We start from the raw sequence: 253,710 nt of genomic DNA, 5'->3' as shown, positions 1-253,710 counted from the left end.
TGTTAAATAATGACTAATTCGTTGTAACCATTTTTTTTTGTAAATAGATCACGATGACCATACGGCTGTGCTGTGTTTTCCCAAAAACTAAGAGCAGACAAGATGAATTTCAGGCTTCATATATAAAGTGTTGTCCAATTCCTGTGGGGGAATGGACAGCATCATCACTCATCACTGGAAACCCTCACATCTACCACGGCCATACTGCCAGAGCAGATATATTATCGGTCAGGGATTTCAAAAGGTACACAAGCTGGGCATCATTGGTCTCTCAGGGTTTCCTGCACTTTATGGGTATTTCTGATTTCTTTTTGAGTATATTATTTTGAAACGGTAATACTTAGTTGAGGACGAATATGTGCATTTCAGTCTGTGTGTTTGTTTAGTACAGGTGTATGTCTTGTTCAGTATCTGCCAGCTATTTCTGTTGTAGTTCAACCATAAAGTGTGACACGGCGGTTTTAGCCCGTTCTTGCTGTCGGCTTTTACATTGAGCCAAAAGTCAGCTTCCTGCTGGGATAACGGCCTGGGGAGTGTGTCATATGAGAGGAAATAACCTGGGCAAATCGATGGACTGTTTTTTGAAATGCCAATCAGACTTTGAACAGCGAGCAATTTGGATCAGCCTGAGCTGTCTGCACCCCGAGGTGTGAATCCAAGGTCAAACCTTTTAGAAATCCAGTGTCACTTACAGTTTGAAAGACCAGATCGAAAGAAAGCTTGCAAAAGTGTCTAATGGAAGACCAAAACATGTTCAGCTGACCTTTTGTTTGACACTTTTGTGGTAGTTTACCCAACCTGTCACAGATTAGTTTATGGTGTAGTTCTTGACAATATAACCACTAGGATTGGGAGACAAATGTATATGGCACACTATTGTAATATTTTGAATGGCAGCATTCTCACTCCTACTGCACATATACAGGAGAATATTTGTTTTTGTTTTTGTTGTTATTTAGTTAATTAGTCAGTTTAGTTGACTTGGTTATTTAGTGTTAATTTATATTTTTATTAAGTAATCCTGTTCTGTAATGCTGGCCCCAGACATGATGATAGTTGGGTCAATTTTTGGGTCCGATTCGCACCTCCCGGCAGTCCTGGGGGGGAATCCCAGTTCGACCGATTATCTGCATGCTCACCCTGCAGTGTGACATAATCTTAATGTTAGTGACTGGATCAGAGTCACCCCAATTAAACATTTTTAAAAACCCACCAATGACACCAAGCTGACCTGGAAGTGTCGCCAGCCTTCGTACAGGGCACCAAAATATTAACATGGAACAATATCTCCATGGCATTGGATGATCACGGGTTTCACGCTCCCCTCTACTCGTGTACAAATGACAATAATGGTAGCTTGTAGCGGTAGCTTGCACTCGCCCTGTTTGAGACCAAGAGTAAAAGTTTATTTACAGTTTAACTCCAGCTTGTGCTGTAAAATGTTTGAACCATGCTGATTCATGGTCGATGAATCTGTGATTCATTCACGAATAAAAGGTACCGCACACAAATGCACCGAGCTGATGATGACATCTGCTGCCACGTTTGTTTTACTCTTCAGTCAACGTTTGATTACGTGACTTTCTTTGAGATCCTGAGTTCCTGGAATTTCCAGTCTGAAATTGTTCAGTATAATCGGCGAGTTTGTGAATCAGTGTCTTTACCGTCATCGTCTGGTGTTCATTCTTACGATTAGAATATTTAAAATAGATTCAATCTTTCCACGTGGCTGTGGTCTCCCAGGTTTTTCAAATCGGTTAAGACTTGTAAATCCTGCACCAGGTGGCTCAACTCTTTTAATCCGATCTTATGAAAGTCTAACTTTGTGCATGCTAGTTGTTTTCACAAAGTGAATTAGTGACACCCCCACCACCCCTTCTACATGGTGTAATGCTTGTCTTCTTCTGCTGGTGCAGTACAGTACTCTGGTGCATTGCACATAGGCCACGTATTTACACGACAGGAAAGGACTTTTCTGTACTTTTTGAAGGAGTACTGTCTTGTGAAATGTCGAGAAAAATGCCATTCTTCCAGTGCAAGTCTTTATTAAGAGACTGATGCAGCTCCTGCAAACGTCCTCCAGCCAGTTTATCCACCTTTTATCGACATTTCCCTCGTGCAGTGAGGTGGATCGCAGAAACCTCTTGCTCTCAAATACAGCATGAAAAGATACAAGTCAATTTCCTGTATCCCCAGCTAGAGCTCGACTCTGCAACATCGCACCGAGATAAATTTATAACGTCTGTGTTTGTGTTACCCTGGTCCTGATGTGTAAAGAGGAGGTTGGAGAACATTATGAATGTGTGGCATTTTATGATGACTTAACAGCTTATTTGCACTTAGGCTCTCTTGCACCGCGTCAAATCTCTCTTTCACACATGAAACCTGAACAAATCTTGGTTCTCTTACCAGAGTAAGACAGCAGTTTTTGGCATTCGCACATGCTCCTGCATGGAAGACTTCCACGTCTATTCACGTGAAATGTGTTAAGGATAGATTAGACAGTTCTCAACTCACCACAGCGGCAGCATTGCTGCAAATTCTTGCTAATAGGACCTGAAGCATTTTCAGGTCTCATACACACTCTCTAAAAGAGGAGTTTCCACCTGTAACTGTAGCTGTATGTATGTTTATCGCCATGATTTGACTTGATTTCAATGTACAGTCAATCATAGCTACTGCTGGGGGGAAGCTTGAAACACTTCAGCCAACCCCCATGTACTGTCAAAAGTATTTTTGTTATTACATTTCAGATGGTTTTCCATTTGCTGAAAGTCATACGGTTCACAATGTGATCAACAACAGGTCATTTAATTCCTTTTTTTGTCAACTTAATAGACATGAAAAGTCATTTTTGGCAGAGTATAACTCAAAGTTGGGAATTAGAAACTTTATTTTGTTTGTACCAGGCATGTAGAAGGTGATCTTTCAAGAGGAATGAGAAGGATTATTATCTGGCATACAGACATATTATTTGACGACTATATGGTAAAAACGTAAAAAAATAAATATGGAAGGCTGTTATAACGGGAGCAGTCTAATGTGCCAAGGGCTCAAAAATGTATTTCTAAATTGTAAAGAGAAGTGCAATGTTTAATATCTTTGTTGCATCTCATCATTGGCCACATTGTGATGTAAATCCATTTTCTTGTCTGTCTGTCTGTCTCTTGTCTGCCCAATATACTGCACCTCCTATAACACAGTCTGTGCATAGCAATATTAATTTTGCACATCATCTGGAAATCCTGTTAGTTGGAGTGCAATATCCAACAATGTGTGGAATGATTTTATTTTTATTTTTAGCACACAACGCCCAACATGTAAAAATTCTAGGCTGCTTCTTCATCCTGGACAAAACATGAAAGAAATATACAGTAATTTTCTTTCATGGTCTTCAACAATCCCAAATTTCTACCGTTTGTTAATTTTTAATACTCAACTGTGAACTGGTAACTTTGCTGTGACTTTTGGAAATGTAGGTTGTAGGTGCCTTCAGACTGCACAATCGTGTATCTTTAATGCATGTCACACCGCGTGAGATGGATCTAATCAAATCTCAATCCATGTCAGACGGCACAATATGAGTTTCAAAAATGTCAGCTTCTGAGATGAATTCCTCGCGAATGGTAGCGCTATGACGTAAATACTAAAAGGTTTATCAAAGCAGAGGCAACTTGTGTTTTTGAAAAATGTAGCATCCTGAGGTTTTCTTCTTTTCCAGTCACACAGACTTTTGCTTCTATCATTTTTTTTTTTTTTGCATTTTGTGTTTTCTCTTAACTTCATTACAAAATGGCACATATTGAAGGTTGCATTGCTTAGAATTATCTGCATTGTTTCTCGTTGTATTGTGATTGGTTGGGTTGCTGACCTCGAATGCAGCAGCCGTCACACTGCCAACATTTCCTACGAAATGTCTGACGCTTGTCAGGCCGTAATGTTTGACCAAAACGTCTGTGTGTAGACGTGACGATGTGATCGGTGTGATCCGGTGCCACCGTTCTCGACGACCGTTTGCGGTGACTGAACGGGCGGTTTAAAAATGATGACGGGGCAAATATTTGTCCTCAGTAAATCAGCAGGTTAATACCGGCGCCCGGTTGTAATGCATTACTCCTGTCAGAAGGTGGTGGTAGTGTACCGAGCTGTCTGCCAGCTGCTTAAAACAACATGAGGAGAAGAAGAACACGTTGCTACAAAGGCTCCAGAGCTTTCCAGGTAAAACTGTGTGTTGCTGTTAGGTTAGATGTCACGGTGCGAACAGGGGAATCGTGGAAAGACGTCCACAGCCATCAAAAAAGTTCTGTGTGGAGCTCCTTTGAGAATAAATGAAGATGAGGTGCAGTGCAAACTCTGCAGGTAAAGCCAGCATATGTTTGAATCTTAATTTGGCTTGAAATGCCCATCCCTAGTTGGCCACCAAACAATTCTCACTATTTCTTCTGTGATTGTCAAATTTGTATCCCAGCAACCTTTAGACATGACATGATTTCTGTCACCTTTTCCCTATCAGTGTAAACTGCGAATACATGAACGTATAACAAACCTGGCTTAGCTGTAGATGTTTTCTCAGTTAACATTATTACACCCTTTTTCTTTTCTTTGATGAAATGAACTACAACATGTTGCCACTGAAAGGTCAAACGATTAGCTTAATGAAGCGCACCATGTTTTCTGTACCTTCTCTCTGAACAGCATAAAGAAGCACGTTAGCAGCTGATTTGACGGTTGTACTAATTGACATTAATACATGCCCATTTGTGTCTTGAGTTGGTGGAGTGCTTACTCTGGGAACATGGCCTACCATTAGCACTCTGCTATTTACTTTGATGTGGAACCATAAACCGTGGGCATAGCACCCTACTCACCAAATTAAAACACTAATTCACATTGAAGGTTTTACGGTATGATAAATAATGCCACTTTCCAAGTTGTGTACAGTGTACAAAGTAAGGCCCTTAATAGAGTTTGTTCTTAGCATGTATTCAGAGTCAATATAATTGAAAAGCTTCTTATGGATTGTCTGCTTTTGCACACTTTGTTTTATACTAAATAATAGGAAAGCTGAATTTCATGTTTGAATTGTCAACAATCGGGTAAACCCTTTTTTCTGCCTCAAATATTTTCCGTGTCCCGGGCTCCTATTTTTTTTTATCCGTTTTGGTAACTTAATTATATATTGAACCAAGGCACCCAAACTATAGATAAAAATAAACTGCAAGAAAAAGAAAGATAGAAATTGCAACGAAGTCGATTTCTCTCTGTGTCCCGAACCAAAAGATGACTAAAATCCATTACCTGCCTCTATTTTCTCAGTGTGCACCCTTGATATTTGTAGTATCAGAGTGCTGTTGGTTTTGTCTCTTTGTAAACTTTTCTCACTGGCCAGAAATAAAAGCTGACAATATGTCAAAGACTGATTTTTCTCATCGAGGTGAGTTTTATTTGAACGAAACACAGTTTGATCTCTCTGAGACACCAGTATAAGCATTACTCAAGCCATTTTTTTGTCGAGGTCTCAGATGTATGTGGCCATTCAGTGCAAATAATTACTTCCACAGGCTGCCTTTGTCTGCTGATGTGATGTGTAAAACTTTTGACACGTCTCTCTTTCCTGGCATGCTTCAATGCATGGCACCATTCATAGATTTAATAAGGCTCTAGTGCAAAATGTCCAGTGATCTCATCATCCTTTCACATTTATAAGGTCCTTTGAAGATGCTCAGAAAGGGCTGTGTTATCTCCACGAGTCACAATGAGTTCCAGGCACATTACAGGGAGATCCGGGCCATGTTGCTTTCCTCTAATTGTTTCAGTTGAAAGTAATCAATACCCAATCAGCTGTTATTTTTTATTTTGCCTTGTAAAAGAATGCTTTGGGAGCACTCTCACATTGTTGGCAAAGTCAGGTAGACCCACTGGAGGTGGACATAACGGCCACATTCAGCACAAAATAATGTAATCCAATACATCTGCCATACAATAAGTGCTGCCATTTTGAAGCTCGTAATGTCTATAACACTATGTCAAGGCTGTGATGAATGAACTTAGTGGTCTTTCTTTTGTTCATTCTTTCTTTCTTTTCCTTTATATTCTTATCTTCCTCAGCCTTTCAGGAGGTTAAAGATGAATGTGTAATCCTTCTACCTTGATAAATCAAATGAAAACAGAATGCAGTCGGGTATAAACCTTGAACTTCACCCTTAAAGTGGCAAAGATCTAAATTAACACGAGCTCTACGTTAAAAATATATTCACCCTCGCTTATTTGGTATAGTTCTATGGTCTGTACTCTGATACAGATTCTTAAAGGCATACATTTATTAGTATTTAACAATAACAAGCATTTAACTGTGACGTTTTAATAGAATAGGGAAAGACTCTGTGTAAACTGGGATATTTGTTGGGTCATGTTTTTTTAAGCTTAGACTGATTCCAAAATATATTTTCTATTTTTTACAACCTGGAGGAGATAGTTTAGAAGGCTGAGGCTGATGAATAGGGTATCTACAGGATGCTGTCAACATGATTATGTCTGATGCAGTGGAGCTAGATGTTTCTGGGCCCCAACTCAATCTGGCCTCACACTGGAACAATTTGATGGATTTAACAGATTGTGGGGGAAAAGGTTGTGTACTTGATGTGTTCATCAGATCAACAACCTTTGCATTTAGGCAATAATGCATCCCACCACTTTCCAATTTTTGTAGAAATTTTCTTTGGAGAATTTGTAAAAAGTTAGTTGACAAAGCCTAATAAAAACATAGTTTTTCATTTGATTATGCATATCATACCTGGCTGTTTTGGTCTGTAAAATTTAACAATACTTGAAGCAAATGTTCAAAATAATATGCTAATGTTAATGCTAAAAGTTAGATGTCTCTTTCTACAGTCTATTTTTTCTCTTTGTCTTTTTAATTTTTCATCCTTAATTTTCATTCTCTGGCACCCATCAAATTATCAAAATTCTTCAAGAAATGTCAAATTAGCTGCCAGGAACTTGGACGTTGTCTTTCATTCAGGTTTGAATTTTTAATCTCCAAATGAGGCTTTTTTTTTTCCCTACAGGGAACAAGTGACTATTTTTCATAATAAATATTGGATTCAGCTTTGTAGGTATTCGCATACCGAGTTGTTCGTGCGTAATTCAGCACGCAGCACCCAAGCTTTTGAATAGAATGAAAATGAGACCAAATTGCTCCCTTTTTTTTTTGCAGCGATGTATTGACTCTTGTTTGCTTTCAAATTAAAAGAATCAAAATGATCGTCTGTTAATCAGCTTAAAAGCAAACATCTATCCGTCTTTCCATTTCAGGTTTTTACTGTAAATCCACATAATGTAAGTGACCTCCAGATTAAAAAGTCAAACCTGATCTGCTTGCTTAAAAGTGAAAGGAGGTTGAGCTTTGTCAGTGTGGTCCCTTTTGATTTTTGATATGAACATCAGACCTGCTAAACTTGTTTCAAGCTTCCTTTACGTCAAGTATTATTTGCATAGATATCACATAGATGTTGTTTTACTACATTTGTTTGAGCCAAAAGTGAAACTACTACATGGATGCAGAAAGGAAAACATCACCTGTAAACGAAACTGCCACTGCAGAGTCACTATTCTGGCTCTTGCTTGGCCAAATTTTGGCCTTTAGGTCACTTGATTCCATACAGTTGTCATTTATTTTCACGTGACCTCACTTATTTGTTTACTTAGTTGTTCACTATATGCAATAGAAAAAGAAAAAAAAAATGCAAAAAGAGGCCACTCGGACTACTCTGCGGCGAATCTCGAAAAAACCCCGTAGTTTTAAACTCATTCACAGCTGAAGATTTCCTTGGCCAACCATCAGTCTGGATGAAGTCAAAATGTGTGTGACTCTCCCAGATAATGACTGGTCAAGCTGGGCCTGTAAATGGAAAAATAATGTTGTGCGAGCGAGATCTCACCTGCTCGGAGCCTGCAGGGCTTATTAAGGAGAGCTCGATGAGATTATCATTTTGAAAACGGGCTTTGGGGCAGAGAAACACAAAGATTGAGGCACATATGCAGGATCTGTTGGTGAAAAGCTGTTTGGATAATTCAGATAAGCCCCATATTCAGGGTTAAGATTCAGGGATGAGTATATTTATCAAAATTTACTTTTAAACAGTAACAGCTGTATTCAGTATGCTTGTGTCTCTCGATATTAGAATTGTGGAGAGTGAATGGCAGCGAATAGCTTTCTAGATCCATGTGGTGTTTTCATTCCGGTGGAAATGAGATTTTAATGGGTAACGTCATATTTTCCTACTAAGTCTCTGAATCCTCTTAAGTCCCAATTGCTTTCCATTTGGATTTTGTTAAAGATGTAACCTTGTGTTATTTATCTGCTTCTTCCTGTTGAGTTACCTGTTTGTTTTTGAGACAAAAGATTAGGTATTTAAAGATAACACAGGCATACAATTCCACAGTGAAGCAGAGCTTATATTTTCAGGAGGGACGCAGATATAAAAGCGGGAGTTCTCATTAGTGCTGCTTTTATCTTTGTTGCAAAATCTGGACTGTCTTTTTCTTGCTTTGAAAACAGACTGTGTGATGTGTTAATTTTGGGAAATGAGTTGAAGTCAAAAGTTTCGAAAATATTATAGATAGCACAACTGTTCCACTTTTGAAAACACTCTTTAACGAGCAGTTCTGTGATAGTTGTCTAATGGTTGCAATAGTACATTGGTAAGGATTTGTAAATCCTGCAAATCAGTCTTTGAACAATATCAAATACGTAAGCTTTCACTAAACTCAATAAATCGTAGGTTTTGTCAGGATTTTGGGGCATTGGGGAATGAAAGAAAACGGAACCTGCTTAGTGTAAAACATACGCTGGAGATCACACCATTGCTTATCGCTTGAGTCAATGTTGGCATGAAGGACATCAATAATAAATGCCAGTTTAATTCACCACAGCTATTGATAACACACTTTGATAACACTCTCAGACATCGATATTGTCAGTATTGAACCCAGAATCCCCAAAGACTTGTTAACAACCTTTCAGTCGGATACAAATATTCACCAGTACAAGTGAGCTCCCTAGTAGCCAAGCTGATGGGGCAGAAACAACTACTGCAGGTGAAACCAGCGCTGACATTGGCCCCATCAATAGGCTGGCAAAGAACTGGTTTGGCATTGCTGTTCCTGCGGTTCTCTATGCCAGTTCAGCAGCAGGTGTCACACCTGGCTGTGGCCTGGCAGACTGTGAGGCCACTTATCATGGGCTGTCCACATGTGCAGAGGAAAATAATCTTAATTTTTTTTTCCCCCACTCAGTTTTCCAAACAGGGCATTCATTACCTGTTGCTGCTAACACCTGCCATTATTCTGTGGCGTGAGCAATCATGATCTTCCATCAATTCATCGCATCATCAGCTTGTTATATTCAGCCCCGGCAAGCGGCCTTACCTGGATGTGCTACAGAAAAATATATTTTCTTCCATGGACAGCTAGAATATACCATGATGTCCTAATGATTGTAAGCAAACTGGTAAATTCTGCTTTGAAAAAAGATGGAGTTTATGTCCCTTTGGGAGCTATCAGTTTTTATTCAAAATTTGAATCACAAAAAAAAAATCTATAAACTGTAGAAATTAAAAATTCACACATTCACTTGCTTTGTGAAACTTAAACCACATTTCGAATTCAGAATTCATTTCCATACTGGTAATCATGATGCTGAGTGCAGTTACAATGTAGTTTCTCATAATTGCATCACAACTTCACGTTTCCATCGTCTATTTTTTCACAGTTTCATGTCAAAACAAAAAAGAAATGGACCAAATTGTAGCGTTGTAACAAACAGGTGAATCTAATGGCCGATGCGAGTCCAGATTTCAAGGTGTTCTTTTTCTCACCATGTTCTCACTGGAGTCCATGCACTAGTGATGTCAAAATAGACTACACGAGTTGAAAAGAGGGGAAAAAAGAAGAAAGAAGTGCTGTTCTGCTTCTGCACACTCTGTGTAGGCTGTGCTGGCTGAAGTCAAAATAAATACAATTGTACCCATGGCCAGCAGTCAGGAAGAGGCAGCAGCTTTTGCGGAAGGCTGTTATTTGTTTTCCTCAACTTTTGTCTTTTTTTTATTTATTTTTTTCTCTCTCTCTTTCCCCCCCAGGACAACTCTCCACCTGCTTAGAGGAAGACATTACAGAATGGAAAGCCAAAATGCCAGCTGTGACCTGATATCATGCCTGCCCGGTGTCCATCAGCTGTCCAGTCTGCCCGGATTAACAAGGTTAACAAGCACCGGTGTGTATACTGATCACCTCATGAACAGGGAGAGAGGGAAATTGTAGAAAAGAAGGGCAGGAGGAAGCCAGCTCAGGGTCTCGGGGAGATCTCAGTGGCATTCAGTCCGGCTTTCCTCCACACCAGTTCCCAGTAAGCAGCCTGGAGTATTGACTTTACTTGCTTGGGTATTCATCTGTGATCATTTCTCTTATTTTGTTGAGATTGATCGAAACGAAGCACACACACACAGGGGTCGAGCCATGCAAAAGTGCCAGCTTGAACTTTGATGCGCATAAAAAAAATGAAGTCAGTGAACTTTTCTGTACTTTTAGTTCCTCTGGGCAATAGAATCAATGAGGATTGCGAAGGAGCTTGTTACTCTTTCTACAAGGTTCTGTGGTAAGGAATATTTTTTACTTTTGTACATCGCAGCAAACATTAGCTCTCTGTAATGATGCGAGTAGTGGGATGGTATGAAGTTGGATCACTGCGGGGAATTCTTCTAACTGTATAATTAAAATAAGGTCGAGTACAACGTAGAATAAGCTGGTTTCGAGACAATTTTTCTCCCTGCTTTGTTTGACTAATCTCAATTTTTTTTGTATGGGCAAAGAATTTGGAGTTTCATCCAAATGCCCCATTAGTTTTACTATTTTTACTCTTGATCCAGCACGCTTCCGTCGATGCGGCTTGTAAATTATTTCAGTCTATGCTTTCCTCTTTAGAATGAGAAACGACTTGCCCTTCATTCTACACAGACATCCCAAAGACGGTGAATAATGTACAGACAGACAGAGAGCTCCTCACAGATGAAAACCATTAAATCGAGTGTTTGCTGCACTGAAAATCTCCTTTCATTATAGCTTTGCTTTACTTACTGTATGCTGCTCACTCCGTGGCCCCTGGCTCATTTTCTTCTTGTCAGGTTCAGGTTGTGTTCCCATTATCGTTTGTTCCTTAAGGTATGCGGGAAGCAAATGACAAGGTAACGCTGCTGCAAATGTGCCCCTTGTTTTTTCATTACTATGGCTAGACGAACACGGGGGTTTACCGACCCGGGAACAGCAGGTGTACTCTAGCGCACTGGCACCTTCGAGCGGCACCACTTCATTAGTCGAAGCAATTACTTTTGGGCAGTCAGTGTTTCACCTGGGTTCCATGAGTGTGAATACGTGGAACTAATTGAGAGTATGGACCTACAGCTGATGAACAAGTCACAGTGACCCCGGAGTGATTGATAGGGAAGGGAAAAAAGTTTTCTTTACTGTGAAGGACCGTTGAGGACAAGAGAGTTTGATCAGAATCAGGACAAAAACACAGATTATTGTGTTTATTGACACATTGCACTTTTATGCAAAGATCTGGCTGGTTACATTTGGCGTATACAATAATCAGAATATTGAAATACCCAGTTGTCCACACTTGAATTGCAGGAATCAAATGCAGTTTTCTTAAAAAAATAAATAAAAAAAATGTGGATAATAATTGACAGAACTTTATGTAAAAGCTTTGCTTTAGCTTTGGAGTAAAATAAAAAAAAAAACTACATTTTTTTGGTGACATGTTTTCTAATGAGCACAGAAATATCATCCAGTGTGAGGCTTCCCTATTTATTTCCTGTCTACCTTCTCAGTAAACACCGGTCTCATCTACATAATTATATTCTCCCAGTGCACCTTTGGTATTATTCTTTATTACCTAGAATAATAAAGTCTTAGCCCCCTTGTTACCAAATTATATAGTTGTTATAAAACCCTACAGTCACAGCACTTAGCCGCGTGTCCCCATGTGACACATTCACTTCTTCATCAACTGCTTCATCAACATTTTCGGCTCGGCTCTGTCTCAGTAAATAAATGCGCTTCTCGTGATCCCATCTGATCTCTAACCTCTCTAACTGGTGCTTTCCTTATTAAAAATAAAAAGATTAATTTTTGGACTAATGAGCTCATGAATAATTTGCGCTAAGTCAACAGGTGACTTAAGTTTCAAAGTTTGCTGCGAGACAACCCCTCAAGGCAACCCCTGAATGCCAAAACAAGGCCAGTGAAATGTAGGGCAGTGCTCCCGCTCACCCGGCCGGTTTCATCAGGTATATTAGACAAGACTACAAGAAGCAGACATATGTGCTCTGCGACAGGGCCAAGCTTAAGGGAACGTGCTGTGTAATGTACACCACCCGTGTGCTTCCTGGCTGTGGCATTACTGTGGCTACAGTCGCTACGGCTGGCTCGGCAGAGGTCATTTGCATACTTTATGACTCTGGGTAGAAGGCGAGGTAGGCAGGGACTGAGAGAGAGAAGGAAAGAGATGGTAAAAGTGTTGCTCTTTGCCAAGTTATAAAGGCCGGCAGTGAAATCCGGTCCAATCCTTCTTCAGGCCCCGAGATGTGCTGATGGGTGAAAAGCACAAAGCTTGGAGGTAGGTTGTTTTTGACAGTTTGTTCTCTCTAACGGTACACATGTTTTGGAGCCGAGCCCCCTGCGATGCTGTGTTTCTTCTGTTGTTGTTTTTGTGGCTTGCTCTCGACTCCCGAGGCCAGTTCGGGCTCAGGCCGGGGTAGCGACACAGTCGTCTCTATTTTCCTCCTCCTGTCTTGTCTGTGGTGGATCAAATAGAAGTGCCGTGAGACCTGCTTATCTCATTTGAAAACATTGAACAAACCGGTCTCCAGGCTGGCCGGGTTTAAAATGGAAATATAGGAGCCGAGAAGCAAATAAAGGATTAGAATTGATAACTTTGTTTTTACTCATTATCCGGAGAAAACGATGCACATGTTGTTCAGTGTTTGGCTGTAATCATTGACCACATTTCAGGAAGTTTGAACATGCTCATATTTTGACAGCTTGCTTGCGGAGTCAGAAGGGGAAAGACCGTGAACTTTGCCCGAAGCTGAGCAATACTACTCAAATGCTATTGATTTACACGGAGCCTGGAGTGCTGTAACACGTTGTAAAGGGATACTGACACAGTATGTGCCTTCGTACTCAATACCGTATATGCAAAATAATTTGTTCTTGAATGACATGTCTTAATGATTCATTAAGTGCAAACATTTATCCTGTAATTTTTTTTATTTATCACTTTCATTTGTTTCTAACGAATGAGTAATTAGCGGCTAAAAGTGATTGACAGGTGGCCCCAAGTAGCAGTTATCAGAGCTTAGAAATATCCCTTCTCCAAAACTAATTACCTATAATGGCTGTCAAAATTGTATCACTGGTATTAAGACAGACGCTAGTATCATACCTAAAGGTAGACTTATAAATTAGATACAGTTTGTGACAAAAGTAGCAGCACGCAGATTTTTCATGTCATTTAGTGTTCACGATGGAGCTTTGCGTTCACAGGGAGACGAACAACAGCATTTTTTTTGAAGCTGCTTTTTTAAGACGTGAAATACAAACCAGGTGTTGCCAGCAGCAAAACCTGATTAGTGTACTCATTTGCGTTTAAGCATTCTGTGTTAAAAATAGATTTAATAAGCAAGTAATTAAACAGTGGAAGCAACACTCACTTTTCACACACAGGAATAAAGCTTCTGTATGCAGGTGTGACCAAACTCCCCTGACTGACTCATTTATTTGTTGGTCTCAAGTTTAACATCGGCGCTACAGTTGTCAGGCACGCTGACACCAGAGTGCAGCAGCACAATGTCGCCACATTTTCCCTGTCGAGCATTGTATAATTTTTCAACCCAAAGAAGTAATTATGGGTGCGTGCCCTCGTCAGCCAAGCAACTAAACGAATAGATTCATAATAGTACTTTTTGTTTCCACCACGCGTCCTATCGTTTTCAGTGTGCGCACGTCTTTTTTTGTTGATGGGCACATTGTTTGGTTCCAAATCTGTTTTTTTTTTTTTTTTTTTTAAACGGTAAAACTAATAAATACATTTTGGTATTAAAATAATAGTACTGTGAAAGAAATGTTTGATATTTTTTGCTAGGTATAGCTTTAAATCCGTTGTTTCATAACATGCTTAGTCATGAGGAAGTTGACCAGAACAGAGCAAAGGGATGGACTCATTTTGTCCAACTGATATCAAGTCATTACATCATTTATAACATGTAATATAACTCTATTTGCACGCCGTTTTAAGAGCGTATACTTCTGTCTGTGACTATGCACAGCAGGGTCATGAACATCCTCTAAAGCTATATGTTGTGTTCCAGAAGGACTATCTACTTACATTGCCTTGGATTCAGTGTGTGGGTCAGTAAACTCTCCCTGTCAGCTTGGCAGAGCTGGCACAGGGACAGGCATGAGACTTGCCCGAGGGACAGTCGGGTGCTGATAGCTGCGGTGTTGCAGTGAGAGTAATGCAGAGCTACAAAGGAGATTCTTGATACTAAAATAAGCCAGTGATCATGCTGCAGAAACATTGAGCTTCTTGTGGCCCACAGCATCGCAGGGCTGAAGGGTATGACTGCTGAGTAGAGGTGAAGGTGAAGGCCAGATGTGGTGAGGGCCAGATAGGCTATTTGAATCGGAGATGTGCTGACCAAGTTATTCCGGCAGGCAGGTCGGCGATTGGGGCTGAAACCGATGCAAAAAGAAAACGGGACGAAGTCGGCAGCGGCAGTGCAGCTGTAGTTGATGAGAGGAAAAGGAAAGCAATATAAATACACGCTTAGTTGCCAGTTTATACACGTAGCCGGAACTAATGCAGTCTGATACGACAGGGCTTCAGTAGCTAATGCAGCAACACTGCAATAAATCCAACCTTTGTGAAGGTTATAATGTTCGTCTTTTTGTTGAAACAGTTTTAAAGACGTGTAAATTCAATTTAGCAAGATGTAGTTTGTGGTGCTGTTAAAGTGTATTGCATTATACAGAGGGGTTATATAAAAGGGGTGGACAAAATAATAGAAACACTTGTCAGTTCAACAGCACCACAAACTTGAAGTTGGATTGAGTTTCAACAGAATTACCTTCATGAAGGTAGGATTTACTGCAGGACTGTATCAGACTAATGTACCTAATAAACTGGCAACCGACGGAAACGCAGTTAGGTCACCAGCCTCGAGCTGGAATGGACGAGTCTGCACTAATATGCAGTTTGAGGATCGAGGGACACGAGGATCTGTGACTCTCATGCTCGCAACACAACGAACGGAAGCAGTGAATTTAGACACATTTTTGGAAAAATGAAGGTTGCGGCACAAACTGAGGATATGAATGGACCAAGGAGAAGTGGATTATGGAGTGGTTTGAAAAGTTTCTACGGCACAGTCTTTTTTTTTTTTTTTTTTTACCATGAAACTGGATCCGAATTGGACCGTGAGCTCAACCTGCAGTCTTTTGTGACGGAGCAAGCTTCTTCTTGTTGGGCAGGTTTTTGAGTTGAGTATTCCTCAAGTGCAGGTGATGTTGTTAAATCAAATGAAAATATTGATTCGGTTTATTTAAACATTCTTCATATGGTCTTTATTAATCAAATTAATTTCTCGTGTTTGGATTGCACATACGCAAGTAGAGTAACAGATTTCCCCTGGTTCAAAATTTGCAGTTGTCCATTTTAAATATTTTTTTCTTCTCTATTTTAAGCTATACTCTAAAGCGCCTCTGTATTCTTGAGGAACAATCAGTTTCGTGCAGAGGTTTACAAAATGTTTAGACGATGTACCAAACCCAATTTCCCAAGTATCACTTCCCATGGTAGATACCAAAACTTAAAAAAAAACAAAAATTCTAAATAAAATTCACTGATTAAACCAAGTTACAGCATCAAAAAGGCTAAATAGCGACAACATAAGGCTCTACAGCATTGAACGGTTCGTCTGACTTGTCCGGTCCGGCCTCGTCACCTTCCTCTCGATTCCGTTTTGGACCATGGAGATATATCAAAATTAAACTCGTTCCGTTGGCTCAATCTAACGCCTGGGGTGTCGGTATCCGACCGGGTCGAGCCAAATTTAGCATTATGCTGACATCACGCAAAGTGACTGACAGGGAAATTTTTATTTATAAACTATTTGAATGATCACCGACTACTTTTTTTTTTTTTTTTTGCATCTTTGTAATGCGATGCGTATGTTTGTAATAGAATGACACCAAATGGCTTAAAATTGTGCAGGTTGGAGTGCTGTTGTTGGGCCTTCCAGCAGTAGGCAGCTCGGTGGAGCCCGGTCGTACTAATACCACCGGCTTTGTGGTGGACGTATCACAGTTTGTACGGCGCTAGTTTATTGTTGTACAGTGATCTATAGCGGCACGACCAACAAGACTGTACAACAACAAAAAGTCACCAGCAGGATCATGCCGGTGATCTGGAAAAACAAAACAATTTCTCACTTTGAAAACCTGAACATAACATCCGAAGAGGAAAGCACTGAGGTTTATTAGACTGCGGCACAACACGAATAACACACCCTGATCTTACCTGCTCGCAGTCTATAGTATGAATGCCTGCTTCAGTAAATGTGTACAGTGCTCATGACGGAGGTAGAGTTGGACAGGGGAAAAAGACAGATTGGACAAAGGAGCACAGGGACCATTATACCCTTCAGAGGGCTATTTCGACCCCCTTGTAACTGATGTTGCAGTCATTCTCTGCTGTCCTCTGCTCTCATGCTCTATGACAAATATCTGTTTTCTCTTTCGATCATCCTCGGGGCTGAAATAATGCACTTTGCCGTCCCTTGTCCCCAAATGCCAGGCATGCATCAGCACTTATATCCTCTCAATACTTGGCGCTCTCTTCTTTTGTAGCACTACACCCTCTCCGTTTCTCCCGTCCGTGCTCTTTTATTTGGGCTTTCTTTGGAACTAATGATACCGTGAAAAGCTGATGTCAGCGTCTGGTGGCCACAGTCTTGTGGAAAAAAAAAAAACTAGACCAAAAAAAGTGGCAAAATAAAAGAATGAACTTATTTCAATTATTCGGTGTGCTCCTAGCCACAGATGAAAAATGATAATCTGGAAAGCACTTCACACTCTATGGTTTTTGTTCTCTGGAGAACTGTGTTCATTGTGTTTTGTAACACTGTGGCTGCAATGCAAATCACAATCATACCCTCTCGTTACTTGTTATCTCTTCTTCAGATGTGGAATCGAAAAAGAGTCCTTGAGCTGGGCCTCTCCACAATGCTCACCCCCCCACCGCCCACCACCACCGCCCACCACCACACCCACACACCATCTTTTTACAGGCAAATCTCTTTCTTCAGATACCAGCACGAACGCACACACACAGAGACACACATTTCTGACATATGGATTGAGTATATTCTTAGACATGTTGTTTACCCTTCATGCTTGACATGATTTCAGAGTGGAGGTGGTACCAAGCTGTCCTTCTCTTGCGCGTTACATGTTTCAAAAGACAAAGCTTGAAAGCTGTGCCGTCAAATGCGGCAGATACTCAATTATACAAGCATTTCGTGGAGTCGAGTGCTCATGCGTGTGCTCGGCCTCAATGTAATGACCCAGGCCATTTGTACAGTTCCATAACTATCTCCCATCAAAAGATGTGCAAAGTAAACCATGGACTAATGGCTGAAGCCTATAATGAATATTCCACTAAAGGAGAAACTAGTGTGGAGGAGAGGAATGTGATTTGCAGTACATTCACAAGACCGCAATCTCTGGTTAAAGTCAAAAACATGGAATAGTTTTGATTACGTGAAAACGGCAGTTATGGCATGATACGGGTCGATCGGCCTCTACAACAATAAAACCATCTCACCAATACTCTGCAAGAGATTATTGAATGGCCTTGAGCGCGCTAATTCTTTAGCCCGTTAGAGGACTTATTTTGTTGTTTTGGAAGCGAGGGGAGCATCAACCCTCCCATGACAGTAGATTAAGCATCCATGAAGTAGCAGTAAATAATGTAAACACACAGAGAGGAGATGAGACCTGTGCAGAAAGAGGAAATGGAGCGTTAAAAGGTGGCACATTTGTCAGGACTACCCTTGGGCTAAAAAGCCCATCCTAATCCCCACCTGACTCACCTAGTGCACGTACTTTAATCTTAAAAAAGTCTCTGCAGAGCATCAGGCTTCACAACAGGTTCCAGACACCAGACAGGTAATAAACCATGGGTACTAAATACTAATTCATGTCTTTGAATTGAGTGCATGCACACAACACCACATTTTGTATTGTATGGACAACATTTTTTTAATGATTTATCTGTTTTTTCCCCCATCTTTATAGCATCTATTGTTTTGTAAATATAGGCAAAGTGTATAATTGCGTAGTTGCAATATATTGTTGGATAAAAAACAAATTCTGTTCAGTCCTCTATTGTTCTCAATTGTATCTTTTAATATATTACAAATGTTTATATACTATAGGCAATGTGTCAAAGTGTGAACGTGCAGTTATTTTTATTATCTGTGTAACAATATTGGACATACTCTCAATGGCGGTTTAACAAATCCTTTAAAATGCACTCGTTATACAGCCGAATATGCGGCTTTTGTCCGAGTTCATTAAATTACCATATTCAGACCGAACGACATTCCTGTGCCACTGAATGGGACCTCACGGCACGCCAGTAAATGAACTGAAGTCACTGGAAAGACAGTCAGTGGTGGCGTTTTTAATAAAGGTCATACTTGGATGTTGTAGCAAGACATCCTCTTCAGCACATAGAGCTGCAGGTCATTCTGAAGTCACAAGAACTTACGACACTAGACACCACAGATCTACAGATAACCTCCGAAAAGCTTCCGCGTCGTAAAACTCACCAGGTCGAGTAAACAAACATGAACTCACCTTTCGTGGAAGAATAATGAACTTTTATTCTTAGCCGTGTCGAAATTAATAATTAGCCCTTTTCTTTAAAGGAACCATTCTCCCTCTTCTCAGAGCAGGCTCAGCGAGTGGTCATCGGACCGTTGACCCCGCCTCCAACCTGGCCGTTCATAAAAAAGAAACCTCAGACTGAACCGTGGGCTTTTTCTCTTTTTCTGATCAACCTTAATATTGATCGCTCGTCCCTCTCTGTCTGAGTTCATCTCACACTTTACGATTGTTTGTCGTGAAGAACGCATACTATTAATTGCGACTAATTGAGTTTAATTATAGCCTGCAACCGACGACGGCGTTGTTTTATTCTTTTTCTCACAAGAAGTATTTTTGATCATCTCGTAAGGATAAATCCAGTCATCTCTCAACCCGGACAAAGCTCTGAAGATCCTTTTTGCCAGAGCTGACAGCTGTTGCATCACTGCACCCTGGTCGTCGATCCTCAACAAAACCCAACGGTACCAGCAGAAGAAGCCCGGACGGGACGCCAGCTGCAGGAGTGAACACCCACAGCACGACGCCAAACTCCAGGCCCCTGACATCTGCACAGAGGTCCGCAAGAAAGAGGCTCGTCTAGATGACCGGGACCACCCTCCAGTAGGCAGAATCTATCTGAGTACTTTGATCCATTGAGTTGATGTCTGATAGCTGATTTATCCAATTCTAAATAACTTAAATCTCTCATTTACGTCAGGAACTAGCTCCGTTTTAATAATTTAACTGTAATTCTTCCCACCATCACTCCGCTATAGTTTTGAAGTCCTGTTAACCACAACAATGATCCATACACTACAATATATATTTGTTTATTCTTGGTGTAAATATTGTTCAGTAAATATCCTCATAGACCAAGCACAAGTTTTTGTGTGTTTCCTGGAAGATATCGAAAGAAATCCCTGAATGCAGAAGTCACGGTTCAGATTATGTCGACTGATCACTTGTATATCTGCCTGTACAGCCTCTTCAAATTAAATCTTAATTCTTTCTGCTCGACAGAAAGTGGTGCCCCGAATATGAATCTAATCCGCTACAATGCGGCAGCGTAAAAATGGTACGGCAGACCTATTTGTTTATTATCTGTGTGATCAGGGGTGAGCAGCTTGTAAAACATGTTATAAACCTTTTACAGCCGTCTTTTGGTCCACACAAAAAGTGATGCACTTGTCCATGTAGTTGTTGACGTGTATTTTCGCTGGTCACTAAAGAGACTTATAAATTCATATATAGGGAATTTGTTGGACTGTAGTCAATGAGACAAAGACTATACTGTGGTTTCAACTGCCCCTTTCAAAGAAAAAGGAAAGATATTTAGATTTTGATCTAATAGTTTATAGTACTTAGTAAAACAAGCACATTTTCTTTTGTAACGACTCTTTAACTATAGTTCCAAACTGCCTAACCTCCATGTGCTGAGACGTCCTGAGATTTGCTGAGTGTAGGTGATAATAATTCTTAGAACAGGTGCCGCACCATAAGCCCTAAGGCCTGGGGAAGTGAATGATTAGTGGCACTCCCCCAAGATGCATTGCTCTTCTGTATTAAAACCAAACTCTGCCTTTTATTCCCTCCAGGGTTTATTAAGTGGGCCAGTTGCCATAGCGACGCTTTGGCAGGATATTGCCAGGATAAGCCGTAATGGGTCTCCTGACGCAGTTCACTCTGCTCCTGTGGAAGAACTTCACTCTCCGGAAGAGACAAAAGGTACACTTGTGCTCAGCACCCTCTTTACACGTCAACGTATATCTGTTAAAATTGGTCAGCAATGGAGGGAAAATGAGGATGTAGTCCCAGGGTTGTGTTATCAAGGGCAACCAAGTTATTCATGGGAGGGAAAAGGTAATAGGTGGGATTTACTCCGAAAATTGTCTCCCATAGAAGTAAGCCACCTTTAACTCTCCCACTAGAGAACAAGAACAATCTTACCTTAATGCCGACCAATTCAAAGTGTCACCTTCAATTTTTGGTGATCTATCTCCGGTGCACATTATGTCACATTGCCTGCATTTTACTTCTAACAAAGCCTGTCTTTGGCCCAGTGGGAGTTGGATAGGGAGTGACGAATGTTAAATGCTTTGTTTGAAGGGCAAATACTCTCTTTGTCTTTTCTTACCAACAGCCTGACCTGAGAAATGTCACCCAAAAAGTGTCACTACAGTTTTTAAAAGTGTTAGCAGACAATTCAGTGTAATTAATTTTGACTTTTCAACTCTGATCCCCACATCCTGCCAGCGAGTTTCAGAGGCGTGATTTCTTTTTAAAATTTTTTAAAAAAGCAGCAGAATTACATATTTTATCAGCCAGAAGCTGAAAAAAAAAGTAATTGTTCAGTTTTCAAATCTTTCGACTGTCATTGATACCGTTGTGCACCGAACACTTCTGTTTGAAAACATAATCAAGTTTAAGATTAAAAGTTTGATAAATCACTTTATTTGACAAATTTGACCAAAGATGTATTGTTTAGATTCCATCTTTTTTTGATTTTGCAAAATTAGCAAAGATATTCCACATATATTTTTCTCCTGTTTGGATTTATGATTTTATACCGATGCTAAAATCCTAAATCTGACATTTCACCGGCAGCTCATTGTTTTATACCGACTGCATCTTCAGCTATATACATACAATGTACTTAAATAATATGTGATGCTTCAACTTCATCTGAAATGTCAACTGCTTTTATCTTTCCTGCTACCACCGACAAACTCAACTGCTTTCAGTGTTTCACTTCAGATGTTAGTTCAAGTGCTCACAACAGGACAACTGAGGGATTCAAATGCCTGCAGCTGTTGCACTTCAACTGATTCCACCTGCTTCAAATACTTGAAGTGCTCAGCTGAAACCACAAATCTTCAGGAGATGTACCCTTTTCTAGTTTATAGTAGGGTCTCATTTCTTGATAATGGGAAACTCTTTTGATATTCATTCACAAAGCAAAGATACGTCCAAAATTAGATTTTTTTTTTTTTTTTTTTTTAAAATTTAAACGTAAATTAGTATCACCTTGATATGAATTCAACCCTGTGCGGAATTTTACTGATGTAGAAAACCTCTGAAACAATTGCCCCTTTGTCAAACAAACGGGTCTGCCAGTTAGTGATATACGGTGGACCTAAATGCCCGTGATGTCACCCACACTGGCCCAGAGTTCACATGCTGCAGGAAGATAACAGTTCCCCGTGTGTTGCAACAGCATTCTAAGGGTCCGAATAGGTTGTCAAAGAATCCAGCGACGGGAGCCTTAGGATACTTCTTTTTTTCTACAGCTGGCGCTGTTACAGAGAGCCCCAGTGTGTGCTTTGATTTATAGCCTTGCAGTGATGATCGGAGTCACATCCACCCACTTGTTTTGTTAGGGGTTCAAGCACAGCGGTGTGCCTATTGCCTTGAGTAGAACAAAAGAAATCTTCAGGAAAAAAAGAAGAACATTTGGCTTTCATCAAAGTTCGTGGTTTCTTGGAATAACTCAAGGCAAAGTCATTTGCAATTTTTACAACTTTGTATCTGAGAATCATTCCCCTTGTTAATTTTATCATCCGGCAAAGAGAATAGGGTAGTATCCTTTTGTATAGGGGAGAAATATACGACTGCTTTTCCAAAAGAATATATAAGAGGACAGCGGTGGTTTTGTGCGCGGGACGTGTAATATTTGGCCAATGTCAACATGAAATATTGTTATTAGACAAAACCGGTGGGAGTTAGCAAGGACAATGGTGCTTCTGGAGGGCTTGTGGAGGTTAATGACCAATTATATGAATGCCTCACCAAGCATTTTAAGATTTTATAACAGGCATGAAACTGATTTTATGGTCCAGTATTTCACATAATTTCATAGGAGGAGATTATCTGTTCACAAAGACTGGTGTCCGATGGCCAACGCCTGGGGAGCCAGACATTGAGAAAAGTCCCCATGATCGCTGTGTTCCCTCTCCGTGCCTTTTTCTTTGGAATACATTATGATAATTCACCCTCTCCGCACAACTACACGCACGAGATGGAATTAAAGGCCTGAATTCGAAATTCCATCTCGTGTCTTTGAAATATATGCAATGGGATTTTTCAGCAATTCCCTCATCAGAAATTCATTGACAAATTCCACAACTGAAGACTCACTGTTTGCCCTATACGCCTGAATACCAACCGAGTTAAAGATAAGTGTGCTCAGCCCGCACTTTCATTTGTAAGATTTCCATGGCGTGGTATAACATGCAATATACAGTGTACGATATTATTGCATTTTCTCCACCTCTGCCAACCCTCAAGTTTAATTACGAGGACAATAACCACGTCTCCTCGTATTATTTGTGCTAACGCGCGTCATCAGATACGACGCCTGAACACGTTGCGGGAGTGAGGGATCGGCCGATTCCTCTGAGCAGGTCACTCCAGCAGAGATGTTGGGGAGAGATGAGTGTGCAGGCAGACCAGGTCAGCTGAGGTTAGCGCAGAGGGCTCAGTGGGTGAGCGCGGGGCTGCGGGTGGGGTCGGTGAGTGATGGTGTGGCAAGGGACCCGTAAAAAGCCTCAATGGCTGAGGAGTCGAGGAAGAATGAGCGGCAGCACCGTAATATCTCATTCGAAGTATATAAATGTATACACGGCATAAAGTGTTATATATAAATCTGCTGTAAATATTTCACAGTGGGGGTGAATTGCTTTTGTGGAACAGGGCATGTTACCTTGACCCGCTGCGTCGAGAAACTCTGGTTTTTCCACAGCGACACACAGCTTACCCAAGTAAGCCTGTGGGTGTGTTTGGTAAATGTGGAAAATATGAGAAACCACCCAGTGAAGAAGTAGCGCCTCAAGGTCGTCCGTTTGTGCTTTGTTGGTGCCTCTCTTCGCCCATTCCCCGGGGGTGAACTACAAACCCAACACGTCACATGGAGCTTCACCTGCCAGCAGGCAGAAAGCGGTTGAGACTCTTCATCCAGGAGAGGATTGAAGGAGTCTCGTGCTTAAAGTACTAGTAAAACATATGATCTCTGGCATTAGTATCTACAATGTAAATACAGTGACATGAACATGAACAGGGCATGAGGTAATGTTGGTCAATCATTAACCAATCAGCTGCCACTCAAACAAAAGTGTTGTCAAACAGTGTTTACAAAAATTATACAACAGCATTTTAAGCACTTTGAATTGCCATTTAAATTAGTTTTGAAACTTTAAACTTGATATGCTTTACTGTTGGTTATGAATATACAATTGTATGAAAGAACTCCACAATAAGTTATCTTAGCTTGACACAAAGATTGGGGACTCTGTCCAGAGGTAATTAAGTCCATTGAAAGTTTACTTATTCACAAATTAGCCTCAATGTCATTTATTTAATTCTTATTTAATTTAATAATGATTTCTTGTCTGGCATTTCTTGGCATTCATCAGTTTATAGTCCTGCTATCAAAGCAAACTGGCTGCTGGTCTTAAGTTTAACTGACCGATATCAGTGACATTAATTTTCTCATCAAGTGGCCACACAGTGACAACGCAAATTGCTGCTCAGTTTCTCTTTGTCTTTTATAAACTTCTACACACTTTCACAACAGCTTCATATCTTTGTAGAGATTTGCTGTGACTTAATGATGATTCATGTCTTTGTCCTCTGTGCAGGTGCGGCTGGTCGTTGAGCTAGTGTGGCCCCTGTTCCTCTTCTTCATCCTTATGTGGGTGCGATCGACCAATCAGCCAATTTACAAAGGCCAATGTGAGTACAAGCCCAGTTGAAATGTTAAACTGCGTTTCATGAGTCATTTAATCCTGCACGACAGCTGCTCAGGTTTTCTGTCTCTGTAACAATTTATCCCCTTAAAATGAATGCATGTATCAAAATGGTGAGGGAAATATGATAATTAAACAAATCCACAAAAACAAACAGTTTATTGTGTTAGCCATAAAGCTGGGTAGGAGACTAAGTATTTATTGCTATTCCTTCAGGTCACTACCCAAATAAAGCGATGCCATCGGCGGGCATGCTGCCCTGGCTTCAAGGTATGATCTGTAACCTGGACAATCCCTGTTTGAACCATCCAACGCCGGGGGAGACTCCAGGACAAGCCAATAACTTCAACAACTCCATGTAAGGACTGAGATGGTGCCCATTCTGTGTTCTAATACAAACACAATGTTTTGGTTATGATTTTAGAACATTTACAGATGATGGATGAGCTTTTTATTTTCATTTTTTTTTTGTCTTAAAACCAGAATTGCGGGGATGCTGATTGAGCTTCAAACTGTCCTGGTGAACAAATCTCTTCTCAGCAAGGCCAAGATGCTAGCAGATGATGTCGACCAGTGGGCCTCAATCATGTCACAGTCCAACCCTGGAAATGGTAATGATGATTTGATGATCAAAATCTTAATGCACTGACTGTAAAATAACAACACTAGTTATAAAAGGATCTCATAAGTTACCCAGTTATTAAAAACTGACTTAGAAATTGTGTGTGGTGAAGAGAGACAAGATCAAAAGGTTACTTCTTCTTTCTTGGTATAAAAGTTTAATTGCTACCGAGTAATGTTTCAAAAAATAATTGATATAGTAAATAGTCGGCCTCAGCAACAATCACTCTGCTATGTCTTTGTTAAGTACTCTCCATCAAGGAAAGTATCCCCTTCATGTGGATGACAAGTCGGAGGATTTGTTATTCCCCTTTATCCCTCAAAAACAATGGCGTGTGATTATTTATGATGCAATTTTCCATGCAGACTGACAGATCGTTTGTCTTGATAAGTTGCTGCTTTGCATTAGGCTCATTTAGCCTGATGATATTCAGATTTTCATACGCCATCTAATTTGCAAATAGGCAAAGAAGGAGGGGGGGTTGCTACTGTTCAACAAGCGGCCCGTGGGATATTTGCATTTTGGGGTCGCCGGCTTTTAATATACAAGATTAAATCCATCAAAATCTAAGCCTGAGCATAATTAATGGGACTCGCTGTCTGAGGCGAGAGCACGGAAGGTCATTAACAAGAATAGGGAATGGAGTACTATCAAAAGACTGTGATGGCAAAGGTGATTGTTGTGTTCTTTTTTTTTTTTTTACGGTTTTATCTTGGGTTGATTAAAACGACTCAGGTGGTCACTTCAATCATAAAGGAAACCGTGTTGAGGAAGAGCGTAGAACATGTTCTTCTACCCCGTAATCTAACCCCGACAATCCCACCGATGTCATGTGGTACGTAATAATGCGTTTAGTTTGGGCGTTGTCTAAGGTGAGAGTCGTGTCATCAAACAATGTTGTTAATTCCAGTTATTTCCATCAAACATTTATCTGAATTGAACTTTGAATAGCCCAGCATAAGTCACTTCCTCCCCTTCCAATTCAGATAATTGACTGACTTGCTCATATTACAATTGCAAAAGTGATAATTTAATTATATTACACAAGCCCTTCATCATCTTAACAGCACACAAAGAAGAGGAAACACATGTTGAATAGATATATAGCATGTGTGAATACACTGGCGGGTTCCCTGCGATGCTGAGTCATCGTTTCCGAGGGGTGAGGGGGGGGTAGTAATGAATTGTCGAAACTGGCTCTTTTTAGTATTTGCTGGCAGCCAATCAGGAGAAAAATGCCTGGTTAACAATCTGCTACAAGTTTAGCAACAAATTGTCTCTTCTCACGCTGAAGTGTTCAAACCCAGCGAAGGATTTAATTGCAATCATTTAAATTCAAATTCATCCGACTGTTACGCCACACAACGTAGCGTGTAAAACAACACCGAATCAGAATCTGTGTCCTTGAAGCCCCATTTCTTCTATAATCTCCACACTTGAAACATATAGGGATTTCTTTTTATTTCCTCTTTTCACCGACGTGGCCTTCATTTCTGTCAGTGATTGCAACATTTTAGTCAGCAGCTGCACTCCAGTGATTTTGAAGACAGAGACATAAGCTTTAACCTTGTGCTTTCAACAACAGAATGAGTCTTTCAGGGCTTTTGTTTAAAGCGACCTTCCATAGTGGAAGGACTGCCGTCCTATCACATGTGCTCCTGGCTCCCCTCCATGTTTGGCATCGTCGTGTATCACACAGATTTCTGCATGCATTCAGATGTGTGTACAGGAAAGCAAATGCAGCAGGAGATGGGAAAAAAGGATGTAGGCAGAGGCAGACAGGCAGGCTTGTTGACTGTCGAATATCTGCAGTGCAGATGGTGAGTGAGGAGGATTCATGGCCAAAAAGTATGAAGACAAGGTTGAAAACAAGCAGATCAATATCCCTTTATGTACTCCGCATCGCTCCACACATGTCAACATCAAGTACACCACTCCTTTAAATACTGATATTGAACTGTAATTATTCTCCATCTTTACGGTCAAGCTCAACCCGTCATCCTGAAGAGTATTCTAAGAGACGACGAGACCTTCTCCAAACACCTGGTGGAGGATTTGTCCGTGACATCTGCGGCTGTCGAGAGCCTCATGAATGCTGGGATTCAGCTCAATCCAGTGAGTGTCATTCCACTACTTCTTAGGTGTAAATAAAGTCATTTAAATGTTTCCAAAATGTAATGTGCCAAGAGCGCTTGAACATTTTCAGAATGAAACGTCCTGGCCAAGAACTGCCTCGTATATAAGGCATAATCTAAGCAGTGTCTAGCATTTACTTGACAAAAAAAGTCCTTTGAAGCCACCTATAGTCGGTTATTCGGAATAAAATGGATTGCAAAACGAGTAATGAGTGTCTTGCCTCTAAATGTTCCCCAAGTGATGGTGCTGTATGTACCGGGGAATGATCAGATTTCAATAACAAGGATGCTTAAATAAACTGACTTAAGGATTCCACCTGTATATGAGGCTCTCTGATGGCTGCAGTAGGTTGAACTGTGGCCCCTGGTTCTCCCCATGTATCCTCCCCTGCTCTCTAAATCACCGTACACTGCCGGGATATGACACAAATTATTTGTGTATATGCATCTGTGTGTGGGTGTTAATGTCTGTCACATTTTTGACACTGTGCTGTTTGTGCTCAGTGCGTCAGCCTTTATGTAAATATCTGGCGATTTAAAGAAACCAATGCTGTAAATCTACTGATTAGATGCACAGCAACCCGAACAAATACGTGATTAAATGTAAAATGGGTCGGGTCCAAAGTTGCCCGGTTTGTCAACTCCTGTTATAGTTGGCATTTGTTTTGCAGATGATGGGCATCCCGAGGCCCGGCAACCTGCGGAGCATCCTGTGTGAGGGGACAGATCTGGATGAGCATGTCCAATTTAGCAGCCAAGCTGAAAAGGAGGCATTTCAAAATGTCAGCTGCTCCCTCACTCCACAGCAGCTGATTAACACCCAGCGAGTACTCCTGCAAAACCTGGACGCGAGAAAAGCACTTTCTGAGGTGAGCTCTCCTCGCTGTCCCCCCGAATAGATCTCACAACATGTCTAATTTCAGTTTGGAAAGTATCTGAGACACGATGAGTATGAGTCTGACAAATGCGGGAGGGATAATGCTTTTGGGAGCTGTGTTTACATGGATTTGTCTGATGGGGACACGGCAGCAATAATACTGCTCATTATGTCTGCATTTAAAAAGCCTTAATTCCTGCTCCGCAAGGTCGTCAGCATCTCGTATTCTTGCAAATCATTCTGTCCGGACTAATGAAGGTGGTATTAAAAATGTAAATGGAAGCTTCTATACCGTCTCAACCACTGCGGGTGAAACTCGGTCACAACTTGTAAACCGGCATTTTATAATCAAACTTCATCTCCCTTTACAAAAGGAAAATAACATGATGTTTAATCTGAGTCTGTGATTTTTGTTGGTACTACGAGAATAACTTTTTTTTTTGTGAAGTATAAGATTCAAGCACCTCGGTGGGCAGTTCCCAAAAATAACTTTTGAGATGGTGTTGCTTGGTGATGCAGTGTCAGTGTCCATGATATGATATCCAACCTTTTTTTTCCTCTGAGATCTACTTTGACAAAATGAAAGTGTCCGAGACCTTTTCATGTTTCGTAACATTTATTCACATAGCTGAGCTCCACCCAAAACCAGCCGAATAAGCTTCTATTATGTGAACGATGACAAATTGATACTCTTCGCAGACATTGTGTATCACAACAGGTTGGCAGCAGCAAGGAAATATTGACAGCTTATTGGCTGAAAGCTGAATTGCTTTGTGTCACAAAGCGGGTCGGGTGTCTGTGAATATGATTGGATAGAAATGTAAACAGATTTACCAAGAGACTTTGGGTTATCAAATGTGTATGCTGTACTTATTGTTCGAACCTTCCTCGATCTCCTGAGAAGTGGCTCACGGGCTACCGGTACTTCACGAGCTACGGGTAGGAGACCCCTGGTCTAGCTAGAAAATATTTCATCACTGCAGTCCTAAAACATCAATTCATGGCATGTTTGTTTATGTGCTTTTCAACAGGCGTAGCATTGGATATCTACTGCTAACGATTTAAGCTGTCTGGATACGTTTCTGTCTTTCGTTATCTTCCTAACACCTGAACGAATATGCTTAGTCATGTTACACACTAGTTTCTGAATCATTAGATGCTCCTGCAGCTCAGTGCTCTTGGTTGGTGTTGCTCGTGTTAGTTGTCTTTCATTAGTGGGTCTAGATGTAGTAATGGCAAATAATTACAAATTGTCCTGTAACCTCAGGACTCTGCTTTACCAAGTGATTTGAATCTTTGGGGAAAAAAAAGGATAAAATACAAATAGGATAACATACCGAGTTATTGAGAAAAGGACATGCTGGTAACAGTTTCTTACCTCCAGCTGGTTAAATACCTGTTTGGCTCTCAGACCTGCCGCGAAGTGACAGATTGTTTTAAATGTTCACCCACACAGATATCTCAACAATTTAATTAAACTACTGAACCAAAAATTCACTCACTGTGGAGAGCATCAGTGTAGACGATGCTTTTAATGCAAAAAAAAAGAATAGACACCAAAACAACCTTTCATTTCTGTAATTACACAAGTTATTGATACAGATTTCTTGCCAAAATACTTTTTTAATCAGTTTGTTGCAGTTTCAGAAAAAAAAAATCACAGCCGTGGTTCCAAACTCTCACCACACATTTTCCAGATGAATCTGTGATGGAGGAATACTGCACACACTGTTTTGCCAAACCTTGTACACCTTCACCCTGTTATTCACGACTGGCTTCTCAAGTCCACAGCAGAGCCTGTTGAAGGGTTGTTGATAAAATTGTAATTCTTGTGCTGAGTGAAACATTTTGAGCCACAAGGCTGCCCTGTCCACCTCATGCTGCTGAAATTGATGGTCATGGTCATAAATTATTGGGTGTGATACTGTGAATTTTACTGCAAAGCAAAAACAAAATGCCATGGGTTGTCTCGGTACTTTTTTTTATTTGATTTTGTATGCCAAGATGTCTTATTGAGGCTTATTTTTTTTGTAATTTTCTGTGTGTTCATCCGTGCACACCTTAATATAACAAAGAAAAAGTAAAAATGGCCACAGAAGGTAATTTTCAACATGGATACTCTTAAACACATCTCAATACAGTTTATACACCGTCTCCTCGAACTATAATTCTCGCATGGCTTGCTGGAAATTGAATATAAAGACAATGATATTCTGTGCCAGCCAATTGGGTAACCAATTTAAAAGTTAAATGTTCTGCTTGATGGGTTCTTCGACTTAGAGAAATGAAGAAAAGTTCAATCTTGTTAATGAACCCTTCAAGGCCAAAACTACCAGCAAGACTTCAGCACTTATGTTGTGTTATTACTGCAACATTATCTTGATGTATTTATATTTTGAGTCAGGGATCATTTTCTATCCCACAGAGTCTTAAGCTCTCGAAATTGTCACGTGCACCTCTGTGTCCTCCAGTGATTTTACTAGAACGTGTGCAATCAGGTGGGAATTATTTATTAGAACCAATGTTTTCTTGAATTCTTTTAAATCTCCCAGTTCCCTTTGGGATGATGAAAGCCTGCACTTTTCTTTGACTTTATCTTTGAGCAAAAATATATGGGACAGCAAATCCAATAAATAAGTGATAAGGCAGGAAGTTCGTTGGAGAGAGCATTTGAACAATTTAAGCCCACAGGCATTTTCAGACACAGGGAGAAAAAAAAAAGGAAAACCCAGACAAGATATGGTGGGAAAGCTCTTGAGCGCCTCAAGCAGATGGATGGAAAAGAACATCAAGCCTTCACACTTAAGGCTCGACGTCACTGAGTGATTGTGATAACAACAACAGCAACAACATAAAGAAAAGGACAAGGGAGGAAGGCTGTGTTTATCACACAGGGAGTGAGTGGCAGAAGGTGATTCAGATGTCGTTGTTTTCTCTTTTTCAAAATCATTTCAGAACACAACGCGAAAGGTAGACAGTAAAGAGAAAGCCATTGCATGTACAGTATGTGCAGCTCAGCAGGGGTCATTTGGCTCCTTTGTTGTTCATTTGTCCATCAAATCTTTGTATCAGTCAAAATATGCCCGAGTATGTCACAGTTGTCAAATTATTTCTTTAATGATCTTCCGAAGGAAACGCATCTAATCGTTGGAGTTTTCAGCAACAGAAACCTGAGTTCAACAGATGAGCTTGAGAAATCTGTTCTGTATTATGTTCCTTTATCTCCCTCCAACCTGAGATCTCCTTCGACAAAATGAAAGTGTCCGAGACCTACTCATGTTTAGTAACATTTATTCACGTAGTTGAGGTCCACCCAAACCAGCTGAATAAGCTTCTGTTATGTGAACGATAACAAGTCTCTGGCGCCTTCTGACTCCATCCCTAAGACCCAATGAGAAGCCATCCTACTTTTGAAACTACTGTATGCTTGAAAAGTGCTTCTATTTGTGAATATAGTTTTATTCAAAAATTTGAATGCAGTTATTTTCAGCTGGACTCTTCTTTAAACCTCTCTCAACTTTCTGATTTTCACACTTCTGGTCTTTCTGCACTTTTGTCCTGCACACATTTCAAAGCGTTGTAATTGTATATGCTGGAAGTCCACACGGGCGTCCTGTGCACAGGCTATACTTGACACTTGATGCATGAAAATGACTGGTTGAAAGGGCACGCCATTTAGTTGGCCTAATTGGACTCATACTGTGTACCTTCTGAATGTCACTGTAACACTTGTCATTTTAATGCAACTTTTATTTACCGGTGCCGAGGATGATGAGGGTAAGATGCAATTTACAGGTCAAGATGCACAAATGACTGCGTGTTCCCGTTACATATTAGTTTGAGCTGAAAGGTTGATATACTCTTGTATTTTTTTTTTTTATCTCCGGTGTTGACAATGTAACAACTGCCTGTATAACTCATACATATGTTTTTTTTCCAGCATATAGTTTGAGATGACTTTTAAAACAATTAAATGAATAGCATTTTTATTTTTGCATTCTTGTTATCATATTTCATACGTTTGATTATTTTCTTGTTAATTGTTTCTGCATTGTTCTGTTTGGACTCTTCTGTAGGTACCTTCAGCTTTGAACATGAACGCAGCAGACACAGCGACACTGATAAATAAAACCACCCAAGATGCATTGCCAGTGATTACAGAGGTTAGTGTTGTTATTATCACACACTTGAGAGGAATCCAGATTTACACCTTAATATAATGCTTTTTTTTTTTTTTTTATTATTTTTTTAACTCCTGTCTTTCCGTCTCTGGTATCCAAGGCAACCAGGTTGAGGAACTCAATGATCTTTAAGGCTGCCAGTTCGCTGGATTTCCAGGAAGACATGATTGGCAGTATCAATAGGCTGCTCTGTGGAAAGCAGCCCGACTTCAATTCCACCAATATGACCCTCAGTTTACCCTCACCCATGCAGATGGCTAACAACAAGTCAATTTCCATTATGGGCAACAGTTCCGGTAAGTGCTGCAGCAAGGTCCTTTCTAAAGCAAAGCTGTCACACAGGACTCATGTCTTAATCTGTTATCTACATTTTAGCCTGACAGCACTATATGTAGTCATGCTGTCCAGGAAGTGGAGAAAATTCAGAAACCAGTGGTGCACAATGCGTAACATTATAGGACACAGCAGCTGATTTGTGGGAATTTTGCTGGCACAGGCATGCTTTACTTCCATAACTGTGTCACATTTGGAAAATGAGGAATGGCTGGAAATTAAGCTTGGTCAGCACGTGTGACAGAGGATGATGACTTATCAAATCTCAGTTTTAATTCAATTTTTTTTTTTTTTTTTTTTTTTTTAAGGTGAGAGCTGTGTTAATGAACAGTAAACGTACTTTTATATCTTAAAGACAGACTAAATGCAAACCCCGGTGTTTCCTGTGATTAACATTTCTGTGCAGGTGAGAAAAAAAAATGTCTGAATTAGTAGTGCATGACGTACAGCGCAGTCAGCTGTGCAGCGTGCACAGGATGTGACCACTTGTGCACATCCAGGAACAAGCACCTGTGGCACATTTGGCACCTTCCACCAGAGTTGGAAACTGGGTTTGATTATACGGTATTGTAGACTGTTTCAGGGGCTGGCATCAGACAGAGAAAATCAAACCAGCTCTTTTCATTCCATTTAAAAGCTGTCTAGGTCCCGCTCTGACATAATGATGCTATCTTAATGGAGAGGAACGTCCAGTCCAACTTTATCCCAAGTGAAAGCTCATTATACATTTATAACATCTTAAAAATGAACAAATGGTTCTCCAAACTTCCCTCAGAGGACAGATGGTGTTACTAACACTTTTTGGAGTCCTAAACCCGGCTGTTTGGGCTATTTAGAAAGGGAATACAACCGTGGCAGCCATGCTGTCAGCATTTGTACTCATATTCTGTAGTACTGTTTGGATTTCGCTGAAGCTGGCTCTGTTTGACTTGAAGTGGTTAAAATGAGAAAGCAATGCTCCACTGAAGAACAGACCAGTTCCAGCTGCTGTGAGATACAACGTGCTGAAAATGAAAGTGTCCGTCCCCAGTAATAGAGGAGTTTTCACACAATTAAGTGAACCAGTTCTTCCTTTACAGCCCAACATATGTGTAAAGTAATAGTTGTGTATTTATTTGATTACTTGATAAACATCATGGGCTTTGAACAGATTTTGTTAGCAAAGAATAAATGGAACAAAAGCTCAGTGATGCTGAGCTCAGAGAGAAATTTCAGACTTCCTGGGGCTGTGTACGTCGCTGTGTCTAGTGAATCCAGGATGTCATCGTCTGCCATAATCCTAATAATGTGCAGTGTATGAACATGGTAAAATGGCACAGAGTTGCCTCCGCAGCCAGAGCTGTGTGCTTTGCAGCAGTGCGCTGCTACTTATGAAAGATTTATTCCAAGTCGTCACATAGGAGAGTCCACGCTGCTTAAAAAAAAGTGGAATTCACTGTCCACCTTCGGTGTGTTGAAGCGGGTGAATTGGGGTTATGATGATGATCTAATTGATAAAATAGGAAAATTAGATTCTACAAGCATCTGTGGATGAACCTTTGATCTAATTTGATACATACTCTGCTCTCCTGGTATTGAACATTTTTTTTGATGTGCAAATTTCAATAGTTGAGGACTTTTCATCAAAGCAGGCACGCTGTATATGCATCAAAGGTGTTTGCAATTTATGTGACCCACGTTATTTGTTGGCCTTTTGATTGTAATGTAAACTCATGTTAACAGTCAGGTTTGTTGTATTATATGACTGCAGTACATGAGTGTCAGTGTAACACAGCAAATGAGAAAAAGTGACTCTAGGTCATACTTTAATTCACAAAAACAAAAGAAAGCAGGACAGAAACGACTCCTTATCATTAAGGAATGCAGTAAATGTGACCCAGTCTGGCCCAATGTCTGTCGCATTAAAGCCTGAAGTGTGAAAACATCTCCAAACTACCGCGTTAATAGATCATTCAAGGCCAATTTTCATGTCAGCGTGCTGAGAGAGTCGAAGCGATGTCAATTTGGAGATCTGTACAAGTTCATGCAGTTTACAGACTTGGCCGATGTCCGCTTGCAGCCCAGAATTTGTGGCCACGCATGCTGTGCACACTTACAGGTGCAGCAACAGAATTAGAAAAGGACACGGTGCTCTAAGTGTGTGCTGTGTTCCCTTTACTGGCTCCTGTTCTCATTTAGCGATCGCACGGTTTTCTTTCTCTGACTTTTTCATCGAGCTCCTCATTTTGCTGCTGGGAAGTTGCCATCACACTTTGTCGTGTGCACGTCTGATGTCTGCACACAAGTCTGTATCTGTCTGTGTACACTCTATGATCAAGGCTTTGTTATCATAGTGCTCTTCGGCTCTCCTTTCCTTCCGAAGCCACCATGTAGTTCGAGTTTGTGCCAAAATTGACTCTCTATTACTTTTTCAGCAAGTATGGAAAGTAATGGCAGTACATCATTTGGAGTTTTCTTAAACTTGTGGAAGCAGTTTCAGGTTAGTCGGTGGATTACAATTGAGAGTATTATATCCCTTTACATTTCTTCCGTGCAGGTCTCAGACTGCTCACAGTGGAGGAAATGGCATTATGAGTCATCACACATCTGAATGTTTAAAACAAGATCATGTGTCCGATCTTGATGTATGGCCGGATCTTCTGAGATTCATAAACTTTGTATCATTTGCAGCTGTTTAAGTGCAGGACATTTCTATTTGTATTCATTTAACAGAGGGTAACTTTTACCACACGGGGATGTGTTTGTTTTCTCGTCTAATTCCAGTATTTCAAGAATATTGTAATAAAATTAAAAAAAGGCTTATTTAATGTTAAAAATAAAGTTAGATGAGTTTTTCTAAAACTTCCTCCCCCATTTTTTTTTTAAAGTGACCTCAGTATAATTTAAATAAATCCCCTAAATTAAATTACGATGATGCGTGTTACTACAATATACTGTGTTGCGTTATTACTTAGAAAAACATAATAAGTACTTAGGAAATGAAAAAACCCTTTTTATTTCGAAACCTATCTCCGTGATGCTATGAAAAGAGAATACTGTCACTTTGTATATATGTTAATATATGTGGTGGTGGAGACAGTGGAGGGCGGACAGCTTTGAAAACCACATCATGTGTTTGTTCCATCAAATCCTCGATAACTCGATCTTCTTCTCTTCTTGCTGCCTCATTCTCATTAGAGACCATCTAGTCCTGTTTCATTAAATGCTTTTTCTTTGGAGAAAACTGCGGCAAATTCGATTTTAATAAGGAGCCTCTCCTCCCTGGGAATAATGCTACTTTGTAAAGTGGAATTGCATGCTAGTGCCAGCACAAATTAGCAAAAACATTGTACCTCCCCTACATAATAAGCAGTAACATCTCTGTTAGCATGCTAATGGCTGTTTTGGATTCGCCGTGGCATTTCATCGTGTTGGTCTATGTACAGTTTAAAGGATCTGGGTTATGCAGTGCGTCCGCATAATGGCCAATTACAAGTCCTATGTAGGTGTAAAAGTACACTCAAAGGAATGGAAACATAGCAATAATAAAGGCCAATGCTGAGGATTTGTTAACGCCTCAGTAATGTTCCCTTCTCAATTAATTGTTGACAGCAACCTCTGAGTCATTATGCAGAAGAGTTGGGCTGGGAACTCTTCTTCCATGACAGTGAACAGTAATTCAAAGTTGTTTCCATTTTCAAAATGTGCCCGGTAGATTTGCAATAATAACAGATTAAATAACTCCGCAATCGTATACTTATAGTTAAACATTCTGTCGACACATTTCTTAAAGCGTATTTTGCAAATATACTTTGTGGCTCTTATAAAGGTGGAGAATTTGGTGTCTCTTTGAATAAGTAGTAATTGATCCTTTATTTCTAGTCTGAAGCACATCCCTTTTAATATAACTGGAAGCCGGTGAAGGGATAATGTGTGTCTATCGTGACAGTGGCTCAACTTCTACTACTAAGGCCTCTCTTTTGTCTTTTATGAGAATGACTTCAATCCCATTGATTGAAGTTCATTTGACTTTTTGTTGAAAAGCTGCAACACAGCGCTTGATTTGTACCGCTTGTAAGAAATATGAGCTGCTTAATTGAAGCCTCGGACAGTTCGCGTAGACGGGCGTGTCATATTTGGTGTACATAATATGTCTGTGTGCACGTGCTTGTCTGCCTCTGATTGTGCACTGCGTGAAATGCCTGGAATCTGAGTAACTCGGTAATATGATTTTCTTTGTGTGTGCGTATGCACACAAAGAAAATGTGTGTGTGGGTGGAGCAGCAGCATTTGCGGCGCGTCGGCAGCGCTGTCTCGCTGCAGTGCTGAATTGAGCCCATCTCCAGGGTACAACTCAAATTGATTAAATTTGCCAGGTAAGTTGAGGGGCTGACTTGAGGCTCCAAGCAATTATTTGACTGTGGCTAAACCTGGTGCAAAGAACAGATTTTCTTGTTCCTCTTTCAGACTGCTGTTTTGTGTAACCTCTGTAATTTAACGCTCCCTTTAGCACACAAAATATCAAAAAGTGATATGTCTTTCCCAAGATACCGAGACGCCCGATATTAGAGCGCCGTGCATTCGTCACTGCCATCTGCTGTATATTCATGCTTTATTGTCGAGTGGAGCTCTCTCGTCTCATAATCACTTTCATAATCAGAGCACATTTGTGAAATAAGGATCCATATTGTATATGTGGAAGAAGTGTCCTGAGATGCGGAGGCATTCAAATGAAAACGTCTACATGTCGCAGACACTAATATTGCAGAGGGCGAGAATACGTCAGCAAATGTTAAATAGATTAGTGCTGGGTATAGGGATGCAGATATATTGTGCTGAGTCCTCGTAGCACTGAGAGTGGCCAGGACATTCTGCTTGATGGCTGATGTGGCGGGTTTGCAGTGACTGACGGCTGTATTAGTTCACCACATTGCGGACGCTGCAGTTTCTCAACCTCTTAGGCTTGTGACCCCTTTAAAATGACGCGGTTTTAGGATCTGGGAGTAGTGAAAGTGTAGCCCGGCTACGTGCGTTCGCGGTCGCTCCATCCTGCTGGACGTTAGATTCGTTAATTTTAACCCGTCAACATTGGCCGAAACTGGCCGACACACTGCCATCCGTGCACCTGCCGGAGACCCGTATCCGTCACAGCGTTTTTTTCCATGAGCAGAGTGTGTTTTCTAAAAATAATTTTTAATGGTAGTGCTGTGGTTTTGTTTTTCCAAACGGGAGCGCTGAGCGTTTATTCTGCGCTGGGCAATGAACCTTGCCCCCCCCCCCCCCCCCAGTCACCGAGAGTTGAAACAACTTTGGGTTAAATGCTGCGCTCACTGCTCACTGTCAAAAAGAAAAGGAAAAAAAAAGGAAGGAATTACTTATTTAACTTTACTAACTTTTAAAACGTTTTGTGTTTTTTTTGTTTGTTTGTTTTGTTTCATGATGACGCTCCTCAACTTGTGCATTAAATTCTACATAGACGAACCCCCTGATTTTGATTAATCAAATTGAAACGTAAAGCAGTTGCATCATAGGCAAAGCAGATGGTCACGTTGAGCCGCCTGCTACACAAAACAGGAGCGAAAGCCCCACATTAGCTTTCCTGCTAATCCACTCTCTCAACTTGAACACCCGCCCTGTCCTGCTGTTGACCAAACATTCAGCTGGGAAAAGTGCACCGCTAATGTCCCCTTTGTAAGCTCGAAAGCTAATTAGCTGCGCTGCTGCAGCACATTAAACATCATGCAAAATAACACGCTAATGCCACTTGGGATCGGTGCCAATGACAATACCTTGTGTGCCCACGACTTGTAGCCACAGTGGAAGTTTGTTTCGTTTGTCTTTGTGTTCCCTGCAGTGTAACACCTGCACTGTGGCAGCCTGCCAGCAGCTGTCAATCAAGCACTGACACGCCCCTCCAGCTGGCTGATAGGAAAAGGAGCATTTTATATTTAACCAAGGATTTTTTAAATTTATTTTTTTTGCATCCTTTTTAATAACAACAACAACAAAAAACAGTTAACGATACATTAAAAAAAAAAAAAAACGCAACAATATTTTGTGTCATTGCTTCATGTGATGATGTTAGTTGGACTGTAATATGGTCTGCCCCCTCTGCCCCCTCAGTTGCTTTATCAGTTGTTTCTGTTGTTATCCGCAGATGCCAGCGATGTCGGTGGGAAAATCCACTGCAAGCTTTTTCATCATACTGATACTGAACAGTGTATATTTCTTAAATACAGAAAATCCTCCAATTTGGAGTCACTTTTTCCAAAAGACATCTATTGAACAGAGAGCTGCTGAGCTGTGTGTCGCACACATTCCCTGTCTTTCAAGTGTTATGATCGCAGGAGGGGGCATCTGTGCAGTGTGCGGAGGGAACAGCTGGCCAGACCCAGACTAAGGGGTGGCCATTAGTTCTCTGCACACTGACCTCCAAGGAGCACCTGGGAAAGATGGCCAGCAGGCAGAAAAGCTAACATTTAATTGCGCTGAAAATGGCCGCTAAAATCACCCCGATGCGGGGGGGTATGGTTGCCCTGGTGAGACGACAAGAGACAGGTTTGAGGTCCGGTTGCAGTCTTGACAGGGGGAAAAAAAATGTAAGAGGGCGACAGAAAGCACTTGTGTAATGACAGGTGTCAGATCAAAAGGGACAGTTAGCAACAGCTCAGGAAGACAGAGGGCCACATTGACTGACGGACCATACACCAAATTGGTAAACTGTATGATGAAGTACCACACGACAAGACCCGCATATTTACATTCGGAACAAGCCGGGCACAGCCTGAGAACAAGCTATCCAACCACTCCGGGATCTATTGCTTGCAGCGCAGATCCTCATGTAACTTATTCAGCACTCTCCCACTCTGGCAATATTCACATTGGCAGATCAGTTAAATTAGTAATGATCCTACTGCTGCTGAGCATATTGACTTTTTTCCTCTCCTCACAGTTTTCCCTTATGTACTCATGTCTGAACTCTTGACTTATGTCTTTTCCTCTGCCTGTTTGTGTGTTTTTAAGTAATACATGACAACTTATTTATAGATACATCCGGTCGGCAACTTTTTTGCTGCGAAGTTGTCCCAATAAAGTAGCCAATATCCAGTTCGTTAAAGCTTTTTATTTGAAAAACACGGGTAGAACAATTTCCAGGAAATAATTGTGCTCCCCTCCATGGAGGCAGGATCAATGGCATGTTTGAACATATAGAATTAGTTGGTAAAGTTTCCTCACAACAAACTGTAAGAAAAAAAAAAGCTGTATCAGCAGAAGTTTCTCCCTAACAGTGTAACAATTCCTCAAATTTTAGTTTTTGTTTTTTTTTCCCCCCAGCTACTCGGTTAAATATTGATGGGAAAGCAAGTATTTAATGACGGGGAGTAGATGTGAAGTAAGATTAAAAAAAAATAAAAAAAATATATATAATAGCAAGGCTGCAGCAGTAAAACCAGCTGTAAACATTGACAAATGTTTTTTTATGAGTGTAAAAACAAAAGTTAAGATGACATGTCTGATCTCACTGTGTTGCAAAGTCATTGTCAGTCCCCATGACTCCTGTAAAAGCAGGTATTACATGCCTCTCCCAACAATTTGCTGTAATAAACTGACTAAACACTTGAAATTGGTCTGCTCTGAAAATAAGTGGAGGATGGTGCTGTCAGTTGTGTCGGTTTAAGCGACTTCTAAAAGTGTTGCAAAGCGATCGATGCACACCGCAACACTTATGTAAACCTACTAGTCATGATTGCGTCAACTAAAATGGACAAACCTTAATCAAGGCTCGGCGAGGAGGAGCCATTAGGAGCAGTTCTGTTCTGAAGTGCAGTGATTGCGTCAATGATGTCCCCATGGTGTGAATCTGCTCTTTATCACGTGCTGTAATGTCAAATTTGTCCCTTCTTCAATTGCATTTATTTTGTGTCAGCTCAGTATAATCACCCCTTGCTGCAACAGTTCACATGACTGTGGTTTGATTTTCTGATTTCTACTTCATGAAGTTGTCTTTCTCTTTCTCTCCATGGACAGACCTGCAGAGTCAGAATATTACTATTGAACATGTTATATTAGTGATATATTTGTCTGAATGGCTCCAAATTATATATATTTTTTTAAAGTTTGTGCTTAGTAATTATTATGAAATTAAAAAAATCAAATGGATTTTACAAGACTCAAACTATGTTAATTTTTTTTTCTCACTGACAGTATTGATAGGAGTTGTTATGGTAACCAACCCCATATGAATTCCAAGCTCATGTACAATATTGAACATGTTTACTGCTCGGGTGTTTCATCAAACAGCTTGTTTCCCCTCTTTCCTCGTGTCCCATGAAAGAACCTATATATAGTATGCCCACAGGATTTAGAAATTTAGAGGTGCTTTTTCTTTTTTTTTTTTGGGGTCTTGAATTGACTTTCCCTGTCTTCCCTCCTTTACCTCTTCCCTTCTGTAGATGCTTTTTGTCAGACTCTCGTCGACACCCTGGAGGGCACACCTGGTCTCCGCTCCATTTGGAGCACCTTCAAGCCATTATTGCAAGGGAAAGTCCTCTACACACCTGATTCTCCTGCTGCTCGCCTCTTGGTGAAAGAAGTAGGTTTAGAGGAAAAATGTAATGTGTTTACGTCCACACTGACTTTTCATGCACTTGGAACGAAGCTGACTACCCTGCCAATGTCACTTTTAAGTTTTCAGATGTCATATTTTCAGAGAAAGCTAGAAGCCAAGTCTGTTTCTGTTTAAATTATTTTTTGAATGTGTGTATATATTGAATTACCCTGTATGCACGGGATCAGGCTAATTACAGGTATCTGTGGGAGGATACTGTCAGTGTGGGAATTGTAAAAAAATAAATAAAAACATGTCCCACTTTCTTGCACAAGGTAGAAAAGGAAGATGAAACAATATTTAGCGAGTAGGTCTGTTCATGGAAGCCAGGGTTTGTTTTTTTCTGTGACGTGACATTTCTCCGAGAGATTAACATCATTTTGATAACGGCATAAGCAAAACAAACAACAGACATGCAGTGCGAATTTTGCATTGCGAATGCATAATGAGTATAAGCAAAACCTGCCGACATCACAGCGAGCAGCCCGGTGCTGGCGCAGGAGGCCCTCTTCACACCAGACACAGTCAGATTGTTTACAAGTCAATGTTCAGGGGTAAATAAGCCCATTTACATTCATCACCACGGGGTACTGCGGTGTTACAATGTGATGAGTTCCTCCGGGGATCAGCTCAAAGTGCAGATGTGGAGTACTTTCATGTCTGTTTTGGCTCCGAGAGAATAGTGGGCTCAGCGGGTATGCTTTCAGTCGGCGGAAGGTGAGATAATGTGCTGTTAAATATTGTTTTCGTTTCCTTTTTTTGTTTCAGGCAAATAGCACATTCAACAGCTTGGCCATGTTAAAAGAGCTCGCTGATTCGTGGGATGAACTCGGGCCAAAGGTCCGGGATTTCCTACAAAACAGCACTCAAGTCAACACAATGCGGGTGAGAATCTGCACCAAGAAACACTGTAACAGAATGACCTGAATCACTGGAGCTCATTTTTTATTTGTTTTCACAAAAAGTTATTCTCCAGTTTGTAGGGAAAAAGTTATCAGCCATAGTCTTATTTTTTGTTTTTGCAGAAATCCAAAAATGCCACACTTGACTTGCAAATAAAATACCTGCACAAGTTTTAAAGGGAAGTCAGACATTTTGAGAAGCTTGTTCACGTCTGCAGTTCAGGTCAATACGACACTCTGTTAGCTTCGCGTAAAAACTGACAACAGCAGGAGACGGCTATCCTGGTTCTTTCCAGAGGTAAAAGTCCACCAAACAGCAGCACTAAAGCTCGCTAATTAACAATAACACGTTAATTAGTAAAAATGTGCTGGTTTATATTTTTGGTTGGGCAGATTAGGTTCCTCGGCTCGCTGTTCATAAATAAAAACTTGGCCTTGTAATTGGTTATAATGTGGGTGTTTTCTAAGTGTTACTTTACTCATAACAAAATTCAAGTGGTAATATCCTTGACGTTGCACCACAAAAATGAGTTCTTATGTAGTTCTTACTTAGTGTTTACATTTAGTAACTACTAGATATAATAGCTGTTTAGTGAGTAACTCACTAGAGAATTTGCAACAATCCAGCGGAAAGTAGGTTGAAAGGATTTGACCCACAAGCTTTAAAAAAAACAACCAAAAAAACAACTTATCGTTCTCTGATTTTATTTTAAAAGTGTGGATTATTAGATCAAATAAAACAATATAATAATCCCACCGTGATGAAATGCAGTCGTCGAAGCAGCTTAAGGATACAGGTAGTAAAAAAGATGAGTACAAAAGAATTAAAATACAATATAATATAATACAAAAAAAAAAGGTATGTTGTACAGAATATAAGTATTGTGTATGTAATCTATAAATAGAATGTGATATAAGTCTGAAGAGAACTGTTGTGTATATTTTAAACCAAAAAATACACAACCGTTCTCTTCACATGAGCAGCAGCTCAAAACAACCTCCTCCGCTGTTATTTTGCAGCAGAAAAATGCAGCAATTTATGAGTGAAGTTCTACCGAAAATCCTTATTCTGATTCTTGCAGTAAAATTTGCAATTTTTCTCCAAAAATGTAAAGAATTTTAAGGATGAGTATCCTATATGCTGCAGGTGGGAACATACAGTACATGCTGAGTGTATCAATTTGTTGCACCTTCTGTTGGATATGGAGACTGAGGGAGAAAAGTAATTATGGATAAGTGCAGGATAATTTTCATCCTGGCAGAAAGGATTATCTATAGAAGTAAAGGACATGGACTCTTCGCCACCACTTCTCTCTCTCTCTCTCTCTCTCTCTCTCTCTTCCCTCCCTCTTTGCCTCTCGCCGTATTTCCTTGACACAGACATTACTCCAGTGTCACTCCAAATGAGCTTATAGGCAGCTGGAGGGAAGCAGACATCGGGAGCTCCATATAGCTGGGGTATTCATTACCCTAGCCCTAACCTTTACACAAATGGACCAGCAATCCTCCTTTGTCTTCATTTTCTCCCTGCCCGACTCCCTCTCTCTCCACCTCTCGCTACGAAGCTGGTGGCTTCAGAGGTTTGTCATCTTCGGAGGTCCTTCAAGGTCGCAGACACGTTTTACGTTGATGGACCAATTACCATCACCACCACAACTACGTTTGAGATGGAAGATTTAGGGTGTGGAGATGAACAGAAGGACGCACTGTACTGTCAGCATATTCTCCGAAATAACTTGGAAATTAAAGTGGTCGAGAAATATGTTCGAGGCGGCAACTCTTTCAACCTCAGTTCAAGTTGTAACCCTAAAGATTTCAGTCCTGGTTGATTCTGTGACACCTGCAGTTACTGTGGCAACAAGTTCAATTTAATGCTGCATGTTGGAGCTGCTCCTTTTTCAGAGAAACGAGCGATGAACAATAGATTTGATGATTTAATCGAAATCCTGAATCTGGACAAAAGATTTACAGTTGCCACATTTACAGTGAGAAAACTCAATAGATACTACTACTGATAATACCGCTTGTTTTTAAAGATAAACAAATATATGGACTGAGAATAACATTATTTTGATTGCAAGTAAGTCTCCCTCTCCAGGATAAACAAATGAATTTTGCCATGTCCCTCCCATTGCAAATACTTCCATTCAGCACATGACCAACGAATGGAAAGTCTATTTGCATCTGTTTGGTTCAAATGCCACTAAACATTGGCGGGTTACACCTTTAATCACATGCAAAAGTATGAATGTACTTTTGTGTCTTTTCTATGCGAGCATATAAAACCGTTTTAAAACAAATTCCTTGCACTGTAATCAAAAATCAAGGTTTTAATCAAAAAATATATGGACTGACAATAAAATGATTTGGAATAAAATAATTTGAATTCCTAACAATGGCCCATTATGTCCAACTCAACTCGCAACCAAACAAGGTTTGATTTGCGACCAAAACTTTGTGACACAAGAAAAATTCTAAAGTCTGTGACCAAAACTATGAAGAATAATTTGTGTGCAATCAAAAATAATTGTACCCTCAGTCCACATATTTTTACTTACAAACTTGATTTTTTTTTTGATTCTACTGCGAGAAATTTGCTCTCAGTGCTTGCATAAATAATACTTCTACTTCATGCAGTAGTAGTCAGATGAAGATTTTAATGACCGAGCTGGTTTAACAGCTGCGGTCATTCTGCCAAAATCCTTCTGTTCAAAATGACTTAAGATTTTTAAAATCCACACGTTTTTGATGGGTCACGTCCTTAATGCAGCACCCCTAAAAACAGATCCGCTGATCTTTTCAAAGGTCACACACAGCATAAAGATTACTTAATTTGACACTTTGTCCTTAGGTTGAGCAGAATATCATCAGAAGTGTTGACACTGAAATGCCACAGAGCACAGTGGCCAGAATATATCTGAATCTCAATCTTCACACTGTAGACGCCTCATGTTCAATTTACAGGCGTCGTCCTTTTCCTGTTCAAAAGTCAGGGTTCAATATTGTCCACTTTAAAATGTGAATTTCAAGAGCTACATTTACAAATATATTTAATACATTTAAATTACTTATTATCTTTGTGGGATTTAGTCGACTTTTCACCTTTAACTGTGTACATGACAGGTAAATTATCAGTGTTCCACTGTGGTTTACGCGTTAACACTGTCATTACAGGAACAGTTTCATATCATTACTTGGGTGGTAATTTTAGGGCAACAGGAAACGGGGATAGTTGTGGCTGCTAAAAGGAGGCCAACACATTGAAACCAACAGGTAGAAGAAGAACTGCATTATTATTCTAAGCTCTTATTGTATGAGGATCTTAAAACAAACAACGATGTTTGCGGTAAGTGGGGCATTACTACCACAGCAAGGTTAAATTTGCTCCCTGATCAACACATCACCTTGACTACTCTGTTGCACGATTAGAGATATTGCAGCTTAATCCAGATGAGACTACATATTTCTATTTTTGTACATGGATCTGTTGTTTGTGTGTTATTGCGTGTGTGTGTGTGTGTGTTTTTGTGTGTGTTTACTGGCAGGAGTTTGGATTTGCATTGATTATCACTCCGGGTCTCAATGTATGTCTGTATCATGCAAATGTATGTATGTTTTGTGTGTTTGTGCACATCGAGTGAGTGACCGAGCACTTCTTGCCCGTGACAATAGTTGATGTGCATGTTAGAGCCACAAGTACAACACTGCCATCTATCTTAACACTAATCCTGCTGAAAAATGAATGTAAGCTCCACCACCGAGCAAAGCTGAACCCCTGCCTGCCTTTTCTTATAAAATCTGGTTTTAAAGCCATTTGATCCTCATTACTATTCATATGCTTTCATACCACTTCCATTTTTTTAACCCCTAACAAGTACCCTTTGTAACTTTAAATCAACCCTTTTTTTAATTTTGCCTTCCTAATCAGGCTTTGCTGGCGAATCCTGTGTTTGCTGCTCTCCTCAACCAGCGTCTCAGCGGCACAGGATGGACGGCCAAGCTGCTGGCCAACTTCCTGTACAACGGCCCTCCAGAAGATCGTCCTCCCGGCATGCCAGCCTATGACTGGCGGGGTGTTTACAACGCTGCTACCCAAATCCTGAAGCTTCTCTCCAAATTCCTCGGTGTAAGTCATTCATTCAACACCTCACAAACCCTGACTTCCACCTCACTCCTGCACCACAGGGCTGTGACCTCTTCAGTCAAATTTAATTAAAAAAAAAAAAAAAAATAAGGTTGTTGTCTGACATTTAAGTTTTCTTTTAAACATGGTTTTCTCACTACAATGGGAAATTGGCAACACATATATTTTGTGCTCTTCCACTGCTGTTCTTTGCCACTGAGCCTTTGCCTCTGCTATTTATTCGGTTTACCTGATATTACCCGTGTGGGTTCTTTGGCTGGAGTCACTGTTATAAAGAGCTGTCTGACCTTTAAAATGCTCAAACAAAACTGTCTTTCCATAAAAATGATTTGTATCATCTTTCTTTTCTGGGTTATTAGTTTGCTAAAAGCGTGATGCGGATAACCTCACTTTAACCAACCCGAGCATTTGTAGGAGCATCATATACCTTAAATATAGATGACTATTTTATTGTATCAATGGTATTTTCCCACTCATGAAATGTTAACAGTTTGCAGTGTCGGCCATTTAATTAACACACACATTTTTACCCAGAGATGGTTATCTGGCAAAACGCTTTTATTGCTGATATGATTGCTTCTTTATTTTAAAATCACTCCTGTATCTTTCTGTTCACAACTGTCACACAGCTGTAGCAGAACATCACAGAGGTGCTACAGGGTGCTTTGCATCTGAGGCACAATGTGTCCATGTTTAGCACAGTGCTTTTTTTTGTTTGTTTCTTAGCTCTTTTGTCGCGCTATCCATGCTCTGCTTTTGTTCGAACCTAAATCAAGGCTGCATCCTTTCTTCTTGCTCATTCACTGAGCTTTTGTGTTTTTGGAGAATAACCAGACAAAGACTTTGATCTTTTGTTCATTAAACTTTAATATCCTTGACTTAACGAACACAGGAAGATCTGTCACTACATTCCTTCCATGATAATGTTAAAGAAACACAGTCGTGGGTCAGACTACAGTGAATGTGAATTGGCATCAAACAGAGTGGTGCCTCTGAGTCAGGACACACACATAGCTGACAGTGATATATTGCTTGTGGCACAGTTTGCAGCAAAAACGTTCTTTCTCAACATTGCGTGATCAAACACGTGTACAAAGCCCACCCTCACATTCACACACATAGCATCAATCCACAGGCAAGTAGGATGGCAGGTCAGGCCCTCGGGTTCGCCCAATGAAATACCAACTCATTGCAACCTATTTTCTGCCCTAATGGAAACTGCAATTCTCTAAATAAATATCAGCATAGGGGCAGTTATCAAACATCCTTTACTCTGGTATTTTCTTGTTTGGATGTATACATGTTTAGAGAAATATGTTGTTTCAGTCCAGGGTTGATGAGTCTGTACGTTGAGCATCGACAATATAAACAGGTGTCATAGCCTTCAGGCTAATAATACAGTATAAAGTAGTTCCACGGTAATACACTCTATATACTTATTTACTAAACAGAAAATTGAAATAATATAATTTCAATTTATCAGAACTAATCTGATAGACAAAGACCTTAACATTAACAGAATAACATTATTTACCCTGATATTAATTAAGTTTTTGCTCACTGGTTTTTGCCTCTGCATAGTGAATAACAAGCCCTTGTTACAGCAAACTGATTGCTGCAGCATACACTGAGAAAAACAGACTAACAACTGTCAAATCTGCACGTAGAAGACATAGAGGAGGTTGACGCCACGATGATGTGTGCTCACAAATTAGGAATTTGTATCCTTAAGATAATAATCGGTGAGAGCAAGTTATGAGCTCCAGATCAAAGCCCGAAGATTTGTGGTCATTTTATAATTGCCATGACTTTTCTCTGTGGTGCCACTACCGGCATAAACATCGAAGAGTCAGGCTGCATCTCTGCAATGGCACAAATTGGAGCCACAAACTGCATTGTATTTCATTTCTAAACTGTCTAATGATTTGATAGATAAGTAGAGAAAATGGAAGGATAATGAATGAGATTGTTTAATTCTCTTAAACTTTTAATTAACTGACAAAAGCAAAACAAATAAAGATTCCCAATGCTTTTGCTGACCAAATTTGCAATTTGATGCTTGCAAGACATAAAAAAAAGGTCACGGGGCATGTTCAGCACCGTCTTGGATCACCTTTCCTTTGGATTACTCCTTTCAGTCCTTTGGGAACTGAGGATACTAATGGTTGCAGTTTTTAGCAAGTGGAATATTTGCCCATTCCTGTATGATACTAGATTTCAGCTGCTCTCCGATTCTCCTCTTCATACATTTGCAGTGGGAGACAGATCTGGGCTGCAGGCAGGCCACTCAAGCACGTGTACTGTGTGTCTACGACCTTTTCTCACATAGTAGGGCACAAAGTGGTGAGCCAGGACCTATCTTTGCTCGCATAGACAGATCCTTTAGTGGATGAACCTTTTATGCTCATCATTATACCTTCCCCGTTCACCGTCTCACCTGCTCTCAGTGGAATGTTTCTAACTGGTGCAACTTCAATATTCTATAAACGTTTCACTCCTATTTTTCCTTTGTCACAACCTTGCCAGTGTGTGTTGCAGGCATCAAATTCACAATTTGTTTATTTGAGCAAATTACAAATACATTGGTTGGAAAACTTATTTTTCTACTTTTGTCAGTTAAATAATTTGAAAAAGTTCTTGTTTTTATTGCATTTTACAAAATGTGGCCTCTTGACCAGCACAATGTCAGTAACCTGTCATATGTTTATATGTATCATGGGGCTCCACTCATTTTAATACTGGCATCAACAGTATATATGAGTCAGCAGCACCGGCATGTGCTGCCTCACTGAATTAGGCCAAGATGAGATTGCCAAGCTATTAGTGGGGCCCGTTTCTCATTCCAGAGCTGGAGTCGGATTGTTGGTGTAAGATTGCTCAGCATCAGCTGCTGGTCCAGTGGTCAGTGAAAAAGCCCAGAATGATTAAAACATGGTTTCTCTAACCCTTCTAGGGACATCTTAGCTGGTGGGACTTGTAAGGACAAAGGGTTGCACTGATATTCAGGCTACATACCACAATAAACATAGATTGGCATTTGTGAACGCTTAATTTAAATGTACCTGAACGGAAAAACATTGTTCCTACAAATATGATTAAATAAACATCTGTTATCCTTCAGTTAGCCAAATTGTGTCGTGGTTAGCATGTAGCCTCTGTTACCAGGACTATGTGGAACATTTTCTTCCCTGTATTCCTATCAGCACTTGTCCAAACTTTGGGCTCATGTAACTCTTTACAGCTCTCATATCCTCACAAGTATGCACTGGGCAAATGGTGTTGCTGTGATATTTGTTTCCCACCATAGCTTGATATAGAATCCAGACTCCTGGGGGAGAAACAATAAAACTATTGCAGCACCGAGATGTGTGGACAGCTGTCAGGTGTGACTGCCTCCCAGGATGGCTAGCTCATTATCGTCTCATGAAACAGGGGGACAAGGCAACAGAACAGGGGAGTGCGAGCAAGGCTGTATCTCATTTGCTTGTCTCTGCTGAAGCCCAAAACATTCCCCACCCCCTGGCAGCTCCAGATAATTTGGACCTACTCTCTGTGGTTTAGTCAATAGCTGAGTGATACACTTTTTTTTTGTGCCTAATATCCATCTGCTGCTCTGCCAGTGAATTCATGCCTGCCTCTCTTTTATTCCTTTTTTTTGTGTGTGACTACTAAAAGTTTCTATAAAAGAGAATGATTTACTTTACCAATATGAGGATTATAGAGAAGTAAGGCATTTTGTTGATACCTCTATCTTTGTCGACAGTGTTTGGACCTCAATAAGTTTGAGGCAGCCCCCAGTGAAGTCCAGCTAGTGAACAAAGCCTTGGAGCATCTGAAAAACGATACGTTCTGGGCCAGTGTTATTTTTGAAAATCTCCAGCCGAACTCCAGCCACCCCCCTCCTTATGTCAAGTACAAAATCCGCATGGACATCGACGAAGCAGAGCGCACCAACAAAGTCAAAGAAACGTAAGTAACACAACTTAGTCTCTGTTGAATACTGATAAAGGACTGTTAGGATACCCTGAATTGCCTTGGTGAGAGCTAGCTCAGAGGACATTATGTTTACATGTTAAATATGAGCCCAAAGCACAGACTCTTTATAGAAGTTGTGCAGCTTCCGGGTCTGAAAAGTGAGGCCAGTGCACAATCCCTCTGAGAGCCACTGACTCCATAGACTCCCATTCAACTTCTGTCATGAAGTACAAAATCAATTTGTGTTTTTCAAGTCATTACGGTGTCATTTGCTAAATGTACTTCTGATCAGTGTCTTGGCGGTCCATCTGGGAAAAAAAAAAAGTAAAATTAATTAGATATTACACTTCAAAGAGAAGTATGTTTGGGGCTTGTCTAGTTTGATTGACAGGCCTCGGGTGTAGCGTTCTTGGGATCTCAGTCAGATTAAGTCAGAGTCACAGCTCACACCTTGATGCAAGAAAGGCAGTCACTGGTTACAATGATGTGTTGGGCATTAATACATTGCTACAATTTCAGAGTATCAGATTCTGACATTTTTGTCAAGGTTAGGATATCCCTCTGGATAATACTCTAAATGCAAATTTACTGTAAGAAAATGCTTGGCTGTATTGTCCTTTTTTTTTTCTTCTTCTTTTTTCTTACTGAAGGATCAGGTGGTCTTTAGTCTTTTAAAGTTTACTGTCTGTCCATATGACCTCTGAAATACTTATGACACTGGTAGTATTTCTGACTGTTCTGGTTAGAGCTTACTTGCCCTTTGCTAAGACACATCATGGTCTGTCTTCTTTTAATAAGGTTTTGGTCTCCCGGAGCTCGAGACAACTCCTTTAACGACCTGCGCTATATATGGGGAGGCTTCGCCTACCTGCAGGATATGATGGACCACGGCATTATACGAGTGCAAACATCAAAGACCCAACCGCTGGGCGTTTTTGCCCAGCAAATGCCGTATCCGTGCTACGTGGATGATGTGTGAGTACAAAAAGCTTCTTCCCTGTCAGACTGTGATTAGACGAAGAGGAAGGAGGTACAACAGCAATATGTTTCTGCTCACTCTGGGGGGTTTGCCGCTCAACGGCAACACATAGTTGAGGTATGGTCTCACCGGTCACCCGGGCCCTTTCAAATATCGCTGGGGAATGACGCTTCCTCTTATTGGTCTAAGTTTTTAATATCTGTGTTGCTCTTGTGCTCTTCCCTGATCACAGTTGAAGGACTAAGAAAGGTAACTCTCTCAATAATGTCATTGTTAGTCGTAAATAATACAAATCTCAAGTAAATTCAGGGTCAATACCAGAACAGGAAATAAATAAAGGCAGTGAGAAGGAAAGAGCTGGCCAAAACTATTGATTTTCGTCAAACCACAGGAAATTCATGAATAGTTGGTGGATGTTGAATTATTAAAGCAACCACTCAGAGTCCCTTTCCTGCTTGTATTTCATTCTCAACAAAGTGACTATAGAGTACCCGGCGGGCAAAGATTGATAGCATCCCCCCATCTGTGTTTTGCATACTCTACGGTATCCACTGATAGCACAGGCTTCTATCATGTTAGATCATTCACTTAGGGACACAGATGATGTGGTATCACACTGAATCTTCCACAACCTAGATTTCCTCAGAGTCTGGGAAATTACACCCATCCACACAACATTATGATCTCCATTAATAAAGGAAAAGCCCAGTGATGCCATCAAGAGAAAAGATAATTACCATAGAGATTTAAGTACAACAACACAATACAACCCCCCCCCCCCACACACACACACACACACACACACACACACACACACACACACACACACACACACACACACACACACACACACACACACACACAAACACGCTTTTAGTAAACACAAAATATTCACCACCCGTGGGAAAAACACAGTTCCAGAGATTAGGGATCTAATTTTAAAATATTATGTGCTTTGGATAGCACCGAATTTACAGTGAATCAACCTTCCGGGGAACGGGGGGTTGAACCAACACAGGAAAAGGCTGACTTGATATTGAAGATGCAGTTTGGGCTGAAATATCTACAAGCATGCTGTTGTTCAGGTGCAAGTTTGGAATAAGAATGCCCTTAAACTACATGTTCATTGTGGAGGCATCGGAAACAAAAGGGCATTGGTGTCATGAAAAGCACATTCAAAGTAGCTTTATTGATTTGGCTTTCATCACATGGGGTTTCTATTTACTATAAAGTTAATATTTCCCCCGGATTTATATTCACACAGTGGCTAGAAGATTAAATGCTGGTTTGAACTTAGTTTTTCAGCTGATTTAATAAACCAAGTTTAATACTTCTATTTCATACTTGTTTTAACTGCCTAAGTGGGTGCAGTCGGTTTGAAATGCCAGGCAACAGGATTGTTTTAGAGGTACCAATCGGAGGAAAGCTAAACTAAATATTGCCTCTATACATTAGAGAATACACACACGGCAGTGGGAAGATGACTGACATGTCCACTGGTGACTTTTTGTGCCTTTTCTTATCATACCAGTTTTTTTTTCTACTTCAGTAACAACTCAAATTTAGCTCCAGATTCCTTTATGTGCTCGTAAGGCACTTTTAGAGGCACAATTTCCTTTTTGTTATCATTTACAACTCATCATTGCGATAAGGATCTGAAATTAGATCGTCACGGTACAGCTTATTTGCTCACGCCAGCCTCATTGCCTCAGTGCCCAGCTTCCTAAAACAAAGGATTAATAATTACAGTAGATAAATAGAAACCATAACGCACAGCAATACCCTCAGTCCCTCCACCATTTACTCTTTCGCTTGCCGAGACATTCGGGCATTTCTAATAAATTATTAAGACTTGAAAACTGCTTTTTCATTCATAAATAATTGAGAGTGAAATCACACAAAGGAAGATGTGCTAAAACACAGAGAGGCCTGATGGGGAAGGACTTTGCTGGTAATTATTTTCATCTGGAACTCTGTGTTGCCGAGGGGAAAAAAAAGGAGAAGGAAACGACATTGTGCATTCAGAAGAAGATGTCTGTCGTCTGCTCTTGTCGTTTCCCATTTTAGAAAAAAAATTAGACTTTAAATGTTATTAAAAACCATCAACGCTTGCATAGTTTTATATGTTCCATTAAGAATGTAATGCTCTCCACCTGGGAACTATGAGATGAAGTATATATATGTATATAATGTATAGACAGAAAAAACTTTTGGCCACATAAAATGAACATGTTGAAAGGTCGCAGTGCTACATGAAGAATATAACAGATTTTAGTTGAATATAGTTCATTTTGTGGAATTTGGAGGTCATTTAATTACTTTTACGACATTTATTTAATTGCGTTTGTCATGAAGAATTTCCCCAGCAGAAAATAATTTGACCACAACAAAAGAAACTGTTGCCACACAGAGATTTTCTGAGACCTTATATTCGTTGTCTTTTTCAAAAAAAAATCTTTGTTCCATTCCTTTCTATCTTGCACAAACAATTTTTTCTTCTTCACTGATAAACTTCAGCTAACATGCTCGTATTATCTGCACTGACCTCAACACTCATCATCCGGCATGCCGTAGAAATAATTTCCTTTTTTGTGTGCCTGAATTGCTCCTCAAATCTTTTGCACTGTGACCTACCAGCAAATCTTGGCTACTTCAACCACAGCTGACCCTGTTGGCATTTTGAACCTCAGATAACCAAACTGCATTGGCTCCCGCTGTCTCTGTATTCACACTGTGCACAGGCCTGCGATGACAGCGTTGGATAAAGCTTGACCCCCGCGGGGCCTGATAGCACATAAACTGGTCCTTTATCAGCGGCCTCTGCGCCACCGCACGCTCCTGAATCACAGGCATGTCTTGTTTTGGATCCTGAGGCTCTGCTCCCCCATCAGTAGGTCTTTCACATTCACATGGGCTTGATGTTGGATAATAGAGGCCTGCAGGGCGTGTGTGCACTGTTAGAGTGGCAAAAAAACAAAACAAGCATAATTAAAACATCTGAAGCTAATCAACAAGCAAAAAAAAAAATCAGCTGTTGATGTTTTGTTTTATGTTTTGTAGTGCTTCTGCTCTGTGTAGTGACATAGTGTATTAATAGCATCAGCAAATATTCCCCAATTGAATCCTTGTACATAAAAATAAAAAACTTTCATAGCCACGGATGAAAAAGTAATACTGTAATACCCGCCTTCAAAAAAATAGTTTGTCCCTACTTCCAGGCAACAAGAGGCCCAAAGACATATATGACTCTTATAAAACATTCACACACCGGGATACTTGGTTACTATATTTTTGCACATGGTCATTATTTTTATGTTAAATGGTCAGAATGCAAAGCCAGAGTGTGCAGCCCACTGGCATGCTGATTAATGCCGAGTCCACATTAAGAGATGTGCTTAACGACTTTGTTTATCGGTTAGGTCCTGTGTGACTCTTTTTAAGACCTGGCATTTTGTAGCATCAGATAGAGGCCCGATGGCAGATGCTGCAGTATTCATGCTTTCTAAGCAGGTAAAGATGAAGTGGGTGAAGACTTTGGCTGCTCCTGTATAGCCTTTTAACTGAAAAGGAGGCAGAAATTGTTGCTCTTTGTGTCACATCATTTTTTGATTCAGGGCAAAAAGAAAAAAAAAAGAAAGAAGGTACACGAGTTATTTTCAACACTTCAACAGAATCCAAAGTAAACATGTGCAGTGAAAAGTTTTAAAACATGTAGGTGACCTTCGGTTTATCTTTTCTGAATAGTCAGTAATAATTGAATGTTATTGTAAACAGCTTTTAGAAATTTGGAGAATTTACCTGTCACTATGAGCTACATAAAACCCTGCTCCATATCTTTCTTTAATCTCTTATCTTAAAAGCATTCATCCAAACTCATCAGAACTTAGTGAAATAACATTTTAGTCTTCAAAAATGTATGTTGACGCTCTTAGTTTGAACCACTTCTAAAGATTCTCATTTGATGCCTAATTGAACATTTTAGTCCGACTTATTTGTAAAATGCTGTAAATCATCTACTGTCACAAATACAGTAGATTTAGAAAGCACTTATTTGCCCACCAATTACAGCAAAGAGAAAACATCACTTGAGAAATTCTAGCAAATTTATTAAAAATCAAAAAACTAAAACTTGCATTTACAGCAATATTCAGACTCTTTGTTGTGGCATTACATACGACCTGCAGATTAGAAAGGCAGACACATTTATGACATCCCATTAATCCCCACTGCAAGTCAGAACAAAAACCAAACCATGAAGTCCAAGGAACTCTCTGTGGACTTCTCTGTGATGAAATGTGAGGCATAGATCAGGGGAAGGATATGAAACCATTTAGACATATTTCAGTGCACAGTGGCCTCGAAGGAAAAACTCAAACCACCCAGACTTGTCTTAGAGTTAGCTGCTACACCAAACTGAGTAACCGAACATGAACGGACTTGGTCGAGAACCCAGTGGTCACTCGAATGGAGTGTATTGCCGGAATTACAATCATCTCTCGCAGCACTTCATCAATCAGGCCTTTATGGCGGAGCAGCTAGGAGCAAGCCACTCTTGAGTTAAAGGCAAATAACGTCCCTCTTTGAATTTGCCGACATTGAAAGGACTCTGAAGGCATTAGGAAAGAGATTCTCTGGTCTAATGAGACAGAAATGAAACACTCGGGGCAGAACTGGCGAACACAGGCGCTGCTGCTCACCTGGCTGATACCGTCCGTATGTTGAAACAGCAGGGTGGTGGCGGCGTCCTGCTGGGCGGGGGTTCTCTGGGCAGAGACAGGGAGACGGGAAATGAGGGAAGGATGATTTAAGCTAAGGGCATGACTAAAACCTGCTCCATCAGTTCAGCTGCGAGCACGACAACAACATAGTGTCCATTCATTTATTGGTTGAGGAACAAAAGAAATGTTTAACTGTCCAAATCCTTCCAGTCTGGACTGTAACTCGGTGAACATACTGTACTGTCTACTACAAAGCCAAACATCTTTGTCTTACCTCAGGAACAACAGATAACAGCAGCCTACCTTGTCTTCAGTTTGATGTTAAAGAATATAGATAGATTATTTTTCTTTTAAGAATAGACCAGTTGAAAAATGTGTCTTGGTTTCATAAGTCTGTTAATATTTAATAGTGAGAGCTAATGAAATAACTGCGTTACAATTGGCAGCTTTCAGCCCTCATATTTTTTTCAACCAAATGTTTGGCTGATTTCTATTAACTTGAAAACAAAAAAAACAGTTTAAACTCTGTGGGATAAATGTAATGTCCAAGTTGAATGCATGTATACTTTATTTTGTAGATGTGATCTTGCTCTTTGATAGAAACTGAAAACACACATGTATATGGAACATTTTCTCCATTACAGGAGAAAAATTATTTGTACCAGCAACAAAATAATTCTCATTGAAAGCCAAAGAACTGGCATATTTGCTCAAACTGAGACGGGAGACTTTTTTTTATTTATTTATTTTTTCAGCATAGTACGCCAACCTCTGGGGAGGCTGTGCTCTACTATCTCTCGATTTACTGAGAAATCAGTCTTCCAGCTTTCCTAAATTTAGGTCAGCCTGCCAATGTAACTGAAGCCCCGTAACACAGACCCGCCTGGAGTTCTATTACTTAAGCACCTTTGATCGATCAGCGAATGTATAATTCAAGAGCATCTGGTGGCAAGGTTGTCAGTGTCAGACATGGTGTGCATGACTGATCCCTTCCCCTCCGGTGCTAGAAGTCACAGAAGGAGTTAACTCACACAGGCTGTCAGCTGTTACAGAGATGTTAGGGTAGTATGTGGAGCAGATAATACCAGAATAAGTATTCAGCTAGATGCACACGCTGCTCGAGGCTGCTCACCTCCCTAGAAAAGGTGCTAATGTGTCATTTAGATGTTTGTTGAAGTGTATTGACTCTGTGGTTTGAATTTCCGGGTTCAAAGAAGCAATGCTTTTTTTTTTTTTTTTTTTTATGTATCCTTGTGTGGGATTTTTGGTTTTAGTTGCTCTGCGTCCGAAGTTTTAGAAACGCCGCGTCAACCAATCCTTTCCTGCGGCTTTCAAGACCTCGTTTGAAAGCGATCCGTCCCACGGGGGCAGCGCAAGTGTCCTCGGAAACAAGTGTCTCTCTTTCATTCAGGTTCTCGTGTAACTGGAGTTCCTCCATGGTGCAACTAACTTAATCTCTTTGTTGTGTTGGCACGACTGTCCAGTATGTCCATCATCAGGGGATTGACTGAACAAAACAATTTTTTGCATAGATTGAAACTAAAAATGAAGGGACTTTTCTGTAAATGTATTTTTTTTTATTTTTTATTTTTTTTGTCCTTTAACTTTAAATATCAAGTTATGCACTAAAACAAAAAGCTGCTCCATTAAGGTATTAAAAGGAGGGAAGTAAATACTTTTATAAAGAGGATTAGATATCTGGGAAGAAATGAAAATAAGAGAAAAAACAAATAACTGATGCAAAATCACCTTCGGAAACTAAAAAGCATTTACGCTGAGCTAACGAGCAATTAAGGAGAGTAGATGTTTGAGTGAACCGGTCCCACTTGGCAGGGATTCAGTAAGGCTTTAAAAATAAACATGTCCAGAATTACAGGAGAAATTCATTTCATGCAAATCTACTGGAAGTGTACTTTGATCAATTGTTTTTGGTAAATTGCTTGAAAGAAGAGCTTCGTTCTACAAATTACTGCATATTAACTTTGTTCTCTAGCGTTCATTCATTTGTGTTGAACGGTACTTTGCTTGCATTATATCGCCGGTATTTATGGAAACGCAAGCACAAGTGATCTGTAGAATCTATACTTTGTCAAAACCTATTCCGTATCTCTCCTTCACTGTCTAATAAAGCAAAGGAAGCACTATTATATTGGCGGTGAAGATATTGACATGGCATTTTGGTGGCATTATGAAGCCAGTTTAATATCGCCTTATTGTGTCGTAACGGCATTAAATCATACATCATCTCTGGCATGAAGTGAAGCACTAAACGCTCGATTGAGCTGATGCACCGGGTTTACAAAGGTTAGCTCAGCGTAAAAATGATAACGCCTCAAAGTGGTTGAATTCATGAATGCAATGGAGATTATCCCTCATGATTTTCAGGGTTTTTATTTCCTTTTACTCAACAATTGGAAAAGACGACCTTTAAAATTGAGTACACGTGTAAAAATCTGTTTCTCTTTTTGTTAGATTTCGTACTACGACAAGTTATTTTCATTTTCAGTCGGCCCTGATCTTTTGATTTGCCATTCGTTGTTTAGCACAAGAAATGGATTCAAAAAGGGTCCTTTCATTGGACAGTCACATCTCAGATTGTATATATGGGTTTATGTATCTGCAGTTTACTTTTAGGCCTTTCACTGAGTATCCAACATCCACAGTGTATATATGCACACACGTGGACCGGATTAAAACCACACGCTGCCGCTGTATCACCATTGTGTCATCATCCACTCCCTTTGTGAACATTCCATTCTTGATCTTTCTGATTGCTCTCCTCTACAACCAGCTTCGTACAGAGCGTTGGCGGCATGCTCCCCATGTTCCTGGTGCTGGCCTTCATGTACACCGTGTGCATGACCATCAAAGACCTGGTGCTGGAGAAGGAACTCCGGCTGAAGGAGGTGCTGCGCGCTGTTGGCATTCAGAACGGCGCCCTCTGGTCGGCAAGGTTCACAGAGAACATAGTTCTGTTCACAGTTCCATGCGTGCTTTTAAGTGTCATGATTAAGGTCAGTAGAAGAGAGTCGCTCAATGGAACGTACCAAAACACAAAGCATAGAACACGACGTTAATCACATTGCTGTAAATCTACACCAGATGAGAGTATTTGCGGATTTTTTTTTTTTTTTTTTTTGCACACATAGTTTTCCTTGTATGCATAACACTTTATTTTGTTTTCTCCAATAACAAAATTGTACGTATAATTTTGCAGTGCTTCGCCAGTGTGTTTTTGTAGAGATTTGTAGCATTGTTGTCTATGAAATTAGTTTTATTTAAGAGCTAGCTCTGACCCTAATTTCTCTTAAAAGCAAATTAACACTCATAACAAAGTCCACTAAAGCTCATCAAATGCAGCAGGACCAGAAAAATAAACCTCTGACAAAATGCACCCAAACAAGTACTCCTAAGCTCTCACGGGTCCCTTAGGTCAGGGAATTGTTTGTGCTTTGTGTTTTGGTGTTGTTGCTATTTTTATAATCATACCCAATTATCAACCACAGACTCCAATCATCAACTGTGATTATTTAAATCAGCCTTATCGGGCTAATTAATTAAGCATGCAACCGAAACTACAGTTTGGTCAAATTAAAATCACGCCTCTTGTAGTTTCCTTTGTTTCCTTTAATTGCAGGATGTAATTGAAATGGCTTCTGTTTTGTAATTTCAGAAGTGAATGTTTGGTACTGTATTTCCATGATTGCAGTGAAAATGTATTATCTTTTGCCACCGGAACACTGCGCACTATTTTCCATTATGTTCAATCTAATTTTCAGGGTAATAACCATTAAGTAAAGGCAATAGTTGTGTACCATGTTCAAAGAGAGGTCCTGGTGTGTGTACTGAAATAGCATTTGCTGTTCTGAATTTCTTTTTGAAATATACGCCTCTGATACATTAACTGCTGAGACCAACCAGAACAAATATGATTCATATTTGGCCTGTATTTTTCCCGGGTTTACGAAAACAAAGCTGTACTCCTCAGGAATAATTTGTAAGAATACTAGTGAAAGCACTGTTAGGTTAGTTTAATTATTTAACAGTATTTCTTCATACTGTATCTAATGTTTCACCAGCCATCAAACTGGCATAACGTACACTCAGGGTGAACAATAAGAAAGAACCAGAGTTTATCGTCATGGATAATGTACGTCCAGTTATCTGATATGTCGAACATCGTCAATCATTGGAATAAGTCTGTATTGTTCCTAGAAGAGAGGCTAAATCATTTCTAACAGTAGTTATTTACAGTATGTGTATGATCATTATTTTGTTTAGCAGATGTCTAAATACTCTACATATAGATGGTTATGTTATTTATATATTGATCTCTCTGTAGTAGCAATAGTTTAATGGGTAATGGTAATCTTGCTCATCTCTTGGAATCATCCTCTGCCTGAGAATTGATTAGTAAATAAGCACAAGCCACTTTCATCATATAAGGGAAGCCTTTGGTCTCCTTTAGATTGAACGCATTCTTCAACAGCCCCTTGTTTTACATGCATTGTTAATGGAATCAAAAAGGATGGTTTTTTTAGGTGGACCTAATCAGTTCTTGCAGTTTAATTGGAAAATGCTGCTGGTAAATATAAAGTGATATTTGAACAGCTGGGTGAAATGTAATTCCCCATCAGCTTAATGTGTTTGCAAGCCATCAACAATTTGTAAACATTAATAACAATAAATTGAGTTAGCGCAGTGCCTTGGAGGAACAACTGCAAGCAGGATGCGTATTCAGATCACAGGCCCTGTTCTAAATGATAATTTCACAGCCATTTTCAGCGCATTAATAATAATAGCAAATCAAATGGTCATTATCGTAAGGCTGTATCTGGATTAGGTGTGACAACAACCAGTTTTGTCATCTGCACCTGAGTCTTCTTTCATTTTACACTTGTTTTCTCTTCCATTATGGAGGAGGTAATGTATTTACTGATATGCACTGAGGCGGATATATTTACTCTGTTTCCACAGTCGGCTCCTGCTTCAAACAAGATTGTCTGTACAAAAACTGCCACTGATCAGTGACGATCAATACTCCATTTACTCACCCAAACAGTAGGCTCTTGTTGAAAACACCTTCCAGATGTTTTGTCATGTTTGCGCTTGGTGATTAAAATTTGATTAATTTGTTTGTGCTCAACATCGAGACCTAAAAAAGAAAACAAAAACAAAAAAAACTACAAACGAATGGAACAGCTATTCACATCTCATTAATCACTCATGCACACAAGATGAAAAATACATCAAATGAGACCTTATCAAGCCATTGCTGGAACATTATGTTCACTCAAGTGCTAAAGACAGTTTTTAAGTACTTGTACTTGAGTACTTGAGTAGTATGATGCCGTTACAGTTACTAAATTTATTAAGAATTTAGATACAGAGGATGTTTTAAACAGTAATTTGCTCTCATACATTTTTTGTTATACATTAAACTCACTAGTAACTCGCGTGTAGGCCTCTTTTATTACAATAAGTACAATTTCCTCGTCATGATTCCACACTGCATATATATTTTTAAATGCATACGTTTTACTACTAATTAAGCATTTTGTTTGTATGTTGTTTTTAAAAAAATATATTTTTCAGGATATGGGATATTGAATTTAACAACTAACAAATCTGTATTCGAAAATCTTTTCAGCAAAAGAATAAAGCATGTTGTAAATCCATGCACGGTGTATAGCAATTAGAGTAATGAAGATTACACTGATTGAATGTGAAAAAGATTACTCCTCCTCTCTTCCGTACTACAAAGTGTTTTAGCATCTTTGAGCTCATTGTTTTGGTCTTGTGGCTCATAACTTTACTGCTTTGGTCCAACTCTACCACTATCGCCCCACCAGACCATTGCGCTCAGCTTCACTTTTCTTTGCTGTGTTTATATTCTGGAAACGTCATTTGCTCAGCCTCTCTTAAAGTTGGCGTCTAATAAGATGCAACGACTGGAAACGATTCCTTTGGCCAGATCCATATATTCATGCAGTGTCTGCCAAGCTCGCTGTTTTTAGCATAAAGATGTGATGAACCCACTTTATGCTTCATTCCTCGCGCCAAACACTGGACAGACTCTTAAGCAACTAGTTAGCGAACAGAGTGAAAATTGGATTTACATGTGGCCAGAAACTTTTTTTTTCAAATGACTGCTTACGTTCCACCGTCCACCAGTGTTTTCTTAAAAGTTGGCCATATCGACTTAAAAGTCAGTAATGCCAGTCTTGTCTTTAACGCTTGTTTCCATTGCCACTGATAAATTAATGTAAGTTAAAAATAAAATCCACCCAGGACGCTGAACAATTACCACATTTTCCAATTAGTGCTCACTGGAGAGCTAAATTCACCAGATCCAGAGAGGTGGAGCCCGACTAGCGGTCTCGTGAGGCCCCGTGTTGAGATCAGGATTAGAGCTGGGGATGTACAGTAGGTGAGGATCTTTAGTTGACTGACAGCAAAAATAAATCACAGCACTGCACAGTGATTTGAGATGGGGCTGGATATGTTGGCTCTGCAGTGAGCAGCCTCTCAGATTTTCATTCTCTTGCTAGTTCAGTCAAGTCCAGTGAGAAAAAAAAGAAAAAGATTCACTGGCGAAGGAGAATGACACGAGCCTGTGATAGAAATCTGCAAGACACCCTTTTATTAGATGGAGCAATAAGAAAGCGGTACATTCAATGCGAGCCTCAAAGAAGAAATGCGTAAACAGGAACTTATATGTGTGACATTTATGTGACTCACCGTTGCGTGACCTCCTTCCCACTCATCTCACAACTTATCAGTCTCACAGCAATGACCTTTCTACAACAGCCACTTCTTGGAATTTGGGTCCTACTGTGAGTAGATTTACTTTCCCATCCTGGAAATAGGTTTTTTTTTTTTTTTGGTTCTCCGTTCACATCTAATGAAACATAAAACACATGACCGGTGAGACACATTTTGCTCACTTAAAGGATAAAAAAAACTTGTTCTGTCAATTCTTTTATAAAAGGTTAAATATAAAACTGACGATGAAAGCAATTGCTTTAATTACATGGGGATTTGTTTAGCATGATTTCGAGTAGAGTGTAACCATTGTTGTTATGCTGTTGACATGATCCAATGACAAACCCATACAGAAGCATAGGTTTCACTATGCCGGACAACTACTGAACACATTAACATAGGACATAATTGCGAAGGCTTCTCAACAAACAGATGTTCTTACCCACGTAACGTATCCAGATACAGATGTTAATAGCCGGTGTAAACGGGGTCATCATCTTGTCCGTTGTGGCTCCTCAAACTCCCAGGTTCCTCCGCTCGCTGGCACGCTCCCTGCCCTTATACCTGACTTTAGCCTGGATCTACTCGGTGGCCATGATCGTGAAGGGTATTGTCGCAGAGAAAGAGGCGAGGCTTAAGGAGACCTTGAGGATCATGGGCCTGAGAAGCGCCACCTACTGGCAGAGCTGGGCAGTGTCCAGTGTGCTGCCGTTGGCCGTCAGCGCTTTACTCCTTGCCCTTGTACTCAAGGTGATTTCATAATAATTTAACAGTGATTGAAGGAGGACCCGGCTCTGCTTTTTGGAGAGTTTTGGCCATCGAGTCTCATGAACTAATAAGACTTTTGTTTAAAACAATAAAGATGTTAATCTGAAGTGAAACCTAAGCACCAAAATGAGATAATTGTGCTTGACACTGACAGTTGTACTTGAGAGTTCATTTAGCCTGTGCAAATTTAGAAGTTTCTGCGATGAACAGTCATGCAGATCCATCGCACAGTGTCCTCTGTTTGGATTTGAATCATAATTGCATCCATTACAATAGCACCATTATCCTAACAGTTCAAATGGCTCTTTGAATTGGACTCGGAGACGACATCAGCATCATGGTGTATTGCGGGGAAATGGATGGCTTCACGAGCAGCTCTCTAAAGTTAGAGAAGGGTCCTCCTTCAAACTGGCAGAGTAAAAGACTGACACATTTAAGGACTTAGAGTATGTAACTGAATATCAGTCCGAAGAAAAAGCATCTGCAGGTGTGTCATGTGTTTCACTCTGCCAGGTGTGTTTGAAAAAAATCAACCATGATAATCACATTTTCTCAATCTCCCCATTTTTCTGCACCTCTTGTACCGCAAAGAACATCTTTGTGTTTTTGTCATTAAATTGTTCTCTGCCATTTCTCTTTCTTTCATTCAATTTTTTTTTTTTTTTACAGTATGGCCAAGTCCTGCAATACAGCGACCCCTCCGTAATCTTCGTCTTCCTGCTGGTGTTCTGCCTGGCCACCACCACTCAGTGCTTCTTCATTAGCGTCTTCTTCTCGAAGGCCAACTTAGCAGCGGCGTGCGGTGGCCTCATCTACTTTGTCCTCTACCTGCCGCATCTCCTCTGCTATGCCTGGAGGGACGTCATGGCTTTCCAGGCCAAGGTTGGCGTGGTGAGTCCGTCTTTAGCGCCGACATGTTTTTTTTTGTAATATCTTCCCCTGCTGTTATTACATTAGTAGACGAGGGCTGACTGTAACTCTTGAGTTATGGTCCCAGGTTATGTTTTTCGCCACTTTAAACACACAGCTGTTTGTTTATTATCCATATTGTTTGCCATTTTAAATCCATACAGGCACAAGTGCGATGTCATCGCTACTGCTAGTTATAAAAGGGAGTGAATTCACTTCCGGGGCCACTAATATCCGTCTTAGGTTTGTAGTTATCTTCTGCACCAGTCTCCTGATGATGGTGTAAGATGTTAGCTTTCAAAGTGAATTGAATGGTCCCGTGACATTGAAATTAAAATATAATTGCACACAGGAATTTAGTAAACACTCATACTGTCACTGTGATGTGGTTTACATTCGTTTTGACATATTTTGACTCAAATGTGAAGAATTTGCTTCATTTTGAAGTTCAGAAGCAACGAGACAGACCCACACTGAGTAAGTTGGGGATTTTCTCCCATCCTCTAAGGGATTAAGATAAATAGTGTACCATTGCTCAACTTTCAGTGTAGCCTTTCTGCGTGACCTTTGGCGCTGCTGGTATCATTTGTCCTCAAGCTGTCATGAGATAAAAGGCACACAAAATCTTGAATCTTCATTGCAGCACGCTCGAAGGCATCCTCACCGAATGTTAATCAGGCGATGCTTTCTTTTATGTCAATGCAGTATCAGGTGTCAGCGGCCAAGGTAAACAGTCACTTTTCTTGGTTAGAATTGGAAACTGTGGCAGTCAGTAAGTTCTTACATTGGCACCTGATAGAAGTCACTTCTGCTTTCGTCTTCAGACACTTTTTGTTCACCTTGTTTTTGCCAACAAGGAGCAGTGCCAGCATATTAACTGTGGTCGCTTGCCTTTGAGTAACTTCTGTGCAAAAATGCAAGCAAACTTTTCAGTTAATTTTCTTTTACAGATTGTGTGCTGGCCAGGTAGGCATTTTACATATAAAGCACAGAAAACCTTATTTAATCTCTACACAAAGTGCCATCGCTCGGTCCTCCCCTGGCGCTGAGATTTTTCTCCCCTGCTCCAACTAGATGGATAGCCCTCTAGCCCTCTAATTAGCATGAGCAATGTTCCTCTGACCAAACCACTATCCAGTTCATCCCCACACTTTATCAGAGGGTGTGTGTGTGTGTGTGTGTGTGTGTGTGTGTGTGTGTGTGTGTGTGTGTGTGTGTGTGTGTGTGTGTGTGTGTGTGTGTGTGTGTGTGTGTGTGTGTGTGTGTGTGTGTGTGTGTGTGTGTGTGCGCGCGCGCGCGCATTAAGTGTGGCTTCTCTCTTTCTCCAGCTCGAAAAACCACATCGTGCCAAGGCATACAAATGCTCCCCCACGTTGTCCTTGATAATGAAGTCTTTAATTGCAATAGAATTTCAAAAGATCACCTGAATTTATATGAACAGTTTTTGGATTTGCAGCTGTGTGCCAACGCAGAGCTACAGGGACACCATAAAAATAGGGAACAGTCTACTGTACTTTACTCCGTGTTTTTCCACCAGTTTTTTAATGAGATGGAAACAAGAGAGGGCCCACGGTTCTTTTATGTTCTGTAAAACCGGAGTTATTTTCAATTAATCATTCAGTCCCGGGAAAATTTCGAAAAATGGTAATTCCCCGAAAATAATTTTAAACTTGTCGGGTCTTCCTTTGGTGGAATCAGTTAATTGATCTATGCTTTTACAACATATGGCAGCTTTTACTGTAATGTGACTTCGCTGACATTCATTATAATATATAGTATACTGTCTGGCCTCCTCTAGGGCTGTAACTAAAGGTTATTTTTATTATCAATAAAGGGTGGCTGGGGTTATTTTTTTTCATTCAGGCCGTGGCAGACAGTATAGAGGTGGACGGGGAATGAGGGGAGAGAGGAATGACATGCAACAGAAGTCCCCAGCTGTGGAATATCTGCTTTAACCACTCGGCAATCACAGTGCCCTGTCTTTACTTGCACAAATGCCTGTAAAATGGCCTTAATATCATGTCCCTCAAATGGCTTCTTTTGTCAGAGCAACAGGTAAACCCTGAAGATATTCAGGCTGCTAATTTTCACATTTGAAAAGATAAAACGAGGGAATGTTTGATGTTTTTACTTGAAAACCCACTTCAACAATTGTTCAATGATCAAAACACGAGCCAATTTTATGAGTCAATTATTGGATTAAGTATTGCACCTGCAGCCTCCTCTTGTTTTGTTTTATAATCCAATTGATTCTCAGAAACACTTTGCAGACAGACAAGACTTTGTACACTGACATTTTCACGTAAAATAGAAAATTAGATTTTTCAGTCTTTGAAGGAAACGTCCTCAGACAGAAACGTATTTGTCTCTTGTCTGTCATTCAACCTGCGCTTCCAAAACGTCCTGCAAAAAGACTGTTACCAAACAACGGGAACCTCGACTGCTCTACTTCTTAACAACGTTCTTTGACTGCAGCACACTGAGTAATAGCTGAATTTGCAGTTAGACATGTGTTCAGCAGAGGGAGCGTGTTCTGTTTGCCTCTCAACTCGTGCTCTTTTCTCTGAAGCCAGAGGAGTGGCTCCCGTCGCTTTGTCAGGCGTTCACACAGAGGTCAAGGATGGGTGCCCACTAGCCCTGCTGTCAACCCGCATCTACTGACTGATGGGCAGATGGGCAGCGGAGGACAGCACAGGAAGTTGCCAGCAGCATTAACAGCCAGGCTAGAGGTTTGGCGTCACTGCGGAGCTTTTTCAGACTCTCTGTCTGGTCGTGTAACATCGGGTAGGCCCCGTCCGTGATGATTCGTCTCTCAAGCCTCAGCAAACCCTTCTGCCGGAGTATAAATGCTGCGAGCAAATGAGCCGTGATAAAACAGCTGGCAGGCAACATGGCAATGCAGAGTGAGAGGCCGTGGCAGATGATGTCTCGTGGGCAGAGCATCATTTGCAGCTTCCTACTGTATGAAAGATCCAGCAAATCTTTGTTTGCAACTGACGCTTTTCAGCGTCCATCTTGTCTAAATTTACAGTCCTCACGAATGCTCGGAAAGGTAACAGCTATTAAAACAGCTGATGCATGCGTGGATATTGTTCCTCTGTTTGCTGCAGGTTTATTGATCAGTTATAGGTGTGACCTTGGGTTGTAACAGACGAATGAGTCATCACCAAAATGCACCGATCAAAGAATACTGCATAGCATTTTCTACCAGGTGGCTGAAAGCATAGTGAAGGGATCTTTTAGTGTACCACATTTAGACAACATTCTTTTGTTATCCGGCTGAGGAGTAGATGTGAAGATTCATACAATTCTCCTATCTGTTTGGTAAATGTAGCAAAAGCTGTCAAGTTTAGCTGAGAAAAAAAGTCCCAACATTTTATTACAACCAGCCTGGATTTGTCCAAAGGTTAAAAAGAACCCGTTCGACTAGTCCTCTTAAAGGTCACCATTTAACACATTATCTCTGTTTTTATTGTATTTTTTTAATCAAAGAGCAGAAACAAAAATGTTGCATTTGTATTGTGGACTGTGGGCCACACTATTTCTCGATTGGGACCACCTGACAGGCAACCAAGATAACCAGCTACTAGCTCTGACTCTTTAGCGTACAGACAGACCTGCTGTCACACTGTTGCCTGCTTACTACCAACTCAACAACAATCACATATACATTACATAAAATACTCACTATCCTATTCATGATCCTTTGTCAGAAACACTTGGCTGGAGAAACAAACAACATCCACCTCCAATCATAATCAAACCTTCCACTCCCACACGATGTGATTGGTTGATGCCTTTACTCGCGGTGTGAAAGCTCCCAAAAATCTGCCTCCTTATGAATAATTGTAAGTGGCTTACTCACCAGGTGATATTCTCGTCCCGTGTGACAGTACCCAAGACAAACACAGCAGTTTGAAAACATGTATTCCCGTGTGAATAAATTGCACAAAGAAAATGCCCAAAAAGACATTGACTCTCAACATGAATGCAAATGATCAAACTCTTCTTTTAAATGTTTTCCTCGCTCATCTCTCGTTCCCAGAGTTTATTGTCATGCGTGGCCTTCGGCTACGGCTGTGAGAGCTTCTCCAAGTACGAGGAGCAAGGCATCGGCATTCAGTGGCACAACATCGGCAAGAGTCCAGAGGAGGGCGACCGCTACACCTTCAGCGTGTCCATCGCCATGATGCTCCTTGATGCTGCTATATACTGGCTGCTCACCTGGTACATTGAAAATGTCTTTCCAGGTATTCATTTTTAAACCGATTCATTATTATCTTTAAACTTTGTTGTGTTATTGATGGTTTCGGTATTGAAAAAAATTAATATATATAATATATATATATGTAAAAATGCCAAAGAGTCATGGAGCCTTTTGATTTAAGCTGGAGCTTAATTAGTTTCATTTTCTACTATAAACAGGATTGTCTCAATGCGTTTCTCATCTAGTCTAATTAAAAGAACATAGGATGTGTGCAAGACTGTCAGGAGGAAACCCTCACTGTAAATTACCACCTTATGCCAAGCCAATATTAAAATGTGTATAATGTTCTCCCAGGCCAATATGGAATCCCACAGCCGTGGTACTTCCCTTTCACGAAGTCTTATTGGTGTGGAACAGCATCAGTGACTGGTGGTAACCCCGGCATGCTGAAAGACTCCAGCGTGCAAAACGGTAAACTGCTGCGTTATATTCAGTCCTCGCCTTCAGTGTGTAACTGCAGCGTAACTCGAGCAGCTCCCATGTACCAGATGGACCGTACTGTAGTTCTAACAAGAAGTGGAACTTCATTGGGATGAGTCGCTAACAAATATTAGCACCCTACTTGTCACATATGGCGATAATAGAGCTCGGTGCTTTGAGGGGGGGAAAAAGGTGAGTGCTAAGTCAGGAACTTGATAAAAAAAACAAAAAAACAAAAAAATTTCCAATTAAAGTTCAAGGTAGACTGCTAAGTGGTGTTATTTTTGTTTTATCAGCAGTGTTTTCATTTAGAAATTTTGTTTGTCAAGTATATTATTCAAGAAAAAGCATGTTTTATTGCAGCGTCCATAAATGTTGCTACAGTACTTTACTATTTGCTATATGTGTTTATTTTGTGTTAGTGCTTATGTTTGTGCAAAAAGGTACATCTTTTTGTTTACATTATGATTATGGTTTGGTTTTTTAAAATACATCTCTTTCTTCAGGACATCTTTAAAGGTTTGTAATTGATGAAGATTACAATTTTCAAGCTTGTTTCTCTGTTTAATATAAGATAATATTTAATCCAAGTTTGTGTTTATGAATGTATGCATGTCTCTCTGAAGAATATTTGGAGAAGCCACCACCTGATATGAGAGCGGGCGTCTCCATCCGTAATCTTGTCAAAATCTACAAGACTGGGAAGAAGCTGGCTGTGGACGGACTGAGCATGGACTTCTACGAGAATCAGATCACATCATTTCTCGGCCACAACGGAGCTGGAAAAACAACCACCATGTGAGCTGCGTTATCTTTTTCTCCCATGTTTTGCCACTTGGCTCAATGTTCATGTAATTTTGGCCGGGTGCAGTTGATCTACGTCGTAACACAAAGGCGACTTCACCGAAGCCTACATGAATACAGTGGTCACTGCTTTCAGAGAGCGACATCTTCTGAGAGGACATTTATCACACCGACTCAGTTGCGGTGTTGATAGTGGGAGTTACCTAATTGGTGTTTAAAAAATAGCGCCGAGGTTGGAAGGGGTTTAGGATGACAGGAAATAAATGAAACCCGGTGGCCCAGAGAGTATGAGCGACAGGGAGAGCAAGCCATGCAAGACTAAGGGCATGTAGGGAAGACATCCGCTCTCGGCAAGTGGAACGAAACATAACAGAGCACAATAAGAGAGAGGGCACAGGAAGGACTCTGTCACACACTGAAGCTCTGTGTCGATGCATTTCCAGAGCACAGCATCTCTCTGTCTATGAGATGGAGTGTTACAATTGATGCTCTCTGGGAGGTATGCAGAAATATTGATTATTGAGCTGGTAATTCTGCACCCGGTTTTAATGTTTGTTTGTAATTAATACATATTTAATGACAAAAGAATAAATAGAGGAGATATGGACAGTTGTTGGGTTTTTTTCAACTTTTTTAACGACATGCACTACTGTTCTACCTTATGAAGATTGAATTAGATCATTAGGACATAATTATCTGTTGACAAATATGCCAAAAAAAACCCTTTTTGAGCACTGGCAGTTCAATAAATCAAGGGATTATTATATTATCAATAGGGAAAAAAAAAAAAAAAAAAAAAGCCTTTATTTTTCTTTTACAGGTCAATTCTGACGGGATTGTTCCCGCCTACATCAGGAACAGCCATCCTCAACGGACATGACATCCGCACTGACATGTACAGCATCCGGAAGTACTTGGGAATGTGTCCACAGCATAATGTCTTATTCGATCAGTGAGTGGATTTAGCAGACAGCCTTCCATTCCTGTTTGCCACTGGCCTTTGGTATAATCACGTTTTGCCTCAGCTTCATAAAAAGAAATGGAACAAAAGAGGATCATTACTGTATGATTTAATCATATGTATAATGAGGGTTCAGTCTCGGCTTATGTTTCCCATCACCACACCATTATCCCTTCCTCCTTTTTTCCTTTTAAAAATGAAATGACCTTTGTGCACTCAGACCACTAAATTTCTTCTAATAGCACCATTTCCAACCATTATCCTATATTTTGGAGTCACCTTTGTTTCACCTTTTATTTCGCGCTCTCTCTCCACTAACTGATTACCTGAAAGTCGGCACAAGTCTTACATCATAATTACAGCTGAGCACCTGCAAATTACTTTCATTAATATTAATTCCAGACAATGAAAGCATCTATAGTAAGTAGGATTCAAATATTCATGCAAACATAGAGGCAGGCATGGCGATGTGTTCATTGTGATATTATTCAAGACTTAACTTGACGACAGTTTGATCAGGCTCTTCCTGGACAGCTGTCTTGCAACATTTACATATAACTTATTGGCAGGTGATGCCGCATTTGATCACCCCTCACGTATCAATCAAACAGCTGCTGTGGTATTATTTCCTCCTTTCCAGGCTGACAGTGGAGGAGCACATTTACTTCTACGCCCGGCTGAAAGGCCGCAGTCGCAGCGAGGTTCAAACTGAGATGGACCAGTTGATTGAGGATGTCGGTTTACCACACAAGCGGAAGGATCTTGCTAAGAACCTGTCAGGTTCGTCTCTGTGTGTGTTGATGTAATTGAGATGTGTGTACCTCAGAGGTTGTGACTGACAGCTTGCAGGGATGTCAATTTAGTTTTTGATGTGTTCGTCAGGTCGCGTGCTCCGTGCATTCTTTTCGCCCCTGGGAGGGAATATTATCTGTAGATTATCCTTTCTACTCAGGATATACCGCTTATTTCGCCAGCTCGAGTGCAATGCGGCTGTCTCGCACACTCACCGTACCCGAGTGTCACAGGTTGTAATTCATTGTCTGGGGGGCATGAGCAAGTCCTACTTGATAAATTGTCCCCGGTCACGGATTGCTTGTGAGCAAAATCACTGAAATATGACTTTCAAGGTTGATCTATGCTGACATTTCCAATACATTAGCACTACATTGGATGCATTTTGAAGAGCTCGCTAAGAGCGTGCAGTCTGGAATTATGCTCGGAAGGAGTATCTACTTCACTGCCATCAATCACTGCACGGCATGTAGAAGACAATAAAACATGCAGAGCTACGTGTCGACATGTTAATTCCATAATCGTTCCCCGATATTGTGTCCAGTTTACAACTGAAACTTCATATTGACATTGACGTAGTATTCTTCACACATTACGGGCAGAGTTGCATTCATAGCCACACATCTCCATGCCATGAGGGGTTCCTACGGTAACAAACTTGATATATAGGCTGTTCTGTGTTTCAGGTGGCATGCAGAGGAAGCTGTCGGTGGCCATCGCCTTCGTCGGTGGATCAAAAATCGTCATCTTAGACGAACCTACCGCAGGAGTGGACCCCTATGCCCGCAGGGGGATCTGGGAACTGCTGTTAAAATACAAACAAGGTAAGGGATCAGTGGTAAGAAGCACGGCTCCACTTAAGGCTTTGAAGCCCTTTATGTTTGTAGAATTGACCGGAATGTGCAGAGAGCATGTTTGATCTCGTTTCAAACCGAGAAACTTTCCAAAACTGAGCCCGGCTCAAGGTAAACTTTTAACTGACAAGGCTGGAATGTATCCAACAGGAGAGCCGTTAACGAAATGAACCGATCAGAGTAGCCTGCAAAGTATTTTTGATTTTTTTTTTTTTTTTTTTGCCTTGCTGTCGGTAAAACTCAATCATGGATGGAGAGAAATTGTGAATTGTACTTGAATAGATTGAAATAGCAGTAAAGAAGACATTGCTATTTAACAGAGTCCATAATTGTCTGCCCAGTCAGTCGGCTTGTCACTCTCTGGCCTTGTATACTTATAGCAGTTGCTGGTGGCTATAAGCAGACATGGACATTCGAGTAACATCTCTCAACAGATGTCTAAATGTTTAATGTGCATTGAGTGACATTCCGCCCTCACTGTGTCATTAGCTTCCCTCTCTCTCTCTCTAATCAAGTCCTTTCACTCCAAATGGGAGCTGGAGATAACTCTTTTATAATGAGAGCCTCCACATTCTGGCTGGTTGAATGAGTCATGTTTTGTGCCGCTCCAGTCTTATTTGCACCACAGTGTTACAAAGGTTTGTCGTTAAAGCAGCAGAATAAAAAGGGGAGTCTATTTGTGTAAAAAGAAAAGCTGAAGGCTGAAATTGGACTTAATACTGCAGTTCATCATAGCTAATTAAGTGTGTAGGTTTTTCACACAGACAGGTTGACCACATTGCCCCCAGTGGGTGTTGTTTTGATTGAATTCAGCAGGGGCTTCATTCGGTTGGTGGCAGTTTTAACTGGCTGAAGATATAAAGGAACAAGAACATGGTGTACATGCTCTCACAGCCTAAATTAAACCCTCAGTGCATGTTTAGGATGAGTATGCTCGATATATCTTGTATTAAGTCGGGTATGTTCATCAAAATGGTGACATGGTGACATGTTGGAACTCGATTTTTGCATTTAAGGTGGCTTTTGCTGTCTCTTTTGTCATGTTTCATTAGAAAATTACCGTAGAAGGTGAAGATTCAAAGAAAAATGAGCAAATTGTGAATTTTTAGTTATCACCCATTACTGGAAGTTGATTACTATTAAATTACCCCACTCATTATGTTATAAAATGGGCCTTGAGGATGATATTAATATAATGGATTTTATACATTTAGCTGAGTGCCTTGAGCCGTGTGTGTTTTTGCTGTGCTTTGCATCGTTTTATGTCGTTTGATTTACCGATTGTAACTGATAACTTCACCAATTTACAAGCCTTTGCTGCAGGCCTGAAAGGCTCGGTTCTTCATTCTCGTTTATTTTACCTTTAATAGCTCTTTACTGCCACATAAATATGATATTTTATTCTATGTACATGCACGTGACAAACAACCCAACCTATTTTGAAAAGCATAGCTAATGAAACTTGTTGTATCCAAAGATTTCTCCTTGAGTTAGTGAATTTCTCAATTTCACAGCTTGTATCAGCAGCCGTGCCATCACTGGGAATTAAAACATTACTGTCCTTTAAATTGGTTATAAGGATTTAATTAGTTGTTGCAGTTGATTAATATGAACCTGTTCCTTCCAAAAATGCTGGAGTATGTCTATTATAGCATTAAGGTGTAATATAATATCTTAAATCCCACCTTGAATACTGCCACCGCCAATACTGCATTTAGGCCCAGATTAAATCTGTCACTTGTAGGCAGCTGAGTTAGTTTGGAGGAGTAACATACATAGGGGGGAAATGTATGCAGATAAAGTAATAACAAATAATTCATAAATTATGGAAAATTATTATAAATCCATTTTTTTACGACACATAATTAATTTTCTCCAAGAATACAAACTAATGTAGGGTTGAAGCCAATACGAATGGCATAAAAATGTACCAACGTTTTTTTTTTTTTTATTTTTTTATCCAACGTTAGCTGTTTTTATGACAGAAGAAAAAGCTCTTCAGAAGATTTTTATTTTTTATTTGTTGGAGTAAATGCTAGTGCTTTGAAAATCAAACCTCTTCAGTGAACTACAGCAGTGTGTGAATGGGAAGATGGGAGCGAGCTGTAAAACTTTGAGCGTAGTATGTGGAGTATCTCATAACATTGAAAACCTTACACGCGCAGAAAAAAATAATTTGAAGCATTTTAAGCGTCAGCAAATAGTTACAGTCTCCGTGTGCTAACCACACTGTCTGAGTTTTAGTTGTGCCAATAAATTAAATTCATTCAAGTGTAATTTTAAACCATTTTTACAACTCTGACAGTAAACATGGAGCCATCTGGTTATGATAACTTAGTGGACAGGCTAGACATTTTATAAAGTATTGATCTGAATTGCCACAAACAACACTTAATACAGTTTTGTCTGGTAATTTGTCTTACTGCCGATGTACATAATATTTGTCTCAAACCACTTTGAAATCTATTTACATCACGTTGATTTAAAGTGAAAGATGCAAAATGACAGAACCCAGATTTCCCAGCCTCACTTTGCAGTGCGCAGTGCAAGCACTGGCAATTTACCTGAACACACCCAACTCCATTTGATATATCACTTTGTGCTGTAATGCACCACAACACACTATAAATCAGATTACCTTTGTGGCCCATCTGCAGTCCAAACACATTTATTTTTCTCCCAACTCACAGATGATGCAGTGGTTTTTGATCTTTATTTTATTTTTTATTTTTTTACCCCCCCCCCCCTTCCCTTCTTGTAAACCACAACAAATCCCCAAGAAAATTATCTGTAAGTTTGAGCACCCCATACAAAATGAGCTGGCACGGTCAATCTAAACCTCAAGCAATCTTCTCAACCTCCCCCCCTTCATAATCATAGCTCCCCCTCCATATGTTAAATTGACTGGGTTTTGGGCATTCATTCAACTTGAGTTTGTATAGAGAGGGATCCAGACTTGCTTGGCATAGCATAAGGCAGCAATACTTAATACTGAAACACGGATGGATTTAGCAGCTCAGCTGGTGGCAGGGCAAAAAGTGGGGGTGGGGGAATAGTTCCAAGCTAAATAGCAGTTAATGACCTTCGAGTGCGTCCTTGTCTCTGGGATAATGTGACCTGGGAGGACACAGATTTAACCAGCTCAGGGCAAAAAAAAAAACAGCCGTGCTCAGCACCCACAGATTGAGTGAAGAAAGGGTTAAAACAGGCCCTCCACAGTTATTACATAATCGCCTGATGGCAACTATTCGAGCTGACCTCAATCATTTTGCATAATCATTTGAATATTTTCCATTGATCTGTATAAACACAGCTGGATGAGTAACAGGAATACTTTCATCACTATTTCCACATTCCACTGTTTGAAGTTTGACTGGCGCCATCCATTTGTGTCCTCTTCTTCTGCTGTGATTTAAAGGCACACGAGTGGAAAATTAGCACAACCAAACGTTTATCTCGAGGCGCTTAACTTCTATTATTTGACCGACCGTATTTGGATGAGCATCCATAAACATCAACATAGTTTCAAAGTCAAACACCCCAGCCAACCAATTGCTCCCCTTCATAAGGTGTATATGTATTATATACCTTATTCATGTGTATATATATATATATATATATACATTGTAATATGTACTATATTTAGGTTTAGGCTACAATAGTGTCATAAAATGAACAGGAAAAATAAAACAATTGAATCATTGATTGGAATTATTTGTAATACAATCAATCGTCAGCTAAATTTCATGATCGTGACCAGCACTCGGTGAAACCCAAAGTGTCAGTATGACATTTTCTGACGTACAATGTCATCAATGTTGAAAGAGTCGATGCATATCAGGATGCAGTGAAGCGTTTGGTGCGAGTCAGGAGATAACAAAGTCCAGCACATCTCAGATTTCCTTTTTCGATTTCTCTGCTTTTAATTCCGAGAGTGTTCATAGGCCTTTCGCAGACTATTTATGTTGTTGGCAACACTTTGCCGAGCAGTCCTGTGAGAATTTTGGGCCACGGCACCAGGAAACAAAAAATCCTGAAGATAGATCAAGCAGTACATGTTTCTCAGTCCTAAAGCAGTCTGTAGTAGACAGTAGTTTTGTGTAGCGGTTTGTAGTCGTCTGTAGGTGACTGTAGTTTTGTGTAGCGGTTTGTAGATGACTGTAGGTGACTGTAGCTGTGACCACATTGAATGTCTTTATCAAATTTCATTGCAATTCATTCAGGAGTTGTAGAAATAGAAACGTTTCGGATCGACCCACCAGCCAGCAGACTGACATGGTTATTCACAGATCCCTGACTCCTAGCATTGCTAACAAACCATGTATAATCACCATTTATTGACACTTTTGGTCTTAATAATTCATAACAAATGAATTAACCTGAGGCAGCACGGTATTTTCCAGGTTATAGGCTTTTGAGGAGATTTCTTTCAGAGAAATAAAGGTGTTAGGTTAAATGTTCTGTGCTTTAAAACATTACTGGATCAGAAGTTCCCTGTGATGGCGCTTTCATGCAGACTGCAGAGACATGACCATGCTGTGACTTCATTACAGATCTCGTCTTTTTTTCCCCTGATTTCTGGGGTACGTGATAATTAGTATGTGTTATCTGATACAGCGTGATCTGAAAAGATTAGAGCACCTGTGAATAATCTTGCAATGCATGCTGTAGTTGTCAGTGCAATTGTGTTCAGTTGGATGCCTCTTGAATCAAAGGAATCTCGGAACAAAAGGGAGAGCTCGGATAAAATGTGGTCTCATAGAAATGCTGGAAAGACAGCGTAGGGTGGCCTTTATCATCATTTTAATTTTGTCCCAGATTCACGCCTACGCACTCTTTTGGAGTTTGCTTTGTTGCCATGCGGATAAGCGCGAGTGAAAAACACAGTGGAGTCGGCATCAAGGAGATAAGTGACGACCGTGCAGAGACAGATTGTGATATTGGCTTGATTGGAGCGGTTGTGATCTGTGGCATCTTTTCTTCCGTTCAGTGATGACAGTTGTTAACGCAAAGAAGAAAACTGCTTCAGATGTTGTTGTGTTTGTTTATTTTATTTTGTAATTTCTGTCTTAGCTTTTCTCCTTATTTGCAGTCCACTGTTTTTATTCTTTACTTCACTCTCTGTGGCTGTCACACAAGCGCACACACTGCTTCAGACAGCAAGTTCACGGTCTTATTTTGCTCAGCCAGGTGACACTGCCTGAATCTGTCCGTCTCTCTTCAGGTCGGACCATCATTCTGTCCACACACCACATGGATGAGGCAGACATCTTAGGCGATCGCATCGCCATAATCTCTCATGGAAAGATGCGCTGCTGCGGCTCCTCACTCTTCCTGAAGAAATGTTTCGGCAGCGGCTACTACCTCACTTTGGTCAGAGATGGGTCTGAAAAGATGACAGCTCAGCGCAACGGTATCCTGCGCAGTCAGGCCAAAAAGGAACAAACAGTAAGTACGTGTTTTCTGGTCAGCAATGAGCTTTTTTTTTTTTTTAAATCTTGCATCAGCATATGTGCCCTTTTTCGCTTTGGAACTTGAAATTTTATTCCATTAACGACCTTGTGGAGCCAAATACATCACTTTCTATTCAAATGAAACACATGTTGACTCATTCAAAGTTTAAAGATTTAAAGCTGCACTAATGAATATTATTGTATTAACGTTGGAATGCATGATTATGTGCAGTATCAAAGGGCTCTTTGGAGGCAATAAACCTATACAAAAAAATCATTACATAATTCTGAAGTTTGGTTCAATACCACTACTCTCATCATCATTGTAATTTTCATTAACCAAATACAGTAACACACATTGCTAAACCCACTATATGCTACATATTTGCCAGCCTCAAATGACAAACATACAGTCTTGAGAAAAATAAGTGCAGCTCATGGAAATTGATGAGTTTTTTTTCAATATATTTGGATATGCAAATGATAAAAGTCCAAATTTAATTTCCATGGGATGTGCTTTTTTTATTTTCTTATATATAATTGTCAATAAGCTGAACATAGCGGTAGCATTTAACCCATAACACACCAAGTATTACTATCAGGAATTGATGGTAAAGTAAAAAAGTAATTTGTAAAAACCAAAACAGAGAAGACTCCAAATGAAAGCTGATCTTTTTCTGTGTCTGGTGGATGTATAAAAGGGCAACTGTTTTATCAGGTTTATAAAGTCATTAAATGTCAAATGTCTGTGTAATGTTTAGATTTGTGTGCCGATCTGGTCCCCAGTGACAAATATAGAGCCTAAATTAGACTGAAGCAGTTACAACACCTATTGTTCACTTACACAGCGGCCTTGCAAACCAGACGTGCTGACTCAACTGCAATTTGATCTTTAAGTGTCTTCCAAGGTACCTTGCTTTGCTGTTTATTAGTTTTTCTTTACGTATTTAAAATCAGATTTAATGTCTCATTGTCTCTTCGTCACAAGTTGTATGGGATCGAGGGCCACGCATATACCCTAAATAGTTTTTAGTGACAAGCTACGAAACACTGACATTTTACATTGAATGCCTGCTTAGTCTTCTTTACTAATGATCAGATGAAAGATTTAAAGATTTGAAATTCGAGTGTTTCTTATCATGGACTACTTGTGATATTGTACTTTTTATTAAAAAAAAATTGGACAGTCGAGGCCAAAAAATGTAATCTGTTTCAAGATGCTATTTTACATATTTAATTTGAGAAGATTGACTTATTTTCCTCAGTGGAGAAAAGGTTTGTTGTAAACAAAGTCATCAAAAACCATCGTCTCTGCATCCTCAGGGATCTTTCAGCAGTGCACATGGCCGCTGACAGACACAGCATCGGCTGTGTGGTCTCATTATCTTCAGATAAACAGGGATATGGTGACTGGGACCCGGGCCTGACCACACGATTACCCCTCCTTTTACATCTTTATTAAAACACCTTTACATAAACCTGCTGTAATTGGAAGGGGATCATTCTTTTTGACTTCATATATCAAAAAAGAAGGTCAGTCTCAGGCCCCTTTGACACAGCGCTCACCTCTCTCTAGTCTATTATTGAACACTGCTCCTCTGACTTTCTAGAGTGCTATCTTTCCCTCTCGCCACCTTCCCCCTATGATGATCTGTGTTTAGTCTCTCCCAGCATGAGAATTGGCAAACGTCTACGTGCTGGATGATACTAATTGTCACCGGGGAGAGGGGTGATTCTCGCTTTTGCTCGCCAATGGTGCCTCGCACACTTAGTTTTAATCAATTGGAGCAAATGAACAAGATGCACCGATGCCAGCAGGGCTCGAGCGATTACCATTTGTCTGCAAGCTCTTTGAGGCGAGCGCAGTCATTTGTTTGAAATAAATAAATAAACATGCAAACACCTTTTATGGGCGAGGTGGAGTGCCCTTCGCTGGATGACACTTTGGAAAATAATTGGGAGATTTTGCGGTTGCACAGTAAATATAACAGGGACAGGACCGGGCGAAGTTTGATTGCCTCGATCTCATTTCATTGTGATTAAACTCCATTTGATAAATGTCATGAAGGTTTTTAAAATTCAACCTTTGTTGAAATTAGAAAGTTATCCTTTAATTGTGTGTGCATTGTCTTAGTCTGAGAAGACTTTGGCCTGATATTCCTTCCGAGGTTGACAGCGCTACCTGTTGACGCATGCATCCAGCTTTATTTACAGCTTCGAAACAGAAACTTGTGGATGCCTGTTATTTGATTAATGTAAGAGAGGAGTTGTCAAGGAGGCACTGTTCATCATTTTAAGTGGTAAGGCATGATAAAGCCTTTCTAATCCAATTCTGATTAACAGGAGACAGACTGTCCTTTGAGCAGCAGCCCAGACGACGGCATCGGCAGCCAAAGCTGGAGCAACTCTGATCCCTCAGGTACAAACTTTGTCGGCTACTGTCTGTCATATTTTATGATGAGCGCCATTTAGACCAATGTTATATGGAAATTTTATATAGTTCTAAAGCATACATTTGAATAACAAGCACCTACAGTTGTACATTACCATAACACACTCCATTTCCTTATTCTTGTCAAGGAACTACAAAGGCATTATTGTGTATTTGTTATGCAAGCAAAAAAAACACAGTTTTGACAGATGTCTTGATCTGCAATCAAAAATCAAGTTTGTAAGTAAAAAAATGCATGAACTGAGAAACCAATTATTTGCATTTCAAACAAATTTGCTCTCAGTTTTATTAGTTTTGGTCACAGAAGTCACAATTTTGCTTATGAGACAAGACTCATGGTTGCATAATAAAGACGCAAAAATACCTTGATGGAAACAGGCCAAATTTAACCATAAAACTTCTCAATATAGAACCATCCAACTGTGCTGAAAATCCATTTACTCATAGATTTCTGTTATCTTTCCATCGCCATGCCCACAGACACAGCATCAGTGCTAAAGCAGCTGCTGCCTTGAGATGCTTTTTAAAATGTTGTAAGTACTGGTAGAGTGCACTTTAATGTCCCAATAAAGTGGAAGATACACATGGGAAAGCAGGAGTTTCAGTACCAGCGAGCGCGGAGGTCTGTGTGTATCATTGACGTGCGTTTTAACTATAATATCTTTGAAATTATGATGAATCCCCAAAAGAAACTGTAATCTTGATCTCTGCCGTGTTATTTTGAAGAGGGAGAGAGTTATGCCGTCTTGTTAGTTGAACTTGGTCCTCCCTGATGGCCCATCCAGCGGACTGTTGTCCTCCTCTAAACGGTGGTGGTCTTTACGAGAAGCTTTTCACCAAGGCGTTCCCTCTCTTAATAAACGGCAGCAGAGCAGGTTCTTCAAATGAAATACAAAACTTTCTGGAAACTAGGCGTAAAACGATTATTGTCCCACAGCTGTCGTCGGTATTTTGATACTCCCAAGGTACCAAATCCCAAAGTGGCAGTGCTCAAAATGTTAGAGAGGCCGCACATAGTGCTGAATCATCACGTGAATCTACAGCTTCCCTGAGCTTTATATGATGTGTGGCCATTTTTTTACTGTATGTTGAGCTGCCCTGCGATAACATACAGTAAAAACTGGCCACACATCAACAGTTTTCATTGAGTTGTTTCGGGTTTAAGGTCTTTTGCACATTTTATGTGCTCAGATTGAAATACATCTTCCCATATGGTTAGATTTGTTTTTTTCCCCCCTGTAGCTATTTCCTCTTCCATATTCATGAATTTCCACTTTTGAAATGCATGTTTCTTAAATGATGGTATTCATTAGCATTAGTCTAGTATTATATCCTGAAATATACAAGTAGCACTCATAAAGATTGTTTATCTAACCAAATCAGTCATAGAAAGCAAAGATCAATGAATATTTAATGCCACATTTTCTACATTATTATTATTGTATCACTTTATCTATTTTGATGCACTCACACTCATTTACATTTTAATTCATTGGAGGATGTTGCATACCTGTCCAAAACTGACATCTGTCAAACATTTAACCCAAGTTGTAACTTTGGCCTGACTTGCACTTTTTTTTATTATTTTTTTTTTATATTGAATATAGAATAGCAGAGAAACAGTAGAAATAGAGCAGATTTTGCCCATCTAAATCATATGCTGCAGGTTATTTTATATGTTTTGATCATTGTTGGGCTTGATCAGGAAAACAAAGGTACTCATACAGGACCTGATCAGAGGACGACTCTCTGGAAGGATCCAGGTTATTATGCATGGCAAAATAAATCAGAATCAAACCAACTCCTTCCTTCAAAACGATTATGCATGTATAAATAGTTGGATGTACGATAGAAAACGCCATAAAAGCAATCACATTCCCACAAGTTGACAGCACATTTCTTTTTATTAACACACACCAACAAGCAAACTGAAACACACACATGTTCACAAATAATTCAGTCTGATGTGTGAGGCAGATCCATTTACTTCATCATAAAGCACCAAGCCAGTGGTTGTTAAGCTTCAGTAATTATGTATGAGGGGTTCTGGATCAATAATGGATGTGGTACGTTCTGCAACACTGATTCCCACAAAGACCCGGCTTTAGAATGGATGAGGCACGGGGAATTGTGTCCACTGATCTGCTCCGGTGTCTTTAAATGGCATCATCAATTGTGTTGTCCTCCCAACATGGTACGCAGTGGTTTCAGATGATTTGATAGGTGAAGTGTCTTTGGTGTCATGTCATATCAACATTTAGTTTCAAAGATGCTGTCATTTAAACACTGTTTTTCTTAGCAGCTGAACTCTCTGCCTGTTGTATCACTCTGACAATCAGCTTTACCCGAACGGATGAAGGACGCGTATAAAGAGGGATACTAATGTGCATTTATTTGCAATCTTTGCATCCTTTAAAAAAAAAAATAATAATATTCAAACGTTTTTGTGGCTTTTCCTTCAACAGATTTAACAGCTGTGGGTCAACTGGTGCGCTGCCACGTTCCTGAGGCGCTCTTCTTGGAGAGCATCGGTCGGGAGATCACCTACATCCTGCCCTACGGTGGAGCCAAAGATGGGACCTTTGCCACACTCTTCCAAGAGCTCGACCTAGCCATGGCTGACCTTGGCCTGACCAGCTATGGCATCTCTGACACCACGCTGGAGGAGGTAAACTGAACGTGGGATTGACAGCCTTGCTCATAACAGAAGCATGAACACGTATAGAGACATATGAATACACACGGAAAACATTGTTTTTGTTCTTTCCTTTTATTGCTGTAAATTCACTTTACATTTGTTGCCACTGAAAACCTTCTCTCTCGTGTTTCATAAATGAGGAAATGTCTTGGTATCTTTTATTTTCTGTTCCCACTTTTTTGTATATCTTTTCCTGCCTTTGAAGGACTTTAAGTAAAAATCAAAACGTCGTCACAGATCGTGTCTGAATCTCTCCCACAAGTTAATATGTGCAATTAAAAAAAAAAAAAAAAAAAAACACCTTCATAATTAGCCAATAGCCTTTAACTTATAGGGTTTTGAATCAAGAATTCTCCTCAGATCCAGGTATTGATTTGTGCTGATGATGAAAGCCATGCCTGATTCTCAGGCAAGTTTATTTTTCATTCCTAATGAATGTTCAATGGCGTCACAACCACACCAACCTTGAAGCGACGACAATATATTTTCAAAAATTCTCCAAACTAAGGTGCTTTGCTCCCCATTAAAATTCACAAGATGCATATTTCAGCTTCTTGCATCATGTTTATGTCGTAGATTTTATTTGTTAATTTGTCATAATGCGTCAGCGTGATGACATCTTTTTGAGCTTTTACTTGTAGTTGCAGGACTTTATATGTTAACTTTCTATTTTATTTGACATCCTAAATTTCAAATATATTTCGCCCAAAAGCATCGAATGTGCAGCAGAAAAGGCAGTTGAGTAAATGTCAGTCCACATGCAGAACACAGTCTTATTTCTCTTACACAAATGACTCATGCTGTATGTTTGCCATGCAGACGAATGGATCATAAAGCCGAGTGACTGTTGGCTAACGCTGTTCATGTAGCTCAGACATGCACCAGACACTCGTGGCCTGCAGGCAATGTGAATAATTCCTTTTGAATTTGTTTTAAATTCAACCACAACAAGGTTATTTCATCTGTCCATGTTTTCTTTTGAAGTCCAAACACAATTCCGTTGAAATGCGCAGCAATTCTCTGTTATGCAGAACAAATAAATCGGAGCTGATAGAATTGAAAGACATGGACCTTAGTCATGTAATAGCATTTGCTGTTCTTTAGAATACCTCCTGTTTTTGAAGTGTATGATTATGTGAACATTTTTATTGTACGCTGTTTTGAAAGAAATAATTCACCACATGAAATCACATTCAGTCTCCCAGTAGTGTGCTTTTTAAAAAAAAAATTTTTATATATATAGATGACACACGTATTTACAAATAGATTTATTTTGACAGAAGGCCCACATTTAATAAATGAAGTCAAGGAGGACACTTCTCTTAGAGTGGCCACATGGCCGGTGTTCAAGTAAAGGTTAGGATCTCTGTATGGGTGCAAAATCCTGATCTGATCCTAAACAGAATCTTGACAGGGATAACTGGCATCTGCATCACACCTGGGCACAAATTATGAGTAAATATTTGAATGCATTAAATGTAAAAAAAGGCTTCATAGCAGCTTAGATAACGCTCCCGTCACTGCAGTATCATTAGCCGGCATTCTTCCTGCATGTGTGCTCATATTCTGACAGGGGACATGCAGTACATAATTAATAATCATGCCTCATTTGTTCATTTTGCAGATTTTTCTTAAAGTGGCTGAAGATACGGGAGTGGATGCAGAAATACCACGTAAGATGATGATTCGTGTGGATTATTTTGGGGGAATAAAGAGCACTCTTCATCCCAAACACAAACACCAGTGAAATAAATTGACTGTATAAGTATTAATGCAGAAAACATTGTACTTAATGTCTGTGATTAGAAAATAGTAAGTCAACATGTCTACAAACTAATTTTACGTTAAGCCGTTAACGTGTTCATGATAGAGCTACAATTCTTCAACCATTGCTGATGTAGCGGTTGAAAAGCCTTTTTTTTTTTTTTTTTTAACTTCACTTATACAGATGCTGTTTTTTTGGTGCCACAATCTGGCTGTCACACAAGGCACTTCTGCAGCATTTAGCAAAGCTGCTGCTTATTCACGCTGGTTTTGGTCCAATGCGGAGCAGAAGCATTTAGTATCTGTAAAAGAAATATGCCAGTCAGTACGTTGACAGCTGAGGCAGCGTCTCGCTCCTGAAAGGCCATTTGATTTCTGTCCACAGTGCAGGTACATCAGTCGTAAAGAACAAAAACAAAGGATGTTTAAGGTCTCAGAAATCAGTCAAACAAATTCTGAACACAAACTGAATTAATGAGGAGGAACGGAGCTCATGTTGAAACTAACCAATAGATGTGTGACGGGTATGTAAGACAATATGAGAAAGTTTTATGGGAATACTTTAAGAGGTGACTCCATCATTGCACAGCTAAAAGTCATATTTCTTGTATTTGTGTGGGTTTGCCCTGTAGAGACAGGCAGCTTACAGCAAAGTGAAACGATATTATTGTTTAAAACCGACTTTTATTTGTCATTGATTGACCTCAACAGATAAATCTTCCATTGCCATATTTCCACAGTTTTTTTTTTTTGGGGGTATCCAACAACTTCCCCTTTCAGTTTAATCCCCCCAAAAAATGGGGTCTCTTCACGTTCTTGGAAACACCTGGGTTTGTGCCTCTTTCTTTTACAGGGAATAATATAGCGTCATGCAGGGCAGGTAGCTATTCTTATTGTTATTTATAACCCTAAATTGGGTCAGGCCAAAACAACATATCTTATTTGTATTCCCACAGCAGCAAAGGAGCTGGTGGTGAGAGACTCCAAAAGAAGATCCCGCAAATCTAAGAGGAACAGCATCTCCAGCATCCACATGAAATCAGAACCAATCATTGGGATGACTGGCAAGTCCCTTCAAATGTCATAATTGTTGTTTTTTTTTTTTTTTTTTTTAAATGAAGGAAGTTCAATTAAATATTTGTGGATGTAATTAATAGTACCGAACAGCTTCTGATTACTAATATTTGTTGGTGATATTTTAAATAGAAATATCCAAATGAACTATAGTTCCTGCTTGAGCCTTGTTCCTTTCTGTTTCTCATTTAGAATTAAAAGAAAAGTTCACAAGTAAAGTGGAAGGTGGGTACTTTATTTTCTCCTTATTACTACAATCTTTTTTTTTACCAGACACTTTTTGTTCCACAGTTAATAACTCTGTTTAGTTTGGCTTCAATTTGACTGTTTCAGCTCATTGGTTATTTTGAAAAGACAGCATAAACAAGACCTCCGTCTTCAGAATTTCCTTTCAATTCATAAATTATCTCACCTTTCGAATTTTGCTTTTATTAAAAAAAAAAATACAGCGTCTTTCATCGAGGATGAAATTTGTTTTATTATCATAATGACGTCTGTGAAGAAGAAAAAATGTTGCCTCCTTTTTAGTGACAGTATTCATAAAAAGATATAAAATCAAGTGTCTACAAAGCTCCTGTCTATCATTGGGTTTGTTTTCTATCCATGAGAAGTTACAAAAAATACCAGTTGCCACACTGAGGAATTAGCTTCACTTAAGTTATGTCTGATCAGCCCATTAGCGGGGCTAAAAAATTGTGCTCCGCAGCTCTTTTGCATATGCATAGATAATAAATAACACTGCAGGGTAATGTCCACTCCAGACCTGCAGCAGAACGCCAGTGTCAGCGGGATGGGATCGGCGGTCATCACCGGGTGGAGGCTGATCAGAAGGCAGTTCCTGGCGCTCTTTATCAAGCGCTTCCACCACGCCCGACGGAGCCGCAAGGGACTCATTGCCCAGGTAATGGCCTCAGTCTGTCATGCTGATGAATTGAAGGGTTATACGAGAAGGGTTGCATGGGAGGATCAAGGTAGGATTGTGTGAAATACATGTTGGCCTTCAAAATCAGTTAATGACACATGATAAAGTGAGCTAATTTAGAATGTGGAGGGAAAAGTCGTCCATCTCGTCAAGTCCATAGTTTTGGAGTTCACGTTGTTGGAAAAGAAATCCACACCGAGGTCGCTGAAAGATGTGAACGGCAGCATCGAGAAGGAAGTGGCATCATGGTGGTAAACTGTTTTCAATAATCATCTTCACCTTAAAAGGCGCGTGTTCTCCCAAAAAGACACGCACAGGACAGACGTCAGGGTTTAATGTTGCTGCTGAGATTTGTTTCTGTGATCAGACAAGTGTCAATATCCTGGACCACAAATGTTTCACTCTCACCCTTGCACTTTGAAAGGATGTCACAGCTAGTTTCAATCACAGGAAGCTATTAATACATTTGTGTGTCGATACAAGGTGCTGACAGCTTCACCTGATCGCTGTGATTGGCAGCACAAAAGGCAAAGTGACACCCATGATTTGTTTTTCCTTCGTTTTACCGTGCGCTAATCGTGTGCTTTCATTAACCACGTATTAAATGTGATTGCACAACAATTAGAGAGATGACAGACTCCTATTAGCTTGTTAGGTGTATGTCTATATTATTTTGTTCCCTAGAAACATAATTTCAGAAGTCAAAACCAATAAAGAGACATCGTTTAAACAAGTCAAAACCAATTTCGTTAAGGAGCAATTTTCAAAGTTTTTTTTGTTTTTTTTTTCCACCCAAGTTTTAAAAAGTGTGTTCTGGCTTTAATTGTATTGACACACGTGTCGATATTCATTGTGTGTGTGTGTATGCGTGTATGACAGCTGCCATGATGCTGAAATAATGCGCACTGAAAATGCTCGTCCTCGCCTGAAGGGAACAGAGGGAGGGGAGGGACGGGGGGCTCTGCTTCACCTTTTGAGATGTGCACAGGCTCTTCGTGTAATTTGCCGCTGAACCAATCCCCATTAGTCACTGTCAATCTCGGACGTCCCTCCTTAGTGTGGGACGCAGAGCAGGATGGAAGGATAAGTGTGCGACTGCGGATGTACAAGGGTGCACATTGTCTGCAAGGGCACACCTCCTACCTCTTCCTCTTTACTCATTTGGCTAAAGGTCCCCCCCCCCCCCGCCCACCCCCGTCATGTCAACAGCTCCCATTGTCAGCAGATATGATTGTGCAGTGAGGTAATCCCCCTGAATACAAGCGGTTAGGGGAATATAAAAGAGATTACGGCCTGAAACACAAAAGGAGTGATTTATGGGGCTGGAAGTCGGGGGACAGGCGAGGCTTGGCAATGTCAGAGTCAGAGGGAAGCAGTCATTGGTTACGTTGTGGTGGACGGGTTGAAGGGGTTCTGTTGTTCGGAGCTGGCACCGAACGTACTGCAACAACACTTTTCAATACCGTAGACTGTATATAAACGTGGACGTAACTTCCGGGTTTGAAAAACGAGGCCGAAGCGCTTTAAGCTGCGATACCACTGAGGGCCACTAGGGGTTGGCTCCATATTCGGCTTGTCTCATCTCATTCAATTCGAGGTCGATCCAATTTTTTTCCACAAGTTATCAAGGTTTTACCGGCTAAAGTAAGTCTTGTTTCATGCGGTGTTTTGTTTACCATTTTACCACTGGTGATAGGTTTACTAACTATTTGTTACATTTTGTGTGAAGGCTGTGAAAAGAAAAGGCCTCATTATGACATCAGTAAAAACATCCAAGGTGATGTTATTATCCACTCTAACGCAGGGCAAAGCCAGAAAGCTATTATTCATAAATGAAATTGGATAGACGTAAATTATTGTTGAGGAAATAACCTCAGTCTAATGAGGCATTTGACTTTGCAGGAAACAAAACATCTTAATCTTGTTGTGGTGTTTTTTTTTACCCTTTTTTTTTCTTTCTTTTTTTGTGTGTGTGCTTCTAATCCCCTCCTCTTCTTTAAATCCCCACTAAACTTGAAAATGTGATAAACTCATGCATTGTTCATGGGAGTGCTTCGGCTCTGTGAGCATAATGACTTCGCCCAGGTTTTTTTTTTGTGTGTGGATTTCTCTCAATGGAAGAAGTACCAGCTGTCACCTGCAATTACTGTCGAGAGAAAGAAAGAGAGAGGGAGCAACAGAACAAGAATCGTTCTTTCTTGTGCGCTCTGCCATTAAGCTTTTCAGTCTCATTGCTGCTCTTTATCTTACCCTGCAAGCACATTTCCATGGCCACAGCTCGCCTGCAGTAAATTTAGGATTTTTCAATTGGAGCATCTTGAAATGGCCTGGCAAATGGCGTGCCCTGCAATTAATCAAGTGCATGCGAACCTCCCCTTTTGCTACCCAGCGCAACCCAAACCTACCAATGATTAAACAGTAAAGATACCCTGCATTTTTCCCGCTGGCCTTTTTGTCAGCTCGAACAATGTAATGAAAAGAGAATTACATGTTGAAGAAAAGAGGATTGGATGGGGAGGTTGGGGAAAGCACGTCTTGTGTTTGTTTTTCTTTTTTCTTAAAAGAAAAATTACACAAAAGACAAGAGAATGGCGAGAAACTAATTATATCTGAGTGGCCAGACGATGGTGGCCGTGTTGGAAGTGTTTAATCAAACTCATAAAGCATGCAGGAGAGCCCAAACAAGTTGACGTGGAGCATATTAATGTGCGCGCGTTATTGCATCGGTCCTGCGTTATTGTTGATTGCATCAGGCATTTTGCATTTTGTCATGACAGTAAGGGAGCTCGGGGAAGGCGAGTGATGAAATTGATCTCGCATTGACTAATGAGTAGTGGAAGGCTCGCACACGTAAACATGCATCTGTATCACCCCTGCAGACGCCCTTCATCATTCATCTAAAGCAGGGCGGCTATAATTTCATCACTGGTAACTGTTCCGCTGTGTATTGTAACACTGGTCATAAAAGGAATACAGCTTGTTTGCACAGATATAATGACATACTGTATATTCTGCTGCATCTGTTACTCTACAGTACCTCTAGGATTAAATGCAGTGTTGGGAAGGTTACATTTGAAATACAATCAGTTCCTGGTTACCCTGTAAAAAAAATGTAATACCTTATGTAACTATTTTAATTACTTAATCAAAGTAACTTATCACAGTTGATGGCATTTTGATGACTTTGCTTACGAATGTTTTAAACTGGGCAATAAAGCTGAAAAGTCCTTAGATATAAATGTAAACTAGGCCGTGTAAACCTCTCAACAATTCTTAACACTGATTACGTATTATTTAAAAGTTCTTCCAAATAACTTTAATTGAAATGGAAATGTTTTGATTTCAACCCACAGCCAGCAAAATAAATCAAAAGTATGTAGATCACAACCGTTTGTAGTGAAGGAAAAATGTTCCCAAAACTTAAGGGCAACTCCGTGCTGAGTGATGATAGAAATATCAGCAGGGCTATCACTATTTGCCGATACTGGTTTTTGAATGGCTCTTTTTAAATACCTTTCCTTTTTATACAACAACATTGCCAACAGCCTCAGTATGGTTGATTAGAGCAATGAATGTTGATTTAATTAGCACACGAGAAGCGAGTTTAAACAAGATAACCAATTAAAAGGAAGGTTCATTGGAGTGCATACAGCCCAATGAAGATAGAAGACATTCCTACTGGGAGAAACGATGAAAAGCAGCAAAAAGAATATTCTAGTCTACATATAAGAGTTTTACAGATATTCTGATATTCAAATGTAACCCCTTTGTAATCACCAACATTTTGAATAGTAACACACAATCACACCAATTATTACACAAATTCTCAGTAATTGTAACTGGTTACAATTACTTTTCCATTTATGATCTAGTTACATGTAATTAGTTACTCCCCAACACTGATTACATGAATCTTCAAAGCAGAGAATGTTCGGGATTTCTGTTTCTGAATTCAATCATGAACCTTTGAAAAGTTGTAAAATAGTCTATTTATTTTTTTGTTGCGTTGTTTCCTTTTGTTTTGAATCTTTAGGACTGTTTTATTAATTTTGGGGCACAGCACTGAAATCATTTTCTTTTACAATTACTTCCTGTGACGTTTTTGAAATGTCTTTTCTAATTGTTTTATGGAACATTTTGCTTCAAAGGTGTTTCAGATGTCGCGGGATAAATGTCTCCAGGTGAGAACTGACAGTTTAATGAGGTGTTTTAACTTTAAATTGTCTCTGTCTGCCCAGGTGATCTTGCCTGCTGTTTTTGTGTGCCTGTCTCTGATCTTCTCGCTCATCATCCCGCCATTCACTGAATATCCGAGTCTGGAGCTGCAACCCTGGATGTACGGGCTGCCTCAAACCACCTTTTACAGGTAACAGCGCTCTCGTAAGACATATATCATTTGTCGGAGTTGTTTTTTTATTAGTTAATGCGACATTTTAACCCAGTTCACCTCAAAGCATTATTTTAATTTTGTGATTCTATGATTTCTTATTAAAGCTCTACTCTACTGCCAAATGAAATGAGCATTTCAAATTAAAATGCAAATTTGATATTCGCGGAGAGCTATTAGACTATTATTACTCATATTATTAACTAGACCCATCACCAGCCACACACAGAGAAAGAGAGACCAACTCACGCCATAAAACTCGGGCTCAGCAAATGTCTTCCAACGTCAAAAAGCCTCGCCTTGTACGAAGCTGATGAAAAGCATGTCTTTAGCTGTCATCCTTGAGATGAGGGCCGTTCATGCTCTTTATGTCTAACATCAAACTTACTTTGTCAGGCCATTGATCATTGATTTGTGTTTGGACCGTTTGCTCTGTGTTTTTCTGTCAAATTGCTGTGCACGGTTGTGATGGACTCCTGGTACGCTGTCTCCACACAGAACCTTTTGACAGCTGCAGTAGTCAATACATGTATCTCCTGTTTGCATTGTGGCATTTAATCTTACACGTTTTTACCTGACAAAGTCCATCGCCTGGTAGCAAGTAGCAACATGTTCCTCTCCTCCTCGTGTTATTTATTGGTGTTTGTCAAACAGCTTTTACGTGAATTATCGCCACCTGCTGGCATGAGTAATGCATTAATACCAGTAAAATCAAGGGAAGTTAGGTAGAACAGTGGATTTTAGTTTTTTTTTTTTTTAATGACTTTACAAATCATGACCTATGCCTGATTCTAGAAACAAACAATTTGGACCCTTTTTATGAATATTATTTTCGCAGGGAAGAATCTTCTGGCAAAGAATATTTACTGTTAAGAAAAAGGAAAAGCGTGTTTGAAAAATTGAAAAGAGCACTGGAGATTTGTAGATGAACAAAGAGACTGCAACCTTGGAGGAGAGTTACACATCAATTACAGAAAATCAAAGCAAATACATGTCAGAAATGTGTTCGCTGTCTTATTGTAAGAGATTTTTGTATTACTGAAGTCATCAATCTGGACACTTTCCTGTTTTTGGCTGCAGCTTGATATTGAGACATACAGTCATCAGTGATACGTCTCAGCCTTGGTGGACTTAGAAACAAACTGAGAACAAACACAAAGCACCACTTTAAACTGCTCTTTTAAAAAAATCTCACCATATTTTGTAAAACGTTTAGTAATAAACAACGTATATCCCCATGTGTCCATATTTACTATAAATGACACTTATCTGACAAGACTTGTGACAGGGCTTATTTCTTAGTGTGATTTTAGAGGTAAAATACCTCCACGTTCACACCAATGAGCTAAAAATTGCTGCCGGGGCATCTCATCTTTCTCTATAACAACAGAAATTGCAGCTGAATTCTAATGCGCACCGATGGTTAAAGCATCTGTCCAAACCGTCAAGCTAATCTTGACGTCGTATTCATACTGTGTTCATGTGACATGAAGCTGTCGTCGCTTATCCAGTCTGCAGGTATTTCATTTCCCCTGGAAGCACTTTGCAAAAATTCCCTTTGAGGATGTGAAGACACAATGAGCATAGCCTCATGTGAAACTGGTTGAGTCAAGATAGAATCTAAACTCTTGGTCAGAATGAGAAGCTGCTCACTTTGTATTTAAACACTTTCATTTGATATGATGGAATGTAAAAAAAACACTTGAGACTTTATGATTGTTTTATCTCCTCAAAGCAATTAAGTATATATTTGTATGTTTTGCTTTTACACTAGTTTGACATTAGATATTTTCAGTTTTTCAATATATGTTTTTATATGTATTTATTTATATTGTTTTTTTTTAATCAAATTTGGTGTAATAATAAATGCAACTTTAGTTCTTGTAAATATAATTTATATAACTTGTTTGTAACCTTCCAATTTACATATATCTATTGTAATAATGAGGCCACATTTTAATACACCATAGATTTGACATCACATGCACATGAATAATATTAGCATGCAATTCAATGCGGACACCAAATTGGCAGTAATTTATTGTACAGTTTTTGGAAACATTTTAAAGTTGGTTGTATTTTCTGTGCTTAAACCAAATTCTCCAGATAGTTTAAAGTTAAAAAGCCACAGTTTTAACAACAATCTAAACTACAACCCTAAAACTTTAACCTTAAAGACAGTGGTCATCACACTTCAAATAAGATCATGTGGGTTTTAAAATGAAACAAATAAACCTGTTTTTTGGTTTGTTTGTTTTTTTCAAAAATTAATTAAAACAATTGCAATTGAATAAACAAATTTTTTTTCATCTTTTTTTTGCTAAAACATTCAAGTGAGGCTCTGTCGCTCTCCATGGTGCTGAAACATACTAATCCAGTCTGACTCTGCATAACTCTTTTCACAGAACTCCTTCACTCGGGTCGCTCTCCACAGTGCTGAAACCTTCCAAACCCAGTCTTTTTGCTTTAGTCTTCACTAGCACTTAGCAACCACCTGTGACCTACTGCAACACCTGCCTGGGCTAACAAGGCTAACAATAACAGTCTTGCCAAAATTACAAACCAGAATGTAATGGCAAACAACAAATGGCATGTTTGCAACCCACCGGAAAACCAATATATTTTCTAGAAACACCCTAAAAGCTGCACAGCTATCCACTGAAGATGGCTTCACTGTAGTGGAATTACACTCACAGCTGCTTTCAAAAGGCCAATGAGACCTTTTCACATCACTGTGTCCTGTCTTCACACTAAAAGGTTGATATAAGTTTTTTTTTTAATCAGGGTAACTTACCAGAACACAATACAACATGTGAGAAGTGGTAGTAAAATGATTCATTCATGACTTTACAGCCCGAATGGATCTCACTCACTATGATTATAATTGCCATGTAGTCACTGCCAAAGTGGCAAAACATGAACTGCACATTTAGTTTTCTGGGGAATTCAAGCGAACTGTTCATGTGTGATGCGTTTGAAACTTGGGCTGATCATCATTTCAAATTCATTCCCTTTAGCTAAGTTGTAAATGTTGTATTTTCACTTTAGTGCTTTTTAAAAAAAAAAAAATCAAACTTGATAATGATTGTAACGAAAAGTGGTGTCTTTTAATCTTAAAAGTTTATTCCAAGGAGCATTATTGTACTTCACTACGTACCTCACAGATGCCAATGATCCATATTTCAGCTTTGACTTATTTAAGATAATAATCACGTAATTTAGAATTTCAAGCTTTGAACCCTGCTTACTAGTTTATCATGCATAGCTGAGGTAATAATACATTAGTTCCCCTTTGTAGTTTTAATTTGTGGTTGGTTTGGTTTATTTTTTTCAAAAAAAATCGGCATCAGATATTTCCCTTCTGCTCGCAAATTCCCCAAAAGGGTTGTTTCTGTATTATAGTGTAGCCTTCATTTGACTTTCTTTCTGATACTGTCTCACTTCTTGCTTTTATGATGTTTCATTTCGACTTGATGAACTATTCATTAGTTCCACTGTTTCTGTGTATATGCACAAGTCTTCATTTTTGGAACCATCCAATAGTTTTATTATCTTGAATAACATGGTAACCCAGCCATTGTTAATTGCAAAACAGATGGCTGCACATAATCCATTTTTTACAATCGGACCACTTCAATTGCGCTCACTGGTGGCCAAGGAAAATGACCGTGTGACCTTCATGGAGACGCCTCTAAATGAGACAATGAACACTGTATTAATCCAAATGGTTGGCTGGGCGGCGGCCACCGCTGGCAGAAAGCCATCACGATGGTCTTTATGAAACACTGTGTTTTAACTCCCACAGCACCCTTAAGATAAAGGGCAGAGTGTGTGTGGTTAGTAATGAGAGTGAAATTGGAATTGGAAGATTGTTTAAGTGAGACACAGGGCTTAGATATGTACAGGACACTCGGATGATAATGAAAGGCTGTGAAGAACCTTCATTGTACACAGAATCCTGAACAGGCTGATATCAGTGGGAGTTTGGACAGGAATACACATCTGGACAGAAGCTGGACTCAAACCACAGAGAACATCACTTTACAGTCAATAGTGTTTTGGGAATTCAGGTTTTTGACTCTTTGGCCAAAAGGTCGATGAATTTAATGATTTTTCTCTCATTCTTCATTAAGCTAACCCCAACGTTGTGCAGCATTGCTATCGACTATTACCGTAAAATGGACCTCTCTCGATCCCCTGGTGGACAATGTCTCAGTTCCTTTCAGGGCTTTTTAATGATATGTTTAAGATTAATGATTGTCTAAACTGTGCTTTGCCAGTGTGCAAAACAAATCAGAGGACTAAAATCTGAATTGGTTGTGACATGAAATGGTATTGCAAACCTAATGGCAGAAATCTGAGGTTTTGGTCAATCATGCTGCTTATTTGAGTGTGAACAAACTGACTGAGCATTATTCTGGCTCATAATAGATCAGTGACTGATGTGATATCAAGCCTCTAACATTAAATTATTGACCATCCAGTGAGAGACACCAGTCAAACCACCAGTAGGCTCAGACTTTCTCTTCCTCACTCTTCTGTAAACGCGTCTCTTATTGGCTGTTCTCAGTCTTCTTCTTTGGTGAATCTGTGATCTCAGCATAGAGCCCTGAATTGTTTGATTGTAAGTACCAACCATTCTGGTATTAGTAAGACTACACAGATCGCTCAGTACATTGATTTAGCTGATTAAGACACCAATCTGATACTCTGCCATCCTGTATAATTACTCCAGATCTCAGCCAGTCATTGGTGATGACCACCATGGGTCTGATTCATTTTGAATGACTAAATGACAATTACTGTGTAAATCAGGCCAGTTGACCTGCATTGTTGAGACATGATTCAGACTCGGCTTTAACCAATCAAAGCTTGCAGCACCACAACTGGTGCTAATGCATGCTTTAGGCTTTAATGCATGTTTTTCAATATTTTCTTCCCAGTGTGGACAGGTTAACGATGGCTCCACCAAACAGCTCTTTCTTTTACTTTTTTTTCTTTACCTGTGCACTCGTGTTCGAACAAAAGACCCATTCATACTTGTTGGTCTGTTTTTTTTTGACATTTTGACAGATTAGCTGGCGCTCCCGGATTAAAATGACATGTCGAACTACCGGGAGAGATGAAATGTAAAATCTTCTTGCATGCTTCAAAATGTTGGAATGTTTTTATTTGTAATCATGACATGCCTATTATTTACAGCAATGATGGCCCAGAAAACATGGAAGTGTCCCGGGTGGTTGAGACCTTGGTGAACGACCCTGGTTTTGGGACGCGCTGCATGAATGGAGACCCCATACCGTAAGCATTTCTAAGGATAAAAGGTTAACAGCTTATGGAGCAAAACATGGCGGCCATACATCCAGGTCGAATGGGACTGATAATGTATGAAGCTTTGAAAGCCGTGTGTGTGTGTGTGTGTGTGTGTGTGTGTGTGTGTGTGTGTGTGTGTGTGTGTGTGTGTGTGTGTCAGACATAGAAGAAGCTTTCTTTTTTTCTTTTTTTTTTTAAAAGGGCCAAGTAACCCGGAGTTTCTCTGCGTGACTTTGAAAACCAATTTGTAAGAACAAATTTGATCAATAAATAATTAGCTTTCCACATGTTCTCTAGATAATTCTGATCAGAATAGTTGTATAATGAATACATATTTTTAAACCAAGACATGAAATGGAAATATTACTTGGAGCCCACATAGTTCACAAATGTTTGAGTATCAGAAATGCAGTGATTGTCTTGTTGTGCTTATAGGCTTCACACACCTCTTTGAATTTAGAGGTATTTTCCAGCAGTCTTAAAACTATAAGTTTCTTGTGACTCATGTTGTTTTTACTATAAAACATAACTCCTATAATATTCACTTGATATACCTGTAATACCTCGATCCACTCTCATTAATTTGATATGAAACTTTACTGCTTTAATGACTTAAATTGTATTTTAAACAGCAGTTATAATTGTATTGATTACAAGAGGATATTTTGGCAATAGAATCAATGGCGACCAATGAAATAGTCGTGTTTTCTTCTTTGTTATCCTGCAGGAATTTACCGTGTTCCTCCAGTGGCGCCGATTGGTTTACTTCCCCCGTGGATCAGTCGGTCACTGATATCTTCCTCAACGGGAACTGGAGCATGTCTAACCCGTCCCCCGCCTGTCAGTGCAGCACTCCTAAACGGGCCATCATGTTACCTGACTGTCCGCCCGGAGCCGGAGGTCTCCCCCCACCACAGGTCAGACTCCGCAGCTCGTGGTTTTCAGCGGTGGATCAGCTTGTTTGTGAATTCATGGTTATAAGATCAATCGTGTGCAACATTGAATGTGTCAGCGTACGTCTTGATGTCTCCTGAGCAAGAAATTGAAACTTGCTCATCCAGGGCTGCTGTTCCAGTGTACATTTCCTGAATGTGTGTCACAGATGGATATACTGCAAGCAGGAGAGTGGAGCGGTCTAAATGTAAAAAAAAAAAAAAAAATCATTGACACAACCGTACAATAAAACTGCTTATCGTGGAAGCTTTCGGCTTGCAGTCTGAAAGTCACAGTCAGCATCATTTTTATTTGAAAACATAAGGTACTTACTAACAAGGAATTTGCATTGCATTGCAAAATGTAAATCAGCCTTTTGTGCTGCCTCCCTTTTGTGAACTAGCACGCATGCATGAAAGTGGGACCAAAATTGATTCCAGTGAAAGTACACTGAATTGGTCATTGCCAGTGATTCAGCTTCTTCCACATAGCTGCTAAAAAATATATTTTTTTTTTTTATACCCATAGCGTGTCCTTTATCTTTTTCAGGTGTAGGCCAAATTTCTACCTTTACTGAACCTCACCTTTTCTGCCACCGTCACAATTCCTGGGAACTTTTCCCGTCCTCCTGAAGTCAATACCAATCCTTTACAGGCCATTACTTTAACTATATACATGGCCAAATGCAGCTCGAGCAAATGTAGCACGGTCTGACCTGAAGAGGTCCGATCCAGGCTGAGATCGATTGGGAAAGTTAGCGACACCACATCACTGCCTGCCAGCCTCCGCCTGCCGGCCACCACCTGCCGCCTGAACCAATCACGACACAGAGAGAGAGCGGCGTCTCATTTGGAGCTAAATGATTTGCACTGCTGTCTCCCAATGATAATGAGAAATCTAAGCTTGAGAGAGAATAGATGGAGAAGCGGCCGCCACCACTCCAATGTCATCTTATTAGAGATGGCTTTGTCTGTTTACTCAGGCTTTGTGGCATGTGCCTGCAATTGAAGAGATTTGCATTTGAGTGTCTCCGAGCAAACCCCCCCCACCAAAACATGCCAATATTTCCTCCTTCTTGGAGATTTATGATGGTTGAGAGTGTGTTTGTAGTAGTTTACCCCAGATGGAGGGAGAAAAAGAATAAAGGAGTACTGATGTGTGATTCCCTGAGATGTAGCTGCCAAACAGCATTACATTTACAAGAGACTGTGAGTAGCGAACTCACAGTTTTACATTTTTATCTTCATAGAGACTCGATGTCTGTGCTGATTAGTCCTGCAAAGCCTTCAGGTGATGATGTTGGTGTGCTTTTATTTTTTACATTTTTCCCCAAGGCTGCAAAAGCAGGTGAGCATGGGGAGTCCTGTGATAATGCACAGTCATGCTGGATGTTGGATAGCTCAGTGCTTACATGCAATTGCATTCCAGACAAACTGGGTTTTTGGCAGCAACGTATAAATCCTCAAATATGTCTTTATCATACTAAAACAGGGTTTCTGCAGATAAAAACAAATCTTGTGATGAAATGAGGTGAGGACTAACGCAGTCTGAACTGTGGGCTGGTGGGCAGACTTGGTGTAAGTAGATTTCAGTTGAGAGAGAGTTTGGCACCAAATCATGTGTGAAGGTTAGGTGTGAAAAATAAAATCAGATACGACAATTAGTGTATGATTATGTACACATCTTGGTAATGTTTATGTATCATAGATGAGACACATTTATCCTATGTAGTCCAAGCTTGTTTGGCAAGTCAGACTGGGCTTGATCATATATGGGCAGGGGTCGGCAAGGATATATTGTAACTCTATTTTATCCTATTAATCTATTATCTTCTTTTTAATTTTAACTGTTCTTATGCCTTTTATTTTTAGCGTTATCAGCATTATCAGATCAGTGTCTCATTCTCTTACACTTAATCTACCCAGAAGTCAGCTGTTCAATATATTTATTCCAGAACTAACATTTCAACGATTTGATGAAACACAATTCAATGTTAATATAATTTCCAGCCTTTAATACACACCTGCAGTCCTGACACAGTAGTTATTCATTTCAAATTGAAATAAAAATATTTTTTCCAAAAGCCATTTTTCTGAAAAGACTATTTAATGTGAATGTATTTAGAATTTCTTTTCATCTAATTAATGTGTCACTCTGAAAAAAAGACCTTGTGGATTAATCTAATTACACAATAGACAGTTTTAAAGTTGCTTCACCGTGGTTCAAAATGCTTCACAAGTTATTTAAAGTGTAAGGTTTAATAGTAATTGCAGGTTCAATTTGCAAAACAAGTCAGAGGTTACAAGGCTCCTTTCAGCCTGGGTTCTTAGAGGAAGTGAGGGAAGGTTGAAAAGGAGATCATCTGTCACATGAAATAAAATGATTTAGTCTCATAATTCCCCTGACATTTCCCCCTTAAATGTACGACGTACTTGGAAGTGTCGTTTTGGAAGGACTAACAGGCCAGAAGTAAAAGTCGATGATTTCCAACAAGCAGGACATTCAATGATACAGTATGACACTGCATGTCTCATCTGCCACTCGTGTATTTATACCAGATCCCCTATACATTCCTACATGTAGCCCCGCGCTACTTAATTTCACACTCTTCATGGATATCGAATTCTTTGTTAAACTTGTGTGAGTCTTGCTGGGTGCTCCTTTCTGAGACGAGGCCATCCAGGGCCATTTTAAAGGAGCAACTGTCCGGGAATCGTGTTAAAGGATGATTGTTGAGACAGTCAGACAAGAGAAGTGGCCTTTTTGTAACCTTTTCCGATCCCTGATGTTCGGTCCCAGCTTATGACAGCGCTGTCAGGGAGAGTCCCCCATTTGTTAAGGTGCTTCTTGTATCTTTGTATCTTCCTGGTGCCCTGCAAGGCCGTCAAGGTATTTTCTCTCTACCCCTCTTTTTTATTTTTTTTACTTTGCTCTTTCCCTTCCCTCCATCGGCTTCTTTGTTTTAAACAGATCCCCTTCTTTTTTTTCTTTTTCTTTTTTATTGCCTCTCATTCTGAGTAATTTTCTCTTATTTTTTGAATTGCTGCTACTTTGAGGCATTTCTACTTTATCGTGTCATGCTGTAAGTGGCTAATAGTTTTAGTACACTTAGCCCCTGTAAAAAGACCATTTGTGAACGCCAATTCCTGCCTACATTCTGTTACATTCACTTGCATCATCTCCCCTTTATTTACAACATCTTATTTGTTCCAATTCAGATCCTGTAAAAGGATATTAAATGGACTCTCGGTTTTGCATGGAAACAACCTTGAGGACATTGAGTTATTATCATGGAACAAGAATATCGCCGGTCATTTCCCACTGGCTAAAATAACTTTACATTTAGTATAAGAAGCTGCTACAGGAGGATAATATAACACAATGCAAGTGAGAGGAGGGGAACATTTATATGCATTAACAGTCACTTTCCTGTCTTAATCACTTTCCTTTTGCGTAATGCAAAATGTTCTTTATTTGGCTGAGGTCAGTTTTTGCAACACAGAGAGCTGGCAAACTTTCCAGCCTTTTATTTCATCATCTGACAACCTAAAAGATTCATACCATTCTGTGAGGAATCATATGGTAGAAAAGCAGTTTTGTGATGTAGCAGTTGATCATGGTTCTCTTTTTTTTTTAACAATACCAGTGTTCTTTATAAATGATAGCGAATGTACGGGGGGGGGGGGGGGACCAGTCCTGTTGCATGTGAATAATGCACAGGAACTTTGACAATGTTTGCAATTTTATCACGTGATCATCATCAGTTCCTGAGTTACACATGTTTGTGTGTGCTGGTTACGGCACTTCTGCAATTTCTCCATGGCCATGACCAGAGGGTGGATGTCACATTTTGTGTCAAACTCTAGAAATTTAGAGAGCCTTGAAATGCTTCAGAAAGTCTGCAACAAGTAAACAATGAGCCCGGAGCTGTGTTTTGAATGAAACACTCGTTGCTGTGGGGCAGAACGTCCAAAAGCAAAAAAGCTGAATCAGGTCAGGCGGACAACCTGGTGGGTTTTCTTTGGCATTCGTAGAATTTGTGAATTCATCCCTCAGATACAGACTGTCAACATTGACTCCTATTGTAATGGGCTGAAGTGTTTTAGGAAAAACATTCAGTGTAAAAGGCCTGAACTGTGGCGCGATGGCACTTCGGTTGTCCAACATGACAACGCACCGCTCACCACGCATTGAACACGCACAGGTTTCTCACTCACAACAACACAATCCTCGCTCCCTACCACGCCCACTTACCAGATTTGTCTCCGTGCTGCTTCTTTCTGTTCCCCAACTTTGATGTGCGCTCTCTGCTAACGTTTTGGGTATGTTGAAACACACCTGGACCACTGCTCACAAGCGCATGTGTAACTCGGGCGCTGAGTTTGTTCAAGCGACGAAACTTGGAGCACTTACTCATGAAGGCTACATCTATTCTGAGCTCCATGCACTTCACGATGCTGCGCTCCATTCGCCTGCAACGGAAGCAGTTTCAGAACTTATTGATCCGCCCTCATATGTATGTACTTGTAGCCCACAACCCATCACACTTCTGTCTCTAACCTTTGCTGCCTTCCTGCTGTTAACTGAAGTCCACCAGCGAGTCAAAACATACATAAGTATATAGTGTAGTGCACGGGGTCGTAAGATAGAAATATCTGGTCTTTATAGTGTGGCCATTCTCAAATAAACAGCAGACAGCGAATAGTTGCTTGTGATGACTTAAGATAAACATTGTGGCAGATATAAATAATGATCCCACCGTTTTTCCACACATGCACTTATGCATATTTTTGTCCAAGTGCATGGGAACAAATGTATTTATCATCATCGCTGCCTTGCTTACCTGTAGACCTGGTCCATCGTAGCGGGCCATAAATTAATGCGCGTCCGAGGCAGAGACCACCCACCGAAACCGAGCGGGAGGATGTATTCCCTTTGACCTGAAAGCCTTCCTTGTTGAATAAATCATGACAAAGTGTACCAGCTTCACACTAGTTTTCTTTTTTTATCTTTTATCCCGTCGATCCTCCCAATAAGCCCTTGAGAAACTGCAGAAAAGACAAGAGAGAAAAAAACATGGGCACCACGGGACGCAGTGTGGAATCATTGTTTCCATGGTAATGGTCGGCAACAGTAGGCCCGCTATCAATTCCAAAGTATTGACTCTCATTCACTGGTGGTATTTAACCTTCATAGATGAATAGGCCGTCATGCGTGCAGAAGAATTGATAAAGCCACCACGTTCAACATATTACGATTGATGTCTTTATCATTTGGAGACTGGCCGAACTACAGCTTGCTTGCAAATTACTCTCCGTGGCCTCATCTATCAGGTTATTGAAGTTGTGCATTGGCTTGGGAGGGGGAAACGAGACACTTCTGCATGGAAAATAGAACTACCCTTATCTACATTAGCTTGTTAGATTAGGAGAAAAATAAATGCCTAAACACAGAGTTCTTGTATCTTTGAAAGTGCTGAATTTATAATGCAGCAGAATCCCAATGCTGTTTTAATGCACTCCTGTGTGGCTTTTTTATTTAGATAAACTTTTAGACTTGTATATCATTGCTTTCTTATTTTATCATTTATTCATGCTGTTCAATTAAACGATAAAAAAACGGAAAATCGGACGTCTGAGAGCAGGTCTTCTCTTTTCACTGAAATACCAAATCCAGCTAAGTGCTGATCGGCTCCAAACCCCCACCAGTTCACACTCAACCTGGCAAACACAACAGGCTGGCACATCCTTTCTCTGCCGGGCCCCGTGGATTTGTCACTTTGACTCCCAACACGCCACCGATCCATTTTAATGTAAAAAAAAAGGACCTGTCCAGAGCCACACTCCCAGCAGAAAGCAAGAGAAAACAAAAGCAGAAAGGTCAATGACTTGTGAGGTGAGGCAAATGGAGAGTGAGGCAGCAGTTTCCCATTTGTTGTGCCCCAAACGGAACTGGATGGAAATGGTGTCATGAGGCGTGGACGTGTGCGACTCGATCTTTCATGAGCAGCTTTTTGTTGCGGTTGGTAACTGGATGTTTGTAACCCAGTGAGTGCTCAACAGAGCAGCCCAGCTGTTTATCTAATGACTCCGTTTGGCTCGGTTTAAAACGGTTGTCGGGGCGTGTTGGACGTAACAACAAATGAAACTGCGCTGAACTGAAGAGCGCCTTCTGAAATACACATGATGATGTACATTCACACAATGGGCCACCTGCCACTTCCACTACCAACACATCATGTTGTGATGCGCTGGAGAATTTCACAACAGCTGAACACAAACGGGAGAATCTCCTCGTGCACAAAACCACAATTAACCTTGTTTGTCACTCGCAAAACAAATGACCATACAACTTAACATGTTCAGTCAAAGAAGATTCTGCTTTCCCGGGATTGCTTTTTCTTTGTGCGTGGGAGATAAAACTTGAATGTTGCCGTCGAGGTACACCACGATATAAGCGCTGCCAAGATTAATACGAACACAGCACAGGCTCTTATCTCTCCCGTGCTCGAGTACGCCAGCTCATTCAACAGATTTGATTACTCCTTAGTTTATATTTCCCTCACCCCTACCTGCTTTCCCGGCTATGAAGCTGCAGAAATGATGTCACGTCCAGAATGCCGAGCACACTGCAGCTTGTTTCCAGGTAATGAACAAGAGATGCAGGTATTGCACAAACACGTAATGTTCCCATTTCACGTCTCACTTTTTTTTTATGCGGGATGTTGAGCAAGGCCAAAATAATTAGACCCACACTGACTGTAGCTCCGGGTATAAACACATTGCACATACAGCGGAGTGTAAAAGCTCTTATTTTCTGTTGTGTTTGTTCCCTAGTTCCTGCGGCTCCTCGAAAAGGGAAGTATGTTTGTTCAGAGATAAGCCAAGGTTGCCGCGCCGTTCCTCCTCCTTATCTCTGATTCATAAACCAGATGGGTCCTCGTCTTTCTCTCTGCTTTCTCCTTCTGTTTGTTCTTTGCCTTGCGATTTGAGTTCTCCGCCTCCTTTTTTTTCCTCTTATGCTCTCTTCTCCAATGTTTAACTTATGTTTCTATCCTCCATACAGTTCTCCTCCTCTGCTTTCTTCTCCGATTGACTTATTTATTTATTTGTCTTGCAACTTCTTTAATCTCACTTCTAATCTCCTCCTCCTTGTTTTACCGCAACTTCCTCCTCTCTTTACTGCTACTTGTATACCCCATGGTCCAGGACTGCAATGTAGTGGGAAACCCCAAACGAAAAAGGATTTTAGTGAGTTAAAAATGCAACATGTAAAAAAAAAAAATGCAATACAAAAAAAAGTCCTTCCCCTTCCAAGCGATGCCTTGACACTTGCTCCTTTAAAGTCTAATGTACATAGTAGGAATAGGTATACACACAAAGGTAATTGACTGGCAGAGGTAACCGAGTAAACATCACACCGTGTGTACCCAAAGCTCCCCCATCAAGCTGTTTGTACACAGGGGCAGATAACCGCTGCAACTGGGGGCTATGTTGGTAAATTGCGTTGCAGTCGGGGGTCTCAATTGCACTTTATCAAGGATCACTCTTCTAATTAGCGTAGTGTTACCTCTCCTAATACGTAGGGCTAAAGCAGCTTGGGGTGTGTGTGTGAATCGCTCTACACAAGGTGGGGTGTATTCATAGCAGTGTATCGCACCCTCTCTTAATTGGATGTTTGAATGTACCCATTTATCCACAGAAGGGCATCTAATTAGGGTCTTTTGACATTAGACGCAGCTTTCCCGGCTTTGTGGGGGTCTAGATTTCAGCCGGGCTTCCCATAGCCAAGCTTAATTGACTATTATGAGAAGGGTTGTGAGAATATGTTCCACAGTAGCGTGAACAGATGCCACCTGCAAAACTGCTCCTGAAGTTTTGTTGAATTGTTTTTTTTATTTTTTTTGCATTGGCTGGATGAGTCTTTCTGGGTGGGTGAGCAGTTGTGCCTGCTGGAGCCAGTCTGCGGTCAGCCTTTCTGCTCTGGATGCTGCTGGACTTCAAAACAGGCACAGTTAAGTGCCGTATGCAAAAGATCCTTCTTCAAGGAAACTAAAACTGTCCGTCAGAAAGTCTTATATCACCAAACTTTATCTTCAGAATGACTTTGCATTTTTTTTTTTTTTTTTAACTACAGAAATAGTTTTTCGCCTCTTGGGCTCAAAGCTACTCTGTGCAATGTTATTTTATGAATATACTGTGACTTGACGGAGTTTGATGCAAAAGGCGTCGCTCGCACTGAAAAACACCTGCCAGAAGATTATCACCAAACACTTCCCTTCAGTTCTGTCGGGCGTTTTGGCTCATTGTTTTGGTTTTCCTATTTGTAGCTGTATTGCTCAGTTTTTTTTAGAAGCAGTAGGCAGTTGTTCTCAGTGTAAAGGCCCTCTGGTCATCCCACTGTATGCCACCTGTCCGATACGAGCACAACTAGTTAGCATGTAGCTAACGTAGCAGCCTATTTGCCAGATTTGGTTCCTCTCCGTTCTTGAAAACAAAGCCGGGCGAAAAGGAGAGTGAATATTGGAGATACACTCGTCAGGCCATCAGAAACACAACTCCAAATAGAACAATTCGCTCGCATGTTCACGATAACAACTTGATGAGGTGATGATCAGGTGTGGAGAGCTATTTGTTGAAGTACCAGAGGTTACCTGGTTGCTGTTTCTAAGGTTGTAAAATATGTGAATGAATTTCAACTGAATCAAGAGAACTGCGAAAATGTTATTCCTTCACTTGGAGGGGGAAAAAAAAAGTGCGTCGTTCCAGTGCGCTACGGCGATAATACCACATGTCAGCTGTTTGTTAACATCTTGCCTCCAAGTGGACAATAAAGTCAACTAACGTGGATTTGAAGCTTCAGATCCATGAAGCAAAAATAAGAAATAAGGAACCAATAGTGTGTATTTCTTTAACAAATACTAACGTTTCAACTGTGCTGTCTTTTTTTTTTCTCTTTTTAACAGAGGATACAGAACACAACGGACACAATGCTGGATTTAACTGGACGGAACGTGACGGACTTCTTGCTCAAGACTTTTGAGGACTCTGGAAAAACAAGGTAAAGCCTGTCAGCGTGCGCATGAGTTGTTTTTTTTTTTTTTAACTTGCCCCAGCATGTAAGAGTTATTTTGCGCGCCTGGATGTCACAGCGCAGTCGCGTATCTGGGAGCACCTGAGACTGGTGGCTTTGCTCAGGTGTTGCGGTTTTTATGTTTGATACGAAGGGAGCCTCGTTACTACCTGCGCTGCTGTTGCGATGATGATGGATCCACCTTCAGGAGATCAGCTCGGTGAAATATGAATGGAATGGAAAAAGTCGTGCGGGCCGTGCCGTCGCTTCCATGCCTTTGCGTTATGCAGTTGTCATGATTTGACAAATCCTGCTGTGCCACTCAGTGATACGCTTCCTTTAACCCGTCGTTTCACCGTATGAAAGCATTCAGAGCAAACTGTCAGGGAGAGAAATTATTAATTGTAAACATGAGGTTGATGTGTCTGTTCAGCCCTGTGAACGTTCGATTATGAATCCAGAGCACATTCTTCACGTCCATATTTCCACTGTAGTATCTGCTGTATATCTGTATCTCATGTATAACTATGCAGAGCCAGTGTAAAAATGCGTGTGTGCCCAGAGCAATGTAGATGTAGATGTATGAATTAAATCATAAAGGCCCCCAACAAAAAGGGCTTGAATTAAAACGGTGTTTTCATCAGTGATGTTGAAAGTTGTTAGTTTAGTTATTATTCTTTGGTGAGTTAAGAGTTTGACGGACTCTTAAATGTATATTGACAGCTTTCTAAGGGGCCTATCCTCTTCTGAAAGGGGCCAATGGTTCAGTCTAACCCTGCAGTAGGGTGGACACAAGTCGTTCATCTCCATATGCAGTAATTGCACAGACGCCTGGTCGTGTGGACTTCAGGTGAACTCTGAAGTAATAATCTAGTTCGAAAGAATTCTCGAAATAAAATTAGGCTCCCAACAGAAGAAAAGGCCTAACTATCGTGGGGTAAAAGCAGTTCAGACAAAAGTTATTGTGAGAGCAGCTTACGGTGTTACAAAAAGATTTTTGGTGTTAAATATGCTGATATTATAATCGTTTTTTGATAAATGAAGCAGTGTTGGTTTCGGTTCGAGTCAGAGCCATCGAGGGTGAATCGGCTGCAGGTGCGCCATCTTCTCATGTTACTGAGCATGTCAGAGAAGCTGAGCTCCTAAATGTGTCATTTAAAAGTCATCTCGGGTATTTTCTGGGGCGTAATAGTAAGGACACAAACAGTATAACCCCAATGCCCCCATACTGGTTTCACTCCCAGCTGGCTGGACCCTTTTTAGCTGTTACCACATTTTGTGTCTCTCCTCACTGCTGCTATCAAATAAAGCCATTAAGGACAAAAAAACCAACAACAAAAAAAAACATAAATAAAAGTTATTTTCACAATTTTCACTGAAAAATGATTTGCAACGATAACACAGGTTGTCACTTTTATTGCATTTTTAAGATTGTTCAATATTAGGTCACGAGAGCTTTCCAATGTATATTTCTCAAATAGTAACTTTTGTAACAGTCATAGTATCGATGGCTTTTGTTTTGTACTCGGGATGTAATGAAGGCCTGAAAAACTGTGGCAGAAATAATGTGTGTAAAAAAAAAACACACAGTAAAAGCCTCTTACACTAACTACAGCATGTTCAGAAAAGGTGCTGAAACTTTCCTATAAAAGGGTTTGAAACCTGATAACCACTAATATTAATACTAAAGGGCAACGGGGCCCTTTGAAACGGCATCTGGTGTCCGGATTTCGGCACTACGCCTCTGTCTCCTTGGCGTTACTCGTACGCTCTCACCTCCACCTCAACCTTCCTCCTATTCTTCCTTTTTCCTGCCACTCCAGGTACGGAGGGATCTCTGTCGGTGCAATCAACTCCCAGGTCCGTATGACAGAAGCGCAAATCGAAGCTGCGTTCAAGGATCTGAGAGACCTTTTCAGTTCATTTCAGGTACGTAATAAATACTGTTGGTGCCACCGGATTATATGAATTTCTTTCATCGAGCAGAAAAATTGTACAGCACATTGCAGCGCAAGGTCAGTAGTGGTGCTCTTGGATAGTAGCCCAAAGGCAAATACAAAGACTCGTGAAGAATTTGTTTGTCTGCAGTGAATACTGTGGATATAAAAGTGAGGACAAAGCACATCCCCAGTGTGAGGATTTTTAAACGACTAAATACAGTAAAGTCTGCCCTACTGTGCACAGGCAGAAAACGTGTGTGTTTTAAAAATGAATCCATATTTTAGTTCCCATTTTTAAACATATTTTAAATGATTTTGATTCGCCACGTTAAAGGCATGACTTTACTCTAGACTTTATTATCTTTCCAAATATTCGATTGATTGATCATTAATCTCCATACAGCATCTTCGTTTAGGATTACCACAAATATTCCTGGTGCCTTAAGGTCAAACCTTTAGGACTTTGGTAATCCCTTGATATTTCCTATAATATTATAATATACAGTAACACTATATTTTTACATTATGTTTCCCTCTTTTCAAATGTGCCCAGCAACTATCTTAATAGAACTATTTCTCTGATGCCTAAATACTGTATAAATCATAAAAATCCAACACTTGAGTCATCATCTGCTTTGTGACTTTTGTGCTGTGAGCATCTGTCCAACATGAAATGTTCAGAGCAGGTTTGTGACTGAAGAGGCGGTTTGAGAAGCGACTTTTCACCTGTCAAGGCTGCAGCCCGCCAGTCGACTTTTGAGTGGGCCACTCCTAATTGGAGCGTTGCGTTCTTTGCACCGACAGCTTCGTATCTTGGATACAGGTGATGTTATTTGTAGTGGACTTTTGGACCCCGCTGGATTCTTGAACAATCAAGAGAGGCGAACGGATTGTAAGGAGAGAGGGGAGTTGTGGATTCTTCGCATCCATTTTGTCGAGTGTCCATGGCAACAGGCTCTGATTGGCTGCGCGTTGCTTTGAATAAAACACAAAATTTGGGTCCTCAGTGAACAAGAACGCACACACACACACACACACACACACACACACACACACACACACACACACACACACACACACACACACACACACACACTCGCTTTACAATCCTGCAAACCTTTTCACTCGCACATATTTAACTTCTTATTCAACTCAACTCTATTTATTTGTCTACATTCACACACTCTAACTAAAGTGTTTGTTGAACTCCATGCCGACTCACTCGTCCCCTCCTCTTGTCTCTTGCTATCTCTCTCTCAGCCTTTCTTTCACGAACACATTGTGTCATTAACATTTCAAATTTTGGACGTTCAAACTACTTTGAGCTCAGCACATTGCTTTGCCCTCGGGCGTCTCTGGTCTCATCCCTACCAGGGCTCCCTTCTGTGTCTCCCGGATCTCGACGCTAATGTGACTTTAATTCGTGCAGCAGCGATGATGTAACCCTAATGGCCGGGCATTAGCCGTCCCAGCTCTGAATTCCTTGTTATTAAAGTGCTACACTGTCCTTGGGAAATGTCTGGCTCTGTGGTGCTTGCTCGGCAGGCAGTATGATGTGAGGCAGTAACTGGAAGTAGCGCAGCTTTGCACTCGGAGCCACCTGCGCCGACTGGGAAGTGGGCTTTGAAATTTCTCTTTAATTGCATTTCCTGTGTCTCGCAGGTAGATATAGAGGTCTGCGTTGCAAGAGGTGACGGGAATGGCAAGAACAAGGAAGCCCGTGTGCTGAAATAGTATAATTAGGCCTAAAAAAAAAAAGCATCTGAAATGGCACACAGCATTATGTAGATGGGGTTAGGGTTAAACCGCTCAGACAAGTTTTCTTTTATTATTATTAAATTAGGAATAAACCGTTAATTTCATCAACTATAAACAATTTCCTCGTAAGTTATTCTACACTCAAATACACACACACACACACACCATACGACCACACTGTCCACACACACCATATGACCACTGAAGTATGCCGGCCACTTTGAAATACTAGCCAAAAAAAAAAAGTCACCAGCGCACACTCAAGTGGCTTTATTGCTGGGTCTTGAGCCATGGCACCGACGGGTCCGCCGGCCAAACCAGCCTTGTCATTGTCCTTGAGCGGGGAGGAGTTTGTCAAGGATTAGACCCAGGCAGCTGCTGGCCCACTTCTCATCTTGTTTCAGCCACCACTAATCCTCAGGAAGGCCGACTATTGGAGTCTGCTCTTCACTGTTTGGCACAATTCAAACCAGAGTGAAGTAAAAACAACAACAAAAAATACAGCAAAGATTCCTTTCCTTTTTTTTTGTTTTTGTTTGTTTTTTTGTTTTGCTGGAGGACGCATTAGGGACAAGAGTAGGAGTCTTGTTCTCTGTCCGGTGCATGAATAGGTAGTGACTTGGAACAGAGGGGATGTTATTCAACACAAATACTTCTGTCAGCATAGATGGGGATGTTTTTTTTGTTGTTTTTTTTCTCCTCTTTCACACTGTAATATGGCAGGAGATGAAGAGTCCATGCTGCCTTACTGAAATGATGTGTATATATTTTTTGTTACACCAATGAAACAGAGTGGATCTATGGCAGGGCAGTGAAGAAGTATAAAAGCTGTCTGAATGCACTCTTCGTGTTTCCAAATTTCGGAGAATATCACAATACGGCGTAGGATCGGCTGAGGAAAGGATTGTGGGCTAGAGAAAATAAGAACAGACATGGTATGATCTACTCTGTCTCTTGTCCTTGGGTAACTGTCTCGGTGGCAGGCGATATCCTTTTTTTGTTGTTGTTGGTCTTATTTCTTTCCTCTCTTCCTGTTCCAGTGCAGACAAGCACTCGCACCTGAGCACACTCTTGATTTCTCGGGATGTCTCTCTTGATTTTTCTCCTCTTGTTTTTTTGTTTTTTTTCCACACCTCTCCCCCCAGTCGTCACTCGCACTTTACCTCCACCGACCTCCCCTCGCTCTGTGCAACATCCACCCGCGCCCCCACCCATTCTTCCACTCATCTCCTCTGCTATTGCCCTCCGATGAAGGCGGAGTCCAACAGGAGGGCCCATTTGCATTTATATCACACGCGTAATGTGCTCAGTACTGTTATGCCTGGACTGAACAGCATGGTATCAACATGACACTTTGGAAAATCACATGCCTGTCATCTCAAGGCCCTTTTCCCAAGGCTCATTTCACATGAAATATGAATGCAGAAGAGCAGATTTGAATGCAACTTGTCCAGTCTCCCATCTCTGCCATTTCCATCTCCTCACCTCGCCACAAAACCGAGCTGACACTCCCCAGAAAAATACTTTCTTTGCTGTTATTTTCATTTCTGTCTGGATATGAACACTTCCACTTAAGTCTACTTAAAACTGATTGGTACGTTAGATAATTAGGCAGTTTCTGTTAACTGTGAGTCTTTGTCTCATGTACTCTTCCGCCTTTCATGACTTTAATTATTTCACACTATTAAGTACAATAGAAATGTTTAAAAAAAAAAAAAAAAAAAAAAAAAAAAAGCCAAAGTTTGAGGGGGCACATTTTTTTCCCCAAGTCTCTGGAAAAATAAGTGGCTCGACACACCCAGAAGTCTTAATTATTGTCTGCCCTTGCCTCGTGTTTTGCATTTCAAAGAGCAGTGGTGGTTTTCCAAGTGTTTCCAATTAAGTCTCCGACTCAAGATTCTTGTTTTACTCATCTTCTTTAGGATAATGTGACTGATCAGACGTTCCAGAAGGCGGAGATACTGCTGAAGAATATGGGAACCAGGGACAACGTCAAGGTACTACATTGTCTGACACTAGCTACGATACATCAAATGAGATGAACGTTTAATGATTGAAGAGGAGAAATTAGCCCGGTACAGATTTTTGTGGAGGAGGTGTGGTAATTAAGAGGAAACGGGACACAAAGACAGTGAAGGGCCAAACCTAAAATCATTCTACTCAACTTCTTTTACTTGTTTAATTTACATAATTATGATTTGTGATGCTGTAACATCTTAATAAGGCGGTGAGGATAGCAGTGACAATTTAGGATAATGGTTCAGTCTTTTACTATTGTAAGAGCCGGTCCAAACTTGACCGCATTATATAAATGTGTTATCACATTTTTCACTGTATAATGACTTAAATAGAAGTCTCAAAGTAAGTATGATTTTATTTTTTAGTTGAGTGATTTTTGTATTTAATGTTCAAACAACGATAAAACGGAAGTTAATGGTCTCGTACAAAAATCTCACTTAGATTTCTCATTCTGAGAGTAAAACTTCGCCCCTCCCCAAAACTCTTTGATGCTTGGAGGAGTTTCAGAAGTGGAAACGTGGCTTGCCATCACATCTGAATATATGTTTCACTTCCTTTTCCACCCTTGTGTATTTAGACGAGCTTATGCTCTTTGCTACCTGTTATCTGAAATTGATGAATATGGTATTGGAGCTAAAGACTCTTCACAAACTACTGGATGAAGATATACGTACAATATAATATAGAATATAAAATATGTTTTGGAGGTGCAGAAAGATCAGAGGAAAACAGACAGAAAGAGACATGAGATTGTGTGTGTGTGTGTGTGTGTGTGTGTGTGTGTGTGTGTGTGTGTGTGTGTGTGTGTGTGTGTGTGTGTGTGTGTGTGTGTGTGTGTGTGTGTGTGTGTGAGAGAGAGAAAATTGCATATCCTTCTCTGTGATGCAGTGTTATGTTATGCTGACACTCAAACACCATCCACTCTTAATTAGCGCTGCACTGTAGGCGGGGAGTCGCACCCCCCCGCCCCCCTCCACACACACACACACACACCCCCCACCCTGCCTCACACACACACACACACACACACACACACACTCTCTTTCATCTCTTCCACAGAGACTCAGAGAATCACTTACATAAAAAATAATGCGTACAACGTTTTTTTGTTGTTGTTGTTGTTTTTTTTACTCTGCAGTTAGCATGCTATGTCACATCAAGATTCGGTAATCACCAGAGGCCTTCATCTTCTGTGAAATGAAAAGTAGCTTTTGCCAACTTGATTGCCTGCAGTTATAGTCCCTCAAAAATGTTTCAGAGGTAATCTGACCCCTCTCCCCAGAGCGCCTTTTGTTCACTAAGTGGATGAGGATGTACGGTCTCGCTCTGCTGGTTTCTTGCTATTATGTAAGCACAGGAAATGCAGAATAGAAAATGTCTACTGTAAAAAAAAAAAAAATAGCGTCCAGTACAGCTGACGAGAAGCCCTCTGTCACTGACGATGTTTTCTCCTTTTCTTCTGTCGTGCAAAGACAAGGATTTATATTTGGCACGCCGTCAGAAGGCCACGTTGATGGTACGCAGCTCCTAAACGCAGTTCAGCAGCTGCTTAAAACACAGAGTGGACAGATTCTGTCCCGATGCTTTCAAAGTTTTGCATCATTCTTTGTTGCTTTTAAGCTTTCTAAAAAAAAAACAAAAAAAAAACAAAGACACTCACATTTCCTTTCGTTTATCTGGACAACATAAGTTGCGACTCAGCAGTGCTCCGAGTGGGACAAGGCGGTCCAAATGTCCCGGAAACCTTTTTGAAAATAAAATCACCCCAGAATTAAAGAATTTGATCTTGCATCTGCTCCACTGCCGCGACTTATGTCGTTTTCAGATGTTTGTATGAGAGCTAAATCTTCCCTGGCATCGCCGGGTGTTGTTGCTAGGAAACATGCGAAGCGACCGCAAAAGCCTCCACATGCCGTTCTCGGTGCCAATGCTTGTCTCTTCCACGGCAGGTGTGGTTCTACAACCAGGCGTGGCACGGCGTGGTGTCCTTCCTCGGTGTGGCCAACAACGGCATCCTGAGAGGGAATCTGCCGGCGGGACGGGATCCACGCCAGTATGGCATCTCCGTCTCCAATCACCCCCTCAACCTCACCAAGGCGCAGCTCTCCTATGTAGCCATGTGAGTCAACAGGCCAAAAGGAAGGATTAAAAGGGGAGACGCTGCCATGTTTTTTTTTTTTTTTTTAGCTCGGAGGAGGTCCTCAAAAATGTGAAATATAGGAGCATTCATCTAAAAGAGACTGACGGTAATTGGGGAACTAAGAGAGACGAGGCAAAGAGAGAGGGACGGAGAAATTTAGCGAAAGGGAAAGAAAAACATCACAAATAGAGAGCAAGATAAGTAAGAGACAATACAATAGGAAGCATAAAACGCATAGATAGATGAGGAATTTCTTTGCATATGCACAGATTCGGAGGCACATGGTAGGTAGGTAGGTAGGTAGGTAGGTATATACTTTATTATACAGACATGGGAGGTCTTTAAGAAGATACATCCTTTTTTTTTTTTCCCCCCCGCCTGCCTCCTCCGAGGGCTAGAGAGAGAGCTTCTCTCCACGAGAATCGGAGATTAACGACGTGCTAAATCAGAATGTATTGGCATGTGCATCTAATTGCTCCCTCTGTGCTGATTTGTTTTGTGATCGCAGCTTCTGATTTTGAGCTGGTGTGTACTCCTGAAGACTATCGGTTGTTGATATTTTCGCATCGTGTTTTTTTTTCCGTCCTCAGTGCGATCAATACGTTTAATAGAAAGTAGCTGGAATACATCAATCTGCAGCAAATTACCGTACGGTGACATGAGCAGAACTCCTGACAGCATACAGTATCAACAGAGATATGTGTCACCAGAAACTGAATTTGAATCATTAATATTTCAACTTGAATTGCAATTTTTTTTTTTTTTTTTTTTTATAATTCCATTTAAAAAAAAAAAAAAAAAAAAGTATCTCAAGAGCATAATAGAGCATCATTTGAAAGTTAAGTAGTTGGTAAAACTTAAAACTGAAAATGTGGTTGAGCTTTAAGGAAAATTTGGCTCTCCAACGTTTGTCAGGGATGTTCCAAGATATGTATTGTTAGGCAACATATATATTTTTTTTATTATAAATGCAATTTCATAATTTTACATGCGGTTTCAAGTTTATTTAAATTCAGTAACCAAAGCAATGTTCTGAGAACATTCCCTATTTTGATAAGCGAACTCGGTGAAGGAAGCAAACATTTAGTAAATAATGTCAGTGAAATTTTGTTATGTGGCTATGGATTTAAATAACTATCATTTAATTTCTTGGTTGATGATGAATATTTGCAACGATAATAAGCGTACAATGTTTCTGTGATGAGCAAAATCCCATTAACTGTTATTGGTATTATTATCATTATTTCACTTGACACAATTGTTCTCACTTTGCAGGTTATAGAAGTTACACAGTTTCAGAGTCTATATGTAATATATGATATTACATTCAGTTTCAAGTTTATTGAAATTCACCTTCAAAATCTGCTCTTCACATTACATTTTTCAACAGAATTATTACAGGTTAAATCGTTCAAAGTAGAATTATCATTCAAATTCAATTTTCAAACGCTATTATTCAAGTTGAGCGATTCAAATTTAAATGATTGAAATTCATTGTCTAGTTACACATATTTCTGCCCATAATACAGGCTGTCACTTTTCAAAGTGGTTTTATTCTTCACTCCCCCACTGCTCCAGTCCAAACCTCAACCAGGTATTTATGTACTGATCAGGTGCTGACGACAGACCTGAGTTAGAGAGGGAAACTGCGCCTGTGTTATAGGGATAATTACGACATCCTACCTCTTTCCTCTCTACCTCTCTGTGCAGTATAATGACCGCAATTTATGAACTATGATTTCCAGATGGGCGTGGACATTCTTTCATTGTTGAATAAGCGCGCAAGCTGAAGTCGAGAGTGGGGGGGGGAAAGGGATAAACGCCTTGAGCAGCTGACTAAGCACATGATTAAAGCTCAATTATCAATATACATTTTATATGAACAATGCATAAGATGACAATGTTGAATGTTAAAGGTTCTGCTCATACTGACAAACCCACAAAGAAGCATCGCCGGGCTCCTCAGTGCTAAGAAACAGGAAGCTGTTCTCAGGGGAAAAGCTCTTAAAACGTGACTGTATGTGGCCTGCACCACTCAGAAAGCAGACAGAACTCGCAATAGCTGGTGAGGAAGGTCACATCGAGCAGCTAAAGAGACATCTATTAATGTCAATCAAGATTGTGCAGACCAAAAGTGAGTAAATATTTGTCTCGTGTTGTTTAGGTGGCAACAAAACGCAACTCCAAATAGATGCTGGTGTTATTCCCCGTCTGCTATGTGATTGTGGAAGTGGGCTGTTATTTGCCGAGTCAGATGTTGCCTTTTCAGCTCCTTCTTTACCCCCTATATGGCCAAAAATATTCTTGAATGCAGCTTTAAATGCTTTAAGTGCTGTGGTTTTGGTTTGCAGGGGACGAATATTTAATGCCGGACATGGTGGGAAATCGGCTTGATTTATTTTGTTAGATTGATGAATTCTCCGAAAATATTTACATGATCTTAAATTCTAACATGTGAACGTTGATAAATTTGGCACTTTAAGGCCAAATTCCCACTTTTTTTTAGTTTCAAAGTGAATTTACTGTCTGTAGCTTTTGTCTGACTATGAACTCCAAACCAAAGTAAATTTGTAAACAGTGGTGTTTTTTTTTTTATGGGGCCCTTACGTAGAAAGTTACCAAAGGCACAAAATGTCATCAAAAGCCAAAAATGTGTCTCTGACTAGTCAGAACCATCTGAAATATCAGGGAACCCCAGTCTGAGAAATACATTTATATCTGCCATTGACACTTTAATAATGTTATGGAGAGACAATTGCAAAACCTGTTATTTCCATAATAATTTATCCTTAATGACTTGTTCCCTTGCCAGGTTTTGGACACCACAATTGCGCTGCTCAATCTAATTTGAAGTGACACTCCCCCCTAATGTGCTTCACAACCAATTTCAATGCAAGTGATGTCATGAGCCACAAAATTGTGAGGGGGGTGTGCAGGTGGGAAGAAAGTCGACACTTATACCCACTGAAATTACCGCTTCATTCCCCCCAATGTCTCTGCATTGGCACAAAAATAAAGCCTTCCAATTTCCTCTCTCATCTTTAGAAATGTCAGCTTTGGCAGCATTTCGTTATTGAGAAATATATATATATCACTTCTTAATTGCTCTGGAATATCAATTTGGCAACTGACAAAAACTTCTCTTTTTACCACTCTTGAATTTGATGTGTAATTTATTTGCAATCAACAAATTAAAATGGTTTCTGTGCACCCCACCATACAAAAATATCCCATTTAATTTGTGCATATAGCTCAGCTGCCAAATGAATTGTACTTCTCTCTATCAACATATAAAGGCTTCTCTACATATGCAATGTTTATAATACAAATAATGGCTCAAAAAGATTCAATATTTATCTCCTACTTTCAGCCTCCTTACACTGTAACATTTCAGGCTGTGTCATGCAGGCCTTCTCAATTAAAAATACCTAAAAGAAAGCAATACATACTGTAATACCTAACTCCCACTGTTAAGCTTCTGCGCTCTGCCATTATTAGTTAATTAGCAGATTGCTTCATCCTCTTTTCACAGCAATTAACCACCTTCAAGCATTCAGGGTTAGAACACTCACAGGCTTTTTTCCCCTACATTACTTCCCCCCCCCACCCAAACAGAGCATGCAGCCCTTGAAACCTGTAGCAATGTGGGTTGGCACCCGCTGCTGTAAATTATTTAATATTTATGCGTTCTAATTGCGGCTGGTTGACGATGATAAATACAGCCATGTAGCCACGCTGGGCGACTTATTTAATATGCTAATTCCACAGCAGGAGGCCTTGTGAGAGATGATCACGGGCCGAGGGTGAGCGAAGGCGGGTGGGCGGTCAAGAGAATAGACCAGAATTTTATCTGATGCTAATTGAGCCGACACAACGAAGGACGTTTTCAAAGGTAGGCTGGCACAAATGAAGATGTACGGCAGTGAAACCAAGGTCAGCATCTTGGAGGAGAAAGGAGCAATTTGTTTCTGACATAAAAACTGTTGCACATTAAAAAAAAAAAAAAAAAAAAAAAAGGCTGGTCAAGATTTTAAAACGCGCTCCTCTGTTTTGTTTTTGGCCGAGTGGCCATGAAGGACCAAACTTATGACGGTTTCAGAAGGTTAATGACGTTGTTTTTATCATGTACAAACAACATTGTCAATGATTTCAATGACTGTATTACTGGTCTAATTGAGACTGTTCGAACATACCTGCAACATTAGGTACCTAGATTAGAGTATTAAATGTAGTGTGTATATTGCTTTGCAGGATATGAGCATGTCGTCTAGCCCATTTCTTGACAACAAAAGAACCAACAACATACCTGATTATTTCTCATAGAATTTCTTCATTTTTAATATTGCCGGGAAGCAATGGCTGTAGAGTAGGGTAGGGTAGCTAGGGTTGTCCGTCCGTCCCGTTCTTATGAACAAGATATCTCAATGACACATTGAGGGCATTTCTTCAAACTTATCAAAAATATTCACTTGATACCAATGGTGAAGTGATTAGACTTTGGAGGGCAAAGATCAAGGTCACAAAAGACTTTTTTTTTTTTCAATGTCTTTTCAACATCCATCGTGGGCATCAGTGTTGACTGTTGAAAAGACGTCTTTACAATGTCCAACAGACGTTGAATGAAATACCTTTGGAACGCTTTGAGGAAATCTCTTCCAGTGAGGCACAAACAATTATTGGGACTCAAGGATGGCCTGTTAAGATTTTGGTGGTCATAGGTCAAGGTCACTGTGATTTCACATCCGTTTCCCATTTAGAATGTGAAATCTAAGGAATGCCTTTCGGGAATCTCCTCAAATTTAGCACAAACATTCACTTGGACTCAAAACTGATTCGATTTGGGGGTTGAAAGGACAAAGTCATTGAGAGTTCAATATCTATGCGCTTCGAAGGACATGCATGCAAACTACGACTTGATTGTTCAGCAAATGCGTACAACCTGTCGGCAGTAATCCCGGTTCAGTAAAAACTTTCCGCAGTGACAGTTTTCCTACAGTTTGCCCACAGCACAGTTTGCAGTCAGCCATCTAGCATCCTTTCTTTTGTAATAATTTAAATTAGGGGGGGTGATGGCCTTGTGAAGATCGGTAGAGAAAGCAAATGCTGTGGTATATAGCAAAGCCAAGTGCGCGCTGAAACGGAAAATCAAGTGAACCAGTATTCCCTAAGAAATACATTTAAATGCAGTGAATATCACACCAGAACTTTAATCAGCTTCACTGGAAGCATGAGACCATTTAATTTAGATTTCAACTGAGCCTAAGTTCATATTTCTTAAAGACTTTATATATTATATATATCTCATATTATAATTCATGTGAATGATTTTATCCGAGGCACCTTACAAGACCCTAGAGCTTACATTTTAGCATCGGAAATCTCACAGCAACAGCAATCATTAGCCAGTTCACTTGTCTTTGAATTTAATCATTTTCTTCTGTGACGTGAATTTCAAATATAACATTTTCAGAACCAAAACAAATCAGCATTAATAGACATTACTTCAACTTGTTTTCAAAAAGTTTTTAAGGTTTAATTAAGTCAAACTTGATTTTTACTCCACGGGGAAACAGACAAGATGAAACTAGTGCAATTCAGCTTTCAAACAAAGTTTAGTATTCACTCGGAGTTTATTTTTTCATTGTCCTGCTACACACTAATAGCTCTTCACTCGACTTCCTGTTTGTTTGCTGTGTCCTCTTTGATCGCAGGGCCACAACCTCAACTGACGTGGTGGTGTCCATTTGCGTTATCTTCGCCATGTCCTTCATCCCCGCCAGCTTTGTCCTCTTCCTCATCCAAGAGAGGGTGAACAAATCCAAGCATCTGCAATTTGTCAGTGGAGTAAACCCAGCTGTCTACTGGTTGGCCAATTTTGCGTGGGACATGGTGAGTACGGTCTTCACCGAGCTGCTGCTCTTCAGGTGAAGTTTAAAAGTCGCATTTTATTACCTGATACATCACATGTAGGTAAATAGTGGAGACATATGCTATAATGTGATTCACCCGAGAAAGGTTTCAGACAGTGGCCTTATTCATCCCACTTTTATGATCTATTCTTCTTTCTGAAGATTGTAAAAACATTGTATAAACATAATGTCCATCCGCTGTAATTGATAATGGAGCTTTGGCACATCTGACTACTGGGAAAAGCTTCACCCGAGCAACAGTTATTGGCTGAGGCGTAATTATCGACAGCAGCTGCCCCCGGTGGTTACGCTCAACAGGCTTGCCGGCCACTTTCCCCGAGGAATAATGGAAGTAAACATTTCATCAGTTACCTTTGGTAGAGAAGCGGTGTCTGGACACTCATCATTATGGTGCATAAATGCTGGCTGAGTGGAAGACAAATGCACCTAAGGAGCCAGTTGGATGATTCCAGCCTGAAGCTCTCTGCATGCTGTACCAACAATAAGGAAGTAACAGTGAATCCTGGCTGAGAGCATGTCAGTGTGAACTGCCTCTGTGAACTATTAATACATTCTGTTTCTATTATGGCGTTTCAATACAGTATTTCATTTATATTGTGTAATAATAACACTATCAATTATGTTGGTTTAGGTCTTTGAAATGGCAAAGAATTCGAAGTAAAAAGGCCTTTTGCAATTTGTTTTAATATTGAATGGATTTAAACAAATATTAAATAAATATTAGTCTGTCATGAAGATTTTATAAAGACGCTCTACACACGTTCAGTTCAATGTGTCATTGAGCGACCGTTTGCTTCGAACAGCAGAGAATCAGATGAGTCTGTTATTCACTGAATTAATTAGAACATTTCAAGGCGGATACATTTGAGTGCTAATTAAAAAGTAATCTACAGATTTAATAATTACACATGCTTTCAGTTTGTCTGAAAAAAAAGAAAAGAATGTCAAAAGCATTTTAATGTCGACATAAATGCCCTGAAGAGTGAATTCGTAATCATGTGCTGGCCGTTGCTTCTGACGGAGAGAGCTGCTTTTTTAAAAACAATTTTTACAGTTTTCTTGTTGATGTTTGTTTTGACAGTGTAACTACATCATCCCCTGCTTGATTGTGATCGTGATCTTCCTCTGCTTCCAACAACAAGCCTATGTTTCCCCTTCCAACCTGCCCGCTTTGATTCTGCTCCTGATTTTGTACGGGTAAGTACATTATACAGGACAAATTGATCCGTCCAATATTCAGCAAAAATTTCCTCATGAAATAACTTCAAATTTGTCAGTGACGTCGTAGTGATTCGTGGACTGACCTTTAAATACACCCGCGAGTGAACTATTTTTTACAAACAGCAACTTTTGCAGTCCAATGCGTTACTAAAGTTCACACCAAACCCATTAATATAAAGTTATTTCAAAAAAATGTTCCTGTGCTGCACAGGTATACAGCACAGCCACCACAGTGTGGGAATTTACAGATATTTACCTTCAAGAGTACGGCTGCAGCCACATTTTTTTTTCTAAGGAAAGTCGTAATCTTTTAACCGTTAGGTCAAATATTTGGCCAATCATAATTGTAGTACTGGAGCAAATCTCACAGGATTCCCAAATATCCTGGAATTTTTGAGATCCCTTTTCCAGTCCTGGAAATCGAGAGACACAGTAAAAATGCCTAGAAAACCATTTCCATGTGAGGGTTATGTTGGGTGGGGAGGGGGTGGTGGTAGTGCCACACAGGATACCTTCCATGTCAGCGCTGCACACAACTTCATCTACTTCCAATGCAGAACTTGAACTGCTGACTGCCAAGTGTGGGCGGCATTTATTTTGCAGTGCTTTTATGGGTCACTTACTGGAAATGCAAATGATCAGCTGAGGCTGGTGGTGCCACGGAATGATACAGCTGACCTGGTAATCTGCATTCATGAATAGAAATGGCATGAATTCAGTAACTGCGAACATGATATTTTCAACGACTATTAACCCCGATAGGGAGTTCAGTGAGTAGGAGCCACGGTGGAGATCCCTTTTGTATGTTTACGACTGTCGTTCTGCTTCAAATGGGTCAGAGGATTCTTGTTCCCCTCTCGGTTTGTTTTTGTGTGACAGTGTTTTTGCTTTCTTCAGGTGGTCAATAACCCCCATGATGTACCCCGCCTCCTTCATCTTCAGTGTGCCCAGCACAGCTTACGTGGTGCTGACCTGCACCAACCTCTTCATCGGGATTAACGGCAGCATGGCCACCTTTGTCATGGAGCTCTTGGATGATGATGTAAGTGGCAGCCCCGCCTGAACACACACACTCTGCAGTGGATGGAGAAAAAAATAGACACACATCCATATATGCATAGCTCTAACACCATTGAAGACACACTTCCTGTGAAACAGCAGTAACAGAATTTCAGGCTCCCATAGCTGCATAAAAAAATGATATTCATGCAGAAGCTATAGGAGTGGATGGCTAATTGACTTGAATCATAGATAAACGCCCTGTGTTTCGAAGCAAAGGCTTCCTCATGCATGTGGGTGGAGTGTGTACCCACCTGGTATAACTTTTAATGTATTTCCTTTATCCTCTCAAGGATTTTTCAAAGGAGTTATTTTCCCATATTTTCTTTAATGTTTAATCGTTTGGTGAGAATTGAGTCTTCGGAGAACTTTCCTCATCCATCTTTCAGCGAGTGTTCATTTTAACTGCAAGCTGCTTCCGTCTCAGGGGAATCAAAAGACAAAGGCACCAAACTCGAACTAAATAGGAGATTGAGAGCTTGGTTTGGAGAGGAAGAGAATAGAAGGGGATGCTGACTGTCAGTCATTTTACTTTTGATTACGATTTAAATCAATTTCGTAAAAAAAAAAAAAATAAGTTGGCCTATTCCTGAATGTAGAGTTTGTTGAACAGTCAGTCGCTGGACCTCGGATCCTTACAGGTGGTGCCGATGTGGGAAATAATGGAAAGTTCTTGATGCCTCCTACATTTGTTCTTTGCACTAAATATGTCGAATTTGATTTGTTGCCTTAATTGTTATTTGCGTGATTAGCATACATCGCCCACTCGTGGATTTAAAAATAAAAAATAAAATTCCACCTAGTATTTTTAGCCGCGCGCTGATCAGTCATTCCTTGTCAACAGACACAACAGAACGTCGCTCTGACAAGCCGCTCGTACATCCGACGCCTCATAAGAGCGTCTCCCACGGCCCCGATGCGACACTTCAGACGCGGCGTAATGTTGTCTGGAAGTCTCTGCCTCTACACTGTCTGTCCCCCCGTCCCCCCCCCGACACGCCTGCCTCTGACTTGATGTTTCCTCTGGCGCCGCTCGGCGCCGGCATGGGACGCTTCCCATCTACTAACGAGGCCGCCTCATTTGCATTTCGATTTCATTATCGCCCCAGCGTTCATTATCAGTTTGTATTTTTCACTTGGCACGTCTCCGCTCCAAGAAAGTCATTGTCGGCGCTTTGTTGTCTCTGCATTCTGTTTATTTATTGATACAGTGTTAGTGGAGCGTATTACTCATAAAGGGCGCCATTGTTGATAATTTAATGGACCGCATGTTGCCCGGAGGCAGTGAAAAGGGACGGATTTACTGCACACTTCTCTTGTTCAAGGCATTAAGGACAGCAGAGACCTGACAGGGACAGGGGTCCGTGATCATTCTGCTAATCTGACTTGATGTCACTGCCGATAAGAGCGCCTGATGGGTCAACATCAATCATGAGATGTTACAACTCCAGGTTTCCCCTGTTCGGAGCCGATATCTCTTCGGAACAGACTTGTCACAAAACAGCTCACGTATATATGACAGTAGCACGATGTGCTTCAGTTCACCAGAAAGGCTATATCCTACACATGACAGCTCAATCCATTTTTTTTTTTTTTTTTTCTCCTTTTGAAATTTCTACGGTTTCAAAGCTTTGTCTCATCACTTTCAGACTCCTCAGCGGTCGCGTTAGTTAAACAGGGTTGCTCAAAAGTGAAGCTACAGGCTTCAGTATGTTCTTTGTTTTCAAGCACAGGGTGAATCCAGATCCCTTTTGGGCATAGCACCATTTTTGTTTTTCCTCCGTGTGAGGATAGAGGAAAAAGTGAGCAGAGTGAGAAAGCCAAGCTGCGGTGTTACAGACTCGGTGCCCTAGTTTTGTCTCGAGACCAATGGGAGATTTTCTTCCCCTCAGGACTGTCCAACTCCCTGTGGATTGCATCAATCCCAGTGTGCCTTGTATGCTCGAAGCAGAGTCTGAGTCAATACACGTCCACCACGTGCCACTCGGAGATAACCACAGGCTTGGATAGATTTTCCGGGATAAACTTGCATGTGTGGCGGCGGGGCGGCGTTGACAGGTACCACCAACCTCATGACGTGTACTTGGAGATCATTATGTCACGTCCAGCAGCGTTTCTTGACAGCATGTTTAAAAAGGAGTAGTTTTGTATCGTGTATTCTTCAGAACAGGGTTCCCACACGTCAGGAAATGTCAGGCAATTTGTAATATCCTTTTCCAGACGGGGGAAAGTCAGGGGATCATTTGATCAAAATGTTATTTGCCATTTATCAAAATATAAAACTTTCCATGTCGTCTTTTTTTTTTTTATCACATTATTTCATGTGTTTCCCATATCGCTCTGTGGTTTTATGCCCCTTCTTTTCATCAACAAGTGGGGAGCACTTCAGTGAAGATGGGCCTTTTCTTGTACCCACTTAGGAAGGCAAACGCAAGGAAAATGAAAATTTCAAGAGTTTGTCAAACTACTATATATCTATCAAATATGGGAGAGACAACATGCTGCCTTCTCCCCTTTCCCAGTTGTGCAGTAGGTTTAAGCAGTGTCAAGATTTGAACTAAAAACACCTGTGAGCCTGCAAAGCGATGTGAATATAATAATGCGGCTGTTTCCTGCTCAGCGCAACGATAATTTGTTATTCTGTTCAATAGAGATCGTTTTCAGCTTTTTAGTCAGTGAAGGTCTGGGAGAAGTCGAGGAATTCGACATTTGAGCTTGAGCGGGAACCCTGTCAGAACAAAACTTTAAGGATCTCTCCCACCGGGCGATAACCAAAGCACAAAAAGTCTGCAAAACAATTCCACAAAAGCTCCTGAATAATCTCACGGTGTTCCCGCCATTCACGCTGCAAACAAAAAAGGCATGAATATCGTCTCCAGAAAACATGGTTTCCGACTGTTCGAGCCATATATTGTTCATTGTGATTCCCGGCGTTATGAATGACACCATGCTGTGGGAAAACAGCGATATGAGTCAGATAAGCACGGCGCAGACTGTACCACGTTCAAAACCATTTGAAAGTGATTTATGGGCACATATCGCAAACGTAAGGGGGGAAAATTGTCCAGCGTTTAATCATCCCTGACTTAGAGCCTCTTAGGTCTCCTTGATGAACACCCAGTCAGGAGAAGATGTGTTATTTCATGTATTGGTCTCAAATTAGGTTCTCGCTTTCTTTGCATTCCTCTGCCAGACAGATGGGTTGCCTTCAGCCAAGGTCAGAGCTGCTGCTTATTTGTTTGACTTTCTTATCGCTGTGTGAGCTTCGTGTTGAATGTAAAAAAAAAAAAAAAACAGAGGTGCCTTCGGCAAATCCTCCGTGTGCTTGAACATTTACATACTTTTGCGAACAACTGGGGGGTAAAATGTGTTTGGCATGAATTGTTTGCACACAGTGAGAAAAAGAGCGTTAATGTCATCTTTAAGAATATATTTTATTTTTCTGCGACACGGGACTGTCGCTAAAAAACAAAATCCTCCTCCATGTTTGATAAAGAAAACAAACAGTTTGGAAATGCTGTTCCTTGATGGACTTTTTCATTTAGTCGTCCCTTAGTGAACGCCGTTTAAGAATTAAAAATAAATCAAAGATGCAGTATTTCAGATTGCTGTACTGCTGCCGGCATGATCTGTAACATTATGTCATGATTATTGTGAAGCTTTGGAGTCCGATTTCTGCCCTTTAGTGTTCAAGCAAATGTATAAACGTAGATAAAAGGAGTGATGAGTATTTGTTGAACACGTTGCCGGACATCTGAGTGTTCGCTTTGACATCATGATCAATGAGGCCCTTTCATCGTGATCTCATATCTGCCCGAGAGAAACGAGACCAGTGAGCGCCTACACATGCCAAAAAATAAACAAATAAAATAACCTCACACACTTTATCCACGTGCTCACTTTAGATCTCGAGCATTGATGCATGTTTTGCCACAAAGGGAGAAGATGAACTCGGATTGCTTTCTTCTCTTTGACCCGGATGCCCTTATGCGACGTGTTACTGTAAGATCCTTCCACAATAAATAGTGATTCATAAATGTTCATTTTAGTCTCTTCAAGTTGGTTCTGAGGGTTTGGACTTTGCATACAAGGTGTCAGCATCGCTCTTCAGCTTGCAGTTGGAGCTACTCTACCAGCTTTTTTGATCGGATCTGTTCATGAGCAAACTAAACAAATATGTACTTAGACATTTTTGGGAGTATGATTATAGGCATTAGTGTAAAAGTGAGATTTGTCTGCCAAATATGGAACTAGTAGGCAGTTAGCGTAGCATTAAAAAAAAAAAGTGGTAACAATATTCCCATTTAACTCTCTGCCAGACAGCAAATAAGCATTCCTCCTAAAATGCAGCACAGCTCCTTTAAAAAAAACCTAAAACCTAAAAAAAAACACCAGACAGACATCCGGTAAACTTAACTGACGAAAATGTCTTTAAATCTGACATTTGGATCCTTTTTTCATTTTTTATTTTTTTTAAGGCCCTCCACACTCATAAAGCGTCATGCACTCATCGTAACTGCCAATTGGAAGCTTAGTCACTGAAACTAATTTCTCAGAGCACTCACACTCACCCATGAATAAATTCTGCGATAATAACGGCCATCGTCATCTGGAAATCTTGCACACAGCGTTAACAAATTGCACCCCCGCCCCAGTTCCACCTAATCTTTCCACAGGCTCGCCCCCCAAAAAAACTGAAATGATGAATTTCTAGTCTCTTTCCATGTATGCAAGAGCTTTGAAGACGATGCTGCAATGAAGCAGAATGCATAATGCATGAACTTAGTTTTGAACGCCATGGCGTGCCAAACGTGGTAATATTTAGTCTTCCCTCCCTCCGCGTTTCTCCTCTCTCACCCCTTTCTTCCTCCCTGACTCGCTTCACTTCCTCTCCTTATTCGGGCTAGTTTGTTACATCTTCGTCCATTGTGTCTTCATTTAATATATTATTGCTTTTGTGCTTTAGTGGGCCACCGCTGAATTGTAGCCGCAGGGGCAATGAAAGGGAGAGAGGGACAGTGCAATTTTCGTGGGAGGGGGGGGGGGAGGGGGGCAAGTTGTAGCCGGGAAATACCCTGTCGAGATAAGACTGGCTTTTTATGTATGCCTTGTGAAACACTGGAACAATGTGCTTCGGCTTTGCGTGTATCTGTCTTTTTCTCCTTGTATCAGAAGAAAGAAAAGAGGCAGACACACTGAATGCCTGTTTTGTTTTGTTTTGTTACTCAGCCGTGTCTCTTGGGTCCTCCGGGTGCTCTCTTTACCCTCAGTTCTGATTTTCAAAATCTTTTCTTCTTTTTTTTTTCGCCGAAGCACCAACTCGTCCGCTTGTGATTGCACGCACTGTACCCTACTGTAGCTCACACAGCATGTTCACTAACGTTTGCTAAATTCCATCGTCAAGGAGGTAGATGAACCTCGATGCACTGCGCACCCTCGGCGTGCCATTTGGAGCCCGGCATCACAACGGCGCTCAGCATGCGAGCGGAGTGCAGGATGTTTGTTAATTATCTTGCACTTGCGTCAGGGAGCTACACGCTGTCTTTCCAAACCCCTTCGCTCCTCTCGCCCTGCTGAGTCAAGGCGCATCGTCGACATATTGGGCTTGTGCTGTCTAATTCCCAGTCAGGGCTTAAATATTCAAAGCTTTCAGATGCCACTAATTCCTATCTTTTGTGTGTGTGTGTGTTTGTTTGTTTGTTTGTGTGCCTTTTTCCTCAACAGAAAATATCCCGCATCAACGACATAGTGAAGCAGGTGTTGCTCATATTCCCACATTTCTGTCTTGGCAGAGGGCTTATTGACATGGCCAAGAACCAGGCGATGGCCACGCTCTTCAGCAGCTTTGGTGAGACGCCACGATCACAGAAGGGAAAGGAGAACATATAGGAGAATATCTATCTTTTACATGGAATCATTTTAGTGTGACATTTAAGGTTATAGATATATTCATATTTTCATCAATCAAAAGTAAAAACATCGGTCAGTAGAGAAAGAGTTTGATGACTCCTTTGATGACGAATATAGTAGCATGTTTATTAAATATTACTCTCTGACTCACACTGGAGTGGAGCTTCTCTGAGTCATGAGAAGTCACAAAAAAAAAATCAAATTACAGAAATAGAAAGGTAAAGTTGTTTGAAAATGACCAATTGTTGGGCTACTGCTCTTTTGTCTTTTGTTTATCTCTGGGTAAAGTCACTTTGTAATGCATCTTTTAATTTGGATATTTATCTTTTTGGATTAAAAAAAAAAAAAAAAAAAAACGTGCCTTCGAGGCAGTTTCTCTGACTCAGTAGTCAGTCTGCTGTGATAAACCAGCAGCTGCAGCTGTTGTGTTTGTATAACTTTCCATTCGCCTACATTTTTGTGCCTCTTTAAATATTTATTGTATTAGTCCAAACAGGAAGTCTTAAGTGCTGCTGCTTTTTTTTTTCTTCTTCTTCTTCTTCCCCCCATTTTACTAGTGCAAAACCTCAGTGATGTCGTTTAAATACAAGGAACAAGAGGAAACACAGTTTGACGGTGTAGTGCATGAAAAGAACCAGAAACTCTCAGTAAACATTCCTCCTTGTGTTTATCCTTCCAGTGAAACATTTGCACAACCAGGTTTTGGACCATTTTAAACCTGCATTGTTTACATCCATGTTTACTCGCTCGCCGGCTTATGCTGAGCTGATTTATATGGCAACAAATCACAACACATGTTATTTCAAGGCACTTAACACAGTGAAGTATTTACAACAGAAGTTTCCAACAATATACAGAGGAACCAAACATTTCCCAGGTAAGCAAGCGGCTAGGAGGAAGAAAAAAAAAAAAAAAAACCCGGGAGTGGGAAGGAAAAAACTCCTTTTTAACAGGAAGAAACCTCGACAAGCAGCGACTGCTATGAACAAATGGTTATCGCGTCAACCATATGCGTGGGGGAAAAAAAAACCCAAAATATACATATAGAAAATATAGTTACATAGAACTGCTGGTGGTGAAGAAAAAGTAGTGATAAGATGCTCTGGAAATATTCTCCCTTTGCCCAAAAAAATAAACATTCATGTATTCAACCCTGAAATAAGACTACTTTAAAGGCAGGTTAGTTCTCCATGGAAAAAAAAAAAAAAATTGACCACTGACACCTCCTCTAGAGCGCTACCCTCTCTACATGAGTTCAATTTGGACAGGAGAAAGGGAGCCGTGGTCGTGGAGGTGGAGCCGCAGCCGGGGGTTGGGGGGGGGAGGCGTCAAGAGGCGAAGAGGCACACGAAGGAGGAAGAGGGGTCTTATCTGTCGAGAGATGCAGCGGGAAATAGTGGTTTGAGGAATCATTTGCAGCGGTGGTGGAGAGCAGGAAGAGAAAAGCAATCACTACTTAAAAGGGCTGGTGTGGAGAGGGGCTATTTACCAGAGAATGAGACTGAAAGCGCTTTCGTTTTTCGTGTCTCCTTTACTCCCCCTCCCACCCTCGGGCTCAAGGGGTTGGAGAGGCTGAGAGGAGGAGGAGGAGGGGAGGGGGAGGGAGGGAGCAGATTTTAAAATGGTGAACGTGGAAGGCTGTCACTGCTTTACTTACGTGTTCATTAGCCAAAAAAATAAATAAATAAAGGCTTCAACTATAAAAGTGCAGCATGTCAGTGATTTCCTCACATGACACAGGTGACAGCAATTTTGTTATTTTTTTTTTTTTTTACTTAAAGGCTAAGTGGCATTTTAAACTGCTGGCTTTCACCAGCGAATACGTCTCAGAAACACTTCAAAGAGCTGACAAAATCCAGCTTTGCACTAACTTTTGACAAAGATGTTTCTGGCTGTACATGAAAGAAAACACACATCTATTAATTTCTTTATGTTTTGACAATGTTCCTGCGAAATCATCCTCTGAGCCTGTTGATAAGGGCCAGAAATTATCATAAAACGACGCCCGGTAACAATTCATTTAATTACTAACCTTCTCCTGGGTGGTTTTTGTTTGCTACCTTTCTCATTTCTTAATCAGGAGAGGACCGCTTCAAAGACCCACTGAGCTGGGAAATGGTGGGAAAAAACCTCTGTGCCATGTCCATCCAGGGAGTCGTTATGTTTACCATCACAATCCTCATCCAGTATAAGTTCTTCTGCAAACCAAGGTCAGCAACTAATGCTTCTTTTCTACACCAGAATATGACCTCACACTACTTCTTTGTTAATGCAGCACTTTGTCCCATGTTTTTCAGAAATCAGTAAAATGCTGTGTATTCATTTTAAAACATCTGTTGCACCTCGAACGTGTTTTGCCAAATTACCCGATATTCCTTTTTTGTGTGCGTGTTTACTTACTCTGAAAGCAAAGTTGCCATAGAAACCAATGCCTGTGGCTTCTGCTATTTACTAAAATTGCAGAGATTGTTTCACCGAGCTTAAACTTTGACCGAGATAATTTGTCATGCGAGTTCATGTTAATTTTAATGAAGGGTTTTACGCTGACTGCGTTTGACTCTCTCCGCCAGACTTATTTCAGGGAAGTCGTCGTCTGCAGAGGAAGAGGATGTGGATGTCGCCCGGGAACGTGAGCGGGTGTGTGAAGGCAATGCCCAGGATGACCTCCTGCGGATCCGTGACCTCACTAAGGTGTGTTGCTTCGGTGCACGACACACTTTTAGCCCTGGTTATTCAGTCAGGCCTTTCATGTTTTTGATTCTTTTCTTTTCATCACCCAGTTCTTCCATAACATGTAAGACTGTATTTAAATATGGCACATGTAGCCACAAGAACAACATGAAAAGACTCAGAAAAGACTTTCTCCCTGAGGCCGTCGGGGTGGTGAACTGTGTCCTCAGACCTCTCGGCCTTTTCTCGCCCGCTCTGAGCCTACACAGCATTTTATTTCATGTCCTTCAGCTGCAGAATATTTGCGTGTTTGCACTTTTACAAACAGAAAAATTGCACAGTCCACCTACACACATCAAAATACATTCAACATTTTAACACTTATTCATGACTTTATACATATATTTCAGTTTCTTTTTATCTTTGATTTCTCATTCGTTATACTTCTGTTTGTAATTCACAAGCAATGCGACGCTTTTGTCAACTATACACTTAACCTCTGCGATCAGGTGCAATTTTGTTGGCGCTGTATCGTAATAATCCTCTTAACACCGCCAGTGGTTCATCTGTACACGTTGATGTGTGTGGATGGGAGGAGTTTTTTTTTTTTTTTTTTTTTAAAGGGTTTTTCGTCCTCCACATTCACCCGCTTGATACCGTTATCAGGCCAAATAGGAAAGACGGTTTGGTGGCCCGCAGCTGTGCACGTTCGCGTAAGTGCACACGAGAGCCGAACCAGATTGCATTTCCAGAGGTGTAAAGGTCTGCGCTCCTGTACGGCACACCCCCCCCCACACACACACACCTTCCTCGCAGCAGGCCAAGTCGAGCGTACTGTGACGGCACATGCCCCGGCGCCACCGAGATGAGCGTTCCATCCGTCGGCAGATGTTCCCTCCCTGCGGGCGGCGTGGCAGCAGGAAGTCTCGCCGCAGCAGCCTGCTTTGCGGCTCCAGTGCCGACAGCTGGACGATCTAACAGCTTTTTTTTTTTTTTTTGGATTCCTCGCCACCTTTCTTCGCTCCTTTTCTCCCTCGGTCTTCTCACTCTCACCGTACTTAATCTTTCACTCGTTGCTCAGACGCAGCCGTGTGCCACACTCCCTTTTGTAATTACTGAACAAGCGCTGGGTAAAACAGTCGGGTGGGTAATGTACAACAAATTGCACTGCAAAGGGAAAAGTGTGAGCGGGTTGCTGGGATTGTTTCTTTTTCTACTTTAACTTGTACAGCTAACTTTTTTTTTTTTTTTTAAAGAAAACCTTTTTATAACACAAAGGTCTCCGGGACTTTAAACATGGCTTTAAAACAATGCCAGAGAATACATTGGATTTGATTGAACTCGTCAGCAGCCGACAAGCAGCTCGGCCATTGCTCATGTGCACCTTCATCGGTGACGGCCTGTCGCTGCGATGAGACACGGTGGCCCGTCATCGCAGAAAAACAGCAGCGCATTGGCAGAAGGCGTCAGGAGTTCTTCCCGCAGTGCCCTCATTGACTCCCACCACAGCTGTGCCCCATCCATTTGGGGTGGAGATAACACATTGATCAATGAGCACGTGGCTTCGGTGACCATGCGCCACAGGCTGGGCCCCCGTCATAAATCTAAGCAGGCCTCTGAAGCGATCGACAGGCCATCAATCATGTGTCACATTCCCGCTCCTCCCCTTCCTTTTCCCGCTGCTCTAAACAGGATCGTTTTGCTGCGCGCCCCCACCTGCTAGCCTCCACTTAGCTGCTGCATTAGCGTCGGCGCTGTAATCGATGGGGACTGTAATGGAAGTGTGTCCGTCTGTGAGCGGTTTCCAGGCCCAGTGCTGTCACTTTAACCTTCCAGTCACTCACTAAGTTGACGGGGATGGTTTTAAAGAACCTGGTGACAGCTGTTTGAATTTGGGAGACGGAGTGATGAGTGGCACCTTGGCATACTACGCTAATGTGATAACATGCAGTCTGGGCATTAAAGTACTTTAAATGAGAGTCGTTTGACAGTCACACTGCTGTGTGGTTACAGAATGAGCATCTTTGTCTACCAAAATATTCATTTACAATGTATATATCATGTGTTGCAAATTGTCCTAAAACATTTTGAGGTTACTTTTTGGTGCTTTCATTTTTTCCCCCCAAAATATATATATTTTTTCCATTATATTTTTGAATTTACTTTCTCATAAAGTAAAGGTTACTTCTGCAGTTGTATTTGAGTTTGAGCGGTTCAGTTAATTTCAAACTGCAGAACTTGAAAATAAACATCGTGTTCTTTTCTTTGCTGAAGATAGTTGTGGTTTGAACAACTGTGCTGCTTTAAAGGGTGCTCGCACCAAACATTGATTTCATTCAGGGTTTTTTTTTTTTAATGAATTGATATGTGGAAGAAGAAAAAAAAAAAAAGACACAAACAGTATTACAAATTGGTGTGAGGCTGTTATTTAGTATATTTATTGTCACGATAACTAATAACCTGCTACTAGAACATGATGAGTGGTGGGACGGAGGAGCACGCGCTCTTCTGACAGGGCTGTGGGGGGGGTTTATCTGAGACAGACCGGGAACCCCACCCTACTGTAAATCATGAAACGAATGGACCACATGGCGGTGAGTCCTTTCAACTAAAGCATAGTTTACTGCCTAGAGTATAGCATTGCAAGCTCAAAGCCTATTGATTTTATAACTTAAATCTATATTTAATGGTTGCACAACTTCCGCCATGCCTTGTCTCATCTGGTTAGACTTGGGCGCGTTCATCACGACAGCTGCGGAGGTGCTGGAGTCAGGGGGGAATCATCCTTTAATTGCCTACCTCCGTACATGTATCTGCTGCTTTGATGTAGCTTTAGCAGTGAAAACTATCACTAAAAGGTGGTATGTGCAATCCGGATTGACAAGTACTGAGTGCAGCTGCCAGATGGCTCCGCAAGAATGACGGATCTCTGCAACTCCTGCTTTTATCAAATGCTTTTGATGTGCCAACTGTGCGGTAAATTTAATGTCATTGTTTTTCAGGCTTCAAGTGGCATTTCTAAATTTACACTTGCGCAGTGGCATTCGGGATACGTCTGACTTTGTAACGGAGGATATTTGGTTTAGAGATTCTATACAGGAAATGTACCGCTCATACTGAGGAACATGTGTCACTTTTCTGTTTTAATGGATGTTCACTGTTTCACTCTCTCCCACACTCGTGTAAACACACACAGCGCTCATTAAGAACTAAAACTTTTATAAAGACCCCCCCCCCCCCCAAAAAAGCAGCCACTCTTTCATAACTCGAAAGGGCACAGTGCCGTCCTTGATTCTGAATGCTAAATGTCTCGACTGTCACACTCAGCAACACAAATAAAGGCCTTGTCTTGTCTTTTCATGCAAGAACAAGACAACACTGCTTTCATGTCACTTTGAAAACATATCAAACCCCGAGTTTGCCTGAAAAAAACAGAACACCTTCTGCACCACAAAGCTCACTTTGTCGAATTGTTCGTCTGTATTTTTTTGGAGATTTTAACAAATTCTTTTAACCTAAAAAGGAGGTGTCTTTGCTTTCACTTTTTGACATTCTTCAGGCAATTCTGACTTTGGTGTAAATGTGCATGGATAGATGAGGCTGGTCAGCAGCAGAGGCATGCGTGGAAAAGTTTCCAAGTGAGATGTGAAACACATCCGCCACCTTTTCATTTCCAATGTCTCTGCATGATCATAGCAGGATACTGACTCACAATCAGAATGAGAACTTTCACCATTTTATTTGTCCTTGGAGAGATTATTCTGAATATCAACGGGATCTGGTTTTCTGTGGTTGGAGCTGTAGGGATGGGGGTGTCGGTCCGTCAGTCCTACAGACTCGATAGAGACGATCATGGTCGCCAGAGGCTGAATATTCCTGACATTCCCTGTGTTTCCGTATAGCAACAAACAGGTCACGGTCAAAATTCAACACTATTTATTCATTTATATTTATCAGATACCTCTGAATTTAAGGAGAATTGATTTAGTTAACAAACAATATTAGTCTGTTAAAGCTTCCCTTTTCAGTATTGTTATACTGTGTTGATAAAGAGTCCGACGGCTATATGCAGTGTGAAAGGAACTGCTACAGAGACTTATCAACAAAACAGTTCCCGTTGGCCTCAAAAAGTATTTTAGCTTCTTTCAGCTTATTGTTTTAGATTTACTCCCCGCAACTTTACGTCACATCTCGTTCTGCCCGTGAAGTTCTTTTCTCCTGTTTTTCCACATTCTGCCATTCATTTCTTCTTACTGCTTTTACCGGTGTTGCTTGGAACGTTTAGTGACTTAAAAAGCCAGTTATTCACCCAGGAGGCGGTGGAGGCCAAAACGGCGCTAAAAGGAGAGAAAACATCGGACTTAAAATGAATCAGGCCACACACATACCTCCTGCTGGATGTATCAACGGACTCTAACAAACAGACTTGTGAAAACTTACGGCAGTGAAATGCATTATAAGAAGTTAACATGAAGTTAGCATGTATAAGTAATAATTCAGTGTGAGTACTCCAAATGGTAGTACTCCAAATTCTTCTGATTTGTCATCCATCCGACACTTCGGTTTTCTGACGGGATGAGCAGGGTCTCCGGTGTCGCTGCAGATATTTACTCTTAGTATCTACTTGCATGTGTTTAATGGACTTCTTTAAGTCGTTTTACAGAAAGGACAGTGGGATTTTTCACCAAGGTCACACCACTGTATATCTAGACCACTTAATGCAGCTGCGACTGATGTTGGTGACCGCACATAAAACACCGGTCACCCCGTGAGTGCGCTGATGGTTATTGAGGTTGCTGAAGTGCTACTCAAAGTCAAGGCAGCTTTCCTCGTGAACGTTGTCACCGCAGTCAAAAGTACAAATTTGTATGTCCTTTCCTTCTCCTCGCGGTGCAAGTGTCTCGGTAACTTTTTTTTTTAATAGCTTTTTCCCATCTGGCTCGCCCTAAACGTTGCAAATTATCCCTTCTTGTTAAAATTTGTTTCCTTCACATTCCCCCCGTCTCCCTCTCTTCCTCCTCTTTTTTTTTTTTTTTTTTTTCTTCCTCCCCCCACCTGCTTCTTCCATCTCACCTCCTCCCTGCTGCTCTGGTCTGTCGCTCCATACTTTCTCATGCCATTGTCTGCTATCTTTCTCACTGTCTGCTCCCCGCCTCCCGCCGTCTCTCCGTCTTTCTTCCCTTTTTTTCCCCCCCTTGCTGGATGGTTGATTCATTTTATTGTCTGCTCCCTGCAGGTGTACTCTCGGAAGAGCACCCCCGCTGTGGACAGGCTATGTGTGGGCGTACCTGCCGCAGAGGTGAGCCAGATGCTGACGAGTCACACAAGCACCTTTTCCGACATAACGACTGTTTGCTTTTGTCCGTGTCGCACGGCTTTCTTGCATTTTTACATGTTGCAGGGCTTTAAAACTCAACTGCGATGCCCGAAAGGGAGAGATTATTTCATTTTCATTCAAAAGAATGAGCCGCCGGGGGTGTTTACACTTGGAAATTGGCAGTGGGAAACCAAATTCGCCAAATACGACAAACTGAAGTTTTTGGGCATGGAAACCTGAAAGTTGTCAGTGTAAAGCATCATTATAATATGTCATATACTACACGTGGCCGTGCACGCTTTCACTGCCCCACACTCGTGCACTGTCGCTACTGCCCAAAGCTTGATTTAAACATAACCTCAAATGCTGACAGGCCGCCGTGCCTGGCGGGCTTTCTGCAGGTATTCCTCCTCCTCGACGGTGTTTACTCAAAGCCCAATGTAAATGCCAGTGGAATAGTGTGATTCACGGGGCTCTGCTGATCACACACTGAATTGCCGTGCATTATTTACATCAAGCTTAGCCCTCCTCTATGCATTCACGAGCACGGGTCACAAACAAGCCAGGGATCAATGACTGACAGAAATCAAATATTCATGCCGAAGCCAGGGCACCGTAAGGAAGGGTCACATGACCGCGGGGCCCCGCCGAGACAACTTCCCGCCGCGTGCCCGCCAGAGGGAAATACAATCAGCAGCATCGGGAAGAAAATACAGAGCGAGGACGGTGTTTGTTGTAGCAATTTACAGAGGAATGCTTCTGGGACTGGTTGGGTTTTTACAGTGTCTGCCGTGTTGATTTACTGTCTGTTGTGTTGTTTGTGTACAGAATTTGTTATTTTGCTAAACACTGAACCAGTCATGCGTACACTATAAATCGTTGTTTCGCTGATATGCAGTGAACAAATGTTTGTACAGTCTAGAGATAAACTTCATTAAAAGAGGTTAATGAGGAGTATTTATTCAAAGGAACACGACATACAGAATATATGAAATGCCGTCCCGCTCCGCTCGCTCCTGTCTGATTTCCAATGAGACGTGTTCCTACAAAACACTGTTTTCCTAACGGAGGCCTCCCCGCTGTCTCCGCCAGTGTTTCGGCTTGCTGGGAATCAACGGTGCTGGGAAAACCACCACGTTCAAGATGCTGACAGGAGACATCCCAGTCTCCGGTGGAGAGGCCTTCCTAAATGGATACAGGTGAGGCGCGAACTCCCACTAGTGCTCCGAGTAACTCATCATAATTAGCCACCCAAGATGGCTGCTCAGATGGGGATCGAGCCGTAGTGTGTGTGTGTTTTTTTTTTTTTTTTTATAGCTCACACCCTCTCTCAGCTGCTCTGTGATACAGCTTTCCGTTGTTCCACCTCTCCCGCTCCCGCTCTTTGTTTTTTCTCGCCGAGGTACTCTCGGTATCTCTCATACCTTCTGCCGTCTTTTCAGCTTTGGTTTTCTCTTGACTCCTCGCTGAGATATTCTCAGAAATGCTGAAGACTCTGCTCTCTCTTTTCTTTCTCACCTCTTGCACGGCTCGCTCATATTTCATTCCTTTTCACGTCTTTGCGCTGTACCTTGCTCGTTTTTTTTTTTTTTTTTTTTTTTTTGTCTCAGCCTTACAAATATCATCTTTGTACCCGCCAGAAAAATACCTCGAGACCGGCAATATGAGACTCGAGCACATGAGAGAAAGAAGCTTTGCTCCTTCCGTATTTCCAGGAACAAACAACCGTGTTCCTTTGCTTCGGCGTGCCTCTCTAAGGCAGCACGCCCGAGTACGGGTGAGAGGGAGCTGCGGTTGGTTGTGCGTCACAGGGGTTGCTGTAGTTGTTCATTTATACATCTGGTAATTGACTTTGTGTTCAACAAAGAAAGGGAGCTGAATAGAGCAAGGCCTTACACACCGGTGTTAATGTTGATTAATGCGGGTAAAAGAGATCAAAGAAAAAAATCTCAGAGACCTGTAGGGGAAACAAAAACCGAGAGGAGAGGAAAAACAGATGTGAGTACACCCACTCCTCCGTTTTTCGGCTCATTATGCTTTCTGTGCATTGGCAAGAAAAATGATGGGCAGAGGAGAAAAGGCATGCTTCTGCTCTCCTGGCAATTGTTGATTGTGGGCTCCCGACGAATGGCAGCTCATACCGACGTTCGGCATCTTTTCACTGCCCGGTGTTGCCGTCTGTCGAATGCTAAGAGACAAATTATGTTAACCACCCGTGGTGGCTCATCTTGTTGTTACAGACCAAGAAAATATTTGACAGTAGAAGTGGAAGGATTCATTTTGGGTTTTAAATAAATACACTGGCTCACATTCGCGCTCCGAGTTAAAAGGAAAACATGTGTACCACTGTTCGCTTCGCGCTTTAAATATGAGGCCGCAGTTTAAACGTAAGAGCTGACGGCAAATGGAAACAACTCGCCCAAAACAGCTGAAGCTAAGTTATTAACACATTACAGCACATAACCCTCAGTACAGCCGGAAGTTCTTGGTTGGATTAAACACATGGTGTAACGTATCCGTTATACATTTTAATCAGTGAGCTTTGCAGGCACTGAAAGGCAGATTTTTTAAATTTTTTAATTTATTTATGTTTAGACAGAGCCAAGCTGGCTCTATCTCCCTGCTTTCTGTCGTTATAAGCTAAAGCAGCAAACTCATCCTGTATCAAAATAACACTGGTTGCCAGTAAAAAATTTCAAAAATAATTGACCCATTAAGAAAAACAAAAACTTTAGGAACAAAATGATGTGAAAAATGTCAGCTAAAATAGCAGAAATGATCATCTTTGATATGTCACCAGTAGCTGCGGACAGGAGGACAGAGGCTGCTGTTGTTTACCGCTGCTCCATCAAGCGTCTGCTGGTATACTGTATTTCTGCATGGTGGGCAGAGAAAGTATGGCTGAATGACTCCAATATCACCACATGCCATTGTTCTGTGCACACTGAATGAAGGCAAATGTGTGAAGTTACATCCAAGCCACTTTAAGACATTCAGGGGAGGGGTTTTTTTCTGAGCAAAAATATGTAATTCTAATTAACAGAACTGTTTTTAGGGGTTTAATCAGTGCCAGGAGAGGGACTTAAATATTTCCATGAAAACATTTAGATAGTAGTTTTAGGGCCTGTTTTGTTGCATGGATGCTTCTAATCTGTGGACAGTAATCTCAAATGTTTATCGACGGTGCGAAAGGTTCATTCTTAAGTGCCAGACAGTGTCAAAAACTAAAATGCCAGCGCTAATTAAAAACACTGTTGAAAACAGGGTTCTCCCTGACTCATCTAAAGGCCATTCACCGACTTTTATCAAAGCTCGAACAAAACATTATATTACATCAAAAAAGCTTTCAGTTTACTGTGGCCTTGTTGAGATCCTGCAGCCTCCATACATCAAATCACATTTATCTTCCTTGAGGCTGGAGAATGTTTACAATTTTGTCTTTACAAAACTAAGTAGCTGCAAAGAGAAGAAAGAAAATCAACTTTTTGTTGCCTGCTGGTGGTCAAATTATGAATAGATTGCATTTTTCTATGCGTGTTTTTTTGTTGTTTTTTTTTTAAAAACTTTTTCCTTCTAAGAGAGAGAGTTTCGGGGACACTTACTTGAGACTACAAGTACAGAATGTGAAATGAACCTCTGCTGCTCCATTTTAGTTTGGAGGAGTTTCAAAGAGACACACCGGCCTTGACTGGGTCAAGCTCTGATTTTTTTTTTTTTTTCCATTTTATTTCTTGTCAAGTTATTGTGAATATTTGATGACTTTTCCTTTTGAGTCAGTTTTAATCAAATTTCACAGGCAACATAAATGAAGTGTATGTCTCTCAGCCTTCTAACTGTTCTCATTCTATATTTGATATCGTACTCTCGATCTTACTGAGGCATTTATTGCGGCTCTTAGATCTTTTAACTCAAACTTTTATGCCGTCCGTTGTCGAGTAACTAGTGTGTCTCTTTTCCAGCATACGGACAGAAATGAGGGACGTTCACCAGAACATGGGCTACTGTCCCCAGTTCGATGCCATTAATGACCTGCTGACTGGACAAGAGCATCTGGAGTTTTACGCCCGGTTACGAGGGGTACCAGAGAAAGAAGTCACCATGGTAACCGTACAATTCTTTGTATCTTCCGTGCAGCTTCGAGCCGAGTTGTCGTTTCACTCATTGCCAATGGTGTGAAGCGCGACATCACAAACGAACATAGCAAATACAGATGAGCTGTAAAGTTGTCGTAACTGCAACATCGACGGAAAAGCGTCTCAAATGTTCGACCGATTCACACCGCGTGTGTTTCCTTTCACCATGTTGTTTTTGTTTGTTTTCACCATCAACTGCTTTTCAGCCAGAGTGAATGTAGGTCAAACTGAAGAACATGTCGAAGTGATAGATAACCTCGATGGGAGAAGCCATACATTATGAAAAATGTCCGGTGGAAGAAAAGCAGCAGCTGTGGGTTATGGCTCTCCATTATTCACCATGCCCAGTGGTGTGGCCCGCCCTAGGCGGCCTCCCTGCTCTCCCCTCGCAACGCCCGCTTCTGCAGCAGTGAGATCAAAAGAGGAGGAGGTTGGCGGTGACCATGGGCCTCAGACCCGGCGCCAGGGCTTTGATGTCTTCGCTGCACTGCGAAGGGACCCAGTTCTGTGCTGCCAACGTAACTCTTAATGTTGCTGCAGCCCATTGTGATATATTTCTTTGGTTGGTTGCCCGTCTCCATCCAACCTAAGCCCCTTGTGTTGTCTTATTTGCATAATGAGTAAACAAATACATTGACATGTATGTGAGAGAAACACGCTTCAAGCCCTGCAGCCTGCATTTACTGTACCTCCTCCGTCGTGCACCGCGGCGAAGCTCCTGATTGCCTGTGTTGGACAAGATGTTGTTGAAATAGCTGGGAGGACGGTAAAGCACCTCAGCAGCCTGTGATTAAGGTCTTACGGTGATGCCAGCTGTCAGGCCCCGTCCTTGAAAGCCACGGAGCTTAAATACACTGGAGATCCGAGCCAAAACACCATCCATCATGGCACCGTAAGTCTGGTGACGGAGCCTACGAGAACACACTCCGCCTGACACCGTAATGGTCCCTTTGTTTTCCCTCGTCAAAAGGTGGCCGAGTGGGGGATCCAGAAGTTGGGGCTCGTCAAGTATTCCAGCAAGTCAGCAGGAACCTACAGCGGTGGGAACAAACGCAAACTCTCGACAGCGATGGCCCTGATCGGATGTCCTCCAGTGATTTTCCTGGTGAGATGCAGCTTCACTGATATCTTGCACATGATGCAAATGTGATACGCTGCTGTTTTTATGAAGATTTAGGAGTGTAATGCTTTAAATCAATATTGATGCTGTGCAGATGTTACAGCAGAGCACTGTTGTCTCTTTGCGAGCTCACAGACTGTAATAGGAAGATGCACAGAAAACGGGAATAACGGGGCGACATATGACAAGTAGGGAAAAAAACATGAGGACCAAACGTGCAAACCCTTCGTGAATTTCCCAAAGGCTTACAAGTACATTACTTGTGGATGAGAAGGGTTTACTTTCCAGGGTTCATCCTCTGGCCATGTTTTAATTCTTTTTTTTTTTCTCCCAGGGAAGAACTCAATTCCTTTCGAGAAATGTGGAGCACACGGAAAGGTGTTTGCACATATTAAATTCCTGTTCATCAGGATTTAAAAGCGAGGGCAAAAGCATTTTCTCCGATGGAAGAATAATGAAGGCATGACTCTGAATATAGTGCATCACATGCTTCCCATTAAGTGGCTTTAATGCACATTTGGAAAATTGTGTCGTGGTTTTATGAGGAAGGGATTTAAATGACCTTTAAGTCACACTTGGTGCTCCCATTGGGGCTCGTCAAATTCAACATTTTTCTCGTGATTTTTGCTAAGTTGACTTGTTATCCCATGACCCAGCCACCACTTTACATGGCCTGGTAAAGTAGGAAACATTTGCGATTTCATAAACAGAAAATCTACATTTGAATATCTGTCACCCATAAATATCTCCATACTTGTCATAAATCCATGACTTTGTTTGATTTACAGCAGTTCTTCGGCATTATGCCGCTAATAACAATTTTAGTTAAGTAACGTGTAATCCATAATGAATTACATTTAATGGATTCATCTTTCCAGTAATTTCTGGCAGTGTTTTGTAAGCTGCACTATTTACAAACCTCCTTATTTCCTCGCCTGAACCAGACCAGCCGTCACATGCAGGCTGCGGGATAATGTGTTGTCAGTGTCTGTGTCAATTTCAGCATTGTGCGCTCGCCCAGGCGGCCTTGAGGCAGCGCCACGTCGGGTTTGCACAGGGACACATTGGGCACGGTGATGGAAATACCCCACGGGATTTGTAGGATTCTGCTAGTGAGGGAGAACCAGGCCTGGAACGAAACCAGCCAATGGACTGAGTACTGTCACTCTCTAATCGTGCATGTACAGACAAGCCCTGAGGAAAAAGAATCAGCAAGTCATTGAGTGTGTGTGTGTGTGTGTGTGTGTGTGTGTGTGTGTGTGTGTGTGTGTGTGTGTGTGTGTTGTGCTATGCTATGTTGTGCGTCAGTATGTGTCCCTATGATGTGTCCATGGCTATAGTCAGAATTTTCCTCCTCTACACTGTGTGTGTTTTTATATATATATGTTATTAATGTGTTGGCTAACCTCGAGTACTCAGAATTGCTTCAGGGCACTTCTGCATAGATTGGACTTCACTGGATGGATGGACTACAACTGTTTCAAAAAATATTCCCTCTCTTGGTGTTTAGATGATGGTGTGGGAAAGATCTCTTGCTATATTCGAGTCTGAGAAGCCACAGCTGTTGAGATCAGCTGAGCTCTGATAACAGCTTTATGTTGCTTATCGCTGCATTGATGCAGCTTTTTAATTGTCACCTATCTGCATCTGAGTTCAGACACACAAATGCGCAGATTATTAAAAGTGTTGTTTTTCAGTAAAAGGAATACAGTACTCCTCTTCATTTCACTCCTTAATTACCTGCTGAGGTTGAACTGAGCAGCGATTGTTTTATTTATTGCAGGATGAGCCAACCACCGGGATGGACCCCAAAGCCCGACGCTTCCTGTGGGACTGCATCCTGAGTGTCATCAAAGAGGGACGCTCAGTCATTCTCACATCACACAGGTGCAACATCGCCATTCATCTATTGATTTTTTTTTTTCTTTCTTTCTTCCTTTGATGGATTCACACTTCACCCACAAAGATAAAGTCAAAATATTTTGACTCCTCACCATGGAAAGCACAGCAACCAGATTGCTCATAAGTGAATGTAAGCCATAAATATTGTAATTATAATTGATCGGAGTTAGACTGCAGTTGAAAGGTATTGTTTCCTGTGTGGCAGTTAATATTGGCTGCCAGAAACGCACTGGCTGCTATAAAGCTTTCATGAAGCGTGAGGGCATATTGACTGACTGATGCTTTTTTGTTGGGTTTTTTTTCTCTGTGAAAAGAGAAACTGTCAATATCAGTGCTGGAGTCTTTTCATTATCCAAAGCTTCCTGGAGCAAAGTTAAGTTTCCCTAAGTTTTTTTTCTTCTGTAGTGTTGCCACCAGTTTTGGACATGATTTTGAGCGAGGGAAAAAAAATTGAATGCCTCATTTTGTGTGAAACCGAAAACTTGATGGCCCAAGTCGATATGGAACATTTAGCAATTCGCTCCCTATTTATTTGACCATTTCCCAACCTGAATCGGTTGTGCTCTTGGCAGTGCGTGTGAATAATCTGTGCTACGGTATCATTTGGAATATATTATCCTCATTACATGTGTTGCCTTCATGGAAGAATAAAAGCATTTGTTGTTGCAGGCACTGCGGCTGAGCTGCATCAAATCGTCCATGGCATGACCAGGTGGTTGTGTTTTGTTAAGTGGCAAATTCACCAGGTTTCACAAAGTCATAATCCCTAATTGCACCATTCCTCAGAAAGGCGTCACAGGTTTCGCCTCAACTACAAATGACCGGCGCTGCAGCCCGACGCCAGAAGAGAAAAAAAAGAGATAATACCAACTACAGATGGTCCCTTCTTCTCCTTCTAATTATCAAATTTGTCGTTCACTTACGGTGTCAGGGGAGACACGTAGAAATGCTGAAACTTTAACTGACAGGGAGAAATGTCTCAGTAACTTGGTCATAATGTGAGCTGGCACAGAAAAACGAAATCTGTCCCGTTTAAAAACGCGCAGCCTTGAACAGAGCATATTTCAGCAGTGGAAAGAGACGGGACGACATCACAAAGATCTCTGAAATATCTCAGTTTTTAAAATGTTTGAAAAGAAAACACTCAAACACGGGTTACCGTTGCTACTTCTCATTTCTGCATCGTCCTTCTCGTTCTCTCAACAGCATGGAGGAGTGCGAGGCGCTGTGCACGCGCATGGCCATCATGGTGAACGGTCGCTTCAAGTGTCTCGGGAGCATCCAGCATCTGAAGAACAGGCAAGGGCTCTCTATCTTTTGCCACTAAGTACCAAAACAAAGACCAAGAAGGACACAAAAAAAAAAAATCTAACTAAAAATCTTTGAAGTTCCTTGAAATGAGATGAAAGAAATCCCCTTCTCCCACCAAGGTGTTCTGTTATTTATACTGTGCCCATACAAGTCATAGGATGTATATTGGTAATAAAAAGAATATAGGAGTAGATTCAAGTTTTGAGGAAGATAAGGAAAGCTTGCTTTTACTTCTTTTATCATTTATTACTGCAGCTAAGAAGGGCTTTGTAGGAGATGCACAAAGAATAACACAATTTAGGAGACAGTGAGAAACCTCACGCGAACTCCATTACCTTGTTATGAAAGGAATAGTTCAGCATGTTGACACGGGTTTTTGCTTTCTTGCCAAATGAGCAGATTGATGACACTGAATGTGAAATTATAATGCTTCATTTGTTCAGTTTAGCTCAGCTCAGTTTCGGATAAAGACTGGAAATGGGGGGGAAGCCGGCCTTGCTACAGCTTCGTATTTAGAGTGGTATCAAGTCAATTTACCTTAGAAAAGCAAATGATTTAGCAAAACGTAGAACTTTTCCTTAATATCATTTGCAACTTATAGCTCTCATTCCTTTAAAGGTTAAAAGGTTTGTAACCATAAAATATCCATTCGTTCGGATTACCAGAAACCATCTTGTCGTAATGTACCCACAGTTAAAGTCATATCGATTAGGTCACCAAGCTATAGGTGGTACAGTTTGTTTTGTGTGGACTCATCAGTGTGATCATATTGATTTGACATGAAAAGCTCCTGCCAGGTCTGCGGGCCTGCTGTTAGTGTCCCAAATCGTTCACCATTATCCCAACCTCACATTTGTTTCTCTCCCGACCCATAAATTCTACCTCCACCACCCCCGTCCTTATCCACCACCTTAATAGGCTTTCCACATGTCTCCTAATGCGTTCTGTTACGTCTCCATCATAGCTATCCCCCGCCGTTAACTCTTAGCGCTCGTGTCCACTCTCCGATATTCATCTGACATTTCCCAAGGCCAGCGCTCGTGCCCCGAGCCCTGCATGTAGCAGTGAGGCCAATCCATTACCTTAGGTACAGTCTGGTGACATTATTACCACTCCTTTGTGTGAGATTGTAGCAGGAAGGACGTTCCGCGCACACACACACACACACACACACACACACACACACACACAAGAGTGACATTCATGACAGGAACATGTTGTTGCAATCGCTGGCTGGAGAGAAGGATCAATACACCTGGGATGAGGGTTGGAGCAGACCATTTTTCAAGTCGTGCAGGGGATTAGGGGAAACGCCTAGAACAGCAAGGAGGGGGCAACGGTGTCAAGGGTATTTCTCATCAAGAGCGTTAATGTCATATCAATGGCCGGGCTTTTAGGTCGCTGTGGAGAGCGAGCAGGTTAGATGGTAGATGGTGCTAAAAACGGAGTGAGAAAGGAGCTAGAGGCGAGAGGCGAAGGACTAAAGTGGGAGAGCGAGGTGCTAATCAGTCCCTCCCAGATGTTAGGGTAATTGGCCGATCCTCTGTGTCAATTACATCCTGTCGGATGGGGCAAGAGCAGGGTGGTGTAAATAATTTATGAAGCGCGCGGGAGGTGGAGGATAGGCAGGAGCCAAGGGAGCGGCAGGAGCAAGCAAACAAGGGAGGAAAACAGAGGGTTAGCACGTGTCCTACTTCACTCCACATGCTGTCAGGTAAAAAGGGAAGTTGCACTTCACAAGACGAGCGAGTGAGAGGGAGCCAGATAAGCATGACGTCTACATTGATTTTCGCCATGCTTATTTTAGATCTCGCGCGGACGATTTACATGCCGACGAAATGCTATCGCTCAGTTTTCGCCACGCAGTGAATAATTTCTAATTAAGTGTCCCTATCTCCGCAGCGCTCGGTGTAATTAATGTTTCATGAGGTGTGGGACCCTGTTAATGACTGAAAAGGCAATTAAGGAATGTCTTCTCTGTTTTCTTTTCTCGTCACTATCCCGCCACATGTTTGTGCTGTCATGTTGTCATCCCCTCCCTCCCCTTCTCCCCGAGACCCTTATCATCCAGCATTTTGTACATGTCTCCACATCCTGCCCGTAACGCGAGAGTGAAGGGGGAGATTTTCTAAAAAATGCAGAAGCTGCTGCCGGTTCGCAGATGGGAAGACTTCCATTAGACGGCGGGGGTCGAGGTAGAGAGCCATCGCGACGGAGGCAGGTGGTGCACGCCGTTGTCACACGGCGTGAGCGGTTGACCTGCAAAGCTGGGGGGGGTTGGAGGGAGGGGCGTTGCCGCTTCTCCCTACCCCACCCCCTCCCACTTCTCCATCTCTTTTTCATCACGAGCCCCTGAATGGAGTGCAGAATCTCACCGCGGGGGCAGCTCTCACATTTTGACCCCCTATTGCTCACATGTATTACATGCTCACTCTCCCGCAATTCTCCGCCCTCGCTCCTCTCCCCCATCACCCCACCCTCCCCTCCTACTCCTCCTCTCCCTCATAAAAACAAAACAAAAAAAAACTCTCACCATATTACCCTTATTTATTCCTCCCTCCCTCTCTCTCCTCTCAGGTGGCAAGGCTTCAAACCCGGCCAGCCAAGTCCTTGTTGGTGCTGCCCCCTTTAGTTCAGCGGCGACTGTGTCTTTATCACCGAGATGCCCTTCTGCTGCCTGAACAAACTCCGCCTCCGGGTATCAATCAAGCCCCAAATGAGCCAAAATAGCCCATTTAAACCAATAGAGAGGTAGTCAGGATGCGAGAGGGGCTGAAGATTTAGTTTTTTGGCCGGTGGAATCTGAGCAGTAGGGCAGCCATTTTAAGAGGCCTCTTCATTATTTTCCTCCACGGCCATTAAAAACATCCTTTTTACCTGTCCTGGTATTGAGCCCCCAAATCAATCACACTTCCAGGAAATTTATGAAAGGCTGACAGAGAAGGGGAGAAATAGAGAAGTAAAAAAAAATGCACGAGAGGCTGTAAATAGGGCTTTATTATCGCAGTGTGCTGGTTTGAAAGCTCCCAGATGTTAAGTAAACCCAAATGAAGTGGGGGAACCAATAAAAGCAGCTTCAAAGCTCCCCTATAATCTTGTCAGTTAGGAAGGACACCCACTAGCCGTTGCAGGATCTTTTTCACTGATTGATATCATTCACATCCTCGTTTCATAGAGTACCTGCAGTAAGTACACCCCACAGCCTGGAGTCTTATTTTCTCCTTGCTTAAAGTACGTCATGATATAAAAGTGGGGTGTAAAGTGCCTTTAATGCATTAAGGTAATGCGCTGTTGGGCGCTGGAGAGTTTTTTACAAGAGCGGCGTCTAAAAGTTTGGATCAATCCCCCTGAAGTTGACGTGAACAAGTCCAATAAACTCCTTCCCACTCACTCTGTGTCAGTTCTGCAGGTGTGCCATTAGCTGTATAATTTACAGCTTTTAAGTGCCGTGTCACCCACAGAGATGGATGACAAAATAATTCTCTTTACGGTTTACAAGGCATCAGCAACATAGGAGTAATTAAGACCGCGAGAACACTGACAGACACAGATGGTGCATTGTGTACCTACTGTACATATCTAAGAGCTGTCTGTGTACAAAATATGCAACATCCTCAGCCTTGATAGTTGAAGGGAATTGATTCTTGTAAAGATACTACTTTTATCACAGCTTATGTTTGTGCTTACGAGCAGAAGCAGCACCTACGTTTACGTTAGATTGTTCGAGGCCCACAGAAGCTGCCACGTGTAATTTATTAGGTCCATGTTGAACTATGCACACTTGAGAATACCGTGGTAGTAACTTTTACAGGCCACACGATGGCCTTCATAGATGATTACTTTTGAAACATACTGTTGCATGCAGGCACCTTGTAAACTGACTTAAATATGCCTTCACATTCCAGCAGGAAGGCAATAATCGATGGAAACTAGCACCAAGGACAGATTGGTGGTTTTATTTGAGTGAATCAGTCTTAACTAGTTTACTGTTAACTTGTTACAAGCTTTCCACTTTTTTTTCTAGATCAAGAAATAACCATCAAGTTTCAGTTGTAATTATTTAAAGCCAGCCAAGCTTTTTTCCTCTGAGAGCTACTCAAAATGACAAATTGAACGTATAATATATATAATATCCTCTGGCGGCTGCCAATATACCCATATATGTAAATCTATGTGTGGGCATATTGTTCGACCCCTCTGCGATCTCCTCAGAATTGGGTAACGAGCCACTGGTAGCTCGACAGCGTCGTGTCGTGTTGGAGAACCCTTTTCCAGTGCATATGATGTCACTCCATGACATAGTATATACTTTGTCAATACTGGAAAAACCCAGTTCTGCCCATCCATGATGACAACACACACCAAAAACTCAAACTTGCTTCATCATTTTGCAAAGGATCCCAGTTTGGAAATACATGAACCAGCTTGAGCGAGTTTTCAGGTCTTCATTTTAGATTTGAGGACTCTACAGTCCATCCATCAAGTGCTCTATCAGCACACAATTAAGCAAACGCATATTCTTGCATAAGCATATGGGTGGCGTATAACACATTCCTGCCAACAGCTTGACACTATTACACTGATTGGTAGTTGGTGGCGTGATATGCCAAGTATGCAGCAATACAGAAGCAGAAGGAAAAGGAAAAAGAATGTTGTCAAGCACGCATGGCATTGTAAATGTGAAAAAGGAGATGCATTCAGCGTTGTTCTATTTGTGTTTATTTTAGATTTTGACCTAGAAAAATACACAGAGAGAAGCTTCAGTTGTTATTCTTTTACAGCACACATTTTGTAATGCCTACTTACCCTTCAAAATTGTTTCTTCTGATTGAGCAAAGATGATTGGCCTCCATCCATGTATCCCTCTGTCCTCACACTGCTGGTGGAGCCCCCCGTCCAGCGCTCTGTTAGTTCCCCCACCCAGGAACTAAGGACGTTTTTTGGATGACTTCCTGCCTGATCAAAGCATCAGACCACCCAAGCCGCTCTGTGACCTCTCGCCCGCCCTCCCCCCGCCCCCGTGGACACAAACACGAGGTTTGGCAGTGGTGAGGGTGACCTTTCTAGACTCCCTCAGATGAAGGAAGGCAGCCGAATTATTTTCTGCCTGTCATGCCCTTATCTGTGTCTGGCTCTTGTTTGTTTTAAATTACATGGAAGAACGGCTTTCCAGCGGACCGGGGTGGAGGAGAGGATTGAGGCGGAATAATGAAAATGAAGAGGAGAGAACCGCAGCACAGACATTGGAGTGGCTCTGCCATGCTGTGTTGAGCTGCTGTATCATATTTGTAATGTAAAATATTAGGAAAGGATTAGTCATGACAATGTGGTGCAGTCATGACTGTAAATATAATCCATTCATTATTTTCTCTCAGGCTGTATTCAACCCCTAAGTTGCAAAGATCTCGCTTTCAGTTTTTAAATCACCAGTTAAAAGCCAATTAATTGTTTCAAACACGCTGTTGTTACGACCACGCCGAGCAGCGTCAGGCTCCCATTTATTGATATCCAAGCTTACCTCTCCCCACACCGGCAGAGTTTATTTGAGGAGAGCTGAGACAGACAGTGCATCAAAGATGAAAGAACTTGTTTTGTTTTCAATACAGACGCAGAGTAAAAACGATGAATATGAAAGAGAGATATTTTTCCCAAAGTGCTGCCTGGAGCCCCCCCTGTGTTGCTGCAGCCAGAAAGGAAATAAAATGATGGTAGGCAGGGAGGAGAGGATGAGGGGAAGTTAATTGATAAGCCTCTTAACTGTCATTGACGAGCAGCATTTCATTATCCACGTGCCGCCCCAAACTCGCCAAACCTGCTCACCACAAAGCTTCCTGGCCTTATTGGATGTTTTTTTTTTTTTTTTTTTTTTTTTTTGCATCTTGGCTGAGCTCGGCAGTCCTTGGACAAAGGATGTTTCCTGAGCCGGCAGCCATAATAAACACAAGGGGATTATGGTCATGGACTTGATTGGATGATGAATTTAGCTTGATATGCAGCGATGGCTGGGATGTTGTGGTAGCGGTGTGTGATTACAGACTCTGTAATCAAACATTATGTGGCTTTACACAACAGGAGATGTGTTCGGGCTATACTTGATTTAAAATGTGTGCTTTATTTGTGGAAGATGATGCATCTCAAAGAGCATTTAAAAAAAACAGTCCATTTATTCAAATGTACTAAATGTAGTAAACCCCAGAATATACAAGGGGGGATATAGTAGTCTAGTAAACTCCATATAATATAAATGTAATAATAAAATGTAAATTTAAATATAAATATAGTAAACAGGGAATATGATTGATAAACCTGTTATTGCCCGATTTTAATGCCGTGTGTGTCATGTCCAGCTTTACCAGGAAAATACAATGGCCCATTATTTACACATCTCTAGAGGACTTAAAGCACAATGACATCGCACTGTTTGTACCCAGGGATTGTGCGAAACACATTTGTTTCCCACCACAAGCTACAAATAATTTAAATAATAACCCAGAGGCCTCGCGACAGAGCACAGCATTCCTCTGTACCGCACAAAGAGCCAATTTGGGATAAAAACGTACTCATTTCTAACAGTAACTTTTTGGCGATGGATTCACAGCCTGTGGACTGAGCACCTGACTAGAATAAACATGCTTTCACACTACTTACTATTAAATACACTGGTTTTTCATGATTTTTGTATTAAAAACAGCTAAATAAAAGCAAAGGGAATTTCAAAGCAGGGCTGAGCAGGGCTCAGTTCAGTGTGGAGTAAAAATGTAGATGGTTGGAGGGTTGTCCAAGCACTGACATGCTGATACTCGCAGGCCACCCGTAGCAGTATCCACATGCCGTGTACTACATAATATGTTTTAGAGTTTCACAGGGATGCTTTTGATCAGCTGTGGAGTGCATCCCCTGAGGAGATCACAGCGCAGGCACCCTTCTCAGAACCTCCCTGTAGGATGGAGGCTGATGTTGTGGATGGACAGCTGGCTGCCAGGTCTATGGCGTCATAGTATGTGGATTAACCCAGTCCTTGCTGCACACTCTCTCTGTATTCTGGCTTTATTTCCCCCTAATGTTGTTGCCAGAATAGATATTTTATATTTTTAAACATAGATCACAGTGCCAAATATTGGCAAAACTTCCCTGATTTTCTCACCTCGATTTCTTTGGCTGTACCAATCGTAGGTCTTGTGGCAGAAGACAGAGGCTGTGAGGCATGGTTATAATGATGGAGCAGGTGGTTTCTTGATTTATTTCCATATATTTTACATTTAATCACAGAGTATTTTTCAACATGTCCAATCAGAATGCAAGAAAAGTCCTGTTTCCATCTGCCACTCATCTTGTCCTTGGCAGGCTCCATTTTTTAGAAAGGAGCATTAAAACCATGTGTGCATTCTTAATATCATTTGAGTATTAAAAAAGCATTTCCTTTTACAATGTATGCAACGTTACCCTATTCCTGCATGGTGTCTCTTCAACTTCAAGCAGTAGTGTATTAACTAAAGACATTCTGCTACTCATTGGGTCTTGTTCATTGTACTTGTGCAGAGCTTCATTTCCTCTCTTACTTCCTTTGGGATCATGTAGGCCTGCAGTTTATTCACCATATCTCTAATTGCCACTAAGGGAGCGTCTGACTCTCGTTGCATGTAGCTCAGCACTAGCCACAATGGACATTTCCATGAGTAAATCCAACATTAGGGAATTAATTAGGCAGAAAACAATGGGTCATAGGAGTGCTAACGACAGAATAACAAGGCACAGAGTTTTATTTGGTGCTCATCAGACGTAGCACACATTTGGGAAGATGCAAAATGGTAATTAGCTTTAGAGCTTAGCTGTGGCCCATATTCATCTGTGACAATAGTTCATGTCCAGGATATTATTTGTCGTGAAGTTTTACCAATGGAGCAATTTTACATATTTTCTAAAACGGTGGTTTTTCAATAGAGCATACAAAGTATTCTGCATTACCTCAACATGTACTGTGAATTATTTAAATGGTTATGACAATTTCTTGAGACAATTTTAATGTTCAGCTTATTATAGCAACAATATTTGTAAATCTTCACTTATTGCCATTTTAGGGCAGAGCTACAAGCTAGCACATACTTAAAAAAAGAAATCCAGGAGACACTTTTGAGTTGTCTTTCTGAAGGTTAATTCGATGTTATTCCAATAATGAATCGCCTTTACCTCCGTTTTGGTCTCCACCAACTCCTGAAGGAAATAGCTGTCTATTCAGCTTCTAAATGCTCAACTATGAACTCCAGCTCGTGGCTCAGTCTGTCTATCTGCCATTTGATTGTGGGCGAATAAAATACAGGGGGTTAGATCCATGTTATTTGCTCTGCTGCCCGGGGGCTCGAGTTGATGAGAGCAGTGAGATTAAATCAAAATAGTAAATTGTGCAGTCAGTATAATCAAAACAATTATGTAAAAGATGCTGAAACATCCTGCAGAGTTTGTTTGTCATTTTCTCTGGATTTGTCAATTTTGGGCGAATACATTACAGTATTATCCAGTAATATTAGTTTTGCCATAAAATCAAAGTTTTAGGTTATCATTTCCTGTGGCAGCACAAAGTGCTGAAATGATGTCGTCGATGCTTAGTTCTGCTTAGGTGCTAGTTCCACCTTTCTCTTAAATCGGTCTCATCTTTTTGGCTTTTCTCGCTCCATTCAAAGTTTACTTTCCATTCTTTGACATGTCTTACAGATGATTGTGGGGATTCGGGCTCTCATTTGAACTATAAAGTTTATCCACTGGCTAGCAACTTGTACTTGTGTTGAAGTGGAGCTGCATTTGCTCTCTCAGTTGAGTGTGACTCACCTCCTCTTCCAGCTCACTGCATCCATGAAGCTTGAAATGACTAGGGAAATATGGGAGCAATTATATTCTAGATATTTTATTTATGTCTTTTATACTTCCCGTCCCGTCTATTTCTTCCAGTACACCACGTTGTTCATCATCGCATCATGTCATGACCGCAGGACAAAAGAGATAATTATTTAGAAGACCAGCCAAGAGCAATTTTGCACTTGCGCTTGTTTGCAGTTTTTTTTTTTTTTGTTTTTTCATACTGAAATATGATAAATAGTGATTTCTGTTCTAGATTTGGGGATGGCTACACTGTGATTGTGAGGGTCGGTGGCTCTCCTCCCGCTCTGAAGCCAGTCGAGGACTTCGTCCTGCAGAACTTCCCCGGCAGCATTCTCAAGGAGAAGCATCACAACACGCTGCAGTATCAACTCCCGCACGCACAAGGAGCTCTGGCCAACATCTTCAGCCAGTTCACCATCCATCAGCAGGGGCTGGGCGTGGAGGACTACTCCGTGTCCCAGACCACTCTCGATCAGGTGAGGCCGAAAATATGGTTATGTGTCCTACCTTTGTTTTTACCTTTCACCTGTGGAGTCTTCGAAGCTGTGGGACATTTCAACTATTTGACTGATGCAACGTCATTGACTCGTTGATTTACTCCACTCACAATGACACGTGTGAGAAAATTGCTCGATGAAGTCAGAATCTGATACAATTTGTTATTTGTATTCTTTATTCTCAAAAATGTATCATCACAATTCGTCGTAATACCTTTCCTTAAAAATCCCTCCAGACGATACAAGAACACAATATGTGGCAGCACAGAATACATAAGTTACTAAAGCCATGAAGGTTGCAACTAATGGTTATTTTATATATTATTATATATTATTTTATTATATTATAAAATGACAGTTCCAGACTTCAGGCTATTTATCAGGCTAATTCATCTTCACTTATGTGACTCTTTGAATATTAGATTTTTTTTTTCTCACCTTTTTTTTCAGCATTTTGTTTTTAGACGTTTAAGTTTTGCCAACATTTTTTTACAACAAATAACTGCCTGAAATACATAAATACCACTTACCATATTCACTACTGCACAACGTATTTCCCCAGATAAACTTGTTGAAGGCAGATTTTCTGTTATCCAAATATATTATCAATTCCAGAGTCCCTCGGAAACCACTTGGAAAAGATGTCTGTTTTGTTATTTGATAAAAAAAAAGAAAAAAAAAGTGGAGATGAGTGCTAATTTTTGTGATTATGCTTGAGAGTATGAAGTATTTGGTTTCTCTACTTTCAGTTTGTAGCAGGAGAGACAACGTGACTCCCAATTTCAATCCCAACGTGAGCAGAATTGAGGCAGACTGTACTTTGACAATCCCAGTGTAACTCTGCAGAGTGGCAGCTCAGTTTAACGGCTCACCGGGTCATCAATCAATGCATTCAGCATTTAAAGTGGACTCATTTAATGCAAGTGTGCACAGTACAGGATAAGATTTAAAGTTCTTTTGTTGTCTACACATTGTCGTCTGCCATTTAGGCTGTCAGACTGACCAATGAGGACCACGCCGAGTTGATATGGCCGACATAGTTCAGCCGCCAGCTCGCAGTATTGATCACAAATCTGGACTGATATATGCAAAGCTCCCACAGCCAAGACTTTTATTTATTTTTTATTTTTTTTAAATTCCAGTGCTAAGTGCAGTAACTAGACTCTCTGATTGGTGAGATAAGCCGAGCCCTGCATGTTATGTACTGGCTTCACCTTGTGTTTTCCAAGCAGCCCCAGGGACCTGATGCAATCAGGCACTCGCAGGCGAGTGCGAGTGTGTCTGGTCTTCCAAACCCACCATTAGCTCAGCAGCAGATGACCTCCGAGGGATCCAGAAAGGTCATCACTCCACCCCACCGTGGGTGGGGGGAAGAGAGCCTCTTGTTTGATTTAAAAAAAAAATAAATAAGAGAGAGGTGTAAGTGAGTGCTCTGTGCTTTTACTTTGTCACTATTAAACTTAAATCCAACGATGTCGTAATTAGAATACTACAGAGATGTTTAAGATTTCATTATCAACATGTGGATAACCTTTAATTCAAGATAAAAAAAAAACATCTTCCTCAAACAATGTATGAAACACTAGATGCTTTAACTTGTGGTTTGCAGTCAGGTCATCTGTCCCACGAAATAATTTTTCACAGAACAGACACAAATCGTTGGTGTCATCCGAACTACAGCTTCTAACCTTGCATAATTTCTGTCTTTAACTTTTGTGTTTGCATTCTGCTCTGGTCCGTATTTACCAGATCAGAGGCACTAAATAAATCATACCAAGACCAAGGGGTCGCAGCATTAAACCGCGGCGGGGTGTTGGAGAACATGTAAAGACCCAGACAGTCACCTTTCAGCTGGTGATTTATAGAGAAGAGCCTTGACCTATAGTATAACACACGACTTGCACTACAATTGATATTGATCCAAGCAGCCTGGAGCTCCAGCGTTAATGCTGATGGCCAGGACAGTGCAGAGCGGATTTAAAAAGAAAATGGGGCTCTTAAATGTCCTTTAGAGTCAAATTGTGTGTTTGGAGAGGGAGATATGGGCTGCTTTGTATGTGGACAATGGCCCATATTTTCACTTAAGCATCAATGAAAAGACTAACCTTTTCCATTTACAATATGTTTACATTCCAAATTTTACCGTTCATGTCTACTTTCACCACTCTTATGAATCTCGTCCTTTGACAAAGAGAGACAATGTTAGGTTAACGTTGGTGAACATAATGAAGTGTTTGGCAGTCATTGAGCCAGATATTTCTCTCAGGAGTTTGCGTAACAAGTGTGATCTTGTGTTGTGTTGATCAGCATTTTCCAGGTGGACATCCAAGATTTGTGTTGAGTCAATTTATTCTGGCAATGGACGAATACTGCAGTCACTGGACTGTGCTGGAACGTGCATCCTCAGAAATGAATCGTACCAGCAATATTAAAAAAAACTTGTGTTATAACAGACAGTTTGGTAGTTAGCTAACGTAGCTAAAAAATGTAGGTCCCATGCCGTCGTTGGTAGAACAGACATAAGGAGAATACGAAATTACAGTTGCACAAGTCTTTGTCCGTGTTTAAGCTTCTGTCGTTACATATGCGTTAATATATTCATACAATTATGAACAAAATTGAACAAAATCTGCACAGTGTTATAACCATGACCTACCGCTTTCATGTAAAGGTTGAAGTGTCATATTAACTTGTTATGTCAAAATGTTGCACTGACGCAAAAGGCCAAAAAGTCAGCTAGTGCAGATTTACACTGTTTTAATTCTTCGCTCAATAGTAGTAAATCATATACGGATGACAATGATGTTTAGAAGCATGTATTCCAAACTTTTAATGGCAACTTAATTATAATGATTAAGAATGGTTGTTAGAAAGTCTTTTTTTTGTCAATCCTTTTTTTAAATGCAAATGTTTTGTTTACTTTTGAGACTTTCAGATCACTCGAGTAAAAACACCCACTTCTAAAACTTATTTCAAAATTTGCATAGTGTCACGGCAGCGTAGCGAACACATAGATGACAGGCACTGTATGTAAAAATAGCCATTTTACATCCATCAAGGACTCCTTTGAAAAACCCGCAGAGGTTAATTGGGTGATTCACGTCCTTCCCCTCCTGTGTTCTGCCTCAATGGACACCAAATAAACATCCAAATGCACCCTCTGTAATGTAATTAATGCCTGTATCCATCTGTTATTAAGAAAATGCCACTCAGCAGCGCTGGTGCATGACGTTCAGGTCATGAATGGATGGTTGGCTAAATACAGAAAGTGAATATTATGAAATAATTCCACCGCAAAGTACGGGGAGGAATTCACCGTGATTGTCTCAGTCAAAAATGCAGCACCGTTAAATCTCTTTTTTTGTTGTTGTTTTTGTTATCGTATGAGGAGTCTTCAATACCAACAGTACACAGACACTCTGTTGTAAAACTGCACAGACTTGACTGTGAATGATAAATCCTGTGCATGTCTCAGCACATCAAGCCAACATGAGCCGGTGGCAGGGTCAGAGGCCGAGAGGGATGGGCGGAGGGTGTATTCGTTGCACCTGTCATTCTTATTCTCTTACTCACTCTCCCCTGATAAGATGCCTTGACAACTGTGACCTCGATACACGCTGCTGATGGCATGACATCACACATTGAAGCGTGCTTCGGGCATTTCACAGACGTAGCTCGCTTCTCGGTAACAAGGTAGTCGGCCGTTTGTTTTTTTGGCTGTTTCTAGCCACCAGCTCGATGAGCTGACACGCAACAGTTTTGTGGTCAGGTACCTATTTTCAGTCAAATTCCAGCTGAACAAACTGCTCGGTTTGAATAAAAACAAAAGTTTTGCTTTTGTTTTGGAAGCACAATAAAGAGCAGAAATCCAAAGATTACTGGAGAGAATCATAATCTGGAAGCCGTCGGACTTTGTGTCTGGAAGCATAAATATTTGAATCCCTCGAATAATTTGACTCTGAAGTTCAGCCCTGTCCTGGATAGTGAAAGAGCTCATCAGCATCGCAAAGCTGCCCTTGAGCAAGACATTTAACCTCTAACTTCTTCATCTGCTCTGTAGCCAGCAGACACTGTATTCTGTGACTCTGTTTGCATGTGCTCTGTTGCTTCCGCGAGTAACTTTGGACCGCAGCGTTAAATAAATATCAGCTGTAGAAATACCATGCAAGTTTCTGAAAGCACTAGAACCGTAACACCTGACAAACAACATTTAACCTGGCAACCCTTAAAGTGTGTTCAGACCAAACGCAAAGCAAATTATTTCCGCAGAGCAATTACATGCAGATTCGATGCAAAGATGCTAATGTCAGCGTGAGTTGAAAATATTTAACTCGAGCGGCCACATTCGCTTCAGTTTTGGTCTTGACGCAAAATTAAACCCGCGTATTAAAGCTGTGCTGGTTGAAAGCGTTACGTTTTGGGGTTGTCCGTCTCTCGTGGGGAGATTGTGACCACATTTGACATTTGGTCGGATACCGAGTTGGTGAAACACAAATCTCGGATGTCCACGTGGATCTTCTGTGCTGTCGAGTTGAGTGTGTGTGTGTGTGTGTGTGTGTGTGTGTGTGTGTGTGTGTGTGTGTGTGTGTGTGTGTGTGTGTGTGTGTGTGTGTGTGTGTGTGTGTGTGAAGCATCCACGTTTCAGAACTTGCAGCTTCTCTGCAGCAACATCCACATTTGCAGCATTGTCTGTTGTCGTGGCTACAACTTTGTGTTCAATCAGAATCACATTTATAGACGTGGACGCAAACGGCAAATTGACAGGTTGGTGGAGACATCCCATACAAACATGGGGCATTCAATCTCATCTTATAATGCCACTTTACACTTATGCTCCAGTACATATTAGATGACAATAATTATTGTGTAATCATTTTTACCTGAGAGGTGCAGTTACTGGATGCGAGACTAGATTTTTAGGTTATTGTTATTTTATTTTACTTTTTAATCTTTTTGAGGGTGGTGGTCAGGATGGGATAGAGGTGAGGGTTGGGATGGGGGTCGGGAGGAGGATGTGGTTGAGGAAAGTGGTGGGTGAGGGTAGAGAGGAAGGGTGAGGTTTGGGAGAGGAAGAGGGAGCTTCTCTCCTTGCCTCGCTGTTGTTTTTCATTCTTGTTTTTGTGCGTCCAGTTGAAGAAACTCCAGGTGTGTCCGTTTTCTTTCTGCTTCCTCTCTTCTTTCGTCGTCTTTACAAGCTCGTCCTTCTTCTCCCGCACTTTCTCTTCCAGCTCTTTCTTCTTCTCTTTAGCTTTGTTTTCGAGCTCGTCTCGCTTCTTTGATTTTATTTTCGAGGTTCTCGTTCTTTTCTTTCGCTTCCTGCTCCAGCTCTTCTCGCTTCCCTTCTGCTTTCTTTTCAAGCTCCATCTTCTCTTTACCTTTCTTTTTGAGGTCCTCAAAAAGTAGCAGAAGGACATTATACTTCTCCTCAAGTTTTTTCTTTGCCATCTCCAGTTCCTTGTTCCTCGGTGGCTTTCTTCTGCTGTTCGAGTCCTTCCTTTAATTCCTCGAGCTCTTTATTCTTTTCCTCCAGTCCTTTCTTGGCTTCCCTCAGTTCTTTCTTCACTGCCTCCAGTTCTTTTGCGTCCTTTTTTTGTCGTAGGGTTTGTTATTTGTCCCGTTAGTTTTTTCCTGGTCCCGCAATTGTCTGTACTGTTTTCCCAGCCTCTCCTCCTTCAGTTGCCTCTTTTGTTCTTTCATGCTCCTGATTGCCTTGTAGGCGTTGTCCTCCGTCTTCTCGAGAATCTGCTTGCTGTCGTGCGGGTCTTTTCTTTGTTCTTCCAGCAATTCTTTCTCCTGTACCATGTCTGTCAGAGACGAGAGATGCTGCAGGAATCAGGGGAACATGAAAATCGAGGTTCTCTGTGAGTCTCGCGTTCAGACTCGCCTTATCCTCCATGAGCTTCTGTATTTCAGTGTCCTTCTGGGAGAGCTTTAAGCTTAAGTTCGCTCACTTCCTGTTGGACGTTGGCGGACTGGATTTTAAAGCCGGTCTTGTCTCCCTGCTGTTTGTACTCGTTTGCTCGCTCTGCCTCCAGAGGTTCTGCCAGCACGTCCCACGCTCCACCTTCACGTCCTTCACGTGTTTCTCCACCGCCTTCACTCTCCCTCTTTGCTCCTCCATCTTGCAGTAGTGCACTGATCTTTGTTTCATCAGCGCCTTGATGTGCTGGTCCACTCTTCGGTTTTCTTGTCTTAAGTAAGAACTTTCATTATTATATAATGATATAATATGTGTATTTATTTGATATGTAATTGTATATGATAATTCATCTTGCTAAATAAATCTCAATACATTTGCCTTCAAACCAGGAAATTGCTAACCATTTTTCCGGTTGAAAATGTTACGTGATTGACATTTAATCGGTTTTCCCAGATAGAAATTGATAATGCACTTAGCAACATGGCCGCTCCAGGCAGCTAATATCCGCGTTTGCTTTCGGTCAGACCTGAAGAACAGCTTTGGAAGGAATCCATATAAAAAGCACAGAAAGCTGCAGGGATCTTACCTTTTACCCAGATATACACTGTCCTGTGCGACTCCTTATCGCTGAAGGCACAGCAGCAACAATAACGGAGAAATACGCCAGGTTGATTCTACTTTTTTAACTTTTTTTGTATGGGATCAGAATACTTTCTCGACAACCCACAAAAGCAGTTACATTCCCATCAGTTTCAGCTGTACTTTGTGCATATTTCTTACAATACACTAAACACTATGACACTGAATATGGTAGTTGTTTTACCTGCTAAACATTAACATGTTGGCATTTTAGCTCACTGTACCAAGGCCCACAGTGCTGCCAGCACAGCTGCAGACTCTCCTTTTGGTCTTTTTTTTTCTTTCTATTGAGATTGTAAATGCAATCTAGTAATTCACATGTGCTTTTATATCCACGCAGCCAATGAAAAACTTTTAATGAAAATGCAATGCTCTTATCATTTTATATGATCCTCTTTGTTGCTTTTTTTTCTTTTCTTTCTGTAGAGTATAAAGTTTTTGTGTAGCTTTACCGCTAATGCTAAGAGAATGAAGAGCCTGCACTACGGTGATGTTTACAGCACAATGAAATACACACAGCTTTTTTTTTTTTTTTTTTTATGAACGCCGTAGGATTGATTTGCCCTGACATTAAATGGGCATCACAGAGAGAAGAATGATTGTTTTATTGTCTTTCTCAGCTGGTCAAAGATGTCAAACTGACATTCACTGTGTGAGCCCAGACGCTTACTTGATGCTTCATAGCCCTTGTCTGGCAACTCATTCACATGCACCCCATTGTCTGAACTAGTATTTCTGTTTGCTTTAAAAGCACAGGGTGGGGGAGAGCAATAACGAGATGGGAAGAGAAATGTCCACGGGTCTTTCAGCACTGTGTATTAGAAGTTTTTTTTTGTATTTATTTTTTTATAGCTTGCCGTTGCCTTTAAGTACCATCTTCTCCTCGTTTATGTTCCAGGTCTTTGTGAATTTTGCACGGCAGCAGCACGGGGAGGACGACGCTCGGGCCTGTGACAACCCAGTGGACATTTCAGATGAACTGCCACTGGAGTGTGTGAAGACCATTCAAGAAGCACAGAAAGTGTGATGCCCACAGGAAAAGCCAAAGCACATTGCACTTACGGTGGGACAGCAGGTTTGAATGGATGCAACTTACACTGGCAGTAACAATGAGTTCCTAATCAAAACAAAGTGCAGCATTTGGCTTTAATTACCAAATCGTGCCTTGGCTGCTCTTCCAAACTTGGTCAAACTTTTTGCGAAGCCCCCAAACACACCGAGGCCTGATCAACAATGGCATCCAATTAATTGCGTGTACAAGCTTAACCATCTCACTAAATTAGACCTGTTAAACTAGAACAGTGGCGAGTGACTTGACACAAGAAAGGAGAAGGCAGCTCTGCACTAGAATCAAGGAAACTCATGTTTAAAATGACTTATAAATACTTAATAAATCTATTTGCATTTGAAATTGGCTGCATTTTTCTCCTGCTGTGAAATTGATCAACTTTAAGGACTGAAGTTGATTCCAATGAGGGTATATTGAACTCGTTAACCTGCCCCGGTGTGTTGTCAGACCACAGATTGATGTGGACTAATTGTTGTCTGAGGTCGGGTTGATTAGGTCAGATTGTTCACTCACTACTGCAAAAAAATGCTATGCAGCTATTTTATCCCCAAAATATCGACAAGCAACTATTGTAAGAATCTTCCGTCGAATGCCAAAAGACATAAAACAACAGTTAGTTTCTATTATTATACCATTATTCAGAGGCTCACCAATGCTGCGATGGTTAAAGTACACGCACACACATCAGGAGCAGAAATACTAATAAACGTAGAGGCAAAAACATTTATATTTTTACAGCTTTTTTACAGCATTTGCCTCTGCAATCTTTTGATTGTATTCCTCGCCGTCTCTTTTCAGGATCGTTGTCATAGCGCATGTTGGTATTTGTACGCTTGTTAATCTATAAAAAATTTAAAAAAGAAGCACAGATCAGTGCCAGTAGCTCTAAATTTAGCTTTCTTTCGCCATGTGTCTTCTCAACAGCCGGCTGAAAACCAGTGATTCTCCTCCGTAGCAACGTGTCTAATTTGCAATTCAAAAGCTGCGTAGGCTATTTTACATTATTGTGATATGTAAACTCCAGTCACCTTAGCAACTGTTGCTATGGTTGTCCGGGCTCCTGTTGACACCCAGCAGATATGCACTTTACATCGATAGCGCTGACACGTTTACCACTGTAATTTTGTTTTGTTTTGTTTTTAAACACTGTATGCTCGGCGTCAAGCAGATGAAGACAAATTCAGGTCTATTATTTCTATCTAAAATGACAGTTGCAGATTTAACGCGGTTCAACTTGCCAGCCAACTGAGCTCATGTTCGCTGCACGAGTTGTTTGAAAGCGGTCCGGCTATTGTGAGCATTTGAAGCAATACTTGGGTTGCAGTCAGCCTGTCAGCCAGACCTGCTCATCGTTCGCAGCTTATATTAAAACAAATAAATATTGTCAAATTATAGTTTTGCTCTTGCGGTTTATAATACAAAAGACTCTTCTCCAACCTATTTAAATAACAGCAATGTCTCTAACCGTCCACATAATACTATATAGCGCGTTGAAAAAATGCAGAGCTTGGCAGGCCTTTCTAAAGCTTTGTCCTTACGTAGGCGAGGAGTTTAGCGAACGCTCGATCGTGCAGCAATTTTCATCGAGCAAATACAGCAACCAAAATCACTAAAATAATCTTTCTTTCATTCAATTTATTTTTGAATTGAATCAGCATTTTTTTGTTGCTGTTGTTGAAAATGTACAACTTTGGTATCACAAGCACAATGGTGAAACTGCAAAATGCTCCGTAGTTGCATATCTCAAACTAAATATCACTCAGGAACTTTTTATGCGTAATTTTGGCACAAACATATTGACATGTGAATGTAGAGATTTATTTATCGCAACATTCTGATCATTTTGGATCACTTACTATCTGTACTGTACAGCACTGAGGTTGTCGGTGTCTCTGCAATATACTGTCGAGTTTACATTACTTGTCACATTTGTGTGCAGAATGTAAATAATTCTCTCGTCGCAGGCGCTCTGGTTTGCTCTCGGAGCTTTACACGACCAACCGTGCCCGTTGCGGAGAACACCGACTCCTGTTTGCTCTGAACGTTGCTCTGTACGAAGTGATTAAACATTTGCACAAAATGTAATGTGACTTCATGTTTATTTGTCCCGCTGCTATATTTGTGAATCGCTGGGTTCCAGTTTGAAAGTCTCGTCAGCTCAACTTCCCGCGATGCCGTCTTATTGTCCCGTCCTTCACTATTTCATGTGTTTGAGTGGAGCTGCCGGTCTCGAGGCTCGCGTCGTTTGAATGGCTCGCGTTTGTTCCTTCGGCCGAGTCCGTGGGAGGCCAGGAACACAGGCTGCACCACACTGGGTAAGGGATTTTATTTCGCATGAAGCGCAGCGGCTCTTCAGACGGCGTGTCTGCCAGATGCCTGAGAGTGAATTCATTTTCCCGTCGAACTACAGCACAGACACTTGTAGCGTGTGCGCTTTTTATTTATTTACTTGACTTTTTTTTTTCAAAGCCGGTATGCCTGAAGTTAAACCAATTGTTTGTTTTTTTTCAGTTTAATTTCAGTCTCACTAAATATACAGCTCTTATTTTGGAACAGACTGTCTGTCGATAATTCACCGGGACGTCTCGTTGTTCTGTTATTCCAAAAACATTTCCAATACCATTTTTACGCTCGCCCCCTGTGGATTAGACAAACCCTCGACTGATCTACTTAAGTGTCTTCTCTTCTTTTCAGTCTGAATGATAAACATCAATGTGTGTGAGATTTCTGTTTTCTCTCTCAGGTGAAGTCGGGTGAAGCAGCAGTTCGCCGTAACTTGTTGCTCTTAAAAGTCTCTCGTGAAATGAAAGAAACCTCCGATCCTAATAATCAGAAAAGATGGATGTTCTATCGACAGGGACTTTTGACATTGTGTGATAAGAACGCACTCAATCACTTAAGCAGTGGGTTAAACAGCAGGCGCAATACAAGCGTATTGTGTATGCGGTGTCGTACATTTAGTTCTGGTAAAGTTATCCATCTGGATTATGTTTGGTTTAGTTCATTCTTGCAAAAGCCCTTAAAAATCGACAGCGATATATCACGCGTGCATAGAACTCGTATTAGGTTCCACGTACGCTCTTTTTAATACATTTAAAAGTAATGAAAGTACCAGTTCAGTGCATGATACCGATCGCACCGTCGGTGCCCAAAGCAGCCGAGCGTTTCAGCACCGCCGTACACCGTCAAACCGGAGGTATAGTTTAGTTATGATTGCATCGGCTGAAACGCAGGCCTTAAAGGTAAGATGAACTTTTCACACTCCGCCACGAGTCCTTCGCACCTTTGGTCCTCGTGGCGACGTGGAGGTTCGCGAGCAGAAATGTTTTGAATGATTTCAAAATTGCGTCACGTTGTCACAACAGCCGTGGTATTTTTAAGGTCGAGTGAAGAATGTTTGATCGCACGCATGAAAATACAAAACCGACAGCAATGAAAATATGAGCCCCCAAAAGTGCAACTTCAGTGCAAGAAAAGTGCGTGAATCCACGTCGTCTCCCCTCCACCATTTTAAAAGGAAAATGCCCGCTTGTAGTAGTCGTTTGGGCAGAAAGGGTTTTCATTTGGCATGAAACAATGAGTGGAAAAATGACACCCAGGAACACTCAGTTTATACAGAAGCAATTTCCTTTTCTTTTGTTGTTCGTCTGGTTCGTCATTGCTTCCCCTCCCGGTGTGTCGTCTTTTGTCATCAAACGATTTCGCGTCGGTTTACTCCTCATCTCCTTAGAAGTCGGCGCACTCGTGCATTCGGAGGACGCGTTCACAAACGGCCGCGCGTTATTCCGACGATGCGTTTTTACCGATCGCGCCGTACACAAAACACCCGTTCCCATCAGCCAACGTTTTTTGCCAATCTCCGTGTCAAGCACGAGAACACAATGAAAGGCGTTGTCGGTCGGAATGGGAAGATTACAGGAGTTAGAGGAGATTCGATGATCTGCTCGACAGGCGAGCTTTACAGAAAGCTCCTGCCATCCTTTCACACTGTAATCAGCCTCTGTACTCTTGAGTTTGCGGTTCTTGCTTCGCGGTACCTTTTATATGCTGCCTGGAGTAGCTCGTAATTGGTACAATGTCTCTGCACGTTGGAGAAATTGTACTTTATGTCTGTCGAGTGGTTGTTGTTTTTTTAAATCAGCGCAGGTTTTTCATATTTTTCATGATGATGATTGTGTCTTTTTGCCATTGTCATTCGTTGAAACCCATTTGGTTTTATAATAACCTCAAACTGAACTTCACCAAAAAGAAGTAGGGAAATGTGTTATTTCCTGTTTTGCAGTTTCTTCTGTTGATCTCAGACCATATTTAAGGGTCGGTGTTATTCTTTTTATCCACATTTATCATTGCAAGACAACAACAAAAATTCGAATGAGAATTTTCAACACAAACTTTTAAATCCTAACTCTTTTTATTTATTTTTTTTTTTATTTTTATTTTTTTTACAATGTGTGCACCATGATCATTTTTGGATCATCCAAGTGATGCAAAAAAAAACAACTTCCCTCTCACACTGGCAGTCCTCGAACTGACTGCACATGAAGTCTTTAAAAAAAATAAATGATATAACATCTCTTCAATTAAATAATTGAAAGATCTCCACAGTGCCAGCAGTGGGATGATAATGTTTCAACAGGCTTCATGCTGTAGCCAATTTAGGTGTTCAACAGACATGTGGATTTTAATATTAACCTTCCTGATTTTCGATAAATACATCACACAGATCACCCGGTCTGACTCAGATTTTTTTTTTAATTATTATTATTTTTTTAAGTTAGGAGAATTTTTCTTTTATCCAGATGAAAACTTTATTTTTGTAATTTTTTTTTACTGTATTAAAAAAAAACATAAAACGCATATGTAATTCTCATGGCCTGTGGCAATACCAATGAGTTGCCTGAAGCGGCTATGTACATAATAGGAAGAAGCTGACACTTGGGGATTGCAACCTCAAATCTCACCGTTTGAAAGAAATTGCCCTTTATTGTGACTTCAAAACCTGAATATGGCTTTGAGTTGTTTTATTTTATTTTTTTAACTTTGAACTTACTTCACGTATTTGTCTGTTTGATGTTTTGTTATTTATGTATTAAAATATGAATTTATCTCTATACAAGTAGGCTTAGACTTCCTCCTGCAGAAGAGAGGTGTGCTGTTTATGGATATTCTGGTCAATACTGTAAAGTAATGATGTGATGTTTATTTTCCGTATTTAAGAGGACGTCTGGATGAGATTGAACAATCGGAAGGAATTTAATTTAAGCGTTATAATACTGACCAAATATTGGTGGTTAAAGTGAATTTGAGCCACTTGTGCTGCGGGATCTTAAGGCTGGAGATGTTTTTACTTTTAAATTACACCCCTGGCGTTGACAACCACCGCTTCAAAGGCAAGGCAAGTTCATTTGTAGAGCACATTTCAACAACAAGGTAATTTGTGCTTCACATAAAACCATAAAAAGCATCAAAACATAAGGCAAAAGAAAAAGACATTTAAAAACAATTAAGAACAGCAATTAAAACATTAAGCAAGCTAAAAATAGGATAGAAGTTACAGTGCAGTTTAAGACCTCCTCAAATCTGATTCAGTGAAAGGCAGAACACAGAGAAAAGTCTTCAGTCTTGATTTAAAGGAGCCGAGGGTCGCAGCAGACCTGCAGCTTTCTGGGGCTTTGTTCCAGATGTGCGGAGCATGAAGACTGAACGCCGCTTCTCCATGTTTAGTTCTGACTCTGGGAACAGAAAGTAGACCGGCAGACGACCCGAGAGATGCGGATGGTTCACAATGTAGCAGCAGATCAGAAATGTGTTTTAGCCCGAAACCATTCAGTGTTTTATGGACCAACAGCAGGATTTTAAAGTATATTCTTTGTTCGACAGGAAGCCAGTGTAATACCTTTAGAACTGGAGTGATGTGATCTAGTTTCTTGGTCTTAGTGAGGACTCGAGCTGCAGCTGTCTGATTGACTTTTTACAGAGACCCTTAAACACACCGTTACAGTGGTCAAGTCTACTGAAGATAAATGCATGGGCAAGTTTTTCCAAATCCTGTTGAGACATGAGTCCTCTAATCCTCGATATATTCTTCAGGTGATAGTCGGCTGATTTTGTAATTGTCTTGATATGGCTGTTCAGATTGAGGTCTGAATCCATGACGACACCTGGATTTCTGGCTTGGTTTGTGGTTTTTAACATCAGTGATTGAAGCTGAGCCCTGACTTTCAGTCTTTCGTCCTTGGCACCAAAAACATGACTTCTGTTTTATCTTTGTTTAATTGAAGACAATTCTGCTACATCCAGTTGTTGATTTGTTCAATGCATTTACCCAACCCTTGTATGGGATTATAGTCCCCTGGCGATATAGTTATGTAGATTTGTGTGTCGTCTGCAGAATAATAACAACACACTTTATTGTTTTCCATAATCTGAGCCAGCGGAAGCACGGAGATGTTGAACAGAAGAGGCTCCAGAATTGAATCGTGGGGAACACCACATGTCATTTCATGACAAGACGCAGGCTATACTTGCTATAAACGCGTAATTTATAGCAAGTATATCTTCTGTTGCTTTGCGCCCGTCAGCAGTTACTTCTCGTCTGTACAAGCTGCAAATGTTCATGCCGCTGCTAAAGTAAAATTTTAATTTGATTACACACAAAAAATGCATTCTTTAAAACACAAATGTCAAAAGAGAATTGTGTTGACATTAAAAAAAAAAAAAAAAAAAAAAAAAAAAAAAAAAGTCCACTTCGTGAGATCGTTCATAATCAGCACATGCCACTCAATTGAACTTCCAAAAGAAAAAAACATTTCTGAATGCCGAAGTTTGTTGACACACAACGTCGTGGTCGATGGCTTTTCAGTCACGCCGCAACAGCCTCGTCCATTTACCTACCACGGTGGTCGACTGTTTTCCAAACTTGACATTTGCAGAGAGACCAAAAAAAAAAAATCAAATAAAAAAACTCTTATGTTACCTGCCTGCAGTGTTGCAAATTCAGCCGACAATCTGGGTCGAACACTCCGTCGCTCTGCCTTCATTCATCTTCTCTCTGCCACAAATGAAAAGTCATAAAAGCAGGAAAATAATTGATGAGTTGAGGCGCAGGGACGGTCCAAATAGTTGTATTTTCTGCAGAAATATCGACGGGCCTTTCCAGAGAAGACATTTTGACGTGTCACTGTGTGAAAAGCACAAGTGTAAATAATTCCATTTAGCTGCTTCACTGTCAGGGTCCTGGTATTGTATGTGTCTTACTGTGGCTGTTGAATGGAGACAGGAACGAGTTTTTAAGTTTTGCAGATAGCATATATATTTATGTGTGTGTGTGTGTGTGTGTGTGTGTGTGTGTGTGTGTGTGTGTGTGTGTGTGTGTGTGTGTGTGTGTGTGTGTGTGTGTGCAGGCAGTATTTTCGCCGTTGAAATTAATTTCAGAAGTTTGCTGCGAGTAAAAGAAAAAGGGGGAAAAAAAAAAAACATCAGCATCGACTTTGGACTCTGCATTTTTTTATTTTTTTTTATCTCTTCAGCCAAACTCTGAATTCCTCACGCAGCAGGCCCCGGCGTGTGACCCGTCTGCCGCTGAAGCAAAATATCACGTCTGCCCGTGCCGCCTTGTGGAAACGCTTTCTCCTCTCCTCCTCCTCTAAATTGCCTCCGTTGGCGTTTTTCATGCAAACTCCTCATCTCGTCTGCCGCTTCGTTTCAGAGGATGAAAATAACATCTTCTCTTGTCTTCTTCCCGTCAAGTTTTTTGTCTTTTTTTTTCTTTCAAAGCCGAAGATGCGGCGTCATAGCGTTTAAATTATTATTTTTTTTGTCTTTTATGGTAGCTGTTACAGTTGGAGTGTTCTTCACCGATGTTTCTGGTTTTAGAAAGTTAGGGTTATTTCCTCCGTCTCCGAGCTCCTCTGTGACGTGTTGCAGATGCAGCGGAGCTCACGCTGACTGGGTGTCCGGTCCATTTGTATGCAGCGGTGCTTTGGACTATTTTGAGCAGCTTCGGAGCTTCGTTCCGTCGTCCGTGTGTGGCGGAGTGACCCCAGTGACCCTTGGTGAGGGGGGGGGGCAGCTTGCGTTGAGGTCCAGGGCCGCTGCCGTGACGCACTCGGCGACGGCGCTCGATATTTCATTTTAAACGGAGGCAGGAACACTTCAGAAATGATGACCAAGTATTGCACACTTTTTTTTTTTTTTTTTTTTTTTTTAGTCCAGGGCTATTTTAAGTTCCAGCTGATATCTTTTTTTTTTTTTTTTTTTTTTCCTCCCGTAGCAGCCGCACACCTCTCCGGGGCTTCACGCTGGGGGATGATGAGGGTTCCTGCTCGCTGTGTGGGCCGCGATGTTCCTTTTGATTGGTGGTCGTTTAGGATCTCCTGCAGCGACGGATGCGGCAACGCCGCCGTAAAGTCAGAGACATTTTCTCAGCGCCTTCCAAATATGATTTTCCTGTCCGGCTTTGCCCAAAGCGCTGCTCCTGTTTGTTGAAGGCGTTTTGGTCGGGTTCGCGTAATTCACTCTGAATGATTGCGGCCATTTTAATAATTGAGCTTTCTTTAAGTCACCTTTGCAATCAGTGGTGAAGTGCTTTCCCTCCACAATCCATTACATCATATCTCGTTCGTTTGGACTTGCTCAGTTTATACAGATTGCAATTATATATTTTTTTTCTTTTTGGGGGGGCGGGGGGGGGAGTGGGGAGGGTTGATTGGATTATTACACTTCTACAGTTATATTACACGGTGTAAAATGAATCACCCGCAGACACCTTAAGGACAAACAATCAAGCCAAGAGCATCCAATTGGTCTTGTGTGCATTTTTCGACACCCAGCAAACATGTGGATTTTCTCGCTTTTAGCTGTGATAGAGGTGAAGGGTGGCCGGCAGTTATTTGACTAAAAACTGTGCATTTCTGGGTAATTTTGGACTACTATCAGCAATATTCTTAAAAATATTCACTCTATGCCATATATATATATATATAATGAAGCTACAGTGGCTTAGCTGCTGTGAAAGAAGTGTTCTAATAAAAGAGAAGACCCTGAGTTTCAAAAGCAACTAAATAAATAAAAACGATATGTTGAGGAAAGTTTTTTTTATGAAAGTATCTGCACAAAAAAAAAAAAAAGCCCTCAAATTCCACCTTCAACTCAATTTGACATCCTCAAGATTTATGCTCTACCGTGTGTAATAATGCAACACTTCATGGACTGGAATAAATGTCCACATAATCCAGGCAGCAATTACATCTACTTCTCAACATACTCGGCAAAGCAGCTCTGTAGTATCCGGTATAAGCATAAATCTTTGGGTTCAGAGTTGAGCTACCTTGATTTATTTAACTTTTGCGGTGGTGTGAGGAGGCAGAATTTTTTTTTTTGGAGGGTGCTGCGGGGCTCTGCAACAAAACTCACATTGACGCATTATGAATTCATGTGTTGGACAAAGTGTGTGTGCAGCCTGTCGTCCAGAAAGGTTCGAGGGTTTGGCGGTAGGACGAGTCCAAACAAATGGGACTCTGGTCCCCGCGACATCAGAAATGCTTGTTGGCCTGTTGTATTCCGCGTCGGCGGTGCGGGCCAGAACAACATGGACAAATTGCATTTTTGTAGACGATGCCTTTTGAATTCGGCAGGTTTGTAGATTTGAGTCTTGAGAATGAAACTATGTGTTGGTCTTTTTGACAGCCACGTTTCTCCCCGTTCTTGCTCCCGGATTCCTTCTTGCTGGGTTTGTTTTACTGTGTTGTCTTGTCCATTAAATGGCGCCTTGAAGTCTCAACAGTGGTCTTGACTTTGTGTGTAACCTTGTCTGGAGAGTGATGCACTCGCTTGAAAAGGCATCACTGTTCTCGTTGACAATAGAGGCAAAATAACGAGCAGGCTCTCGCTGCCTCTCGCCACTTCAAAACCTCACTGTCTAATGGGTCGGTGAAGGGCCTCGGTTTTCCAACAAGGTTGCTGGAGGAAGGGAAGGGGAGTGAAGCAGAGGGGAAAGAAAACTAAAGGAGAGTTCACGGCCCAGACTCTCCCATGCCCTTCTGTTTCTCTTCTCTGTCTTCCTAATGCCTCCCAGAGCTTTCCAATCTGTTTTGTAGCCGGGCATGCTACTCCACTCCCAGTGTTTATCTGACATCATGAAGGTTTTCGGCTTTCCCCCGTTTCGCTGACAGCTCAAACCCTTCACTTTGCACACGCGCCAACTTCAGCGGATGACAAAGTGCTGCTCAGCCTGTCGGCAGAACCACGCAGCTCCCAGCATGCTTTGCCCTCAGCACGTCACCTACCTGGTCTGGCATAGACTCAGCCTGGGAGACCACCTCATTATTCACTTTGACAGGGTTTTATGACCCAGCAGCTACACCCAGGCCTGTTCTGGGAACATGAGCAGATGCTCGAATCCGCGGCTCTGTTATTAAACTCTAACTGACTACAGAGGCATAAACTTCTACAGTAAATAAACAGGAAGACAAATAGATTAGTTGAGGTTGTGATCTGTGTTTGCACAGAATCGGTCTTTGTGGTTTTACTCCGTAACCAAGCCACAACTTGAAAGCCCAGTCTATTTATATTTAAATGGAACTGTTATTCAACGCGGGGATCGGACTTAAAAAGAAAGCCAGGAAATAACCGATTAATGCATCGCACACATGTGCCTGCAGGTGCATACTGATCAGCGACGCTTGATTGAGCAGAGGATGATTCACCCAGGTCTTTATTTTGATGGAGCAATTCCGTGCCACACTTGAGGAGCGACCTCGCCGTCCCTTTGGTCTCGAGGCTCCTCAAGAAACAGCCTGTTGCTGAAGCCTGAGGCAACACCAGCCTTAAATTTTCCACAGGCAAGGGGGATTTTTTTTTTTTTTTTTTTTTTTGTCAATTTATTTTCTCCCCTCCTTAAATCAAATGAGGTTTGACCTTTCCGTCATTGGAATACAAAGTAGGCGAGACAGAGGGCCACTGTTTAAAGCCACATCTGAATGGGATGCCACGGCTTCGAAACTCACAGTATCAGCATCCTGCACTCCCGCAGATAAGCGCAGTCGGCTAAAAAAGAAAGAGATACATATGTTTACCATCACGACGCTTCGCTGCATCAGGGAAAAATTGGTAAGGACGTGTGAAATGGCTGACCTTCAAAATGCTGCAGCGGCTGGACAAACCCCCCCTCAAACAATCCTCACTTACTTAAGAGGCTAAATTTGATATAAATCAGCCTCGATGATTAGAAAAGCAATCAAATATCAAAGTGTTTTTTTTTGTCAAACAGAAATCATCACCTTGCATATCTGTCTCCGTTGTCTTAATGCTCCTTTTTTTTGATCGAGGAAATCATTCATGTCCTTACACTGCCGAAAGGAGGACGTACTCATATGCTGCAAGTCATTTATACGACTCGTTCATTCCCTGTGAGATCGTACAGGAAAATGTAAAAGCAGTTATTGGGGCAGGAAAAAGAAGTTGCGTTATTACAAGGGCTACCCCTAAATAGTCCACTGAACGTTTGTCGATGGGAAGAGTCTTCGTCGAATAAGTTTTGAGTCGCATTAAAAAAAAAATTAAAAAAAAACCCCGACTTGTTATCAATCAAACTCACGGTTCCACCACCACAGGTGGCGCTAGTGGACCAGGAGACTATATAAACACCACGGGGTGGCTGGGCGTCCTGCAAAGACTTCAACTTGACTGTCTTGGGTTAGGCGATACGTATTTGGCCTGCATCGGGATAAACAATGAAAAAAAAAAAAAAAATCCAATACAAATTAGACAAAGACTGATTCATCTGCTTTTGCCACCCGATTCGACCGACTTAGTAAAATAACCTGCTTCATTATAGGTCCCAGCACCTATTTAATCCTATTGTTTGTTGTTTGGGCTCGGAGTGTGCTGCCCACATGGGGCCTCTATGTGGTGTGAAATATTGAAATATAGGCCAAAAAGCATTGGCATAGTGTGGGTCCATTTCACTCGACCAAGAGAAGCCCAGTAAAACATGACAGAGATAAAACAAAAAATTTAAAAAAAAACATTTTTAAAAGTAGACAATTGATAATATGAAATAATTAACAATCAAAAATACTGGAAAAATGACTGCCTAACAGCGAGCATCAGTAGTTCTAAGGACAGCTGTAAAATGTCTGTTAAAGACTCATCATTATGTTTTTTTTGTTTGTTTTTTGCAGCACAGTGTTAACAATGTTTCTTCCATGCGTTCTCTCTCAGCTTCACGCTCCAGAACATTTCCTGATGCCCTGAATGATAACGTACGTTTGAATAATTCACCCAGTATCTCAAACGCGCGACGACTCGACGGGGAGACTCTTTAGCCAGCCCCGCGCTAAACGAATTTTGGCGAAGGCTCGCCCCGACCCCCATGTACGAAGGCCCGCCAGCCTGGGCCACACACAAAAAAAAAAAAAAAAAAAAAAAATCCTCTACTGGAACAATAAGGATCTGAAGTGAAACGAACACTTGGTCGTAGCGCTCGTACGCGCACTTCTCTTGTGTTGAGAGGCAGTTGCTTGACTTATTTGCAACAAAAAAACACTGTCCGCCTCAGCAAAAATAGAAAGAATAAGCCGAGCAGCGACGGAAACAAATTGCTTTTCTTAAAACATCACCGGTATTGGGGCCTCTTAAGTGTCCGGTCATTCGTTATCAACCCGCGCCACATTTTTTTGGAGTTGTTTTGCCCGAGCGTTGCAGCCCGTGCGTGTCCTTATCTTCACCTCTCCAGTTAAGACGGTTAATCGAAGCGCTTTCCTCGTCAGACGGATCGCCTGAAACCGCGAGCGTTCGTTCGGCCCCTCGCCTCGCGGCTGGCCGTTTTGCGTTTCCAGCATCCGATGACCTCGCTGCGGCACGCTCGGCGTCCCGCGTCGCTCGAACGCGTCGACGGAAGGAGGCGGTGCTCTGCACGCGGTTGTCTCTTGGGTTGGGGCCAACCGGAGAGACGGCGACGTATGTAACGTTCGCGCTGTGGTCTAAAAATACTTCTTTTTTTTTCAACAGCCTCAAGTTCTTCTCACTCTCATTCCTCTAACTTTTTTTTTTTTTTTTTTTTTTTTTTTATGAGTTCAAGCCGAGAGACAATTAGCAGAGTTTAGCTGTCGAGCCGCAGTGACTTCCTCAAGTCTTGTCATCCAGGTTCTGGTGGACACATTTTTGAACTTTGGATGCAGTTTAGCTATTTCCCGTCTGCTTCCGCTTAATCGCCATCAGCCATTGCTCTGTGGTGCCGACGTGAGAGTGGTATTGATCTTCCCGGCTAAATCCCCCCCCCCCCCCCCCGCGAGGACGCGCATGATCCAAACCGTTCGGCTTCTCCTGTAACGAGGGGTCGGGAGTGGGGACGACTGGCGGGTTCCGTTACAGAAGCTTATTTGTGTGTTTGCGAGTTTATTTTTCCGGGAATATGTTTGTAGTTTCCCACGATCTGAGGATATGATGAGGTGCGCCTGTGGTTGACCCGTCTCCAGATTAATATCAGTCCTTTAATCCTCTCCGTCGGCACGGAGGTTAAATTCTGTATGATTTTAATCTACTTTCCTTTCAGCAGCTTTATTTTCAGATGGCAGAACCCACATAAACCGCTCAGACGCGAATGACGGTGATGAACATGGACACTTTTTGTATTTTTGCCCCCCCCCCCCCCCCCGCGGCCCCTCCGCAGCCCCTCCACGGGCCCCCCACGCCACGGCCCCTCCGCGCCCCCTCCACGGGCCCCTCCGCGGCCCCTCACGTTTCTCCTCCTCCTGCTCTCGCTGGACAGAAAGGGACATCTGGGGTGACACTCTGAAGCAGATGCAAAGGGTCCATTACGGTTGCCCCCCGCCCCCCCCACCACCACCCCCAAAAGGTCCCGCAGCCATATTTCCTCTGTCAGCGTAGCCACGGCAACGAGATTCTGAGGGAGGTGACCGAGAGCTTGGCCTCATCTCCAGCGCAATCTGCTTCCAGGACGGCGGAGCAGATGCGGCGGCGTCCAGGGAAAGGCGCTCCCCGCCCCCGCCCAGAGCGCCGCGGCTCGCCACACGGCCGCGCGACATAATGAGGGTCGTCAATGTGCCGGCGAGACGCGTGATTGACGGGCGGCGGGCGCGCTGAGTGGCAGGTCTATTCGCAACCGAAGAGGCGAGAGACGACGGCGTCACGGCCGCGCGGGCAGAGGCACGCCGGTGCCGCTTCCGATGCGCCGCCGACAACGTCTGAAGCTTTAACCCGGCGTGACCGACCCGTCGCAACGAGACTGTTGATGAGACTGTTTGGATTTTTATGTCAAATTTAAGAAGCTTTTCTGCCCAGCCCTTTCCTCCCGCACCGGGATATTATTGAGGCCATTTTCATCTTGTCTGTGCTGCTCGGTTTTGAAGTACTGTCATGGCTCGATATGATTATACTAAGGCCCTTTTTTTCAGGCAAAGGAGATGAGCGCTGTCTGAAATGTGAAGGCAGATCTAAGAAGACTTTGTGCACCAAAACCGTTACGACCGATAGCAGCAAAGAAGATCAATGGCAAACTTAACCTCTTTCTGAAGTACAGCTTTTACTAATTGGTGTTTTTGACAGCGTTACAAAAGACCGTTCTTAAAACTGTAAACAGGTGGGCGTACGCAGCTGCAGTATATTAACCTGAACCCGGGTTTTTATTTTTTTCATTTTGTTGCAACGTAAAACATTAATTAGGGTGATTTTATATAATTATTAATTTAATCTGATCAGACCGCCACTTACAGAAAAAAAAACAACACACGTTTCCCATGTTTTTCCACACAAGACGCACGTGATCCCACAAACGACACGTCTTTACCACATGATAACGTGGGAGGGGAGGGGGGGGGTTATGTGGAAAAGTTTTCACAGCGGAACCCAGATGAGTTTCACCATGAAAATATCCCAAAACGAAATGTTTCCCAATCGGGAAAAAAAAAAAAATACAACTTTCACGTGCACAATCGTGTAAATTTGTGTGATTTCTCTGAGGGAAGGCTTCTTTCTTTTAATTGGAATCCGTTCATTTTCCAATCGGGAAAGCTTCTCGCCGCGAAGGCAAAGAGCAGCGACGGGTCGGCAGAAAGGCTGCGAATCGTTGGGTGATGTTAGTCGGAGCTTGTAAATGCCTCGTCCAGACAACATCCCTCAGTCTGGACCTGTAAAACGTTTTTTTGTTGTTGTTATTATTACTTACAAAAACATTCCCCTGGTTGAACACCCAATTCTAAAATTTCATTTCTAATATTCGAGGCTTGTATTTCCAGCTTTCAGCAAGCGTAATAACTTTTGCGCAAACATTTAGCTGTTTATTAGAACTACAAATCAATGTCTAGCGTGAGTGTCTGGCTGCTCCACCTGAACTTATTAGGCCGTATCGGTTGTGACAAGTGGCGAGCTGATGTTTCAAAAATGTTTACAGACGTAGATAAAATGATTGAGCTGTAATAAATCGTATTACTTTGGGTTGTTTATGGGGGAAACGAATAGATGCGTCAGTGATTATACTAAGCCAAATGAATGGCTCTTCTTGTCAGCTAACAGGAAAATGGGAAAGCTCATAAAAAAAAATAAACAGCAGGGTAAAATCAATAAGGCAACAAATATTGGTCTGCTTTTGGATTTGGATTATTGGACCATTTCAAGCCGGCAGCCACTTTTCTCCCAAGTTTTACAGGGTTTCCAAGTTTAGTTTATGACAGAGGCATAATTTAAAAGCACTTTGCTTTAAAAATGTGTGCGGTTAGAGTTTTTTTTTTTTTTTTTTTATCCTCAGCAATAATTCTTTAGTCATTCCCAAGGGGGTTCAAATGCAATATGGCACTACTTAATGTGAAACAAGTTTTGTGAACGGTTGCCAGTGTGGTGATTCCCTTTCAAAAAAATAACTTAATTTAGAGTCCCTCCTCCCTACAAACTATGTTTTGGTCATATTATTTGGAGGTTGGATCTTCACTGTGCGGCGTTTGACTCCAGAAGTTTTTTTTTTTTTAATTCATATGCTTGAGAGGGAATGCTCACCTTGAATCTGAATTCATCACATGTATGTAGAAGCACCATTGTGTGACATCACCAAGTAGTTTTGAAGCCAATGAACATTATGCAGCTACCAGCACTAACACAATGTCAAATTTGAAACCTCCAGTGCACAACTGAGAATAGATTTTTTTTTTTTCTTCACAGAGCCAGATGCTGCAGAATGTTTTAGAAACTTTAACTAAATAATTGAACTCTTTTTTTTTGTAGAAAACCAACCTCTGAAATAGTTTATCCAAAAACCAGTGTGGGATTGAATCTTTAACCTTCTACTGCATGTTGAGATGGATGTAAGCCTGCAGCCAAAAGTTCTACGTACCTGACTTCAATAAACAACGTAGCTGCTGTGCTTATAATTGGCATTAAATTGAGTTGTTCTTTTCAGGATAAGCAAATTATTGACTGTAAAAACAAAGTGTCAGGGATTTTGCTCCTGATGATTAATACAGCCACGCGTAGTATTCATTTTAAAGGAATAGTTCGACGTTTTTGTTGACGGGAGTTGTGCGTTAGAAATTGTTTGGGGACATATTTTTATCTCCGTCAGACAGTTAGATGAGAAAAGTAATAGCCCTCTCTTTTCCTTAAAGGAGATAAGCTACAGCGTGCTAGTTTAGCTTAGCATAAACACCATTAGCCTGGTTCCGTGCAAAGGTAAAAAAAAAAAAAATTTTAAAACTCGATGCAACGAAATAACAAACGATATATTTACTGCTCACTATTAGAGAGTGAATGAGAACCAGGAGGTAAGAACAACTCCAGCTCCCTGTTTCTAGGCTCTTTGCTAAACTAACTGTCTAACTGCTTCTTATGAACCCGAATATATGAGATAGAAGATCTGCTTATTTAATCCCCTGCACGCAAGCAAACGACTCTGTCTCCGCAAACCTTTGTCTCGAATTTGAAGAATCATCACAACAGAAGTCTTGGGAAGTTGAGGGGATTTATTTCTGACCTCCAACTTCAGGTCAAAGTAGGCCGTTTTCAAGATCCTCCAAAAAGACTATAATTTGGTGAAGAAGACTTTGGGGCCAGCTCCAGCTGCCCCGCAGGATGAAGAGGTCTATTGAGGGCGTGTTGATTTGAAGAGAGTCGCGAGGCCAAGTTAAGTAAAAAGCCCAGGTCCCAGCGTGGGGGTTTAAGGGGCACATGACTGACATTTCCAAAAGACCCTTAGGGCCACAGTGAGAGCCTAAAAGCCGCCGGATTTCCAGCCGTGTGGAGCGGCCCCCTCGAATGCCCATCAATGCCGAGGCTGTGTGTGTTCCACCCACATAAGGCACCCCCCCCAATCCCTCGCCCCCCCCCCCCCCCCGCTGTCAGGGAGACATTAACAAGCCAGGTTGTGCCCCGTCCTCTGCACTCAAACACCTGTTTTTTTTTTCTTCCTGTTGACTGTTCACCGCTTCCTCTCCGTGAACTTCCAGTTCAGAGGCGGCGGACGTTGGCGTTGGAGCCCTGACGTACTCTTAAAAACACACGTTTTCCCCAATCTGGACGCGACTCCCGCCGCGGTCGGCTCCCGCAGGTTACGACTCGGCGGCGACAGCCGTTTGGCAGATTGGACGTCGAGTCGAAAGTGGAGCTCAAGAAGCAGACCGCGCCCCGCAAAGTCAACCTGACGCCCAAAGTCTCTTTTTTTTTGTGTGTGTGTGTGTTTTTCTCACTTTGTCAGGCAGCCTATGGGGAAATTAACTGATGAAATCATGCTGGCAACAGGGTTGCTATAGAAACTTCACATACAAGACTTAGACTGGAGTTTTGTCACCACGGAGAAAACAGGAGAGAGAGAGAGAGAGAGAGAGAGACAAAGAGGTTGTGTTGAATGCTCACTGGAGAGGCATCAAACGTGGAGTCATTTGCCACACAACATTAATTCCACGCTTTATTTCTTCTCTTCCGTACTCACTGCGGTGTTTCGCCTCAAATCGTCTCGTCCTGACCGCGACGTCGTTACCTCCCGGTGAAGTATGTCATAAATATGAAGACACGTACCATATTTTTTTTCTGCTGTTATGAGATTATGAACAGAATTGGACAATAAATAACACCTATTACCCCTCGGAAAAAAAACAACCCCAAAAAAACCACACTCCTTGCTGTCAGTGAGCTTTTCTACATTTCAGAGATTCTCTTCGGAGGTGGCGTGTTTCCGGTGGACGGTCCAGCTGGGAGAGGTTTTCAGCCTACATACTGACACTGCATTGTTGAAACGCAGCGTACGTCTGGATCAGATGTTCAGTTACTGGCCCCTAGTGGTTCAGGTCCAACATAAGACTGCAGCATCTCGAGCGGTTCAGTCACTCTTGTGCAGTACAGTCGAGGGTTTGCAGGAAAGATGATGTGACATGACTTTATAGTCTTTTAAAATCCCATTGCTCCTATTATGAGCCTTGTATTGCACTGTGTGGTTACCCGTGAAGCTAATAGAATAACTTCTATTCCGCTGGGACATCTATGCTGCTATTCTGCTCCACTATGTAATCGATATGTTTAAGTTGACGATCTTAACAGAGGTTTTATTGCAGATTGTGCTGCTACAATTTAGTCGGACAAAGTGTATTCACAGGAAAGTAAAACGGGACAGATTCTTCTCCTCCCTGCTTCTTTTTTCTTCAAAGACGGCCACAAATCTTTCATTACTGCGATTGAAAACAAATGGATGACACCATCCCGCCTAACGGGCCGCGTAGAAGAAATTGCGTTCGCCTTTAACGGCCTTCCTTTAAAGACATTTCTCGTAAAATCTCGTCGCACTTAGTTGAGGAAAACGCCGGACCCGCAGAGGGGAGAGATTAAAAGTGACTAAATGGTGAAATTAATTTCCAGTCGCCACGGTTACGTCGGCTCCGCCCCTGATTTACGACTGTCGGTGGCTACCTTAATTCCAACCGGGGTGACGGCGAGACTGCCGTCTCTCACTCCTTCCTCCCACCGACTCTTGATCCTCCTCTTTCTGCGCCGCTCCTCCGTCTCTCGGCGCGACTTTTCAGAGAGGAGTGAACGTCGTCATGCTGAGCTGGCCTTGCACGTCGCTATCAAGTATCCGTGCCCCCCCCCCCCCCCCCCCCCCGGAAACGTGTTTTAGGAAAAGGGAGAGGGGAGTGAGTGCACGCACGGAAAACACGCCGCCAGACATTCAAAGCCAGATGTGCGACTCTCGCACAGACACACTCTCCCCTACTCTGTCTTCTCACAGAGCAAAAAAAAAAAAAACAACAACTCTCTCCTCCTCTTTTTGTAGTTATTGTTGGCAGCCTCTCTCTCAGATCCAAACCTTCTCAGAGTAAAGCCAAGCCGGGAGTTGGAGTTGAGCAAGAGAGAGACAGAAAGTTGGAATGTCACCTTCTGCTCCTTGGCATCTCGGCCAGGAGGGCCACGGAGAGTGCAATGGGGCACAGCGGGGGCCCCTCTGAACCTTAGCCCCGGGACAGATGGCAGGTTTGGACCTTTGGACCCGCTAATGAGCGGGTTCGTGCCAAGCGGTGTAGGACACGGGGCCGGAGGTTAGGTCGCTCCATCAAAACCGCGATCCGCCGTGTCGGTGGGGTGAAGCCGCGCCTTGCCGCTCCGCCAGCGGTTACATCGAGTACGGTCGCTGACGGTGGCTCGTTGCCCGAGGCCGACGCTGGCTTTAAGCTGTGACCTGAAACTGCCAAACTGGTCAGCATTGCAGATTGACTGTCGGATTCAAACACGAGCTGCCGCCGGCATTGCCAAAGTGGTTTCGATGGATGGATGGTTTTTTTTCTGCAGTGCACACACGTAAACCAGCAGATACCGCAGATGGTGAAACGTTCAACGCTCACTGGTGTTTTGGGAAATTGTAAACGTGTGTTAAAGGACGGAGAGTGTATCTTAAAAGAATACTCCACCAGCGTAGCATTGCACTCCCATGACACCGCTTTTAAAAAGAGGAAAAAAAAATCCCACCCAACATGCCAACTGCATTACCCACAATGCAACTCAACGGCCCAGAGTTTTGTTAGAGATTGAGGTGGATTCTACTAGTAGCTGCTAATGTAGCCTTGAACCTTAAGTAAAGACAAGATGTCTGTTAAAGTCACTTCTTTTTAACTTTAAGAAATATTTTGTTCTACTTGCAGTCCCAACCGACGCTGACTCAAGTCACATCACGTGAGTCATTTGTCAATTTTATGCAGTTCCATCTGAAGCCATGAAAGCCTCAGCCCACTTTCTTTTTTCTTTTTTTTTCCCTCCACATATGCAGTAACACTTAGCCTGGTGTTAGCAGATCCAAATGCAATGTGTGACTGTATTGGTCTGACAGCCCTCCAGTAGTTGCGTCCCACGTGGGAGTAGACCTCGAGTTCATTTTGAAACGCCCTTTAACCAATCAGCATTGACCACCGTATGCGGCGAAACTCTACCGCCACTGCAACTATATTTAGAAACGCTTCACTTCAACGTCACTGCACTTGCCGGCCATCCCGGTCGCTGATCGGTCCGCCCTTCAGAGAGGCTGTACAAACCTTAATGCAAACAGGGTTTCCAGACTATAGTCATTGCGTATAGTCTGTCTGAGTCAGTCTAAGTAACACTCTCCAAGACCTCTGAATAGACTTTGATGTGTACAATTTCTAGAATTTCACTTTAAAAACAACACCCAGATGCCTCTGTGTTAATTAAAAAAAGTAATGAGTGATTCTGACCCCTTTCTAGTGCCAGAGATGGGTGACTAAATCCCCATCGCTCCTTATGAGCGGGCAGCTGCAGTGGATAATTTCCAGAGTTACAGTCTTTTCAGTGCCAAAATTGCTCTTTGTGTTACTGTCACTCCCCTGCAGCTCAGCAAGGAAACAACAAGATCAATTTGACTAAATATATATTTATTAATCAGTTTGGGTCACATTTGTTTGAAACCGTAAAACGTAACAAGGCTGTAAAATGTAGATGGTCGTCTAATGCCAAGCTAAAAGTTACTTGGGGGACTGCCAAATTCTATCAAATCCAGAGATCTTGTTTCTGAAAGCAAATTGAATCTTTTCTAAATGTTAATTAAGTCATCCTCCAGTATTTGAATGGCTGGGATGGTACTGGTAGTTAGTTAGCTGAAGTAAAGCCCAGGCACGGTGCACCAAAGATCTGGTTGTTGATTTGAGGTCAGAACTTTTACAGTTTTAGAAGTCAAAATGACGCGAGCAAAAAGGTTTCATTTTAGGATGCATTAAAAGTCTCTGGGTTAAAGTTGCTTCAGTGAACTGGCATCCGGTTTTATTTCAGAACAGCGAAGTGTGCTGAATTAAACAGCATCGAGCACCGCTTGATAAAGCTCTTCCTCTGAATACAGAAAAGTGTCACCAAGCGCCAGAACAAAGGACATCGGTGCATGAGACTGAATGAATAAATCCGCTATTACATCTTCCCTTTAAGTAAAGCTTCATACAGTCTCTATGAGGACTGACCCTCCTTCCCCAAACTCTACTCATCTGAATACACCCTCCATTTTGGGAATTCGCACCATTTCTGTGTGTGTCCAGTTCACCACAGGACACGTCCCTGCCTGGAAACATTTTCACACCTTAGACATCTGCATTTTACACCTCAGCGTCAGGCTGATGGACCTCCAAATTGGCCGGTGCGGCCGATTCGAAGCACGATTGGCACCATGTGGGCACAAGAAACATGAGGTCACATCCAGCGGAAAAAAATGATTCGCCTCCTTAATAATCTTTACTTTTACCCCTGCGGGCTAGATTCATGCGCCTGTTTGTCGATGTGCTGTGTGGTTATTTTTTTTTCTCTCAGATGGATGTGCGAATTTCTAATCTGCAATTCTAATTGGAAAATGTTGTGGAAAACACAAATGCTGGGGCTTTTTCAGGAGCCTTTTGTGAGGCCTTTCATTTTAACAGTGAGACAGATTCATGATCTGCATTTATATCCGTCCGGGTTATCGATCTGACCGCTGGGCTCAGATATAGAGCTGTTTTGTCTGAGTTAACACTTGAAGAACGGTGTGAAATGGCTGATATCGGTGGGGTAGACAGGCTGAATCCTGGGAGCTCATTTGAAAAGAGTGCAGGTGGGAAGGAGAAAGTGAATAGACAGGTAAGAACTTGTGATGGATGATGAGGGTACACAGCGGACCGGTGACAGGAGAACATCAGTAGTTAAAGCATCAATGATGTATTGCATTTTGTGGTTTTGCAGCACTCAGTTGAAGTTGAAAGTAGTTTGGGGGTTTGCAGCAGCCCACTGCCGGCGCTTTGCTTTGTCATACTTAGTAGGCGTGATGCTTTTGAAACGTTATTGTCATGCATAATCAGTCATCTGCCTGCTCGCTGGGGGCTTTTTTTTTGTTCCTCCAATCAAAGAGCTGAAGGGCAGCTGACTGACAGTGCATGACAGGATGTATGCAAGGCAAATTCCCAGGCCCTGCCTAGTTGATATCACCCTATAATGTGTTTTATATGTGTGCGTGTGCGTGTCCGTGTGTGCGATGTCCTACTTTACCTTCACACACGTTTCCAGACGTCACCAGATCAAACGGAGCGTCCTGCCGTTGTCAGCTGCATAAAAAGAGGTGCCTTGCTCAAGGGCACCTTCATGTTCAAGGACAGCTTCATTTGCATTCAGAGGTTATTTAGTTATTCCCATAATTGACAAACAACATCAGACACACCTCCGCACATGTTTGTGTACAAATGATGTGCTGTAGGAGCTACACTGCCCTTATGGGGGAAAAAACAAACAAAAAAACACCTGCATTTCCCATGTTTTCCACATGTGAAAATGCGTGGAAATGTTTTGACATTGGACTCATTGGACACGCGACACCATCAAAATGTTCCAAAACCACGTTTTCTCATGCAAAATACATGTTTCACATGTGCACAATCACGTGTGAAATTCATGTGTTTTTTTTTTCCTGTAAGGTTGATTCTAATTATGTAAAATCTGCCATCACAGTCACCAGTTGTTGCTTTTTCATCATATTTTATTCCTCCACTGAGCAGCCTATTGTATTAATTAATTGATTCGTATTCATTTGTAAGTTCAGTGAAGGTCAACCAGCTCACATTTCTGTTAACGTTACTTGATATGAATACAGAGAGAGACACGTCAACGACGATAACCGTAAGATGCTGATGCGGAATGTCTAACGTGTTTACAATATCAGTTTTGTCGGCACGATGTCATTTAATTAGTGTTAAGCACAAAAAGACACATGATGCAAAACTGAAAGAATAATGATCTAAAATGAAAAAGAAAAAAAAAAGTTTTTGGTTTGGAATTTCTGACGCGAATCACGACTATTTCTACGACTCCTTTGATATTCATTCTTGGTGCCAAGTTCACACCAAACTGCACTCAGTCACACGCAGTCATCACATAAAATAAATCCATTACAGCCTGATTAAAATTGTTCTACAGCAATCCTGCGCAATCAGAATTACATTGAGAATGATACACTGACGTTGGTATTCAGTTCAAAGGGGCTTTAATACACACTCGAGACTCACGAAAGACATTTTTGTCCAGACACTTTCCAGACTCCCGGCGAGTCACTCCTACTTCTACAGAAGCCCAAAGGAGAATATAATTATTCCCACATTAAAATGGTACCGAGACCGATTCATCAACGGAAATCATTTCCTACGACACATCTATAAATGTACATGCAAGACGTCCGAAATATCACCACATACACTCCCCAAGTGGAACCAAACAGGCACAAAAACAATAGAAACGCCCAATTTTTTTCTCAAACCTATTTTTTTTTTTTTTTTGTATCAGCACACATCAAATCCTGCTTCATTTGAAATTAATTTAAACAGCGTGCATCTCGGACCGCTGAATTTTGGGTCGATGCTTGTCACAGCATGACATCATACTCCTGTTGAACTGAGGTCTGCTGCTGCATCATTGTTCCTGTGCAACAAAGAGCCCGTCGCCTTCTTCTGCGATGAAACAGTGCCATCTACGGAAACACCGAGACGCGTGTTGAAAGCACACATACCTTTGGCTTAATGCTTTATCCTCCTCGGTGGAGCTACCGAGGGGGATTTACACGATGCGCGACTATTTCTATTTGTTTACAAATGCTTCATGAGTATAGGCTCTTTGAGTGGCTTTCTATATATTTCTATCTGACCTGATTTGGGTTCCCTCTTCGAGAGAGTTAAAGGGATAGAGTGTGAGGGAGAAATTGCTCCCAAAAATTAGTCATGGATAAGTCCAGGGCTTATGTGACTGTAAATATCCTTCTGACAGTTGGAAATGGCACTAATATGTCAGGCTTGGCTGCTGTCAATCATACTTAGAGCTTTTTGCAGAGACTTGTCCTTTCAAAGCTACCTTGAGATTCATCAAACTTTATTTATTTTTTTCTATTCCAGCCTCTGAACATTTAGGGTTCATATATGAGTGTGTTACATGTTTTATATTGGATGAAGCTGGATGTTTGATCTAATTTTGCATGTTATTTTGAGCAGCTGTGGCACATTTTAAAGCTAAAGGTACACAGTGCACGGCTTCACACGGCTGTGAATTTTGAACTATTAGAGGCTTATTCAGAGCATTTAATTGTGGATTGTGTCATTCTGGGATCTTTTTTGTTGATACAACTTTTGAAATAAGGCATAAATAAGTCCTTTGTTATCAAGTAGGTTTTTTTTCTCTCTAAGTAATAATTCTGCTGATACATCTGCCATGAGATATTTCTGATTGATATCTCAGAGAAATGTTGTGTTATTGGCTTTCTTAAAATGCTTTTCCAAGTCAGTTGTTGGCCAACCACTCAATATCTCCATCGCTGTCAGATTTAGCAGCTTTAGCAAAAGGTTTCTTGCTCCTGGTAAACATATGTGCTAAACATGAGCGTGTTAGCATTGTGATCTTGTTCTGGCAATAACATTTAGCTCCGAGCGCTGCTGCACGCCGGAGCGGTGAAACACTGGGGTTTGTAAAGGTTTTCATTTAATGCTCTTGTCATTCTCACCGTTTTTTGTTTTTTTTGTCCTCTCCTGCAGGTAACTTTTCTGACCTCTCCACAGATTCCTGGAAAGTTGCTCTGACTTTGGCTGAGGAAGACAGTCAGGTGGTAAGTATAGTCTGAGACGATCCCCAGGCAAGCAGATAACAATGAACTCATCGCTTTCTGTTCCTGTTCTCCTTTAAATGAGAAATGTCCGGGCCCGGGCCGAGCTGAGCGTCCAGGGAATGAACCGGTGCCCGCGGATTCTAAGCGGGTGTGGGGTTGGCCCTCGAGGGCCAAAAGCCTGTCAGTTTTCCTCTCAGTCTTAGCCCCCCCTCCCCCCTCCCCAATTACTGAATCAAAGGCAAGAGGAAGGCCAAATCTCATCCTGCGCCTGGTCCTCATCTCACCGTGCTAGACCCGACAGGCTATCTGTGCCTGCTTGTTCACTCACTCTAACTCGAACACACACACAGCACAGCTCCTGGGAACCTTGCAAGTGAGCTGCTGGTTGCGCTCCAAAGAAACTTCAAAGTTCATTGCTCTTTCTCGGCAGGAGTGCAGATGGGGTGAGTTCACGATATCTCCTCACCTCCTTTTCCCACACACTCCCTCACATGTTGCTTCTTCTTAAGCTGCTCCCACACGACTGCGTGCATAAGAGACATGTCAGCTTTGTTTTCAGCCCACATCTGCGGCGTTATCTCCCCGCCCGTCCTGTGAAGAAATGCACTTTTTATGTTGTTATTTACTAAACAATTTCAAGGCTTATCGCATAAGTACTCGGGGACTTATCCCAGAAGAAAAACTAGTGCGGTGACAGGTGGAATATGAGTATGACTGACATCGCTTGGCTGCTTCATGTGAAACGCACGCCGACTGTGAAAAAAAAGCCTCCTCTTTTTCGTTTCCTCGGGCGCAGCGTACATTTAAGATGGATATTCTCCAGACGATTTGGACGGAGGAATGAAGCATAAAGGCAATCCCACTCTCACGAGGAAACGCTTAATAGAAAGCAGACGCAGTTAAGGTAGCGCGTTATGGTTTCTGTCGAGCCAATCTTTAAGAGTGAATCCAGAACACAAGAAAAAATAAGAAAAAAAACCGCGTGTACGTGGTGAGTCATTCTACCCGAGTTGTTTTCTGTAGATGTATACCATCGAAAGTGTTTCTTAAAGTAAAATAAATCCTATTTATGATCAAGTTCATGACAAAACACTCTACAGAAAGTAGGAGGAGAGTTGATTGAGCAGAGCCTATGACTACATGTCTTAGTGCAGCTATGTTAATTTTTAAAAAAAAAAGAACGCCCACATAAAGCAAAACAAACTACGATGATGAAATATTGAGTTTCACTGCCACAATTTCAAATCAACACTTTCAAGGGTTCTCTTACCTGTTTTGTCCGATATGGCCTTCTTCATTAAACTAACTGTGTTACAATATCCATTCTACCATATATGTAGTATGCCAGAGAAAGATTTAGTATATCCCGCTGCCGCTAATAATAATAATAATAATAATAAAGGTAACTAAAGAATGCAAATGCATTTAATGGCTCATCCTGACAACGTAGTGTCACAAATAGGATTTGATCTCATTCAAATCTTAAAGACTGTAACTTTAAACACAGTTGTTGACTAAACAGTGTTCACTCAAGGTCCACTTAACTCATTTTTTTGAATCTCCTAAAACTTTCTTGTGGTTTTCACTGTCAAAAATCGCACTTTTTTGTTTTTCTTTAGCAGCGCCCATGGTAACAAGCTGTAATTGCGTCAGTGTCTTTCTGACTTCACCATCCAGAGATCCAAACAGTGTTTCCTGTCAGTTGGCAGGTGAAGAGCGAGTTGAAGATGGAGCCCGTTGCATTCAGCCTGACCTCTCTGGAGCAACGACCACTGCTGGGTGATGGAAAACATGTCAGAGACTGTGAACCGCTTGTGATTTGTCACGTCAGTGTCACCACCGACACACCGCTAACTCGGCTCGTAAAACACTACAAACGTAAGGTCTGCTATTGTTATTGTGTTACCTCATTTGGCGATGGATAGCGACTTCACAGACATTTATTTGAATGGAAGTCCTCGAGATTCAAGTCGGCATGGCCGAGAAGTCCGAAAGTCGCCGACTCATGGGAGGTTTAATGTACAGCTGCATGGCAACTCATGAAGACCATGTGATTTGGCTGAAAGCTCCTAATGAAGCAATGAAGAGAGATTGTTTTCTCATCTTATTCAACATTCTTGTTGTTTTTATTTGTACACAATTAACCTTTGTGTAATCTTCATTCAGAGTTTCTTTAAGACCTCACACCATATATATATATATATATATATATATATTTTTTTTTTTTTGTATTCCTCTACGTGTGGGTTCTTCATCCGAGAAGGACAAATTCAAAGAAGCTCAAACAACCTGAGCCGTAGACTCTGGATTCACCGAAGCAGCAAAACATAACTTGGAAACTTCTTGAGGCGGTTGTTGTCTGATATCACTGTAACCACGATAATCCCTCATAAGCTTCTACTTATTTGTCCCACTTCAACAAGTCGGTACACTCGGTGCGCTTTAACAGTTCTAATTCAAACCTCGGTGGGCTCATGAATATTTAGAAGAGGGCTCCTGCTACAGTGTACAGTAAACCTGCTGATGCGAGCCAACACTGTGAGGGTGCTTCTCGTTTCCTGTTTTGCCTGCGATTCAAATGAGCTTCACTCTGCGGCGACTGCTGTTCTTGATGAGCTACACTGCTCCTACAAGTCAGTGAGAGGCAATGAATAGATTTTTAATAGACATCTCTGGCTTTCATTACTCAAGGCGACGACTGTGTACATGTCGTCTTGTTTCCGCAGCCCACTAACAAGCCGCCTCGCAGCACCGCCGAGAAAAAGCTGCTGCTCGAGTGAGAACAATTGATATTTAAGTTAACAACGTGCTGAATGAGGGAAGCAGGAGAGCTGCCGGATTCTGATCCACAGCCAAAAGTAGAGCGATTACTTCTTCACTGCCATTGTTCACTGCTTTATTTAGGCCGTTGTCTAAAACTATGGTATGTAAATAAGTAGCCGCTACATGCAACATGTTCTGCACGTTATCTTCTGTAATTATTTATGATGATAGTAGTTTTCTGTTGCATTAAACATTGCAGAGCAACACAATCCCTCAGCCAAGCAAAAAAAAGAACGATTAAAGCTGCATTTGTGAGGCAGTTCAACCATGTTGATGTCCAATGAAAATGATATATTGTGACCTGCTTCAAATGTTACAATATTAGATTTGTTGCTTGATAATAAAATAATTCTAAAATGAGGAGAGAAAAAAAAGAGTTTTACTTCAGATAAAATGTTATCCAGCGGTTATAATTTTATAACTGCTGACAGCTAACACACTTTAGCTGAATTGAATTAGTTTGCACAGTAAACTGTTTCCACGGGTGGCGGCTGCCGTTACTTCCTGAAAGCCATTAAAACGACGTGAATAAAAAATAAAAAAAAAAAAACACTCCCGCGTTTTCTTTTTCACTTTTGCCGTTGAGCTGCTGCGCTTCTCTGGTCGTTTTTTTTTTAAATTTGCGGGAGACTCCCCTCCAAACACTTCGTAGACGGGCCGATGTGTCTGTAGCCGGATCTGTGGACCTGCGAGATGTTAGGAAGGTGTCTCGATGCCAACAGTCGCACAAGACGCTCGGACGACTCCTTTGATATAAGCGCTGTTGGGGGAGTTCAGAGATGGTTGAAGGATGCGCGTTAGTTGTACTACTGCACTCGTGGATCCTTGTAAGTATCTCGCTTTTAAAGTTACGATTTAAGACACGTTGACTGGACGCAACTTCAAAGTCATTTTTCAACTGAAGGGCGGGGTGCTCGTAGGTTGAAATTATTCTGCAGTGCATTGTAAGCTACGCGTGACGACGACCACGTTACACGCAAACCTCGTGAGTGACGGCATGAAATATTATCAGATATTGTGCGTGCATTTGTCTCCAATTAAATCACGAGGCTCTTATCAGAGCTGTAGGTGGAGCCCACGCTGTCTCGGTAATAAGGGACGCTACTGCAACAAACACAGTGCTTATGTAAGAACTGTTCGACTGCATCATTTCAAAATATTGTTGGCTGAATTTACGCCCTTCACATCAACTCTGTGTTACTTTTTGGCCTGGAATAAATGACTGAAAGACAAAACGCCGCTCTATCTCGTCTCGTCTCGGTAAAGTTGCAAGTGATTTCGGGAAGAACTGCACAGTTGGCAGAGAAAGTTGTTATTCTGCACTCAAAAAGTCCCACCGTTAACAGGCCCACGTGTTGATTTGTCAAGGGCAAGTGTTGATTGGATCTGTTCGCAACTTATACGTTTCAAGGAACGTGTCACAACTACCTGAGGCGACGAATACGTTCGATTCGTCTGCTCCGAGTTCAACTCACTCGGTTTTCCTTTCAGATTAACAGTTAGTTTGAAAGGTTTGTTTGAAAATGTCACATCGTTGCAACAATCTCTGATGATGGAGAACAACTGTGGATGAGTTGATGGGAGCGACAAGGCTCCTGTTGCAGATATGTAGAAGTGTCAATCCCGTGCCCGTGTAAACATGACCCGATGCAACGAATTGCAGTACAATCCAAGCATGTTATCGCCGGACGTGTCGATATAAAGCGAGTGCTACTCAGATATGAAATCATAAAGTGTACGGAGGCTGGAAAACAATGTAGATTCCCCCGAGAAACAATTACATATGCAGACAAATACCCACCACTTCAATCCACTGTCTCATATCTTCCAGGGTCACTGTTTTCCCTCAGAACGTCATCTATTTTTTTTATTTTTTTTTATTTCATTGAGTTTGTTTTCTTTTGGTTTCTTATCCACTTATATTCTTTGTTTTTCTTGCAGTTTTGTAACCTTTCTTTCACTCACAAAAACTAAGATGAATGAGAAAAAAACAAAAAAAACAGCTTTCCACTCACCGCCCTGCATCTCTTGATTGCCTAAAGTTGCTCATTAGAGAGCACAGCCGCGGATGTGCGTTCTACACAAACTCCCGCTCTCCTGAAGACAGAGTGAGAATCATAAAACGCTTTTTCTGCTGGCGTCATATAATCCCAAGATTGCAGTAATATGCTATTTCAAGCATAATTGCCACATCGCAGCTATGCAACATAATTCAGAGGGAATAGGTTTGGCTTATCAAACACATGGAGTGGTTGTTTTCCCGATTCGTTTCGCAGCTCCCCAAAATCCAATGTCCCCGTCCACAGTGCCAGCTCCATCATTGCCCTTTTAATGAGGTGATATCCAGACACATGGGAGCAGATGTTGCAAAGAAAACACACTGTGACGTGATTGTGATCGATGCGCGCCTCCCACCGTAGCCGCCGCATAATTTGGCGGATGGCATCAGGATAACAACCCGCATTATGTGGAGACAGCTGTCGCCATGGCGCCCGGGCAGCCATCGCATTGGCTCCCGCCTTATTTCAGGCGGAGGCGGGGAAGCCAATTAGGGTGATTTACAGCTTGCTCGTGTCGTCACCACCTTGCAACCTGTGTTTCAGTCTCGGCTAAAGAAAATGCACGGCAACCAAAGGTGATAAGGAGGGCACGCTGAAAAGAGCCGTAGAGGTGGTTACTGGTCCAATTTCATGTAATTATGTCAACAGACGTACGTTGAAAGTGAACGTGTCCTTTAAGTGAAGTAAATGTAGTAAATCATTTCGAGTTAAAACTGTACGTATATGTGGGATTTCTAATTCAGTCTTCAGGATTTGTTTTTGTGGACAAGATTGGAAATGTATCTGCAGAGTGACATCTCTGTTTCATATTTTAACCCTGTAAATAATCATTTCACTTTTTATGCTCGGGTTTTGCGTATATTCCTAAAGCTCCATGCATAATGCATAAAGCCACATTTTCATATATGTCCCTTTGTTTTGCATTATTGTCACTATAGCTCTTTTAAGTTCTGCAAATATAAATGACCTATGCTTCAATATCACACCCCCCCCCCCACACACACACATACACACACCCCTTTGTAAAAAACCCTTTGAAACATACGTAGCTACATCACCAAGGAGGATCGTTTTAAAATCTGACAACTTGAATGAAGTAAGTGAGCAGCGGCAGCAGGTTTGAAGATTGTTTTTTTTTTTTTTTGGTGGTAATGAATCCGATATGCAGCATTTGATGAAATGGTGAGGCAGATGGAAACCGGGAGATGGCAGGACCGTGTGAAATACAGGAAGAGGACCTGTGATTGACTGTCACTGGTAATCTGAGCAAGCTTTGAAGTGTAAAATGATGATGGGATACAGTTTGAATGTATTTGCACTTCCATCAACAGCTTGAGAGGTCAGAGGAAAGGCAACCCCCGCTGAGAGAAAGGTTTCATCAACATATAGATGGATGGTTGCGCAGCTATAAATTCACAGAAAGTGATGTCACCTCAGACGAACAGGCTGTGTCTGGAAGCAGATCCATTTGGTAGAGCGTGGGAACCTGCATCCACTAATTAAAGATATATATATAGTCTGCCGCTACATTGCTCCTTCAACAAAGGGTTACAGTTTGTTTTTAATTAATGTGCTGTTTAAACTATGTCGCAACGGCATATGTTAATTGTATGCTTCGTTCTGTATGTGTTTGATTAGTTTGTGTCTGTATAAACATATGTCTTAATGGGGAGAGCAATTACTGTAGCAATACTGAATTATTTTTACCATAAAGAGTTAGATACACGAACACTGTTGAACCTGAATAATAAATCATCAATCATTTTGTTTTTAATTGATTATATTAATTCATATGACAGAACTGGGTGAGAAAAAGAGCAGGGGACAGAAACAGAAAATACTGACGAGCAACACCAGTCCAGTCCAGCAGGTGGCGACAAACAAAACAAAAAAACCCGCTGAATAACTGACACCACACGAAGAAGAAGACGAGGACGTCGTTCGCTGATGACGTGCTTTCCGCCGCGACGTTTAACGGTAGCTGGAGACCTCGCGGAAATACACGGTTGAGCTGCTTCCTGGCGTTTATTAAGCTTTTAAAAAATAAACAATAATAATAAAAATTTAAAAAAAAATGCTCAAAAGGATTTCAAGAAGCGCCGAAAAGAAAAGGAAACACTCGCAGTCTGAGGAGCGACGCGACAACGGTAAACGGAAAAGTACGGAGCCGCGCTGGGAGGTGAGGATCCGAAGAAACACGATCATCTTCGTGTTTCTTCGTGTCGGTTAGATTTTATTTTTTATTATTATTATTATTTTTGCTTCACTACGTGTGACAAAAACAGCAGTTTGATAAAAAAAAAAAAAAAAAAAACATTCACGAGAATTTATCACGTGAAAAAAAAAAATCTCCTCGTATCGATTATGACGTCACATTATTTGAACGAAGCCTTTTAGCTGTTAAATTTAATTGTTTTTAATCCAAGTCCCTAATAAACCTCCTTGTTTACCACAGAGACGAAACGATGTTTGTGTATTTTTTTTGTCACGTGATCTTTCAAGTGTTTTTTTTTTTTTTACTTAAGCCCCTCCCCCCTTTTTTTTTTTTTTAAATTTTTCTTTCTTTCTTTTTAATTTTATTTTTTTTGTCTTCTCTTAAAGGACCCGAAGGATGAACTCGCCGACCCCGAGCTGGACCGGATCGGCAGCGACATCGAGGAAGGCGGCCTGGACCTCGGCCTGCCGTTCAAGCCCATCACGGACTACGTCGGCGACAAGCGGGAGATGCTGGACCAGTGTTTCCACGTGTTGGGGGAGAAGAAGCTGCGGAAGATGCTGCCCGACGAACTGAAGGTGATTTCGAGAGAAAGTCGCCGTCCATCAGCCGCTTTTCTTTTCTTTTCTTGTCTTTTTTTTTCTCGCCGTTTGCTCGGCACTCTCTCAAAAACAACGTTAATCCTTCGCAGGACTGCAGTTTAGAGGAAATCAAAACGCTGTGTCGGGAGCAGCTGGAGCCGATCTCGGAAAAACATCTCGCTCAGATCTTGGCAGGTGAGATTTAAAGGCCGTTTCGACGCCGCTTTCGTTTTGTTTTTTGGCGGACTTTCCGAGCCGAGCGTTCTTCAAACGGTACAGATCTGCAGGCAAAACGTGTTCGTTCACTCGGAGCCGTTGTTTGTTTTGTGTCCAGGGGAAGAAGTGACGACTGGGACTGGCAACGGAAGCTCCGGAGAGACCTTGGAAAGCCAGTGAGTTCGACGCCCGAGCGACCTTCTCAGAGCACGACGTCAGAACGGAAATCGACTGTGATCTTGAGCTTTTTTTGTTTTTTTTTCACATGTTTATTTCTCTTTTTTTTTTTTTTTTTCTCATCTAGGCAAGACAACAACGTAGACTCTACATCATGCCTCAAAGAAACGGCCAAAACGGAGGACCCTAAGCAAGGTAATTCATGTGTAATGTTCATAAAGAACATCCCTCAGACTTCAAATGCATTCAGTTATCAGTCGAACTCTTCGGAGACGAAAAAGTTGGAAAGAAAAATAGACCGTTTACGTTTCAAATCGATGTGTTTTTAATTCCCTCCAGAGGGCGTAGGCTCCGGCGAGGAGAGCGACGTCCTCAGCATCAACGCAGACACTTACGATAGCGACATAGAAGGACCCAAAGAGGAGCCGGTCGTTAAAGCTGCCGACGTGGCGGCGAAAGGGGGAGACGGCGGCGGGCCGGGCGCCGGCCCCGGCCCGCCCGTCGACCCCGAGCCGGTAAACCCGGAGCCGAAGAAGAAAGACATTCAGAGCGACATCGACAAAAGCGTCAGCGAGATTTTAGCGCCCTCTTCCGCTTCGAGCCGAGAAGCGGCGAAAGAGCGGAGCGGGCCGCCGCGGTCGGCCGACGCGAGTTCGCCCGCTCCGGGCGGGCCGGCTTCAGCTGGAGCTCCGGCTGCTTCTCAGCCTTCAATTCAGCAACTGGAGCTCCTGGAGCTGGAAATGAGGGCAAGAGCCATCAAGGCGCTCATGAAAGCAAGCGATGGGAAGAAGCCGTGCGTAGCGACAGTCATTTAGCATGTTTAATTTCACATTTAAAATAGCGGTTTACACTAGTTTGGCTTACAGATGAAGAACTTGTGGTGCAACTTGACGTGTCCCGTCTCTTCATTTTTGGTCGGCGGGTGAACCGTTTAAAACCGTGACGTGTTTTTACTCCGTATTGGAGCGGCGTCGGAGTGCTGAGCTCATTCATAAAGGCGCCTCTCATGAACCTGCTCCAATGAATGTTTTCTGAGATGGACAGAGGAGACAGAAGCTTCTCTAAAATGTACCTTCCTCTTTCGTCACTAGGTGGCAGTGTTACTCCGTCACAGTACACCCACAGGGGCTGCGTCCAATCTGAGCAGAGGACAGCCGCCTTTGATTTACTGGCTCACGTTACAGTCAAAATGGGCGTCGGACTGCGTGGACGTCAGTTTTTCCTCAATACCGATGTCACTCAGTGACGCGGTTCTCCTCGAGTCAAATGCAGAGAGCGTCACAAAGACGTCCCGTTTTGTGTGTACACCCGGGGTTTGCGAGTCAAGGCAGGTGGCAGCGGTGTTGTCTTGTCATTTCGACACTCCCAACACCCGTTTGACTCGTCACACCGTGCGCTGGCTTCTCCGTCGCACTCGATCTTCTCGAGGTTCGGCTCGGCGCGTAACGCCCCTTTAAAATTCAAATCTGTTTGATAAAGGGGACAAAACGCCTCCCGCGGCCTTAAATGGCAGATGAACTCGATAATGAAATGAATCGGAGATGATGATGATGAGACCAGCTGTCCTCGCGAATTACCTCAATCCACCTGTTGTTTTATCCACCGGAGTAACTTTCAATTCTGCGTCCTCTGCTTCCGCGCGTCGGCCAGAATTACGAGCATCCTTTCGTCTAACACTGCTGCGTTCAGCTGTAATTTATTCTAAAGCTATTTTGTTCCCCCATAAACTCTTTTATCGTTGCCGCATGTGCGCGCATTTCCATACAGATGCAGAGCAACACGGGCCTCTACCCCCCCCCAAAACAGAAAGGAGACAATGAAATGTGCGATAAGAAGCCCGTGGCCTCCCGGGTATTTGCATTTTAAAGGGTTATTTCATGCGGGAGGGTTAAGAGTGACGTCCTCTGTGCATTTATGTGCCGGTATCTCCGCACTCGCTGATGATATGAAGAGGAAAAACGTCCACTTAAGTAAAAAAAAAAAAAAGGATACAAAGAGCCTAAAGTGCATGTGGCGTCTGCGATCGGCGAGTATTTATCAGTGTCATTTCACCACTATTAGAACGCCAATTACGATTTGGTACGTGCGAATGAGTGACTGATGGTCTTCTTAAGCAGACCTCTGAATGAGTAGGCGGAGAAGCGGATTGATGGAGGGGGGGGGGCACGATTCTGTTATGCAGAAGAAGTCCTTTCTGAATTCAAATGAACCCGACGTACCACGTTAAAATATTGAGGTGTGACGCTTCCCTGAACGGGGATGGAGGGGGGAGGAGGAGGGGGGTGGGCTATTATCAAAGTCAAAAAAGAAGGTCGTGCAAAAAAAAAAAAAAAAAAAAGAGTCGCGCCTGCCGGTACCTCTTGTTTAATAGCGGCACCTGTCAGCGTTTTGAGCGGGCCTCTGGAAAATGCACTTGTCGTCAAAGCTCATCATTTTAGATCGGTTTATCCTGTCAACTTGGAACATGAAACAATGAACACAACGCGATCCCCGTAACAGATGTTTCTGGAGGACTCTGTGCGCTGCGTGACGTCGGAGGTTGTAAAGCCGGCGTTGCGATAAATACTTCATCGGCGTCGTCTTCCTCCCATCGAATTTTCAACGGCTGCACTGCAACACCCAGTAAATCCCGACTCTTTTAATTTTTTTTTTTTTTTTCCCCGGTGGATGTTCGCTCCTTAAACAGCGACCCACAATTCGGGGAGTCAGGACGTGGTTGTTATCGGAAACGCAAACACGCGCCAGACTGGCCGCGAACGTCGAAAGCGACGCATTCAAAGGAAAAAAAGCACTCTGAAACGCACAATGCTGCAAATGTCCAACCGCGACGGAGACGGGCGGCACGAGGGAAGAGAGTTCAGCAGCTCCGGGGATGTCCGCCTTGGTCCGTCTTTGAGTCGCGTTTGGCCGCTGAATTGGATCGCTGGCGAAATCGGCGCAGACACCGACGGTCCTCAAGAGTATGAATAATTTGATCCTCTTACTCTTTTTTTTTTTTAATCCAGTCCTGCCGTGCGCAGTCCAAAAAATTTCCACTCATCCAACGCTTTTAAGTTTGCGGCAAGATGGCTGACATGAAAAATGCATGAGGCTCACCTCGGCTGACAGGAGCTCAAGTCGCTGCGGAGGTGTTCACATGCTTCAGGAGTCGTACGCCAGCGCAGAAGGGCTTTTGTTTACGAGGATTCCAAATATTACTCGAGTAAAAGTGCTTATCAGAAGTATCCGAGCGCCGAATTGGATGTCATTGCGGCGCCGTTTTTAAATGTTGCAGCGGGTTGCGATGGAGCAGCCGCTGTAATGCGCGGTAGTTTAATTAGTAACACGTCGCATTTTATGACGGCGTGATCTAATTTGTATATTTCCTCTGCAGCTGCAGTCGATCCGCACTGGCAATTTTCACCCGACGTTCCCGAAGCGGCGCTCCGTTTTGATTGACATTTACGACAACCACGGTACAATTTTTTTTACTTCCGAACGTAAGAGCGCAACGTAGGATCAAAGTGAAACACTCAAATCAAATCAACTCGTACAAATAAGTCAAGAAGTGGAATACGTTGCTGATGTGGTAATTGTAGTATCCTGGCACGCCGATGTTGGCTAAAAGCTGCTGTACCGCTAAGTGAGTTACATCTGCATGCTGACTAATGACAAGCTCAGCTCCACCTCGCCTGAAAACTTGAGTGTCACACATTTTAAATGGCACTGTTGCATTTACAGCGCGGCCTTTCCTTTGCCACCGCACTTTATTCATTTATTTGCCGAAATGGCGGCGAGAAGAAAAGCTCTCTCTCTCCCATTTTTTATGAATCAGGAATTTCATTTTCTTGTGGGCAAAGAGTGTCACAGCCTCGAACCTCGGGAGGAAACATTCGCTTCGCTGTCGCGGAGTCCAAAAAAAACAACACCCCAGGTCTACCGTATCCCTCCCTTAAGTTTCTCTTGTTTGTGTTTTGATATTTGCTGTGTTTTATCTGAAGCACATTATCAATACACGTTTGCGCTTTCGCGCTTCGGTGTTGTCAGTATTTCCGGGTTTCGAGCACGTTGCTCTTAATTATTATGCTCTCTGCACGTCATCTCCTTATTGGCAACTAGAAATAGATTTTATTGTCGCAGTTTGAAGGACAAGTATGTTGTGATCAAACCTGTCAGTCCAATATAAAATTCTAGATTTTATTATGGTACCGCAGGGAAATATAACGTGAGGAAAAAAGACGGCATTGAAAAATGTTGATGTCTTTTTTTCTTTCTTTTTTTTTCTTGAAACACGTCCTGTTTGCATAAATAAAGTCATTCTCTTCAAATTTCCTCTGCAGTGTCTTTGTTCTTTTCTGCAGCTAGAAATTAAATTGAACTAACAGCTCATGCTGACAGGCAATAAATAACTTAGCACCTCTGTATGACTAAATGAATTGATTTCCCCAAGCAATGACTCATCGGACACATTTCATTTTCTTCAAGTTGCAGACGAAACAGTTTTTTTTTTCTGAACCGAGTAGGAGAGATGTTCAATCTTACATGTATTTGGGTTTGATCGAATGTCTAATTCTGTGATTACTTTCATCAATGTTTGACAATATCTTCAAGAATGTTGAAAATGTAAGCATAAAAAGACAATATGGTATTTTTTACACAGATATCTAGTAGCTTAAGTGGCCTTTTTGTGAATCTGTCTTCATTTCTGTTCTTGCTGCTGTAGATGTTCTGGCCTAGATGTTGTGTATAATATGAATGGTAGCTCACTGGAGGCTTAGCGGACCTGGAATAGCGCATCCTTCTGTTGCCTTTTGAATCCTCTGTCATTGAATGGAAAAGAAGTTGTTTGATCACAGGTGTGCTTGCACATCTGTTCACCGTTCACTTCATTTGAGCTTGAAAAAGCTTGGCTTTTTCCTCCGACGTATACAGCCTGGCAGAACCCTTTTTTTTTTTTTTTTTTAACAATGTGAAGTGGGTTTGCTGCTATTTGAAAGAGAAGAGAAGAGCTCCTTTTATTTTATTTTTTTTGGTCACACTCCAGAATCCCTGAAAGAGATTTGAACATTTTAAATTCCACTCCAGTGTAGCATCTGCATTTGGAGAAAAGTCCTCCCCTCCACTGACTCCTCTGACATCTGACTTTCAGATTCCATGCGTGCTCTCTCCGCACGGGCTTCCCCCTCCCACACACCTTTCAACTTCGGGGTCTGCATTCAAATGGGGGCATTAATACCATCAAACAACCATTGAAATTCTGCTGGGTAGAGCAGCAAGCCAATAAAGCAAAATGCTTTTGAAGGATATTGAGAGACATCGGGCGGGATGGATGACCTCGCACAATCAAATCAGCATAATCAAATGAAAGATCACAATATTACATCAAAGCCTGCTCCCACAGCAACACGATCAACAAGCTTCACCCTTGGGGTGTCCGTGCTCTCGCAGAACTGGTGCGGTTGATGGCCTCAAGTGAATCTATTTTCCAACTAAGAGCAGGTTTAGTTAATCTGTGATATCGTGTGGCTTTCGGACGTTCGTGCAATCTGTGGTTCGTTTTCAGTAAACATGAAGGAGTCCCACTGAATTGCAGACTGCATCCCTAAATCTGTAACGCTACACAAAGATTTAGCACTCCTTTGAGAATTAACGGTTCTGGAACCCAAGATAATCACGTAAATTTAGTTTTCTGCATCGATCACACAAAACACTCTGAAGCTCATTTGAGCACACTTACTCTACAAAGTGCTTTTATGTCGACATGTACACATTATTTTGAAAATAATTAGACATTTTTGCTATTAATATAGTCATCGCAACTTCCGAATAATTTATTGTTAAAGTTTTTTCAATTTCACGCGTCTGGCCGGTACATTTCTTGTCCATTTGCTGAAGAGTTCTTGGCAAAAGGTTTAAGAAACAAATTGTCAATGTAAAGTATCACAAATGAAAAGGAACAAGGTCACTGGATGAACAAATGATAATTTCCCAGCATGCCTTGTTCCTTAGTAATTTTTGAAAGTAAAGCAGACCGATCTCAGTGATGACTAGAAATTACAGCAATCATTCACAACAGTAACTGTAGCTTCTGGGCCCTGACGCACTGCGTCGTATATTGCGAGTGTATGTATATATATATATATATATATATACATATATATATATCTTTGTAAGGCAGAGTTTGAAAGTATGTGAACATAGAAATAGACAAATGTTTTTGTTAACATCTTAACTTTTTTCTGTTGGAGTGATAGCCAGGGTCGTTCTGTGGCACTCTGATCTTTTGTAAGTACAACCTGACAGGAAGGAAGCTGTCAAAACACAGTGAGCTGATCCAACATATACATTATTAAGAAACCTCTGTGCACTGATCCTGACTTAGCGTATCACGGATTTCTAGAAATGTGATAAACAAACTAAAGCTCCTCTTTATCCACTTTCTTTAAATTACAATCACACTTTGTGCGATGCCGAGCTTTAAACAGCTGCATGGTTATAGTCCTAGCTGTCCTATGAAACAGCAATGGACCACCAAAGTGTCCCCCAGACAGATGATGGATTACAGCATACAGCCCTGGTATAGCGCTCTGTTTTATGGTGCTAGGTGAAGACTGCACCATTTGTGCCGTGGTTGGAAGACAGTGAACTGTCAAATTGTGGTGGAGTGCCGTTTATTTTATTTTTTTATTTGGATGATTTATTTCCCACAGAGGCTCAAAAGGACGGAGCCAAGTAAATTACTTTTGTCAACGTTGTGATAAAACTGTCAAATTGCATCCCACCACCAGCTGGCAAGCAATTGTATTACGTAAGTAATTGTCAAAAGGAATGTCAAGAGAGGAGCGTACTGCTTGGCGAGTTTCTGTCCGTCTTGCCGCCGGGGTCTCTGTCATGTTAGTTGCCGCAGTTTAATGGCCTTCTGTGTTTTAACCACATGGCAGGAAGTGCTTCTCGGGTAAAGCTGTAGAAAAAAACAGAGTTTTAACGAATCTGAACTCTTTCGCTCTTTCACTTCACTTCAAGTCGGACAGACAGGGCTTTTTCCTTGAGGTTCATGTTGGGTGACGTTGGTCACAGGTACGCCTTCATTTTACGGGTCAAAAGTAGGGCAAGTGTCATTTATCACTTTTAACTGACGAACAAGTTCTTCGGTCTTTTCTAGAACTCGACAACCTTCAGATTCCTGTCAGTACGAAAGGAATAGGACGGTAATAACTCAGACGTGTTTTGTTGTTGTGCTTGAAGCTATTATACAGTAAGTATGAGTCATACAACCAACAAACTGAGCCACTCAAAAGCTCACCCTCCTCTTCTTCAGCTCATCATATGAATGGAGTGCTATTTCAGTTCCACTGCTCGACAGCCAATTAAGCAGCCAGTGTCTGCTCTATGCTTCCCCAAACTGATTGCTTATCCCCTGCTCTGATTGTGAGGGGTTACACAGAAACAGTACTTTTGCGACGTAAATGGCATTTTGATGCGAAAACAATCAAGAGGGAATGGGTATAACGGCAGCACTGAATCAACGTGATCTTAAAGCGTAGCTCTGTGTTTTTTATTACTCTGAATCAGGAGAAGGTGTTTACAATGAACGCAGTAAAATAACAGTTTCTTCCAGCTTGCCCGTCTCTGTTTAGTCGTCTTCCGTGTTCATTATAATGGGGTGAAACCGACATAGAGGCAGCTCTGGCTGGATAATCACGTTTCTTGCTTTGATTCACTGCATGCTGCCAATTAATTTAAGGAATGAGTTGTTATACAGGGATCTGCTTTAAGATCAGCCTTTGACTTCGCGTTTTCAAGATGAAAGACTGTTCCTGAACGCTGGGAAATGGTTGCAGGTGTGGAAGTTAAATATTTGACTTTGAATTTATACTTTTGCCGAATTAATTTACAACGTAGGTAAAGGCGCAAAAAATGTCACATTACCCGACCCAACTTCACTTGGCCAAAGTTGACTGAAGTGGATTGTTTGCAGTTGTTGTTTTCGAATGGGCGTAGACGTTGGGTTAAATTTAAACTAATGGGATTAGCCTTTTGACCAATCGGTGTTCACCACCGTATAATGTTTTTACAAGAGTTTGTGTTGCTTTATCTCGAACTACCAACACAGGCATTGTTGGAACTATATTTCAAAAACAAATGGTAGACTTCAACGTCATTGCACTTGGCCACCCCCTCTGGTCACTGATTGGTCCACCCGTCAGAGTGGCGGAGCGAATGGGCAAAACAATAAGTCAAAACAATACCAACCTGCTACCAGTTATTTCGAAATGGAAGCTAATGTTAACAGAAATGCATGTTTGGACAAATTTTGCATTCCTATGTTATTTTTAATTTGTTTTTTTATGTCCTGACAATCATTGGGCCGATTATGCGACGCTGCTATATATCAAACGTCAAACATTTAGTTTTAGTTTTACGTAAAACGTATTCATGTGCAAGATTTTGTCAACTGAATTGCAGAAGAAAAATAAATGTCAAAAAAGCCTATAGAGTGCTTGTTCCTCGTCTCCCTGGCTTTCTCTAGCTAGCTGACTGTCTGAGATGTTTTAAATGTGAACGGTTATGTTTTTCAAGAAATATAAGACATATTTTTTTTTTATCTCAGTAAACAGCACTGCATTATCCCCTGTGAAATAGCAGAAAAGACAAAATAAATTAAGCTTGAATTCTGTATAATTAAGGTCAATTATTACAAAGTAATACTCACCCACGTAGAAAATACCTTAATGTGAAAATAATGCTTTTGTTTGTGGTAACAACCACATTGAAAAATAGATAATTACTATGGCGTTAGAAATTGTCCGTGTTTTTCGGCTGACTGACCCATCCCGAGGCCCCAGTGGCTCCACAAAGTGGAGGGCAGGAAGCTTCCTGTGTAACCAGGGCGCCCTTCAATGTGATGACTATTCTGCTCTCTTAATTAATGAACCTATCAAGTTGTTCCTTGAAAAGTGAGGTCAACATATCTGTAATGTTTAAAGCAAGCACAGATTCAATCAGGGATTTGAGGACAGATGTTAAAATGTCATTGCTGGTATGTGCCTCAGCAGGAACAGGTGTTGCTGGGCCGGCTGGTTAATGGAGTCCGCATACTGGGAGGAGAAGAGGTGGCGGCCGAGCAGCACCTAAGGCCTCTGGACCGACTCCAGCTCCTCAGGACCTGCACAGCCTGCCCTGGAGCAGGTAAGTGTGGCTTTATCTGACGATACCCTCCGGAGGTAATGATAGGATGTCGGTATATGTGTTTATTGCGGAGTTAAGATAAGCACACAGCCATTTGCTGCAGTGTTGATGAGCTGAAACGTTATCGTGAGGTGAATTTGTACCGTGCCGTGTGGTTATGAGCTTTGGAAATGAACCGTTTGTTTTGTCAGAGGCTAAATAATTCAGCGCACTAATACGGATTTCTCTGGTATTAATCAAGGTGAGTTTGGAGTGATTCTCACATTAATCAACCTTCGGCAATCAGTTTAATGTGGTCCAACCCAAACTAATCAGTAGCAGCCAACGCAGGCCCCTTAACACTTCACATTTGAGCTTTTAGGCCATTTTTTCCCCCCCTGCAAAGATGAATTGACTACCACCTCGTGCAATTAAAGGTCACATGAAAGTGATGAGTCACTTCAAAAATCAACATCTTAAAACCAAAAGATCCATCATGAGTCATCCTGTGTTTGCAGCAAAGGTCCAGCTATTATAGTGCACCTCAATATTGATAGCCTCACCTCAACCTATTCCTAGGTGACTCATTAGTCACAGTGGTAATGATATGTCATAAAAGAGCAATCAGTGTTCTGCGTGTGAGCGATGAGTGTGGCTCAAGACATGCAGGCTGCGACGCCGTCCGCGTCTTAACGGAGGAGGTTTGGTATTTGCAGCCGGGGGGCTCAAAAGAAGATGCCCACCCCCTATCTCTGTTTTCACTGCTCCCCGGAGGTAAACAAACAACATCCTGCCAGTGAGAGTTAGTCTCAGCATTCACCAAAGCCTTTCTTTATTTATTTCCGTAGAGCTGAGAAGTCGTAACGGCCATGTCGGCTGTTTCATCAAAGCTTTATCACGTTTACAGCAGACTCATTACATGGGTGTGGAGACGGCATAATAAAACGTGACTTAATCAAAACCAAGCAGGTCTCCAGAAAATTGGCTCCCCTCAGCTGAATATGTGGAACAATCGAGCAGGGGCTACTGTTGTACTTAACCTCATCAAGGTCCTCATTTAGGTGATGGAGGACACAGATGCTGAGGCGCGGGGCTGCGAGTGGGCTGTTTGTTATTTTCAATTCATGCTCGATGAAATGAGTCAGCAGTTTGGAGATAATTACAGTCGTACATTTTATTTTGCGGGGCCTTCTCAGTCTATATTAAAAGCTGAGCACAGTGTAATTGTTTTTAACATATCTGGAGGCCTGGGTCAATTTACTTTCACAGTTTTGGCCACCAGCATTCGGTTTCTCTAAAATCCCCACCCTCCCCACCCCCAATCAAATTTCTTGTCCTGAAAAAAGTATCTGGACATCAGTGCTTCACGTATCCCCTGCACACGACGCCAGATTCAGGTTTAAAGTTTGGGCACCAGGCAGCTGCTGTGTTTTTTTTTTTTTTTTATATTCTGCTAGGGGTTGAAATCTTCCCCCGAAAGCTTTTCCGAAGTGATGTGTAAGTGTCTGTTTCTGCGATGGGCTATGCCATGGAAATGTTTCCATGGTAACATGGCAAAGGCGCCAGTACAGCTCAATGCCGCTCTCTGGGGAGTATCTGGGGAGCTTCTGCTTACTGGGAAAGGATGATAATAGCGCATAGTGTTGGATAAAACTCAACTGGGGAAGACTAACCCCTTTCATATTGCAGGAAAAGGAGACGACGTTCATCTTCTTTTGCAAAGTCTTCTGCCCGCTTTTTTTTTTTTTTTTTTTTTTTTAAGCAGTTTCCCTCGTTACAGTACAGCAGTATGTTCTAAATTCACTGCTTTCATTTTCATAATTTCATGTATCGCACTCAGACAGACAGTATAAGTAACTCTTTAAGCGCAAAGAGGACACAGACACAGCACATTATTTTTTTTTTTTTACTTTGGCAGTTTTTACTGTCCGATTTTTGTGCATTGGGTGCTACAAGTTTGTAGGCCCTCACCCGCTCACAAGCGCAGGGAAATATTTTAGTTATGACAGCACCTGCCTCTGTGACTATTTTTTGAATTTGGACTGACATGCCGAAGGAGATGTTCTCCTGTAGAAAATAGTTCCTAATACACTGGAAATATCGCTGCATAATTCCTCACACGGTTGTCTGAGAAAGAAGCAGCCAGCCGCTGCCTGGAAGACGATTTGACCCGCTGACTCCTCTTGCGGTGAGAAAAGCCTCTGCTCACGCCAGATACCTGCTTATGCCCCACCGGCACTCGGTTGCTCTTTCCCCCCCCCCCCAGCGCTGATATGCGCACACGTGTTGTTCAGCGTTAGATGTCAGATTCCAGCAGCTTAGAAAACACAGCTTTGTATTTGATCGCAACTGTGCATAAATTACAGCCACAGCGATTATTAGATGTGGAGAGAGAACTGAAGACTGAAACTCTTTGGAGCTGAAAATGTCACATTAATTTCAAACACATTACCCCCTGCCGGAAGACTTAATGAAGAAGCCCATTAGAATGTCATACCTGCTTACTCGTGAATTTTGTCGAAAGTTTATTTGATATGTCTGAGTCAATTACCCAAAGTCTTTGTGATAAGGAACTGCTCAGTGGACCTGAACCCCCGGTTCTACTCGGGGAGCACTTGGATATTTAAAACGAGGCTGTGCTTTGAATAATTTCCGGGCAGAAATTCTTCTTTGGTAAGGCACTTTATTTTCCCCCTGCCAGCTTAAAGGTTTTGTCCTTGACGTCACTTTGCAAAGTGTGTGCAACCGATATGAAATAAAGTCTTAGAGATCGGTTTTAAGAGGAGCTTGGACGGCTTTTTCCAGACCCTGCAAATAAAGAGAGGACTGAAAAGGATGCAGTAGAAGAATAACATCATGACTTTTAAGTAGAACAAAAAGCATTTTGGTGAGCTTCATTTTCTGTTTAATTTAAAACTAATTGAACTCCGTGGGAATATTCTTCGTAGTTTAAAGGGGCAATTTAGCATATCGCACTTCTGTTAATTGATATGAGACAGATATTTAAAAGGTCAAAATCAAGCGAGTGGAGGCCCACGTATCCAGATTGTTCGTCCCTAGTCAGGGTTAAACCCCCAAAACACTCAATCCTACCATTTTCCATCACGAAACTGGGAGCGGTCTTTGATTACATTAGCTTCTGTGGCTTCTAGATTGTCCATGTTGCCGTTGCTTAGCAGCGATGTTGTCACGACTTGACCACCTGAACACGAAGCATGCCGTGCACGCGGCTTCCCGCGTCGCCATCACCCGCTCACGAGTTTCATCTAAATGTGAAAAAGTCCAAGGCGTTGAGAAAACCCTGGTAACATCATCAATGACATCATCAGGACATTACACACCCGTTTTGACAAGATGAACAAAGTACCACTTGTAACAAATATGCAGAGTTTCATGTACAGGATCTTAATAATTCTTAATGCTCAGGCAGAGTTTTAAAGCCTTCATTAATCCATCCGGTCCCTCCGTTAGCAATACATGTAAAGTGTAGTGTGCATTGTGTACAGCTGCACTAACATTCTCACTTTACTGTATATAATGCATCAAACCCACTGGAGGGCATTACATTTTTGTACAATATTTGTGTTGAGTTATTGTGACAACTGGCCTAGTTGTGTGTAAACTCCATCGCAGTCATTTTTATTTGTCAGCACTCTCGCCGTGGAGTTTGTCTCTGTGGACGTGGAGCCTTTATGTCCTCCTCAGACACATTGCAGGAGTGCCGGGACAAACACCGGATGAGTGACTAAGAAAACAATCCCCCCCGGATACGCCTGTTGTCTCGCTCTTCCTCTCTCTCATGCTCCTTCTGTGTCTCTTTGGGGCTGAATCACATTCCTCTTGCTTCCCTCCAGTGTGTCTCTGTCATATATACGTAGGTGCATGGGCGCACACACACACACACACACACACACACACACACACACACACACACACACACACACACACACACACACACACACACACACACACACACACACACACACACACACATTCTGACAACCTCCCCCCCCCCCCCCCGCCAAAAAGTCGATAAATAAATGCATTGTCTCTTCACTTTCTGCTGTTGGCATCAGCCTGTCTAAATTGTCTGAGAAGGCAGTCGAGTGTGAAATTGAGTTCAGAACTGTACGCTGTGTGAGGTGGCACAAGATGAGCGTATGTTTGCTTATTTATTCATATTGCAGCAGCATTCAGTCGCGGTTTTGCAAGAAAGGGTCAGTTAAACACGTCGAGGTGTTGTTGGTGGAAATTTGACAAGTTTAAAGGAAGCCGCCCGGGGCGATGGCATTTTGCCCTTGCAAGGGGAGCAATAGGTTATTCATCTGAGGGGTAAATGAAGCCTTAAAGTGAAACTGTGCAGTTACAGTGAGTCCAGTGAGTGTTTTTTTTTTTTTTTTTTTTTTTGTCCTTCAGTCCCTGAGTGCTGTGAACCGGGACGACTTCTTTTTGACAGTCACTATCATTGTTCTAAATGCCATCTATACTGAAGCCCAGCAGTTGCATGCAAAGCAAAAAGGTAATTTCACTTGAATCACTAGGTAGTGATTGAATAACTTCACAGTGATTTGCTCTCTCCTATTTCTGAAAAGATGAATTTCTTTCCCAAAGCAAAAGAGTTCATGCGAGAATAATAGCACCTGCCCACACTAATTTGCCAAGAACAAATGATTTTGCTTGAGAGTGTAACTTTTGTGCCGCTTTCCAGATATTTAATCAGAGGTATTACGCAAACCTTCCCTTCCTCAGCTCTTTTTCTCGCCGTTCTGTGATGAATGTGTTGTTACCGGATGATGTATGTTTATAGATTGCCGCGGATAACTGCTGTTTTGAAGAGTTATAGCTTCCCCTCGCATCACAGAAAGTGCCCCTGTGCGGAAATCATTCAGGGATTTCAGGTTTGTCTCTCAATTTCCACGAGTACAACACATGATAAATGTGCATTTATTAAGTTCAAAAAAATAAAATCCCAAAACTTTGTTTCCAGACTTTTCTTGACAAGGCAGATTGAAAGTCAGTCCTCATTGCAGACCCTGGCACTCAGTTGGAAAATAATTCACCTTTTTTTTTTTTTTTTGTCTTTTAAGATTAGCTGCAAAAATTGAAGTGTCCTTCAATGTCACCAGAACTACCCGTACGGAGGTCATCGTCTTGGAAATGTTTTAGTTTAGAGTGACAGGAATTGGAATGGCAGCTTAAATTCCATTAAAGTCTTTGCATTCTCAGCATTCCCCTTAAGAACTGTCCAGAGGTCAACTGATAGTGGCGCCTTTATTTTCTGCAGAGCTTACACACCCATCTGTAACACATTTCGTTTAGAAACTACCAAAACATAACAACAGGTGACTTGTTTCATCCACATTTGATTATATGTTGCTAAAAATGAAATGTAATAAGCGATGGGCACTTTTTAAGCAGATATACTATTTGATATTCGCTGGGAATTATTATTATTCAAAGACTGTGGCTGCGCACGCGCGCACACACACACACACACACACACACACACACACACACACACACACACACACACACACACACACACACACACACACACACACACACACACACACACACACACACGCACAGAAACTCGCCCGCGCTGTAAACTCAGGCTCAGCAAATGTCATCAAACTTTGAAAACCCGTTATCTTCAACAAAGCTGATGAGAATCATGTATTTTGCTGTCAACCTTTGAGATAAGGGGCCAATTGTTTGCTCTGCATATCGAACATCAAACTTACTCCACCTGGTGACAAAGCTAGCTATCGATTGTTGTTCCGTGGCTGGACCGTCTACTCGGTGCTTCGCTCTCAAATGCTAAACCTGGATAACTTTATACTGAGCTTTATTTTCTTTTCATTTTTGCAGGAGTTCATTACAGACCTTTTTGATGGCTGTAGTTGTCTTTGCGCGTTTCTCCTGTTTTTACCGTAACATCTGATGTCACTGTGCCACACTTGTCTCATTGGAGCCTGGTAGGAACATGTTCTTCTCCTTTTAATGCTTCATGGCAATTGACAAAAAACTTTCAGGTGTATTACTGCCACCTGGTGGGTTTAGCTCATTACTATCAGGCACTTGTTAAAATCATAGACTGTATGAAGTGGACATAGCTTCGAGGTCTGAAAAATTAAGCCGATGCAGAAGTGTCTCGACTGCAATTCCATCAAATAATTAGACCTTCGACCTCAAAATTCGGTATGTTATGATTGACAGACCTGTGGTGCAGTCAGGTTTCCGCTGTAGGTGGGCGGGCGTAAGTGTCCTTGGAGTTCGAGTCAGATTCACTGTGTGCTCCTCCACACTTTGTCCAAATATGGTCACTTCCGTCTCCAAAGTAGCAAAATGGCGACGGCTAAAATACCGAACTAGGAGCTTCAGAAAGTGGGAAGTTGGGTGACGTTATGGTTGATGGTTGGGAAACTCTATTTTTAAGGCAGTAGTCGCATAAACTAGTCAATTTTTGTATCATTTAATCACTACTTGAAAATGTAAAAAAATCATGACCCATCCCTTCATGTAATGTGAGAATGTGTGTATTTCATGACACTTCTTTCACTATACAATAAATAGCGTAAAATATGAAAAAACTGAAGCTGCCTATTTGGAGTTTTTATCCAAATGAACAAAATGTAACTTTACTTTAAGTTTTTCTCAGTAAAAACTGACTGTCTGTATCCTTGAGGTCACACATGTGTATTCCCTTCCTCACAAAACACATCCTTTTATTCTAAAATCTTCCTCTTTCCATTTTTTTTTCCTGCTATCAAACACTGAATGGCGTGAAACCACAGAGCACTTTTAAGAAACCATGGAAGAAGTAGTATTATCTTTAATATGTACCCATTGTACCTATCTGTAGCACTTTGAAAAATGCCTTGTCTTTTTATGCGACTAAATAATATGATAAAAGGTTTCCATTCCTCAATTTTTGGAAATCTATTTCCATTTCTTGTTATAATATTGAACATCATGTTTTGAATCACCACCATTAAAACCGTGCCATTAAAATCTCGATATAGGGATAGTGACCGTACTTACATGGAAAAAGGAAGCTCTTTTTTATGTTAATCTCACTACCTCAAGGACATATTGGCCTATTATCGACTTTTAAGCATCTCCACCCACAACTAAATTATTACTGTCATTCTAATTAACGTATCATTTGGCCCTGTCTTTCAATTTTTCAAAGGGCTACCATCTCCCATTGCCACGTTACTATGACACACAAAAGTAGCAGATTGTGTTTTGTACAACACAAGTCGTTTCCCCTTCTCTGAAATGCAAAGCTGTTTTAATGATGTAATTAGTTGTTCTTAAAAAAACTAAAACAACAACAACAAAAATACTACAGCCAAGGTTCTGATGCCTGCGCCTGTTGGATTTCCAAGAACTGTCACGTTGAATGCAGAATATATTCGTCTTGACTGGCTCCAGGCTTGTTTCTGAGGCGTGAACTCGAAAAAGTGCAACGCACATAATGAACACAAACATGTCAAGCTGATGTTCTCCGAGCATATGGTTGTATAATATAGATTGTAATTTGATTGATATCATCTGCTTGCTAAACATGCTATGCTATTAGTGTAAAAAAAAAAAAAAATCCCATCAGTTTGGCAGCAAAACCATACAATCTGTAAAACGATTCAGTATCCACTTCCTCCTTTTGTTTGTGCTGATGTAACTCAGCAGAGTTGTGATGAAGGTGTGTCAATAGGTAATTATCAGTACATTCTTTCCAACCACTTGGAGTCATACTACTTTTCAAGTAAATTTAAAGTCTAGGTTGGAATGTGTCTAATGTCTTTAAGTCTCTGAAAGCTATCAGCTCCGTAGACACTGGGCCATTATACCAGTGCCAGCCAGCAACTCCCTTGAAGTTTACTTGAATCAATATTTCAGTGCTGAATGGCAAGCTCGTCCTCAAACAAAAATAATTTTCATTGACAACCTGAACAAGCGTTAAGCCAGTTAGAAGAGGTTTTCCCCTCCTCAGAGCCCATTAAAAATGTTTTAATGAGAGGAGAGTGGAAGGCAGCAGTAGACCCCCTACTAGCTTTTGATACAATGCACTGTCACCTCATTAAATCCTGATGATGTTCAGCGGTAGTCCAGGACTGTTGGGAGACCATGTGTTACTCTGCGGACATTCGTTCGCCACGGGGGCACTGCCAGAGAGGGGGGGGGGGGGTGCGGACGCGGGTACCAGCTGGACTTGGCACCACAGCTTGGCCCTAGACGGCGATAATGGCGTCCCTGCTTCTTGTTCAGATCACATGCTTTGTCACTTTAAACTGCTCTGTAATGGCCTTTATGGGCTGCCATGAATTGTGCAATAAAGAGAGGCGTGCGGCAACCCAAACAGAAGAGCAAGCAAGCTGGGACGTTTGTTAAGGAGGTCTGCCTGGTGGCTGCAAGGTTTTGGTACTGATGCGCTGGTTCGCAGTCTTCTTCTGTCATGTGACCTCAATTCTTCATAGTTGAATTCCATTCAAGTAACCTGAAATGTTAAATAAGTGTTGGACAAATAATAAGGATACTTTTTTAAATTGTTTCCAGTCTGCTCTGGTTCGGCAAGAACAGTTTCTTCCACAACACTGACTACTTTGTGAACCTATGATTTGTTTCAAATTTGGCTGCCATACATCATGGGGTTGTTATTTTTAGTCACTTGTCATATATTTGTCCATCTTGTACTTTACAGTTGGTTTTTTTTGTTTGAATAATGTTTGCAAAACTACATAATTGTATTTTGAAGATGCGTTTTTGAGCAGCTGGGAAGTGGGAACATTCTGTTCCTCAGATTGGGAGAATACACCTGAATGCCTGTCGAACCCGGAACATCCCACGAGGAAAGTTGGAGGTTTTTGAGTTCTCTGAGAAGTAGAGGTTTGAAAGTTTGAAGTCACTGGACATGGCGGCATTTGTTGTGTTGTGAAGTAATACATCTATTTTCTCCAGGTACGAATAGTGTGAAATAGCCATCCATGGTTTGCTTAACTCACCTAGTTTTCTGGCTGTGTTGAATCCGAAAAATGGCAGTAGATTAAAACATTTAGAAATGTGTAGAAATAATATTGACCTGCTGAGCTCTGTTTTGACCTGTGTTGGTTTGTATGGATGATGATGAGGTTGTTGGTCATGTTGTCACCTGTTTGTTGTCCCCTTGTGAAACCTTTCAAATGGAAAGTTGGACATTCCCAAAGGAGAACTTGCCACCCTTAACGCACGTTTAGTAAATGTTTTCATGTGTTATTGTTTCACAAATGGACTCCAAGAAGATTTGATGTGATTTTTTTTTAAACATTTACAGAAAGAAACCTTTATAGGAACGCATAAACAGATCTGATCTAAGTTTATGACAAAGATGAAATTCTTTTGCCTGAGTATCCCTCTCTTTATCAGAAGGACACACCTAAATCATCACTACGTTGAGGTCATCTGTGCAGAGCGCAATGGTTTATGTTGATTTCAGAATAATTACTGATTACTATAATGGCAACACCAACACATATACAAAGTAAGATCTGAAAAGCACTATAAAATAGATTTTAAAATAATGCATTTTTCGGAATAACTGGACAATAAGAGCCAGTGACTAAAATGTGCAAATGTTTTTAATGTGAGATTGTCAACAGGCAGAAGTGGAGACAATTATTTGCTCCAATAAACAACGTGGCAGTTTAGAACTCATATCCGACTTGTATTCTGCCTGTTTTTCCAAATTTTGGTCCTGTTGTAGACATCATCTCAGCAACTGCACGGATTTAATGCAGATTGACCATGCGTTGTTATTCTATTAGGTAACATTTGAAGTGCTGAAGTGGTTTGAAGTGAAGCGTCTCCTGCCCCATTTAGAAAGAGGCATACACGCTTTGTCTGACACAAAATGGATTACTGTAATCAAACATAATAATTCAACTCAAGGTCCACTGACTAACTTTTTGCAAATCTTTTAATCACATCTCAAGGTCTTCATCGGGGAACAGAGTTTACACAGTTGTAATCATGTGACTTAAGTATGAAACCTTGGTCAAATCATAGAAGGTAAAAAGCAAATAAGTAGAACTTGGTTTTTTAAACTTACATTCGGTCAAGAATACATTTTTTATGTTCAAATTAGTAATACAAAATTTTAATACTCCCAAAGACAATCCCAAATTTGCCACAAGGATGTTAGAATAGTTTTTTTAAATATTTTTGTATCTGTTATCAGTATTGTGCTTGTATAAAACAAATCTATATGATACTACAGTTCTTATCCTAAGGTTTTCCGTTATTTCTCAGGGTTGACAAAGCTGTCACTCACTACCAGTAGCTGAAAAGCAAGATGAGAAAATAAATTGCGTATCACAAAAAGTTATTTTCAAGTACCTCTACATAAACAAGTAAACCTAACTTTGATTATTTTTTTCCACAAATGTGACACCAGAACTGATGCACAAATTAAATACCATTTTGTCTCGCTTTCCCCTGAAATCCATCACTTCCAACGGAGAGGCATTTTGGCATTTGATAAATTGATGTCTGGAGAGAAAAAAAAACACATTTCAGTCTGCCTGCTTTTGTGGCAGGTTTTGCGAACAATATAATGTTGTTTTATTTCAAATATGTAAAACTGTCCCAGCTCCACAAATTAAGAGGTTCTCAGCTCGAAGCAAAGCCACCGCCAAAAACAAGCGTGAGCAAATCATGTCACTGTTTTGAGCCTATATTGTTTTTCGATTTGAATTAGTGCCTAAATGAAGCATTATGATACATGCTCACAACCTCCTGGTTTATTATCCCAGGCTTTTCTGCAGTTGGTGTTGTTTTAATCACATTGAATCATGGTTTACGCAGAATAAGGAAACAAATGGGGACGCTAATTTTAACAGCTTTCGCTTTTCATTTGTCTCAACCAGGAGGTATATTTAGGGGCTGTTCGTGTGGCGTCCGCGAGACACTGGAGGCTCAGCAGTACCATACCGTTGACTCGATAGAAAAGTAATTTGTCTTCAACGGTCACACTTTTTCAATACCGGATTAATATATCAGCTCTGTTTGTCTTTGTAGTTTTGCACAGCCCCAGATAGTATACAAGAGGATACCGTGATGAGATATTGAAATACAGCAGGTGGAAAAAAGTAACACGAGGCAATAGGCTGTACGAAGGCTATTTACTCAGTCAGGAATGGGGCCACCTTTTGCCTTGAGAGCAGCTTCATTTTTCCTCGTAATATCATACAAGCGTTGAACTGTGAGTAGTGGGAAGTTGAAGCCTCCCTCAGGAAGAAAAAACCTCCAGTTCTTTGAGTGATGAAGGAGGCGGAAATCATGCTCTGCACTCTGCGCTCCACAAATTCCCATAAAGGATTATTCCAGTGCGATTTTCGTGTTGGCTTATTTCCTGTCTTCCTTCAGTGGTTTACATCACTCTATTTTTTTTTTTTTCACAATCTGTATCATGTTACATTTGCCCTGATTTACAGCTCTTGATTTTTTTTTTTTTAGAAGTGAAACACTGTAGTTTGAGCTTCTCCCAGATGAGAAAGAAGAACCAGCTGATGCTATTTGTGTAAAATCTAGTTTTATTTTGTGTTTTTATGCACCGCAGCTGGTGAAATGGGTCTCTGGGCATGACTGTGTTAATGAACACGAGGCAGGTCTGAATGAAACCGCAGAGAATTTTAGTTTCATTTTGCAAATAAGAACAAAATGCAGTTTAAGAGTGTAACCCTGAAGTGAATGGATCGGCATCGAGATGAATGAGAAAACTCTCTGTTCTCTGTTTATTGTGCCTCGAGTGGCTGCATACAGAGGTATGACCTTTTTTAAGATGTCAGGTTCATAATGTGTGTCACAGTGTTTACATATAACAAATCAGATCCTATCTCACAAATACACACTGAAATCTCATTCCACTTCAGCATTAAATATGCAATAGTTGATTTTCGACTGCCAGAAGAAATTCCATATATGATATATAACTAGAAAACAAACACTGCTCAGCCATGCTCCCCCTTACTTCCATTGACCTCATATGCCCGCTGGGGCGAGCTTCCCCGAGTACCAGAGTGTCGTAGATAGAGGTGAGGTGCACCAACATGGCACACGTTCTGAAACAGTAATTTCACTTTCTCGCAGTTCTGGTGTAAAGCTGGTCTTTGAAAGTCAGCCTGACCTTAACTCTGAGTTTGAGTCTGCGCCGTTCTTCGCTGAGCGGCTGGTGTTACTGTTAAGGAGCTACGTGCAGAGGGTTTTGTAAAGTGGGTTCCTGGTGACGGGAGGGATGGAGGGAGGCAGAGTTTGTCTGTGGCGAGGCAGGTTAAAGGGCATTACTTAAGTTAAGGAAATGCAGATTGGACATGAAAATGTGCCTTTTGGCTCAATCTGATATAGCAAAGTAAAGCTCCGTAAAGCAATAGAAAAACTTAAATCTGAGAATAACAACAGGCCTGCAAGCTGATCAGTTATCAACAGTGACCTATTTCATGTTGCCATGGTTATTTTGCTGAAAATATATGACGAATAAACCTCACGTATTAATGTACTTCTGAAACTGCAATCAATTATTTTTGGGCCACTTGAGAGCAGCTGAATCAAGCTAATTGATATAGCAACATTTTAGCATTGTCGTGGCAAAAATAAATAATGATTTAGACTGAAAGAAAAACACTTGCTGTTGTCGCAAAGGGAATGTATGTTGCAGCATATATGAGACTGCATGCAAGTATAGCTTTTTATGATCAATAGTAACTTGGGGACTCCATTTCCAATGGTCAGATACACATAGCACATCACTTTACAACCCATGTATAGATGAATATGAAACAGAGTTATTACAGGAAGCAACTTTATTCGTCAACAGAAGCATCGTTTCAAACTTACGGCCTGGACATCTAACCGTTAAACTCTTACCGTAGTTCATGTATCATTCTGATCCGGGTCGAGCTTTAAAATACACACCGAGAGAGAATCTGACTCCAAACACAGAAACCCACCACTTACGGCAAAAGTGATTGTGATTGGTCATTAAAATATGAATAATGACAACCACAAGCGTATTATAGTTTACTTTCTCTGCATACACATGATTTACATCCTCAAGACTTGGAGTAGCATTAGCATTCTGTGCGAGGTGCGTTTGTGTTTACCTGACAAACATCTCGATGCTTATTTCAGCTCTGTTTTTGCTCTCCACTGACTTGTACGAGAAATATTTGTCTCAGTGCTGCAGAATGCGACACTGTGTTCACCAACTAGTTGCTAACTTTGTATGTTTGGTGCTGCGCAAGTAGCCTACAAAGCTGCAAACGACAACAACAGCAGTCACAGTGAACCATCATAATGAAGTTATTGGTGGGAAAAAAAACAACAAGATGATGAGCTAAAAGAAGCTAAAAATGCTCCTTAGAGTTGAGGGGAACTGCTCTCAGTGACAATTCTGTATTATTATGAGCGACCCTTTTTACATTCCACATATTAAGTGATTCATTGTTAACAAAAAAATAACTATAAAGAGTTTCAATAACTTGCAGTTCCTTTACTTCCTGTTCAGATACTAATTGAAATATCTTTGCTTTGAGTCTTATTGAAAACTCCCATTAAAATGCCGTTTATGCACCTTTTAAAGCCAATACAAAGCATGTTTTAACAGCTAAGTAATGTATGTTGCCTGTAGCAGCCTTGAGAACGGTTGATTAACTTAATTCAAGGCTGGTGTCTTTCCTCCCTCTTTTTATTTTGGTTTTCGTGTGTAACAGCAGCAAACTGCATATGTCTGAGTGTTAGTTCGGCTTGGGAAAAAAACTTTGGCAACTCAGAAACTTATTCATTGATACATTCAGCTTGCATAGACTCTTTCTCGCAGTAGAGTTAAGTCTACAAACTGTCCTTTGCCTAATTTCTCTGTTTACATGCATAAAACTGTCATCATTTTGACAACAGCTATTTGCCACTTTGGCATTTGTTGCAGCAATTACATATGACTCTCCTTTTTTATTCCCATTGCTTTTCAGTCATCTGGACAGAGACAGAAGGAGTAATTTTTCATAGCATTCTGCATGCCCACTTATTCACTGTCACAGGCACTGCTTATAATTACTACTGTAGACTACTATTACTGTCTGCCAAATTACTGGTTGTTTTTTTTTTTTTTCTTCTTCAGAAGCTCCAAATCATCATATGCCTATATTTGCCAGTGAGAAACAGAGACCACTTTGTCCACAGTGGGAAAGATGCATAATTGATATTGTGAATTTCACTTGAAATATGTAACTTGGCTGAGAAGCGGTTCCTGGCTGCTGGAGATTTGATAAGCCTCCTGCCCTTTTGTCAAGTCGAACAGACTGTAAAGGCAGAGAGATGTACCCCAGGGACCAATGAACAGCTAAACAGATGACATGAATCTGAGCAAGAGTTCCGATGAACTTTCCTTGAACTAGAGAAGACCAGTGATCCATGGCCATACATGTACCTCTCCTCTCTCACTCTTCTTTTTCTCCTTTCCCCCCCCCCCCATCCTTGACTACAACCACCCCCTCCACCCCATTCCTCTTTTTTTATTCATTTTCCAAGCTCTCTCCCCTCTCAGAAGGAGCCCAATGCAGTAGTAGTTCTTAAGCTAAAGTCACTAACAAGGCACTGTCACAGCGCAGTGCCACTTCACTGCTTCCCCATCATGTGGGATTTTGGTTTGAAAGACGGCAGTTCATTTTCCAATGTGTGGGCTTTCACTCCGAACATCGCCTCCTCTCTCTCCCACTGTGACTGACCAGGAGTGTTCCCAGGTCATTGGTTTGATTTATCCACTCTTCTCAGGCGCTAAGCAACAATACACCACATCAAATGAAAATTCCCCAACTTCTCAAGATAACCTTTTTTTTTTCTTTTGCCTGCAGTTACCAGTATTACACAATGTATTTGAGAGACTTTTCTTTCTTTGATTGTTGATTGGCATCTGTAAATGGAAAGAACACTAACTGATCTTATGGCTATGATCTTGCTATTGGTTATAGCCTAAAAGCTTGTCATGCAATAGTTGGCTTAAAGGTAAGACAATGCATACAGATGGTATGGGCTTGAATAATATGCATTGTGGATGTACAGCATTTACAGTGACAATGTATTCTGAATATCCTCCCTATTTTTACGTGACATATTCTTCAGCCATTCGGGCTGCCCATTTAATATCAGCACTTTGCCAATTCAAGGTCATTCTGACATTCTATTGTTAAAATGTGTCATGCAAAATCTGTGGCTTTTTATCTGTGCAGACGTCCGTGCATCACCAACAGGGGGCAGTGTAGGCGTTTATAATGAGGCCACCTCTCTCTTTGCAGTCATAGAGCCACAGCCTGTCCTTTCAGATACACAAAGGAGCCATCGATTTCCATGCATCAGTGATGTCTTTAAAATACTTTTCAAACACTCATAATCTCCCTGTCGGCTCTAGATGTCTGTTGCCTTCTCCACGAGAAAGACAAGGGAATAGTTCACTTTTCTGATTTTTAACTATAACACATGCCTGCTATAGTGAGGAAGTGAGTGCAGACTAATACTGACTAAAATGCTCCATCCACCTTTTAAAACATACCACAAAAATACTGTACTCTTTAAAAAAACAACAACACATTATTCATATATTTTAAGATGATTTAATTGTATTAAAGAATATATTTGTTGGAAGGAGCTTTCTTGACTGACCTTTATGCTCAAACAGTGGATCCTTTGGCCAGTGGACTGTGAAGATTACATGTGTGTAGTTTATCGTGAGGCAGCTCATATGTCGATGCTGCGTGAAGCACCTCATAACTTCATACTGAACTTCCAAGTCATTTATGTCATTTGTTCATATATTACTTTTTCAGGACATAATAAATTATGGTTCTTGTTCTTCTGACTGAATTTAATGGAGCAAAAAATGTCAGTCATGAATTGTGAAGTTTAAATATTATTACATCACTTAGTTTAGACATGTCTTCTTAGACTTTTAGGTTTAGACTTTTGCTTCAGGTACAACGGGTCTTAACCTCCTTCTCCCGCCTATTGCAAGAGCTTTAAAGATACATTTTTTTCTCGACCTGCTCCACCTCTGTTTAGTTTATTCCCAGTAATATTAACAATTTAAAGAGTCTATTAAGTAATTTATAGCTTTTATCAACCACTGTTGGCAGCAAATGAATTGGTTACGACATGGACATGCCCCTGGCACAGCTTTGTGTTGGTTAAGGGTAGGCAACGTTGAGTTTAACAATGACACAAAGACCACAAGTGTACATGATGAAATATTTGTTGGTGCTTCTCAATTTGGACCCCTTTTTGCCCCTTGACACCTGACTGACAGTTTTCTGTGGTGACTCTGGTCTCGGTTTTGACATAATCTTGATGATTTGTGAACCTGGTCTTGATTCAGAATCGATTGCACCTGGTCTAGTGACTTGTTACCCGAGTCCATGACTAAAGTCTTGGCTACAGCCATTGCGCCTAAGAATGTGGGAGAGAACTTCCCAAGACGATTTGCTGGCATGAGAAATCTACACCTGTCAGTACTAATATTTAATGTAAGCAGTCCCTCAGGGTGAAAATGTCACACTTGTTTGCAAGTCCCCAAGCGTATCAGAGTTTGCTGAATCCAAGGAGCAAAACCCTGGAGAAATGTTGAACTGTTACAAGCTTTTTATAATACTGCTAACAGGCACAAACAGGGTATTAAGTGAGATACTGTATTGCTTAATGCTGAGTAATGAGTAGATAATGTAGAATCACCTCAGCATCTAGCAACGCACTCATCCTTGCAAGCACTGGAAGCTTACCTCAATTATTAATCTCGTGTAAATTGTAATTATGGACTGAATGGAGTTTCCAGGGTGCCACAGCAGCCAGATTATTCACTACCTGCCCATTACAGATTTAATTGTTCTTAATTGTTGTCAAGTCACTTCAATTATCTACAAATAAGCCATTGCACACATTAAGCTACAACCCAAGAGGAGCTTTGTTTCTTTTGGCATTTGAAGGTTTTAGAGTCACGCTCGGCTGAGTTTAAAGTTTAAATTTCCACAGTCAGAAATACTTCTACTGTTTCATATCACAAAAAGTACACTTTTTACAGATGTACATAACAGGCACAGAATGGGTTCCTGATTTGGATATTTTGGTCCAACTTGAATGTGCAAAATAGTTTTTCATTATTTAAGGCACAGCACAGATTGTACAGTATCTGAAGGGTTGCGAACAGAACGGGCCATTTCTTCACATTTGTCAAAACCACTCACTTGAACTCAATGATGAACTGATTTGACTTTAGTAGTCGAAGGTCAATGTGACCTCGTGTTTTTGGCCTTAACTTTAGAATTCATGCATCAATTATGACAAAATATCACAGGAATACCTAAGAGGATAAAATAATGACATTTTACACCCCAAAGGTCAAAGGCCAACTTTACCATGACATAACAATGTTGTGTAAAAACACGTCTATGGCCATTAGTCAACACCATATCTCAGAAAACAGTAGGAGAGATTTTGACCTTTTTTCACATTTGGTCAGATAATGAAAAGTTGACACTAATATTGGCTGTCATATGCACACATATGCAGATGGTAATGAATGGTAGCAAACCAAACATAGCTTCTGTTTTTTTTCCAAGTGCCACATGGTGAAAAGTTAGGAACTGATGTTTTTTTGTAATTTGAACTAAAAGCAAACCACCTATAGTTATGTTTACATGACAGGTTACTACTGAGTTCACACAAATGTAGAACTGTTTGCCAGAAGTAATGTTGGAGGTATCATTGTGCTGGCATAACTGCGCCATAATACACAGTTTGCTTTAGCCATGACTATGATCTTTCTCTTGACTTAACTACGTTGTTTTAGGAACCTTAACGTAATTATACACCACGTGACAGTTCTTGAGGTTGTCATCCTCTTGAAAGTGGCGTCAGATCAGAAAAACACTCCCGGTTGGTATTTATGCGAACTGTAAGCTTCACGTGGTGGCTGGTCGACGAGCCTTTTCAGTGTGAGCAGAGGAGTTGCAGATTCAGGCTGCGCAGCACGGTCGGTTAACGCATGTATATATAAAAGTGACACCATGTCTGCGCAGCTCCAAAGGCTAATAACCCTGCCAGCATGCTATAGTTAATGGACAACAACTAGTATACTGCCAAACTGTGTCAGGCGGAGCTTGCTTCGTAGGATTTTCGTTTTGGGTGCGCAAGTATTTCAACATAAATATACTTCTGGCAGTAGTAGTTTGGCCCACGGGGCATATCTAACCAAGGAAATGTCATAGAGAGTCAAACCTTGTGTGCTGTACATGTACCGTTACACCCCACTCCATAGTCCAACAGGGCGACTTAAAGGATGTGGAACCATTATACGCCATAAGAAGCTGTAGCAAGAAGCTGTGTAATTTCCGCTTTACCTTTTTTCTCTGAGTGTTTGAGCAAAAAGAAACAGCTGCGATCTTCAGCCTTTAGCAGAACTTCTAAATTTAGTTGAGGAACCTCTGCTGTATGTAACTGCTGTTCTTCTGCAGACAGTATTGTGTATGTCTAGACGGGAGTTTAATACCTAAAATAGTGTGATGTATCAAAGTATTAAGTGTCACTGGGAATATAAACGAAGTGGATTTTCACTGTAAATAAATTCCATGGAAATGAATTGTCTGTTGGCAATGAAAGAAGTGATATCTTCAGGGCATTTTTAAAAGGATCAACTCCACACTGATGCCCATCTCCACTTCTGTTGAGTTTAAAGTGATCTTTTAAGACACATTGGAAATCATTACTGGTCTGTTTTGAAAATAGTCACCAGAAAGCAATTATATTGCTAATTGTGATTAGATATGGAGCTTTCGCAGACTGTTTTGTTTACTTTTTATCAGGCACTTACTAGCAGGATGCCTCATGAAAAATTAAGCTACAGAGGAGGGTTACTGTCGAGAGTATGGGCAGACTGGCTCGAGCGCTGCTTCCTTTGACTTCCTGAGGCCACGGGAAGCTCCATTTGGGGGATTAAGGTCACACTTTTTCTTATCTGTAGTGCAGAGTCCTCCCTTCAGCCAGCTGGTCCTTACAGATGAGATCTGGACCTTTCTGCCTCCAACAGCTAGATTGGCAGTTTTTATTCCCCAACTTCATACCTCTTATCCTGAGTCTTCTCATAACAGAATAGATGGCAACAAACCAGACATACTGAAGAAACTAGTATGAACGAGTCCTCATGCTATCATTGAGACAGAGTTAAAATTGACATTACCTGTATTCTCAAGTAAGGACAAGCAAAGTCAAGTCAATTTTATTTATGTAGCTCAATATCACAAATTGGCCTTATAGGAGGCTTAACGGTATAATAATAATAATAATAATAATAATAATAATAATACCCTCGTATGGTCTGAAAAATCTCCTTAAAAAACTACTTCAATGGGGAAAACATGAAGAAACCTGAAGAAGGACAACATAGGAGAGACCCTTTTACCTGGAGGGACAGAAATGTAACAGATGTTGTGTTGTGTGTACAGAATAGAGCAACATAAATTCACAATATCGACAATCAGGGTAACAAAGTATATGTTGATGATGTCTAACTTTGAGTTGCCACCAAACAGATTGTGAATAGAAAAACAAGTTTGAGGAAAATTGGGATTCTCATGAACTTCGTGGAGTTTGGTGACACCATCGTCAACTCCTGCTTTAGCAGGATACATTATAACAGGCATCATTGAATAAATGAAAATGCAAATTATGTTTTACATTGCTGCATGTGCTTGATGTTTGAACAGCATTAAGTGCAATTAAAGCATTTCATTGATTTTTCAAGCCATTCATGCAAATTAACGCATTAAGAATAATACCAAAACTAAACAGCGAAAACAAATATCCTAAAAAATTTTTTTTTAAAAAGCTTAAACACCTTTCCACACATTTGCATTTGATAATGATGCAATAATATCTGGTATTTACCAGTATTGCTTTCATATGAAAAGTGACTATTGCCTTCAGAGATTAATATAACCAACAAGATGCAGGATGTTTGAGGCTACTGTCTAAACTTGAGAGATTTCTGGGATGAAATGTAGGAATTGAGGTTATAATTATAGCAACCATTTAATGGGTTTATTATATTGCAATAATAGTGGTGCAATGCAACAGGTTCCCAGCTGTCTTTGTTCTAGCTCATTGCTGCTCTCTTAAGCAGAAGAGGCGGCCCCTATTGAGCTATTTTAACTGTGGCCACTGACTTTATTTTATGAAATTGTCATTTGAACCATGCGTAGGTGGTTCACCCATGCTGACATAATTGGAACCTGGCTTGGGTGTAACACCGTGAAAGCAGTACATTCTGCAGAGAGGGAAAGCTAGTGTATAACTTTACCTTCAGCCGCGATAGCTATTTCAAAACAATATTTATAGATTCCTGTCTTAGTCATGAAATGAACTCATACTTAAGGCTACATTACAGTATCTTCCCCTTTCAACCATTCTGGCTGCCATTCCCAGCTGCTACCTTTTGCGACTCGATTTAAGCTGTTATATGTGTGACTCCCCTGTATGAACAGGTGGTGGATATGGATGCTGTATTTTCCTGGCACAATCTTCCATGGGGTTGTCCTAGGCTTTTCAGCCTCGCTGCTGGGCCTCAGATATCGTATTTATGCTTGTTTTTTGTCTGGTATTTTGCTAGTGCTGGCTGATAGTATCTGTTCTCAGCATCTGTTTATTCAAACTTCTCATGCTCCATTTTTCTTTCCATTAATAAGTACTTCCTGACTTGTTCTCTTTGGACCAGTTCGTTGCACGAGGTCTTCCGCTGACTCTAAAATTGTCTGTGTTTACAACAGAACTGTTGCTGCAAAATATTTTTCCTCTTCTATCTTTACAGCAGTGTTGACCTCGGTGAAGGCCAACTTAACATCCTGACTGGACTTCCAAACAGAATGTATAAAAGTGTTAAGCAGTAGCTCCAACGTAAAGTGTTTCCCTCTTATTCATGTTTAAATAATGTTTCTTTCCCCAGCACTGTTTACTTGATACAATTTTGATTGCTTTATAGTCAGTAAATGGAAACTATCAAGGCTATGGTGTATTTCTTATCCCTGAGCCAAACATATATCTTATAGAAGGCTGCACTTAGCATTCAGTTACAGTCCAACTGCAGGTAAATATGAACGTGTTTGAATTGTCATGTGTTCAAAATGAATGGACCTCATTTCATCAAAAACTCTCCATACTGTTTGTACATGGGAGTTCTTTGCTGCTATTCCTGAGATAAAGTTTTGCATGTCATGTCCATTATCTAGTGTATCATTGCTTTGAAAGTATGGACACCTCACTTAAGAGTTCCATTAAGTGCTATAATGGGGATTATCCAACCTCCCCTTTGTGGTTTCTGTATTTAAAGCTGTGTGGACAAGTTCATAAATCACTCACTTAGCTAATGTGGATATCCTTTTGGAGAAAATTACTATGGATTTGGAGGTGATGTGATTGCAGAATGAAAATAAGCACATTTGTCATTGTTATCATTCAGACTGGTGTTGGCCACTGAGGATGCTATTCAGGAAATGATGAGACCGGGGGACCTAAATAGGCTGGGCTCAGCTGAGGTAAATAGGAAATGCACTTAAATCCAGCCATTAAATATGTTAGCTCTCCTTTTTCGGTGTCTTCAGTGCAGCTGAATAAATAGTTGTATAATGGCACATGTTAAGAAAAGGTCAGTAAATAATTTTAAGCACTCAGTATCCATAGGTGACGGCAAGAAAAGATATCAGCAAACCACCCTGAGATTACACATTTCAAAGAGTGTTTGCTTCAGTCAGAGCTGTATCACCGCTCACGTTGCTGACTGCATCCAAGATGCTTTCAAGTTCTCTACTTGAAAGATGCTGGTTGGAACCGATGTATTTGACAGTTGCATCATTTGGAAAATGAGAAGGGGTTGGCATCTTAAAACACATCCACCGATTTAAAAAAAAAAAAAAAAAAAAATTCGCTTTTGTTGCTTGTGACGAGAAACGGTAGCATAAAAGTTTCCGGGGACCTGTTATTTGCGGTATCAGATTGCTCCAACTCAATTAAACATAAGGATGATGCCGGATTATTTTCTGCAGTAATGGGTAAATATTTGAATGCTGCAGCCGGGGCGGCTGTGGCTCAGAGGGGTTGGCGGCTAATCGCGGGGTTGGCGGTTCAAGCTCTGTCGTCATTGGTGTGTGTGTGTGTGAATGGCAGGTAAAATTGTAAATCACTTTGTAAACCTCTAAGGTAAAAAAGCCCTATATATGAGCAGACCACTTACCATCACTATTGCCACAGCAACATGCTCTGACACTTCAGTAGTTAAGGTTGGCTTAGGTTTAGGCACATAAGGCGACTCAGTCTCTGCTACGTTGGGCTTAGTCTGTCCCCCAGGTAGTTATGGTTAGGAAATCTTTGTCATTATGGTTACAACAATAACCACAGTTAGGGCTACAGCCAGTGTACAATAATGGAGCTGCTTGTCAGATATCTTAAAATACCCAAATGTTGGCTGTTGGTAGAAGACAACCAGTGTTCTTGTTTCAAAAGTCAGAGTTTTTTCTTTGGCCTGTCTATCCACCCCGACCTCCTCCCTCTGCAGACTGAAGCTTTAATAGTCAGTCCCTCCAGAGATTTCTGTGATTGTTGCGATCAAAAATGCTTGATTTCACTGTCTTTTCTCAAAAAAATTGCAACGCAATTGGTGGAGTTTAAAGTGATCTTTATTCGCGGTAAAATGATAGGAGTTAGCTCAACTTTGAGGAAAACAAATTAAGATATTTTTTTAACAACTACCTGATGAAGATGAATATTTAATTAATTTCTATGATAATAAGCATACTGCACAAAAACAAATATTTTACTCAAACCGTTTTTAACTTGGTAAACCGTTGACTGAAATTGACAAAAAAAATAATCATAAAAGTGATGTTGCTTTACAAAGAAAAAAAGGCCACATCTGCTGTAAAAGTACAGGCTTTAAATGTTTCATAAATAATTTTAATTCAACATATAGGCCATCTGTATTCACCAAATACAAAGTGCAGCCTCTTACAATTGGAATTGTGTATGAAACTATTTTACATATTTCCTATTCCCAAAATAAGACTGCATTTCCCACAAAGCCCATCATTACCATTTGTTCAGGGGAGGAGGGAGCAGAGCCTTGCTGATTGTAAATGATTTAATTTTGTTTTGTTAACAAAGTGAGTTTCGTATGAAAGGCTACTTTATGCTATAACACATTCAGCAGAACTTCTGTTGTGGAAATTTTTTGCAGATAAATGGTCGGAAATTTGTAACATTTTAAGCTCCTGCAAGTATTGTAGAGATTGCTTAAATGTGCGTAAATTATTGCGATCACAAGATTGCGGTTTCATGGTGGGACTGAATAGTGAAAAGTATTTCCTCCTTTGTCGCTGCCATCATACTTTGGAAGGTCTCAAAAAAGGATTTTCCATGAATCAATATTCCACGACAGTGAAAATTACTCACGTTATTTCTTGTGAAATGCAAAAATGAAACTATGTGCACGACTTCTGATGAACATTGTAAATATATCTTTTAAATGAAAGAATTAAATTCATTAGGTACACATCAGTGTGAACATCGGTGATAATCTTTAATTGAAGTTTTCAACAGACAAATGGTTAATTGTCTTCTCATTTGTCTTCACTAAGCTATATAAAGGTAATGATACAGAGTGTGATATTTTTTTTTTTTTTTTACTGTACTATGATAATACCAGCGGATGGCCACTTTGTGTCATCCTGTATGAAAACAAACTACAAGTTTAGCCTGTCAAGCCATTCCCATGGGCCACCAGGCCAAGGAGAAAAAAAAAGTTTTGGACAAAATCAAATTTGATACAAATTGCATTTGCTCCCGAGGAGGAGACATCGAAACCTTTTCGCAAGAATAAGCTGACAGTGATTTCATTTGTCTAAGTAGATAAATCATACATATTGAACTTGTCTCTCACGGTATGTCACTGCTCAGACCTGATTTAATTTACCACTTTCTGGTGGAGCAAGAAGCAACGCTTAAACATAGAAACTCTGAAGGTTACACAATTTCAGCATTTTAATTAGTTGCTTTTACAGCCTTAAAACGAGAACACAGAAATGTCTTTCTTTTTCTGTCTTTCTGGAGGTTTCTGCCCAATTTTTCAGATGATTTAAAAAATACAGATCCTCAGAAAATAGAAAACGTTGCTTCCAGTCTTTCAAAACACAACATATTCCAGTCAATTACCTCTTGGAAGTTTGGATGTCTGTGGTATCATCATCCATCCGCAGCTCAGTTATGGCAAAAAAAAAAAAAAAAAAAAAAAAATTAAATGAGAGAATTCGAAAAGCACCCCAGACAATGCTCTGTGAATTGGGTGGGGTTGTGGGGTTCAAGTGGACCTGATGGGAGATCAATTGTGCTGGAGTGCCGGCAGTAACACTTATGATGCTCTCTGCAACAGGGTGGGGGCGGCGGGTGCCATGTCTGACAAGAGGACAGAAGCAGTCACAGGAAAAAGCGGTGATGAAAGACAAACCATTTGTGCCCACGACTGAATACTGAAAGCTATATTTTACGGCTGCTATTCTACCAAATTGCTTTTGTGCGTTGGGGTGGCTTTTTAAATAATGCAATCGGTTAAAAGCTCTCTGTAAATGCTATGCTCGTATAGCGCGTGGGAAGCTGAAATGGAATTGAGTGCATTTTTTAGGAAAGAGGGTTATAATTTATGCACCATTGAAATATGGCCACTTTATGTTTTTCGTTGCCACTTTGATTCAATAGGGTTCAACATGTACACAATCTGTTTGAAGATGAGTTCACGGACCCTGTAGTCCGATGTCTTTAATAACAGTCATTCCCGTGAGTCTGGACTGTTTTCATAGTGGGTGATTTTAAGAGTATTATGATATGATGACGGCAACATGTGGCCTTTGCCTCATTTTACCTTTACAAACAAATGATTAAAATTCACACCGCTGGTAGAGCACCATCACTGACACAACAGCTTTTTGCACAGTGGTAATATTGACGCTGAGAGCAACGCACGTCTGCCTCACCTCGGCCTCGTTCTCTGTTGTAATTAAAAGATGTAAGTGGCAGTTGTTAGCACGGCCGTGCATTCACCAGGGAGGCGTAGCTCGCTGACTTCCCCCCCCCCCCCGCCGCCGCCATCGCTGCTCCTCATTGGAAAAACACACGGCTCGGCCTCCGGACAATGGCTGACAAAATGATGGATCAGTTCCTCCGTATTGGCTTGTTGATCCACGGTCACCCCTCCGTTTGCCCCCACCAACAGAGTGGATATTGGCATTTGCCAATCAAGCGGCTGCGTCCTCGGGTCCCGTAACTGCTGATTAGTCAAATGAGTCCTGGCCTGTGGAATAATTAATGTTTAACATTAGGGTCTTTACTCTGTGGATGATCAAACGGCGCAGAGGTTAGCTCGGTGATGGGGATTGGACAGCAGGGGCCTGGCGCCCTGTGAGGAGGGAGGCCGCAGCCTGATCAATGGTAATGTTATCCCAGGTTAACCTCGTCTGACACTGGACCTGGACTTTAATTGTTTATTAATTCATTTGTTTATTACTTTGTGAATCAAGAGACGCATTTATAGCTGCAGGAGGGGAGGGGCTACGTGTATTTTTGTCAGAATGACAGCAAAATGTTTTGCTGCCGAGATCTGCAGTGACAGCTCCATTGCTTTTTCTTAATTTCAAATTGTTAGCTATGAGAGCGGCATGGCTCAAGGGACAGAAATATTAACCTTTGAATCTGTGAGTTGGTCAGTTGGTTCAAACTGAAGTACCTCAGAAATTACTGGATGGTTTCCTGTGACATTTTTTAGACATTTGTCGTCCCCGGAGGAAGACTCAAAATGACTGTTCTCTGACATCTCCTCAGCCAAAATATTTGGCTTTTACCATCTTTCTTTTTTGGCATTTGGTTTGGTAATAATACCTTTGATGCATCTGGCTTTTCATCTGTTGCCGGCAGCGGGTCAAAGTTGTCGCTTAACCCGTGAAATATCTCTAAATATGAAATGATGTATTGGCACATGTTTGTTACGGACATCTGTAGTCCCCAGAGTAGAAGTCGTTGTAAGCTTGGTGACTAGACGACTTTACCTGCGGAACCAGCAGGTCGTTTACATTTTCAGTTTCAAGTGAAATGCGTGCGCAGCTCGACAGCAGTTTGTTATGCAGTTTGGTGCAGTTGTTCTAAGTGAACCTTGGCGATCCCTGAATTTGATGAGTAGTGCCATGATCAGCTACTTATTGTGGCTTTAGACTTGGCTTTCAGTCCATTTACACTGCATTGTAATTGTCATTTTGTTCAATGACAGCAAAATAAACTGAAATTTAACTTCTCAAATTGAACATTTGCTTGTTTTTTCAGTCTCCTGAAGTAGTAGATTGAATATGTTTGATTTTTCAGCTGTTGGTAGGTAAAACAAGGCATTTGGAGATGTCACTTTGGTAACACTGGGGCATTGTGTTGGCATTTTTCACTGTTGACATTTAAAAATACCAAACCAAACAATTAATAGCTTAATAAAAATAATAAAAATAACTCAGATTAATCTACAGTGAATACAATCATTAGCCACTGCCTGAAAAATGTGAACCTTATGATCTGTTTTACTAATTAAGAGAAGTACACCTGTGAAGCAGACTAACCGTAATGTGATCCCATTCATTACTGATGATAAATAACAACTCTATTTCAAGGAGGAACTCAAATAAACAAAATTATCTCCTCATGATGGAAAAAGCAGGGAGAGACTCCACCCTGCTGATATTGTAAACAGCGCATCTAAGAGCCCCGGTGAATGACTTGAAGGTGTGTTTGAATTGTCTGTACTATTTTTCATTTTGAAGTGATGAAATATTTAAGGGGCAGACAGAAGTCTGTGCTACAGGCTTGACCTTCACGGCAGAAAGTCTGCCCTGTTATTACAGTATTTATATGGCTGTCCCCACCCGCATGAGCATGGATATAAAAATATTTAATTACTCAATTAACTGAGGTGGAATATGACCCTGTAGGAAACAGGTGAGGGAATAGGGCACACGTGAGCAGACTCAAAAATAGGGGAAGCCATGGAGGAACTGAACACTGCAAAGGAGAAAGTGCCTTTTGTGTTCCAATGGAATATTTTTAAGTTCATTTACATGGTGGCATTTGAGAAAAAAATGCAGTTAAATTTAAGCCATCATCCTGTAACAGTCCCACATTGAGATGACACCCCTGAATGACATTGATGGGAGAATAATGGTGGGCTCAGTGGACGGATACCAATGGATTCCTAAATGGATGGGAGTGCTGTATTGTTTTCGGTTTGTAAAAAAAAAGCTCAGCGAACTGAGAACATATTCTCTCTTTAGCTCTGTCCCTGCCTTTCACCCGTGATGTTATGGATTTATGGGGGGAGGGGGGAGAACATTTATATCCCCGACGGGGGCTCTAATGTGGCCAGATTCAGTTCATTATCGATTGTTCCTCTTTTAACTGCACCAAAAGCGTTCAAAGGAGTGATGAGAAAGGGATTACCGTCAGCCGGTTGGAATGAAACTTTCATAGGAGCCGTTTGCTATTCCTTAGTGCTCTAGACTACTTTGAAAGTAAAATTCCAAATTTACATTTTACGTCGCTTCACTAGCCGGTCTGAGACTGCCCAGTCCAGTGGGTGAAAGCTTGTCTGAAAACTCGCAGAGATTGAGGATATTTAATGATGAAATAATACACTGTTTTATTTTATGGTCACTTCGACTGTGTGCTAATTCAATTGGAAATAACTACCCACAATGCATGTTTATTGCGTATAATATGCATAGATTTACTACAGCTTAATGTCATTATACTGCAAAATCAGGAAAAAGTCAGTCACCTGAAACTATCTGAACCTCACCGGTGAAAATACTCACAAAAAAAACCAACAAGGCAGCTTCAGTCTTCCCTGTGTGTTTTCTTTTACTGGCTAACTAAGTGCAGTTTATATTGTATTTTACAATAGAATTATACATTATTTGTGTCATGTCGTAATAATGAATAAAAAGGCAGAAGAAAATAAAAAAACGGAATTGAATTCTGCAATTCTACAGGCTAACTCATTGAAGTCAAAGCTGACAAAAGTCACACTTTTCCCTGAGAAAATGTAAGTTTTTTTTTTTTTTTTTTTTTGTCTCCAGCAGACATTGATTAATCATCTCTTGAGGAGTTTGAAGGTCCATTCATAAAAAAGAGGCGGCTCCATTCCACAGACTTTATGGGAGAGATTAATCATGTTTTGATTTGTTAAAAGACTGCTGACTTGAAGTCATCATAAAAACCCATTTGGCCATTTTTTTTTTTTACCCCGTTTTTTTAATAAGCACACTTGTGCTGACTGCAGTCAAATTCAGCCACCGATAAAAAAAATCTTTTCTTGTATTTTTCTTTTTTTAACCTACAGTTAAGACAAAACTACATGTGAAAAAATGCATCAGTACCAAGAGTGGACGTTACAAGCTGCCACGCTCATAAACAACAATTTGTAATAGTCATAGCAAACAAGATACTGATGATATTCAGAGTTTTATCAGTCGTGACTAAAATGTGATTTTTGGCCAATAAAGTGGCATTATAGGAACAGCTGCACAGTCATGCTAATCAAAGGGATTTATCCTTTGGGAGCTTGAATTTACTGAGCACATACCATGTAAACCCGCCATTTGATTATCACGTCAAGTTGAAGCTGAAGCCGGTACAAGAGAAAAGCGCAGGGATCTTTGTTCCAAATTGATGATTCGGGTTCCTCCTCTGAGGATTATGAAGTCGTCTGTGTCATTTCCATGGTTGTCTTCCATCACTGCATGAGTGGCTTGCCTAAACATGAAAATGTTTACCTGGCGAAATTTTCAACATACACCCCCGTCGTTAGGCATCAACTGGTGAGACTTTGCCAGCAATTTGATCTACCTTCTGTCTGTTTGTACGGTGGATTTGGTGCATGCTTCATCTGTAGCCGAGTCTGAAACACCCACAGCAGAAGAAGGAAGTTCTGTTTGTATCAACTAATTGCTGATGTGAAGCAAACAGGGAAAAGTAAGGTTATTATCAATTACTACATGCTGCATGATTTTACTGAAGCAGACAACCCAAATCAAACTTGCCAATGCTGGATTTCACCACAACTACAAAAAAAAAATATGATATGATTACATAATTACTGAATGTGAGAACATCAAGAATAGTGTTTAATTTCATGAAGATGGATTACAACCAAAGAGGATTATTTGTGCCCGGACAAAACGCCCTAAGTGGTTACCAAAATGATTCTAATTAATCCTCCAGAGGTCTCGAGCATACAAAATTTCACTGATATCTGGTTCATATCTTCTCTGGACCAAAATGTTGGATAGACTTTCAGATAGATCAATATTACCACCATTAAGCCTTACTGCTAGGACTGAAAAAGCTACCGCTTGTACAACAATTGTCACAATGCAAACAACATACTCCAGACGTTTTGTGTGGCCGTGAGGGCTTTTTAAGCACCTATTAGCTTGCATTAGCTCAGATTTATAGATTCTCAACACATCATGCAGTAAGAGCCCTGCAGTATCACTTACCGTTCCCCTCTGTATCATGTAACCCAGGGCTTTGTACAGGATGACTCAAATGACATTTCATGTGCGTGCATCAAGCCACAAAGCCAGAAATCCCAAGGAGATCCCATGACAACAACATGATCAGGTATAGATTAACACTGTCGCCCCCCTCCGCCCCCTTCGCCCCACCCCCTCCCCTCACCACACACACAACCCACACACACATTTCAGTAGACCGTAGCACAAACTACGTCCTAAACTCATAACAGGATGTGACATTGAACATGATAGACTTCAGAATGACGACCACATGAAATGTTACAAGTTATAAGTGGCAATGAACAATTATCATATGAAATGATAAATATTTGAGAGTTAAGGCAAAACTGGTCCTAGAATCAAACCAAAAAGGGCATAATGTGTGCAATCAGTGCATCATACAGTATCCCTGCTGCTTCATTTGAAAGGCAGTCTTACCCAAACCAATTTGTTCGGGAGGACTAATGCCAGACAGCTGCGCAATTACACCTCAGCACAAAGCTAAGCCAGTCTACCAAAGACAGTAATGGCTCGCATTGATATGCATGTATCTGTCTGAACAGTACCCACACACTGGATTGTCAACATAATGTCACACTCACATCTCAGGTTGAGCAGGGAAGCACAGTTTTATTTTTATTTTTTTTCTCCAGCGCCTGTTACTTGATAATGAAAGTGGGATGATGGCAGTGAAATGCATCCATATTACTCTCTCAGCATTTTCTACCATGACAGTGCAATTTTCAGTGCCTCCTCGAACGATCGGCCGCCTCACTGTATATGTCCCTCAGAGCAGATGCAGACTACGCTCGCATCTCCCAGATCCAATTTGGGTGTAATGTTTAACGTCTGTTGTTGTGAAAAGGGGAGAGGGAAAGAATTTTGGTTACCATGAAATAAACTTCGGAGGAGATTTAAGACGTCTGGATTTTTCTTTCGGGTTACATGGCACAAGTGAGCTCACTGTTGCAACTGAATGTGTGTTTTTAGTAGGCTTGGAATGTATTTACCAAATCTGAGCGAGAAAGAGAATATCACACACTAATCAGGAAATGACTGACATGCTTCGGTTTCTGCACCTTTTCTGCGTGAAGTTATTAGCTCGGGATTTCAGGTAAACAAGTAATTCCCGTGTCTGTTCTGATTACTTGCAGCTCTGTTATATGCTTCCAAATATTGAATGCAGTTTAAAATACACCTCCTCTCATGTTGCGACATTCATTTCCCTCCTTTTTAGATTGCACACTTTGAAACTGCCAAATGCTACTAATATTGATGTCCTAAATGTCAATATAGGTCAAAAACACATCTCCTAATGTCACTGTTGCACTGGGTTACTCAAATTCACCAAAAACTCACCGGATATGTGGCCACGTTCCAATGGATATTTTTTCCAGTTGTTGCATCCTAATGTTCGTAGACCTCGGGTTCATTTTAAAACTATTGGAGCAGCTTTAACCAATCGGCGTTGACCGCCATGACGTATGCAGTGCACCGAAACTTGCCAAGCTGTAAACAACAGAAACCCGCCTGAGGGATTTGTTGACAATAAGAGAACTATAGAATAGAAATATAGGGTTCCGTTTACTCCATTCAAGCAAAAAGACTTTGACATATCATGCAGCTTTAGCTTTATGGATGTCACTTGATGCTTGTTTGGTTTGTTCTGTTTTGATGATAATCCCTAATTTATTTTCCTCTTTTGAGGATAATCATGTTTGCAGAAGGCAATTTACAGCACAATACATGATACATGGTAGTTTATTGCCATACGGTTCTGCAGGCTCTCGCTGTATTGCAACGCAAAACGTCATTATAGCAGCCGGTGAGAAACAATAAGTGGTCTAGCAAGCGCACGCAGTAGTTTTATGCCCTCTGCTGAGGTAGTTTTCCATTATTAGAAATGTTAGCGTTTTTCTGCATTTGCTTGTTTGCTGTGGACTCGTTTCTCTTGCAGTTGTTGCTTTTGTGGCAAGTGTTGAATGCACTGAAAGCAGAATTATCAATGCAGGCAAAACTAATTACAGCAAGAGTCCTTCCTACATAAGGTAGCTGAATGCACCTTAGAAATATAATATCTGACAGGCATGGAATCAATTACCTGCACACTATGCAGCAAACATATGCACACGGTTGTCAGAATACAAGATGTACCAATACACAGGATGATGGTATGTTAGTATTCAAGGGTTTCGGTAAAACAGAAACAAAATACAGAACCTAAGTCGTGATCAGACTCTAAATCTTTCCTTTTTAAACTTTAGACGTCTTGCTAGCACATTTTGTGTCCTTACAGTCTAACTTGACATTGAATTACTATAAACTGGAAACAACTGAGGCCTTATTCAAAGCCGACCTTTCTCTGTGACACTGAAAAGAGCAACAGGCTAAAGAGGCACTTTAAAGCTTTGTCAGTTGGAGTGACAGCAATGTCTTGTATAGAGTAATAGCTGGCCGCAGCGTCTCCTTGAAAGACAATACTTCAGTAGGAGCAGTGGCATTATAACGCCCTTCTGTTTGCTTCTTCTGTTTCTCCTCTCAAAGTTTTCACCGAATCAATGGGAATGAGCCATTTTGGACGAACAGCTTCTCGAATAATGGCGCTATGCTGTGGTGTGCACACGAACGCCGAGGCTGTGATCGGCTTTCTGTCTTACTCTCAGGCTTAAAAAAAACAAAAAAAAACGGCAAGAGACTTGAGATATGAGGGAGAGGCAGAGCTCTGGTTCTGATTTTAGGTAAAGACTGGACTGTGGTATTTCCCAGAAAGGTTGTCTGGCTTTCTGCTATCTCCCCGTCCTCTCACCCAGTCTCTTATTCTCACTTTAGCCTTCTCTCCTTCCCCCACACCCTGTTTCCCGGGACCATTTTCTGACAGGAAACATTACCGCCATTACAGATCACTAGATACTGTTCGCTGGATGTCAAAAGAATCAGATTGATCACATGGCTCGACAGAAGTGTTGCACCGTGGCAGAGGGGACAGTCAAATGGCAGAAAATAATAGGGTGCTTGCCAGCCTTGACAGATCACTTGGATGAAGCCATACAATAGGCGAGCAACATGGCTGAGCTCCACAATGGAACAAGCAGGAAATGGCTTTGCATTTCAGCCGTCCTCTCATTTCAGCTGACATCCCAGAAAGCATATGTCACATTGTGGAAAAATATCTATGCGAGGATACGGTGAATCACAGCAGCAGGCAGCCCAGTGAACTCCTGTTACAGCCCAACCTGCAAAATGTGCAGACGGATGAAAAACTCGATGCTTAATTTTTGGTTGCTTCCAATACGAGACAATTCGCTGATTTATGCTCAATTAGCTTTTAATTAGAAATCAATCTCATTTGAATGAAAACATCAATCCCCATTCAAAATAAGCAATTTATCTGCAATTACAAAACCCATTAAAGCATAATTAGACTTTCACACTGAAAATCACATCAAGATAAAACACAGCATTACTCTGTGTATATTTTTTTTAATACAGAGTGATAGTGTCATCTTCTGCAACGAAAGAGCCTTGATGATGAAAGAGCTTAGCTGATCATTGATAAGTATGACAGAATATTAATTGGCAACAATGTTAGTTATTCATCGTTTAGTTTATTTTAGGGGGTCGCACTGTTGGCCTGTTGCTCTTCCACACCGGTCCAGTCTAAAATATCATGACTGCCTTTAAATTTTGACATTTGACATCCTGCTCATTTTGGAGACTTTTCTGTTGCCACCGTTGTGGAAAAACCTCCAGCCGGTCCAGACGTCTTCAGGTTCTTCAAAAAAAATATCTATCTGTTGGTCAAAATATCTGCATCTGCAACTACATAAAATGCCAAAATGCAATGTAATTGTTGCATCTTGTAATGATTGTCAACTCGGTATCTTTGGACCTTCGACTATTGGTTTTATGCATTTCTGAATCTGACAAACCAAATATATTGTGTAGACAGACACTGATTAACTGAGAATGGGATGTTAACCCAAATATGTGTGGGTTGTAGCCTTGTATCTCGTATTTTTATTTGACATATAAAATAAACATGAACAAATGTGAGCTCAACGCTGGGTAAACAGTTGTCAAATCAAGCAAAAAAAATGAATAAGAAATCTTTGTGGCAAAGTTTTATGACCATTGATTTCCATTGAAAGTCAGATGGAATTAATGAAGTGATTGTGAAAGGCCTCATCCGGTGGGCACGGTCAATTCTGTGCATGGCGTGCGATTGATCACACTGTACGCTCCGTCTTCTAAATGTCTCAGTCATCGCATCCCATCTGTAAAGCTTCTGGTGGCGTGTAGTTGTTGTAGCAGCATGTCCTGCAGTAAAAACCCACAGGCTTCTCCTCAGTGCGTGAGTGTGTGTGTGTGTGTGTGTGTGTGTGTGTGTGTGTGTGTGTGTGTGTGTGTGTGTGTGTGTGTGTGTGTGTGTGGGCGTTGGCATCCCCCCCCCCCCCCTTTTGCCCCCTTATCATAAAAAACACTCTGCTCGCTGCATTTAACCTTGAGCTGTTGCTACTTGGGCACATATCACCTTTGCAGCCCCCTCGGCCACCGATATCAATCAAAATGTCCGCGGCGGTTTTAGGATGTCTCAGCAGTTTTGGGAAATTGATTGAATTTTATCTTGATTTCATAAAACATTTAGACAAACCAATTAAAGAGGTGGCTGCCTGCAACCACCAGCACTTAATCCATCATGCTGTCAAAGGGATAAAATCAGACTGACGCTAATGTAGTCGATATGTTGGTGTATTTGCAATCTGGTACAATAAAGTGGAAGTTAATTAGAGTAACCCGAGGAAAGAGTCATGATTGGTACGAAAATGGCAGCACGTTTGACAACAAGCCCGGATTATTTTAGAGCGTGAGGTGTACATTCTTAAACCGTGTTGATTTATCATGCAAAACTTCCGCGTCCCCTTTGACTCTGTTCACTCAATGGCCGATGTACTCCACCTCACAATGCAGCAAATCCCTTGCAGGCCACCGGTGCTATGCTGCAGTGCAGTCCAAATATTATAATAAGATGGATGGCTGCTGCACATGTTCCTGGAGGACTGGCTTTCTTGGTCTTGTCCACCAACTGCAGGTGAAATACAGCATGGCCATTAACATGCAGCGGTCCTCTCCGGAGTTAACGGCGCACTCCCACAGAACTCCTTCTCCCTTTGTTTTAAAGCTGGCTTCTTAATTACTGGCTGTCCCGTTCAGGTTGTAAATGACCCTTTATTGCCATTCTGCAATCAGAATAAATCCTCAAGCCTATTCACTGGCCTGATGCCCCTCCATTGATTTACAAATGACCCATGTATTATTAATCCAGTGTTTCCCCCCGTTTTTACCTCATTATAAGCCCTGTCTGCAAGTAAAGGGCACCTCACTACAGTGTTATCACACGTAACGGAGTTTCTCCAGAACTCTCTCTGAGGTTTGTTTTGCGATATGATACTGTGCTGTGTTGATAACAAAGAATAGGCAAAGGAGTGCGCGGATATCAGCACCCCTGCAGTTAATATTGAGCATATCGCTTTTATCTGCAATGTTCTTTTGTGCTTTTTCTTCTATGCTTTAACCTTTGCCTTTGTGGAAAGACAAAAGTACACAGTGACATGGCTTTTAGGCAGGAAATTACAGCCGTCTGAAGTGCGGCAGGGAGATTTTCAGATGGTAATTTTAAGAGAAAGCAAACAAAAGTAGACTTGAGCTGATTTGATGACTCATACGGGGCCTACATTTTTATGTCAACATCAAGAATATATTTTATGACAAGACCTTTTGATTATGGCCTCATATCTTTCTGCCTGATATCACTCATTATGTAAATTAATTTTTATGTAGTATATTCAGTGATATGAATTAAAACTTGACAAGATGACATAAGCTAAAAGGAAACAGCAGTAAATACATCACGCGGGGACATGGACATAATATAATATAGCATGAAACGAAAGAGTAGTGCAGTCCAAAGGGACTTGTCATTTAAGACTAAGTAAACATCTCAGTGCATCGCAGCCTGTGGTAGCTGCTACAGTATTACCAGCTATTAAATGAAACTGAAGATGGTTATCACAGAGGTGCACGTTTTCAGCTCTTCAAACCACTGGACCGGCCAAACATGGGAATTAAATAAGATGTCTTTATTGACCCTTTAGTTTCACATTACAGCCTGAAATGAGATCATAGGAGAGGTAGAAGCTCTGATCAATGCCTCTGTGGAGCACTGAAATTAATAAAAGTCATGGCTGCATTGACAAAGGCTTTCGGCAGATAAAGGCTATCTGGGAGACGGTCGAGGTTCGTTTTGCACAAAGGTTTCTGTCCACCTGAGCAAGCTTGTAACATTTTTACGCTTTCCTCCCGAGCAACAGGGCCGTCAAGGTCGTCTGTGCTAAGTGGCTTAAAACAAGCCATATTTACATTTACTGAGACCTCTAGTGACCGTAGTAAGTATGACAGGTGCAAAAGAGGAGGTGGTATAAAGAGTGACATTGTCAGTGTTTGTACATGAAAATATCTTGTTAGAACGTGACAAATATCTTGATTGAACGAACATTTATCTTTTTCTGGTGGGGCAGCAAGACACTTCCGTAAGATTTAATGTGTAATATGGAAAGAAGTTCAATATTTAGAAGATTACAAACCAGCAGTCGACAAGGCACTACTTAATAATTCAACTTTGGAAACCATCATTAGCTATCTTAGCTTGTTGGCGTACAGTAAGGAGGTGGGGCAGGACAATTTATAGTGAAGTATTGTCTTCTTTGTTCTTTAGAGAATGACTATGGCATCAAACGCCTTTTTATTCTAATGCTAATAAAATAGGATTAAACCTAAACTTAAGGAACATTAACTTTATTTAGTTCGGTCTTTAACATAACCGCCGATGCTCTGCAGTTGTTTTAGCAAGTAGAAATATACAAACACTGAATGCAGTCATCAATTCTAATCAACATACTGCCTCAAGTCCATTGTGTTCACAGTTTCATCTCCTTCAATTACCACAGCAAATTGGCTTTGAAGCCTGAGAGTCGACTGAAGCAGTTAATTCTTAATCAGCATTATGAAAGTGGCTGCGGTATGCGCCGGTCACATTAGCTCATTTATGATCTTTTATGATATTGTATTCGACAGGCAAACGTATTTAATATTACCTGCAGCGGGTTTACTCTTTCGGAGACGATGTGTTTAAGTGGGGAAATGTTTTGTTAATATTGCACACCACGTCTCGCTGTTGTTCAAACAATGAATAACAAAGAGGGCTCAAGGAATTTTTCGTATGGAGAGCAAAGAGAGCAAAGACACTTTACATATCCACAATCTGTCAGAGAAATAAATAAATTACCCCAGTGCTTCTTCAAAAACAAACAGCTGCTGTCAAAAAGTCACTCAGGGGCGCCTCACCCCCCCCCATCCCTTCCCCCCTCCCCCCCTCCCGGAAATCAAATCGCAGCAAAGAGGATTCTTTTATTGTATTCTCCATTTTTTTTTTTTTTTTTATTGCTCTGTTCCTTTGTATGTTTCCATCTTAGAACCAAATCAAGCAAATAACATCCTAGGAGCTGTCTGTGCTTTAATGTGATGTCTGCTGTGTGGTGTCTCACTACAGAGTAATCCTTCTTTAGCCCTCGGATGTGCCTGTGATCTCTGCTTTGAGAGAGCCGAGTAGACTTGGCAATACAAATGTCATTATTATCATGTAGCACCTTGCGCTAAATGCAAATAACATAAATTAAAAGGGAGGGAGCCGTTTTTGTAAACAAATAAAACGGTAAAGGATGAAAGCATCCCAATGTTTCCTCTTGTTTTTTTTGGAATGGAGAAGCGAGTTGATTTGCATGTCCCCTGCTCCTGAATGTACCGGCTGCATGTCTGAAACAGGAAGAGTTGCAGCTCACTGCTGTTGGCTGCGGAATATGTGTACTTTGTTGACTCAACAATAAACTAAACCTGCTGCTTTTGAATTGACAAGCAGCTTCATGAAAGTGAAGCGAACATTCCTGTTGACTGAGGGCACACATTTTTTTTGTACTGTATTAGGTTCTATATTGCAGGCAAGTATTGTTTAACTTATTAAACTTGATATTTACTGTTTTTATTTTCCCAACACTACTTTTTTTTTTTTTTTTTTTTCCTCCATATCGTGAATTCTGCTTACTCTGTTCATATGTCACTTGCTGCATGCACATAGAGGGGAGAGGAATCTCTCAGAAGTATTTTCTTATCTGAATCAAAGGTGGAAGGGCAGAAAGTGTCACGATATTTTACAGCCCTTAAAGACACGTGATTTTTGGCGATACAAAATAAAACAGGTTATATTAATCAAGGCAGGCAGATTGGTTTGCAGTCCCCGATAAAAAAAATATGGAAGGTTATTGACAGATAACACATCATAAAACACAGTCTTAGGAGATTGTCTTTTAAAACAACACAATAAACGACACATTGATAGAGGCCTGCACACTTTGTTTTAAATATTGAATTGTTTGAATCAGGATTTGTTGATATTTTGTTTGTAAATAAAAAAAATTAATCATCTAGGTTGATGATTATAAAGTCTTGGAAGTGTTTTTGTTCATATTTGATAGTTTAAGGAAAAGTAATGGTTTGAGTTCAAATTGGTACTCTGAAAATGTTTTGGAAACATTGTGGTTTTGGTTCAAATTGCTGCTTTGTTAAGATCAGGGGTTTATCATTGTTTTGGTTCCAGTGGTGAACACGCGGTAGCTGGGTGGAAATGGTCTCCCACATTAAAGTCCAATGTTTTGTTTGATCCATCCACCCTGAACTCCTGCCGATGCACCAGCTTTGTTTCCTGAAACTGACTTCCTTTTTTGCTATAATAATCACTACGGTGACGAGAGGACTTTGCCAGTGCAATCATATGTTGTTTTGGGCTTGCTTCCTAAAAAGACTACGTTAAGGAATAGGTAAGGTCCCGATACGGTATAGGTAAGGTTCATATATGGTATATCGATAAGGTCCAAATAAGGTCTACATCAGGTTAAGATAAGCTCCAGATAAGGTCTAGCTCAACAGGTACGCACACTAATGCTAAAATAGAAAAAGACAGGGCACCTCCATATTGCAAGGTTAAAAACGTCTCGTCAATTATACATCTCTAAATGTTATATGTCTGTTCACGTTTACGTTATTTTGTAAACGTGCGCACGTCTAAAAGGTCAGAGTCAGTAGACGGTGCTGCGAGGTCTTCACCACATTATGCTCTCTTCCACTCAGGTGCTCTGTAAATACACTTCAATTCAGTCTGACAACATCATGTTCATCTGACATCGAGATGTCTGCGGGCTCTCAGCGCTTCACGCCTCCACTTAAACTCACCTTTCCATGTAAACCTAGGTTATGGGAGTCTTTGATGTCAATGAAAAATGGGACTAATTCTGACACTTTAGATTAAATAGGCAGAAAGGTCAAACAGCAAACTGAAATCTGGTTAATCGAGGGCGGTTTTCACACTGGACAGAAACAGCAAGGAATAAAATGAAATGGAGCCTTGAGAATAGGAGAAAGTCTTGCTGTAAAAACTAGATTCGGACATAACTCAGTTTTAAACTTTTTCTGTAGGTGTTGTTTTTGCTGAAATGAGAAGAGCAAATTAAAGGGCACTGATTTAATGCCGTTTGGCACTGCTCCTCTTCCCCTCGAGGTGCAATAAAAAGTGACAGAATATAGTTTGTTGTATTTAAGCTCGGGGCGGGTAGAAAGCATGGTGTCGACGAATGCACCTACTGTTGTAGCTGCAGGAAAATGTAAGGGGTCAGAAAGTCCCCCGTCACTTCCTGTCCAGGTATTTTAAGGGTAAGCAGAAGTTGTCCATCAGGTTTCAGAGGCAAAACACCTGCTTAGAAATTTGATTGGAGTGTGGTGCCAAAACATGTAACGGCCCTACCGTTCCACTAGAGGACACCGTGTCAGTGTGACACCTGACTTTCACCGAGCGGACCAGGGTTCGAGTCCAGGAAAGCGTCATTGATTTCTTCAAAGAAAACCTTCCCTGACCCTGACAAGTAGTTTTTTTTTTTTATGGCTAACCCTGACCACATAGTTTTGTTTTCCTACACATAACCATGTGGTTTTTCACGTCTAGGCGAGGCAAAGCCGTGACACCGAGCCTGTAGTGGACTAGCGGGTGTATCACACGCTTTGGTTGGGTTGTGTAAGAGACGTGAAACATGATGGCTAGTTCTGATGTCTACGGAGATGTCTTTCTGTCTCGTGTAATTTAGTGCTGATTCACCATTTGTAGTTATTTAGTAGTTCACAACAGGGCTTTTGAATTGGTTGTTTTGTGTGCCGAAGTACCCACTAGAGAGCAGGTGAGTGTTTATTTCATGTTAAGACTTCAAATGTAAACACAGTTTTGTACCTCTAAAGCGGACTCACTTTGCAAGTCAAATGGAAGTTCAATGTTCAGTCCTGAGATAAACAAAAGTTGACTCTCTTTCCAAATATCCAGTTACAAAAGCTCGACCTCTTTTGTATCTGCTTAATCTTACTTTGAAATTCGAAAATCCAACTTCGCTTCCATTCACTACTGTCTTCATCGGGATTGACTTTTTATACTCCTAAAAAAAAGCTATCTTCCATCTTCACTCTGAGCTCAGCGTGCAATGCGAGGCAATTCTCAAATATCTCAAGTCGTGCTGTTTTCCTCGCTGTGTTCCCCGAGCGGACGGAGAGAAATCGACTTGTACAGTAGACCTGTGCAGTGGTGTGTCTAGATTTCTGGGGACAGGTGGGCCGGTCATGGAGGGAGGGAGGCATGCATCTTGAATTATGGATTTCCACTTATGTGTGCCTATTTCATGGATTTAGTGACTTAATACTGAAAGAAAGTTCGCATAATATTTTGGAGTCATTGCTCGGTAGGTGGGCGAGCTCTCTTGGGGGTCGCACACCTTTTCACCCCTTAAAGTCCCCCCTGCAGAGCAAGACTGATTACCAAATCACCAGTGGGGATTAAATGAAAGCTCCCATCAGCCCAATTGTATTTTCTAATGGAATTTAATGTTTTAAATCCTCCAAAGCATGAATTATTTTGAGACGAGATATATGTGACCAAGAGGAAACATTATACAGAAACTGAAGCTGGAGATTGCTGTAGCAGAAATATAGATTGAAATAGCAATGCATGGAATAAAAGACTTCTATCAACTCAATTGGGTGGCAGCAGTGGAGGTACAGAAGGAGGCCATGACAGAGGAGAGATGGAGTAGACCGTTCAATTCATACATGAATCAACATTTAATTAACTTAGAAACCGTGGGCTAGACTGCACTATCCATCTGGAGTTATGCATACAAAAAAATTATAAAGGGGAGATATTACTAAATATGTGAGCAAATCATGACTAAATAACCATGACACACAAACCAATTTCAACCAAAGAAGACTGTTCTGCAGCCCTCCGATTCACCTGCTCACAGCAACTAAGGAGGTTGAAAAGACACCTCTGCCAGTTATTCTCCCCGCCAGCACAGCAAATACCAAAAATATTTGGTGAAGGGTAACAAAAATACATAAAACAAAAACAAGACCAAACAGGGGATTTGTTAAAAGGCAGAATAAAATATAATAGGCTTGTGAAAAACAGTGAGGGCTCCTCTCAGAGTATCTTTGGTTAAAACTAAAAGAATCACAAGACAATTCATATTCAAAAGGAAACTTTACAACAAAACATATGCAGAGTAAAAAGAAATTAAATACCTTGCTAGTCTCAAACACATTTCCCACCCACAGTTGAAGACATGCAGGTGACTGTAATCTATGTTTAATAAAAGACCATGTTAATACTGCGCTAAAAAAGGACATCCTCAATCTGCTCAAGCAGATCTCCGTTTCTTGGCAAATGTGCCGAAGCATTGAGTCCAAGTTTTCGTCCCACCCTCACCAAACATGGAGAATGCTACAAATAATACATTTTATTATTAACAAATCTTTAATTTAATGATGTAAGTTAAAAGGCATATTTCATGTTCCTACTACTTTTGCTTTTATGCTTTTAAACTTTTTTTTTTTTTTTTTTTCAAATAAATGGAACCAACCGAAGCAAACACTTGCATGTAAAAAAAAAAAAAAGTCCCAGGTGAACTTCTTGCCCCTTTATATAGGCCCCGCTCTTTGCCTGGGTCCTAGTGCTCAAGTCCTGTTACTTCCCTTCCACATATATATCATACAAAATGCTGATCTTACAATAATAAATGGCAGATATGGATTGGTTTAATAGATATATCAATGTATAAGGAACCATGAATGTGTGGTTTATTCAGACCTTACACATGTTGTGGCCTTTGAAGTGGCTTGAAGGTACTATAGTGATAAATATTTGACTACATGTGTTACATGTGGAAGAGCAGTAATTAGCCTTTTTTTTTTTTTTTTTTTTTGACATGTTGAACTTCCTGCACAAGAAATATTTTGACATCGGAATGCCAATTATGGCATCACAGCCCACACTGCATGACATATGTTTCTGAGCCAATGCAATGAGCCTGTGTTACAAATGGGCAAAAACTTCATTTCCGTGCGTTGCGAAATGGATGGAAGAACAAACTAAAATCGATTGGGGAAAATGTGAAGAAGAGAAAGTGCAGCGAAGGAAAATTCAAATAAAGTGAAAAAAGTTCTGGCACATCAATCGTCTCGGCCAGCTGTCGGAGGTGACATTTCATTAGTACACTTTGTCAATAGAGAGATCGTCTGCAGTGAAATCAGTTGGGTGTGAGTAACAAGGAAGAACAGAGACATGCAGAGAAAGAGGAAGCCTGTGAAGATGAGGAAAAGAGCACAGTCCTTTTTCATTAGACTCTTCCTGATTCCGGCAACTGGAAATTACGAACACCGTGGCTATAGGCGTGATGAGAGAGAACGTGGGTGTCCCTCTTCCATTTTAAGTCTCTATCAATCATCCACCCTTCGCTTTGCTTACCCCCCGCCGATGTGGCACCGCCGGCCCACGTGTGTCTCCGCCTGCTCAGGGTCCAAGGAAGTTGTCGTTCATCCTCCAGTCCACCAGCCAAGTGGCAGATACATTTGAAGGAAAATCTCCGCCATAACGACTCCTGCCATTTCCCATAACGTCCTCATCCATCAATTAAGAGGTTTCCAGTAAGTGGGAGATGGATATGGCAGAATAAGGCCAGGCTTTTTGATGACTGTAGCACCGGGGGAATCAAGGGCCCCTCTGTAGGCCTGTAATCACACCAGTGGCTGCAGGCGGTTTGAGACACGAAGGGTGCCATTGATCACAGGACGTATAGATTGCGCACGGCGACGGTTGCTTGTTATCACTAAATGATTTTGAGGTTTGAGTGCGTGGAGGTGGATTTTTCTGTCAAATACTGAAATAGTCCAAATGACATTGAAGCTCCGAAAATTAATACGTGTTTAACCTTTACAGTCGGCCTTTTCCGTCTGGTATAGATAACTTCCTTTTCTTATGTCAGTAGTCATGAACAAGCAGCTGGGTTTGGGTTGTAACAATGTCTGTGTCCAGCCAGTTCTCTTATTCACTATTTGCTCCATTATAAATGCACAGTAGTTCGCACTTTATTGAGCAATAAGTAGGATTAAATACCCTTTTTTTTTTTTTAATCATTATCATTTTGCGCCGTAACTCATCGGCGATTGTTATGTCAAAATGTGTCTTTAATTTACACACTGTGTCAGTCTGCTGCTCGGGGCTGGAGACGTAAAGCGTGCCGTTGAGGTTTTTTTTGGTGGAAAACGGCTGTTGCTAAAACCAAAGATGATGAAAGAGCAGTGAGACGGATCCACAATTGTACAGTTGTGACCAAAAAAACAAAAACAAATCAATAATCTAAAAGTATGAGGACATCATTCTAATGACTGACCTTTGGAAAAAAAACAAGGTCAATAATTACAGCTCACCTTTTCAGTTACTCAACTATTTGTGGCTGTTTTCATGTCTTGAATGAATTATTAGAATTGGAGAGATTGTGTGAAACCATGTGCTATTATCCCCATTTTTTTTTTTTTTTAACTTTCTAGTGTGATTATTTGAAACAACTGCAAAACTTCTTTTGATTTCCAGTGTGGTTTGAGAGCACATCTTAAAGGGATACTTTTATTTTTTTATTTCTATGTTGTTTATTTGAAGAGGGGTTGTACGAAGTACCCATAGAAGGATAGATAGTAGATGTCCCAAGTGTAGAGAAGCAGGAAAATGTACTGACGCAGGCTTACCAACATACTGCTAAGGAGGGGATCAGCAGCAAAATGTATTTCAGCCAACGAAAAAAAAAAAAAAAATCAGTTTAAGAGTAGGATTATGATTTTCACAGACAGCCTGTTCAAACAGGAACTAAAGCCATTATATTACTCTTCAAAGCCACCTGACTCCTTTGACAAAAACAATAGTTTTATCTTGCAGAACACGGGAATTGCTAATCTACCACTGCCTCAATCGGGTAGTTGTGTTATTGTGCTACTTTCACATGTGTTCGGATCCGAATTAACATATTAAATTAAAACACCACCAATGTCACACTTTAGCACCAACTCACTGACTAACCGATCAAAGCAGCAGTAGGGCAACTCCCATATTCTTTGAGCTCAAATTATTTACTTTTAACTCAGGAGTCGGGTGTGGCATTGAAGAGAACTCAGATTGATTTAGCAGCACAGTTTCCAGGAGGAAAAAGCCGCCTGAAAGCAGAGGAGGGCTGTGAAAATATCCAAATGTCGCTCACACTGAAACTGATGTTGATTGTTTCGGTGGGCCTTTGTGTAGGTGGCTAAACTATCTTTTCTTGTTGACCCCGTTCACAGCAGAATTTTGCTAAACTTCTGTCCTACAACGACTACCTGATTTTCCAAACAGGAACCTCCATCTACTGCAGGTAAAACACCGGCTATGGATCAGCATCTCGCACAACTTCACTTACAAAAAAAAAAAAAAAAAACGAACTATCCCTTCAAGAACTGGCTCCAAGAGACCATAACTATCACCCATCTCATATCTTCTCTTTGATCAGCTGTGTCGTTTAATATAAGTGACTGTAATACTCTGAATGACTCCATCTCTGACACATTTATAACCATCCAGATATGTAAATGGCAGCGTCAACCTGCCAGATCCGACTTGCAAGCGTTCCAACCATTCACAGCCCACTTAGTCCATATTCCCCCAGCACTTCAGCACAGCCTTTGCTGCAACTAGTTCAACAGCGATCCATCGGGCTTCTCGCTGGCTGCTCCTAAACTGCCTGCGCTTAGATGCTCGCAAGATGCACATCATAGGCAGCAAAAAGGGGGAGAAGTCGTCAGTTTTCAGCCTTTTCAAGTTCAGAGCGGAGTACCTCGAGGCTCTCACCGCGTGAGACGCCATTTCCACGTCGAGACATTCCTCCTCGCCCCTCGTCCTTTCATGTCGGTCCAAGATGTTTTTCCCTTTATTTGCCCATCACGCTCCGCGGGGTCGGTGTCGTGCTGGGACGCAGTGTAGCAGATAGCGAAAAGTCAAAATAAAATGAAGTAGCTGTGTGGAAACCTTTAGTTTAATTGTTTCAGGTCTGGGGGCTGGGAAAGGGGCTGAGCACAAAGGCAACAGATAATTAGATCTTTTGGGGTAAACAAACAGCACTCTGCTGTTTTGGAGCAATTGGTGCTGTCTGTTATGTTAATTTGCATCACTTGATTTAATAACAATTAAGTGGCAGTAATGTGGATGAGTGTGGGAGATGTGTATAGTCCCTTAAGGACCCTCACCTATGAGTATTTGTGTCCGTTGGTAAATGCCCTTTTAGCCACGTTTGTTGCTTCTCACTCATTTTTGACAGTAAAAAAAATACGAGATAAAGCAACAACGGGGAGCCGGAGCGTTTGAAGTTGTCAACATTCTCCTCTTTAATTAATACAGTAACACAGTGTTGCATTGTTCTCCGACAATTAATTTGACTGTTGACAGAGAAAGAGATAAATAAAAAAATAGAAAAATAAGCAAACGGCTCTTGTTATTAAATTTTTAAATTGTTCGACTGTTGAAGTCTCAACAAATGATTTAATAACAACATTAAATAAGAAATAGCTATCAAGTCTTTCCATGGCACAGCCTCATTTATTACATTATACATTTATTGTGAAGGTGTAAATCCCTTTCAACTGAAAAGAAAGAGGCTGCTGAAGGTGAGCTGCTCTTTCCGTATTCTTAATGAAAGTTGTCAGGATGTGGCACTGTTTTCAGAAAGATCATTTACTTTTTGCAATGCTAATAAGGTACCGAGATGTTACTCTCTGAACATCTGAAGAGAAATCTACTCAAGAATCATTTACTAAAGCATGAAGTTCCATGCTCTGCAAATCACCCTGTTTTTTTAGGGTTTGCCATTAAAACCATTTTGTTTCCGTCGTGATTGACGGCGCCCCAGTGGCTGAGTAATGTCTGAAAATGTTGTCTACTTTCAGCCACAGTAAAGGAAACAGAAGGCTGCAGAGGACGAGGCAACGTTTCGTTTTTAGCTGCCAACACGGCCTTTATTCTTTAGGGCTCGGGCAATTTATAATTAAATGCAAAATGTCAGTTTTGTTTGTTTTGTTATCGCACCAGCTTCAATCATTTTTCAATCGAGAAGTGTCTGGGTATTGCAACAGTGCAAAAGATGGTCTGACTGAGGCCATGTTTAGGCGGGAAAAAAAGCAGCGTTTTGTAGTGAGATTTCCATGAGGCCAAGTCATAATTAAAAGAGAATGACGTTTCAAAACGGTACCAAGGGGAAATATTCTGTTTTAAGGTGTCATGTAAACTGAAGAACAAATCTTTTTTTGTTGTTTTTACTTGGTTCTTTAGTCGTCGTTTCTATTTTGACAGTGTTATAAGCGCCGATGTAATAGCTTGAGATCTGATGACCTGACTATAATTTGACAGGGCAAGAAACACAAGACCAGTTTCGTTACTTTGTCCAAACCACATCTTCTGGAAGCGACACTTATTGAGCTCCTCTCTTCCACTGGTGTAGTGGAGGAGAGGCTGAATAAAGTGTCAGTAGGAGGGGTGTACAATCATCAGCTTCAGTAATTACCAATCACATGCGCTCCTCCCATCCCCTTAAAAAGCTGCAACAAGTGAAATGGAGGAAGAGGGCCTGAGGTCTCTGAGAGAAAGAAAGGAGGTTGATTTTCTTTAGCTATTCATAGAGCCTTGTGCCGAGCAGGCCTACAAATTAAAATACATTGTGTTTTTGTGTGCGGTTGATGAAGGCGACACACAAATTTAACTAGTATCATAAAATGGTGAACAAGCATTAGAAAACACAAAAATAACTAACTAACAAGTCACTCCCACTTTCACTTTGTTAAATTGAATTCACAGTGACATTTTAAAGTCAGTTTGATTGTAAAATATGCTGCAGCATTATAATTATTATAATTACTGCATACTGTATATGTAGTGGGGCATTAGGACACAAAGGTTTGTCCGCACAACGAGTTCAGCCAACCAGCTGTTTTATATCAAATCAGTGTGACAGTGTTTGCTGCCCTGTTTGTTCCTTTTGAATAACTGACCTGCCCCTCGTTATCACTGCTGATTGAAATGATGACCAAACCTCTGAAAATAACATCAGGCATTATCCTGAAGGCGATTCTCAGTCGTGCGTGTTCCCCTCGACTCCTTATTGCTAAATTTCACGGCAGCATCATGTTAGCTGGACCGCTGTGTTGTTGTCACAAGACCATCCAGAGTCAGCCAGTGTCCAACGCGCTCGCCTGCTAATGCACCATCCGCCACCTCGTTTTGATCACCGAGACACGTGTCACGGTCCATTATGGCGATTTAGCAAATTCTGGATGATGCATGTATGATTACAGCCACTCAGTGCTCAGTGCGGCCGTTGATTTCTCGACCTGACGGGATGAACGGACTCAGATTAGCTCTCCCTTTAAAAACTCCCTGCATTTCTGCCCCCGGTTTCTCTGCAGAGAACCCGAGCCTCCTGAATGAATAGGCCGTGTCTTTGAAACAAATGTGCAACGGGATAATGGAGGAACTGTGAAAGATGTTTCCAGAGATCGCAGCTTGTCTTAAGCCACCATTTAAAGTCCCGTCAATATCCGCAGCGAGGTATCGATCTCCCAAGTCTTTTTAAAGGCCCGAAGTTTTACAACTTGTTGATAGATTGTGTAAAATAAAATTTGTGGCGTTTGGATATATAAGACCGTGACAACAATCTCATCACGTGACTTGGGTTGTCGTTGTGAATTTTGAAAACAGGGCGTCACATGCAAACTGCACAGACATAGTGTTTTTGGACAAATGGCGGATGAAACAGACTCCGTATACAATCCATGTGACTATATATCGTGCTGAATGTACAGCAGTAAACTGAAAGATGAATTTTACAGTCACTCCGACTGCAATTTCCTTTAAGTAATGCAGGTGTTGAGGCTTGTTTGAGGGGGGTAAACAGGATTAGGGAGTGAAGTAAATTGCACTGTCACTTTGTGATGGGTACTGAGGCCGTATTTCTCTGTGACATGACTGCTACACAGACTGACTTAAAAACAGACGACAAGGTGTTGCTATGGAGACCTCGCAGAGGAACCTACAGCAGCCTATCCATGGAGTGTTTATGCAAACTAGAGGATGAGTGTATCTATAGCGCGATTTTGGAGAAAACATCAAAGGGGAGGCCAGGTTAAACAATTTTTCAGCAACATAGTGGATGTAAATTCAAAGAAAAGATGTGGCAAAAAAAAATCTTGCTTATGAAATATTTACTGGCTATACTGAATAATATTCACGGGTAACTGCATGTGTTCTCAACTGTGAAGTAACTGAGTCAGAAATACTAAGATGACTGCAGTGATAGGGTCTAATTTGCTTGTAAAATCTTGAGGAAATGAATGGGAGCTATTACATACTTAAAATCATCTTTAATATAAAATCTTTCTGTTGTAACCAAATGTCTGACCTGCCGATATTGTCGGCAAATATGAGCTTATCGTAGATATATTCAAATGTGTGAGGTCACCATCATGTCCTGTTTCTCCCAGAGAGCACTGCTAAGTGATTTCTCAGCCACACTGGCTGCGCGGCTCTCAGGACGGCAATATTAGTTGGTCAGTCGATCCACTACTTTTAGTCCAGGCTGGGACGTCCTCAGTCCAGGTCTGATTTCTTTGAGTTGTGACACTCGGGTGGATTTGATCCACTCATCAGAGGCCTGTTCAAGTAAATCAACATGCAGCTATCGCTCACTTGTTCGAGATGTGGCGATAAGTTTGCAGCAAGGCAGCGCTGCGACAGGGTGGAATGGATTGCCATGAAGCTTATCTGGTCAAAATTCAAAATTGTTCCCATACTTTGCAAAAAATAGTGGCATTCCCATTCGCCTCAGCTGTGCTCCGTGTGTTTAATCTTACTCAGCGAATGGTAGCATTGAAACACGTTTCCTTTTATGCGATAACATCAGCCTGTTAGCATTGAACACGTCCGCGTGCTGCAGTTGCCCCGTTAGTCTTTGCGTGTTCGGTAAATGAAGGAA

General features: G+C 41.2%; 2 protein-coding genes across 2 annotated transcripts; both read left to right on the top strand.

Moving 5' to 3' along the window:
• The first annotated feature begins 20,649 nt into the window (after positions 1-20,649).
• LOC138624703 (phospholipid-transporting ATPase ABCA1) lies at positions 20,650-164,290 on the top strand. Its single transcript, XM_069705081.1, has 49 exons — positions 20,650-20,715; positions 24,624-24,717; positions 24,948-25,089; positions 25,215-25,342; positions 27,341-27,468; positions 28,160-28,357; positions 32,442-32,528; positions 32,647-32,842; positions 41,312-41,451; positions 42,235-42,351; positions 46,297-46,494; positions 50,276-50,481; positions 51,286-51,462; positions 58,976-59,198; positions 64,387-64,608; positions 68,672-68,876; positions 69,188-69,304; positions 69,940-70,111; positions 70,938-71,069; positions 71,719-71,858; positions 72,557-72,694; positions 77,949-78,172; positions 80,524-80,596; positions 83,095-83,297; positions 84,952-85,000; positions 86,048-86,155; positions 86,358-86,390; positions 86,927-87,066; positions 91,326-91,453; positions 96,677-96,775; positions 97,515-97,704; positions 106,686-106,780; positions 108,616-108,721; positions 112,413-112,487; positions 114,459-114,628; positions 120,361-120,538; positions 121,661-121,776; positions 122,698-122,842; positions 128,584-128,707; positions 130,850-130,979; positions 131,340-131,460; positions 136,676-136,738; positions 137,849-137,955; positions 140,716-140,857; positions 141,860-141,994; positions 143,793-143,896; positions 145,118-145,210; positions 154,329-154,572; positions 162,051-164,290. Exons 1-49 carry the CDS (start codon positions 20,650-20,652, stop codon positions 162,177-162,179), a joined length of 6,750 nt encoding a protein of 2,249 aa, XP_069561182.1. The 3' UTR covers positions 162,180-164,290.
• A 29,862-nt stretch (positions 164,291-194,152) lies between these two features.
• Positions 194,153-196,772, top strand: LOC138624702 (caspase activity and apoptosis inhibitor 1). The gene is made up of 6 exons (XM_069705080.1): positions 194,153-194,376; positions 194,799-194,990; positions 195,104-195,188; positions 195,334-195,385; positions 195,514-195,581; positions 195,726-196,772. The coding sequence occupies exons 1-6, from the start codon at positions 194,272-194,274 to the stop codon at positions 196,199-196,201; spliced, it is 978 nt and encodes a 325-aa protein (XP_069561181.1). The 5' UTR covers positions 194,153-194,271; the 3' UTR covers positions 196,202-196,772.
• The last annotated feature ends 56,938 nt before the right edge of the window (positions 196,773-253,710 follow it).

This window comes from Brachyistius frenatus, unplaced genomic scaffold (assembly GCF_029030835.1).
Source record: "Brachyistius frenatus isolate BFR_SWC_R1_liver_20210118 unplaced genomic scaffold, ASM2903083v1 Contig_54, whole genome shotgun sequence".
Classification (NCBI taxonomy): domain Eukaryota; kingdom Metazoa; phylum Chordata; class Actinopteri; family Embiotocidae; genus Brachyistius; species Brachyistius frenatus.
This window is presented reverse-complemented; position numbering and strand designations above follow the sequence as displayed.

Excerpts from the sequence above, each read along its gene's own strand:
- LOC138624703 (XM_069705081.1), top strand. The coding sequence starts at position 20,650 with ATGGGTCTCCTGACGCAGTTCACTCTGCTCCTGTGGAAGAACTTCACT. Across the intron at positions 59,199-64,386 it reads TTTTAAGTGTCATGATTAAG|TATGGCCAAGTCCTGCAATA; the intron begins GTCAGTAGAAGA and ends TTTTTTTTACAG. Across the intron at positions 87,067-91,325 it reads GCAAGGGACTCATTGCCCAG|GTGATCTTGCCTGCTGTTTT; the intron begins GTAATGGCCTCA and ends CTGTCTGCCCAG.
- LOC138624702 (XM_069705080.1), top strand. The coding sequence starts at position 194,272 with ATGCTCAAAAGGATTTCAAGAAGCGCCGAAAAGAAAAGGAAACACTCG. Across the intron at positions 195,386-195,513 it reads GGAGAGACCTTGGAAAGCCA|GCAAGACAACAACGTAGACT; the intron begins GTGAGTTCGACG and ends TTTCTCATCTAG. Across the intron at positions 195,582-195,725 it reads AACGGAGGACCCTAAGCAAG|AGGGCGTAGGCTCCGGCGAG; the intron begins GTAATTCATGTG and ends AATTCCCTCCAG.